We start from the raw sequence: 288,358 nt of genomic DNA on the forward strand, positions 1-288,358 counted from the left end.
AAGGATGTAAGATTATTACCTTCCTCTGATCCAGTTTTTTTCCTTACTGTTGTCTGGAGTAGGCAATTCTGAGGCTTTTCTGTGCTCAAAAAAGACTTGTTATCTGAGGACAATAATGCTACTTATAGTATCCTAGTCAGTTGCAACAATATGTCAACTGCATTCCAAACTGGATGTAGGAGCTCTTTTGTCAATCCAATGCCTCTGCTTCAAACAACAAGTCTCTCAAATGTCAACCAGATTGAAATGTTTCATTCACTGTAAATGAAATTGAGGGAGTAATCAAGGTATTAATGAAATGTACATCAGTGTTCTTAGATAAGGGATATACTGAGACACTGAATAAATTAAAAATCAGCACAAACACACTTCACTATGGAGTATGTTAAGTCACACGCTAATGGTGAAGCATACATTAGGCACATAAACATGAGTGTGATCAGGGACCTGGCATGCCAGTTTATCTAAGGCTGTTTGTACACAATGGAGCACTTGCTGCGCCATCTTTGCCTATGCACAGTGGCTTCTTTAGCCTGGCTATGGAGGCATGCACTGTTCAGTTATGCATAATCACTGTATAGGATTACAACAGTTATTATTCTAGAAATGGCACACTGTACCATGTCTGTAATGAATCACTGTAACAGGAAACTGTCACAGATAAACTGAAGTATCACATCATTCAACCTATCTATAAAAAGCCTGATAAAGAGGAAGCAACTAATTACTGTTCAGTTTTCCTTTTAACATTCATCTAAAAATTTCTGGAAGTTGCACATAGAAGGCTAGATGGTTGCAACAACAAATACAGCTTACTCAAAAATAGTCAGTTTGACTTCCAGTAGGGTATATGAGCTGTGCAGGACATATTCTCACTTACCAATCAAATCTTAGAAGAAGTTAATAGAAGAATGATTCATTTTGGAATCTTTTGTGATCTGTCCAAAGGATTTGATTGTGTCAAGCATAAAATTGCTGTAAGGAAGAGAGTTTTAGGTTTTAATTTTGTGAGAAATGTGTTCTCATTAACATTGCACACACAAGCTACATGTGGTAGCCTATAGCTATCAAGTGACACACAGCACACTATTTGCTAGGATACAATCATTACTATGAGTTCCTTGATGTGGAAGTAGCCTACCAATCCCATGAAACTGCCAAGGAGGACAGGGGGGGGGGACATGAAAATGTACCTATTGAATTAGTCCATAGGAGCAAAATTTTAATACTCTGCCACTATTGCTCTGCAAGGTTTGCAATTGCCAGCAGTCATTGTTCAGCTGTAGTGTGCAGTACAGACTCACTGGCATCTTCTTTCCTGCACCCGTACAAGCCCAGAATACCATTATTACATGTCATGATGAGTCCTTTCTTCAAGTGCACACAGCACAATACACTCACTATAAAAAACTATAAAATAATATCTCACTCATGTGAGCATATCTGTCATTTGGTGTCAGCACAAGAAGTGCTGGCAGTCAGGGAGCTCTTTCCATTACATGCTTCTCACTGAAGAAACCCCAGAGCAGCAGCAAGGCAGTCCATGGTGGAGAGAAAGTCCACTACTTAGCCTGCTTTGCTCATGGCCAATCTGCTTGACATCTGCAGTTGTAATCTGCAGAAGCAGACAGATGGGGCGTGAGCATGAATAGTGGTGCACCACCACAACTTGGTCAGCCAGGATGACAGAAAGCAGAAGATTATGTTGACAATCTCAGATGGAATAACTGTGTCGTTTAAGTGAGGCACTTTCAACTATGGCATTCCACAGGCCCCTTTTTTTAATCTTTATTAATAACCTACCAAAGTGTACCAGGTTTGAGACCCATTTTGCACTCTTTGCTGATGACAGGACTGTAATGCTTAGCAAAATAGCCAACAATAATCATGAGGAAATTTCAAATACTGTCTTTGGTGAAGTTCTAAAATGGTCTGATTCAAAGGAAACTTTCTAAATGCAGACAAAACATAGTTCATTTATTTTCATTTTAGCAAGCAATTGCAGGGGCATGTTAACATTAAATGTAATGCTCAAAACCTAATGACTGTTCTGTGTGTAGATACTGATAATGATATTCTTCAACTGCAAAAAAGCTTAATCCAGCCTCATACATAATGCAATGCTTAATGCTTAATACGTGTTCCTGGGTGCAGATACTACAATCATGTTCTTCACCTTCAAAAAAGTTTAGCTCTGCATGTTATCTACCCATATTATTACTTCTGTTTGTAATAGTGATTCTGTCAAAACAGCAGACTGCAGCTACTTCTGCCCACTACTGTCTTACAATATTATATTCTATGGTAACCAGTCACAGGCAACAAAATTTTCACTGCTTCTACATCTACATCTAAATCCATACTCTGCAAGCCACCCAACGGTGTGTGGTGAAGGGCACTTTACGTGCCACTGTCATTACCTCCCTTTCCTGTTCCAGTCGCGTATGGTTTGTGGGAAGAATGACTGTCTGAAAGCCTCCATGCGTACTCGAATTTCTCTAATTTTACATTCATGATCTCTATGGGAGGTATAAGTAGGGGGAAGCAGTATATTCGATACCTCATCCAGAAACGCACCCTCTCGAAACCTGGCGAGCAAGCTACACTGCGATGCAGAGCGCCTCTCTTGCAGAGTCTGCCACTTGAGTTTGCTAAACATCTCCGTAACGCTATCACGGTTACCAAATAACCCTGTGATGAAACGTGCCGCTCTTCTTTGGATCTTCTCTATCTCCTCCGTCAACCCGATCTGGCACGGATCCCACACTCATAAGCAATACTCAAGTATAGGTCGAACAAGTGTTTTTTAGGCCACCTCCTTTGTTGATGGACTACATTTTCTAAGGACTCTCCCAATGAATCTCAACCTGGTACCCACCTTACCAACAATTAATTTTATATGATCATTCCATTTCAAATTGTTCGGCACACATACTCCCAGATATTTAACAGAAGTAACTGCTACCAGTGTTTGTTCCGCTATCATATAATCATACAATAAAGGATCCTTCTTTCTGTGTATTCACAATATATTACATTTGTCTATGTTAAGGGTCAGTAGCCACTCCCTACACCAAGTGCCTATCCGCTGCAGATCTTCCTGCATTTTGCTACAATTTTCTAATGCTGCAACTTCTCTGTATACTACAGCATCATCCGCGAAAAGCTGCATGGAACTTCCGACACTATCTACTAGGTCATTTATGTATATTGTGAAAAGCAATGGTCCCATAACACTCCCCTGTGGCACGCCAGAGGTTATTTTAACGTCTGTAGACGTCTCTCCATTGATAACAACATGCTGTGTTCTGTTTGCTAAAAGCTCTTCAATCCAGACACACAGCTGGTCTGATATTCCGTAGGCTCTTACTTTGTTTATCAGGCGACAGTGCGGAACTGTATCGAACGCCTTCTGGAAGTCTAGGAAAATAGTATCTACCTGGGAGCCTGTATCTAATAATTTCTGGGTCTCATGAACAAAGAAAGCGAGTTGAGTCTCACATGATCGCTGTTTCCAGAATCCATGTTGATTCCTACAGAGTAGATTCTGGGTTTCCAAAAATGACATGATACTCGAGCAAAAAACATGTTCTAAAATTCTACAACAGATCGACATCAGAGATATAGGTCTATAGTTTTGCGCATCTGCTCGATGACCCTTTTTTGAAGACTGGGACTACCTGTGCTCTTTTCCAATCATTTGGAACCTTCCGTTCCTCTAGAGACTTGCGGTACATGGCTGTTAGAAGGGGGGCAAGTTCTTTCGCGTACTCTGTGTAGAATCAAATTGGTATTCCGTCAGGTCCAGTGGACTTTCCTCTGTTGAGTGATTTCAGTTGCTTTTCTATTCCTTGTTCAAAGGAGAGTATTGTGAGTCATGTGTAGAGTTCCCTCTAGTCATTCATGGAGAAACAGTTTTCAACCACAGGAATTCTGGCACCAATATCCCAATAGATAAACTCACTGGTGTGTTTTATTTGTAAGAATCAGTCTCTGTAGATATCAAACATTTCATGTCACATCACAATAAGAGAAGATAGCTTGCCCTACATTGTGTACTAAAGCACTTCAAAATGTTGTAGAAAGAAGTGCATTACACCAGTACAAAAGTGTTCAATGCTCTCCTTCCTCATATTACATCTACTGTCAATGAACCATTAAAATTTAAGCCACTTGTTGTTGTTGTTAAATCTGTGACTCTATACCATTTGCAATAATTTAATCATTATAAACTTTTTTTTTATTTTAAAGGGTTAAGTGAGAACAACTTGTTGTCAGCAAACTTTTGACTAATGGCCACACAATTATTTATCACAGCATAATCAAATACTTTTCAGTATAATCTAATAATTATTAGATTTTAGGTATTTATGCTAACCAGTTGTTCTTTATTTTTACAAAGTCTCTGTCTTTTCAAATATCTGTGAACCTGTCTTATTTGTCTGTCTTGCTTTCATTATTTTAGTAGCATTACTTTAATTACCACTGGTACTGTAGTGTTGTTCACTGAACAATTATTTATGATGTGTTTCTTATGTCCCATGTACCTGCTAACAATATTTTAAATAATTTTTGCAAAATGTGTTTCTTGACTCATCCTACAGAGAAGTAAATCACTCACTAGCTGCAGCATAGGATATGAAGCAAATGAAATCTCTTTCTTTCATTTTGGTATTCATTCATCCTACCTGTATTATATTCATACAATATTTTACTTAACAAGGCAGTGTACTGTACATTAGCAGCTCTGAGTCAGACCAGTATAGAGTTTACTAAGTGAGAGTACATGAGTCCAAAGTAAAAAGATAGCTGTGACGTGCCTCTCTGGTAGTCACTCTGATGAAGCCAGATAAAGAGGTACCAAACCACTGATTGCGCCTCCACTGAGTACAGGCAGTTCTTTGTGACAGCCACCTGAGGAATGCTTCATGGTACACGATTCACTGCAGTTAACTTCAATCTTGTTATCCGTCTGTTAACAATATACTTTCTATGGATGTAGTTGAGATATGGCCAACACTAGTTACAATTAAACCTCATTTATTTAAGTTACTTATCTACAAACTTACATATAAATACATTCATAAGACAGACAGCAGTAATAGCTTCAAAAATAAATTGAAATCAAATCTCCTTGACAACTCCTTCTATACCATATATGAATTCTGAAATAGAAATAAATAAATCTAGGGAAAAATATATCTAAAAATAAAGATGATGTAACTTACCAAAGAAAAGCGTTGGTATGTTGATAGACACACAAACACACACACAAAATTCAAGCTTTTGCACCCCACGGTTGCTTTATCAGGAAAGACGGAAAGACAAAAGGATGTGAGTTTTAAGGGAGAGGGTAAGGAGTCATTCCAATCCCGGGAGCAGAAATACTTACCTTAGGAGGAAAAAAGGATAGGTATACACTCGCACACACACACATATCCATTCACACATATAATGTCTGATTGTGTCTGTATATGTGCGAATGGATATGTGTGTGTGTGCGAGTGTATACCTGTCCTTTTTCCCCCTAAGGTAAGTCTTTGGAATGACTCCTTCCCCTCCCTTAAAACCCACATCATTTTGTCTTTCCCTCTCCTTCCCTCTTTCCTGCAACTGTGTGGGATGCGAAAGCTTGAATTTTGTGTGTGTGTTTGTGTCTGTTTTTGTGTCTATCAACATACCAATGCTTTCGTTTGGTAAGTTACATAGAGGGTGTTTAAAAAATGACCGGTATATTTGAAACGGCAATAAAAACTAAACGAGCAGCTATAGAAATACACCGTTTGTTGCAATATGCTTGGGACAACAGTACATTTTCAGGTGGACAAACTTTCGAAATTACAGTACTTACAATTTACAACAACAGATGGCGCTGCAAGTGATGTGAAAGATATAGAAGACAACGCAGTCTGTGGGTGCGCCATTCTGTACGTCGTCTTTCTGCTGTGAGCGTGTGCTGTTCACAACGTGCAAGTGTGCTGTGGACAACATGGTTTATTCCTTAAAACAGAGGATTTTTCTGGTGTTGGAATTCCACCGCCTAGAACACAGTGTTGTTGCAACAAGACGAAGTTTTCAACGGAGGTCTAATGTAACCAAAGGACCGAAAAGCGATACAATAAAGGATCTGTTTGAGAAATTTCAACGGACTGGGAACGTGATGGATGAACGTGCTGGAAAGGTAGGGCGACTGCGTACGGCAACCACAGAGGGCAACATGCAGCTAGTGCAGCAGGTGATCCAACAACGGCCTCGGGTTTCCGTTTGCGGTGTTGCAGCTGCGGTCCAAATGACGCCAACGTCCACGTATCGTCTCATGCGCCAGAGTTTACACCTCTATCCATACAAAATTCAAATGCGGCAACCATTGCTGCACGAGAGACATTCGCTAACGATATAGTGCACAGGATTGATGACGGCGATATGCATGTGGGCAGCATTTGGTTTGCTGACGAAGCTTATTTTTACCTGGACGGCTTCGTCAATAAACAGAACTGGCGCATATGGGGAACCGAAAAGCCCCCTGTTGCAGTCCCCTCGTCCCTGCATCCTCAAAAAGTACTGGTCTGGACCGCCATTTCTTCCAAAGGAATCATTGGCCCAATTTTCAGATCCGAAACGATTACTGCATCACGCTATCTGGACATTCTTCGTGAATTTGTGGCGGTACAAACTGCCTTAGACGACACTGCGAACACCTCGTGGTTTATGCAAGATGGTGCCCGGCCACATCGCACGGCCGACGTCTTTAATTTCCTGAATGAATATTTCGATGATCATGTGATTGCTTTGGGCTATCCAAAACATACAGGAGGCGGCCTGGATTGGCCTCCCTATTCGCCAGACATGAACCCCTGTGACTTCTTTCTGTGGGGACACTTGAAAGACCAGGTGTACCGCCAGAATCCAGAAACAATTGAACAGCTGAAGCAGTACATCTCATCTGCATGTGAAGCCATTCCGCCAGACACGTTGTCAAAGGTTTCGGGTAATTTCATTCAGATACTACGCCATATTATTGCTACGTATGGTGGAGATGTGGAAAATATCGTACTATAGAGTTTCCCAGACCGCAGCGCCATCTGTTGTTGACAATTGTAACTACTGTAATTTCGAAAGTTTGTCTGCCTGTGAAAATGTACTGTTGTCCCAAGCATATTGCAACAAACGGTGTATTTCTATCGCTGCTCGTTTAATTTGTATTGCCGTTTCAAATATATCTTGAAACACCCTATATATATATATATATATATATATATATATATATATATATATATATATATATATATTCTACACTTACCTTTTACTTACTGTGCACAGTCTCCTTTACAATACTCTCCTCCACAATTGGTGCACAGCTTCCAATAACGTTTCCACTTCGAGAAGCTGTCCTTGAAGACCTCTTACTGGATCATGTGATGTGGCATCTGCAAATTTTCTTTTATGTCATCTACCACTGCAAAAGTCTGTCCTTTGAATGGGGTTTACAACTTTGGAAACAAAAAAAGGTTTGCAGGGGCCAGGTCTGTAGAGTACGCATAATGAGGCAGAACAGCAATTTTGTTTTTGTGCAATAGGCATGCAAACATGCATGAATGTGCACTTGTGTTATCGTGATGCAAGAGCTGTGACTTGTGTCATCACATTTAAGGCCATTTCCTTCTCACATTTGTAGGCATTACAACACATTCCAATAGTACCATCAACTATTAATTTGTCCCTGGGGCATGAATTCATGATGAACTAAACCTTCAAAGTCAAAGAAAACTATCAGTGTGGGTTTGACATTTGACCTAACCTGATGAGCTTCTTTTAGTCTTGGAGAACCTTTCCCAGTGCATTGTGAACACTGAACCTTGGTGTCAACACCATAACCATAGACCCATGTCTCATCACCAGTTATGAATCTCTTAAGAAACATCTTGTTCTCATTTGTGTGATACAAAAACTCTTCACAGATTGTGAGATAGAGGTCTTTCTCATCTTGATTCATGAAACATTGGACAAAAGTGGCGGCAAGAAGGTGCATTCCAAGATGCTGTGTGAGCATTTCATAACATGACCCAACTGAAATGTTACATTCTTCTGCAGTCTCTCAGACATTCAGTCTTCGATTGGCACATGCACAATTTTGTTGACATTCCTGCCATGAGCACCGTTAGAGGGTATCTTGAACGAGGGGCATCTTTAATTTCCATCCAGGCATTTTTAAACCATGTGAGCCATTCGTAACACTGAGTATGGCTTAAGCATTCATCACTATAGCTTTTTGTATTGTTTGGTGTTTCTCTGTAAAGGTTTTCTTGAGTTTCACGCAAAATTTAATGTAGACTTTGCTCCTCTAATTCTGCCCTCTCGAAATTCGCAAACTGTGCATCACAACGTTCTACTCAATAAAGCACTGAACAGTAGCTAACAGACATACAACAATGATACTTCAGGTAGTTACACATTAAACACGGGCATGTGCAGGGATGCTAACTGCATGTCGCTCCAACACATGATTGGTGTGAAATTATGAATGTTCTGGAATTTTTTGAACACACTTCATATATAATTAATTTAATTCATATTCAGATATTCTTCAATGATATAGAAGCTGTATGTTGTTAAAGATTGTTCCATTTTTACCTCGAATTCATGGAATTCCTTAATTTTCTTTATTCTAGTAGGAAATAAGCAGAAAAGTATTTTGGGTCAATAATGTGTCCTCTCTTTGGTAAAGGGTTTCTCGTGACTGTCTCTGTAAAAATCATATGTGTTTTTTGTTTTGTAGTTATGATCCTGATTGTTCAACACTGAAAATTCCCAGTGAGTTTTTAGAAGATACACACATTCATACACCTATAAGCTAAGAAGTGTTATTATTGTAAATTACTTAAATATTTGTCTGCTTGCCTTTCTATGGAGCATTATTCTGATAGCCTTTCTTTGAAGTTTGAATGTTTGTTTTGTTGTACCTGTATTTCTCCAAAAGATCACAATGCACCTAAGTAAACTGTTCCTACTGTGTGGCTATAATTGAAGTGCAGTTACCCACAGAAGTCAAGCGTGGGCTGTAATTATCATGCTGCAGCCAAACTTGGTAGGTATTCTTATGCCTTAATGAGTAACTGATTTACTGTGGAAAAAATTTGTCCCAGTTCTTACCACCAGGCAGTATGAACACAGGAAAAGTGTATAGAAATGTTTCCATATGTAATGGATTAGGAAAGGGACATAGGAAAAAATGTCAAACAAGAAGGAAATAATGTTGGTTTTGTTATTAACTGCCTCTTACTCAATTTGTTCAATTTGCACCTGGTGGCCAAAATTGGAACTAATTTTTTTTCAGCATAAATGGATTCCACATTAATGCACTGGCAAAGCTACAAAGTTTTGCTGCCATACAATAATTACAACCCACGCTGTACCTCCATGAATAGCTGCACTTAATTATAACTAACCAATAGGTACACAACAATGATCCAGTGCTGCAACAGTCCTGACACATTGTTTAGACATAACAGTATTTACTTAGTATTTTACTGAAAACTTCTAGATGCTTTCCCATCTCAAGTGCTCATACATCCATATGCCTAGAAATTTTGTGAGTGAAACAAGTGCAGTAACATAGTTCCCTAATTCTACTCTTATGCGGCTACTAACTTGACTTCTGGCATTATTGAAATCCATACATGCCATTTTTCCTTATTTACAACAGAAACTATTTATAAAGTGCACTATTTTACATTTTTGATTTTTGTAGCAAGTAGCCAATTAGGTTGTCTCAGTTTGAAGCAGCTTTTTTCAGCTATAGCTTCTTATGGATAACTGAATCATCTGCAGAAAAAAACTCTTGAGTTTACTATTAATAATGGCCTGTCAGGCAATAGCTTACTAAAAATACAGCAGTGGTCCAAACACAATTCTTTGGACCATACTTGAAGTTATTGCTACATTTGTCTATGAATCTGCATCCAAAATAACATGCTGCACGCTCCCTACCAAGAAATCATCAATCTAGTCATAAATATCATTTGAAACCCCATATAATCAAGAAGCAATTTAAATGAATATTGTACAACTAGGTTTCGGGCGAAATTGACCAATTAAATATGGTGAAAACCTAAATGTTACACTACAGGCCCTCCTGTTACCACAAACTTCATTTGGCATTCACATTCATTGGCTTCGCCAACTCATAACAAAATTATAACCTTCAACCTAACATAGATCTTGGACTATGCTATAGATCAATCTGTCACCATAACAAAATCGACCAAATATAGCTGAACTCCAGCTGTACTGCACTTATTTTAGTGACTCATATACAGGGTTGTCCAATGATTGTGACCGGGCCAAATATTTCATGAAATAAGCATCAAGCGAAAAAACTACAAAGAACGAAACTTGTCTAGCTTAAAGGGGGAAACCAGTACATGGTATCACGTAGCCTAACATTCCGCCAGTGCCGACGGTATTTGCTTCATGATACATTACCCGTGTTAAAATGGTCCGTTTACCAATTGCAGAGAAGGTCGATATCGTGTTGATGTATGGCTATTGTGATCAAAATGCCCAACGGGCGTATGCTATGTATGCTGCTCGGTATCCTGGACGACATCATCCAAGTGTCCCGACCGTTCGCCGGATAGTTACGTTATTTAAGGAAACGGGAAGTGTTCAGCCACATGTGAAACGTCAACCACGACCTGCAACAAATGATGATGTCCAAGTAGGTGTTTTAGCTGCTGTCGTGGCTAATATGTACATCAGTAGCCAAAAAATTGTGCAAGAATAGGGAATCTCAAAAACATCGGTGTTGAGAGTGCTACATCAACATTGATTGGACCCGTACCATATTTCTATGCACCAGGAATTGCACGGACGACTTTGAACGTTGTATACAATTCTGCCATAGTGCACAAGAAAAATTACGGGACGATGACAGATTTTTTGCACACGTTCTATTTAGCGACGAAGCGTCATTCACCAACAGCGGTAACGTAAACCAGCATAATATGCACAATTGGGCAACGGAAAATCTACGACGGCGCGACAAGTGGAACATCAGTGACCATGGCGGTTTAATGTATGGTGTGGCATTATGAGAGGAAGGATAATTGGCCCCCATTTTATCAATGGCAATCTAAATGTTGCAGTGTACGCTGATTTCCTATATAATGTTCTGCCGATGTTACTACAAGATGTTTCACTGCATGACAGAATGGCGATGTAATTCCAGCATGATGGATGTCTGGCACATAGCTCGCTTGCGGTTGAAGTAGTATTGAATAGCATATTTCATGGCAGGTGGATTGGTCGTCGAAGCACCATACATACCATGGCCTGCACGTTCACCGGATCTGATGTCTCCAGGTTTCTTTCTGTGGGGAAAGTTGAAGGATATTTGCTATCGTGATCCACCGACAATGCCTGACAGCATGCTTCAGCGCATTGTCAATGGATGTGCGAACATTACAGAAGGCGAACTACTGACTGTTGAGAGGAATGTCGTTACACGTATTGCCAAATTCATTGAGATTGACAGACATCATTTTGAGCATTTATTGCATTAATGTGGTATTTACAGGTAATCACGCCGTAACAGCGTGTGTTCCCAGAAATGATAAGTTCACAAAGGTACATATATCACATTGGAACAACCAAAATAAAATGTTCAAACGTACCTATGTTCTGTATTTTAATTTAAAAAAGCTACCTGTTACCAACTGTTCATCTAAAATTGTGACTATTACAGCGCCATCTATGACAAAGTGAAAAAGTGATCCAACTAAAACATTCATATTTCTTTACGTACTACATGAATATGTAATAAAAAAAATGGGGGTTCCTATTTAAGAAAACGCAGTTGATATCCGTTTGACTTATGGCAGCGCCACTTCAAGCTAGACAAGTTTCGTTCTTCGTAGTTTTTTCGTTTGACTCTTATTTCATGTCCCAGTCACGATCGATGGGCCACTCTGTATAATCATATTATCATAGTTACTGTAGTAACTGCTGCAACAGCAACACTGGTCTCAGCAAAAGTTATACCACTAACAGATCCAACAGCAGAAGGCCTTGCTGCAAAAAAACCAAAACAGCTTCAGCTCCTACCACAATGTCCACAGCTCGTGATGTAGCGGCTAGCTTTGCTACCTCTGGATCACGGGGTCTCCATTCGATTCCCCTCCAGATTCAGAATTTTCTCTGCCTGGAGACTGGGTGTTCGTGTTGTCCTCCACATTTCATCATCATTCATGAAAGTGGCTTGATTGGACTGTGTACGGGTTGGGAATGTGTATGGGCGCTGGTGACTGCGCAGTTGAGCGCCACACAAACCACACATCAACATCATCTTACCGCAAGGAACACAGCCAACATCGTTTCTGCCACTGCTGCCCACGTACTTCCATTTAATATGCAATAGAAACAGTCGTGTCAATTCTTGGGCAGCAGACCTCGCAGTCATGAGACAGTATTCGAATTTTCTATGTGAAAATGTAAAGTGCAAGCGTTCGTAACCGAAGTCATTAATCTGTGGTGTCTTTCTTCCACGATCTACGAAATTACGTAAACCATCATTGGATGTGGTTTTCGCCATAGTGCAAGCTCATGACATAGCCCAAGCAACTGATCTGTGTGGCAGCAAAAGTGAAAAGCTACTACATTCGCTATATCGGCAATTCTGGAACCAGTGTTAAGCGATAAATCTAGGAACAGGGCCAGTTCGAGCACATTTTTCCACGTGAGCGACATTTCATTTGCCTCCTGTTTTTCAGAAAGCAGATAGAGATACAGGTAGTCCCTTCGTCATTTTCTTACAGCTTTTAGTTCTTTGACTGCAAACTGATCTTATGACTGTAGTAATAAAGAACCACTTCCACGGATGCTCACACCGTGTGAGCTGTGGCACCGTCCTGCTGAAACCATATTTCTCTCATGTTCACTTGACACCTTTCAAGTTCTGGATGAAGAAAGTTGTTTAACATTTGAACGTAGTGCAATGACGTTGCAGTAACTGCAGTTCCTTCCTCTTAAAAAAATAAAATAGGGTTCCACAACCCCATCTTTGAAATGTAGCACCACACTGTTACTTTTAAACTGTGAAGTGGTCTTTAGTGTAATTCATGTGGGTTCTCCGGCGCCCAATACCGACAATTTTGAACATTGACGTAACTATCTACACGAAAATGTGCTTCATCACTCATGAAGACTGTAGCATCTGAATCTTCCGTAAAAATTTCGTCCATTACGCGACAAAACTCTCTGCACTGCACAAAATATCCTTCACAAAGCTGCTGGACGATCATTACCTTGTATGTGTGAAACTTAATATCATCATATAAGATGCGGTGAAGCGAACTATGTGACATACCCAGTCGTCTAACCGATCGTTTCGGACTTGCAAGAACTGCCGTTCTCACTCGGTCTACATTTTCCGGAGTACGAACTGAATGGGGGAGACCAGGTGGTTTCTTTTTCATCACAGATCCAGTACTTCTAAACGCAGCAACCCATCAGAGTACAGTATTTCGATCAGGCACTGCACCTCGTTGTCCAACTGTAAAATTTGACGGAAAAGACGTTGTACTGTGAGAATGGAATCACTGTTTATGAAGTACTGCTCGACAACGAACACACGATGCTCTACGCTCCAACGCTCCGTAGCGACTGAAACTGCATTTTATGGGCAGTCTGCCAACATTCATTCAAGGTCAATACCCCCTCTCGACGCCGAATACAAGCGATTCAAAAAACATGCGTTTCCTCTGCTCCATCCTGTATTAACTAGGACAACCATACACTCACAGTTACGTCGCAAACTCTTGTTTGTAGACCCATGTTGACTGGAACGTTTTTGTTTCTGTTATCGTATCGTAAACTTTCACCCATGCCAGTTTTTGCTATACATGGTGTAGTTGTATAGAAATTTTGCACTTAGATTGGCGTTCCAAGTGACCGCTTGTGTCGCACCAACCTCAGACTGGTGCGTGTATTATCTATACACTATATAAAGACAATAAGTTGGTTAACGTTCTTACCAAAAATCTCGAAAAGTACTTGACAGATTTACTTCCAATTTTTACAAGAAACTCTAATAAACATTCGCACAGACAAAGGCGAAATATTTTTAATGCACATAATATTTAAATATATATAGCTCTACATCTGTCTGTACTGATTACTGTTGTTGCCAAAAATCTCGAAAATTTCTTGACAGAGTTATTTCAAATTTTTTTACATGGCGCTGTAATAAATATGCGGTCTAACATACAGGGTGATCCACGAAGATATGAAAATATTTTAATATGGTATTCTACAAGTAAAACTAAAGAAAAAATTTCATATAAACATCGTAAATGTTTAGTTATGAAGATATGGCTATTAAAAAGTTTTACCTGAAATTTAACAGCTTCGCTAATATGAACCCATCGCAAAACTGTATGAGATTGAAGTAAAGCACGATTTCCATTTATTTTGTTGTTATTAATCTGGTGAATCTATTAAAAATATCTCAGACGTGCAGCTGCAGTTTTCCAGAGAACCAAAGAAGTAATTTCGTAAAATTTTGTTTTTTAAATCCGATACAACTGCACAAAGTTTTCAACGAAAGTTGCAGAGAATTTAATTTTGGAAAAATGATGGTAATAACATTAACTTAAACTGTATGAAAGTGTCAGATAATCTGCTTTTATTAATACCAAAGCAGTCGTGAATTCATCTTAAACCGGAAAAAAACATAGTTCATTGTTAAGGGCGTTGTACAGTGAACATACAATTTCACAATACATTCATAATAAAAGCTCAAAAATGTCTCACTAACGGTTGCCAACAATGAAACAAACGTTTCTGTATTTTAAAGTAAAGTAAACAAATTTATTTGTACAGTAATCTTTGCTTCTCTGGATGTTCTGAAAAATTACTGCAGACACTCGTCTGGGACATGATGCATTAGATACACCAGACCAGTAACAAGAAAATAAATGGAAATCATGTTTTACTTTAACCTCGTACAGTTTTGCGATGACTTCATACTAGCGAAGTTGCTAAATTTCAGGCAAAATCTTTTATTAGCCGTAATTCCGTAACTTAACATTTGCGGACCTATGTTACATGAAATTTTTTCTTTAGTTTCACTTGTAAAACAGCATATTAAAATATTTGTGTACCTTCGTGAATCACCCTGAATATGAGGGCGTGCTGGAAAGAAATGCCTCCGAAACTTTTATGGTAAAATTTTTGCATAAAACAAACGTTACTAAGATTCCACATATTTATTGTTCAATATAGCCATCCTGGTGACAAACACATTTCTCCCAACCATAGACCACTTTGTTTTTATTGATGGAGCCAGAACCTCACCTCTGCTTCCACCTCCTCATCACTATGAAAGTAAAGTCCGCGTAGGTTTTCTATAAATTTTGAAAACAGGTGGAAAGCGGATGGGTAAGTCGGGACTGTGTGAGGATGGTCTATGACAGTGAAATCAGGGCGTCGGATTGTTGCCGATGTTGCAGCCCTCGCGTGGGGCTGGCTTTCTCATCCCGAAGTAGAGGATACTTCATGTCTGCCCTAACTCTTCGAATTCCAAACTAGATTACCGCATGTTGTTTGTCAGCACCAACGTAGTTACGTTACACATCACCACGTTACGCGCTACAATCCCGAGCGCTCTAGCAGCAGAGGGCTTCACATTGAAGGCCTAGAGAATAAAGATGTAGAATGTTAATAACGAAACTTCCTGGCAGATTAAAACTGTGTGCCCGACCGAGACTTGAACTCGGGACCTTTGCCTTTTGCGGGCAAGTGCTCTACCATCTGAGCTACCGAAGCACGACTCACGCCCGGTACTCACAGCTTTACTTCTACCAGTATCCGTCTCCTATCTTCCAAACTTTTCAGAAGCTCTCCTGCGTACCTTGCAGAACTAGCACTCCTGAAAGAAAGGATATTGCGGAGACATGGCTTAGCCACAGCCTGGGGGATGTTTCCAGAATGAGATTTTCACTCTGCAGCGGAGTGTGCGCTGATATGAAACAAGGCAGATTAAAACTGTGTGCCCGACCGAGACTTGAACTCGGGACCTTTGCCTTTCACGGGCAAGTGCTCTATCATCTGAGCTACCGAAGCACGACTCACGCCCGGTACTCACAGCTTTACTTCTACCAGTCTCGGTCAGGCACACAGTTTTAATCTGTCAGGAAGTTTCATAATAGCGCACACTCCGCTGCAGAATGAAAATCTCATTCTGGAAATGTTAATAACGTTTGCTTTATTTAAAAAGCATTAAGCATTTTCACATTAAAAATTCGGCGGCATTACATTTCAGCATGCTATCCTGTATTGTGATGTAAAGGGTGGCCAGAAACAGTCTGAAAAGCATGCAGGGAGCTGCAGCGTAGGTTGTTCTGAGAAATAAATGCTAAGAAAGAAATGCGATATGTTGCCCGATTACTGAGTTAAGTAACATTGATTTTGGCCAATCATCCGGTTGCGCGCGCAATTTAAAAAATCCTGCTAGATACAAGTACGTCTGTTGTTCTCATAGGGTACATGATAGCGCACGAGACTGCGCAGTCTTTGGCTCAGGTTCGATCTTTACTGCCGTGTCACGTCCAATATTTATATCACTTCCTTGTTCGGTTTCAGGAAAGCAACGCAAGGACAAGTTTCCGTCACCGTCTCTGGCGCACCGCTTGAATTGGCGCGCGCAACTTCCTGATTGGGTAACTCCACTGCTAATTAACTTGGAAAACGGTGCTCCGTATCAAATATTTTTCTTAACAATTATTTCTCAGCACAACCTACTCTGCAATACTCCTATAAGCTTTACAGACTGTTTCTTGCCACCCTCTGTTAAGGGGAAACGTGTTAGCAAACATCCCGAAAAGTTCTTGACCGATTTACGTCAAATTTTTAATAATACTTCAGACAAACATAGGCTATATATATTTTAAACAATATTGTACTGGTTTTCTATTAAAACAGTCCCAGAGATAAAAAATGATGTGTTGTGCTTTGAAAATGTGCAGTTTCGTTTCCTTTCTCGCAGTCAGTTTCAACTACGACAGCAGAGCATTTCAATCATTCGACAAATTATTTCTGTCACATATACACTATGTGATCAAAAGTATCCTGACACCCCCAAAACATACGTTTTTCATATTAGGTGCATTGTGCTGCCACCCACTTCCAGGTACTCCTTATCAGCGACCACAGTAGTCATCAGACACTGTGAGAGAGCAGAAGGGGGGCGCTCCGCGGAACCCACGGACTTTGAACGTGGGTCAGGCGGTTGGGTCTCACTTGTGTCATACGTCTGCACGCAAGATTTCCGCACTCCTGAACATCCCTACGTCCTGTGTTTCCGATGTGATAGTTTAGTGGAAACGTGAAGGGACACGTACAGCACAAAACCGTACAGGCTAATCTCGTCTGTTGACTGACAGAGACCGCCGACAGTTGAAGAAAATCGTAATGTGTAATAGGCAGACATCTATCCAGACCATCATACAGGAATTCCAAACTGCATCAGGAGCCACTGCAAGTACTATGACACTTAGGCGGGAGGTGAGAAAACTTGGATTTCGTGGTCGAGCGGCTGCTCATAACCCAACACATCACGCCGGTAAATGCCAAACGATGCCTTGCTTGGTATAAGGAGCATAAACATGGTACGACTGAACAGTGGAAAAACGTTGTGTGGAGTGACGAATCACGGTACACAATGTGGCGATATGATGGCAGGGTGTGGGTATGGCGAATGTCCGGTGAACGTCATTTGCCAGCCTGTGTAGTGCCTACAGTAAAATTCGGAGGCTGTGGTGTTATGGTGTGGTGGTGTTTTTCATGGAGGGGGTTTGCACCTCTTGTTGTTTTGCGTGGAACTATCACAACACAGACCTACATTGAAGTTTTAAGCACCCTCTTGCGTCCCCCTGTTGAAGAGTAATTCAGGAATGGCGATTGCATCTTCCAACGCGATCGAGCACCTGTTCATAACGCACGGCCTGTGAAGGAGTGGTTACACGACAGTAACATCTCTGTATTGGACTGGCCTGCATAGAGTTCTGAACTGAATCTTATAGAACACCTTTGAGGTGTTTTGGAACGCCGGCTCCGTGCCAGTCCTCACCGACCGACAGCGATACCTCTTCTCAGTGCAGCACTCCATGAAGAATGGGTTGCCATTCCCTAAGAAACCTTCCAGCACATGGTTGAAAGTAAGCCTGCGAGAGCGGAAGGTGTCATCAAGGCTAAGTGTGGGTCAACACCATATTGAATTCCAACATATAAGTCATTTTCAGCCAGGTGTCCGGATACTTTTGATCACATAGTGCACCACAGTTGTGGACTACGTGAACGCTGTTGCGGAACATTTGCATCACTTCAAGATTGATACCTCCCCCATGGCAATGACGTCTTCCAGCAGGATTACTGTCTGTGTCACAAAGATGGAATCGCGCTACAGCGGTTTGATAAAATTAACCGTGTCTTATGTATCAAATGCGCCTGATGTGAACCCAATAGAATATATCTGGGAACTGCTGGACGCTTATTCCACGCCCACAAAGCAGCGGCCCGTTATTTATGGAAAATGAATCACCTCTGAGTAGACATACGGTGCCAAATACCTCTGGAAATCTAAACGGATTTTTCGGAACCATGCCACGAAGAGTCGCTGCCAAAAAGGGACTAACATGCTATCAAGCAGGTTATCATAATGCTTGACTCGTCAGTGTAAAATCCTAATCTTCAGTTTATCCATTATTATCCTTCTTTGTTCTGCGTAAATGACGCATTTGTGTGTCAGACGAACTCCTCTTACCTGAAGCAGATTGTCGATTGTACTGAATTGCCATTGCATTGCAGTCAACGAATTTGAAATCCTTTCAAGTCTCTCTTGAATTACCTAGCTGAATTTGTCAAACGTCAGAGATGACATGCATACAATCTCGATGCTCTGCACACGTTGTCTGCTACTTACAGAGCATCGATCGCCTGCCACGACGATTCGTAACTGTTATCGGGACTTATGGATATAACCTATCAGCAGGAGAACAAACTTTTTATCCGATGAACTTACTGCCGCTGGAGCAAATCTGAAAATGCCATATGAATTATAGCAAAAATATTGAATCCGCTAAAATGACAATAGTGAGAGTGTCATGTAGGAAAGTTTACTGACGACAAAAATTTGTCTTCGTTGCTCTTTCAATATCAAAGAAAGTTAATGGGTTTTACGCATTGTCAACATATGCTTTTATATTCATAACATAACAAATCTGGTATGGAGTTTGCCTCGAGAACACTGACAGTGGCCCCAACAAACATTCTAAAATTGAGACTGAGGCATTAGCAATAATATAAGTAGTTATGAATTTTTGTATATTAACTCTAAGTTCCACTTAGTCACTGATTGTAAAGTACTTACAGCTGTAAATGCTTAATATTCCAGGTAGTCGAGAAATCTACCCGCACAATGTAGCAATGGACACTATTTCTAAGTAAGTCTACTTGTAAAATATACTGTAGAACAATAAGTACTTATAAATGAGCTGACACTATGATGATTATCCAAGGGCCCACACCAGAATTTTGATAAGAAGTAATGTTCTTTCATATAGACACAGTTTTGCAGAATACCCCGAACACTTGACTGTGGCACTCGCAATAGTGCTGGGCTCGGTGCTACTCTCACTAATAAGATGTGAGAGTAAACAAGAAATTAATCATCATTTGGCTTTAATGAATTCCAGCAATTTATTTTATTAACAAAACAGAAGCTTGCTTTAATTCTTTGCATATTCGCCTGCTGACAATTCAAGATGCCCGCCGAGCAAGATCACAGGTATTTTCTTCGTCCGTTAAAAGAGCTTATTTAAGTGCAAATAGTGTCAAATTTAAATTTTCTTTGTTTCTTATACTTGCTGTAATGTCCGTTCTTGTCACACAACTGAATATTAGCGTCACAGCACAGCTTGTTCCTGAAAAAAAATTGTGTTGTCTGAAGCCCCGATAATCTTGACATAAACCGAAATTTTGCGTCACAAAAACAAAAAATTCTGTTCAAGTTTTCTTCATAGTGCAAAGTTCATTACAAAAAGAAAGCTACTGGTTTTATCAGTGTAATGAAAAGTTTCTAAATCGTATTTGACTAACACATTTCGTATTGTTTACTAGTTACACAGAAGCGATCTAGGCTTAAATTTTCTGAGCTACTAGCGTATAAATACCTGAACAAACTCGCTTGATAACGTAAATTCTTTAAAAGCAAAGTAATTACTAATTCATTCTTCTGTCATTGCATCTCTAAATCAATATAAAAACAACAACAACCGCACATAAGACGACGTTTCTTACATACAACCAATCTCGAGTCCTTGAAAAATTTAAAACATTATTTTTAGAACTACTTATTCTTTCGAAACTGACCATGAGTGAGAAATGTGGAAGCTGTTATAGGGTAAGGAACTGATAAGGATCAAGGGAGATAGGGGGAGGGAGGGGGAGAGGAGGGTGGTTGAGAACTGGCAGCTGTGAGGAGGATAGGAAGAAAGAGAATGCTAGCGGACAGTTTTATCATCAACACCAAAAATAGGTGTATATCACTGTGGAAAAGAGCCTCAGGTAGAAGGAGGAGCAAGAAATGTGCAATACACTTCAACCGAGGCCACGACGCCTAGGAATGCACAAAGTGTTAGGAAGTATCCATGGGTGAGGTGTGGGTCTTCAGTTACAGGAGAGTTTAGGGGCAGCGTACTAGGCCACCAGTATCTTCATGCCAAATGCAGGGCTAAATCATGTGATAGAGGACTTAGTGTCTTTATGTAAGGACTTTACAAAAGAGGACCATGTAGTGACAGTGGGTGGGGCTGAAAATAGTTTGGACAGGGATGGGGCATATGACATAGGTGGTGAGGTGGACAAGATAGCTTCCCTAACTTGTGGCACCAATGTACACTCTGTTGAGCTGTTCCAGCGCCATGATCAACTACACCTCGACGGAGCTGTGAGGTGAATCAATGTGGTGTTAGGGATGGCTCTGAGGGCAGCCAACTCTGTTCACGATTCTCTGGTGCCAGCCGGGACTGTCAACAGATAGGGTATCACTAGGCATGGCCTGTAGTTAAACAGGACTGGGATGAGAAGATTGGTACAGCTGATTCATGAAAGTCCTTCACACCACATTTCCAGAGCAGTTGAAAAACAGGCAAAAGTTCTACCTTTGGTTAAGAAAGGTAATGCAGAACACATAGAAAATTACTGGCCCATTTTCCTGCTGTCACCATTCTCAAAAATAATAAAAGCAATTATGAAAGACAGATTAAGGAATTACCTGAATAAATCTTTTAAGCGAGTCACAGTTTCGTTCCTGAAGTGGCAAAAATATTAAATCAGCCATAGTAGAATTCACAGAAGTTTTACTTGATGCTCTTGACAAAGATGAGTATGTCACAGGCATATTTTTGGATCTTTCTAAGGCCTTTGATACAATAGACCACAAGATTCTATTAAATAATTTAAAAACATTAAGAATAAGAGAGGTAGCTAATGTCTGGTTCCGATCATACCTCGCAGGTAGGGTACAAAGAGTAGAGATAACAGATGCTTCAAATAGATCTAAACATTTAGTAAAACACTATCACAACCAAAACACATTAATATATGGGTTCTGCAAGGTAGAATATTAGCACTCCGTTTTCAGGCCACGAGTGGCCTACCGGGACCATGCGACCACAGTGTCATCCTCAGAGGAGGACGGTGATAGGAGAGGCGTGTAGTCAGCACACCGCTCTCCCGGTCGTTATGATGGTATTCTTGACCGAAGCCGCTACTATTCGGCCGAGTAGCTTCTCAATTGGCATCACGAGGCTGAGTGCACCCCGAAAAATGGCAACAGCGGATGGCGGCTGGATGGTCACCCATCCAAGTGCCGGCCACGCCCAACAGCGCTTAACTTCGGTGGTCTCACGGGAACCAATGTATCCACTGCGGCAAGTCCATTGCCTAAGGTAGAATATTATGGCCAATACTATTCCTGATTCACATAAATTATTTTCCCAGTAGTGCTACTCATGGCGAAAAAATTCTCTTTGCTGATAACTGCAATATTATAGTCAGTGAGAAAACAAAAGAAATCCTTGTAGAGAAAGCAAATGAAACTCTCAAGAAAGTTTACAGTTGGTCAATAAGCAGTAAAGTGACATTGAACATACAGAAATCTAATGCCATGAATTTGAGTTTGAAGAGGGAAAATGACAATGTTAAATTAAATGTAGATGGCACCCCTATAGACTGTGTAACAAATGCAGAATTTCTAGAAATGAATATTGATTCTCAGTTGAAGTGGTGTGAACACACAAAGCTACTTGCAAATAGAATGTCACTAGCATGTTATGCCCTTAGTATCCTATCATCAATGTGTAACATGCAGTATCTTTTAGTTACATACTACTCATATGTACACTCAATTCTTAGTTATGGCGCTCTTTTTTGGGAAACAAATGCACAAAATGTGAACACAGTTTTCAAACTCCAGAAAAAAGCCATAAGAATAATAACAAAAAGTAGTAATCGAGCTCATTGTAAATATCTGTTAAAAACACTGGGGATTTTAACTGCTCTGTGTGAATACATTTACCAATGAGTTGTACACAACAAAAATAATATTGGTAATTACTGCACAAACAGCTCTGTCCATGACTGTGGAACAAGAAATAGACTCAACTTACATTTACAAGAAAAAATAAATATAAAACTCAAAACAGCATTTTCTACCAAGGAATTAGACTGTACAATAAATTACCAAAAGAAGATAAAGAAACTGCAAAAATACACTTATTTAAAAGGCAGCTAAAATGTACCTGTTTTGCAATACACTTTATATATTGAAGGATTACTTGGATAAAACAGAGTAGGGGTTTGGTAAAAAAATGTTAGACGAATGAATAATAATAATGATTATAAAACATCCAACATTCCACATTACACTTTGACAGCATGTTTTTTCCTTCTTTTTCCTATTCTAGAAAAAATTACCTCCAAGCTATGCATAGCACAATACTAACACCTCTTCCTCTTTCTGAGCACATCATCTCACTCGTTATAGATGTTTGCCAACTCAGTCTTTCAGGATAGTAGATGGGATGTTGTGGTACAGAAAATGGCCCAGAGAACACCAGTGTGTATGTGTTTGAGTGTGTAGCGAGTGAAGTGTTATGAAACAATGTATGTATAGTGTGTGCACTGACTGATAGTGAGACATGAGTGTACAGTGTGGCATTACATTATTTAAAAAGTTATTTGTGAAAAACAGTGTTGTATACAAGGAGTAAATCTAATGAATGTGTGGCATTACGTTATTTAAAAAGTTATTTGTAAAAAAAAGTATTGTATACAAAGAGTAAATCTAATGACTGTCTCTAACTATAAGTCTGTAAATGTATGTGTGTACGAATTAGCTTACTTTAACTTGGTCTTATCTTGTAAATACTTTGACATGTCCTATATCCTTGTAAAAAGAAATCTGCCGCAAGATTTAGAATTCCCATGTCATACTCAGCTGCCGTCAGGGTGTAGAGCCAGCTGTTCCCTACATTCTTCCTTTTGGCATCACTTCTAAAACGTTTCCCGCCCATAAGCTCTTTCAGCTTGGTAAACAGGTGTCTTTTATGATCTGGTTCTTCATTTAACTCTTCAAAAAATTTGTGGTGACTGGTGGTCTCCCAGATCGAGTTTCATCATGCACTTTGATCCGTCCATTGTTCAACACTTTCTCATGTTTGTCTCATCCATTACAGTAATTACTGACGACAAGTATGTGCATGTTTAATCTTGCCAACATTCAAAACAGCAGTGGCTCTGGCGGGCGACATATCACAAGTATGAAGGTTCAAGGTCTGATCACTGGTCAATCCAAGCATCTCTTCAACAGCCAGTGCAACTTTTCCCTGTAGCAATGATTTGAATGTGTGAAAAAATGAAGTCAGATTGTGATTTGGATACTGCATTGACTGTAGGTCTTCTTATATCTGGCTAGAGCAGCTGGATCTAAGAGTGGAGTATAATACAACAATACCGATACATTCAAGACTATTTTGTTTAATTTTTTAATGTAGTGATATCATTAACTGTTAGACATACTGATGTAAGAATCAGAATGTCAATATTCCAGGTGATTCATTCACTGACAGCTATTCACACTGTTCTAGGGATCAGATTTGAAGAATAAAAAATTCGATGTGTTAATATTAAGATTTTTCTAAAAGAATGTGGGAAACCAAAATGTGCAAATAATGGCCAGATTTTTCAACATCTCAGCAATGATACTCAATTTTAGTGTCAACGAAACTGGACTGCGTTATCTGATCAAATTATCTTTGTGTCTATTCCATATCAGCTTATTATACTTTATCTCTCTGTCAAGGAATCATAAACAACAGTTACATTTGTGTACATAGCTACTAATATTTCTGTTACGGAACTGTTAGTCATCGTTATTTTTTCAGTAATGCCTAAGATGAGTTTCTACAACATTAAGTGCTATGCTGACCACAACAAATTGGCTGATATTATGACTACATTTCTATGCTCAAGATCATCCCATTGATTATTATGCTAATATTACTAGGAAACGTTACAGTTAAACATGTATCTTCCTTTAATTACAAATGTTGAAAAGAGAAAGGTTTGTATTGATCACTAAGAGGATCCACGTCTGATGTTCCTGTACGTTGAATTTAGGTATATTTCTGTGCTGGGGAATGTTTATGTGACATCTCAATTAACAGAATTCAGCTAAGTAAGGATAAAGTACACAATACCATAGTTGTTTAGTTTTTGAAAAAGTGTATTACAATCTGGTAACAAAACATGGACTTTGTAAGATTATAGAAAATGTTAATACACATAATTTTAGTAATTTATCTCTCAGAGGAGTGTGCCATAAGAAATACAAGTTATTGGATGATCGCAACAATAGCTGAGAATTATGTTTATTATAAGTATACCCCTTCATCATCTTCTTTGACATGTGAACAGTTCGTAAAGACATAATTTTATTTTTGTTAGTAGATAACTGTCGGAGGAAGAATGAAATTTTCACTCTGCAGCGGAGTGTGTGCCGATATGAAACTTCCTGGCAGATTAAAACTGTGTGCCAGATCGAGACTTGGAATCGGGACCTTTGCCTTCCGTGGGCAAGTGCTTTACCATCTTTTTTCCCCCTTCTTAATTTTTATTTGTTATTTACTACACAATCTTAACATGTTTCCACTTCCTGTGTAGAAGTCCTTACAAAAAACAAACAATAAAACAAAAGGCCCCTCCAGGTCATAAGTCATATGGTTGTACCCTACTGGAACACATTTCTGACTGTGGAGACAGAAGGTATGGATACTTTCCGGACTTTCGGACTCTCGACCGTCTTCTAGCTGTGTATTTGATTTGGGACCAGTAAATTCTGGTAAGCTATTTTTTTTATTTGGTACATTATATACATAGTAAATAGTCCCCCATTCGGATCTCCGATCGGGGACTACTCAAGAGGACGTCGTGATCAGGAGAAAGAAAACTGGCATTCTACGGATCGGAGCTTGGAATGTCAGATCCCTTAATCGGGCAGGTGGGTTAGAAAATTTAAAAAGGGAAATGGACAGGTTAAAGTTGAATATAGCGGGAATTAGTGAAGTTCGGTGGCAGGAGGAACAAGACTTTTGGTCAGGCGAATACAGGGTTATAAATACAAAGTCAAATAGGGGTAATGCAGGAGTAGGTTTAATAATGAATAAAAAAATAGGAATGCGGGTAAGCTACTACAAACAGCATAGCGAACGAAGTATTGTGGCCAAGATAGAAGCCCACGCCTACTACAGTAGTACAAGTTAATATGCCAACTAGCTCTGCAGATGACGAAGAAATTGAAGAAATGTATGAGGAGATAACAAAAATTATTCAGGTAGTGAAGGGAGGCGAAAATTTAATAGTCGTGGGTGACTGGAATTCGAGTGTAGGAAAAGGGAGAGAAGGAAACATAGTAGGTGAACATGGATTGGGGCTAAGAAATGAAAGAGGAAGCCACCTGTTAGAATTTTGCGCAGAGCATAACTTAATCATAGCTAACACTTGGTTCAAGAATCATGAAAGAAGGTTGTATACATGGAAGAACCCTGGAGATACTAAAAAGAATCAGATAGATTATATAATGGTAAGACAGAGATTTAAGAACCAGGTTTTAAATTGTAAGACATTTCCAGGGGCAGATGTGAACTCTGACCACAATCTATTGGTTATGACCTGCAGATTAAAACTGAAGAAACTGCAAAAAGGTGGGAATTTAAGGAGATGGGACCTGGATAAACTGAAAGAACCAGAGGTTGTACAGAGTTTCACGCAGAGCGTAAGGGAACAAATGACAATAATGGGGGAAAGAAATACAGTAGAAGAAGAATGGGTAGCTTTGAAGGATGAAGTAGTGAAGGCAGCAGAGGATCAAGTAGGTAAAAAGACGAGGGCTAGTAGAAATCCTTGGGTAACAGAAGAAAAATTGAATTTAATTGATGAAAGGAGAAAATATAAAAATGCAGTAAATGAAGCAGGCAAAAAGGAATACAAACGTCTCAAAAATGAGATCGACAGGAAGTGCAAAAAGGCTAAGCAGGGATGGCTAGAGGACAAATGTAAGGATGTAGAGGCTTATCTCACTACGGGTAAGATAGATACTGCCTACAGGAAAATTAAAGAGACCTTTGGAGAAAAGAGAACCATTTGCATGAATATCATGAACTCTGATGGAAACCCAGTTCTAAGCAAAGAAGGGAAAGCAGGAAGGTGGAAGGAGTATATAGAGGGTCTATACAAGTGCGATATACATGAGGAAAATATTATGGAAATGTAAGAGGATGTAGATGAAGATGAAATGGGAGATATGATATTGCGTGAAGAGTTTGACAGAGCACTGAAAGACCTGAGTCAAAACAAGGCCCGTGGAGTAGGCAACATTCCATTAGAACTACTGACGGCCTTGGCAGAGCCAGTCCTGACAAAACTCTACCATCTGGTGAGCAAGATGTATGAGACAGGTGAAATACGCTCAGACTTCAAGAAGGATATAATAATTCCAATCCCAAAGAAAACAGGTGTTGACAAATGTGAAAATTACTGAACAATCAGTTCAATAAGCCACAGCTGCAAAATACTAACTCGAATTCTTTACAGACGAATGGAAAGACTAGTAGAAGCCGACCTTGGGGAAGATCAGTTTGGATTCCGTAGAAATATTGGAACACGTGAGGCAATACTGACCCTATGGCTTATCTTAGAAGCTAGATTAAGGAAAGGCAAACCTACGTTTCTAGCACTTGTAGACTTAGACAAACCGTTTGACAATGTTGACTGGAATACTCTCTTTCAAATTCTGAAGGTGGCAGGGGTAAAATACAGGACGCGAAAGTCTATTTACAATTTGTATAGAAACCAAGTGGCAGTTACAAGAGTTGAGGGGCATGAAAGGGGAGCAATGGTTCGGAAGCGAGTGAGACAGGGTTGCAGCCTCTCCCCGATGTTATTCAATCTGTATATTGATCAAGCAGTGAAGGAATCAAAAGATATATTCGGAATAGGTATTAAAATCCATGGAGAAGAAATAAAAAGTTTGAGGTTCGGCGATGACATTGTAATTCTGTCAGAGACAGCAAAGGACTTGGAAGAGCAGTTGAACGGAATGGATAGTGTCTTGAATGGAGGATATAAGATGAACGTCAACAAAAGCAAAACGAGGATAATGGAACGTAGTTGAATTAGGTCGGGTGATGTTGAGGGAATTAGATTAGGAAATGAGTCACTTAAAGTAGTAAAGAAGTTTTGCTATTTGGGGAGCCAAATAACTGATGATGGTCAAAGTAGAGAGTATATAAAATGTAGACTGGCAATGGGAAGGAAAGCGTTTCTGAAGAAGAGAAATTTGTTAACATCGAGTACAGATTTAAGTGACAGGAAGTCGTTTCTGAAAGTGTTTGTATGGAGTGTAGCCATGTATGGAAGTGAAATATGGGTGACAAATAATTTAGACAAGAAGAGAATAGAAGTTTTCGAAATGTGGTGCTACAGAAAAATGCTGAAGATTAGATGGGTAGATGACATAACTAATGAGGAGGTGTTGAATAGGATTGGGGAGAAGAGAAGTTTGTGGCACAACTTAACAAGAAGAAGCGATCGGTTGGTAGGACATGTTCTGAGGCATCAAGGATCGCCAGTTTAGTATTGGAGGTCAGCGTGGAGGGTAAAAATCGTAGAGGGAGACCAAGAGATGAATACGCGAAGCAGATTCAGAAGGATGTAGGCTGCAGTAGGTACTGGGAGATGAAGAAGGTTGCGCAGGATAGAGTAGCATGGAGAGCTGCATCAAACCAGTCTCGGGACTGAAGACCACAACAACAACGACAACAACAACAACAACAACACACACACACACACACACACACACACACACACACACACACACACACACACACACACACACACACACCACACATATATATATATATATATATATATATATATATATATATATATATATATATATATATATATATATATATATGGTATATGTAGCAAATTAAAAAAAAAGACGCTGCCCGAATTCACTAGCCCCAAATCAAATACGCATCGAGAAGACGGCCGAGAGTCCGAAAGTCCGGAAAGTCTCCATACCTTTTGTCTCCACACTCATTCGAATGTTGGTTCTCCGGGAATGTTCTATAACTCCTATGGCATGTTCCGATGTGCTTAATATGTAGTACACGGCGTCTCCCATTAGCCAGTGTACTGCATTTCTCTTCGCCCTCGGATATGGGATGTCATCAGGGTAAAGTAAGGGCATCGGATAAATCGCTTGCGGTGCGATGCGTTGGATGTAGGCCACTATGCGGCAGAACAGTTACCACACTTACTTTGCCGCCCCCAAAAATAGCTCGTATATGTCTGCATCTTGCATATGGTATGTCTTGCACAGCGGCGTTGCGACGAGATAAGTCTTGTGCAGACGTGACTGCGTTGGATATTTATCATTCACGTAATAGTACCATGTAGGCCGCGCCGCCGTCGGTAAGTTGGGGGGGGGGGGGGGGGGCGATTGCACCAGACCATACTCAGTCAACAGTAGGAGATTCGCTTTCGATCACGTTCCGTCGCTGTCGCAGCATGAGGGTGCCGTACACCCTGCGAACTGCGGGCAGGTCGTCAATGCTCACTCCCCTCAGGTAACTGTAGCCTAGCTGAAAAGTGCGGCAGTGGAGAATGCTGTAGGGATGTGGTGAGTATCTATCGGCGGGTCCGTCCACGTTGCGTGGCACGATTTCCGTAAGGATGAATAAGATCAGACTGCTGTGGTCGCGTTTCCATTGCTATGGCGCATGAATAACGCCAAAGCCTTTACGTGCATATTCCTGAGTGCGAGGCCGCCACTACTCACCGTGTGAGTGAGCGTCGTGTAATTTACTTTGAAGAGATGTCCTTGATTCACGTAATGTCCGAAGGCTGCCTGGAGTCTGTCCACTGTCGCTCGCGGTGTGGGAAATATTCTTGCCAAATATATAATCTTCGACGCGAAGCAGGCTTTAACTAATTCGACCTTTTGCAGCGCATCTACGGACCGTAAGAAGTGTAGGCGGATATTTTTCATCAGGCGTTTGTAGTTGAGAGCGATCGTGCGGCGCGTTGTCTTATAGACCACTTCCAAACATTTTATGTCAGTAACCACTTTAATGCGGTCTTTTACCCCCCCCCCCCCCACCTCCCCAACCCACACCAATGTGCATAATTCCTGACACATGTCCACATAACATATTTTCTTTCTTTGTGTGTGAGGAATGTTTCCTGAAATTTGGCCGTACCTTTTTGTAACACTCTGTATAGGTCACGGAGGACACTAAAATAAAATTCCAGTCTGTGTCGCTGTACCATGGGGTTCTCTCTCGGGAGTAGTTCATTAGTGTCCGCCTCAAAGCTGGTTTAGCGCGTTGCATCCACCACAGGAGCGCCGACTGACATGCATGTTCGCGACGTAAGCATTTTGTCCAGGTTTCGGTGACTACTGCAGGGCAGTCTCGATCCTTCAGGACAGCTCCACTCAATTTCCGCATCGCGGGGTGATCGCGGGGTGACAGCACGTATATGAAGTCACCTCCGAGAACAATATGATCGAACCTGCGCGCGAAAGGGGCATCATCTCAGTCCGATAGGATTCGGAGCGGGCGCGTCTGTTGCTAGAGCAAGATGGGCCGTACACATTGATGATTCGGTTGCCGACGAGCGTAAGCGCTGTTGCTCTCGCCGCATGTAGAAACTTGACAACCCTCTTTCGTTAGGATTACAGTGCCCAGTTCCAGCGCGGTCCCAGGATGGATATAAGCGTTATAAGCGCGCGAGGAGAGGAGATACGACTCCCTTACCTCCTCTAACAATGCGATATCGACTTTTGCTGCCCGTAACATGTCACTTGTCACTGGAATAATCTCTTTAAGGTGGTAGGGGTAAAATACAAGAAGCGAAAGGCTATTTACAATTTGTACAGAAACCAGATGGCAGTTATAAGAGTCGACGGGTTGTAGCCTATCTCCGGGTTTTGCTATTTGGGGAGCAAAGTAACTGATGATGGTCGGAGTAGAGAGGATATAAAATGTAGACTGGCAACGGGAAGGAAAGCGTTTCTGAGGAAGTTGTTAACATCGAGTATAGATTTAAATGTCAGGAAGTCGTTTCTGAAAGTATTTGTATGGAGTGTAGCCATGTATGGAAGTGAAACATGGACGATAAATAGTTTTGACAAGAAGAGAATAGAAGCCTTTGAAATGTGTTGCTACAGAAGAATGCTGAATATTAGATGGGTAGATCACGTAACTAATGAGGAAGTATTGAATAGAATTGGGGAGAGGAGGAGTTTGTGGCACAATTTGACTAGAAGAAGGGATCGGTTGGTAGGACATGTTCTGACGCATCATGGAAGCACCAATTTAGTATTGGAGGGCAGCTTGGAGGGTAAAAATCGTAGAGGGAGACCAAGAGATGAATACGCGAAGCAGATTCAGAAGGATGTAGGCTGCAGTAGGTACTGGGAGACCAAGGTAGAGGGAGACCAAGAGATCAATACACTAAACAGATGCAGAAAGATGTAGGCTGCAGTACGTATTGGGAGATGAAGTAGCTTGCAGAGGATAGAGTAGCATGGATAGCTGCATCAAACCAGTCTCAGGACTGAAGACCACAACAACAACAACATGTCACTTAGAAGCTGCAATTTACGCCCACTGCTAATTTTGTTGACGTTTATCGCCGCTATTCGATGTGCCTATTGAGGGTTCATTCTGCACAACTCCGCTACATATTCTCCGAGACGTCGGCTGTCTCAGTTGTACTTCATCGTATTGCAGTGCGCATGGTACCCTGAGTGTCGGCTAAGTAGTGTGATGCTGCCGGTATGTCCGTCGTTACTGCATCCTGATTGTGTCGCTGAACATCGCCGTCCAGTTCACAGGATTGTGCAAAGGGGCCGCTCGGTGTAAGGTCGGGATTTTTTCGATCTGGACCACCATGTGGATCGGGTTGTCACGTCGTACCCACATCCAAGGGTGTCGCATCACTGTCTTCACCGCCATAGTGACCTCTGGTTGTCTCTTGATGTATGAGTTCTGATCTTTTGCAGGACCCTAGCCGGAACGCTGCGCTGCGTTTGCGTTATCTGTTTGGCTTTCTACCGACACGGGCAAGCTACCTCGTCGCCAACATGTGGTGCGATACGTTGTTCCTTGCTCTTCTTTTGTTGGTACCGAGACGCGTGTCCTTTCTCCGTGTCTGATGTTTGAGACTGTCCCACACTTGGTGTTTCTGAATCTCCTCCTGTCTCGTGCATCACGTCAGTGACCACCTCCATCTCTTCAGTTCGTGTAGGTTCGACAGGCTCTGAGACAGAATGATTTGGGTCTTCTTCCACCAGTCTCACTGGTTGGTCTACTACTGGGCCATCCTGCGGCGCGGCTGTCTCCTATGGATAATCGGAAAGTCCTTTTGTAAGGGGGAGTGGTACCGTAGTCCTTCACGCAGCCTCGACGTGTGTGAGGGGCCATGCTTGGGATCGTTGCGGCTGAAGGTTCTCTCCCACCGGCAATTGCACAATTCGTCGTTGTAGGCAATCTGATCGCACGTGACAACCGGAGTATGTGCTAGGTTGCCCATCATACATAACTATCACACGGCAGCCACAAATGTTTACATAAGAGGGGATGTGTTTCTGAAGATCGATTCTGACTTGACAGAACAGGATACGTCTCAAAGCTCAACCACTTTTGTTCCGCATGGACGAGGACCGTCCCGTATTGCTGCAGTGCCGATGTTACTCATTGTACTGTCACCTCGAATGGTAATTCAAAAACACGCACTGTTCTTATTCCAATGCCTGCTTGCTCCACAAGGACAGTCCCTAAATTGCCATCGAAGTGATGGAACTTATAAGACCTTCCCGACGTTCGAAGGAGTTGGTCACAGCAATGGTCATTGACAAGTTCTACATATACAACACTTGCCACTATCGAAAGATGAATGCTAATCAGTTCGTGAGGATCTAGCATCACCACTTCTCTCAAAAAACGTTCAAGCCATGTGAACGTCGTCTACCCGGGACGCTTCACTGCTGCCACAACACTCGCCGCTTCCTCTACGCCGTTTGCCGCGGCTAGGACGTAAACAACACGTCCTCGCCACACGGCTTCTGAAGCCCTAATCGTCCATCTGCTCTACCCAAGCACAACTCACGACCCGTCCTCACAGCTTTAATTCCGCCAGGTCTCCTACCTTCCAAACATCACAGAAGCTCTCCTGCGAACCTCGTAGAACCAGCACTTCTCGAACTCGGGACCTTTGTCTTTCGTGGGCTATTGCTCTACCATCTGAGAAACCCAAGCACTGTCCTCGCATCATTAATTCCGCCAGTACCCAGACCGAGTGTCAGTTTGGCACATTCTGGGTTCATCCCCAGTCTCTGGCTAAGCCATGTCTCCGCAATATCCTTGCTTCCAGGAGTGCTAGTTCTGCAAGGCTCGCAGGAGAGATTTTGCGAAGTTTGAAAGGTAGGAGACGAGGTACTGGAGGGATTAAAGCTGTGAGAACGGGTCGTGACTCATGCTTGCGTAGTTCAGATGGTAGAGCACTTGCCCACGAAAGGCAAAGGTCCCAAGTTCGGGACTCGATCCGGCACACAGTTTTGACTTGCCATGTCCTGTCTTGGGAGCCACAGCAATGGAAACGTTCTTTTTACCAGGAGAGCTCACCATTTAATGGTGTGCATAGTGCATGCTCACCAGGATGGGCGCGTGGCAGCATCGTACACTGTTGAGAATGAGCGCTGCTCACTATCGAAGTCAAACCAAGTGCAAATACGGTTACCGTCCGCCTCCTTAGCTGGGTGGTAACGTGCTCGCCTCCCATGCAAGCGGGCCCGGATTTGATTTCTAGCCGGGTTGCTGATTCTCTCTGCTCGTGGACTGGGTGTCGTGTTGTCGTCATTCATCATTTCATCCTCATCTCCGGCGCCAAGTCACCCAATGTGGCTTCGAATGAAATAAAACTTGCACTCGGCGGCCGAACTTCCCCGAATTGAGGCCTCCCGGCCAAAGATGCCATACGCTCATTTCATTTCATTTACAGTTATCAAACGAACATACACTGACAAGGAAGCAACTGACCTCTGGATAGCAGAAGCATCCTATCTGACTAAAATCTCCGCTTACACAGAGATCAGCCGATCAACTGGCATCATGCCAAGTAGAGCCCTGTGGTATATGTTAGGAACAGGAAATCAGAGCGATTGTGCCCCCCCCCCCCCCCCCCCCCCCCCCAACCAGAAGAGACTTCCACATTTCTGCAAAGAAAATACCAGCCAGCCTACAGCAGAGAACTTACCGCTCACCATCATGGTACCACTGGTCATTCCAATAGCAACCTGTGGCCACTTAGCACCACTACAGGCTAGTTATGAAAGGGGAGGGGAGGGGAGGGCAGACGGTCTAGTATTCCCACCAGACGCTTTAATGACAAAAGAAGAGTAATAGGCAGACAGCACGTAGATAGCACCCCAATAAGCGTAGTCATCGCCTCATAGCAGCGCCAACTGTGGCGTACTTCGTCAGCCATCCCGTGAATGTTTGTCTTCATCATTGTGTGTCGCCTCATAGTGGCGTTTCATAACTCGCTCACTGTCATTGTGCTTATATTGTGGCTTGGAAACAGTTCATTTTGGGTTCTCTTGTGCTTTCTTGTTTTGGGACCTGCAGACTGGTCTTGGTATTGTACAAATCACGATATGTGTTACCTATGTTTGTGACTAATTATGTTCGTGTCCTCCTGATATTAAATACAGTTTCATACGGGTAGAGGTACTTACTGGCCTGTACGTGCAGGCTTGATGACGATCTAGTACGTCGTAAACATGCTCTCGGGGTACATAATGATAAATGTGAGGTTTTTATCGCAAGAAGTGGAGGTGGGTCGTTCCCGGGTGAACGGGTCGATAGTAACGGTTCACTAAAGTGAACAGAAGGACCGAGAAACGATTTCTAAGAAACGATCGTTGATCGTTCACTTCGGTCATTCTAAGAACGGATGGAACGGTCGCGACTGGTCCTCTTTCCCGGAACGGTAGCTGCCAGTATTCACACCAGAAATGGCCGGCCCTCGTTCCCGGAACTGTCGCGGTGGGTCCTCGTACCCGTAACAGTCGGTCCTCGTTCCCGAAGCGGTCGCGGCCTGTTTTGTTCCCACCTGCCTCGTTCTTTGTCGAGTAGTCATTTATTCCATAGTTACTTATTCCACCTTCCATGTGAACATTTTTATAAATATTCTACTGAATACAAAGCGTTGCTAAGGTACATAGTTATTCCAGTCTTCTCTTGGACCATCTCCTTCTCCCTCCTCTCTCTGTCCATTTCTACCACTCGCTCTTTCTATTCACCTCCTCTACACACCAATTGTCCATCTCCTCCTGTCTCTCCTTCTGTATGTCTTCTTCTTCTCTTTATCTGTCAATGTGCTCCTCCCCCTCTGTCCATCTCTCCTTCCCCTCTAATTCCATCTCCTCCTTCCTCTCTCCTTGTCGGCCTCTTCCCCTTCTCTCTGTCCATCTCCCCCTCCTTCCTTTACCTGTTCATCACCTCACCTTTCCTTTCTGTGGCCATCTCCTCCTCCCCCTTCTCTGTGCCTACCTTTCACACTCTCCTCCCCTCCCTTCATTCTGTCTACTCCCCCCTCCCCTGTGTCTATTTCCTCTTCCTCCTATCTGTGCCTGTCTCTTCCTTCCCCCTCTCTGTCTGTCCATCTCCTTATCCTCCTCCACCATTCTCTCTCCACGTTGTCAAACTAATCCCAATAGTAGGCTGGTGGTTCTTACCTCTACTATATCGCTTTCCAGACTGTAACAGATGATGTGAGTGCGAATTTCACTCAAATCATTCAAGTGCTTTAGGATGAGCTTTCTGCCCATGGCTTTGCCTGCATACGAACATGCAAAACATATTTCACATATCCAGAATGAGATTTTCACTCTGCAGCGGAGTGTGCGCTGATATGAAACTTCCTGGCAGATTAAAACTGTGTGCCTGACCGAGACTCTAACTCGGGACCTTTGCCTTTCGCGGGCAAGTGCTCTACCAACCGAGCTACCCAAGCACAATTCACGCCCCGTCCTCACAGCTTTACTTCTGCCAGTACCTCGTCTCCTACCTTCCAAAGTTTACATAAGCTCTCCTGCGAACCTTGCAGAACTAGCACTCCTGGAAGAAAGGATATTGTGGAGACATGGTTTATCGACAGCCTGGGAGATGTTTCCAGAGTGAGATTTTCACTCTGCAGCGGAGTGTGCGCTGATATGAAACTTCCTGGCAGATAGAGCACCTGCCAACGAAAGTCAAAGGTCCCGAGTTCGAGTCTCGGGCCGGCACACAGTTTTAGTCTGCCAGAAAGTTTCGTATTTAACATATATTTAACATATTTAACGCATATTTGGGTGTCTCTAACGCATTTCTCCCTGCAGTTACGTTTTCACGTGGCTCAATTTGTATGTCATATCTCCTGAACTGTGTATCGTACAATGCCATATCTCCTGAACTGTGTGTAATTTTGTAGACACATTCAGCGGCATATGTGGATAGTATCTGAGAAATGTATTGCGAATAGAGTTAGAAGCAAAGAAGTAATAGATTAAAACGTCATGCTTCATGTGGCAGTTTTACACAATGAACAGCGAAAATGTAAGGGATAAACGTTTTTTCTTTCGTCATTTTTGGGTACCGACAGATAGAAAAAATTTCGAAACTGTTTGAAATTATCTACATCTACATGACTACTCTGCAATTCACATTTAAGTGCTTGGCAGAGGGTTCATCGAACCACAATCATACTATCTCTCTACTATTCCACTCCCGAACAGCGAGCGGGAAAAACGAACACCTAAACCTTTCTGTTCGAGCTCTGATTTCTCTTATTTTATTTTGATGATCATTCCTACCTATGTAGGTTGGGCTCAACAAAATATTTTCGCATTCGGAAGAGAAAGTTGGTGACTGAAATTTCGTAAAAAGCTCTCGCCGCGACGAAAAACGTCTATGCTGTAATGACTTCCATCCCAACTCGTGTATCATATCTGCCACACTCTCTCCCCTATAACGCGATAATACAAAACGAGCTGCCCTTCTTTGCACCCTCTCGATGTCCTCCGTCAATCCCACCTGGTAAGGATCCCACACCGCGCAGCAATATTCTAACAGAGGACGAACGAGTGTAGTGTAAGCTGTCTCTTTAGTGGACTTGTTGCATCTTCTAAGTGTCCTGCCAATGAAACGCAACCTTTGGCTCGCCTTCCCGACAATATTATCTATGTGGTCCTTCCAACTGAAGTTGTTCGTAATTTTAACACCCAGGTACTTAGTTGAATTGACAGCCTTGAGAATTGTACTATTTATCGAGTAATCGAATTCCAACGGATTTCTTTTCGAACTCATGTGGATCATCTCACACTTTTCGTTATTTAGCGTCAACTGCCACCTGACACACCATACAGCAATCTTTTCTAAATCGCTTTGCAGCTGATACTGGTCTTCGGATGACCTTACTAGACGGTAAATTACAGCATCATCTGCGAACAACCTAAGAGAACTGCTCAGATTGTCACCCAGGTCATTTATATAGATCAGGAACAGTAGAGGTCCCAGGACGCTTCCCTGGGGAACACCTGATATCACTTCAGTTTTACTCGATGATTTGCCGTCTATTACTACGAACTGCGACCTTCCTGACAGGAAATCACGAATCCAGTCGCACAACTGAGACGATACCCCATAGCTCCGCAGCTTGATTAGAAGTCGCTTGTGAGGAACGGTGTCAAAAGCTTTCCGGAAATCTAGAAATACGGAATCAACTTGAGATCCCCTGTCGATAGTGGCCATTACTTCGTGCGAATAAAGAGCTAGCTGCGTTGCACAAGAGCGATGTTTTCTGAAGCCATGCTGATTACGTGTCAATAGATCGTTCCCTTCGAGGTGATTCATAATGTTTGAATACAGTATATGCTCCAAAACCCTACTGCAAACCGACGTCAATGATATAGGTCTGTAGTTAAATGGATTACTCCTACTACCCTTCTTGAACACTGGTGCGACCTGCGCAATTTTCCAATCTGTAGGTACAGATCTATCGGTGAGCGAGCGGTTGTATATGAGTGCTAAGTAGGGAGCTATAGTATCAGCGTAATCTGAAAGGAACCTAATCGGTATACAATCTGGACCTGAAGACTTGCCCGTATCAAGCGATTTGAGTTGCTTCGCAACCCCTAAGGTATCTACTTCTAAGAAACTCATGGTAGCAGATGGTCGTGTTTCAAATTCTGGAATATTCCATTCGTCTTCCCTGGTGAAGGTATTTCGGAAAACTGCGTTCAATAACTCCGCTTTAGCGGCACAGTCGTCGATAACAGTACCATCGGCACTGCGCAGCGAAGGTATTGACTGCGTCTTGCCGCTTGTGTACTTTACATACGACCAGAATCTCTTCGGATTTTCTACCAAATTTCGAGACAATGTTTCGTTGTGGAACCTATTAAAGGCATCTCGCATCGAAGTACGTGCCAAATTTCGCGCGTCTGTAAATTTTAGCCCATCTTCAGGATTTCGCGTTCTTCTGAACTTCGCATGCTTTTTCCGTTGCCTCTGCAACAGCGTTCGGACCTTTTTTGTGTACCACGGGAGATCCGTTCCATCTCTTACCAATTTATGAGGTATGAATATCTCAATTGCTGTTGCTACTATATCTTTGAATTTGAGCCACATCTCGTCTACATTCGCATAGTCAGTTCGGAAGGAATGGAAATTGTCTTTTAGGAAGGCTTCTAGTGGCACTTTATCCGCATTTTTAAATAAAATTATTTTGCGTTTGTTTCTGATGGATTTGGAAGAAATGGTATTGAGCCTAGCTACAATGACCTTGTGATCACTAATCCCGGTATCAGTCATGATGCTCTCTATCAGCTCTGGATTGCTTGTGGCCAAGAGGTCAAGTGTGTTTTCGCAACCATTTACAATTCGCGTGGGTTCGTGGACTAACTGCTCTAAATAATTTTCGGAGAATGCATTTAGGACAATCTCGGAAGACGTTTTCTGCCTACCACCGGTTTTGAACAAGTATTTTTGCCAACATACCGAGGGTAGGTTGAAGTCCCCACCAACTATAACCGTATGAGTGGGGTATTCATTTGTTACGAGACTCAAACTTTCTCTGAACTGTTCCGCAACTGTATCATCGGAGTCTGGGGGTCGGTAGAAGGAGCCAATTATTAACTTAATTCGGCTGTTAAGTATAACCTCCACCCACACCAATTCGCACGGAGTATCTACTTCGACTTCACTACAAGATAAACCACTACTGACAGACACCAACACTCCACCACCAATTCTGCCTAATCTATCTTTCCTGAACACCGTCTGAGACTTCGTAAAAATTTCTGCAGAACTTATTTCAGGCTTTAGCCAGCTTTCTGTACCTATAACGATATCAGCTTCTGTGCTTTCTATTAGCGCTTGAAGCTCAGGGACTTTTCCAGCGCAACTACAACAGTTTACAACTATAATTCCGACTGTTCCTTGATTCAAGCACGTCCTGTAATTGCCAAGCACCCTTTGACATTGCAGCCCATCCCGCACTTTCCCGAGGCCTTCTAACCTAAAAAACCGCCCAGTCCATGCCACACAGCCTCCGCTACCCGTGTAGCCGCCAGCTGAGTGTAGTGAACTCCTGACCTATTCAGCGGAACCCGAAACCCCACCACCCTATGGCGCAAGTCAAGGAATCTGCAGCCAATACGGTCGCAAAACCGTCTGAGCCTCTGATTCAGACCCTCCACCCGGCTCTGCACCAAAGGTCCGCAGTCGGTTCTGTCAACGATGCTGCAGATGGTGAGCTCTGCCTTCATCTCGTAAGCAAGACCGGCAGCCTTCACCAAATCAGATAGCCGCTGGAATCCAGAGAGAATTTCCTCAGATCCAAAGCGACACACGTCATTAGTGCCGACATGTGCCACCACCTGCAGCTGGCTGCACCCTGTGCTCTTCATGGCATCCGGAAGGACCCTTTCCACATCAGGAATGACTCCTCCCGGAATGCACACGGAGTGCACACTCGATTTCTTCCCCTCCTTAGCCGCCATATCCCTAAGGGGCCCCATTACGCGCCTAACATTGGAGCTCCCAACTACCAATAAGCCCACCCTCTGCGATTGCCCGGACCTTGAAGGCTGAGAATGATCCTCTGAAACAGGGCAGGCAGCTGCATCTGGCTCAGCCAGAGACAGTGCCTGAAACCGGTTTGTCAGACGCACCGGGGAGGCTTTCTGATCAGCCTCCGGGGACGCCTTTCGCTGCCTGCCACGCCTTGGAACGACCTCCCAATCAACCACAGGCGAGGGCTCAGCCCCACTGCGGGCAGCAACCGGGGCAACCACAGCGGCAGACCGATCTGGGGACAGACGGGATGAGGTTGACATCCCCGTGATACCCGAGTCCGGCTCCCCACAGTGGTGCCCATTGGCAACAGCCTCAAGCTGCGCGACCGAAGTCAGCGCCGATTGCAGCTGTGAGCGAAGGGATGCCAAGTCAGCCCTCATCCGAACACAGCAATCGCAGTCCCTGTCCATTCTAATTGATGTTTAACAACAGTTACTGAAACACGAGTCCGTGCCTAGATAACGCAAGCGGAACACACAAAGAATGTATCAACTAACCTGTACAAATGCCTAACGACTGCGCTACAATCTGCTGAATTTACGATTACAGTAACTAAAACTCGAAATTGCACCTCCTATACGAAACTCACACGCAATTTAAATAAGAATCTACGAAGTAAACACTAAAGCGCGATGCTACAACTGTCAAATACTATAATACGCCCGAAATATATGAATTAAACAATGCAAGTACCCAAAAACACGCAAAGAAATTAATTAAACTATCTAACAAATAAGTAAGCTAGGGTTATACGACTTGCTGCAGCAGCTGCTTATCCAACGGCGGCAGGGAGCACACTGACCGACTGACTTATGTGTAAAGTTTGAAGTTTGTTGCAAGTCTATGTGCCCTCGTTCTCAAATACTGGATGACTGAAGTATGGGCATCCTCGTGTCCTGGGTTACACTGCTTTCTCAGCTCTACCCACACCGCTTTGATACATGGGTGGTTCTTAAGACTACAATGATTCTTTCCAGACGTTAAATGATACGTGTACCAAGTTTGGCTGAAGTGGTTTAGGAGGAGATATTGAATATACACTACGTGATCAAAAGTATCCGGACACACCCAAAAACATACGTTTTTCATATTAGGTGCATTGTGCTGCCACCTACTGCCAGGTAGTCCATATCAGCGACCTCAGTAGTCATTAGACATCGTGAGAGGGCAGAATGGGGCGCTCCGCGGAACTCACCGACTTCGAACGTTGTCAGGGTGTCACTTGTGTCATACGTCTGTTCGCGAGATTTTCACACTCCTAAACATCCCTAGGTCCACTGTATAATATAATAAAATAATGGAATAGATGATAAAAAATGATGAAATGCGTGGCTTTTTATAATGTATTGAATTACTGAGGTTAATTTTTCGGCATGAATGACAAGCACAATAAGCTGAGCTATGCCTTGATTAAGTTCGTATTAGTTCATATTATTTTGCAGGGCGAAGTAGTTTCTTTCTCCGCTGTAGATTTGTGCTTACCATTCTTAATAATGCTACGTTTGGTCGCCGTGTTCACCTTTGAAGTCTTGACCGTGTTCCCATAAAGCTTATCGGATCTTCGTAGTTTTCCAAAGTACACAGGTGGGCTTCAGTTCTTGTAATTCTTGTACTATTTGAAATAACAACTCACACGACGTTTCTGTTAATAAAACAATACTGTGTTTTTCTAAACGATGCACATATAAATACAAACTCCTCACTTATTCATAGCGACCCCAAAATGGCGGTCTACAATTACTCGCTAAAAATGGCGTGCTTCTCACTCGTTCACTAGCTGAGCACGAATCCTTCCTTCCTCCTGCTGGTACCAGAAAAAATACTCTGTTTTTTAACAACTGAAAGTCAAAAAACACATGACGGTAGGGATAGGCTCTATGATGGGCTACCGCTTCATTTTCGTTCTTTGCCTTTAAAGAAGACGAAAACATAAAGGAAATGCAAAAGGATTATCCCAACTGTTAACGATGTGAGAGTGAAGTGGAAATTTGACGGGACACGTACAGCACAAAACAGTCCAGGCGACCTCTTCTGTTGACTAACAGAGACCGCCAACAGTTGAAGAGGGACGTAATGTGTAATAGGAAAACATCTATCCAGACCATCATACAGCACTTCCAAACTGCATCAGGATCCACTGCAAGTACTATAACAGTTAGGCGGAGGTGAGAAAACTTGGATTTCACACACCACGCCGGTAAATGCCGAACGACGCCTCGCGTTGTATAAGGAGCGTAAACATTGGGCTATTGAACAGAGGAAAAACGTTGTGTGGAGCGACGAATCACGGTACACAATGCGGCGATCCGATGGCAGGGTGTGGGTATGGCGAATGTGTGGATACTTCTAAAAAATTAACTTGTGTGCTGTATACACATTTAAAGACGATATCTCTTCGTCGTTTTGATAAATGTAAAACAAGTATTTTTCACAAGAGAAGGGTATTTTTTTTTAAAAAAAAAGAGATTTCATCTGCTTGATTGAATGACTAATTTTAAGATAACTTTGTCCTTTTCATTGTAGGGCAAGAAAGTTTACATAAGACTCGCGATTTTTGCATTTCTCCCAAAAATAAAAGATGACATTTATAGAGGCACTTTTTTTAATGTTTGGTTTTTTCCTTGTGCTGCCACCAATTTGCTTTCCTTGCACAATAAATGTATTGTTCATGGTTTCGGTACCGTAGGAAAAGGGGAAGGGTTGCCTCTCTATTTGAAAAGTCGCAGTACGGCGTTAAATCGTATTTATCTTTTACCTCAAAAAATTGTTCAGAAGTATCTTTTTAGCAAAAAACTTCATTTTTTTCAACCTAATTATTAATATTCCATTGTTGCATTAACTTTGATAGTATAGGCTATAAATCTACTGTTTATTAAGCGTATGAGGCATAAATGACGAGAAACTTATTTTTCAATGAAGTGCCTTTTGTGCCACAGAACCATATGAGAAAGCTCAGACACAAACTGAACTATTTTTTAATATAGTTTACAGCGTTCAGTTTAGTAACTGTAGGTGTAGAGCGTCGATATCTTCATTTTCATGCTACTGAAATGTCACTTCAGGAATTTGTCACTTAAATCAGATTGCTTAAATACATTCATATTTTATTGATAATGAACAGGTCAGTCCCAATAGCCATAATGTTTGGGATTTCATCGATTCCTATTTGTATCCTCATGTATCTTCGTTTATTGCTTGTGCTTCACGATGAATTGTGGTGACGGTTTTTATCTTTGACTCAGAAAATTAAAGCACAGAATAAAAGGAATGAACTGTAACTGATATTTCGGATTTTATAAAGTCACACGCGGGTTATTACTGTCTACAACTTGAAATATACATGTGAAGTTCTCAGCGAATTCTGAAATCCAAACACTGGGTTTTGGCTTCTGAAGAGGTTTAAGACCTTGCTTCGACAATCACAGCGGTAAGAATGGTACAAACACGACTGCATTCTGTTTGTGTGGTCGCAATTCAGCTTCACCAAGCAACAGACATATTCAATACATAAATTGTTATCGCCATCCACCTCATCTGATGGATCCCTCTGGAGCACGGAAAGGTACCCGTGAGGTGGTTAGTTAAAAAACTATCAATATATACGTTTCATATATCCTATGCCTCCAGGGTAAATATACGAGTTCATTTTCCAGAATATTTTCAATTAAAACGCACGAACTCTAAAAGGGATCGTATTTTCTGTCACTGTGACAGAGACTAATGATTTAACAGAAAAGTCATTCAGTGCGAGTTTCATGTACAACTTTTCCTTGTCCTTTTCCTTAGTGATTTAAACGACCAAAATATGCATAAAATTGGCCGTATTGAATAGTAGTGGATTCTTCTATTCTTTTATTTTCAAATACATTTGTGTGTTAAATTTATCTTTTGAATACATTAATTTCATATTCGTCTCACTCTCGTCTGCTAATGGCTGCCTGTGCTCGCTCATAATTTCTTTTTTTTAAATAACTGACTATTGATTGCATGCATGTAACTTGGGGCGCTATTCATCTGCTGACTGATCAAAAACTGATTATCTTTTTTGGTTGTAAGGATCTTCAAAGCAATAACATGTGCTAACTTGTCATAGTTGTGGAAAAAGTATTGTTTCTTTCCACTTGATACGTTTCGACGATCTCTCGGCATATATAAGTAGTTGCTGTTGTTGCTGATAGAAATCAGTTTCGAACACATGCAACTAAGGACATCGAAGTGAACGATTTGTCTACATTAGGTAATCAATGAATTTATTACATAGAAATAGTAGTTGTGAGTGTTTGGCCGACCGGTGTGGCCATGCGGTTCTAGGCGCTTAAGTCAGGAACCACGCGACCGTTACGGTCGCAGGTTCGAATCCTGCCTCGGGCTTGGGTGTGTGTGATGTCCTTAGGTTGGTTAGGTATAAGTAGTTCTAAGTTCTAGGGGACTGATGACCTCAGATATTATGTCCCATAGTGCTCAGAGCCATTTGAACCATTTTTTTGTGAGTGTTTGATTTCTTTTTGGAAATTTATCTAAAATCCATGTAAAACACAATTAGATGAAAACGTTCAGTGAAGAGGTAAAAATGAGCGGTTCCCAAAAAGAAACGACCACTAATGAACTAGTTCCCAAAGACGAACGAATTTTCCCATCGCTACCAAGAAGTGATGGAAGGATCCATTAGGATATGTTGTGTGCATTTATAAACACCCATGTTCATTTTACTGTTGATCCAAAGAAGAGCGGCGCGTTTCGTCACAGGGTTATTTGGTAAGCGTGATAGCGTTACGGAGATGTTTAGCAAAACCAAGTGGCAGACTCTGCAAGAGAGGCGCTCTGCATTGCGGTGTAGCTTGCTGTCCAGGTTTCGAGAGGGTGCGTTTCTGGATGAGGTATTTAATATATTGCTTCCCCCTACTTATACCTCCCGAGAAGATCACAAATGTAAAATTAGAGAGATTCCAGCGCGCACGGAGGCTTTCCGGCAGTCGTTCTTCCCGCGAACCTTACGCGACTGGAACAGGAAAAGGAGGTAATGACAGTGGCTCGTAAAGTGCCCTCCGTCACACACTGTTGGGTGGATTGCGGAGTATAAATGTAGATGTAGACGTAGATGTACATGTTGCGCCCCCTCCCCCCCACGCCCATCTCCACACCAGTGTGACATATAACTGTGATAAATGGTACTAAAACAATTTTTTAGTTCATGCTGGATCCAAAAACTCAGGCGCTTGTGGATCCAGCAACTCAGGCGCAAGAAATATTTGGTAAGACACGCTAAAGTAAAAAACACCATGTCTTCAGACTACAAGTGGTCCTTCGGGACCATCCGAGCGCCGTGTCATTTTCATCTGAGAAGGCAGATAGGAGCGGCGTGTGTTCAGCACACCGTTCTCCCGGTCGTTAAGACGGTTTTCTTTGGCCGGAACCGCTACTATTCGGTCGAGTAGCTCCTCAATTGGCATCACGTGGCTGAGTGCACCCTGAAAAATGGCAACAGCGCATGGCGGCTGGAGGGTCACCCATTGAAGTGCCGGCCACGCCCTAACGCGCTTAACGTCGGTAATCTGGCGGGAACCGGTGTATCCACTGTGGCAACGCCGTTGCCCGCTAAAGTAATTATCACAAATAATTATAAGTGGCCTATGGTATGTTACACACCACGACGAAAGTCCCTCACTTACAAACAACGGGTTGGAAAGAGTATGTTCCTTAACAATGATCATCCTTAGTGTCTGTCCTATCGTTCGTGAAAGTTTATCAATGACGTTATGCGGTGTATATGTAGTACAGTAATGGTTCCTAGAAGGTTCCGCGAGAAAGTGCTTGAGTATTGTATTTTTAATTTCGTAAATGTTTCACGAAAAAATTCTTCGTTTTAGATCTGTGCTTGTCTACTCTCTCTACCCTGATTTCCTGAAAAGCATTCTGTAATTATGCTACTTTAGAAACCAAACAGCGCTTCACTAGGCATTTTTCTTTCATAATTGATTGTGAAGATGACAGCATAAAGACAAGTCCGTAATTTTCTCTATATTTCGTATAATTATTCTTTTGGGATGGTTAGACTCTTGCCTATATATTGTACAACGTTAGCTGGCTCTAGCCACAACTGTAGGCGGAACGGTTTGCCTTGGAACTGGTTTTTGCATTGCTGCTGTGGGATGTCACACCAGTTGCTGGGAGGATGATTGCCAGCAACTTCTTGGTCATAAGAAGTGGCAGTCCAGCTGAGGTCTCAAATACAGTGTCGAGTTGGCAGCCTCTGTGAGTGTTCACCTCGCTACCAGTTGTTCAAGTACCTTCCGCACAGCAGCAGTCCCTCACAGAAACAGCCCACCTGAGCTTAATACAAACTTATTCACTTGGGAGAAAGTCAGCGCAATCAGGTCTGAACACGTCATCCGGTGGTATGACCTTCAGGAGGCACAAGTAAGTGTGGCAAGGATAAGTGTTACAACATGGCGCAGGGAGCAGTGTTTTCATGTTTGAGCTGTGATACTGCTTAGGTTACGTGCAAGAGAAACCAAAATTGTTATTTAACCACAGCTACTCAAAGGAAATAGGAAGTTAGGGATCTTTGCTGATGGACAAACTTGTGATTGGTACATAATGTTAATTACAACTAAAGAACAAATTTCATTATCACAGAATTACAGAATCAGAATAACAATATAAAAATTTATTTCGGACCTTTGTCCTCTTAAGAAAATATAAAACTGATTTTAACCGTCTGCCGCTTTTATTTATTTATTAAAGGATGCAAATTGAATTACCAGTCATCAAGTCTTTAAATTTCGGACGCTTGTCCTTCACCATACTTAGAAAAACTATGTGATTAAATCATGAATTATATAACAAACAGTATTTTGAAGATAATAATTAGATCTGATTGCAAAAGGATCACAGACAGTCACCACCATAAGCACACTATCAAGTTCATTGCTTCCGTAACCAAAATTTACACAACATTAATGATTCACCTTGGCCGGCCGCGGTGGTCTCGCGGCTCTAGGCGCTCAGTCCGGAACCGTGTGACTGCTACGGTCGCAGGTTCGAATCCTGCCTGGGGCATGGATGTGTGTGATGTTCTTAGGTTAGTTAGGTTTAAGTAGTTCTAAGTTCTAGGGGACTAATGACCACAGCAGTTGAGTCCCATAGTGCTCAGAGCCATTTGAACCATTTGAACCATTCACCTTGAGTGAATTATGAAAAGATCTCGTCCGTCCCGGCGGACAGGCCGGATATTTAACTAAACGATGGAAGCGCGACTTACGCACGGTGGTACTCAGAACAAACGAGTAGAAAGTAACCGCCAAGCAAATTCAAAGATGATCCGGCTGCAAGCCAGGGCGGAAAACACGCCGAACACACACACGATCTCAGCCTGCCGCCAAGGTGACAAACCCTATCTGCCCCACATATCAGACCATTTCTACAACAGCAAATATTTCAAGCAGCAGTCAAGTTCAACTCGTGATTCACCTTTTTCAGGACCATGCAAGGCTTACTAACTACGCGACTATCTGTAACATAACTAAATACCAAACAGAGATTTACCGAATAAAAGAACAATTAAAATTACACTGGCTTAACAAAAGCTCTGCCCTTCATATTAAAAGAAAGTCTAAAACCAAAACTGGGCGAAGAGCTCACTAACTAACATATTACATCAAATTAACACTGCAAGGAACCTTTAAAACAAGCAGTAGAAAAAACAAGCAGTAGAACTCTATTCCCTTTGCATTTGCCGAAATAATTAGACTCCGCTCCGCGGAAATAACACTTCGAAGCCCTAGACTTCGTAAGTTCCGTATAGCGCTCTCTTATTCAGAACCATCCTTAACTGATCTCTGCCACCATTAGCTTCAAAAATATTTAGAGGTTAACAGCAGAGTAATAATCATACGTAACTCCATGCTTCCAGTTACGCGATGAGAAAATGTCGAGCGTGAGATGACGGACCCGCCACCGTTTCGCACGCAAACGCCTCGACTAATCAGCACCGCACACCCGGCGCACGGCAAAACGGCAAGGACGGTGAGGACGGCGAGGTCCAGGCAGAGCGGATGGAGACGAGGGCCTGCCTTCAAAACGCCGACCGAAGAGAGACTCCTGCCACACGCCAAGCCGGGAAACCAAAGGCGCAACAGTCAGAGATACAAGACCAGAAGAGTGTCGATATCAGCGACTTAAGTGGAGAATAACTAGCGCCAGTCGCCACGGCTCAATGCTGTATCTCGTCTTTATACTTCACTTTTCGGAACGGGTGTAGTTGGACGGTAGACATGTATCCTTTTTCATGGAACAGTTCTCCTCTACTGCAGCCAGTAGATAGCGATAGATTGCCTGGGACAAGGCAGCCACTATTACTGTTAGATCTGCAGAAGAGTTTCCTAATGTACCGCTTAAACGAGTTTCGGTGACTGAAGCGAACGAGGTGGCGCAGTGGTTAGTGCACTGGACTCGCATTCGGAAGGACAACGATTCAAACCAGCGTCTGCCAATCTGATTTAATTTTTCCGTGATTTCCCTAAATCATTTCTGGCAAATTCCGGGATGGTTCCTGTGAAAGGGCACAGCTGATTTCCTTCCCAATCCTTCCCTAATCCCAGCTTGTGCTCCCTCTCTAATGGCCTCGTTGTCGATGGAACGTTAAACACCAAACTCCTTCTTCTCCTCCTCCTCCTCCTCCTTCAGTGATTGAAGAATTATCTTATAACTCGTAACGGTGTCGGGAAATTACAAATTACTGTATATCGGTTTCCTTGTGGAGTAATGTCAGTATTATAAAACTGCCCACCATTATGTTATCTGCTATATGTTGTCTTTGTCATGTGTAGAAACTCTGATGACCAGAAACTTGAACATTGCTGTTGTAATTATCACAGTCTAGTTGCATTTGTTGTTGTTGTTGTTGTCTTCAGTCCTGAGACTGGTTTGATGCAGAAAAATGTATCTACTGCTCGTTCATATGTTGTCCTAAACGTGTCAAGAAAATGCGTGTCAGTTGTAAGCTGTTCTTGGTCTACTACACTACCCTGGTCTACAAAACTCAACTTCGTAAAATTTTAGAGCACCAAAATAGGTCATCCTTATGTATTTCGACCTGCCGAAAGCGAATCTGGCACTGTTTTTCCATAGCTCCCACAGTTTTGTGTAAATTGTACTAGTCACTATCTAATTGTGTTCCGATTTTGTGTTGATTAAACAATATTATTTCGTCTGTAAAAGCTAATTTATCACCAAAAAGAGCATTAAATGTAAATGAAGTCTCTTTTCATACATACCTAAATTATATTTAGACATTTGCGCTCCTCTTATAAGCGGAACTGCCATCCTGCTGCAGTGTCCAACACTAGTCAGCTATTATACTTGTTGCACACTGCCGGTGATAGCGTTGCTCCAGTGTAGATATCATGTGATGAAATCTTTCCCAATGTTCATCAGAGACTCCAAGAGCACTAGCAGCAATAGAATACCAGTGTGAGACAGAAACTTCAGTTTTAACGACATGTTACAATACAGATTAGGGAAAGACTGCAGTACTTCGTTGACTAACACATCATTATTACCTGCTCTCTTGTTTCCATCGAAATCAAAACACACTTTTTTAAAAGAATTCCAGCAGTCCAGTTCAAGAGGGCTCAAAGCTGTGACAGAATCAGCATCGTGAATAAGCTGTCTAATTTGAGGACCAACAAATACGCTTGCTTCCATTCTGGCTCCGCTTAACGCAGTACTGACATAAGTACATAAAACCAGGGCCATCTTTGTCCACTCGAACAACGAACGACTTCATAATCCCAAGTTTTAAGTGAAGTGTAGGTAGCAAAATGTCTATCAAATCCACCTGTGGAACGTTTGCTACGTTCTTCCAACCAAGTTCCATTTGTGTACCGGCAGTCAAATCTGTCTGTCGTAATGGCTCCTCCAGTCACGGCTATCGCATTCGCGAAGAAAGCTGCAATGCTTTGTATACCCGGATTGTAATCCTGTAAGTATCCGAATTACTTTGAAGTCAGCACAGATTTGCCACTTGTGGCTGTATACTGAATTTTATTTCCCATAAGTTACACACTGCTATAAGTTTCCTTCAAATTAGTGGCATAAGCTACGGAAAGAGGAGGATATGCATTGCTCTTGTGAAGGAGTACCGCTCTGAGGCTAGCTATGAAGCCATCAACGAACAGTCGCCATTCCGCTGATACGTGTTTCATTGCCATAGCATTAAACTTACTTCATTGCAGTAACAGAGTGAGCCTTCCACGTCAAATAATGGTGCGAAAGTATCCTGACGATGTTGAAAGAAACAAACCCTATCTTTGTCTAGTAAAAGCCACTGTTTCATACGCAAACGCTTGTGTGTTAGGAAGACTCAGGTCCCTAACAAGGCCATTCAGATCATTTTGTAAGATGTGGTATCATCTATTCATAATCGAAATCTGAGGTTGTATACTTAGCGCCTGGGCTTCAAATTCCAATGTGTCTGGACGAGCAGAGACTAGCAAGGAAGACCTGAGCGGTACGGGTCGAATAGCTGATTTGATGGAGGGATATTTAATCGTCTTTCTATTCTTACCCTTCATCTCTGATATTTTAACTATGCAGAAATTGCGATCATCTACGTGATTGGTCGGTTCCCTTCATACAATCGGAATAGCAAAAGGCATTGCAACTTTACCTTTTCTCTTCACCTAGCCGTTAAGACAGCACGGGCCAGTTTACACAGACAATATGTTGTATCCATTTTCGGTCCTGGTCACCTAGCTTGCACCCGAAATTAAGATCACACAACTTCTTCACTACGGGTGTCACATGTCGTCCGCTTGATTTAGTAGTGTACTCCACACAGATGAAGCGAAAGTTATTTGGGTGATTTAAACATATCCGTGACATAGGACAAACACTAACACAAATGGACCACTAAAACGAAACGAAACACTCAGCACAGGGTGTATTTATATCGCACTACCCACACTGGTGAATGCACAGCTAATCAAAGGAAGCATTTCCTCACGAATGATAAGAACGTAATGTTCAGGAGCAGTACAGGGTGTCACAAGCACTGTTGCCATGTTGTATGTAAACTATTAATTATGAGAAAACTTCCGGTAGCCGTGTCATGAGGGCGGCCTTAATAGGTTGCATTTCTTAGGAAATATAGCTATTTGCTTTTTGTAACCATTCTTATGTAACGAACTATTTTTAAAACAGGACCAAGAAAAAGGATACATACTCGTGCTTTGTGGGGGTTCCAGCGTCGTAGTTCTTCAAACTCTCCGTCACTCAGCATTCTTCAACGTGCGAAGCCAATGTAGAATTCTTTGCTGTCGTAGAAATACATTTTCGTATGGTTAATATGATATACAGTTGATGGCGTTGCTATACCACAAAACTTGATGTAATTTAAACCTGTCATAATGACGAATTGTCATTAAACACAAAAAACACACTGCTCAGGTGATTATTATCAGTGCATAAATGCTAACAGAGCAGGGCCGAGGTTGATAATTATGTTGTCGACAGTGGATTGGCATTACTATCATCTTTTAACCACCATTCACCGTTTACCAAACTTTAACCTTGTGTCACAGTAGCGCGAACGTGATGTGTAACAGATAATCTGTGATAACGTAACAGTAACAGAATTGAAAGTGTTACAGCATGAACCAGCCAGTCTGTTATTTTTCAAACTTTGTATAAATGTTCAATTTGAAACTGATGTTAATCATAAGTAGCAGTATAAGGAGTGACCCGACATGGGCACGCATACAATCTTCTATTGGTTTTTGCGTGGAAGTATACAGACTGCGAAAGTCACCTTCAGCAATTTATTGCCAGGTCCGATCCACAGGCTATTCCGTGAGTGATGGTGTAGCTCTGATCGATGAAATTAAAGAGAACACAGTCACTGACATTTCCGGTTTGGTTTCACTGTATTTTAAGAATCTGAACTCCAATGTTGCAGTTAACGAAACGATAAAGAAGATGAGAAGGAATTGCCTTAAATAGGCAAGGACAAGAGACCATTGAATTCACTTACTTTTTACAGCTGATTAAAAGTTTAAATATTTCACTTTTAATCATAAGTTTTTTTTATATTCAGCACAGTAGTTTAGATATAGGGTCCAGCATTTCAGGGACTATGGCTGACATTTTCATCAACGCCTAGAAGACAAAATTTTAAAGTCTGACCATGAGTAAAACTTTATTATAGACTTTACATAGATGATCCTTTGTTCCTCACTGACAGTTTCAATCGTGCTGATGAAACAGTATAAAGATCCAACGACGCCCACAACAAAATACAGTTTACTGTGGAGCACGAAGGTGACAGCAGTTTATAGTAACTCGATTTGAACATGATGCTGTGGTTCCTAATGATTCATACCATCCACAGGCTTATATTAGCAGCCTTCCGTAGCCTAGTGCATAGGGCAGTCAATGCACCAATGAGCAGGGAGTGTAGAGAAACGTAAGCTCAGTAAGAGGATAACAGTTAACATAGGTTACAAACTATACATTGCCAATTAATTTGTTGCTAAAAGTAATAAACACTGAAAGCATAAATTTCACAGAGAGAAAATGAAAATGGTCGCGATGGTGCACTACCGAAGAGTCTCGCAAAAGATGGCCAACATTTTTAAACCGTACGGTGTTAAAATATCTTCCCAGGCAAATACTCTGCTGAGGTTTAAACTGAGACACGTTGTCGATAAGATGATAAGTAAGTTCGAAAGATCTTGAGTTCATGCAATTCATTACACATCCTGTGACACAAAACATGTTGGAGAGACACTTTGAACAAGTACAAGAAATATAAAGATGCATTCATATTAACTAATTATTACAAGTTAGGCATTGAGAATCATGTATACGAAACAGGCCATCCCCTTAAGGCCGAGGTCGGCAACCTGCGGCTAGCGAGCCACATGCAGCTGTTTGCATGTGAAACTGCGGCTCTTTAGTTCCATACGCAGGTATTGTTTATTTTATAAAAAAATTAATAGTTCTGATTCGATTAACGAGGATCAGGCACCATTTTTATCCCTCACAATCACACCATTGCTCTCGCTTTTCACCACACACCTCCCCCGTGACACTCGTCACTGTCGCACTGCGATAAGCACGTTCTCAGTTCCGAAAAGTCGGCGATCACAGAACACGGGAGGCGACCACAGAGTGAGACAAACAGTGTTTTGTGCCTGAATTATTTATTTTAATAATTCAGTTATTGGAGAATTATTTATTGTATCAAAGTAAGTATGGGTGCCACCCAGCCTCAGCAAGGGGCATCTAGTATGAGGGTCATTGCTGGGAGCTCTGATGCCCTAGTAACTTGGGCATTTTCTCCATGCCCATGGGATATATGGGGAGGTAACATCTCATTCTTCATCAGTGTGATCACTATGTTGTACAAAACCACCACGACGATAAAACTTCAGAACTATAAAAAGAAGAAAGAAGGACTATGTCAACCTGGGTCCGGAAATGCAACATTAGAGATTTTTTGACATGTATGTCCTACAAACTACACTATATGCCTATATCGCCAGTCAGTGCAGTCTCGTTACATATAAGAGGAAATGTTCAAAGTGACCTCCTCCTACAGGTTTCCGTTCGTCGCCGCATTTAATTCTGTACCCTCCCAAAAATGCTTGTGATAGTTGTTACTGGCTGCAAGGAAGGCACAACGTGTGCGTGGAGAGTAGCTTCATTCACAACAACAGTCGAATAAACGAGAGACTTTATGTGTCACCAAAAGTGCAAGTCTAGGGGGTTTAAGTCGGGCGAACAGAGTGACCAAGCAATCGGTACAGCCGGCCGGAGTGGCCGAGCTGTTCTAGGCGCTGCAGTCTGGAACCGCGCGACCGCTACGATTGCAGGTTCGAATCCTGCCTCGGGCATGGATGTGTGTGATGTCCTTAGGTTAGTTAGTTTTAATTAGTTCTAAGTTCTAGGGGACTGATGACCACCTCAGATGTTAAGTCCCATAGTGCTCAGAGCCATTTGAACCAATCGGTACACCTCTGGCTATCCAGCACTCAGGAAAATGTGCATTCAGGCAGACAGAACGAAATGTGCGGGAGTATCATCGTGCACGAAATACAGTGATCGACGAGGTGAAAGCGTGTCTTCTAAGTACTTAGACAACGCAGTACGCAAGAAGTCCGTTTAGTTGCATCCAGTAGGTCTCTGTGAAAGGAAGTGGGGTCCCATAAACAATCACCAACAATGACTGCCCAGATGTTAATGGGAACCTTTGTTGGTGAGACGACTGGGTAGATGCAAGGGGATTTGTGTCCGTCGGAACGCGCTGGTTATGATAATTATAGATTCCTTACCTTGTGAAGAACACTTCAAGTACAAATCAAACAACAGCTGCAAACTATGTCGTAATAACATAGAAAATTCTCTTGGAAGATAATCCACAGAACACAAGGTTTGTGCCCGCTGCAGATGGTACGGATACAGCACGCAAACTTCTCCAGATAGTCACATGCGATACTCTGTTTTGCAAGTCTAACCAGGAATTTCCTACATAGTATTGAGTAGAGCTGCTTCATCCTGTGGTGCTATACGTATTGGCCGACCCCTGTTCCCTGGTGGACGTATGAAATTCCCACATTCACAGAGGCGGCCATTAATTCCTTCAAATGTCTTTCGGTCTGGCAATCTGCACAGTGGGTAGGGTTCGTGGTACAATGTATTACCATCCGCCAAACCGTACATCTAATGAATGAAAGGTCGCGGCCTTTTCGTTGGTGTACATTTCCAGACTACTAATAAATCTGACAGAATTATTTTTTGAAGGATTGCTGTCACCCTGAAGTAGGCATTGTGTAACTGTTTTGTTGCTGAGTCTGAAATACATTTATGTGAAAATGGCACGTAGAAATGATGTTTTACTGACTGAAGATATTGTATAACAAGCTTTGGTAGAAAAACGGTTGCGAAAGTGACGTAAGTGACCTCCTTGATTAAAGTGATTCTGAGACTGATGCCATTGCAGCAGTTATGGAGAGTGCTGGAACTGATCAGTCTTTTCAGGCAAAGATCAAGAAAATAAAGTCACCCAGGGTAAAAATGGTCACTGTTGAAACATAGCTTACACTAATAGGAGAGACTGTCCAGCTGCCGGTAACATCGTAGTCCATGATCCACGAGTGTGGGAATAACAAACGAATGGATTTACGATTAGCTGAGAATATCTCTAGAATTCGAAATTTATGGTAAGGTCCTATGGGACCAAACTGCTGAAGTCACCTGTCCCTAAGTTTACACACTACTTAATCTAACTTAAACTAACTTAGGGCTAAGGGCAACACACACACCCATGCCCGAGGGAGGACTCGAACCTCCGACAGGGAGAGCCGTGCGGACCCTGACAAGGCGCCATAGCCCAACGGCTACACCGAGCCGCTGATAATATCTCAAAATACTTGTGCAAAATGTGAATTTCATTAAATGAATAGAATCTTCCTCTATTTAAACTGCAAATACACTACTGGCCATTAAAATTGCTACACCACGAAGATGACGTGCTACAGACACGAAATTTAACCGACAGGAAGAAGATGATGTGATATGCAAAAGATTAGCTTTTCAGAGCATGCACACAAGGTTGGCGCCGGTGGCGACACCTACAACGTGCTTACATGAGGAAGGTTTCCAACGATTTCTCATACACAAACAGCAGTTGACCGGCGTTGCCTGGTGATACGTTGTTGTGATGCGTCGTGTAAGGAGGAGAAATGCGTACCATCACGTTTCCGACTTTGATAAAGGTCGGATTGTAGCCTATCGCGTTTGCGGTTTATTGTATCGCGACATTGCTGCTCGCGTTGGTCGAGATCCAATGACTGTTAGCAGAATATGGAATCGGTGGGTTCAGGAGGGTAATACGGAACACCGTGCTGGATCCAAACGGCCTCGTATCACTAGCAGCCGAGATGAGAGGCATCTTATCCGAATGGCTGCAACGGATCGTGGAGCCACGCCTCGATCCATGAGTCAACAGATGGGGACGTTTGCAAGACAACAACTATGTGCACGAACAGTTCGACAACGTTTGCAGCAGCATGGACTACCATCTCGGTGACCATGGGTGCGGTTACCTTTGGCGTTGTGTCAGATACAGAAGCGCCTGCGATGGTGTACTCAACGACGAACCTGGGTGCACGAATGGCAAAACGTCAGTTTTTCGGATGGATTCAGGTTCTGTTTACAGCATTATGATGGTCGCATCCATGTTGGGCGACATCGCAGTGAACGCACATTGGAAGCGTGTATTCGTCATTGCCATAGTGGCGTATCACTCGGCGTGATGGTATTGGGTGCCATTGGTTACACGTCTCGGTCACCTCTTGTTCGCATTGACGACACTTTGAACAGTGGACGTTACATTTCAGATGTCTTACGACCCGTGGCTCTACCCTTCATTCGATCCCTGCGAAACCCTACATTTCAGCAGGATAATGCACGACCGCATGTTGCAGGTCCTGTACAGGCCTTTTTGGATACAGAAAATGTTCGACTGCTGCCCTGGCCAGCACATTCTCCAGATCTTTCACCAGTTGAAAACGTCTGGTCAATGGTGGCCGAGCAACTGGCCCGTCACAATACGCCAGTCACTACTGTTGATGAACTGTGGTATCGTGTTGAAGCAGCATGGGCAGCTGTACTTGTACACGCCATCCAATCTCTGTTTGACTCAATATCCAGGCGTATTAAGGCCGTTATTACGGTCAGAGGTGGTTGTTCTGGGTACTGATTTCTCAGGATATATGCACCCAAACTGCGTGAAAATGTAATCAGATTTCAGTTCTAGTATACTATATTTGTCCAATGAATACCCGTTTATCATTTGTATTTCTTCATGGTGTATAGATTTTAATGGCCAGTAGCGTAAATCTTTAAGTCCGTATCACTTTCAAGTTTCATCAGTGTAAAACTTCTATGACAATTTTTTTGTCTCGAATTTTGAATGCATTAAGACTAATATTGATTAAAATAAGAAGCGTATAATATTTGAGAGTGCAATTTAATTGTAAAATGTTGTATACGCCAACATTCAGGAAATTTCTCCAGAAAATTACTGAACATCACTGTGACTCTGGTGTACAGTTTTTGTGATAATTTCAGAGGTGTACTCTAGAGGTTTAAATCATCCGATCTCCATTCCATACAAAATATCTGTGACCATTTGCGACAGGGAGTGAAACGTTGCAGTCCATCACTGTAGTAATGCGGTAGCTCTACGCAGTCTGTCTCTGAGTGGCTTCAGATGTACAAGTCAAATTTTAAGAATGTTTTTAGACTCTTTTTCTGGCCGCTAAGACTGTGTTGCGCGATATTAGCATAAAGTCTCGGGGGGAGGAGGGGGGGGGGGTGCAATTTTCTGTCTGGTGTGCGTACTTTGGCGGCACTGTTCAGCTTCAGTGAGTGTCTAAATGGCTCTGAGCACTATGGGACTTAACATCTGAGGTCATCAGTCCCATAGAACTTAGAACTACTCAAATCTACGTAACCTAAGGACATCACACACATCCATGGCCGAGGCTGAATTCGAACCTGGGACCGTAGCAGCATCGCGGATCCGGACTGAAGTGCCTAGAATCGCTCGGACACAGCGGCCGGCAGCGAGTTATAGCACTCTCCAACGGCTGCAAGGACGTCAGTTTCAGAATCACTTTCATTAGCGAAGTTTCTTACGTCACTATCGCGACTGCTTTTCTACCATTGCTTCCTATACAACATCTTCCGTCGGTAAAACATCATTTCTACGTGCCGTTTTCGCATAAATGTATTTCACACTCAGGAACAGAACAGTTACACAATGACTACTCCAGGGTCACAGTAATCCTTCAAAAATTAATTATGTCAGATTTATTATACGACTGTGTCTCAGAACTTGAGACATCCCACCTCTGCCAGGTCTCACTCAACATTGAATTTATTTGGTTGCAGCGCTCTGTGTACTTGTGGTGGCGCATGTCCAGTAACAAAGAAGAAGCTCCAGGTCAGATTGGTCCTGGTGTACAGTTGTAGGTTTAATGTGGCAGACGATGTGGTGTAGGGTGACTGTTTGTCAAACAAGGAAGGTGCGGTGTGATTGGAAGAGAGAGGTCCAAGTGTAAAGTTGGCACCTCACTACGAAACCACACCCTAGGAATAGTCGCTGCTAGACACGGCCAAGAATGGGCCGTAGAAGAAGACACGAGTTCGAGACGTTGTATGCGCCGCCGCTGCTGGATGGCTGCTTACGTAAGACCACAGCGCCGCTCACCCCATTCTGTCGCAGCAGATTATGATAGCAGCATCATTCTTGTTCAAATAGGCAGCGGGCTGGTATTATTAGTCAAAACTGTGTCCCAAAATATATGACTTCGAGCCGGCCGATGTCATCAAGCGGTTCTAGGCGCTTCAGCTTGGAACCGCGTGACCGCTACGGTCGCAGGTTCGAATCCTGCCTCGGGCATGGATGTGTGTGATGTCCTTAGGTTAGCTAGGTTTAAGTAGTTCTAAGTTCTAGGGACTGATGACCTCAGATGTTAAGTCCCATAGTGCTCAGAGCCATTTGATCCATATGACCTCGATCTCGACAGACTAATCTTCCTCCGTCATCTGTGTTTTTAATGAGCTGCGCCTTGAGAGATGCGCGGTGCAGCGGGGCGAGCGCCCGCCGGGCGTCCCCGAGCGCCGGGGCCGGCATGGAGGGGCGGCGCGTCGTGGCTTTTAGCAGCGGCCGCCGCAGCCGGCCGGCAGTCGCGTCGCCCCTGCAGCCTCCGCCGCCTCGCAGCCACAGAGAGCAGCCATGGCCGCCCGACACCTGCTCCCACTCGCGCTGCTCTGCGCAGCCGCCAAAGCTGCGATCTGGATGCCGCTGCGTAAGCCTCCTCCTCTCTTACTTATTCCTCACTCTACCAAATAACACACGTGGATTGCAACATATTAAAGTCAGATATTACGTCTGAAAGCCAGTATTTTATACAACGTTAATACTGCAAAAACAGAAAGAAAAAAAATTCTTCGTAATTTCGTCCCCTACAAAAAACCACTTAACTACAATTAATCAGGAGTAAAGGAGTTTTGCTATTTGGGAGCAAAATAAGTGATGATGGTCGCCGTAGAGAGGATATAATATGTAGACTGGCAATGGCAAGGAAAGCGTTTCTAAAGAAGAGAAATTTGTTAACATCGAATACAGATTTAAGTGTCAGGAAGTCGTTTCTGAAAGTATTTGTATCGAGTGTAGCCATGTATGGAAGTGAAACATGGACGATAAACAGTTTGGACAAGAAGAGAATAGAAGCTTTCGAAATGTGGTGCTACAAAGAATGCTGAATGTTAGATGGGTAGATGCGTAGATCACATAACTAACGAGGAGATATTGAATAGAATTGGGGAGAAGAGCAGTTTGTGGCACAACTTGACAAGAAGAAGGGACTAGTTGGTAGGACATGTTCTGAGACATCAAGGGATCACCAATATAGCTTTGGAGGGCAGCGTGGAGGGTAAAAATCGTAGAGGGAGATCAAGAGATGAATACACTGAGCAGATTCAGAAGGATGTAGGTTGCAGTAAGTACTGGGAGATGAAGAAGCTTGAACAGGATAATAGAGTAGCATGGAGAGCTGCATCAAACCAGTCTCAGGACTGAAGACAACAACAACAACAACAACATCAATTAATTTAAATATATTTTTCGTATCTAACGTTGCCAGGCTGTTTCACTACTATGAATCGCTTGAATGTCACGAATGAAAAATCCTTCCAAGTTTTTCCAGCCCTCTGTAGATGTGTACCATGTGAACTAGTACGAGGGCTGAACCTTTAATAGCGGCAACTATTTATTTACAGCTCGTACATAATAGATACGTGTTTCAAAGTTTTACTGACCATCAAAGTAATCACCAGCATTGTGTGTAACTCGTTGCCAGCGATGTGGAAGTCGTAGGATACTCTTAGCAGTGCCAGTTGTGTTGACAGTTCTACCGGCGCGGTCTCTTACCCGATGAATTTGTAGCAGTTCTGAAGCGAATGCCGTGAAGTGTTTCCTTCAGTTCTTCAGTTTAGAAATTGAGTTGAACTTGCGAGGGCTTAAGTCTGGGGAATGCAGTAGGTGGTACAGCACTTGGCAGCCCCATCAGTCAAACAAATTAGTAACAGCTTGCACTGTACGTGCTTGAGCATTGTCCTGCAAAATGACGGCCAGGTCCTGCACAAAATGTCATCACTTCTGTCTCTATGCTGTGCATTTTTGGAACACAGCCTACGACCACCTTAGAGACAGAAGTGATGCACTTTCTGCACCATCTGACCGTCATTTTGCAGGACAATGCTCAAGCACGTACAGTGCAAACTGTTACTGATTTGTTTGACTGATGGGGCTGCTACGTGCTATACCACCTATTGCACTCCTCTGACTTAAGCCAGAGTAAGTTCAACTCGTTTTATAAATTGAAGGAAATACTTCATGGCACACGCTTCAGAATTACTACAAATTCGTCGGGAAATAGACCACGCCTCTCAAACTGTCAACACAACTGTCACTACCAAGAGTACCCTACGACTTCCACATCACTGGCAACGGGTTGTACACAATGCTGGTGACTACTTTGAAGGTCAGTAAAGCTTTGAAACACGTATCTATTATGTACGAGCTGTGAATAAATAGATGCCACTATTAAAGTTCCAACCCTCGTATGTCAGTATAGATAAACAGCATGAATGTGACTTAATAAATAAATAAATAAAAACCTAAACATTATGTGTGAAACGAATCCATTTCTCTCCCCTTGCGTTGTACCATGTCAAAAAAGTAAAGCAATCTTTACAAATATCAAATAAAATCAGTGTTTATTAACAGTTCCAAATATCGTCCCCTGGACGAAAATAGGAACTGCACGGGGGCGAAGTTACGAACTTCCCCAGATATACTTAGCCAAAATCATTGACTATAAATATTAAACGCCAGAAATTGCAACACACCACCGAAATATAGTCCAATATTTGAACACAACTAGCTAGGAACTGCAGGCTGTTAATTGGACTGGTACACTAACTCACCTCAGCAGACAAAAAGCGATCCCTTCGTATACACGAAGTACGAGTGAGCCACACAACAAAGTCTTTCAACAGTACCATGCACAGGAGTCACGAGTGTACGCGCAGCTGAACATTTCTTACGAACTGTGGAAATCAAAAATTTCAAGGGGGAAGAAATTTGGAGCGGGGTCGATATTTTCCTGAAGGCTTACATTTCACCATATCTAACGGGGGAATTTGACCATTGTCATTGCAAAAGAAGCCCATGCTCGTAGTTCTGATTCTCGGACATGTGTTCTAGGCATCTTGACGCCCTGGTATCCCAAACAATATAAAGAGGCTGCAGCATACGGCTTTCTATCGGATATTTGTGGTACTCCAAATTAGAGTTGCGCTCTAGAAAAACTACGGGTCGTTGGTTTTCGTACACCACATAAACGTCTTAGTAAATGGTAAGATTACCCGCAGTACTGGTTGCATTGTAGGAAAATAAACACAAACGAATGTGTAAGACAGAAACTAAGAACCAACGATTCCTATATATTTTTGTTCGTTTGTTTGTTTGGTTTGCCAAAATTAGAACCGCACATCATTCTGTGTTAGTCCATTGTGTATATTACGTATTACAGAATATAAATTTGATATCATAAGTAATAAAAATTAGTTGATCACCTAACTTTTGTACTTTTATGTAACCCAAGCAATTACTTTTAAACCAATTAGAATTTACATGTACCTATATGTATGTAATTACTGTTGTTATTTTCCACTCAATAGAATGTTCTTCGTCATGATCAACGGCAAGAGTTTCCTGTTATAACTGATAAATGTGAAAGTTGTTTATAAATAACCGGCATAAGTTGATAAAGTATTGAAGCGATGTTAGATACATCGCTTTATGGTGTTCTTCTTATTTTACCTTATTGTTGAGAAAATAGCGTTTTATAGCGTGATATGGTAAAACTATATTATTTTTTTCATTTTCGACAACGTCACTCTGTTTCATGTTCAAAGTCAACTATTTTAAAAAAGAACCTGATTTAAACACTGGCAGGTTTCATTTCACTCTAAATACTGTTTGTTTTTTAAGTAACAGACAGGATGGTAACTGTGTAGAACAAAAATGTTCCGTTGGTTACCTGCCCCTTTATATATCCTTGCTGAATTTCTAAACGGTTCACCACTTCCGATTTTTAAGGGAATGTCCATCGAAGAGCCATAGAAACAGGTACACCTGCCTAAAACCGTGTAGGGCCCCTGCGAGCAAGAAGCCCCACAAAACGACGTGTCAAGGACTCGACCAATGTCTGAAGTAGTGCTGGAGGGAATTGAAACCATTAATCCTACAGGGTTGTCCATTAACCCGTAAGAATACGAGGTGGAGATTTCTTCTGAACAGCACGTTGCAAGGCATCCAAGATATGCTCAATAGTGTTCATGTCTGGGGAGTTTAGTGGCCAGCGGAAATGTTTAAACTCTGAAGAGTGTTTCTCGGAAACTCTGTATCAATTCTGGACGTGTAGGGTGTCCCATTGTCCTGCTGGAATTACCCAAGCCCGTCATAGTACACAGTGGACGTGAAGAGTTGTCAGAGTTGTATCTGGACGTATCAGTGGTGACACATCACTCCAACTGCAAACGCCGCACACCATTACAGAGCGTCCACTAGCGTGAACATGGATTCCATGGATTCATGAGGTTGTCTCCATGCTGGTACATGTCCATCCGCTCGATACAATTTGAAACGAAACTCGTCCGAGCAGGCAAAAGGTTTCCGGTCATCAAAATCCTCTATCGGTGTTGACGGCCCCAGGCGAAGCGTAAAGCTTTGTGTCGTGCAGTCGTCAAGGGCACACGAATGGGCCTTCGGCTCCGGAAGCCCCATATTGATGATGAATGGTTCGCATGCTGACACCTGTTGATGGCTTAACATTGAAATCTGAAGCAGTTTGCGGAAGGGTTGCACTTCTGTCACGTTGAACGATTCTCTTCAGTCGTTGTTGGTCCTGTTCTTGCAGGGTCTGTCTCCGGCCTCAGCGATGTATGAGATTTCATGTTTTATCTGATTTCATATTCACGGTACACTTGTGAAATGGTCGTACGGGAAAATCTCCACTTCATCGCTACCTCGGAGATGTTGTGTCCAATCGCTCATGCGCCAATATGACATCACGTTCAAACTCATTAAAATCTTGCTACTGTAACAGCATTAACCGATCTAACAACTGCGCCAGACTCTTGTTGTCATATATAGGCGTTGCCGACCGCAGCGGCGTATTCTGCCTGTTACATATCTCTGTATTTGAATAGGCATTCCTGTACAGGTTTTGTGGTTTTCCAGTGTAGTAAGATACTGATCGCACACATAAAGAAACAGATCGTTATGACGTAACGCCCATGTCTCTGTATTTGAATAGGCATTCCTGTACCAGTTTTTGTGGTTCTTCAGCGTAGTAAGATATTGATCGCACACATAAAGAAAGAGATCGTTATGGGGTAACGCCCGATACGCAAGCAGCACAACTGACGTACAGGTAATGCGGGGACGACGTTAACTCACCAAAGCAACTAGGAAACCCACTGCAGTCTAGGTTTACTTATGATAGTCTGTCGCAACTCCAAATATAACACATCAGAGATGGTTTTAAATAATATACTTCAATTAATTGATTCAAAATCGTTTCGGAGGGATGGAGTGGCAGATGATAGCTTTGTATACAAAATGGTTTTTGAAGCCAATCGGTATTCTGCATAGTAGATACGTAAGGCACTACGAATGGAAAAAACAGTGGGCAGAAGGAATGCAGTAGATGACACGGAAAGTTTAAATCTATGGTTTTCCTGCTCTACGATGTAGCCTATCGTCAAAAATGGGACAGATCCTCAGCAAATACAAAGTGAAAGTAATTTCCCGCTCTCCGCCATGACATAAGCACTCCTCGGTTCCGTTACAGAGATTTGGTGCTTCGGAAGCCTAGGGTTTACGACTCCTGTGATTGTGGTCGTTCTTACATCAGACAGACGACACGCACAGTCCATGAGAGATCTCAGAACACCACAGGTATACCCGACTCTTACAACCTAATAAATCGGCAGTGACAGCGTACTGTATTGATTCTGGACACACTAAGGTGTACGATAACGTCGAAATTTTAGCATCGAATTCATCTTTATGGGACTAAGTAGAAATAAAGAAGCAATTGAAATTAAGTTGGTGACGAATTTGATTAATCGAGATAACGACTTCAGCTTGGACCAGTCATGGAATCCGGCACTTTCTGTAACAAACTCACAAAGACGCGGCAACGGTGCACCTCGCTGTGACACATCGATATCCATGGGTCTAATTTCATGCACGTGTTGTACCTCTTTGCCGCCGATCGGCGTCCCACTCTGAAGATGGCTGGACGTTATACAGCGAAATTTATGAGGCTGAAAGCCCGAAATTTCATGAAAGAATTCAATTTCACACTCAGATGCACAAGGCTGTTCGTTGTAGGACTCTCGGCTCTCTCCATTCTGGAACTGAGCGAGACAGTTTTCGGTTGAGTATGTATGGCATGGCATACGAGACGTGGAACTCTACTTCAAAACTAAGAGGAAGTTACCAGTAGCCTATGTTAAAATCTGGGGACTGGTCCGTTTTAATTTCCGAGAGAATATATGCCCGAACAAACTAAACCATAACCTGCCACCTTTTATGTGGTTTCTTTGGTCAACGATCACATTGACTGTGACAAACTACAGATATATGTAAAGTTCTTCGAGGCTTCTTCAGTTGTTAGCCGCACCCTGTAGTCCAAGTTTTCGCTGGAAGATAAGGACGCTACTTTGTAAGATAGATACAGTAATGTCACTTAGGAGGACAAGAGGAAATTTATTTTACTTTTACAACCTACCGTCAAGAGCTTGAGGCAGATAATATATTCCAATCAGAGGTGTCATCCTTCCCCCCCCCCCCCCCCCCCAAAAAAAAATCATTAATAACGTCAGTCAAAGAGTACAATGTAAACAATTTCTGGTAGTACTGTCACAAAGGTACCATGAACATCCACTTACTGAGCACAAAATACTTCTTTACTGCGAAGAGAGAGAATAAAATAGGTGCTGCAACTACAATTACGTTTATATACTTTTCCTTGACACGTCTTACACATCTTGTAACTTCTGAGCGTAATTTACACTCTAAGAAAAGAGAGAGAGAGACAGAGAGAGGAAGAGAGAGAGAGAGAGAGAGAGACAAAGGGAGAGAGAAAGCAGACGCTCCACGTATGACTTTTCCGAATGGGGCGGAAACCAATAGACGTGCTGTACATGTACAAACAAACAAATTATTACAATTTCAGAAAAATTGGGTAATTTGTTTAAGAGAAAGAGCTGCACAAATTGAGTGTTGGTTCACCTCTGATCCTTATGCAACCAGTTATTCGGCTTGGTTTTGATAGACAGTTGTTCAATGGCGCCCTGAGGGACATCGTGCCAAATTCTCTCCAATTGTTTGCGTTAGATCGCCAAAATACCATGTTGGTTGGACGGGTCTGCCCGTAAGAGTCAAAAAGTTCTCGACTGGGGACAGATTCGCGAGACCTTGCTGGCCAAGGTAGAGTTTGGCAAGCACGCACACAAGCAGTAGAAAATATTGCCGTGTGCAGGCGAGCGTTACCTTGCTGAAATGTAAGCCCAGGATGGCTTACCATGATGGTCAACAAAAGGGAGCGTGAAATGTCGCCCACGTACCGCTGTGGTCTAAGGACGTTGCGGGCGACAAGCAAAAGGGTCCTGGTATAAAATGAAATGTCACCGCAGACTGTCCAGGGCGTCTCCACTCACGTATTCGGCCTGGAATCTTACTCACTGTAGTAGAATTGGTCTTCAGTGATGAGTCTCGCTTCGAACTGAGCCTCTATGACCAGCGAAGATGTGTTCTGGACACGCCCCAGACAGAGATGGAAGACCAACTAGGTCGCCGAATCTCTTCACAATTGAGAACTTTTGGAGTATTGTGGGCAGGGATCTTCAACCAGATCAAGGTTTGACGATCTAACGCACGAATTAGGCATAATATGAGACGATATCTCTCAGAAGGACATCGAACAACTCTGTCAGTCAGTGCCAAGCCGAATAAGGGCCAGAGGTGGACCATCGCGTTGTTGATTTCCTCAGTTTGGGAAGCTCTTTCTCTTGAATAAATTAGCCAATTTTTCTGATGTTACAATCATTTGTTTTTCTGTACATGTCCATCACGTCTATCGATTTCCGGCAGATTTGTATAATTCTTTCGTGGTGAGTTTCTTTTTCTTTTCTTTTTTTCCCATAGACTAGAATTGTATTCGCCTATTTCTGTTCACTACAATAGTTAACTGTTGTTTTGAACCAGTTAACGTTTACCATTGATTGTTCTTAACAAAGAACGATTAGGCACTTTCGGAAAAGTATTACACATTCACGCTCTCCTTGCTTCGAACTAGTTCTTTTATACCTACAGTAACATGTTAGTAGTCATTCCACAAGCCGTTTATGAGCCCGTGTATGTTCATACAGGAAACAATTTTCCATTCATACTTACGTTTACAGTAATCCTTCTTAATAGTGCATCGCCTGTATCAATACACCGACTTTTTTGCATCCTATAAGCAAAAGAGGGATATGTTTCTTCAGTTGTGATCACATTAATGAGCAAAACGACACCAAAGGTGAACCTGTATTGCACAGGTAACGAGATACAAGATTCATTCAGTAGGCTAATATTACATAGGAAACACATTTCTACTAGATATTATTGTCATGTTCTGCAAGTACAGACAGAAAATTCAGTTAATTTTCAAGACCGACTACTGCCTATATATTCCTCACGAGTGAATTCAGTATCTGTAGTATAACACAATCTTTTATTGTTTGATTTGTCGCCTATGTCGCTCATTTATTTTCTATTTGACTAGTTTGTATCAAAGCTTATCATTTTTAAAGGACGCCGTGGACGCCTTTGATTGTGAAATTGTGTACTTATAGAAACATTCCTCGCAAGTTGAGTCGAGTAGCCATTATCAAGATGAGTACCGCGAACTGCAAAACGGAGTGTATATAAAGAGCTGTATTTACATCAGGGGGAGTATACGGCATTTATATACCGGGTACAATCACATTAATGTGACTGCTGCCCGTGTGCGAGGTCAACGTGCAATAGCCACTCATAAACAGCAGATGGCAGCACTAACAGTGGAGAGAGTATCAAGTTTGTCGGGAAGACGCTAAAACTGGAGTCGTTGCCGTAATGCGGTAATGAGGCGATTTATCTGACGTCCAAAAGGACATAATGATTGGGCCGCGAGGGTTTAGCCGAGCGGTCTAAGACGCTGTAGCCATGGACTGTGCGGCTGGTCCCGGCGGAGGTTCGAGTCTTCACTGGGGCATGGGTGTGTGTTTGTCCTTAGAACAATTTAGGTTAAGTAGTGTGTAAGCTTAGGGACTGGTGACCTTAGCAGTTAAGTCCCATAAGATTTTCGCACACATTTGAACATTTTTTGAACATGATCATTGACTTTCGCGTCAAAGATACAAGCATTTCCGAAGCGGCTAAGTTTGTAAACAGATCGCGAGCCGCAGTGGGTAAAAACGGCACGGAGGCAACTGCGATGCGTTGTGGGCCTTAGATTGGAGGGGTGAACGACGGCTGCAGAGATGCGTACGGCCGCAGAGACGTGCAACTTCTAAACAGCCGATCGCCCAGATGAACCAAGGGGCTGCCAAAAGAGTCTCCCCAACGAATGTTCAGTGAACACTGATGCTTATGCGGCCCCACGGCAGGCGCCTGATTCATGCACCCGTGCGGACTTACGTTCACCGTGGACGAAGACCGGAATTTTCACGCCAGTAATACAACTGGACGTCCTCTGAGTGGCTGCAGGTGGACTTTTCAGATGAATCACCTTTTGTGCCCCATCGAACAGATGGCCTTTGGGGTGTACGGCACTGCAACAATCGTCGGAAGGGTCCAAGTCGCGTTATGGTATGTGGAATGATTTAGAGGCAGTCCTTGGCTGATCTCGTCATTCTGGAAGGCTCAGTGGATCAACACAGGCATATATCTGTACTTGGGAACCATGTTCATTTTGGATGCAGTTTGTTTTTCCTCGGCACGATGGCATCTACCAGGTGAACAATGCAATGTGTCACAAAGTTAGCATGTGTGGTTCGAAAAACCTTCAATATGAGTTTCGGTACTCCCCTGGCCACCAAACACCCCGGATTTAACCCCATCGAGAATATGTGGCGCTGCTTCGATTGGGCTGTCTGCGCCGTGGGTCCTCGACTGAGAAACCGAGCGCAGCTGTCCGCGGTGCAGGAGTCGGCATGGCTCCACATCTCTGTCGGTACCTTCCAAAACCTCACTGACTCTCTTCCTGCACGTCTCGCAGCGCTCTGGACTGTGAAATGCGTTTATTCAGGCTTCCGACTTGTGGTCACATTAATGTGACTGGACAGTGCAATACAGCCAAATGCAAAAACTATCGTTAACTGAGCTTCAGTACATGTGGAAACTTTAAAAATTGTCTGACACGTCTATATTTCACCGCCACGTCCACTCGGTAGCCACCAGCCACAAGTTCAGTTCGCCAAAATGTCCAGCCTCGCTAGAGCTGCTTTCGCTCCCACTTGTAGCAGCTCTGTGTGCTGCACCCTGTACATCTCCAAATCACTTAAAAATTCAATCACGCGTTCTTCCCACAATACGATATACGCACAAGAAGTAAATTTCGTTATTCCCTGTCTTAAAATGGAAACAAATGAGCCCTCGGTCACAATTTTTAGTCTTATTCACCTGATTTAAAAACTTCCAAGAGCCCATTCATCAGAATTTAAACGTTTAAAGCAGCCTATAACAAAATTACAAATTTATGGGAAAAGAATTTTTTTATATAAAAGTATAAGTACTGACTAACAATATAAGACAGAGACGTACTTACGTGTCACGTATAAAATAAATAAAAGCCAAAATGGTTTTAGTGACTTAAAACGTTAAAATTCAGATGAAGGCACTCTTAGAAGTGGTTAATAAGACTAAAAATTGTGACCGAAGGCTCATTTGTTTCAATTTTAATTTATAAACGGTCACTGAAAAAAGCAGGCATGTTTAAAACTTTCCGATTCTGTGTCTTTCCTGGCGTTGGAGTTTCAACGGCCAGCAGTGTGGAGTGCTGGCCAGTGAAAAAACCAAATATATTAACTTTGTTTTGAGTGATGGATGTGAAGATGTAGTGGAAGGGCAAATCAGAAAGCATATTATGGTCAAGAGATGTTTACGATGAGGCCAATGACGAAAACTTCAGCAATGTAAGCTGCAGTGTGACAAGTGATTATTAGCAATGTGGAAAAATGTAAGTTAATGCCGATGAGTAGGAAGTAGAAAGCTGTAACTTCCGGACACAGTGTACTGCTTGGCACAGTCGAGTCGTTTAAATATCTGGACATAACGCTGCAAAGCGATATGAAATGGAACGAGCATGTGAGAACTGTGATAGGGAAGGCAAATGATCGAATTCGTTTTGTTGGGAGAATTTTAGGAAAGAGTGGTTCACCTGTAAAGGAGGCTGCATATAGGACGCCGGTGCGATCTATTTTGAGTACTGCTCGCGTTTTTGGTATCCTTACCAGGTCGGATTGAAGGAAGGCATTGAAGAAATTCAGAGGCGGCCTGCTAGATTTGTTTCCAGTTGGTTCGAACAACACACAGATGTTATTGAGATGCTTCGTGAATACAAACGGGAATCCCTGGAGGGAAGGAGACGTTCTTTGCGGGAAATACTGGTGATAAAATTTAGAGAACGGCATTTGAAGCTAACTGCCTAGCGATTCTGCTGTCGCCAACATACGTTGCACTTGACGACCACGAAGATAAGATACAAGAATTTAGAGCTCATGTGGAGGCATATAGATAGTCGTTTTTCCCTCGCTCTATTTGCGAGTGGAACAGAAATGAAATGACTAGTAGCAGTACACGGTACCCTCCGCCGAGCACCTTACGGCGACTTGCGGAGTATCTAAATAGATATAAATGTAGATGTAGTTCACTCTGTCTCCACGTAACACAGACTTGGGAAATCCGGCCGTTCGCGCTCTACATGGTGGACGAGAACATCTTATCCTTGACGTGACAACACAGAGCAGCCGAGAGTAAAAAGATAGGAGGTCGGTAGCTGCACGGTGCTACATAGTACATGACGTAATGAATAGAACGCTGGAACTACGAACATGAGGGAGCGGGTTTTATATTCGAGTAGGTCACTGCGAGAGAGCCGATTTAAGTTATCTGTTACGGCTGTAATCAGTGCTCTGAGCGTGTCCGTTTTTAATCTGGTTTCTCTACGACGAACAGACAGTAAGTGTGCAAAACCAATTGAACAGGTCTCAGCTGCTGAGACTAGACTGCTTGTCACAGGTTTCCCGCCAGAAGACGTCCTCTTTCTTTAATGTTTGCTTGCGCAACTTACATTACGTTTGGCAAAATTCGATATGTTTTCACAAACACAGTCAGTACCATCGCTTTCTGTAGATACGCTTTTCAAGAGTGAAGCGTGCAAAAATATTAAACAGCGAGTTTATGGACTCACCTCAGCTAATTGCAGGTTGTGAAAATTTTTGACGTGCAGAAGTACCGAAGCGAATAAATTGAAATTTGCTGCACAGATTACTCGTCAGATATGGTGTAGATAATCTTTATTAGTCTGCACAACAGACACTCGCACAGTAGTAAGAACCAAGCCACAGGGCGCAGAGGCAGGCTGCCGAAGTAGACACTGGTGAGCCAAATCATTTTGACCACTGCCCACCGGCGTTGAGGGCATTCGACACAGTAAGGTAAGAATACAAGCAGAGCACAGACGAAACGAGAACAATTCTAGCGGAGATAAGGGCTGCAAATGAAGAAATCTGTTACCTAAAGCGACTTCACCAAAGGGCAGATTGTTATGATCTGGCTGTCGGGAACAAGCATCTCGAAAACGGCGAAGCTCGGCTGTTCTCGTGCTACTGCTGTGGCCATCAATAGGAGGTGACTGAACGACCGTTAAAATACCAGTAGACAACAAGATTCTGGACGCAAACGATTCATTACAGAAAGTGACTACGCTCCAAAGCGGGATGGACATCGATTTGTGGTAGGTCTGACAATAGTCTACGGTGCTGGTGCGAGCACAAATGTTCCGTAGCACAGCGTTTAGCGCACACTGTCCAACTCCGCAGCAGGCCGCCCCTGCGTGTTCCCCTGTTCATCCTACGACATCGTTAACTACGAGAGAAATTCAACAAGTGATGTAATACATTTTTCTGAGAGCATATTGAGTTCATTCAGGAGTCAAGTACACCATATTATTCCCTACTTTTTTAGCTATCGAATCCTATTTTTCAACTTAATCTCCGTTCAATACGACGGCCTTACGCCATATTAGTGGGAGGGCCTGTATTCCCGCATGTTACCACTCTACAGGTCGACGCCGAGCCCATCGTTTTACTACATCAACAACCTCCTCATCATCCACGTATTGCTTCCATCGGAGTGCATCCTCCATTGGGCCAAATAGATGGAAGCCGGTAGGTGCGAGATCCGTGCTCTAGGTTGGACAGGGAAGAACAGACCAATGGAGATTTGTGGGCTTCGCTGTGGTGCGCAGAGGTGAATGAGGCCTTGCGTTGTCGTGGGCAAGGTGAAGTTCGTTTGCATTTTTGTAGCGACGAACACACTGAAGTTGTCTCTTCGGTTTCCTGAACGTAGCAGTGTTGATCGTTGCGACATGAGGGAGGGCACCAAACAGAATAACCGCTTCAGAGCCTCAGACGATCGTCACTTTAACCGGCTGAAATGGTTCAAATGGCTCTGAGCACTGTAGGACTTAACATCTATGGTCATCAGTCCCCTAGAACTTAGAACTACTTAAACCTAACTAACGTAAGGACAGCACACAACACCCAGTCATCGCAAGGCAGAGAAAATCCCTGACCCCGCCGGGAATCGAACCCGGGCGTGAAACCGGCTGAGGTTGCGGCTTTGACCGTTTCTTCGCCAGTGAGGTTGTGTGACACCACTCCGTGGATTCCCTTTTCGTTTCCGGTTTGGAGTGATGAGCCCATGTTTCACCGCCTGTGACGATGCTCGACAAAAAATTGTCACGATCAGCATCGTAAAGCGCAAGCAGTTTCGTACAAATGGCTCTTCGTTGCCATTTATGGTCTTCTGAAAACAAAGCGGTCACAAACCTTTGAGTATCTTCACTGGTGAACAAGTTTATCGATACTACCAACAGTGACGTCGAGTTGAGCAGCGAGATGTATTACTGTGATCTGTCGATCGCCTCGGATTAGTGTCCGCACGTTCCAACATTGCATGAGTCACAACTATGTGCGGCTGGTCGGCACATGACAGATCGAACAGGTTTACTTGATCTTGTTGCGATGTTGACGGATGCCTCGCCCAACGGCTCACTGAGTTTTTGTTCAGAGCAAGGTCTCCGTAAACATCCTGCAGGCTCCTATGAATATCTGCAGTGCTCTTGTTTTCCGCCAAAAGCAATTCAATGACAGCACTCTATTCGGAACGTACCCCAGTTACAGATGCCATTGTGAAAGCTACATATAGCGCCATCACCAATCGGAACTTCAAGAAACCGTGGGGGTGAAGGAGGAATATTCCAAGATGACCCACAAAAAATTGTGTATTTTTTCAACCGATACGGGCCGAGAAAAAATGAGTTGGATTATTGATTGCCCCACGTACGTTTGGAGTGGGCGCGGGATCGTCCAGATGGAACGATCAATGGAAATGTATCACCTGGTCGGATAAATCAGATTTCATGTGACACCAGGTCGACGGACATGTTCGGATACACCGTTATCCAGGCGAATGTCTTCTCAAAACATGCATCACTCTACAGACATATCCCGCTGGAGACAGTTTTGTGCCATGGGAGGCATTCATATTGCCTTCCAGGGGCCTGTCGTAGTAATCGAAAGCACCATGACATCTGAGAATACGTTAAGATTTCTGCAGACCAGCCGCATCTTTTCATGGTAGATTTCTTCCCCGGTACCACAGATGAATTGTTCGTGTCACAAGACCAGGCGCGGCTACCATGGTTTGAGGAGCGCGTTAGTGAACTCACGCTAATGTCTTTGCCACCAAATGCGCCTCATATAAATCCGATGGAACACATGGGTGCCAGCTCCACGCACACAAGCCACTGGCCAGTAATCTACGTGAACTGTGCGATCTCTGCGTAGACATCTGTTGTCACATACATCGGGAAACCTACAAATGACTTGTCGAACCCATGCCAAGGTGAGTCGCTACTGTACTGCGATTCAAAAATGGACCAACACGCTATTAAACAGGTGGCACAGTGTAGTAGCTCCTCCCTAGTCTAAGTTTATCCGTGGTCAGATTTTTGCTTTCTCCTCTCATTTGCTCCCCAAACAGAGCGGTTACACGGAATGAATTCTGAAGCAGAATGCCAGATGACGTGAGCCGCCATTCCATTGTAGACTACGAATTTTAAAATTGTTTTTAGACTCTCTTCGACTGCCTGCATCGACTACATCAAACGTCAGACACGATGAGGATATCCTGCTCGGATTCTCTCTTACTTGCAAAAGGCCCAATCCACTTCACGACGATTCCCAACTGTTATCCTCGCTTGACAGCCCTTGGGAAAGGGGCTGTTCGTACACCAAGCAGAAGCATCGACATATCGACTTACTGTACTATAGCACAGGGTCACACTTTGAGTATTTCACACTTCCTCCAGCTTAGACAAAAGGAGCAAATGGATTGGTTCTTTTCCATTATACGTGGTCTATGGTGGCTTAAAGAGACACCATTTATTTCATTCCTGAGAGAACCCGAAAAACTTTTTGGGTACCACACCAGAGCCGAGGATTCTAAAATGTCTATGAACAGCAAATGGCTGAAATTTTTACGCTATATTCCTAAGAGCCCAATCTCGAACAACACTGAAAATTTTCTTCATGTCTGTAACCGCTTCCGAGACACAGAGATTGAAATTTACTCTGCTTGTACACGTAAAATAGGCACGTAAAATCTGGCGTTGATGAAGAAGTTGTTTCTAAAGTGACGAAGCAGGGAGGAATAAGCCGAAAAGTGTCTTCTTTATCATCAGAAGGGTTGATGAAGAAGTTGTTTCTAAAGTGACGAAGCAGGGAGGAATAAGCCGAAAAGTGTCTTCTTTATCATCAGAAGGGTTCTAGATACCCGATGTTGCAGTACGGAAGCACACGCAAAATTTTTATGCTGTGAAATCCGGTATGAAATGCAAAGTTAGTTTTGTGTTATTTCAATTTTGCATAAGTGAAATATCAAAATTTGTGTGACACATAATGTTATTTTCATATGAATGCAACGCCCTGCTGTAGTAGGGAGAAGAAGGGAACCAGCGGAAAAATGGAGCATAAAAAAGGAACATATGTTCCTGTTTAAAAGCTTGTGACTGAGAAGTGAGCTGCGACACTCTACCCATCTTAAAAAAAAATTTCCATAAATTTTGTCACGCAAACCCATTTGCGCTTTTTATTCTTACAGAGAGGGAGACAGTGGTAGTGGGAAAGAGACGGAAAAGTAATAAAAACTGGAAGATATTAAGCACTGCGTGTGGTTTAGAAAGGGCGAAGGAGACAATGGCAGTGTGAGAGAAAGAGAGAGACACGTTGGCAGTGGAACATAGTTAACAGTGAGAGAACAGCGCTAGGAAAAGAGTGAAGGAGACATCGCCAGTGGGAGAGAAATAAAGAGAAGGAGAAATTGGAAGTGGGAGACAGTCACTGACAATGAGAGACAGAGTCTATGGCAATGACAACAAGGAATAGAGAGAAGTGAGATGAGAAGTAACAGCAGCACTGGGAAGGACTGAATGAGATACCAGCAGTAAGAGAGGGCAAGAGGAAGACAGTGACAATGAGAGAAGGCAGTATAGTAGCACAGAAGAAAGGAGACTGTGGCTGTGAGAGAGGAGACAGTGACAGTCAGATAGGCACAAAGAGATAATGAAAATGGGTTGGGCTGTGTGCGTAAGTGATAATGGGCAAGTGGGAATCGATGAGTTTGAGCGACTAGTGGCTGTGAGTCAGTGAGACCCAGAGGAGCTTATAGGCGTGACAGGTGAGTTGCACGTTAAAAAGAGTGTGAATATGTTTTCATGCCAAAATTTTTGAGACTTTCAAACGTGCTGAGAAAGTTAGAATGAGGCAGCTGGTACCCCACTTTTCAGTTAGTCTTTTAAACAGGGTAATATTCACCTTTTTTCCTCCGTTCAACTTATTACTGATTAATTTATTGTGTGATTATTTTGAAACAATCTCTACCACAACCGAAATCTGCTACGAAATAATTTATTGACCTAATAAGGTAAAGGTTTTTCAAGAGAAACGACTTCCAATAGGCGACAGTGGTTGCAAAGCATATTCAGTGTAGGTAGAATCTGAATATTCTTGATCCGAAATACGCTGAATACCTGCTCCGTTTAAGGAATGAGCGATATTTACACGTTTTGGGATTCGCGCCTGCCGATAACCCTGCGAAGGACGCGGAACCAATTATGCAGGCAGCCAGCGAACTAGTCACTGCGGCCGCCGTGTGTTGGAAACAGCGTCTGGTGACCGAGGCGAGAAGGCAAGGCGACTGCAGACACACTTCACTTGGGTGTTTGCTGGATTAGAAGCCAGACCCGATAATAGACACATAGACGATTGCTTGTTTGCGGCTATATATCTCTCTCCGTTTGCTCTCTTTGACTTATTACGTATGCTGTTGACGTTTCTGCCCTGTGTACGGTTTCGATTGATTTAGTTCTTCGGATGTTAGGACACTCGTCGTTGACAACTTTTTGTGGCCTGAATAGAATGTGTTGTGTTCCCCTCAGTTTGCGAGTTTATACTTTAAACACCTGAGACCATTGCTCTGGAAATGTGGTACCGAAAACAGTTATACTTGTATGGGCCGTCAGAGATGTGTCGAAGAAAGTGTAATACGTCTTCCTGTCAAATTCCCATATTTATTCATCACTATAATCATTGACATGGGTTGGCACCTGTACTAGGTATGTAAACTCACGTGTTGATTGTCGACCAGTCGAAGTTCTAAAGCAACCGGTTTTCATGTTTATTTGATTAGCAAATATACTTCTGGTAGATACTGAAACTGATTCACGCCACAGAATACGAGTACAATATTACAAACTCACGGCTTTTTTCAGTAAGTTTTCAAGAGATAATTCGGAAGTAGAGAAACAACAGAAAGATTGACTTCGTCATACGTTAGATACAAACATGAAGACTTCAGTGGGGGACAAAATAAATGTGTACTGTAGCTGTTTTCATATATTTCGGCTCATTCTTCATCCATACCTTCTCGTTTCTGTCTTAAATCGCAATGTCGAGTGGTTTCCAGCTTAATTTTAATGATAGTTAACGGCGTCGATTGGGAAGTGTGCCCTTAGCATATAACTTCATAAGAATGCTTGATTAGAGAAGAGGCTGTTATCATTTATTAGAAAACCAATCACGGACTGCAAATGTTTGTCAATCGGGTTATTAATTTCGGTCAACGATGATTCTCTTCAGACCTCAATAAAAGCAGTATATTACACAATTCATGTTGTTGCTTACTTTGATGGTACAGAGATTAGCCAATAGTATTTTTCGTTCCCTTACAGTGTCAATTTGTATGGCGTAATTATGTCCATGGTACGCAAAATATGCAATTTTTTGAGGAACCTACTGTGGCTAACTAAAGAATTGTACGATCCAAATACGCAACGACACAAAGTGCTGCATGTGCTCATGTCTGAAAGTGTTCGTCGTTGACCTAAATTAATATCCTGATTCATATCATTTGTGGTTCGTGATTGCATCTATAATAAAATAATTAATTCCTGGATCACTAGAGAACCTAATTGGGAATACGTCGCGACTCGTGGGCTATTATCAGATTGAATTTTTGAAGAAAAAAAAGTAAGACTTTAGAGACGGAGCACAAATTAAGAATGGATGAAAATTGAAATGAAAGTAGGCCGTATCCTATTCCAACTAATCGGCAAGACATTTGCTTGTAGAGATTCAGGTGAACCACATATCTGGATAGGTAGGCGGGGATTTGAACCCAGCTATCCCCGAATGCGGGTTAACTGCCTTTACCACATCCGTCACTGAATCTTTTAAACAGCGACTTGTGTCTGGCCATCTGTTTATGTTCTTACAGTACTATATTTGCCCCTAATAGTAGCTGAGATACAGGAAAATTTTGGAAATTTGTGGTAAGGTCTTATGGGACCAAACTGCTGAGGTCATCAATCCCTAAGCTTACGCACAACTTAATCTAACTTAAACTAATTTGCGCTAAGGAAAACACACGCACCCATGCCCGAGGGAGGACTCGAACCTCCGACGGGGAGAGCCGCGTGGGCTGCGACATGGCGCTTCAGATCGCACGGCTACCCCGTGCGGCTGAGATACAGAAAACCTAAATTACGCTCAAGTACTTTCGAGACTTGCTGGAGATGTGCTGCGTTTATTAGCAACTTACCAAAACGACTTTCTGTTAACTATCATTCGGATACAGAACTATCACTTAGGTGTAGAAAATAGAAGCTGACTTCCATTCGATGGTTGATTTAGAGATCTCATTACTTTACGTGGTATGATGCTATTTGAGAGTACGACATAAGATACAGCTCGTGCGAGCAGTTACAGAAGATCCTCAGTTTAAGACGAACTGCAGTCGTACTTAACCCGCCTGGCGTAGGAGTGTCGGCTGAAGGGAAATGAATGTCTACAAGTTAAGTAGTGTAAAGCAGCATGACTGAAAGGCGGTTAAAAGGAAAAAAAGGTGAAGTGAACTTTCTTTAACGTTGACTGCTATAAAAGTCATCTTCATGTTCGTTGCATTCTGTTTTCCTTCTGCGCACGTGTAGTATTTGAACACATTCGTCATGAAATCATTAGTCATTTCTTTGTCGAATCAATTTTATTACTGATACAAAATCATCACACAGCGATCGAAACATAATCTAAAGTACAGTGGCACCAACGTGATACAAACTCTTGTCCAAGAGACAAAGACCATATGATATTGTTGTCATCAGTATTACTAATCGTGTACGTGCAGAACAGCACAAACAATACCACGGAACCATTAAACTGCTGTCATATATAGTGGATGCTTTGTAACTAATAGCACTATGTTTATAATTATCACTACTGCACACAGCTAAGCGGTGTAAGTCGCTTATATAGTTTCCATGGACAACTTCAGGCGAATGCAGCATTTGCTACCATGCCCTGTTACTACCCCCAACCTACTCGATCTTAGGCATGCTTCCCTTCTTATATGACTCCAGTTTCATGTTGATGAGACAGTAAACTCTAATCGGCGTTCTTCCTTTCGTAACCGCTAATCAGGGAAATAGTAAGCATCAGTAGAGAAGGAGAGCCCAAGTTCACGCTATCTGTGGGGACCTACCAGACGTAATATTGCTGCTATGGTAAGATGCAAGAGGGAGATGTGTGGTATTGCCTGTTCATGATTTATTCATTATGTATTGCTATTAGTATGCACCGATGACATAAATGTTGGTGAACCATATTTGCAATGACTGACAATTACAAATTATATCTCTAGACGATATTGTTCACACTTAATTCAAATTGAGATGCTTATTCGTCTTGGGGATATTAGAAGGTAAAAGGACAGATCTTTGAATTCACGGTCCGTTTAGGAGCAGTTCGACCTGTGGCGCTCACAGGAATGGATAGCGGTGCTCTTCTGTAAGTCGTAGTTCACGTTGTTCGGCAGAATGGTAGTCTACATCACGCTCCAAGGTTCTGACTTAACATTACTGTTCATGTAGTCACTCGTTCAAGGTTGTGTCATTCCACCCTGTCAGATACTAATAGAATCAAACGATCTATCTCCTTCAAATACCGTAGGTTCTCTTCTTATAGAATGATAACGTTCCTTTTCGTTAGAAGACAGAATACGATTCACGGAGGCCTATTTTTTACTTCATACAGCACCGTGGATGTCTTCAGCACATAAATGCACAGAGTATTAATCACTATTAGCTAACCGCCACAGGTATGTTTCTTGATGACCACATTCTGGTTATCAAAAATTTTCACCGGTGCCTAATTTTGGAATGGGCATGCATTTAAGGGTGCCATATTAAAACAAAACAAAAAGGAGCGACATCACAGTCAATTTCGAGATAGAAGGATCAGTGCCGTGTCGACGGACCTCTTCGTCACACTGAGTCTTACGGCACGGCTGCATCATTGGCAATTAGCATGCTGCTGCTGGAATGTTTCTCGATTCTGTGCGTCGCATTGCTTTATGGCAAGTTCGTCCGTGTGGGGACAACATTCGCGTGCGTGACGCGTGTGGCCTTTCTTTACAGCACGTGATCTGCTTCATTAATGGAATTTCTCAAGGCACCACTAACTGCCTGACGTGTCCAAGAAGCGGCATCATGTTAGGAGATAAACAGACAATGTGATTCCCCAAGGTCTTCGCTGCAAAGCAACAGTCCTAGGCTGCATAAGAAAAGTGGTGTCTGGAGGTACGGAAAAAGAAAAAAGTGATAACGTGTATACTGTTCTTAATGGTAAACATGGGAGATAACACAAATGTGGTCGAACTTAACATTAGGTGAAGTCGTTGAATTTGAACCAATAGAACCTTGAAAGCTGCAGGCAGCGTCCACGCATATGCAAACAAACAACGGAAAAACGAGTACACCTTGTCTCTCCGCTCAGCGGGCACGGTACCTGAAATCTCAGCTGTCCTGCTGCCGCATTGGTCACTAAAGTACCGCTCCAAAGTGCCACTTGTAGATAAGCTTTCGTCATGCAGTCAGAAGTTATGACTTCCCTAACAAACGAAAACAGTTCTCAGAGAATCTCTGCACCTCGCTAGCAACTCGTTCGAAGATGAATGGTATAAAAGACATTTTCTCACAAACGGCTTTCAAAACAAACAAAAATGCTTCTCATAATACATCAAACTGAGGCAGTACAACACAGTCATTAACCCAGAGCGTATTTATGGGACTGAAACACTCATTTTAACAGAAAGAGAGCTAATGAAGAAATCCAAAATAGAGAACAAAAAATAATTAGGAGAACCTTAAGTTCATGTTGTGCTGAAGAAGGAACATACATACTAAGAGCAAATGAAGGAAGTGAAAACTATACCAATATTTCTCCTAATGTGAAGAAAGTTAGACTCAAGTTCTACGAACACATTGAAAGAATGCAACCAATCAGATTAACTAGACAGACTGAATTCTACGGAAGCAGCAGTAAAGCTACGACTGAAACGTTACACTGAGGTGACAAAAGTCATGGGCTACGTATTAATATCGTGTCTGACCTCTTTTCGCCCGGCGTAGTGCAGCAATTCGACGTAGCAGGGATACAACATGTCGTTGGAAGCTCCTGCAGAAATATTGACCCATACTGTTTCTATAACCGTTCATAATTGCTAGGTGCAGGATTTTGTGCACGATCTGATCTCTCGATTATGTCCCATAAATTTTCGATCGGATTTACGCCGGTCGACTTGGGTGGGCATATCATTCGATCCAATTGTCCAAAATTTCATTCAAACTAGTCTTGAACATTTTTGGCTGGTGACGTGGCGCACTATCATCCGAAAAAATTCCAACGTTGTTAAGGGACACGAAGTCTATTGACAGCGGTAAATGGTCTCCATGTAGCCGAGCATAAACATTCCCAGTCAATGATGGTTCCGTTGGACGAGAGGACCTAGTCCATTCTTCGTAAACACAGCCACCATTGTGGAGCCATCACCAGCATGGCAAGTGGCTTGTTAACAACTTGAGTCCAAGTCTTCACGGGGTCTGCGCCGCACTCGAACGCGGTCATCAGCTCTTACCAACTGAATTCGGGACTCATGTGACCAGGCCACAGTTTTCGAATCATATAGGGTCAAACCGATATAGTCAGTAGACGGGAGAGACGTTGCAGGCGATGTCGTAGTGTTGCGCATGGCACTCGCGTCTGTCTTCTGCTGCTACAGGCCATTAACGCCAAATTTCGCTGCACTGTCCTAACGGATACGTTCCACACTAATTTCTGCGGTTATTTCTCCCAATGTTGCTTGTCTCTAAGCACTGCCCTCTGTCTTTAAGTGAAGGCCATCGGCCGCTGCATTGTCCGTGGTGAGAGACAATGCACTCTTGACGCTGTGGATCACACACATCCATGCCCGAGGCAGGATTCGAACCTGCGACCGTAGCGGTCACGCGGCTCCAGACTGTAGCGCCTAGAACCGCTCGGCCACTTCGGCCGACTCTGAAAGTGCCATTTGACCAGTAATCTCGTAGAGCCAAACTCGAATAATAATAGTAAGGTGTTTAAAAAGAAAGAGGCACATATTACTATAGGATGTAGTACTGGTCAAAACTAGAAGAAAAGTTACCACAATAATACGTTTCGAAACCAATACCTATTGAGATATTAGCCAATCTGTCCTCTTGTTCCCATCAGCCTGCTACGTAGAAGCATACACATAACGAGTGTTGCAAATGGTTACCATGCATTCTGACGTATCCTTCAGCTCCTCTTCGCAGTGAATGACGCCCTGTTTCAGGTGCACCTGCATTCATTCGGACTGCGTCACACTCATTACTCACATGATCTCGTAACGTCTGCACATTACCTATGTGTTGAGCATATACCAATGCAACTAAATGCTAACAAAGGCAGGAAAGTAACAGACTCAGGCCCAGGGAAACCAAGCTACAAGATTTTCTCGACCAGTCCGTCGACCAGGAAACTTTGAGGTGAGGTACTGTTCCACGGTCCGTAGAAAATGGGGTTGTGTCCCATCCTGCATAAACGACAGTCATTGTCCTTCTGCTAGCGTAACGTTATCCATTACCGCTCGAAATGCTTGATAACAGCACCTGTTAATCTGTTTGGTAAAATATATGGCGCTGTGGGGCCGTCACTGACAATTCCTGCCCATATATTGATGCATCATCTCCGCAATTATTCAAGGATTTGCATCTGTTCACTCGTGCGTATTGTGGTAATTTACTGCTCCATCAGTTGTGAATCCTGCTTCGCCAGTCACAAATAAAACTGCATGTTCTCAATACCAATCGGTTTCCGGACATTTGCAAGAACTTTCTTTCTAGTTTTTACCGTTATGATCTCCTGTAGGAGTACGTGACACTTCTTTTCAAGCAGCCCGCCTCGGTAGCCCTCTTCAATTACTCCCAGCAGTGAGCGTTGGGGCGTCGACGGCGAGAGACGCCGGCAGCGGCCGCTGCCTTGCCTTAGCCGCTGCTGGTTGCGCAGCTGCCATTTCCGGGTGAGCCGGCCATACGTATGCGTCTCCGCTGCCCGTGACACACGCACGACCTTGCCGTGTCTTCAAGGCGACGCAAGCTGCGGAAGATGTACTGCCGCCACCAGCACACAGATTGCGCCGGCGCCTCTGTGGGAACGCAGTCATCTCGAAACAAAGGGTTGGTACACCAAAGGCTGCCGCAGCCGGGCAATACAACCAAGTGAGAAACTTTCACAGCTGTTTTCATTGCTGTGGTTTCTTCTGAATACATTAAGTAGTTTTGAGGCCGCCACGACCAACAATTAGGAAATTTCCAAACTCGAAAAGTCTCAGGCACGGCCTTTGTGGCTTTCGTCTATTGAAATTACCTTTTTACGGCGAGCTCTGTCCTTTAATAACCCAGTTTTTTCTTTTTTCTGTTCTAAGCGATTGCAGCGTTTCTGATGTCCTCACTGTGGACACAAGTATTGATACACACATAAAAAAGTTTGGCATTACCCCGGTTCCAAAACTACAGAAGATAGACGTTGACTGTGGATATTATATCACACATATAGTCTCTTTGGCTGTTCAGACATGTCACTAAACCCGCCAAAAGATGTAAACAACCATGTATGAGCAGCGCATATTGGATGGAGGGGGTCCTACAGCCGACCAGTTCCAGTCACTTCACCAGGAAGGAGGTACACGGCTCGTGTTGTCTGTCGTTCAGTACCGCGGTTCGATCGCGTCCTCATTGTTACTTTGTGCCAGGAAGGGCTCGCAACAAGGAAAATGTCGAGGCGTCTCGGAGTGAACCAAAGCAATGTTGTTCGGACATGGAGGAGATACAGAGAGACAGGAACTGTCGATGACATGCCTCGCTCAGGCCGCCCAAGGGCTACTACTGCAGTGGATGACCGCTACCTACGGATTATGGCTCGGAGGAACCTCCCAACAACGCCACCAGGTTGAATAATGAGTTTGTGCAGCCACAGGATGTCATGTTACGACTCAAACCGTGCTCAATAGCCTGCATGATGCGCAACTTCAGTCCCGGCGTCCATGGCGAGGTCCATCTTTGCAACGACGACACATGCCGAATGGATCGCTCAGGATTGACATCACGTTCTCGCAAATGCCATCAACCAGACAATCGTCGGAGACGTGTTTGGAGGAAACTCGGTCTGGAGGCAACCCTGTCAGGCTGAAAGCCTTAGACACACTGTCCAGCGAGTGCAACAAGGTGGAGGTTCCCTGCTGTTTTGGAGTGGCTTTGTGTTGGGCCGACGTGCGCCGCTGGTGGTCGTGGAAGGCACCGAACGGCTGTACGATACGTGAATGCCATCCTCCGGCCGATAGTGCAACCATATCGGCAGGATACTGGCGACGCATTCTTCATGGACGACAATTCATGCCCCCATCTTGTAAATGACTTCCTTCAGGATAAGGACATCGCTCGATTAGAGTGGTCAGCATGTTCTCCAGACATGAACACTATCGGACATGCCTGGACTGTATTGAAAAGGGCAGTTTATGGATGATATGACCCAAACCAACCACTCTGAGGGGTCTACTCCGAATCGCTGTTGAGGAGTGGGACTATCTTGACCAACAGTGCCTTGGTAAGGTAGTGAACAGTATGCCACGACGAATATAGGAATGCATCAATGCAAGAGGACGTGCTACTGGGTATTATAGGTATCGGTGTGTACAGCAATCTGGACAACGACCTCTGATGGTCTCGTTGTATGGTGGTACAACATGCAATGTGTGGTTTTCATGAGCAATTAAAAGGGCGGAAATGATGTTTATGTTGATCTCCATTCCAATTTTCTGTACAGGTTCCGGAACTCTCGAATCCAAGGTGATGAAAAACTTTTTTTGATGTGTGTATTTCTCAGAAATATTCGTGACATACCGCACGAGTACTGAAGTCTTCAGAGTTTCTCGGTCGCTGTAAAGATTGTGACAATATGACTAGACTAGTACCTTGGGGTTACGTAAACAGCGCGTGGAGGAATCGAGCTTAAACATGAATATACAGTAAAACAATCCTCGCTTTCATCTGTCATAACGTGAAATCAGTTAAAGATAACCACTGCTTTTAATTCCCTTTGATATTGCTCGCAAAAGTTAAATATCAGCTTGCGCACACAGGGTGTCCCAAGAGGAATGGTCAGTATTCAGCGATATGACAGAAACGTTAATTCGAAGCAAAAATATCTAGTAAACATGGGCTCTAAAATTCATCTGAGCACTTCTTCATCTTCGATGATATGAAACAAATCTCTTCCAGTGAAAGACCTTTGCTTTCCATATGCTGAGAGGTGCTAGTACGGACCGAAACAAGAAATAAATGCCCAGTACACATGGGCTCTAAAGCTTATAAGAACTACGAGCACTTGTTTATCTTCACTCCTGCTGTAAAACATATCTCTTCAGCTGAACACGTAATTCATAATTCTCGTCAAGATGAATCAAAATAATTTGTCTTCAGTTTTTGCTCAGAAGGATACTGCCTTCTGTTTTCAATAACTGTACAGAACAACTATTGATTACAATAAAGTCGCTAATGGCTTATCTTTCATCAAGCATAGCAATACCTAGATTTGAATGGACATGGGAAGTCCTGTTGTAATTAAACGCAGTTGCCAAGCGATTACCGGGAAGCTGGTAGAAGAACAAACAGTTGCAAAACCGTCCAAGAATAAGGAACATTGAACGGAGTTCCTTACCAATAACACTGCTTTTTTAGTCGCTATGTAAAAGAACATAAAAATGATTTTACCCTTCAGAAACAACTTCTAGAGGGTGAATCCACTCGTAAGATAACTAAATTCAAAAAGATTAAGTTAAATGCCTTCTTGGGAGAACTATTCTCTTGTAGAAGATTCTGCTAGGTTACTACAAAAAAGTTTCAAATTTCAGAAAAACTGGATGATTTATTCAAGAGGGAGAGCTTCACAAATTGACCGAGCCCGTAACTCTTTGGTCCATCTCTGGTTCTTATGCAACCAGTCGTTCGGCTTGGCATTGATTGATAGAGTTGTCGGATATCTTCCTGAGGGACATCGTGACAAATTCTGTCCAACTGGCACGTTAGATCTTCAAAACCCCGACCTGTTTTGAGGATTGTACCCCGCTCCCCCTGGTCCTGCAAGTGGCGGGTTCCAACTATCATGTAAGTCGGCCTGTCCACGGACAGGCGGTATAGGATTAGGACACTGGACACGTTTGGTGTTTATTATTATTCACGGATGTCGCTCAAATACTCTGTCAATACTTTCTGTGATACCTCCACCTAATTTAGTTGAAAAAAATGCTGAATTTGCTGTGGTTCATTGTGGAATATTTGCGGTTCAGCCCCTATGTATTCCCAAAGTTCCGTTAGGTGGCTCTATACGGACGTTTAGGTTTTTATGTTGGTAACGTCACCTAGCACTCTGTATGAAAGTCACTGTATGTGTTGTGTGCAGTCTGTGGCCGGTGGGTATTGTTGAAATAGTCGCTATTGTAGTGTTGGGCAGTTGGCTGTTGTTAACAGCGCGTACCGTTGCGCAGTTGGAGGTGAGCCTCCAGCAGTGGTGGATGTGGGGAGAGAGATGGCGGAGTTTTGAGAGCGGATGATCTGGACGTCTCCATCAGAGACAGTAAATTTGTAAGACTGGATGTCATGAACTTATATATATATATATATATATATATATATATATATATATATATATATATATATATATATATATATATTATGACTTTTGAATACTATTAAGGTAAATACAATGTTTGTTCTCTGTCAAAATCTTTCATTTGCTAACTATGCCTATCAGTAGTTAGTGCAATCAGTAGTTAGAATCTTTTATTTAGCTGGCAGTATTGGCGCTCGCTGTATTGCAGTAGTTTGAGTAACGAAGATTTTTGTGAGGCAAGTCATTCATGAAAGGTATACGTTATTGTTAGTCAGGGCCATTCTTTTGTAGGGATTTTTGAAAGTCAGATTGTGTGTCAGTTTAAGCATAGTCATTCATATTTTTTTCTAAGAGGACGTTTCAACGTGGTGACACATCCAGAAGAATGTTACTGAAATAGTCTCTGGACGCGAAAATCTGCCATTGGAAGAGATTAGGGTGTTGTGCAATGCTTCTGATTTCTGCATCTGTTCGGCTTGATGTGATGTATCTGTTTACATCAACAGCGTGCCATTACTCAAGGCCTTGATAGACTTTAGCGTACCTAGTATACGTTGCAAATCTTTATTTGTGTGAAAAGCTGGCAGTTTTTTAAAACTGTCTTTCTCTCTTAACGATCAGAAACACATTATGTGACACGTTAAGCGCTCTGTTACTCATAGGCATTGTTTTCTGAGCTGAAAATAACAGCAGGCTGACTCAAGCCCATGTTGTTGACTGGATGTTGTTGCTCCCAGACCGAAAACCCCATTTTGTTGAGATTGGCCGGCCGGGGTGACCGAACGGTTCTAGGTGCTAAAGTCTGGAATCGGTCAACCGCTGCGGTCGCAGGTTGGAATCCTGCCTCCGGCATGGATGTTTGATGTCCTTAGGTTAGTTAGGTTTAAGTAGTTCTAGGGGACTGATGAAGGCCCAGAGCCTTTTTTTTGTTGAGATTGTTTTTGTGTGTTGAATTGGATGACACGATTATTCCCAAGAGCGACTGGGGATATTTAGGCCCATATAAATACGTAATTTTTATATTTGTACCTTGCGAACCAGGCAGTGAAGTCTAGATGCCTGCTGCCTGTGTTGAGATGCCTGCTGTCTGTGACACACACTGTTCCGCCACCTGTCCGCACGGTGGCCGCTGTACTGTTGCAGAGGAATGATGACGCTCACCTGTTCCCAGCGAGCCCGTACTCGCCAAACCCCAAACTTCTACCAGGCCTAGACTGGCCAAGTTTCTTGAGATGCCTCGTGTAGCTTACCATAGGTTAGCCATGCAGCAAACATTATCCCCACCTTCACACATCAGACTCGATACTACACCTGAGCGGGCTGGAGTGGCCGTGCGGTTCTAGGTGCTACAATCTGGAACCGGGCGACCGCTACGGTTGCAGGCTCGAATCCTGCCTTGGGCATGGATGTGTGTGATGTCCTTAGGTTAGTTAGGTTTAAGTAGTTCTTAGTTGTAGAGGACTGATGACCTCAGAAGTTAAGTCACATAGTGCTCAGATCCACTTGAACTGCACCTGACACTGAGAAAGTTGTGCCGACATTATTTCCACGGGTTGTTTGTCGTACGACCGTTTGAAAACTTTAAAGCAGTGCTCTCTACGTGAGACCGTGACACGCAGTTTTACTACCACTCGAGTCTCGAGGCACATTATGAAATGACTGTCTGAAGGCTGTGATACTTAACTTTTTGTAAGGTTACGTAACTCCAGTCCAGTTTTAACCAAACCGATCTGTCGGGATAATTTTGAGGGCCACACGAAGGACGAATTACACCTGCCAGCTTATCACGCCCCACATTGTAGGCGCAATGCAGGAGGCAAGAACCGAAGTGATAAGTATTAAAGTAAAAATTATTACAGGGATTTATAAAAACTGCATAGTCTTAGAGTCAGTTATCTATTTTATTTATAGCAGCACCGGAAATCTGAATTTTGTTCACTGTGTAGGTTGTCAGTCACAAATAATGATACTTTATGTTCTCTTTTATTCCTTTTATTGTTACACGAAACACAGTTTGCGTGTGTTCTCGCTACCACAGCACCTTTGCCGGGGGAAATTAGTGGACTTCGTCGATAGAAAGTAATGTATATCTAGATATCAAATAACGGCACTAGCTGCACTTTTACGCTGGACCACGACGATCTATTGCGATCACCGAGGTCATTTTGCAGGGTTATGGGACTAGCGTCGTGAGAGTACACAGGCAGACCAACTCTACCCACTGCAAAATGGCGTCTTTCGCCGAAACTGGTCTTGGTGGTCGAAAATAAAAGAGCAACAGGTGCTGTTATTTGATTTATATTAATCACTACCGTTGCGGAAAACGCGGCTCCATGTTCTATATGCTGGAGAAAAAATTAATGTTTACATCTTCAGCATTTGTAGTCCTATCGTCCTCAGTTGCTTATAATAATACGGTACGTTGGTAATCTTTACTTTCAGACCGTCTAATTACAACTGAATGAAACACAATTTCTGTGCTATACGCGTTTCACCAAGTTCTTTGCAAGGCACCTACAGTGGCCTGGGATATGTACATATTTTTGTTTATTCTATTTAATTTACATTTAGGAGTTGAATATATAGGTCATAAACAGTTCCAGCAGTTTGCCTTTCTCTAATGTAATAATAATTTAGTCCTACTTACAGGTTTCGTGGATGTTGCTCTACACTTTGTAAAGTAAAGTAAAGTAAAGAAGTAAAACAGCGCTAACAAAGATATAAAAACTTATATCTTTGTTTGCGCTGTTTTACTTCTTGTAATTAACTTTTGAAATTTTGTTTTCAGACTTCGCAGCACCATGTGCTGAGCACTTACTTTGATATTACAACAAACAGCATTAAAACAAGTGTTCAGTTCTTAGTGTTGTGAGGTCGAAAAGCCAAATTTCAAATGGCAATTACAAGAAATAGAACAGCGCTAACGAAGAAACCAAAACGCAATATGTAGGAATGCCAGAACTGTTTATAATCTGTACATACAACGTTCTGAATGTAAAATAAATAGTGTAAACCAAAATATGCACATACTCCAGTCCACGGAAGATGCCTTGCACCACACGCCTTGCGTTATACTTAACACTGTAGTTAGAGTGTTGTGCAAGGCTCCCGCCTGCAGCTATTGCCAGTTTTCACCTTTTGATGTCAGATATCGCTGGTCTGAAACATTTATGATGCAACAGCCTCTGGACTAAAACTCTCATTTCGTTCTTGAGCCTTAAACATTGGAGTAATGCTAGTGTCTTCTTGCACCCTGAAACCACAGGCGGAAGACGCAGTAATTCGTGACTTCCGAAAAGCATTTGACTCAGCTCCATAACAATGCTTATTAATGAAAATGCTGGCATATAGGGTATTAAAGTGACTGGACTGATGATTTATTGATGGGGAGGACACATCTTGTTATCTCCGATGGGGAGACACGGACAGATGTAGAAGCAAGTTCAGGTGTGCGGCAGGGAAGTGTTGGTAGCCTGGCTGTTCATGTTATACATTAACAGCTTTGCATACAATGGTAATACCAGGATCTCTGTAATGAAATAATGTCTGGAAAAATGTTCCACGGATATTCAGTTAGATCTTGGTAAGATTTCAAAGTGGTGCAAAGATTGGTAAATTGCTTTAAACGCTAAGAAATGTAAAATTATGCAGTTCACAAGAGGGGAAAGATGCAGTATATGTTTACAATAGGTTCTATCAACGGGTTACTGTTGGACTCAGTCAACTCTTACAAGTATCTGCTTATGACAGTTTGTAAGAATACGACACAGACTGATCACATAGCACGTAACATACTTGTATCCATTGGTAGTGTACTGGGGAAATGCAATTAGTCTACAAAGGGAATTGCTTACAAGAAGCCATCCTAGAATACAACTCGAATGTGTTGAACCAATACCAAGTTAGAGTAACGTGGGTTACAGTGTGAATACAGAGAGGGGCAGCACATGGACACATTTCCTTGGCTCAGGAGCTGAACTAGCTTCGCGATAGTCCACTTAAAAAGATTCAGGAACCTGCATTACACAGTGCAGAGAGACGTTTAAGAAATCATTTTGCTCCGCTCCATATACGGTAAGGCCTCCCTGCTACGCACTTCACAGCGATTTTCACGGTATCGATGTAGCGGTAGAATAGATGGTATATCACTTTAGTGATCAAACGAGTAGTTTGAATAGTATTCTCATCTTCTGGTCGACTTAAATAGTTTCGCTAGCTTAGTAGGGCGACCTGTTGCTTCACATAGATTGTAAGTGAAAGTCAGTCACGTACGCAGGTAATTAGTGTTTGGAGCAGAGGTCGGAATCCTTGGCAAGGTCCTAGTGGAGCTGGTTAGCCTTTCCTTTACGCCGACGTGATACGTATGTAGTGTCAGGTGTGTATCTGTGTCGTGTGAATGACAGTGGTAAGTTGTTGTAGTGATGGCTGGGTGTTGTGTGTTATCCTTAGGTTAGTTAGGTTTAAGTAGTTCTAAGTTCTAGGGGACTGATGACCGTAGATGTTAAGTCCCATAGTGCTCAGAGCCATTTGAACCATTTGAACCATTTTGAAGTTGTTGTAAGGATGTTATCTCCATGGTCTTTCCAAAACATACAGGGTGCCCCAGTCATCCAAAGATGCAGCAGAACGTCGAAGTTATAGGCGTCGGCACCTGCCAATAGGCCAAAACTTCGGCAGCAAACGTCACGTTGTAAGTTGACGGACTGTAGGCGGAACGTCTCGCAATGTTGTTTGTTATTCAATGATCGCTACTGATCGTCAAGATCGGCAATACACGAGATGGCGCTGGCTTCCTTATCTCGTATGAATGGGATGCTCTGTTACCTTGTTGGATGACGGTTTCGGACATGTGTTTCCATCTGCAGTTTGTTTTCCTCCTGTGTACAGAAAAACAATAGAAATTTTAGAGGGTTCTAGGTGAAAACTAAAATGCAGATGGAAATCCGTGTTCGAAACCGTCATCCACCCTGGCAACAGACCATCACATTCATGGGAGACAAGCCTTCCTACGCAGCAGCTAGCTCCATCTTCTCCATTGGCGATCGCGGCAATCAGTCGTGATCACTGAGTAACATACAACATTGTGAGGCGTTCCGCCCAAGGTCCATCAGCATACAAAGACACACTTATTTCTAAAGGTGTGACCTAGCGGCAGGCGCAGGCGCCTGTAACTTCGACTCTCCGTACCGTCGATGGATACGGTTTTCAGACACGCGTTCCTATACTCGATTTGTTCCTCTAGGCACCTTGTACAACTCCACCCGTCGCAAAATTTCTGGGACACGCTGTACACAGGTAAGGGAAGCAGTATACTGATTCATTCTCCTAGGAAAGTATACTCTCGGAATTTTAAGAATAAACGACACCGTGATGTACAATGCCTCTCTGGAGTCGGATGAGCAATTCCGTGATGCTTTTGCACTTACTATACGTGGCTTTGATGAAACATGCTGCTCTTCTTTGGATCTTCTCAGTTTTTCCTCTATCAATACTGTTTGATAAAACGTCCCGCAATGACAAGCAATACTGAGGTATCGATCGGACAAGGGTTTTGTAGATTGAAAATACGCGTTAGGACCCGCCCAGGTCGTTTCCTGTATTTTTTCGGTTTAATTAACTTCGAAGGCAGACGTACAACACTTGATACCCACGGGACGATGGTATCGGAAGCAACCTTCTCGATCAATTATTTTATCTTCCTAAGAATATTTGAGCTGAGCATTTCCCATATGAAAGGGAATTGTGGTCGTTTCTCCTACAACCACTTTCGAAGAGTATTGTTCATATTCTACAACTGTGATAGAGAGGTGATGGTGTAGTAAAAACATATATCGCCTTTTCGCATATTTAAGCATATCTCGGGATAGGCTGTTGTCAAGTTATGTAACGAGGAATGATCACCCTAAGGTTCCCTGTAATTTGCAGTAATCTTCTTACAATGTCATTTCCCTGTAATAAGTGAACGAGTAAACGATATCTGCTTCTAATGAAGAAACATTTCGTAGTTTCACTATACAACATTCAATCTACAAATTGAGAATTCATGACTCATGACATTTCTCGGTTAGATCTGCTGGTGGCACGTGTTCCGCAGCCTCGTTGCTGAGAATATCGTTTCCTTTATGGCTTCTCTGACAAAAATGATCCTCATTTGACAAATGCCTGGTCCACGACCCATGACACAGTTGTCTGCAGTGCTTTGGCGGTCGACCAAGTGCTAGCAAAGCAAAAGAAAAAGAATGAGAATTCTTTGGCATGCGGAGTACTGCTTACAGTATTATAAAGAAGTTATATGGCGGCGACAAGTGCGATGTTCAGTCTAAGCTGCAATTGCGTGAATTTCTAATGCACATATGAATGTCACGTGTTCGCCGACTGTGTAGATTCGCAATGCGGAAAGTTACAGGAGGCACGGTGCCAATCTTCGTTGTTCGCTCATCAAGATTAATATCTTGTTGCATCCCGCAACAGCTGTGCAACTGAAATAGGAAACCACTGCCCCACCTTTAAAACCTTTTCAAAGCTTGAAAAAATAGCCCTCGAATATGACCGCCTCTTATCAGTCAAAATGATTTCCGCTGGTTCCATCTTGTTCCCTTTTTGCAGTGACTCGATAAACTCAGGGCCACACACTTTGTGCTTCAGTAGCATGAACGAAACGATGCAGCCTCGTTGTTGACTGTAGTAACCCATCATACAACTGGATACTTGTAGTGTTAATGTGCTGTGGTGAGAGACTCCGTGGTATCCGCTGAGTCTAAATTTTCAGAACATACCGAAGAAATATTGCCTGTCCCAATGACCACAATGTTATGATTACTAGGGTGAAATCTTCAGGTTGGTGGACCGTGTTTCCATAAGGTTTATCAACAGTCTCATACAGCTGTACCTTACCTTGCTCTGTGCAGATACCCGCTGGTACGAGCCTGTGAGTACAGTTCACAGCTCTCTATTTTTAGACTCTTGTAACGGCGGACTGTTTGTGACCTCACTTGTTTCTTAGATTGATCCTGGTATCTATGTGACTGTACAAATATTTGTTCATTTTAGCTGTAACACCACTGTAACGGCCTTGACAGGTTTTGTTTCGGCGGAAGGAAAGATGATAGAGAAATAATACTTGGTGTAGTTGTTGACATATATTTAAGTATATTACACAAAAAATTGTCGGAAAACGTTACAAAATTTCGACACTGCAGCAATTCTCCTGAGGCAAGTTGAGTTTAAGGCGATGTACGGCACGCCCTGTAACTTCTGCCAATTTAAATCTGGATAAAACAAAAAAATCATGTAATCTACTTGAGCGTATCTAGTGAACCACGTAAGGGATTTTAGAAATATTGATACTTGTGTAACTGCGAATGTTTGAATGAAGTCGTTCAATTTTCACCAAAAAAGGACAGTTATTTGTTAAATGGTTCAAATGGCTCTGAGCACTACGGGACTTAACTTCTGAGGTCATCAGTTCCCTAGATATTAGAACTACTTAAACCTAACTAACCTAAGGACATCACACACATCCATTCCCGAGACAGGATTATAACCTGCGACCGTAGCGGTCTCGCGGTTCCACACTGTAGCGCCTAGAACCGCTCGGCCACCACTGCCGGCGACTTATATGTTAATAATTATTGTTTAAACTAAATAATAGAAATTTCCTCACTTTGAAATATCATGATCAAATTTTTAAATTAAAATACCGAAAATTTTGGTGTAATGCTCCGTGCCGTTTTGAAAAATCGTTTTCCGAGACAAACTCGTTTCTAGTTTTTAAATGTGTTACAGACATGAACGATTGAATACATTCTACTTTTAACAAACTCTTACCAGTCATCTGCTACCCCAGCACTGGACTACCGTACTGTTGGCGTTGCGATCGAAGTCATATGCAGTAGTTTATCACAAAACGATTGAAATAACGGTCGTGGTAAATTCCATGAATACACAAAATTGTACAATTCCGTTTAGCCCTACTCAAAGCAGGCGCATTCGTAGGACGATTAGACGTTTGATTTCTATGTATTTCGCTTAAACTTACTACTTGGTGTAACAACTTCTGGAGATATGGGACAAGCAATCATTATTGTGAAGCCTAAGCCTTGGCGACTTCGTTCTTGTAACGTGATGTCTGCATTGCCCGTGTTACGTGTTACATTTCACGCGCTGATAAACAGCAGAGAAAACAAGAAAATTTATAATCCTATAGCTCAGTCCGCAATTTACATCAAAATACTGCTCTGTCTTTCAATTTCGTATCAGAGGCACTGACTCCTTCCGAATTCCTCTCAGCCTGTTGTCTGTTCTTTGGAAGCTTTGGTGTCATACTGATTCGACGCCTCGTTGGATACGAAGTTTTCATGCCTTTTCTGTCTCAGTACGCTTCTTTACCACTCATTCCGACTTGAAAGACAAAACTGTATACTATAAGATCACAAATACACTACCAAAAATCAATAATGCACACAAAAATCAAGATTCAAAGCGAAAGAATTGTGTTTTTCGTGCGGCTATGACGTCAAGCTAACTTATTATTGTTTTGAAATGCTTCTATCTATACCCAGTCAGTACGGAGGGTATCGAGCTGGCGCAGGTAGGCCGCATCGGGTCATCGGAGGCCCCAGAGGAGGAGCTCGGAATTACACAACACAGTAATTTTTTTCAGGGATTAGACTTTTGCCTCATATTTTATTAGGTTCAAAGCTTCTGGTAAGTCTTCTAACAAAATGATTTTTTGAAAATTCTACAGTTGTGTTACCCCTTGAAGGATGGAGTCGGGAATTAGCATCGAGTGACAGTGAGAGGTTCAGCAAGCTGCAGTGGCGGACGCATCACGAAGAGGTTCGTTGTTGAAATCCCATGAGCGTGCGCTTCGCGAATTATCAACAACAAAGTTCTTCCCTCAAATACATCTCGCGAAATGAGAATGGAGACAAAATCAAACAAATTTGATCTCATACGGAGATTTGTCGAAAGTCTTTCTTCCCACGCATCACCTCAGAATGGATTAAGGAACGGGCGAAATCATAGTGGTGTCAAATCCGAATTCCGCCATATACCGTGAAGTGGCTTGCGAAATACAGATGTAGATAGACATGTAGAAACTGAAAACTATCACAGCACATAGTTATAATTCAGTATTAGATCTACTTTCTGTCTTCCGTAGATCTGAAGGTTAAGTACGACTTTTTGGTTCCCTCAAAAATGTCAACAGATGCACTTTCACGTATTAAATATTCATTTTTTTCATTAACAGAATCTTTGAAAACCTAGGTCTCGAAATGATGTTTTTTGCTCCTCTACGAGGAACGTATGATGAATTCACCTATCATAGGGATAAATGAAAAGAAGATGTTTTGGTTCGGCGTGAACGATTATGCATCGCTGAGCTAGCCGTTTGGAACTGAAGACAAACGTCCATCCTCCATGCACAGCTGTAGTGAAAATTTATTTCACAACAGCGGTTTAGCAACTGTAATTTTTATCGGTATTCAACTTCACCTTGAGAATTTTCGCGGAAGCGACCCCCCGCTGTTACTAAATTACACATTGCGTGTGTTACGCCAAGCGACCATCTTTATGTCGTCACGAACGGTGGAATTCGCCTGGTTTCCAAACCCTTGCTGACACTCAGTGTTACAGCGACAACACACTTCTTAAAAGACTGCTATGCAGTCAGGTTGAGGCAAAACAAAATTTAAAACTTACGAAGAAGACACGAGAAACCACCAGAAACGAGTCTGATATTTCACGCGTCGAGCTGTTGACTACAGCAAGATGCATAATAATGGGAAAAACTGATGGACCACTGAATGACGATCACTTTGGTGGCGAATACATTAAAATAAATAGGAGCAATTACAAATTTGTACTACGAGTAGGAAAGAAGAACAAATAAAATCAGGGTATATTTGTAACTATAAAGATAATTTCAGGTAACATAAGACGCTCAGAATAGGAATGTAGTGCAAGGCAGATGAGTGGCGACAGTAGTGTTCAATGTTTAAAAATCAATTAGAACAAACATATATAAGATAATATCGTTTTAGACAGGGGGCCCGGACGTAAACAGATTTTAGTTCTTTTTTATGATTCATCAGTTTTGAGTAGTTTGACGAGACCCGTCACGAATTCCTCTCTTGTGCTATCCTCTCCATATCAAAGTAAGTCTTGCACTCTACATGCACAAATATTAGTTGGATACATTCCAGTGTCTGTTTCCCCTGGAGTTTTCTGTACTATAGTAGTTACTACCTGACGTGTTAGCAAATGTTCTATCATGCTGTCCCGCCTTGTTGTCAGTGTTTGCCGTAGGTTTCTCTCTTCGCCGATTCTACGGAGAACCTCTTCATTACTAATCTTATCAATCTACCAAATTTTCAACACCCTTCCATAACACCACATCTCAAACGTTTCGATTCTCTTCTTTCCTGGTGTCCCCGCAGCCCACGTTTCACTACTATACAACGCTGTGTTACAAACGTACATTCACAGAAATTTATTCCGCAGCCTAAGGCCTATGTTTGCTACCAGCAGACTCCTCTTGGCCAGGAATGTCCTTTTTGCCTGTGCTAGTCTGCTTTTCACGTCCTTCTTGCCCCGTCCGTCGCGGGTTACTTTGCTGCCCAGGTAGCGGAATTCCTTAATTTCATCTACCTCGTGATCAATCCTGATGTGACGTTTCTCGCTGTTCCCATTTCTGCTAGTCTTAATAATTTCTTGGCCGGACGGTGTGGCCGAGCGGTTCTAGGCGCTTCAGTCTGGAACCGCGCGACAGTCTGGAACCATGCCTCGGCCATGGATGTGTATGATGTCTTTTGGTTAGTTAGGTTTAAGTAGTTCTAAGTTCTAGGGGACTGATGACGTCAGATGTTAAGTCCCATAGTGCTCAGAGCCAACCAATAATTTCTTCTTCCGTTTATTCTCCAAAAATATTCTGTGCTCAACAGACTGTTCATTCTGCTTCACGTTCACTGATGATAGCAATGTCACCAGTGAATCTTATCACTGACATTTTATCACTCGGAATTTTAATCCTAAGATTTATTCACAGTTCCCTCCCTTTTATTATGTCTGCCTGCCAAAATTTTGCAACTGCCCTTTCTAGCGATATCCATTCCTCATTACTGAACTGCCTATTGAGATGTTCATTATAGCATTATCTTCAACCTCAGAGAAAAGTATGTATCATCTTTTCTCAGTACTTCGGAATCGCACTTTTCACCACATTGATTCTCCCAGACGATTCTCTGACTTCAGTCTGCTTATCGTCATTACGAAATAATGACCCGAGTCTGTTCTTCTCCTGGGTACTCCAGTGTCTGACTATGGAATATCTGTCTGACAGTGATGTAATCCAATTGGAGTTTTCCTCTGTCTCCGGGCCTTTTCCAAAATATGCCTCATCCTCTTGTGATTCTTGAACAGGGTTCCGGTGTTATCATTTGAAATTTATTGCAGAACTCGATTAATCCTATTCCTTTCTCATTCCTAGTATCAAGCCCATTATTTATCCACAACGCTGCCTAAAATCCCTCCTCTACTACCGCACTTCAATACTCTATGATTACTGGATTGTTGTCTCCTTTTAGATATTGAATTAACCCGTTCAGTATCTTCACTCACTTACTCTCTCTCTCTCTTCATTCTCTACTTGTGACGTCCATCTGTGTCCTGCATTACTATTGTTGGCACTGGTTTGCTGTCCAATCTATGAAGAGCACTCTATCACTAAGCTCCTCACAGTAAGTTATTCCCGATATACTATTTTCTGCTGCTGTTATTACCTTACATTCATCTCGCCAGAAATCCTTATCTTCTTTTCATTTCACTTCAACATCTGTATCTAGATTGGTCCTTTCCATTTCCCTTCTCAGATATTCTAATTTCCCTATCACGTTCAAACAGCTCACTATTACCGTAGCTTATCTTTCGAGTGGAGGAATCAGTGAAGGCAGTGACAGTTTCAGAACAAAAAAATGTACTGCCGTGATCACAGGTACCAGCATCAAGTTTAGAATACGATTTAGAATTTCTGCCTGAACTAGAGAACACCTACAAAATCACTGAATGGAGTGGACATATTATTTCCACAGAATAAGAGTCTTTTTTTTTTAAAGTCAGTATAATGCTGAAGAGCGATAGAAACGAGGGTACAGTTTTAAATATTGAAATTGGTGAAAACGCAGTAGGCGAAAATGAGAATATTGTGCTCAAGGAGCAAAATTACCCAAGATTACAGAAGTAAGGGGAACACTAGCGGACCGTGACACAGTACCGTAAGAAAAAGCTGTAACCACTTGACATATTGCGTCACAGAAGAACACTAATAGGTTACCACATAAATTACGAAATGTTTATTTATTGTCAGTAATAAACAAAAAAAAGAAATCTTTAGATGCCTTACAACACAATAATGGTTATTTTAATAGTTTTCTGTTGTTCTTACTAGGTGGTTTTTGTATTGATTGTTTCATCTTTATTAGAACAAGAGAATGGTGTAATCCTATCTCAGCCCCTCTCATTGTCCTAACATCCGTTATTGCTTTTTTATGTTTTTTCTCTATCAAAACATTGTCTATTTGGTTCCTAGTTAATCCATCCGGTCAGGTCCATGTGTCTTTATGTATGTGTTTATGGGGGAATGATGTATCTGCTATTTTCATGTTTCTAGCTGTGGCGAAGTTGATAAACCTTATACCATTATCATTTGATTCAGTGTGAAGGCTGAACATGCCTACATAAGGCTGCCATTGTTGTTCTTGTCCTATTTTGGCATTTAAGTCTCTCAGCACAATTTTGATGTCATACTGTGGTAATCTGGAGTACATCTGGTCTAAGGTGTCATAGAATTCGTCTTTTATGTCTTCCTCCTTGTCCAGGCATGAATACTTGTTAATGAGATATTTCTATATTTGCCTTTGATTCTGATGTAGCATATTCCTTCATTGACATTTTCTAGTGTCATCACATTGGCTATTATTTTATTATGAACCACAAATCCTGTCCCAAATATGTGGTGACCATGCTTGTTTCCGCTGTATATGACCATGTAGCTTTTTCTCTGTGCATACCTTGTCCAGCCCATCTTATCTCCTGCAGGGCTGTAATGTCCATCTTGTACTCTCTTAGTTTTTCGTCAAGTATCTTTGTTTGTCCTGCAGCATACAGTGTTTTTACATTCCATGTACCTATTCGTAGTCCTTTATTCATAAGCTTGGATCGTTTACCGTTAGATCCATTCCTATGCGAGACTGGGTGTGAATGTATAGGAACCCGTCAGTTTTTTACAATTTTGGATGGTTAGCCCAACGATTAGCCCTTCCACTTTATCCGGGCTGCGAACCTGCTAGAAGGCTAGTTTTTTCCAGGCGTGGTGAAAGTAAATAAACAGTGGAGAGTAAGGAAAAACAGACAACTCTTACAATCATACGGACTGCCTGACGTCGTAGCGAGTGTGAAAATTAAGGGACTAAGATGGTAAGGACACGTGAAGAGGAGAGGGGGAACACGGCAATAAAGGCTGTAATGAATGGAGAAGCTGAAGGAAAGAGTGTAATGATTGCACAATGAGTAACGGAGAAATTGAGTTAGGACAACATTGTGGCCATTAACGTAGGCACGGGTCTTTAGACAAGGAGCCCTAGCAGAAGATTGTCAGATTATTCCAGTACCTCTGACGAGCAGACGGATGGCAACAGCTTAAGTCCAATAAGAGATGACGGGCAGAGTGTCACCAAGAACCGTCGGGAAATGACTACTGGAAGCTTGGCTGAGATCTTGAGTTGGTTCAAAATGGTTCAAATGCCTCTGAGAACTACGGGACTTAACTTCTGAGGTCGTCAGTCCCCTAGAACTTAGAACTACTTAAACCTAACGAACCTAAGTACATCACACATATCCATGCCCGAGACAGGATTCGAACCTGCGACCGTAGCGGTCGCGCGATTCCAGACTGTAGCGCCTAGAACCGCTCGGCCACCCCGGCCGGCTCTTGAGTTGGCACGCGCCCTTTACCACTGACACCATAGAGACGGCACAGACGTGTACTGTCTAGAAATAAAGTTAACTGTGTCACTGAGTGTCATTCTGTGTTCAGCGATGCCCTTCGCTTCTGTTAGAGGCGGTTAGGTCGCGCCAACGCGTCGTGGACGACCTGGGGAAAGCTCACAGGAACCAGCGAGTCTTGAGACCGACACTTATCCAACACCTGGAATCATGGTCTGGGAAGACTTTCGATATGATAGGACTGCTTGGTAACTGTTGGAACGAGATTGAATACTGTGTAGTTATTGTTGTGTTCTTCAGTCTGAAGACAGGTTTGATGCACATCTCCATGTTGCTGTTTGCTGTGCGAGCCTCTTCATAGCTACTGCAGTCTACGTCTTTCTGAATCTGTTTACTGTATTCGTCTCTTAGTCTTCCTCTACGATTTTTACTTCCCTCTCCCTCAGTCGTACGTTAAATACAAAGCGGGTAATCCCTTGATGTCTCAAAATATGTCCTGTCAACAGATACCTACTTTTAGTCAAGTTTGTTGTCTCCCAAATTCTTTTCAGTCCCTCGTCATTAGTTATGCGATCTACTCATCTAACCTACAGCATTCTTCCGTAACACCAAATTACAAAAGCCCCTGTTTTCTTCTTTTCTAATCTTTTTATCGTCCATGTTTCACTTCCATACATGGCTACGCTCCAGAGAAGTACCTTCACAAAAGGCAAATCTATGTCCGATGTTAACAAACTTGTCTTCTTCAGAAAAGCTTTTCTTGCCATTGCCACTTTGGCAGTCTACATTTAATACCCTCTCTGTTTCGGCCATCATCAGTTATTTTGCTACCCAAATAGCAAAACGCATCTACTACTTTTAGCGTCTCGTTTCCTAATCTAATACCTTCAGCATCATGTGATTCGATTTGACTACGTTCCATTACCCTTGTTTTGCTTTTGTTGATGTTCATCTTAATCCTCCTTTCAAGATATTGTCCATTTCGTTTAATTTCTCTTCCTAGTTCTTTGCTGTATCTGACTCTGGTTTCCGTACAAGTTATAAACAGCCTTTCGTTCCGTGTATTTTATCCTTGCTTCTTTCACAGTTTCAAAGACTGTATTCCACTCAACATTATCAAAAGCTTTCTGTAAGTCTATATATGCTAAGAATGTAAGTTTGCCTTTCCCTAACCTATCTTCTAAGATAAGTAGTAGAGTAAGTATTGCCCCGCTTGTACCTGCATTGCTCGGGAAGCCAAACTGGTCTCCCACAATGTCGGCTTCTACCAGTTTTCTCATTCCTCTGTAAGGAATCCGTGTTAGTATTTTGCAACCATGACTTATTAAACTAATAGGTTCGGTTAGTATTTTGCAACCATGACTTATTAAACTAATAGGTTCGATTTGGAATTGGAATTATTACATTCTTCTCTGTGAAGGAATTTCGCTTTCCTCATACGTCTTGAACACCAGATAGAATAGTTTTGTCATGGCTAAGATTATCAGTAGATCTGACAGAACGTCTCACCAATATGTGGCAAGAATGGTAAACCTTGTTTCCGTATCCTTCACGACCAGAGTACCAAATGGCACGTTCCAGCAGGATGATGCGGGACCCCACGCTGCAGTTCACACTACTTGAGGAACGCATGAAGCCTTAACTGGGCTGCCAGGTCCCCTGATTTGTCACTCACTTGACATGTCTGGGATGCGATGGGAAGACGTGTACTTTCATCCAGGAGTCTTCATGAACTGTGTTTCACAGATTGGATGACATTTCCAGAATGTGACGTTCGGTGAGTGTTTCTGTCCATGCCACAATGAATACAAGAGTGTATTCGTGCCCGTGGGGGTCACAAGGCTTACAGATATTCATGATCGGGTCGGAATGAAAGTTTAAACTCTTAATATCCGTTTTGTGATGAACGTATCAACATAATTTGACCTGTCAACAAAATTTGGTCCGCCAGGGTAGCCGAAAGTGCCAATGCGCTGCTTCCTGAACTCGCTTAGGAGCGCCAGCCCCGGATCGAATCCGCCCAGTGGATTAACAATGAGGTCCGGTATGCTGGCCAGCCTGGGTATGGTTTTTAGGCTGTTTTCCACATCCAGTTAGGTGAATAGCGGGCTGGTTCCCAAGTTCGCCTCACACGACTCATAGACATTTGGGACACGTTCGCACTCATTCATGGATTACACTAGATGCAGACAGCTGGATCACACTACCTACGTCTCAGGGGTTCAGGGTGGCGGCAGGAAGGGCATTCGGTTACCTCTGCAACTAACACTGCCAAATCCGAAATAACAAGGCCGACCCCGCGTGATGCAGGACAAAGGCCTACAGAAAGAAAGAAACAAAGTATCAACAAAATTTGATAAATATCGAACTGGTTCCTCGTGGTGAAATGCTTTTCTTTTCATCAGTGCGTAAGGAGGAACATAGACAGAAGGCCCTGGCATAATTTGCAGCTGTAAATCAGAAAATCGGTAACAGATTCCACAGATGTACAATTTTGGAACCCTGCAGTATTAATGTCGTCACTTATACTACTGTCTAGAGTAGATATGTGTTTTTGATACTTTTTTTTACGAGGAGCTGTTAGGGGAGCCGCAGTTTGACTAGGCAGAGTCTTATCAAACTTCGTTGTTAGTTTGCGAGAGTCAGTCAGAAAGTAATGCCTCCTTTTCACAGTTGTCAAGAATTTCTAACGTATTTACATAAGTTGAAACCTACAACGTTGACGAATAATTTATGACTATTCAATGTAATTCCGTTCATTTCCACAGTTCTGGTCAAGCATTTAAAAAGGGTATAATTCCAGCTAGGTAAAATATACGGTCCTACTTCCGAAGCCATTCTTGGTAACGAAGGTGCACAAACCTTGGTGTATCCCAGATGTTGAATAATAATCACCACACTGCCTTTACCCAGAGAGGTAATGCGACACAAATCATCAGCAGTCACCGGAGGACACCACGAATGATGTCATCGACTCGCTGAACATTGTGTGGAGGGACTGCAGTTACCGGTCTGCCGCAACGCGTTTCCTCGGCTAAAGGTATTCGCCTTTCAGTTTCCTTACAGCGGCGACCCATCGTCTAACAGTGCTCATATCAATTGCTGCATCGCCGTACACATTTTTCAGTCTTTCTTGAATGCGAATGGGCGTTTCATCTTCTGCATTCAAGAATTCTGTAACAGAACGCCGTCTACTACGAACATCGATGTCGGACATTTTGCAGGCGACTTCAGTACTGCCATCTGTTGGCGCAGAAAGTTGCTGCAGCGGATTGAAGATGAAGCGTTGGGAAGAGCACCAGATTCAGATTTTTCACTTAATATACTGTATTTAGACCTCCATTCGTGGTCTCGCAGTAGCTTTCTCTCTTTCCGAGCACGGGTTCCCAGGTTCGATTCCCCGCGGGATTTTCCGCATTGCGTTCGGAGGAAGGTAACGGGAAATCACCTCCATTAGGACCTTGGCAAGTACGGCGGAGCGGGTCTCCTGCATCGTTCCCCTACGGCCTACGCTCTGTCAAGAAGCCTGGGACTTTTTTTCCATTTCCATGCTGTATTTAAGGTGAAAAAATAGGAAGATTACTTCTTGATTTGCCCTCGTAATAGCAGAAGCCATTTGGGCGTCATTCTTACTAAATTAGCTACAACAAGATAGGAGAATTGTGGGTTGGTTTTCAGCTGTGAAACTTTTTGGAAGATTGAAGTTTATGTAGCGTACCGTTGGATTTAGCTATTGTCACTCTTCCTGCCAGAGCTGTTTAGACAAGACCCACTATCCACCTAATAGCTTCTAGTACCCTACCTCTGTCCTACTTTTCCAGGTCCCTAAAAGGTCTCCTGCACATCTTTCTGAAGGGCGAAATGGCAAAGTTCCACATCGTAATCTCGCTGTGGCAAATTATTGCAATATGTCAGGGAGTTACATTCTACGCACAACCCGCTTTACAGACAAAGACTCATTCTCCGCAACCCCATTTCACTTAAGAATTCCACTTTAGCAAGATGCACATCTGGGAAATCAGGGAGGTAGGAGTAAGCTACCGACAGTTAAAAGCTGTGGGATAGGTCGTCATCCGTTTCTGGGTAGCTTAATAGAAAATAGTCAATGCTGACGAAAGAGAATGGTCCGAATTCGAAATTAGGTCTAAAATGTTTAAAATGGCTATGAGCACTATGGGACTTAACATATGAGGTCATCAGTCCCCTAGAACTTGGAAATACGTAAACCTAATTAACCTAAGGACATCACACACATCCATGCCCGAGGCAGGATTCGAACCTGCGACCGTAACGGTCGCTCGGCTCCAGTCGGTAGCGCCTAGAACCGCACGGCCATTACGGCCGGCGACTAGGTCTAGTATACAGGTTTAATTAAACCTCACACTCAGCAGCAGTGTAAAACGTTCATTTTATTCTCAGCTGTTTACTCAGTTGTTATTCTAACGTGTTAAGTAACAAGTCTGACAGCAAAGCTACGAGTCCGTGAAATTCGCCTGAATTCTAACTATTCTGCTACTGCAAATATTGCTCCCTTGCCTCTTGAGTCACAAATACAACAATTACACAGTACCTATGTCAGTTTACTGCAGTATGTATTGTACTGTATATGGCTTATCTGGGTGAGCTAATAAGGAGTATGTTTGTCAGGCGTATGTACGTACACGCCTTATCTGCGGAGACATTTCTTAATGAAGGAACAGTGTTCGAAATGAAGGGCGACGGTATATTGAGGTTTAGTTTACTACTGATTTCACAAGTTAGTCATAATTTTTTCTTCTTTTGCCTTTACAGCCAGCTACATCACGCCCTGCTCGCGGAACGATCCCGACGTGAGCGGCTGCGCCCTCAAGTCCGGTCGCGCCGCCATGAAGGACTTCATCAACGGTGAGTAGACTACGACTCTGCACCCTGTCTGCTGTTAACCTAAGTCGTATTGTGTGGGCAAAGTGAAAGCAAATGTTGCCCTTGTGCTGGGCAGCTGATTGAAATCCTTTGGTACATCTGTGTCCCCGTGTACGCTAAATACAGGAGCAAGCAAATGGAGCAATCAACGAGGTTTATCCAGAAAATGAAGCTACAGATTCAATAAAAATGAAAGTTTTTTGCAGTATTTCCGACACAGCCTTCTCCTCCACGGCCTGTACGATGTGACAGAAATACGAGACCGCAGCCACAGTTCCATGGTGTCAGAAAAAATAGTTTGAAAGTGCTGAGCCGTGCCGGTAAGAGGCGAGGATTCTCTGGAGTGAGTCGTGATACTGAAGAAATATGAGCAGTTCACCAGTTACCTGAGGATAAGTGACAAAAATTCGAAAGAGGTCATACACGCTCCTGGTCAAAGCAATAAATTCAAAACTGTTAACCCGTGCCTTTGACAGGCGGTACTCTTGACGACTGGGTCATCCGTGCAGGCGACCATCACCGACTCAGAACTCCACCTTGCCGCTGGCTCCCTGTTTGAAGGCTTGGAGAGGAAGTAGTGGGGAAAATGAAGCTTTGATTCAGACCTTGGGATATGTACGGATGGCTCAATCCGAAGAACACTAATGCTAAAGGCAGCTGTTCTAGTTCGACTTCCAGCCCGGCACACAGTTTAGATTTGGCACTTATGTTCAACGAGTAGCTATTATTATAGTTATTGTAGTTGTAGCAGTCATATTTAGTGAATTGGGCACACCGAAAAATGGGTTACAATATCAAACCCAAGTTTATTGTTTTTTAACTAGTAAAACTACAGTGCTCTATCGCCAACGAAGTTCTCAAGTGCTACAGAGACATTTCCGTGTGTTTTATATAAGTCACACTGCATTAGCCTATGTGCCATGTTTCAGGAAGGGACGGACGAAGTATCAACGTACGGTCTACTCAAGATATGTGTATGTAAAATCTACAATGGGAACAGCTAACGTGACAGAAAAGAAGCCATGATGTGCTAATATATTTATATTTATAATTTTCAGCTTTCATTACCAGCTAATAGGTGGTGTAGTATTAATGACATCCAATTCCTGGGTGCATTTATGGCGAACAATCGTCTTAACTCTGCACAGTATCTATAATTTTTCAAAAATATGATATCGCGCTACTTGGAGGTCGTTCCTTTGGTATGATTTTTTCTGGATGTTCTACCAACACATCAGTACCCCTTTCCGTTCTGCATAACCGATGTCAAAGTAGTTAAACGAAGCCTAACCTGACTTCTGCTCAGTTAGGACGATGCTGTTGCACAGCCACCAATTCCGATGATCTTCATGAGCCTGGTTACCATCAGCTACAAACAGATTACCGGAAAAGTTAATATCAATATTAGCGAGCAACAAGTAGAAGAAGGTAAGGGACAGTGCTATTTTGGAAGCAAAATAACACATTACGGACGTAGCAGGAGCAGACTAGTACGGGTGAAGAAGCCATTCCTTGCCAAAATATGTCTCCTACTAACAAGTATTGGGCTTAATTTGAGAAAGAAATTTCTGAAAAAGCACGTGTGGGCTCAGCATTACATGGCAGTGAATCATGAACAGTGGGAAAACCGGGAAAATAAGAAAATCCAAGCGTCTGAGAAGCGATCTATTCAAGAGAGAAGACAAAAAACGAGGAGCTTCTGCGCAGAAGTGGCGAGGAGAGGAACATGTAGGAAACACTAGCAAGAAGAAGGGAGCAGATGACAGAACTTGTGTTAAGGTATCAAGGAATAACTTCCATGATATTAGAAGAAACTGTAGAGGCTAAAAACTGCGGGGCAAGACAGATGTTGTAATATACCAATAAATACTTGGTACACCAAGATGAAGTTGTTGCCATACGGGAGAAAACCTTGACAGGCTGCATCAGATCAGCACCCTCGTTCTGGCTACAGACGAGATAAGCAGGTCCGACAGACGGCCCTGTAATCCATTAGCCAATGGCGTGATGTGCATGCGCTGTGGAGAGGTGTGGGTTAGCTCACCGCATTCCCAGCCGTTGTCGGTTTGGCAGACCTGGTGTCGCTGCCAGCCTGCCAAATAGCTCCTCAGTAGGCATTATGAGATTGAGTGCTTTCCGTTCCAGTCTTCATACCCAGGAAAAACGCTGGCAGTATCGAGAATCGATAAATTTTTAGACAACATAGTTCTATGGAGATAAAAAGCGATTAATTTACTTATAATCAATTATTAAAAATGACAATCACAATCGCATTATTTATTTTGCCGCCAACCGGTTTCAACCCACGAGGGGGTCATCTTCAGGGCGATTTACACCATTTGGTCGCTCGCTGGCGTCGTCACCGTGCCTATGAACGGTTGGTAACTATCCGTGCACAGGCAGGGTGACGACTACAGCGAGCGACTAAATGGTGTAAATTGCCCTGAAGATGACCCCCTCGCGGGTTGAAACTGGTTGGCGGCAAAATAAATAATGCGATTGTGACTGTCATTTTGAATAATTCAAAAATGGTTCAAATGGCTCTGAGCACTATGGGACTTAACATCTGAGGTCATCAGTCCCCTAGAACTTAGAACTACTTAGACCTAACTAACCTTAGGACAACACACACACATCCATGCCCGAGGCAGTATTCGAACCTGCGACTGTAGCGGTCGCGCGATTCCAGACTGTAGCCCCTAGAACCGCTCGGCCACAACGGCTGGCTTTTGAATAATTGATCGAGAATCGAACCTGGGTCCTCGTCATGACAAGTTAGCCATACTGTGAAATCAGCTAGGTAGGAGAGCAGTCAGAAGGCTGATGACCCGAAAAATTAAGTTCCTGTATTTGTCTTTGCAGACATTCTTCCTCTACATGTAAACATGAAGACGTTAGTGGCTTTTGTTGAGCATCTCCCGTTGCCAGCCTAAGCAAAAGTGCTTTTGCATCAGGACCCACGGGAAATACAGGCTTTGCAACGGGCTTGTGACGTCACACTAGCTGCCTGGGAGCCAACGAGATACACGGGTCCTGTGGAGGGCGTCACAGCACGTGACATAAGACAAGTTACGAGTTGCAGCGATCGTCTCCAGCAGTGAACGAGTTACTATTTCACACTAATTTAATACTTCGAAGCTGAGCCTTTAAATACAATCAAATTCTCGATATTACATTATCAATTACAGAGGTTCGTGGATACTTTTTCATTCATACACACTGATTTACTGTCTGGCTGCGGACATAGCCGTGCGTTCACGATGTATGTCGGGCAAGGCGAGAGTGTGACGTCACAAGGACGTTGTGGGACCCGTACTTCTCGCGGGCCAGTAGTTGCCTTGCGTGACATACATAACAAACGCTCGGTTACGTCCGACGCCGCGCAGGAAATCAGTAACTCAGAGGAAACATACCCACTAAAGTTCCTAATGTGGTCAAAAATTATCCAGAGAGTGAGTATATTTAACCACGCAGCTACAAAGTACCGGGTGATAAAAAAGTCAGTATGAATCTGAAAACGTAATAAACCACGGAATAATGTAGATAGAGAGGTAAAAATTAACACACATGCTTGGAATGACATGAGGTTTTATTAGAGCCAAAAAAAAACCACCCCATATTGTTAGACGAGTGAAAGATCTCTCGCGCGCGTCGTGTGGCTCAGCCGCCACTTTCGTCATACTTGGCCTCCCAGGCCCCCAGACCTCAGTCCGAGCGATTATTGGCCTTGGGGTTACCTGCAGTCGCAAGTGTATCGTGATCGACCGACATCTCTAGGGATGCTGAAACACAACATCCGACGCCAATGCCTCACCATAACTCCGGACGTGCTTTACAGTGCTGTTCACAACATTATTCCTCGACTACATCTATTGTTGAGGAATGACGGTGGATATATTGAGCATTTCCTGTGAAGAACATCATCTTTGCTTTGTGTTACTTTGTTATGCTAATTATTGCTATTCTGATCAGATGTGGCGCAGTGGTTAGCACACTGGACTCGCATTCTGAAGGACGATGGTTCAATCCCGCGTCCGGCCATCCTAATTTAGGTTTTCCGTGATTTCCCTAGATCACTTCAGGCAAATGCCGGGATGGTTCCTTTGAAAGGGCACGGCTGATTTCCTTCCCCATCCTTCCATAACCTGAGCTTGCGCTCCGTCTCTAATGACCTCGTTGTCGACGGGACGTTAAACACTAATCTCCTCCTCCTCCTCCTCCTCTGATCAGATGAAACGCCATCTGTCGTACATTTTTTGAACGTTTGTATTTTTTTTGGTTCTAATAAAACCCCATGTCATTCTAAGCATGTGTGTCAATTTGTACCTCTCTATGTGCATTATTCCGTGATTTATTCAGTTTTCAGATTTATACTGACTTTTTGATCACCCGGTACATATTGAACTGGACTAAAATAGTAACTCGCTCCCCGCCGGAGACGACTGCAGCAACTCATACCTGTAGTGTCACGTGCTGTGACGCACGCCACAGGATCCGTATATCTCGTTGGCACCGAGGCAACTAGTGTGACGTGCGCACTGCAGAGGGAGCGGAAGAGGGCCGACCAGGCTGTGGAGGCATTCCTCAGCCCCGTATTGAGTTTCGGCTGTGCCGGTGCGGCTGCGGCTGCGGCCGTGGCGTCTGTGTGGCGGCGGCGGCGACGTCTGGACGGGGGGCGAGACGCCCCGGCGCGCCGTTGCGCACTGCGGAGGGCGGCGCTGGCCGGCCCAGCTGGCTCTGGCCTCTGTTGCTCATCTGGCACGGGGCGCAAAAAGTCGACGGCCATCTAGCTACACCAGCGTCCGAGAGCGAACAACGCTCCGGAAAACAGCAAGCTGAAAATGGAAGACACGAGCAGTTATTGTAAACTACAAACGAAGTACAATAAAATCTTCACCATGCATATTGCATAGGAACCATGAGACTAAGATAATATAGGTTAGACAGTGTAAACTCCAGGTTGGAATATCTACAATATAAGGAAAAGGATAGATTGCTATTCACTGTATAGATGACGCACTGAGTTGTAAGCACGCTCAACAAAGAGACTGTTACATTTTTAGCTTTCAGCCAAAGCCTTCTTCAGAAAAGGAAACACACACACACACACACACACACACACACACACACACACACATTCATTCACTCAGGCAAGCACGCCTTATGTCGCCAACTCCAGCAATTCTGGTTGCAGCTGCTGGAGATGGTGGTCATGTGTATTTAAGGTGCGCGCGCGCGTGTGTTGTGTGTGTGTGTGTGTGTGTGTGTGTGTGTGTGTGTGTGTGTGTGTGTGTGTGTGTCCGGAAGGGGTGGCCGAGCGCTTCTGAGCGCTACAGTCTGGAACGGCGCGACCGCTACGGTCGCAGGTTAGAATCCTGTCTCGGTCATGGATGCGCGTGATGTCCTTAGGTTAGTTACGTTTAAGTAGTTCTAAGTTCTAGGGGACTGATGACCTCCGATGTTAGCCGCGCGGGATTAGCCGAGCGGTCTGGGGCGTTGCAGTCATGGACTGTGCGGCTGATCCCCGCGAAGCTTCGAGTCCTCCCTCGGGCATGGGGGTGTGTGTCTGTCCTTAGGATGATTTAGGTTAAGTAGTACGTAAGCTTAGGGACTAATGACCTTAGCAGTTAAGTCCCATAAGATTTCACACACATTTGAACCTTCGATGTTAAGTCCCATAGTGCTCAGAGCCATTTGAACCATTTGTGTGTGTGTGTTTCCTTTTCTGAAGAAGCCTTTAGCCTAAAGCTAAATTTGTAACAATCTTTTGTTATGCCCGTCTGCTACTGAATGTGTCATCTGTACTGTGAGTTGCACTACATCCTTTTGCTTATATTATTGATGTAACATAGATTAAGATAATTACAGAGATGTATGGACAATTATTGTTCCCTTGCGTAATATGCAAATAGAACAATGTAGAAAATCACTAATTTTCCCACAAAGTACTCTTTACTATGGCTGTACTGCAGCTTGTGTAGTATTTATGTGTAAAGTGGGCCCATCTGATATGTGATTAAAGGGCAATATTTGCCACAACAGTAGGGTCAGTCTCAACCTGGGTTCTATGTAATGTATCCCCTTTCCAAATTCAATCCTGCCTCAACCAATCTCACTGAGGCCTTCACAAACTATAGTTTTCCTCCCAACCTTGTACAAAACAAATCTCCTGTGCCTTATCTTTCCAGTCCCCCATCACCTCCCAATGTCTCACCATCAGGCCACAGAGGAGCATTCTCCTCGTAAATTAGTACCACCTAGGACTGGAGTAATTGAATTATGTTCTCTGCCAGGTTTTCGACTACCTCTCGTTGTGCCCTGAAATGAGAAATGTCCTATCCACTATCCTTCCCATCCCACCCATAGTGGTATTCTGCCATCCACCGAACCTACACAATATACTTTCCTTATATTGTAGATATTCCAACCTGGAGTTTCCACTATCTAATCTATGTTATCTTAGTCTCATGATTCCTATACAATATGTATGGTGAAGATTTTATTGTATGGTAAGACCGTAGAGTAACAGCGACGATTCTGTAAGGCTGTTCTCTCTAATTACACCTTCTCACAAAGTCCGGTTTTGTTTAATTTTTTTCCTTTATTGTTATTTCATATCTCTCCCCCATATGGAGCTTTACCTTGTATAGGTGTAGGCGGCGGGCATTTAAATCCCGGTCGCTCGACAATAGTTAAATAACGGCACCACCGGTTGTTTACGTAGTTGGAAACCCGCACCCGCTGTCTGCCCCTGCCTTATACGATGCAGACTGCTGCTTCTCCCGTCTCATTGCTTCAAAGGCGGTTGCCGAGTAGTTCCGAGGGCAACACTCTTATCTCGATTAACAGACGGCTTCGTTACAGGATCATTTATTAATCGCGAAAGCGTTACGGAGATGATAGATAAGCTCCAGTGGAAGACTCTGCAAGAGAGACGCTCAGTAGCTCGGTACGGGCTTTTGTTGAAGTTTCGGGAACATATCTTCACCATATTTGGTTCCCAAATATGTGAGTGGCTCCAAGACTACTTAAGTAATAGAACCCAGTACGTTGTCCTCGATGGTGAGTGTTCGTCGGAGGTGAGGGTATCATCTGGAGCGCCCCAGGGAAGTGTGGTAGGCCCACTGTTGTTTTCTATCTACATAAATGATCTATTGGATAGGGTGGATAGCAATGCGCAGCTGTTTGCTCATGATGCTGTGGTGTACGGGAAGGTGTTGTCGTTGAGTGACTGTAGGAGGATACAAGATGACTTGGATAGGATTTGTGCGTGGGGTAAAGAATGGCAACTTACTCTAGAAATAGAGAAATGTAAATTAATGCAGATGAATAGGAAAAAGAACCCCGTAATGTTTGAATACTCCATTAGTAGTGTAGCGCTTGACACAGTCACGTCGACTAAATATTTGGGTGTAAGACTGCAGAGCGATATGAAGTGGGACAAGCATGCAACGACCGTTGTGGGAAAGGCGGATAGCCGTCTTCGGTTCATTGGTAGAATTTTGGGAAGATGTTCATCTGTAAAAGAGGCCGCTTATAAAACACTAATACTACCTTTTCTTGAGTACTGCTCGAGCGTTTGGGACCTGTATCAGGTCGGATTGAGGGAGGACATAGAAGCAATTCAGAGGCGGGCTGCTGGATTTGTTACTGGTAGGTTTGATCACCACGCGAGTGTTGCGGAAATGCTTCAGGAACTCGGGTGGGAGTCTCTGGAGGAAAGGAGGCGTTCTTTTCGTGAATCGCTACTGAGGAAATTTGGAGAACCAGCATTTGAGGCTGACTGCAGTACAATTTTACTGCCGCCAACTTATATTTCGCGGAAAGACCACAAAGATAAGATAAGAGAGATTAGGGCTCGTACATAGGCATATAGGCAGTCATTTTTGCCTCGTTCTGTTTGGGAGTGGGACAGGGAGAGAAGAGCTAGTTGTGATACGACGTACCCTCCGCCACGCACCGTATGGTGGATTACAGAGTATGTATGTAGATGTAGATGTAGACTATATTGCTCCCTCCTACGTATATCTCGCGAAGAGACCATGAGGATAAAATCAGAGAGATTAGGGCCCACACTAAGGCATACCGACAATCTTTCTTTCCACGAACAATTTGAGACTGGACTGGAATAGAAGGGAGAACCGATAGAGATACTCAAAGTACTCTCAGCCACACACCGTCAGGTGGCTTGCAGAGTATGGATGTAGATGTAGAAGATTCGTGGAGACACGTATCTCGACTGCCTCTTCAATAATGCTGTCCCAAAAACCATAAACTGGACAAGCGACAAACGATTTTGTCGATATCAAACATGTCCTTTTTCGTTAAACCATGTTCGTCCAGTACAGATTCATTTTCCTACCAACTCAGGTGTCCAAGTGCAACGCAACATGCTCAGCGCTGCGTTCGGCCGATGTAAGATTTTTCACCTTCACGCGGGATGTAATAGGCACAATATATACGAAGTCCGAGGTGATTTTTCACACTAAACAACAAAAAGATCACTTCGTACTTTCGGATCTTCATAATAAAAGTAAATAAATCAGTGAAGTTTTGCAACAACTGTCAGTTAGCCAGGATAAGAGAACATTCTCTTAGCGTACAGACTTACAGCAGAAATTAAAAAAAGAAACGGTTTTGTTCGTTTGAACACGGGGATCATATGACGCATTCATACAGAACGCGATCCGACGTTACAACACAATATGTGCTCGGTCTGGTACAAGATTTCTGGCACTAACTACATATTAGAAACTAGGAAGGTGATGTCTTGTAATTTTTCCTGGAAATGCCGATGATACCTCTAGTCTCAACGCTGACATTCCTGTACTTTTACATGAATCAGTGGAACCATTTGAGAAGCAACACTGTATCTGATTAGGCATGTCATAAAATTTTTATTCAGATTCTCCGAAGATAAACAACTCTGTTTCCTACAAATCCAGTTTTACTGCGGAAACATCTTTTTTTGCGATATTTTTTTCACGCAAGATTTTAAAGCTTACTCCCTCATTACATTAACTGCTCTTTTTTGTGACATGCATACCTTTAAAATTACAATAATTTTCTTGCAAAAAAGCTCTGGAACGCAGAGATCTCTGTTTTGTCTAAAAATATCATCATATTATCAAAGATAAAACCTTGAACTAAGTTAATCGTGATACATATCTGACTGATATGAATGGGTACACTGGAGCTAGAAACTAAGTTTCCTAAACAACAGGTCATTGAAAAGCAATACCTCCGAAATTTGTATGTGAAATCTCTTAAAGGTCTTTAAATAAAGCAAACGTTATTAGCATTCTACATCTTTATCATTCATGTCTACATATTTACTTCTCAACGTAGTCACCATGGCGACAAACATATTTCTCCGAACGAGAGACCAGTTTGTTGATACCGTAACTGTAGAATGTTTGACTCTGTTGACAGAGCCACAGCATCATCTCTGCTTGCACTGCTTCATCACTATGAAAGTGAAGTCCTAGAAGGTGTTCATTAAGTTTTAGAAACAGATGAAAATCGGATTTTATGGAAGATGATCCATGATAGTGAAACCAAGACGATGCATTGCTGCAGATGTCGCAGTGCTCGTGTGTGGTCTGGCATTGACATGCTGAAAGAGACGGTGTTACATGTGTGAACGAACTCTTCCAATTCGAAACATGGCTACGCAAGCTGTTTCTCACTCACCGACATAGTTACGTTACGAACCGATATAGTTACGTTACACACCGAAATGATACACGGTACAAGTCGCAGCCGTCTAGCAGCAGAGGTCTGCAAATATGCAGACATGAAGAATAAAGATGCAGAAAGTTTATAACGTCTCCAGAATTTAAAAATCTTAAAGGATTTTTACGTAAAAAACGCTCTCGTACATTATCTTGCCTCTAGACCGACACTGAACTCCTTCTGTTTCACATCAGACTATGCATATGAAAGCGTATGAAGTCTGCCGCAGTGTGTGAGCACTGTAGAGGTGTTTTCTGTCAGAATTAATCTCCAAAGAAAACTGAACGCTTTCACGCTGGACAAAAGAAAATATGGATCACTTCGACTGTTAGTACTGTTTCAATGATACTTATGAGATAGTTTCTCTGTTTGTGAATGTAATACGATACTGGAACGGCACAACGACAGAGAGCAAAATGAAAAGATTTTAAATAATTAATTCGTTATTGTGTTTGTAGTTGTCTATTAAACATACTCAGCGTGAGGTCAGCGAATCGTGTGTGCGTCTATGGAGGCCAGGAAAGAGTGACAGAGCGTGGAGTAGCGCGAGGAGTCTCAGGAACTGAAATTCATGCCCAGTGTCTGCTGTGTATGGCGAACAATGTATGTCACATGCGCCTGTTTTTGCTTGGAACAGACGACTTCGAGAAGGCTATGTGTCACTGAAAGACAACAGTCGGTTAGGACGGGCCCATGGTGTGATAACCTCTACTGTCATTGCTGCGGTGGATACTGCTGTCAGAAATGACCGATGGCGGAAGCTGGAAGACATTCGACTCACAGTGGGCATGAGTCATAGTACTGCACACGCTATCACGACAGAACATCCGAAGATCTGGAAAATATGTGCGCAGTGGGTTTCCCGTAATCTGACGCAGGAGTAGAAGCTGAACAGAATGTCGACATCACTGCAGCACCTGAAACGGTACCACGAACAACAACATCGTTTCCTGTCCTGTACTGTCGCGGGAGATGAAACACGATGTCATGGTTTTGAACGGGAGAGAAAGCATCACAGGCAACAATGTAAGCATATGGTTCAACCCCTCCCCTTGAAAAATAATCCTAAGCCGTGTATGCCAGCTCCGGGACAGTTGTGATGACCTTTTTGGAAAAGTGCGCCATAACTAACGCACTGTGCGGCGTGAACACTTTGCAAAAATTGAAGAGCGCCAACGAGTCCAATCCCAAGAAATGTTGACGGATAGCATCACAGTGTTCCAGCATGGCACCTGCCCACGTAATGCCAAGGTTGTTCCGACTACGCTTCATAAGTTTCGGCGGCTCACCTTCATTCGTGCTCCATACTGTCCCGCTCTTTCCCCATGCGATTTCCATATTTTTGGAGCCTTGAAGAAAGACATTCGTGGCCGTCGATTTGCTTCGGACGAAAATATGTACTCCTGGATACAACCATGGTTCCGTAGACAACCGCAAACATTTTTCCACGAAGCCACTGACCATCTTGCATCACATTTATTTTTTTCAAACGTTTACAAAGTCAGGCATATGCATTATAATTAACAACTGCTAACCATGTATGCGAATTGGTGATACATCCTAATCTCTTTTTCCCCCTCTTACTGTCCATCTGCTCTCTCCCTACCCCCCCCCCCCTTCCCTCTCTTTACCATTTCCTCTTCCTCCTCCTCCTCTCTCTGTGCCTCATCTCTGTACCCACCTCCTCCTCCTCCACGTCTTACCACCACCTCCTCCTCTCTATGTCCATTGCCCCCTCCCCCTCCACCCATTTATTGTTACTGCGAACGAATTCTTCATTGATAATTGCAATTGCTTCAAATCAATAGGTTTATCGTACAGTGAGTATGACAGACATGCCTTGCTGCTGCATGTATGGACCAACACACACACACCCATACATATATAACCCCCTCCCCCCCCACACACAAACAAACAAAAACTGTTTAGCCAAAGCATTATGACCGCGTCTTTGGATGCCACATGGTGGCGTTGCGGGCACGTGATGCCGTAACAGAAGTATGTAAGCGGAGCAGACGCGAATGGGGGAATCACCCTAGCCAAGATATGGGCTGCAAATGGGGGACTCCATTGAAATAAGCGATTTAGAGAATGAACAAATGTGAACGAGTATCTCGAAAACTGCGAAGCTGGTCGAATTTTCACGTGCTGCTGTCGTGAGCATCCACGGAAAGAGGTAGGAGGACAGTGAAAGTAATTATAGGCGCTACATGGTTAGACGTCCACAACTATTCACAGAACGTGGGGTTCGAAGGCTTGTCTACTCTTTAATGATCTGTGACATCTCTGCCGGCAGAGCACAATGCTGGTGCACGCACAAGTGTTTCGGAGAACACTGTTCATTGCATGTTATTGAACGTGGAACTCCGCAGCAGACCACCCTCATATGTTCACTTGTTGACTCAATGAGAGACCATCGGGGTTCGACGGTCGATCAATGGAAACGTGTCAGCTTTTCGGGTGAATCACATTTTTGGTACACCACGTCGACGGCCGTCTCCAGAAAAAAACGCCGTCATAGAGGTGAACGGAGGCTCTCGAGACGTGCAGCGCGCCATGGACTCAGGCTGGTGGGAGCAGTGTTATGCTATGGGAGACATTCTCCTGCCCTTGCATAGGACCTGTGGTAGTAATCGGAGGCACACTGACAGCTGCGAACCACCTGCATCTTTTCATGTTTCATGTCTTCCCCGACGGCGATGCCATCTTTCAGCAGTATAATTACCCGTATCTCGGAGCCAGAACAGTGTTGCAGTGGTTTGAGGAGCCTAATAGTAATCTCATGTTAATGTCTCGGCGACCAACTCCGCCTGATGTAAACCCTATGAAATCTATCTGGATCGCTATCGGTCGACATCACCGCGTATGCAAATCAGTGACACATTATTTACGGGAATTACATGACCTGTACGTAGACATTTAATGCCATATATCTCCATAAAATTATTAACAAACTGTCGGATCCGTGATTCGCAGAATCTGTTATGTATTTAGTTCTAAAGACGGAAAAACAAGCTATTAAGCAGGCGGTCATAATGTTTTGACTCGTCAGTGTGTGTGGGTGTAAGTGTGTGTTTAAATATCTTGCTATTGCAGTTAAAACTGACTATGGAAAAGAAAATGAAATTGCACATTTTCACAACAGGGCACAACAAAATATTTTCATTTACGCAGTCGGTTTTAATAGAAAACCTACACATTGTTGCTTAAAAAATACACTACCTATTTCTGTTTGAATATTTATTAGAGTATGTGTTTCTCCCATACATGTAAAAATTTCAAGCCCGCGGTCAAGAAAATTTCAGTATTTTTACTAACAACGTTTTGCCTTGATATATATAAAGCCTTTGTCTATCCAATTGTTTATTAGGTTATCCTGTAAAACTTGTGGCCAAGAACTTAGAGATTTTTTCTCACAACCTCTCTCCGTCCGTTCGAGTGATTATTAGAGCATCGTGTAAAAGTTTGACGTTTGGACAAGAACTGTTCAAGAATTTTGGTAAAAATTTTCTTGTCTTTGTATAGTATTATAGATCTACATAAATATTTAAAAAGTGCAATAATCATTTTATCTTTATGATCATACTTGGGAAGGTCTACGACTTACAGAAAATGAGAAACTACTATATGGGCAGCATCAAATTGTTAACATTGTTGTTTTCGCTGGAGACACCATTCTCAGCAGTGCTGAAAGTCACCGAGAACCATATCACGAGCAGAGCAAAATTCATATTATAAGAGAAATAAGTATAGGCAGGAGCGAAAATAAACTTTTGCAATCTCGTAAAGGCAAACTGGAAGCTGAAATTTTTCGGTGTACCTCTATGACCTTGTCACACATGCTGTTCACGCCCATTTGCCTGACTTGATGGCGTGTCGTGTTGTTTGTAGAAAATCTTTTGAAGGACATTCGACAAATTTTGCAGAAAGAAACCGATAATTAGCTGTTTGCAGTCTTTTTCCTGCTTAATTGTCTGCTGTTGTGAAAACGTATGCTTCATTACGAAGTTTCTACACTGCCTCTGACGACGGCCTTGCGACTATGTACGTCCTCAGTGTCGTCATCAGCGAAGTTTTGGTAGAGCGGACGCGGTGGAAGGCGGTGGTCCCCTTGAGGAGCGAGCAGGCGGCGCGTGAATCAACCAAGGTGGACGGGACGGGTCGCCCCGCTCCAGGGCTGCCACCTCACAACCTGCTTCGTGCTCCCGCGGTCAGCGCCACACACTCATACGTTCGTCTACTGGGAGCAGTTATTCACACTGGATCACGTTCCCCTCTGTGTTTCTCCAATACACCCTCATACTGCATATTACTTTATCAAGGTAAGAGCCGGCCGTTGTGGCCGAGCGGTTCTAGGCGCTTCAGTCTGGAACCGCGCGACCGCTACGGTCGCAGGCTCGAATCCTGCCTCGGGCATGGATGTGTGTGATGTCCTTAGGTTAGTTAGGTTGAAGCAGTTATAAGTTCTAGGGGACTGATGACCTCAGATGTCAAGTCCCATAGTGGTCAGAGCCATTTGAACCATCAAGCTTAGACACTAAACAACATTACACAGAAATTTTGTGGCAACTGGTCGATGATGTGTGAGGAAAGAGACCCTGAACTTGAGATATCCACATCTCAATGTAGCACAAAGCACTTCTCACTCATTGCCACTTTTCTACATCTACAAGACTACTTTGCAGTTCACATTTAAGTGCCCGGCAGACGGTTTGTTGAACCTTCTACAGAACACTTCTCTGCCGTTCCACTCACGAACAGCGCACGGGAAAACGAACACTTACATCTTTCCGTGCGAGCTCAGATTTTTCTTATTTTTATTTCGGTGATCGTTTCTCCCTGTGTAGCATGGCCCAACTAAATATTTTCGCATTCGGAGGATGAAGTTGGAGATTGAAATTTCGTGAAAAGATCTCGCCGCAACGAAAAACGTATTGGTTTTAATGATTGCCTCCGCAACTCGAATATCATATCCGTGATATTCTTCACTTTACCCAAACTCCTCAGGATTTCACAAACAGGCCAGCGTGTCTATATCAAAGCTTCTACCGTTTTACGGAAGTACGGAAAAACAGACACATTGGAGAATGATGGAGAAGAAATTTACCTTATCGCAGGAAACATTTCGGTATGCCACTGAGGAGATTTAGGGAAGCCGATCCATACTTAATTCAGGATGTAGATCTACATACATATTCCGCACAACAGCGTATTTATATTTACTAGTGTCCAGAACATAACATACATATATAGCCGTTAGACAGCAATTTACAAACAACAAAAGTCCATATGACATCAATTTACAAATAATATAAGTACATGATTAAATTCCATATGACATCCAAAATTTCGCCGTTTGAACTGCTGTATCATTGGAGATAACCAGATCGTCCATCGGGCATGGGGCTGGGAGGTTGTTACAGTTGAGCAGGTTTTGATGATCTTGCTGGCCGCCACATTCGCATATTTCATCTCCTGGAGAGAAACCCCATTTCTTCAAATTGACCTTGCATCGGCATACACCGGTTCTCAGCCTGTTGAGGACCTCCCATGTTTTATATGGGAGGTCACGTCCTTCAGTAAGCTGTTCTTTAGGATTGTCCAGTACCTTTCTGATGGTGAGTTACCCCAAAGCTGTAACGACGATTTGCAGGTGAAATTAGGGGTGGTTCTATTGAGCGGAGGAAGCTCTTTCTTGTTCTTAATCTTGGATGTTGGTATTCACATCCGAAGAAGGATCTATCTCCTGTTTTCGCTCTTCTTTTTCTGCTGCTGTTCTTCTTCTGATAGGTGAAGGTGTTATGCCCATGAGATGATATATTTTACTAATAGAGTTGCCCACAAGAAGCCAGTTACAATTCGTCCTGTTTCATTAGGGGAATGTCCACTTGTTTGGCATGGTTGGAGTTGTGCTACACGGGTGCTGCATATTCAGCAGCGGAGAAGCTTAAGGACAGTGCAAAAATATGGTTCAAATGGCTCTGAGCACTATGGTACTTAACATCTGAGGTCATCAGTCCCCTAGAACTTAAAACTACTGAAACCTAACTAACCTGAGGACATCACACACATCCATGCCCGAGGCAGGATTCGAACCTGCGATCGTAGCTGTCGCGCGGTTCCGGCTATAGCGCCTAGAACCGCTCGGCCACCCCGGCGGGCAAGGACAGTGCAGATGTGCGAACAACATCTGGTTGTGCGCCCTAGTTGTTTGCGAATGATGTTGTTCCTAGAAAATACTTTCATTTTTGTGTCCTTGTAGTGGATTTTGAAGATGAGGGAACGGTCTAGTTTTACTCCTAGGTATCTTGGGGCATCGTAGTTGGTCAGTTGATGCATGGCGAAGAGTATCTCATACCACTACTAGTCTTTTTCCGTTCCTGTTCCCCTCACAAATAGATCGAGAGAAAAACGAATTTCTTCAACGGACGTTCAATATGTAACGCAACACATCTTTTTCTGAAAGCAGGTTAGAATTCCAATACACCATATTATTGCTTCAAAACCCTTTCAGAATAACCTCCGTTCTATGCGATGGCCTTGCGGCATCTTACTGGGAGGGCCCGTATGTCCGTATGGTACCACTCTAATGGCGGACGTCTGAGCCATCGTTTTGCTGCATCATCTTCGGCATATTCCTTCCCGAGGATTGCATTCTTCATTGGTCCAAACAGATGGAACTTAGAAGTTCTGAGATCGGCGCTGTAGGATGGATAAGGAAGAACAGGCAAATGAAGCTACGATGTTGACAGACACCTCTTGATCACTGCCAGGTCTTAGTAAACATTCTGAGATGCATTGGTTTCCCGCCAAAAGAAACTCAGTGACAACTCTCTGCTTGGAATACATCTCCGTTACACAAGCCATTTCGAAGACTACGTATAATGCCGCCACCTATCGGAACTTCCTGAAACTATAGGGGCTGAAGCGCAAATATTCCACGATGTCCCACAACAAGTTCTTCATTCTTTCAAGCGAAATTGGCCGAGAAAAAGATGTGTTGCATTACATATCGAAGGCCCCTCTTATATGCCTGCGTACGAGAAGTAATTTCTCTTGTCTTCGCACTCGAAATATACGCTGGCGGAGCTGAATCGTTATGGAGTCAGCCACAATTGCCATTTCTCCGAAATACCACTCTTACAGAGAAGACAAATTTGGGGATGGTAACGAGGATGTTTCAAGAGTGGTTAAACTACACTCGCTACAATTTCTTCCCTTTCTCTTCTTCTTTCTTACTGTGAAAACAGAAAGCTTCTTTAGAGACTGAGTGGTTCAGTCACGCCTACAGCTCAGATCGGGTCATCAGATAGATCAGTAGAGAAGAGTTTCGTCTGCGAAAGGACTAGGTATGTAGTACCCATGTTACACAGAGGTTTTTAGTCTATAGGGATATTATGAGAAAGTGAGTCAAGCACTGCGTAATGGAGAGGGAGGCTTTCTATAAGAAGATTTAGGTCTCTTATCTATTTCATCAACCGGATAGCAACCAAGTGCATGGCCAATAAAAGCTCAGCACTCGCGGTTCAGTCTCTGGAGAGCGTATTATTTTATACGACTTTGTTTATTGACACAATCACTTCTTTACTACATACCCCAATCGGTTTCGCCCAAAATGGCTTATTACTTCAGACGTAGTATTTTTCGTCATCAAATTGTTGTAAATGTCGTGTGTCTCTCATGCTAGTCGTCAACTGCATTTTCTCGGAGGTTTCCACACTTATTTGCAGACAAATGCGTTTATTATCTTGTTTCATGGGAAGCCCAATATGAACGGAAATTTTGTTCTTGTTACTAGCAAAATATGTTTAAAACTCGAATTTTATATGACCATTCCGTGTAAATAGGTAAATAAGTAGTATGTGTTAACAGTGGCAGCAAAACACGAAAAGCCACCAACGTTCCAGCAACGAGTGAATGACGCTGCTGTATGGCGGTAGCTATGAGACAGCGCCGCGCGGGACGGAACGTAATACGAGGCGAAATGGAAGAGGAAGACGTGACCAACAAACGTTTACCGACCCTCCCGTGTCGTTTATTGTTATCTACTGCATTAGATACTCATAGAGTGCAACCGACATAGCCAAAGTAGGTGCAGTGTCACTTTTGGGACACTATCACAAAACGCGCTGGTGTTTGAGTTGCCAAATATCTATTGTAGTTTAGTATATTTCTGGATCAAGAAGAAAAAGAGGCAGCTCCAGGGTCCTCCAGCATTCATCATATCACTAAACACAGTTCGACGTGTCTTCGTTGCCCGACTTACCCCGTATCATGCGGCACCCACACCGCGCTCTCTGTGCACTGCCCTGACACCGAGCTACTGCTGTAATGCCAGTTAATATTTGCATTTTGCGGTCCTTGTTAACACACATCGTTGATCAGAATGTCTCATTATACGAATGGGTACATAAAATTCCACTGCAAAAAAAGAAAATACGAAAGACGGACTGAAGTTGAAAGTCTCTAAGTCTTATAATTGTTATTTACGACTGTCATGCCAGTTAAGCTGAGCATCTGTGAATCTCGTTGATAAATTATCTTTGCACCTGGCCACTGTATGGAAGTACAACGGCGACACAGCAAAGCACAACTTGATGATATATTCTATTATATTTATTTCTTTAATGGTTCGCCTGACCAGGAAAGTCACAAGAAAATTATAAGTTCGTGAAATAGAAGTCGAGTCTGCTTTAAACAGAAGTTTATTTTCTCTTAAGTTCAACCAAAATTTATCAAAGAAACAATATTAATCGAATTACGAAGTAGGCTGACAAAAAACTGACACTGTCACCTTGGGAGATACCAAATGAAAGGACGACTGCATGGAGAAAGAGGCACCGAGATATCCTTATCTGTGCTGGTGTTGGGCGAGAGGTTATCGAAGCAAAATACAAACCCTACTTAAATCAGCAACACAACTTGTGTAGAAGGAACATAAGAGAAGCGAGCTGCCTACATTACGGATCTCACTACCGCAGATATTAAACTTATATCTCCTCAAGATCAACAAAGTGTACCAAGCAGGCCCAAATGGGCATCAGCTCTCGTCTTCTTCAACACTTCATCCCCAAAATCTTTCTCGACTCCTTCGCTGTTCGTCCCTGAACGCCCAAAAAGTGCCTTCCTCCTACTTACTTTCCATCATCATCATAATTTCCTGGTGCCTTCGACCTACTTCAACGTGGGTAGTCCTTGTTACTGTTGATGTGGCATTGTTAGTGTCAGAGGATGGCCGGATGCCCATCCAGTCACCACCCCATACCCACCGGGACAGAATTAGTGTCCCCCATCTGTCTGCTTCTGGTGTAATCCATGGAATAGTGCGAATTTGTTCAGATGTCTGTGAGTCGTGTAACTGAGGCGGGACGTGGAGATCAGCCCGGTATTTACCTAATGGGATGTGGAAAACCGCCTAAAAATCACATCCAGGCTGGCTGGAACACTGGCCCTCGTCCGTAATCCGCCGGGCGGATTCGATCCTGAACCGATGGGCCTACCCAAGTCCAGGAAGCAGTGCTCTCGGCTAGCCTGGCGGGTCTACTGCCCAGCTTCCAACACTGCAGAATTCCTACGTGTCGAAGATGGTTCCAAGCTTTTATCACTGTCGTGGATGGGAATTAAAACAAAATGGACTGCAAATTTCTAACAGATTGCATACAAGATCCACATTTTACCGTCTGGAGGTTGGCACTGGTCTAAAGCGGTGTTACTTTGATTACTCGGCCTGAGCACGCCATATGCTCAGTGGTGTGGCAGTCTCAGGGGATAGCCGGCTGCGGTGGCCGTGCGGTTCTAGGCGCAGCAGTCCGGAACCGCGGGAATTGTACAATTTTGTGTATTCATGGAATTTACCACGACCGATATTTTAATCGTTTTGTGATAAACTACTGCATATGACTTCGATCACCACGCCAACAGTACGGTAGTCCAATCCTGGGGTAGCAGATTATTGGTAAGAGTTTGTTAAAAGTAGAATTTATCCAATCGTTCATGTCTGTAACACATTTAAAAACTAAAAACGAGTTTGTCTCGGAAAACGATTTTTCAAAACGGCGCGCAGCATTACACCAAAATTTTCGGTATTTTAATTTAAAAATTTGATCATGATATTTCAAAGTGAGGAAATTTTCTATTATTTAGTTTAAACAATAATTATTAACATATAACTCGCCGGCCGTGGTGGCCGAGCGGTTCTAGGCGCTACAGTGTGGAAGCGCGAGACCGCTACGGTCGCAGGTTCGAATCCTGCCTCGGGCATGGACGTGTTTGATGTCTTTAGGTTAGTTAGGTTTAAGTAGTTCTAATTTCTAGGGAACTGATGTCCTCAGAAGTTAAGTCCCATAGTGCTCAGAGCCATTTGAACCATTTTTGAGTCTCATGGGATAAACCAAAATTTTGGAGTGAAATGTAACCGATGCTCCCACACTAGCCGAGAGCCACTGCAGTATCTGGACTTTTGAAGTTTACGCAGAAAAGCAAAAATGTGCCCATATTGTCTCCAGAGGTTGGCAAGGCAAATGTGGCACTCACCGTCCAGCAAGTGGACCAGTGCCAGCCACGTTAACGCAAAGGCAGTGGAGCGGGCCATAGCCTGGCTTACACGAAAGTTGCTCAGCGTACTAGGGAGGCGTCCCTGACCTAATGAGATTCACAGGCTGCTGCCTCTGCAGACAAAGGAGACCCAAGATATCTCCAGCGCTTACTTGCATTGCAATGAGAGTGCGAATGCTTTTCCAGTGACTACAAAACAGTGGTCAAAAAAAGAATTACTATTGCATAGCGATATGTTGCAGCAATGGCACACAGTACGCTTAAATCAATTGGCATCTGACAGAAAGCGGGCTGAACTGGTTTTGCTAGCAATACACCAATGAGAGCCTGGCACTGCCAACTTCAACTGTGCTGCCACTTCCGCTGTGCAAAGTGTTGTGCCTGTCAGTTCTCAAGCAAGATGCTTTTTTGATGAGAAAATTTCGTCCATTTCGAGGAAAAACATAGCTCTGAACTTAACAAATATTAAGAACAGGTTTTTTTTACGCTTTAGCGATATTATAGAGGTCTGAAACATAAGTCAGTTTCAAACTTTCCACAGTATCTTTTGAATGAAATTAAGACTTTAAAATTCATACATATTACAAAATTCAGACTTGCTGACAAAATTTTTAAAAGACACATGGTTTTCTTAGCACTGTCCATTAGAAACGGAGTACGAACGATTGAAAAGAGTGATTGCAGGGAGGTATTTTGGTATTCAATAAAAAAAGAGATGGTATTTCTTCATCTACGTCTCCATACATGCCCTGTAATCCAGTATATGGTGCACTGCGGAGCGTACCGTATGTTATTACTAGTTACCCCCTTTCCTGCTTCACTCGCAAGTTGAACAAAGGAAAAAAGATAATCTATAAGCCTCCATAAGTGAACTATTTCTTTTGTCCTCGCGTTGCTGCGGAGAAGTGGTTACACGACAATAACATCCCTGTGATGGACAGGCTGTCAGAGTCCTGACCTGAATAGTATAGAACACATTTGGCATGTTATGGAGCGCCGAGTTCGTGCCAGGCCTCACCGACCGACATCGATACCCCTCCTCAATGCAGCACTCCATGGAGAACGGACTGCCATTCCCCAAGAAACCTTCCACCACCTGATCGAACGTATGCTTTCGAGAGCGGAAGCTGTCGCCAAGGCTAAGGGTGGGCCAACCCTACACTGATTCCAGCATTTCCTATGGAGGGCGCCACGAACTTGTAAGTCATTCTCAGCCAGGTGTCCGGATACTTTTGGTCACGTAGTGTAACTGGCGAAACACCAGAGAAAATGCTGCTGGTGACTGTCAGTAGAGTTAGCCGGCACGTGACTGAGCCGGCAGCTCACTGCAGTGTAGTGTGAGCCGCGGCGCGGCGGTCCGTTTCGGCGCTGCTTGGCTCACGTCCGTGTCCCCACGCTGGTAGCGAGGTGCTGCCGTCGCCGCCGCCGCATTGGGAACAAGGTGAACCGCTGTCAGCTCGCCCGCCGCCAATTCTCTGCAAGCGCCCCAGCTGCTGCCTGTAAGGAGTGAATGACAAATTATCGGTAGTGGGATCCGTCTTTTGCAGTACAACATTCAGGCTCTAGGCAAGCTTTGGAGAGGCATTGCCTCTGAGGTCAGAGGTGTGATTCACGATGGCAGCTATCCAGTAGTAAATAGCCGACAGCGAATTCACAGTTTAGATTGTTCCGTATGTGGGTTGTTTGACGTTGTTTTGTATAATGTTTTACATAGTCTCAATTTCATCTTAGGTAAAATAAACGGTTCGAAACAATCATGTCACATCGAAAATGTAAACCATCTACCTTAAGTAAGAGGCAAAATTTTATGTCACTTAGAGCTGCGACGCAACATTCTGATGTAGTCTCCAATTGAACTGTACGGGTGCAGTATGCGAGGGAAGCTCTGAAAGTAGCACACAATAATTTTGTCACCAAAAACTTTAATAGGTAACAAAACAAAGAAAGATCACAAATGAACTACTTCCTAAATAGTCACCAACTTTCTTAATAATTTCTCCGAACGTGGTACCAGTTTCAGAATGGAGTATTCGTAAAAGTCCGTTTGACTGGAGTACAGCCACCTGCGAACTGCTGATTTCACTTCTACATCCGTCGCAAAGAGTTGGCCGGCCAGGAATAATTTCTTCATGGGGCCAAGGAGATGGGAGTCGGACGGTGCAAGGTCCGGACTGTATGGTAGATGCTGGAGCACCTTCCACCCAAATCTGGTGATTTCCTCACGATCAGGAGCAGCGATATGGGTGCGAGCATTGACATATAGAAGTTTGACACCCTCACCATTAATGTGGTAATGTCGGTCACGAAGGGCACGACGCGACTTAATTAAAGATTTAATGTAGCCTCCAGTATTCACAGGGGTCTCGTGACTCCATAGAGGCTGCTTGGTTTCGGGCGTGTGGTGTACGCCCACGACTCATCACCAGTGACGATTCCTTCCAGAAAGTCATTCCTTTCTGCGGAATAACGCGTTAAGTGATCCAAACTTGTCATGTTTCACTGGCCCTTGTGGTTGTCTGCCAGAGAGAACTAACTTTACGAAATTTTAATATCTCATGTACAATATCGTACACATATCATAGGAAATATTGAACGTTGTGATAAGGTTCACAGCTGTACTCGCCGGTCGTTCAAAATTACTGCCTCAATGGATCCGACATGCTACGGGGTTGCAGCTGTTACCGGCCGCCCGGTGCGTGGGAAATCAGCAAGGTTCACACGGCGCTCTTGCAAGAATGTACACCACCTGCAGACACTGCTACCGTCCATACAGTCGTCCGCATACACGCCACGTACGTTCCTGTGAATTTCACTCGGCTTAGGCCCTTTGGCCCACAAATATCGAACTACACTTCACTGCCCTTCGCAAATTGATGATGATAACATGCGCCATTTCTGTTTCGTAGTTCAGGTTTCTCACGTTACAGCTGCACTTGAAAACAAAATAGCTTCTAGAGCGCGGGCATCAAACTATATCGTCGTGATATTTCAACATTCCAGCGGCAATATCAGGGGAGGAAAAAACTGTTGTGCGCTACTTTCCGGCCCTCCATCGTACTTTAAGCACATTGTAAAATATAAACGCTAGCGGACTTACTGTCTACACCAGATCTGAACTCATATTATTACAAGAAGTGACAAATGACGGTATTGGGAAAGATGCTGGGCTATTGCATTCGTATGCAAATAGTGCTACTATTTTTTATGTTATATATTCCCAAAATATTACATGTACAAATATAACTGATGCACGAAAAGAACCGTAAACTCACTGAATTTGCATTCTGCCCACCAATTGACATAACGAGTGCTGTACGTTGACAAAGTGGCGAAAAGGCAAGAAAAGAATTTTTATATGTTGGAATATGCGAGATTTTTATCTTTTGCAACAGTACAGCGTTCGTTCAGAAGGAATTATGGAAACGAACTGCCATGTAAACCCAGCATTGTGCTCTGGTATCGACAACTTAGGGACATCTATGTTAACAAAAATGTAACGGTTGACTAAGTGTGACAGATGCAATGATGGTGATGAGGGGGGGGGGGGGGGGGGAGGGGGAATGTTTCGTAGGCAATCCAAAAAATAAAATCAAATTGAGATACCGCGGCAAACTGTGGAAGATTTTGCAACGGCGGCTACATTTCAAGTCGTAGCGTCTGCAGTTCGTGCAAGAATTAAAACAGAAACATTATAGCCGGCGTCTTCAATTTTAATCACATTTCAGGAAGCATTTGAGAATGAACATTTCGTCTCCAAGCTGATATTCAGTGACGATGCGAACTTCCAGTTACCTGGAATGGTTAATCGCCCCAATGGCGGAGTAAGGGACACAGAAGATCCTCATTAAATTGTGATGTATGAACTGGATTAATCGAAGGTTAATGTTTTCTGTGTAATGTCACAAACTAAGCTGGACGGCCCGTTGTTCTTATGTTAGAAGACAGTGATGGGTGCATCTTACCTTTGTATGTTGCAGTTGCGGCTGTTTCCGACTGACTGCTGATTCCGAAATTTCATCTTCCAACAAGACGGAGCATTTTGAAATTGGAGAAACAATGTCCGTTGCTACCTAAACGACTAACTCTGCATCGGTGTATTGTGCGTAGTGGTGAAGATGTTGCAACCCCAGGTGGCCTGACCTAACATCTTTGGGGATGCATGAAGGATCGGGTTTACTTACCACCACTCCCAAGACACTGGAACTTCCAGGAGCATGCATCAATGTTGCTGTGATGACCATTGACAGGACATTCCTACGTAAGGTGTGGAACGCACGTGACTAGCGCTTGGACATGCCTTATGTAATCAGGGGGCATTTGTAGAAAGAAGAATACAAACTTAGCGAGTTTACGATTCTAGCCAAGTCTCGGTCACACTTGAACACTTTACATAGAGCTCTGAAACGAAGGAATCATTTGTAATAGTCCTATATAGACTAGGAAACCAATTGTACAACCGCGACTTTAGTGAATCCGGACCTTGAACTCGCTCATGTAACATCCTGAACTAGTGGACGAGGAATTACGTACCCGATGAGCAACACGTGCCATGTTATCGTCTTTGCGCCATGAAGCAAGGAAAACAGACAAGCTTTGAGTCGTTTCTTCGGTATAAAAATTCGCAAATTGCTTAGAAGTCACGCTGGGCAAAACATCGTAGGAGGCGACCGAGCGAGGTGATGCAGTGTTACCACAGTGGACCCACATTCGGGAGGACGACGGTTCAAGCCCGTGTCCGGCTATCCTCATTTAGGTTTCCGTGATTTCTCTAAATCGCTCTAGGAAAATGACGGGATGGTTGGTTCAAATGGTTTTTAGCACTATGGGACTTAACATGTAAGGTCATCAGTCCCCTAGAACTTAGAACTACTTAAATCTAACTAACCTAAAGATATCACACTCATCCATGCCCGAGGCAGGATTCGAACCTGCGACCGTATTCGAACCTGAGACCGTAGCGGTCGCGCGGTTCCAAACTGAAGCGCCTAGAACCGCTCGGTCACACCGGCCGAACAAAATGCCGGGATGGTTTCTGTGAAAGAGCAAGATCGGTTTCGTTCCACATCTTTGAAACAATCCGAACTTACGCTCCGTCTCTACATCTACATCTACATGGATGCTCTACAAATCATATTTAAATACCTGGCAGAGGATTCATCGAACCGCCTTCCCAATTACCTATTATTCCAATCTCGTATATGGAACGGGAAGTACGAACACCTATATCTTTCTATACGAGCTTTGATTTCCCTTATTTTATCGTGGTAATCGTTCCTCCCTATGTAAATCGGTGTCAACAAAATATTTTCGCATTCGGAGGAGAAAGCTGGTGATTGGAATTTCATGAGAAGATTCCTTCGCCACTAAAAACGCCTTTATTTAATGATGTCCAACCCAAATGCTGTATCATTTCTCTGACACTCTCTCCCATATTTCGTGATAATACAAAACGTGCTGCCCTTCTTTGAACTTTTTCGATGTACTCCGTCAGTCCTATCTGGTAAGAATCCCACACTGCGCAACAGTACTGTAAAAGAGGACGGACAAGCCTAGTGTAGGCAGTCTCCTTAGTAGATCTGTTACATTTTCTAAGTGTCCTGGAAATAAAACAGTGTCTTTGGTTGGCCTTCCCCACAACATTTTCTGTGTGTTCCTTCCAATTTAAGTTGTTCGTAATTGTAATTGCTAGGTATTTAGTTGAATTTACGGCCTTTAGATTTGACTGATTTTTCGTGAAGACGTAGTTAAACGAATTCCTTTTAGCACTTATGTGGATGACCTAACACTTTCGTTATTTATGGTCAACTGCCAATTTGCGCACCATTCAGACATTTTTTCTAAATCGTTTTGCAATTTGTTTTGATCTTTTGATGACTTTAGTAGTCGATAAACGATAGCGTCATCTGCAAACAACCTAAGACGGCTGCTGAGATTGTCTCCCAAATCCTTTATTTAGATAAGGAACAGCAAAGGGCCTATAACACTACGCTGGGGAACGCCACATGTCACCTCTCTGCAAACAACCTAAGACGGCTGCTGAGATTGTCTCCCAAATCCTTTATTTGGATAAGGAACAGCAAAGGGCCTATAACACTACGATGGGGAACGCCACATATCACCTCTCTGACCGGAAATCACAAATCCATGCACATAACTGAGACGATATTCCATAAGCACGCAATTTCACTACAAGCCACTTGTGTGGTACAGTGTCAAAAGCCTTCCGGAAATCCATAAATACGGAATCGATCTGAAATCCCTTGTCAGTAGCACTCAACACTTCATGCAAATAATGAGCTAGCTGTGTTTCACAAGTACGATGTTTTCTAAATCCATGTTGACTGTGTGTCAATAGACAGTTTTTTTCGAGGTAATTCATAATGTTCGAACAATATGCGTTCCAAAATCCTGCTGCGTATCGACGTTAATGATGTGGGCCTGTAATTTGGTGGATTACTCTTTCTACCTTTCTTGAATATTGAGGTGACCTGTGCAACTTTCCAGTCTTTGGGTTCGGATCTCTAATGCTGACGGGATATTAAACCCCAATCTTCCTTCGTTCCATAGGAGGCGACTATTAACTGTGCACCGTCGGACGAGTCCAGGTTCCCACAGCAAACAAACATCGCCAGTGCGTTTCTGCTGGACAAATTGCACCTGGTAGACATTTATTTATTTGCTATATATTTTTAGTCCTTTATCTATATAAAGGAACAAGCAGAATGTTGCACATGTATGAGCTTGGTAGACAGGTGGCTGTAGCTTTAACCTAGCGACCACACAGAGTTCACCTGCGGGCTGCTGCCCACTAAGCCAAAGCGGAATCGATCGTCTACGCATCGCGGTGATGTTCCCACCATATAGTCGACCGCTAAATGTTACCAGGCAGTTTCACAAACGACTGCGCATTCTTGTGCCGCTTACACCTTCATAGCATAGTTATATAGCGCCGCCAGAGAGTCTTGAAAGTAAGCATCTACAAGACTCTGGTCTCCGTGGTATTCAAATGGTTAAAATGGCTCTGAGCACTATGGGACTTAACTGCTGAGGTCATCAGTCCCCTAGAACTTAGAACTACTTAAACCTAACTAAGGACATCACACACATCCATGCCCGAGGTAGGATTCGAACCTGCGACCGTAGTGGTCGCACGGTTCCAGACTGTAGCGCCTAGAACAGCTCGGCCATTGCGGCCTGCTCTCCGCGGTGAAATATTACGTTCATGGGAACAGAGTGGGCAGAAAAAAACAGGATCCTTATGTAGTGAGATATTTTTTTACGAAACTGGCCTTGCGGCAAACTGTCAACTACAACACAGAAAGTGCCTTTTGGTGATATGAACGTCGGGATTCTACGTGCAATGGCTGCGAGTCGCATTAAAGACCTCACGTTGCCACAAATAAAGAAGATCGAGGCGAAATTGTTACAAGTAAAAAAAAATCAGAAACCCAAGGAGCGCCAGTTTAAAGTGAAACGCTGCGTTCTAATAGCGAAGAAGACGTATCGATTTACCGCTTACATCGCGCCGGAACCAGGCAACAACAGAAGAAAGTCACCGAGCTATGCTATTAGAACAGGGAATGATCGGAGACACTGCACGGCATTAAATATGAAATACAGTTACGTTTGACAGAACTTTACCAGAAGAAAATCTCTGAAACAACACGCCTACTAGTCACCTGCACGACGCGCCACGAGTCCTTAAGGAAACGGACAGACGGCAGCTCAACAAACGTTTCTCTGACAGCGACCTTCACGACGCACTGAGGCGAGTCCAAGATGAAGGCCACCCAAAACTGACAGCCTACCACTGGAATTCTGGGACGTTCTGAACGATACATTCCTAATCCAAAAAAGTCCAAGTAAATACGAAATCTAAACTTTCGGCCCATCTCACTTCTAAACTGCGACTGTGAAGCCGTAGACTGGTGTTTTATCGAACCTTGTAATACGGTCTTGAACAAAATTATTTGTTCGAAACAAACTTGTGCCGTAGAAGGTAGCCAGTTTCGACGCAGTTTTGACATACCGCAATTGTACTGGCTATGCAGTAACCATCCACATTTCCATAGCAATAATATCGATAGACTTGAAGGTCAGCCATGAGTATCTCACGACAGCTAGGGACGCTCTAGGATTCGAAAATAAAGTTAGAGCTGCAGGCTTTAATGTACTGACAAATTCTAATTCTCGAGCGATTGTCAACGGAGCGTAAAACAAGGATGTCCGTTTTCCATGGGACTATTCACCATTTCACTCGATCAACACCAGAAGAAAGAGGCCTCTGCCTAATTGATTTTATGTCGAAGAGCGTTGCTCGGCTGATACACAGGACATCCGAAATCACAGAAAACAACCCAACCAGTCCGACAGTGCAATACAGAGCAGGAACCCGAAAGGGCGTACATGAGCACACGGAGATTCCATTTACACTCGGCCACATGCGGCAATACTACATGCAGAAGAGCTACATAATAGGAAGCGCCCTGAACCACAGAGAGAAGATTGCAAAGAAAATAAACGAAGCAGTCGGAGGCAACCCTCTGAAGAAAACCTCTGACTAAAAATTTCCACAAAAACGGTGAAATATATAAAAAAAAGCCTCAGTGCGTTTTTTAATCACCGGAAATCGGCAGAACGTGGTACAAGATTTTTAACAGGACGATACGGTCCAATGAAAAACTAGCAGGCGTACGGCTGATCAGGCAGATGCCTCAACAAGTGCAATGAACCAGACACCTAGGAGCACGGGATTTTTGTTGGACGAATAAGACGTTTGGAAAACTGGTAAACTAGAATCGCTCCCAGCCACTTTGGTGCAACAACAATCACAGCACCAGACCTTAAGCCATTCCATGCCTGAAAGAGATCTACCACCTCAATGTACGAACATAGTCGCCCCCACAGCGCTTTCCACCTATCAACAGAGTCACATTGAGAAATTACAATTTCCAACTTATTGGTGGGACGAACGTGAGAAAACAAGGAAAAGACTAAAATATGAAGAAATTTTTACAAAGTTTTTAATCAGTGCATTAGACACAACCTTTAAAAAGACTGTGGTGAATTTCGGCATCTATTTCCATCAACAAACTGTTCAACAACAATAACAAACCGACGGGCTCCTGACAACATCAAGATGGAGGCGCAACAACAGAGCGTGCCAAGACCTGGGAAGGACGAAAGCTGCAGCAGCCGCAATATCGGCGTGCCTCTACACGGAGTCGGCCTCCTAGTAGCACCTAGCCACAGTGAAATGTATCAAGTGTCAGATCATTTCCAATTTACAATGTTGAATTAACTATGTAATTCCATAAGATAACTCTTAAAGTTCATTTAAAAAGTGAGGATTTGCTGGTCAACTTCTCAGTGTAGAGGTCCAGCTGTCAGCCACCATTCTCCACATTTTCATACACTCCTGGAAATTGAAATAAGAACACCGTGAATTCATTGTCTCAGGAAGGGGAAACTTTATTGACACATTCCTGGGGTCAGATACATCACATGATCACACTGACAGAACCACAGGCACATAGACACAGGCAACAGAGCATGCACAATGTCGGCACTAGTACAGTGTATATCCACCTTTCGCAGCAATGCAGGCTGCTATTCTCCCATGGAGACGATCGTACAGATGCTGGATGTAGTCCTGTGGAACGGCTTGCCATGCCATTTCCACCTGGCGCCTCAGTTGGACCAGCGTTCGTGCTGGACGTACAGACCGCGTGAGACGACGCTTCATCCAGTCCCAAACATGCTCAATGGGGGACAGATCCGGAGATCTTGCTGGCCAGGGTAGTTGACGTACACCTTCTAGAGCACGTTGGGGGGCACGGGATACATGCGGACGTGCATTCTCCTGTTGGAACAGCAAGTTCCCTTGCCGGTCTAGGAATGGTAGAAAGATGGGTTCGATGACGGTTTGGATGTACCGTGCACTATTCAGTGTCCCCTCGACGATCACCAGAGGTGTACGGCCAGTATTGGAGATCGCTCCCCACACCATGATGCCGGGTGTTGGCCCTGTGTGCCTCGGTCGTATGCAGTCCTGATTGTGGCGCTCACCTGCACGGCGCCAAACACGCATACGACCATCATTGGCACCAAGGCAGAAGCGACTCTCATCGCTGAAGACGACACGTCTCCATTCGTCCCTCCATTCACGCCTGTCGCGACACCACTGGAGGCGGGCTGCACGATGTTGGGGCGTGAGCGGAAGACGGCCTAACGGTGTGCGGGACCGTAGCCCAGCTTCATGGAGACGGTTGCGAATGGTCCTCGCCGATACCCCAGGAGCAACAGTGTCCCTAATTTGCTGGGAAGTGGCGGTGCGGTCCCCTACGGCACTGCGTAGGATCCTACGGTCTTGGCGTGCATCCGTGCGTCGCTGCGGTCCGGTCCCAGGTCGACGGGCACGTGCACCTTCCGCCGACCACTGGCGACAACATCGATGTACTGTGGAGACCTCACGCCCCACGTGTTGAGCAATTCGGAGGTACGTCCACCCGGCCTCCCGCATGCCCACTATACGCCCTCGCTCAAAGTCCGTCAACTGCACATACGGTTCACGTCCACGCTGTCGCGGCATGCTACCAGTGTTAAAGACTGCGATGGAGCTCCGTATGCCACGGCAAACTGGCTGACACTGACGGCGGCGGTGCACAAATGCTGCGCAGCTAGCGCCATTCGACGGCCAACACCGCGGTTCCTGGTGTGTCCGCTGTGCTGTGCGTGTGATCATTGCTTGTACAGCCCTCTCGCAGTGTCCGGAGCAAGTATGGTGGGTCTGACACACCGGTGTCAATGTGTTCTTTTTTCCATTTCCAGGAGTGTATTTACACCATTTAGTTCGTTCTACACTCCCCGTCTCATATCCTCGGCAGTTTTTTGTTTCTTCCCTCTTTCATCCTCAGCTCTTACTCTATTCAAGTTCCCTCATAAAAGCCACAATTGGAAGCTAACAGTAAAAGTTCCTCTCAGAACAGGAAACAATGCTTTAAGAGGTTGAAAGAAAACAGCCAGCCAGCTGCAAAACAAAGGTTTATTTCGCCCTCGACCTAGGTTTCGATACTTATAAAAATATCTCCTTCAGAAGGAGTGGGCCTTGTTACATCAAAAAGTGGTAAATTATATTAGCCGAAGCCGAGTGGCTCTTGCCATATGTGCAGCTAAATATCGAAATCTGGGTCGAGGGCTAAATAAACCTTTGGTTTGCACCTGGTTGGCTGTTTCTCTTTCTTCAACCTCTTCGAGTTTACGCAATTCCCCAGCCGCAGCCATCTTCAAGATTTTGAAGGGAAGAAAAATGCTTGTATCGTTCTCGTTTATTATGTTTGTTGGTCATTAAAATAAAGAGAGACGTGCGAAACAGTCCGGCATTTCATTAAGTAATGTGATTATCCGAGACTCAAATGCGCCGAATGCAGCATATTATGATTATTATCGAAAAGAGGTGGCAGACGATCTTATGCTGTCTTCCACATTTTGTAACGCACGTACTGTAAAAGGGTGAGCACAGAAAGAAAGCAGGCTACCTCCTCAGGGGGGCCAGCGCGAGGCGGCTTGAGTCAGCGTGACAAACGTCCCACTGTTACCTAACGAGGCATCACACAATGGTAACGGCGGTCACTCGGCAGCGCCGACTGGCGTGGTGCCGCAGTTGTTTGCGAGCCGGAATGAACGAGACTTTCTTCGCCTGCTTTCGGCGCGCCGGTTGGCGATGCCGTGTGCTGACAGAATCGAGGCGCGCGTCCTGCAATCTTTCTCAAACGATTTTATAACAACTGTTCGTTACAAACATTTGATTTTTACAGTACTTATACTTTTATACTCCAACGGCCTTGCCGCAGTTGTAACACCGGTTCCCGTCAGATCACCGAAGTTAAACGCTGTCGGGCTGGGCTAGCACTTAGTTGGGTAACCATCCGGTCTGCCGAGCGCTGTTGGCAAGCGGGGATCACTCAGCCCTTGTGAGGCAAACTGAGGAGCTAGTTGATTCAAATGTAGCGGTTCCGGTGGTGTAGACTGACATTCGGCCTGTGGGCCGAGGATGACACGGCGGTCGGTCGGTACCATTGGGCCTTCCAAGGCCTGTTCGGCCGGAGTTTAGTTTAGTTTAGTTTTTATAGCTTTATATGTCAGCTTCATGTTGCAATGCAAGTGATCTGTAGGATACTGTGCGAAATTCGAAAATTTTGCAATTAAAGATATGAGTCGCTGTAGTTTTGCGTTGGGTGCATGTTACACCGTATGTTGCTGCATGTGAAATTTAGCTAAAATATTGAGTTTTGCTTTAGACTTGGATGGATGTCTCTATCTGTCGACAAGCTCGACAAAATGGATTTTGTGTCGCATGTTCACTTCCAATCGCAAAAGGCAAGAATGAAATATTCATAACATATCTCTTAAAACGTTCGAGACATCGAAACAAGATTTTGGCAACAGGTACTATACAAAGAGGAGCGTATTTTACCATACGGAACTTTCTTATCTAAGTCGATGTAGCTGGAGCTATAGTTTCTGTTTGATTTTTTCAGCCCTGTACTGTAATTTTTAAAAAGTCAGGTAGCTAGTGAAAAGTATTAAAATAAGTCTGAAATTAGTTGTAGCTAGTGAATAGTATTAAAATAAATGTGAAATTCGTTCTCCTATGTTGCTGCAAAGAATGAGGTTTTCTGTAAGGTACTGACGTCTCTAGTCGCTTATTGCTTGTTTGATAAGACGCTCTACTTCAACATTACGTCGCAATAACTATTGTAGAGGTGAGTCCGAGCAGTATATACTGTATTTTGGCAAAGGAGCAAAAGTAAACCTGTCAATAAGAGAAATGTAGCCGTCACTTACATCTGATGATGCTTCTTCAAATGAAAAACAGTTAACAATTCAGACAAAAATAAATCGCTTATTCTGTTGCAGTTCGGACGGAATCCTGTAACCCATCGTATTTTTAATAGTGAACGGCAAGAACAGAATCTTTACCAAAGGCTTTTCTCTGAGAAATATGAAAATAATTCACAGCAAACAGTGTACCATATTTTTGTTGCTGCCCCATTCATAGTGAAGTTGTGAATTTCTTCACCATAATTATCTTCTAATGGATGAGTAGTCTCAAGTGGCTCATTAGGTAATGACTATCAAATTTTCATAACCGTGTTGTCCGCAGATGAACGGGCATCAACTTCATTTTTTCTAAAAGAACTATGCTACGAAATGGAACTGACCCAATAAAACTCTTTTGTTAACTCTGAAACTGTTAACACACTGACCACTTGCACAACCTTGCTAACTATTCGTCAAAGTCAGTATCACTAATGAATTGAAAGATATTTGTAGTATAAAGATTCGCTCTCTCACTATGTACAGGGAGAGAATCGGAAAGATGGTATACTATTTGTGTACTTTTTCACATGTCAAGACAACAGAAGCGTAGAAATAAACGGTTCGCTTAGTTTCAGTTCCAGCTGTTCATTGTTAAAGATACACTGGACTTAATGGTTCTCCCGGAATTACGGCGTAATTGGCGATTTATTTTCATCCAGTTGTTAAAATTACTTTTCAGAAGTGTCATAATGCGTAACATTTATCTACATGCCACGACAAATTACATTTTTTAAAAAAATGTGGTAAAAATATTTGTACCTTTACTGTGTAGCTTCATAATAAATTATCTTTCCATTTTCGCCTATATTCATTAATTTTTTTCAATTTTCTCTCTCTCTCCTCGAATATTTAAGCTGATGAGGGATCGTGGTGGTCTTCACCAGGATCAATTACCAATTTCTTGTAAGCAAGTTAAAATATCCGTCAAAAGTAAGAAACTTCTTTCAAAAGGAATGACTGCAAAGTTACGTTTCGTAGATGAAATTCTTCATTGTTATTTTCTCAGTGTAGTGATTATACCAAAAGAGCAGTACCATCACCAGAGAGTATCATTCCGCAATTCTGGACTAAATGAGGGATGCTATGTAGACTAAATGCCAACGTCTTGCAAAGAAGGAAGTTCTTCGCGCCCTCACGCAAGAGTCGGATCGCAACTGCTAAAATTCATGACCTTCACAAAATAATTCTTCCACATCCACGGTTTTCGTCAGATTTGGCTCCTACCAGTTATTTTGTCTTCCAAAAGTGAAGGATGATAGAGATGGAGGAGACACGCATGGTATTTTTGCATGGTTGAATGAATTTTGTTTAACTGTGGGTACTAAAAGTTGGCAAACTGTTGTTGTCCTAAATGTTCTGATTTATTGGACGGGTGCGATAAAAATGCAACAGAATCTGTTGACTCCTGCTTTTTTTTACGTTTTTCCCTATTTCAGGTGCATATTTGTGCGATGTCCCAGCGTAGAGTGACAGCAAATACTTTCTGTACCTATTTAGTGGAGACTCTAGGCCTTAATTCTTCTTGCCGTCTGCGATTTTTCTTTAATAAATTGATCAGCACTGTAATTACATGTCTCACTCTTATCTGTACTTTATACTGCACGATACAGGAGTTGATTTTCTCGTTCAGTTGCTTAAGAGCACTTCTGGGACAGCAGTGTGTGAGACCAGTGAGCAAAAAGTGGTTAGCATTGATCGCCGTCAAGACGGAGACGGCAGGGTTCAGATTCTGGACTACAAGTTTCGTCATGGTATATTGCCCTGTTACGTTAATACTGGCACTCACTGCCGACTGATATCCGGCCGTTCTCCTGCTACTGGTGGTGATAGTATTTCGCAACACATCTGATTCCACGAAGTCCGTGAGAATACAGCCTCAACACTCTCATTACACTCGCTAACCACTGTTATAAGTCCCAAATATAACTTAATACTTTTGCTTGTAATGTACCTAAAATTAATTTCCAAACATCCCAATGAACAGCATACCTTTGAGAAACAACCTTAAACCTGAATAGTGACCAACTTGCAATGCTAGAAGTAACTACTAACTTGAAAAAAACATCAGGAAAAACTGCTGAAATTTTTGAAGTAAGTAGTCATAAATTAACAGAAATACTTACAGAAATATTACAGGACATTTGGCATACTGTGGGAATCCCAAAGAATGGAAGTTTGCAGTAATTAACTCACTTCATAGGAGAGGGAATAAATCAGACGTAAAGCACAGCCGGGAATGTACCTACTTTACGTTAATTATAAAATTCCTCTCCAGATCCATACATAAAAGACTGAAGAGCAAAAAGACTACCTGACTGGAAAATAGTAAGCAGAGTTTCAGAAAAGAATATCATGCGCAGAGCAAGTCCGAAATCTTAAAACCGTATTTCAGATTAGTAGGCCGGCCGAAGTGGCTGTACGGTTCTAGGCGCTGCAGTCTGGAACCGCGAGACCGCTACGGTCGCAGGTTCGAATCCTGCCTCGGGCATGGATGTGTGTGATGTCCTTAGGTTAGTTAGGTTTAACTAGTTCTAAGTTCTAGGGGACTAATGACCTCACAAGTTGAGTCCCATAGTGCTCAGAGCCATTTGAACCATTTTTTTCAGATTAATAAAACCAAGCAAAGAGTACAAGTAATTGTTTTTATAAATTTCAAACATGTATACATATACCGGCAAAATTGTTAACATGCTACATGAAATTTATCAAACATAATTTAACAAACATTAAAGTTAAATCTTTTCAACTAGCTCAACCGTTTGAAATACGTAAAGGGATCTACCTTGTTCTTCAGTTTAGTTTTGGAAAAAATTATCAGAAAATGGCTAAATGAAACTAATGTTGGAAAATTATCTTTATTACCATTTATTTGATAACAACTTTGCAGTCCACTCCCACAACAGGAAAAAAGATATCCGCATAAAAATATAAGATAGTAGCAAAAGACTGGATTTCGTATTTAACATGAGAAAAGAGGTATATGGAAGGGACCAAATCTGATATCATCAATAAACGCTAAATCTCCGGATTCGAGAGCATATTCCAAGTGAAGAGATTTAAGTAGCAAGACGAAATCATTGAACTGTTGTGTGTAAAACGCCAAATAAACAAAGAAAGAGACACAAGACAGGAATAGGAGGTTAGATGTGGCAGATGCAACAGAAAATTTAGATAGTAAAAGGCAAATATACGACACTATAATATACTTGCAAAAACTAAAAGAAATTTGTTGTTGTTATGGCCTTCACTGAGAATAAGCTACTCTATGACGTGCAAGTTTCTTCATCCCCCCCCACACACACACACACACACAAACATTTCCCTCAGTTACCAAATTCACAATTCACTGAGACCTCAGCACGTGTGCCATCAATTGATCCGTTCTAGTTATGCCACAACTGCTCTGCCCGGTTCGATTCAATACCTCGTGATTTGTAATCTTCAGCGTTATTCTTTAGAACCACTTTTCAAAAATTTCTATTCTCATCTTGTCTGGACTGTTTATCGTCGACTTTCCACTTCCTCACATTGCTACACTTCAGACAAATACCTCAGAAAGTAATTCAAAATTTTAATCTTTTTCAGATACGCGTTTCTGGCTGTCAAATGTAAATGTCGTGTGACCAGGACCTCCCGTGTCAGCCCCCCGTAGCTGAGTGGTGCCGGCACGGTAGCTCAGCGTGTTCGGTCAGAGAGTCGGTTGGCCTCTGTAATAAAAAAAAAAAAAACTGAGTGGAGGGATCAGCTTTAACGGATGTCCTTCCGGCTGGGTCGGATATTTTCTCCGCTCAGGGACTGGGTGTTGTGTTGTCCTAATCATCATCATTTCATCTCCATCGGCGCGCAATTCGCCGAAGTGGCGTCCAAACGAAAGACTTGCATCGGGCGAGCGGTCTACCCGACGGGAGGCCCTCGTCACACGATATTATTATAGGGCTTTCCGTCACATGACATAATTATACCGCCTCCCGTCGGGTAGACCGCTCGCCTGGTGCAAGTCTTTCGATTTGACGCCACTTCGGTGACTTGCACGTCGATGGGGATGAAATGTTGATGATTAGGACAACACAACACCCAGTCCCTGAGCGGGGAAAATCTCCGACCCAGCTGGGAATCGAACGCGGGTCCTTAGGATTGACAATCTGTCGCGCTGACCACTCAGGTTTCTGGCTGTTACTAGTATGCATTTGATATCTTCTCTACTTCCTCATCGTCAGTTATTTTGCTGTCCAAATAGCAAAATTCATTTACTGCTTTAAGTGCCTCCTATTCTAGTCTAATTTCTTTAGCATCACATGATTTAATTAGATTACATTCCATTACCCTTGTTTTACTGCCATTGATGTTCGTCTTATATCCTCCTTTCAAGACACTAACCTTTCCCTTTAACTGCTCTTCGAAGTGCATTGCTGTCTCTGACAGAATTTCAACGTCATTGGCAAAGCTCAAAGCTTTTATTTCTTCTCCCTGAACGTTAATTCCCTTTCCTTAGTTTCCTGAAGAGTTTCAGAGTTTTTTGACCGTACAAACTTAATAACTCTCTTCGTGCTCTTTTTTAATATATATGTTGTTGTATTCTGTTCTGTACGTCATGTGGTGTGCCTTAATTGTGTGTACACGTGCAGTTCATTAAACTGTATGATTTGTAGGCATATATACGTATAGCCACATTTCAGATGACGCCATACACACTAAAGTGACAACACAGCTTATCACGGGCAAATTACACAGTCTTCTGTTATGGAAATATTATTTGAAGGTTTAATGCGCGTAATATTAAACACATAAAGAGCAGTGTGAAGCACCGTGCTAGCCAGTACGTTAACAAAATAGCTGACGTTCTTTTTGCATTGCAGTTTCATTCAAATTAATACTGCTTTAATGCCATGGGTTCGCGTAGAGCAATATTATTGTGTGGTATAGCGATCACCGATTGTTTCGAAGTAAGGTGAGTGTTGTCAATTTACGTAACTGAGAGAAAAGATAGCCGCTATGTGGCAGACACAAGCATTTAATGAAAACTGCTATTAATCTATGCAAATAAATTGACACTGAAGTAAAATAATATAACTAAAATGCAAACTTTGTAAGCTATTTCCGCGGCGCTATGTATTTTCTTCTTCTTCTTCTTCTTCTTCTTCTTCTTCTTCTTCTTCTTTCGAATGGGCCAGCTAAGGACCACGATATTCAACTTTTCAGCCTGGAGAGGTGCTTGATGTTTGCCCAGTAATCTCGCAATCTCTGGCTATGTTTCTCTTTTCTCTCCTTTGTCCAAAGAGCGCCGGTCTTTTTACAAGGTGACCTGTCCTGAAACTTTTCTTTTAGTATCCTTCTGAGAAGTGCTCGGTTTCTAATGTCACTTTCAGTAATGTTCAGTTCCTGGATATCTTTCTTGACTTCTATCACCCATGGTGTCACGGTCTTCCTGCTCTTCCACTAGTTGAGAAGTCGGTTGGTCAGTCTTGTTTGGTCCATCCTTGTGATATGTCCGTAGAAAGCGAGACGTCTCTTCCTGGCTACATCTGTGATTTTCTCAGTATGATTGTATAGCTCCGGGTTTGATTGTCTTCTGTACTCGCCATCTATTTTGATCGGTCCCAGAATTTTTCTCAGGATCTTTCTGAGAAATCTTCCTTTAATTTTGGTAATATTCAAATAAAACGATGTGGCCGTGCAAGTGGCCGACAACGATCAATCCCAGGCTCGCGTTGTATTGCGCGTTCTGATACTCTGAAAACAGAAGTCATTATTTTCTTACCGCGTAGGGACGCTAAAGATACATAAATAAAGGTTTTAAGAGCAAATAAACACATACATTTAACCAAAATGTAACATAAGTAGAGTTTCAATGACCCTCACGTTTATCCTCATCCGAGATCAAAGCCAGAGTAAGTAATTACATAAAATCATTCGACTGTTTTACAGTTATTAACATTTTAACATAGAACAAAGAATAATATACATAACAAATCGATATTGGTTTTAAATACAGTTACGTTGAAAGACTTTCAACAATCAAAAATGTTTTAATTCATTGCACTCTTCGTAATTTCGTATGAATCAATATTGTTCTTCCTAGGGCAACCAGTACATCATCCTTCCTCAACTTCTACTTCACTTTTATGCCCTTAGATTTTAATAAATGAAACCCGATTTCTATACGAGATGTTGGACGCCTTTCGATCTCTATATTTTACATCTGCTACCTTCAGAATTTCAGAGGGTTGCATTCGTTAGGTGCCCTTTGTTCTGCGAATATATTTGTTTTTAACATTTATATGATAAATTTCATCAATCAACATGTTTGAATGGCTGTGAGGTTGTGTAATAGAGTGGACAAAAAGAGCGATTGTAAAACGATCGGGACTAAAAATTTTGTTCTCTAACACACGTGGTTTTAGTAATCTGTTAATCTACCATATTGTTATTTGTTATTGATTTATCTACCTTGTTAACCCTGCTGTTTCCGGCAGCCACTATAAGGAAAAAAATACGTATACGTACTCTCACTCTTATTCTCCTTGCTCCACAAACCACAGTCAAAAATGGTTCAAATGGCTCTGAGCACTATGGGACTTAACATCTATGGTCATCAGTCCCCTAGAACTTAGAACTACTTAAACCTAACTAACCTAAGGACAACACACACAGCCATGCCCAAGGCAGGATTCGAACCTGCGACCGTAGCAGTCACGCGGTTCCGCCTTAACCGCGAGACCACCGCGGCCGGCCAAACCACAGTCGGTTCTTGGCATGGGCCAGTAGCTTCCTCCCCAGCGTTCTGCCCTTTGCATCTTCTTCACTTGCTCCAAGTATCTGTAGATCCTCCATCTTATTTTCGGTTCACAATTCGGGTTCCTCCTCCGACAACACTTCTCTCAATCCCTCTTCTCTTCTCCAGACCTGCCCGACCCATCTATGCCTCCTTGTCTTGGCTTCTGCAACAATATCAGTTCATTATACACCTCCCTGAGCTCTCCGTTTTTCTCTTCTTTGCCATTCTCCTCCCTAATAAATTGGTCCAAATGTCTTCCACAGGATTTAATTTTCGAAAACATTTATTTTTCTCTCTGTATACTTATCTGTTCTCCATATTTCCGCCCTTAATAGTATGCTGATCTGATTATAGTCTTATATATTCTTATTTTGGTACCTTTTAGTAAACTTTGGATGACAGTAATTTGTTGAGTGAATATGATTCTCGGTATGTCGCATTTATCCTCGCTTCCGTTTCTTGTTTCTCATTGTTTCTGTTATCTACTCCAACCTGTAATGGTACTTAAATTACGTAACCATTATGGCAACTCATCTGAACCTCTCGATGCCAGAAATATTCTACTGTGTTTCTGTAAAGTAGTTAACATATTTCTGAGACAACATTCAGATTTGATTTCATTAATGTAGAGGTACTTTGATACCTTGATATGTTTATATTGCAATGATATTATTCTTATGTGTATTCTTTCTTTTGTCACTATGATCTTTGACGTACTTGTAACTCTGATTTTTCGGCGCGTAAGCGATTAATTAGTTAGTTAGTTAGAGTCGGACCTTGAAAAAGTCAAGTCTCATGTTGTAAGGACACATATTGTCGTCAGCTTATAAAATGTGAACTTTAACAGTGAGGAAGATGTTTTCAAGTATGTTTTGTATTGTGAAGTGATGTTTTGTGTGTTACGTGATATTGCAGCAAAAGTAATAAAAAAGAAGTGTAACTTAAATTCGGAGTGCTGATTACTTTTTTGAATCGCCATTGTGCTAACTTTGAAAGGTTTAATCTTCAAGAATGGTTTCTGAAGCGCATCTAAAAACTTTTGAATATAGCAGAATAAAACCTAGGCCTCTTTGCATCCGAGCTTGGAATCATCACCACCTAGATTTTCGACGATTGAGCCATGATTTTACAACGAGACCAGCGTGAGAAACACGAAAAGATGAGTGCCTAGTTTATTCATCATTACATGGAAGGACTTTATTAACTGTGCTGGAATGACACCTGCCACATAATAACTTTGTTGTTGCCCGAAAATGAAGTATTTAGCAGCGTGAGCAACACCACAATCATTATTAAATTTTGACCTTTGTTGTAGTAGGGTTGTTAGAAACCCCAGATACTTAAACTCTTCTGATTGTTCGAACACATGGTCATCAGTCTGTATGATATCCCGCCTTTTTGTCTTGTTATTTCTTTTTACCCTCATGAATTTTGTTTTGTCGTTTTTACCTCTAAACCAGCTTCCTTTGTTATTCGAAATAAATGTCTTGTCAGCGTTTCTCTCCGGCCGTAAATACAGAACGTAAAGCACGATGAGTGCAAGAATTTTACTAGGCATGCTCACTAAAGTACGAGCGCGGTCTGAAAAGCCTCCGAATTTTTTTTTGTTTTTGCGAAAACTCTTTAAGCTTTGTAAATACAACAAAGTTCATTAACATTCTACATCTTTTTTTTTTCATGTGTTCAAATTTTTTCAGCACTCTGCCGCTAGACGGTTCGTAATTGTAGGTTGTAACATGGCCGTACGTAACGTAATACGTAACCGACTCGTACGTTGGTGCGTGAGGAATCGAGATTCGAATTCGAAGAGTTGGACCACACATGCAACACCCTCTCCGCTTGCATGACAGTGCTACACCGCACACGAGCGCTGCGATGTCTGCATTCGGCTCAATGTCGTTGATCATCCCCCATACAGTCTTCAGTTTGCACCACCTCATTTTCCTTTTTCCAAAACATAAAGAACACCTCCGAGGTTTTGACAGAAACAAATCGGTGCAAGCAAATGTCAACGGTCAAACATTCTGCAGTGACGGTATCAACGAACATACCTGTCTTGGGGGAAGTGTGTTCGTCGCTAGAGTACCTACGTTGAGAAATAAATATGTAGACACGGAGAATAGAGGTATGATGCTAATAACGTTTGATTTACTTAAAAACCTTCAAGAGATTTCGCATTAAAATTTCAGACGCATTACTCTGCAGCACGCTGTCGTATGTGACAAGTGTGACTGTCGTCTGGATGTATGTTGTGTGTACCGTCGAGAGTATATTCGATATTTGCGAACTAGTTAAAACTTAGATCCTAAATGTAATTCTGATATTGAATAGGAAACAAAACCTAATGTTCAGTAAAATTACATCTGTTTCGTCACGAAATGGCTTTCTGCGGCTTAGCCCATCCTTAGGCAACAACAAAATGTCGCAAAGACAGAAAAAAATGACGTTCCATTTATACAGATATTGTTTATACCGAAGACTAAAAACTAATGACATACGAAAGCGTTTCTTGTCAATCATAAATAGTTACATTAACTATTAGGACCATTCACTGAGAATTCTAGATAAACTAAATTATTTACATCGATAACAATAATTATTTCGTGTGGGTACGTGGGCTGGTGCAAGTCTTTTATTGGACAGTATGTAAATGGTAGGGAGATCCATTTACATATATTGTGTTATTGGACGCCACTTCGGCGTTGCACCAGTAGGCTCGAAATCTAGATAGATAGTTCATCTACAGGTTTGATGAGTGAGTTTGCGAGTATCGGAACACAGGTATGTGAAGTAAATGGCCATATCTTTTGATTGCAATTTCTTATAAGCTTAAATTTCTCACAACGCTAAGGCACCTTTGTACATGACATAGATTTCAACTTTGGACCTCTACCCGTTGCTGAAAGAAAGTGGTCTTAAGAGACGGACAGACAGCCTATAGATGTACAGCAAGTAGTCGAAAAATATTTGTTACGTGATATAATTACAAATTAATAATTTTCCTATTTTTTCCGTTACTTATACTATGCAACCTTGCTTCTAGTAAAATTTCTTGATTCTAAGTCAAGAAGTACCCGGTAGGTTATGATGAGCGGGTTTCAAAAATGTTCAAATGTGTGTGAAATCTCATGGGACTTAACTACCAAGGTCATCACTCCCTAAGCTTACACACTACTTAACCTAAATTATCCCAATGACAAACACACACACCTATGCCCGAGGGAGGACTCGAACCTCCGCCGGGACCAGCCGCACCGTCCATGACTGCAGCGCGTTAAACCGCTCGGCTAATCCCGCTCGGCAACATCAATAGTACGGTACTTCCGCTAAATTAGTTTCACCAGCTGCTTACAAGATAATGCTCCGCGCGGGGGATACCGACGTGAGAGGGGTGCACGAGCCGGCGACTGGTACAGCGGGTTGTTCTTCCAAGAGACCACGACAGACACAGCGCCAAACAGCGTCGCGCATGGTAATTTGAGAACCGGTTCCTGGAGCAGACTCGCTTACGACACTGCTGGAAGGACAGGTCCAGGTTCAGGAACAACACAGAAGCAGAAATTCTTGCTACAAGTCGTCGTCGCAGGCAGGAATGCATCACTAATCGGTCGCAGTCAGCGACCACGTAGCTGATCCCGCATACTCACTACTCTGCTTGAGCTCTCTGCGCTACATTTTTATCATACTGTGCCAACCGCTGCTCTATATGTACTATCTGGAGCAAGAACACAAGGCCGATTCTTTATAATGTATGAAAGCTGCGTCAGTACTAGAACCACGCAAAATTTAAAGCGTTTGCTCTACGGTCGTTGTCACGTCCGTGAGTGACACGTTGGAATGGTTACTTAAAGATGATACAATAAATGAGTGATATTCAGATATCTAATAGTTTTCGGAAATACCCTCTCTCTGGGAGAATCTTCAACGAAGTGACCCATTCCTACTCGCTTCTTGCCTTCAGACAATTGTCCGCCGAATTATTTGGTACTGTACGTACTTCTTCAGAAGAATGAAGATCTAGTCTTCTATTAATATTGCATCTAACTCCATGCAGTCGTCAGCGGCAGAGAAGAACATATGTATTTTGTGAGTGATTTGTTTAAAGGATACTTTATTTTATCCGGTGGTTCTCTTGCTGCACACTGAAATATACACTACTGGACATTAAAATTGCTACACCACAAAGATGACGTGTTACAGACGCGAAATTTAACCGACAGGAAGAAGATGCTGTGATATGCAAATGATTAGCTTTTCAGAGCATTCACACAAGGTTGGCGCTGGTGACTACACCTACAACGTGCTGACGTGAGGAAAGTTTCCAACCGATTTCTCAAACACAAACAGCAGTTGACCGGTGTTGCCTGCTGAAACGTTGTTGTGATGCCTCGCGTAAGGAGGAGAAATGCGTACCACCACGTTTCCAACTTTGATAAAGGTCAGATTGTAGCCTATCGCGATTGCGGTTTATCGTATCGCGAGATTGCTGCTCGCGTTGGTCGAGATCCAATGGAGATCCAATGAATGTTAGCAGAATATGGAGGGTAATACTGAACGCCGTGCTGGATCCCAACGGCCTCGTATCACTAGTAGTCGAGATGACAGGCATCTTATCTGCATGGCTGTAACGGATCGTGCAGCCACGTCTCGATCCCTGAGTCAACAGATGGGGACGTTTGCAAGACAACAACAGAACAGTTCGACGACGTTTACAGCTGCATGGACTATCAGCTCGGAGACCATGGCTGCGGTTACCCTTGACGCTGCATCAAAGACAAGAGCGCCTGCGATGGTGTACTCAACGACGAACCTGGGTGCACGAATGGCAAAAGGTCATTTTTTCGGATGAATCCAGGTTCTGTTTACAGCATCATGATGGTCGCATCCGTGTTTGGCGACATCGCGGTGAACGCACACTGGAAGCGTGTATTCGTCATAGCCATACGGGCGTATCACCTGGCGTAATGGTATGGGGTGCCATTGGTTATAGGTCTCGGTCATCTCTTGTTATCATTGACGATACTATGAACAGTGGACGTTACATTTCAGATGTGTTACGACCCGTGGCTCTACCCTTCATTCGATTCCTGCGATGCCCTACATTTCAGCAGGATAATGCACGACCGAATGTACGGGCCTTCCTGGATACAGAAAATGTTCGACTGCTGCCATGGCCAGCACATTCTCCAGATCTCTCACCAATTGAAAACGCCCGGTCAATGGTGGCCGAGCAGCTGGCTCGTCACAGTACGCCATTCACGACTCTTGATGAACTGTGGTATCGTGTTGAAGCTGCATGGGTAGCTGTACCTGTACACGCCATCCAAGCTCTGTTTGACTCAATGCCCAAGGGTATCAAGACCGTTATTACGGCCAGAGGTGGTTGTTCTGCGTACTGATTTCTCAGGATCTATGCATCCAAATTGCATGAAAATGTAATCACATGTCAGTTCCAGTATAACATATTTGTCCAATGAATACCCGTTTATCATCTGCATTTCTTCTTGGTGCAGCAATTTTAATGGCCAGTAGTGTACATGGTCAACTCATATTAATGTGACCATCACCTATGCTCGACGTCAACGTGCTATAAAAACTAACAGACAGCACTGGAAGCAGTAGCAGTGGCGGAAATATAAAGCATGTCGGGGGAGGGGGGACACAAGAAACACTGCAGTCGTTTCCGTAACGCAGACACGGAGCGGTTTATCTGACGTCCAAAAGGATATAATCATTGGCTTTCAAACCAAGGCATTTCAGGAACGGCTAAGTCTGTGAACTGTTTCCGTAGCACACTGGTGAAAGTATCCCGTTCATGGCTAAACGGAACTATTCAAAACCGGCGTCGTGGCAACGCCAAAGCCGGTGCCCTGGCAACTGGGTGAACGACGGCAGCAGAGGAATGTATCAGGAGATAGACGCGCAACCGTTGAGCAACTAGCCGTTCAAATGAGCCATGGGGTCACTGTCTCCTCAACGTCCTTTCAGCTAACTTTGCTGCGTATGAGCTTCTGCACCAGGAGTGTGGCTCATATACCCGTGCTGACTGCTGTTCGTCGGCGACAAAGACTGGGACGGGCAAGCCAACACCGCAAATGGACGTCCACCGAGTGGCGACAGGTGGCTTTTCGAGATGAATCACCTTTCATATGCCAGGTGGCCGTCGGTGGAACGCCTGAAAGCAATGGGTCCAAGCGGGAGAAGGGAACGTTACAATCTGGGGACCTCACTATTCTGGAAGGCACGATGGACCAACACAAGTATGCATCTATCCTCTGGGGAACAAGTCCACCTCTAAATTCAGTTTGTTTTTCTTCAGCACGATGGCTTCTACCACCAGGACAATTAAGCCTGTCACTCAGCTAGCAGTGTACTTGCGTGGTTCTAAGAGCACCAGTATGAGTTTACCGTGCTCAACTGGCCACCAAATTCCCCGGACTTACAATTAAACCCAATCAAGAACCTCGCGCCATGGATCGTCAACCGAGCAATCTTTCGCAGCTGGCCACGGCAGTGGAGTCGGCATGGCTGCGCATCCCCGTCGGTACCTTCCAGCAGCTCACTGCACGTCTAGCAGCGGTCCGTGCTGCAAAAGGTGGCCGTTCAGGACTTTGGCAGGTTACATTAATCTCACTGGGCACTGTACATGGTGTTTTACATCACCCAGGAAAAATCACAAAGAAATAATAGTAGAAAACCAACTTCGTGAATCTAAAGACAGTTCATCGCATTAGACACCTCATGACACGACGTGAATTAACGTGAAAACTCAGTCCATGTAAATAACTTATATCAGAACATAGAACATATTTGAAATGAGTAAAGTAAATGCAGCAGTTTGGTAAAGGCCAAGTAGCGTACCCAAAACAGTGTTGCAGCACAGTGTTTTTCACGCGGTTAGTGACTATATCTGTGAACGCAATAGTAGTCGAATGCTGCTCCTCTTTGCTCTCAGTACAAGTAGGGCCTCCGTGCAGAAGTGCGCCTCCGAGATAATTCCATGCACACTCCGAAATTCAGGTCAGGAGACGAGGCTGGGCTTTTTATGAACTCAGTTGCTGTTAACAGCATTGTTTAATGAAACAAGCCATGCGTGCCCTAGAATTTTCGTCTTTTAGAGTGAATTCATCAGCTACCTGTTACATCAACATAAATACACGCAAAAGCATGAAGTCATCTAGTCAAAGTCAGGCGCGAACAGTGTAAAGGTCTGCGTAATCTGCTGCAGGTATACCATCTCATACGCAAGCACCACCTCGTTGGGAAACAACTTTTTAAAATGCTTTCGTTACCTCGCTATTAACTCATGTAAAAATTATGTCGACAATGATATGAGACACGTTAACTTACTAAAAAAAAAAAATCACAATTACTTATAGGTCTAGACTGAAAACGATTGATACACAATGGGATTTTGCACAAATTTACTCGTTAGCAAGTTATCTCATAGTATCAAAACTAAGGTCAGACTGTCAATTCCGCTAGATGATGCACACTGAACAATTTGCGCATACTACACTCTGTAATTCTCCCTCTCTCTCGCTCTAGCTCTCGCTCTCTCTATTTTTCTTTTTCGACTGAGAAGGGCAATGGAAATAATGTTGCCTTACTGCTTCCATGTTTCTCCACCTGATAAATGTAGGTAGAACTCCCCCACCCCCAATCGTCATAGATAACGAGGTTTTTAACTTAGAAAAATGAAGAAGTATGCTATTATCAAAACGAAACAAGTTTGGTATTATCCATCAGATATCTTATTCATCGGATTTTCTAGGAAGATACTCTCAAAATATATACTAGAGTTTTATTAGTAATTTGTTTTAGATTTTCTTCAACCCACCCTCTCTGTTATGTAAAACAAACTAAACTGTTGTGTAGCTATTGCTTGAGAGGCGCGCTTTAACTGACTTTTCAAATAGTTTTTTGATTACCTCTAGTTTCCTTTAAGAGTTTATTGTACCCACATAACTTCATTACTTGACAGAAAATTATTTTCCAAGTGTTTCACTGATTTATACCTACTAATTTTAAGCTAATTCTGTTTCTTGTTCTGTGATGATTGATAGAGCTATTCGTATAATAACATTTTCATATAGCCATGATGGCTCGGGGCAGTAAGTCCCAAACTTTTTGAATCGATCTCTGCTAGAAATCACTTCTGTTTTACTCGATGACTTTCTGTCAATTACTAAGAACCGTGAGCTCTGTAGTGTGTTTTACTCTATTGGCGGACCCACAAACTCGCCTCTGCTTGCACCGCTTCGTCACTGCAAAGTGAAATCTTCGGAGGCGTTTTTTAAATTTCCGCAAAGTATGAAAATCGGATGCGCCCAAGTCGGGATTGTGTGGAGGACGGTCGGTGGTGGCTAACCCATTCGTCGTGTTTGTCCTGGCACTGTCATTCTGAAGGAGAAGGTGCTCCATGTGTGGACGAACTCTTCGAATCCGAAACTAGATTACAGAACGCTGTTTCTCACGCACCACACAGTTACGTTACACACTGTAACGTTATGCGTTACAATTCGGAGCCTCCTAGCGGGAAAGGGCTGCAAATATGACACATGAAGAATACAGATGTAAAATGTTAGTAAAGTTTGTTTTCTTTAAAAAGCTTTAAGAGTTTTAACGTAAAGAATTCGGAGGCATTTCTATTCAGCAAGTCCTAGCAGTTTTCTTTCTGAAGTGCGTTCTTCGTTATCGGTAATGTTATGGTACTATATTCTCTTTAAAATAACAGTTGTCAGATGGAAAAATCAAATATTTGTTTCTGATCATGTTCTCCTGCGCATTTCCACACACGACACTACTGTGCGCAGTATTTGTCTTGAATGTCACATCCTAGCACTGATGTAAGACAATTGTAAACTATACTGCAATGCTCCGACTGAACTTTAATACGAAAAGCGTAACGAATGTGATCCAGAGCGGATCACTGCAGACTGACTAGAGATGACGTCATCGTCTAATGGCAGGTTTCTGATGGCGTCAGCATTGCGAAAAATGTTCATGTAAAGAGCTGACGCTGTCTGTGGATGAAGTATCACTAGTGTTTATTATTATACTATCGAGCATTGCGCAAGGAACTTGAAATCTACCCTGCAACTCACCTACACAGATAGGTAAACAGCCAGGAAAAACAGAATAGCTTCACGGCTAGCCGCACACCTGGGCGTTAACCGACTCTTGTATTCGTACTGAGCCGCATCGCAATCCTCTGCCTGACTCGCCGCTTGCCAGGACAACTGCTGCTGGCCACTGAGTTGTTGCGAGCCACAGGCAAGAGTCTTGCGTAACAAACGATTTGCTTCACGGTCGGTTCTCGCATTAGACTTCAAGTTCAGGCTGGCGTAGGATTGAGAATAATAAGAGCGTGTTGTTGTTGTGATTTACCTTCCGATGACTGGTTTGGCACAACTGTTCATGCTAATCTGTCACGTGAAAGTTTCTTCATCTCTTCACACCTACTGTAACCTACATCAGTCTGAACCTGCTTACCGTAGCCAAGCCTTGGCCTCTCTCTGCCAGTTTTACTCCATCACACTTCGCTCAATTGCCAAGTTGACAGTTACTTGAGACCCCAGAATTGCCATATCAACCAATCACTTCTTTTTGTGCAATTGTGCTATTAATTTATTTTCTCCCCAATCGAATCAGTACCTCTACAGCAGTTCCAGCTGTACGTATCTAATATCCAGCAGAGCATTTTCGAAAAGCTTCTGTTCTCTGCTTGCCTGAATTGTTCGCCTCCCACGTTTCACACCCAAACAGAACTAAACTCCAGATAAATACCTATCTTTAGAAAAGATTTCCACCACTTAAATTTATGTTAGATAAAATACACTGACGAGCCAAAACACTATAATTATTTGTTTGATACCGTTATGTTTGGAACCCAGTACAGCAACGATTCTGCATGGCGTGGATTCGAGAAGTTCTTTGTAGGTTTCCAGAGGTATGTGGCATGAAATGTGTAAGCAGAGATCACACGTATGTGGCATGAAACGTGTAAGCAGAGATCACACAGTTCCCGTAAATTAAGAACTGGTGATTTGTAGGCATGGAGATGGCTCCCGATAGCATCCCAGATATGTTCCATTAGTGGAAAAAGACATCAACGTGACTTCACTTCCATGCTCCTCAAAAAACATATGGTATGATTGTGGCCTTGTAACATGAACATTTACGCAACTGCAAGATATCATAGCCGTTGGGGAAGACATCAAGCATGAAGACGGGACCAAACAGCTGAGGTCATCGGTCCTTAGGCTTACACACTACTTAATCAAATTTAAACTAACTTACGCTAAGGACAACACACACATCCATGCCCGAGGGAGGACTCGAACCTCTGACAGGGGAGCCTTGCGAACCGCGGCAAGGCGTTTAAGACCGCGCGGTTACCTAACACGGCAAAACGTGTACCGGACCGGGATGAGCATGAAGGGATGCAGGTGGTCCGCAATAATGTTCAGTAATTCACAGCTGTCATTCCTTCGATTACTACCATAGGTTCCGCAGATCCCAGGTGGAACCGTCCGCTGTGACCGAGCGGTTCTAGGCGCTTCAGTCCGGAACCGCGCTGTTGCTACGGTCACAGGTTCGAATCCTTCCTCGGACATGGATGTGTGTGATGTGCTTAGGTTAGTTAGGTTTAAGTAGTTCTAAGTTCTAGGGGACTGATTACCTCAGATGTTAAGTCCCATAGTTCAAATGGCTCTGAGTACTATGGGACTCAACTGCTGTGGTCATCAGTCCCCTAGAACTTAGAACTACTTAAACCTAACTAACCTAAGGACATCACACACATCCATGCCCGAGGCAGGATTCGAACCTGCGACCGTAGCAGTCGCACGGTTCCGGACTGCGCGCCTAGAACCGCGAGACCACCGCGGCCGGCAGTCCCATAGTGCTTAGAGACATTTGAACTATTTTAACCATTATTGATTCCAGGTGAACGTCTTCCATAGCATGATACTACCACCACCGGCCTGTGTACCAACCGAATTTCATATTTCGGGCAGCCTTTAGCATAGAAGACAATTCGGTGTAGCAACAATCGTGATTCATCGTTAGATCCAAGGTCCAATACCGATGATCCTGTGTCCCCTGTAATAGTAACTGACTCTGTCGTTGACTCAACATTGCATTACGTGCGGAGTCCGGCCCCTGTAGGTGAGTGGTAAGCATGACAGAATGTCAATCCTTATGGCCCGGATTCGATTCCCGGCTGGGTCGGAGTTTTTCTCCGCTCAGGGACTGGCTATTGTGTTGTCCTAATTATCATCATTTTATCCCCATCGACGCGCAAGTCACCGAAGTGGCGTCATATCGAAAGACTTGGACCTGGCGAACGGTTTACCCGACGGGAGGCCCTAGTCACACGACATTACGTACGGATCGTGTGCTGTGTAGGACCATGTTCAACAATGTGCACTGAACGGTGTGGTCTGAAATACTTGTGTCTGCATGGGAATTGTACTCTGTCGTTTTTCCTGTTTTACGGAGTGCGTCAGCTCTGTCACGATGGATGGAAGTGCAACATTTTGTCACATGCCCGTGGTTCCCCCATACTTCATTGTCTGGCGTAGCACAATTCTACACTTCGACATGACACGCTACTTTCCCAAAAATGCGTAGTAATGATTATATATATGGTACATCCTCAAACTTCTAGAAACTTACTGAAGTAAGTAGGCATACTACGAACGCTTCGCTATATACACTAGTGTGCAAAACTTAAGGTCGAATTTATTTTCGCGCGATGTGTCACTGCCAAGTAACATAGCTCGATGAAGCTTGGACCATACATAGAAAGAACTACTACAGTATAGCACAGAAGATAACTGAAAGAAATACGCAAGAGGACGAACAAAAGTGACACTTATTCAACGACAATAATTACGCTGAAGTCACCGCGATTCGTGATAGTCCAGTACATTACAAAAGGCGGGACGTGGTTCTTAATAGGGTGCGTGATCTCCACGGGCGGCAATCTACACTCATGTTCATCAGTTAAGGATAATTGCAGAATGTGGTGCCACACAACGTGGCACTACACAAAACTGGCTCTAAGCCAAAGGCACATAAGGGACACACACGACACAGACCTGTAAGTCCACGGTATTGGTGATAAGTTGAGAAAACCGTCCCGAAACACATGTGCTACAAAAACCCACCTTTTGCTGTGCATGTACCCTGACATCAATATGGGATATGGTCACAATGCACACGTACGCAGGCCGCACAACGGGTTGGCATACTCTGGATCAGGCGGTCGAGCAGCTACTGGGATATAGCCTCCCATTCTTTCACCAGTGCCTGTCGGAGCTCCTGAAGTGTCCTAGGGGTTTGAATATGCGCAGCGATACGTCGACCGAGAGCATCCCAGATGTGCTCGATGGGGTTTAGTTCTGGAGAACAGGCAGGCCACTCCATTCGCCTGATATATTCTGTTTCAAGGTTCCCTCCACGATGGCAGCTCGTTGAGGCCGAGCGTTATCATCCGTCAAGAGGTAGGTGGGACCCACTGCACCCCTGAAAAGGCGGACATACTGGTGCCAAATAACGTCCCTATACACCAGACCTGTTACAGTTCCTCTGTCAAACACGTTCAGGGCTGCAAGTGCACCAATCATAAACCCACCCCACACCATCAAACCACGACTTCCATACAGGTCCCTTTCAAGGACATTAAGGGGTTGTTATCTGGTTCCTGGTTCACGCCAGATGAAAACCCGGCGACAATCACTGTTCAGGCTATACCTGGACTCGTCCGTGAACCTAACTTGGGACCACTGTTCCAATGACCATGTACTGTGTTCTTGACACCAGGATTTACGGGCTCTCTTGTGACCAGTGGTCAGTGGAATGTACCTTGCAGGTCTCCGGGCGAATAAACCACGTCTGTTCAGTTGTCTGTAGACTGTGTGCGTGGAGACAACTGTTCCAGTGACTGCGGTAATGTCCCGAGCAAGGCTACCTGCAGTACTCCGTGGCCGTCTGCGGGCACTGATGTTGAGAAATCGGTCTTCTTGTGGTGTTGTACTCTGTGGACGTCCCGTACTGTAGCGCCTGGACACGTTTCCTGTCTGCTGGAATCGTTGCCATAATCTTGAGATCACATTTTGTGGCACACGGAGGGCCGGTACTACGACCTGCTGTGTTTGACCAGCCTCCAGTCGCCCTAGTATTCCACCCCTCATAACGTCATCAATATGCGTTCTTTGAGCCATTTTCAACATACGGACACCATTAGCACGTCTGAAACCGTCTGCACACTTACTCGCTGCACCGTACTCTGACATGCACCAACACACCTCTGCGTATGTTGACTGCTACCGGCTCGGGCATGGATGTGTGTGATGTCCTTAGGTTACTTAGGTTTAAGTAGTTCTAAGTTCTAATGGACTGATGACCTCAGAAGTTAAGTCCCATAGTGCTCAGAGCCATTTGAACCATTTTTTGTAAATTGAGGAAACTTACACATCAGCGGGGTTTTAGAGTCATAGTTTGCAGATCGTACATTAACAAACGAACGTGCGTATGCTCACCTTCAGAAAGAGAATAACGAAGTTAAAATATTGAGCCGAGAAAAACATACTGTTAACTTTCCCGAAAATTCTGACCAGATTTTGGCGAATAACCTGTAGCTAAACTCGTCTCATTCATGTTGATGATAGAAATTCCTAAACAAAGGACAGGATACGAAAAGGAGGCGCGAATCCACAATAGCAGCGTCATTTGTTATCTAAATGGTTACATTTATTTAACCACCGCATAAAGTATGAGTAAGTAAATACAATACTCACAAATACACTCCTGGAAATGGAAAAAAGAACACATTGACACCGGTGTGTCAGACCCACCATAATTGCTCCGGACACTGCGAGAGGGCTGTACAAGCAATGATCACACGCACGGCACAGCGGACTCACCAGGAACCGCGGTGTTGGCCGTCAAATGGCGCTAGCTGCGCAGCATTTGTGCACCTCCGCCGTCAGTGTCAGCCAGTTTGCCGTGGCATACGGAGCTCCATCGCAGTCTTTAACACTGGTAGCATGCCGCGACAGCGTGGACGTGAACCGTATGTGCAGTTGACGGACTTGAGCGAGGGCGTATAGTGGGCATGCGGGAGGCCGGGTGGACGTACCGCCGAATTGCTCAACACGTGGCGCGTGAGGTCTCCACAGTACATCGATGTTGTCGCCAGTGGTCGGCGGAAGGTGCACGTGCCCGTCTACCTGGGACCGGACCGCAGCGACGCACGGATGCACGCCAAGACCGTAGGATCCTACGCAGTGCCGTAGGGGACCGCACCGCCACTTCCCAGCAAATCAAGGACACTGTTGCTCCTGGGGTATCGGCGAGGACCATTCGCAACCGTCTCCATGAAGCTGGGCTACGGTCCCGCACACCGTTAGGCCGTCTTCCGCTCACGCCCCAACATCGTGCAGCCCGCCTCCAGTGGTGTCGCGACAGGCGTGAATGGAGGGACGAATGGAGACGTGTCGTCTTCAGCGATGAGAGTCGCTTCTGCCTTGGTGCCAATGATGGTCGTATGCGTGTTTGGCGCCGTGCAGGTGAGCGCCACAATCAGGACTGCATACAACCGAGGCACACAGGGCCAACACCCGGCATCATGGTGTGGGGAGCGATCTCCTACACTGGCCGTACACCTCTGGTGATCGTCGAGGGGACACTGAATAGTGCACGGTACATCCAAACCGTCATCGAACCCATCGTTCTACCATTCCTAGACCGGCAAGGGAACTTGCTGTTCCAACAGGACAATGCACGTCCGCATGTATCCTGTGCCACCCAACGTGCTCCAGAAGGTGTACGTCAACTACCCTGGCCAGCAATATCTCCGGATCTGTCCCCCATTGAGCATGTTTGGGACTGGATGAAGCGTCGTCTCACGCGGTCCGCACGTCCAGCACGAACGCTGGTCCAACTGAGGCGCCAGGAGGAAATGGCATGGCAAGCCGTTCCACAGGACTACATCCAGCACCTCTACGATCGTCTCCATGGGAGAATAGCAGCCTGCATTGCTGCGAAAGGTGGATATACACTGTACTAGTGCCGACATTGTGCATGCTCTGTTGCCCTGTGTCTATGTGCCTGTGGTTCTGTCAGTGTGATCGTGTGATGTATCTGACTCCAGGAATGTGTCAATAAAGTTTCCCCTTCCTGGGACAATGAATTTACGGTGTTCTTATTTCAATTTCCAGGAGTGTAATTTTGAGAGACAGGGTTTAAATCAACAATCGGCTTTAATAAATGATTTTACCTCAACAAGCCATAAAACACAATGCCAGAATAAATATAAAACAGTAAAAAAATTCTTTCCTTATAAAACAGAAGCTGCTCAAAGAGGTACACCAAACATATCTTTAATACTGTATAATTTAAGGAAAGATCACTTAAGGTCTTCATAGGATTTTCGGAAAACTAATTAAACTTTTTAATCAAACAGGCCCCTAACAAACAAGAAGGGAAACTGACTGCTAAAATCAGCATAAAAGCTACTGAAAAATTTATCAAGTACCAGAATACCGAAATAGATTATTTACACGTGAGGTATGTACAATACAAATTTAGGCTCAAACCAGTAATTATAGTTAACGATTTGAAATGATTCGTGTAGCATAATAATCAAGACAGTACTTTGTGCTTAAGCATGTTTAGAAAAACTTAGCTACCCGAAATTCATAACATGGGCAATACAAGCATTTTCCAAAGGAGATGTACAACTTTAAGTGAAACTTTAAATAAGATTATGTAGATCAGAACATTAAGTAATTTAGACATTACTTAAAATTTATTGGCAGGCAGAGAGAATCAGAGCACTAAAGAAATCGCGGAAGCGCTTCAAAGGAACCCAATAAACACCAAGGCAGTGTGTTAACAGCAAGAAGACCCTGCGGCCACCAGCCGCTGAAAAAAGCGTCCACGTAGATCACAAGAGTAAATAGGGATGTCAACAAATACCACTTACGCGAAACATAGGCCAAACAAACAAGTTAAGCAAATATTAATGGACTCTGTCTCGGCAAATGGCCAGCATTTAAAAAATTTATATTTAACCAAATTTACAAAATATCAAGAATGCATGATAGTGGCGAAGGTAATGTCTCTTAAACCATTTAGCTGAGTAAAATTTCATACAGGAAAACTTAATAAATGCCCAAACAATACGATCTGACATTAATTCCCCAAACCACGCGGAAACGAACCTTGCGTGAACCAAACAGTTCAGCAATGAAAATGGCAAGCTTACCTCTACGAGGCTGCATTTAATAATTAGATCCTACAAACAATGCTTCCTTCCATGGCATTTAGAAACGGAAATGTACAAAATAATTTTAAAGTGCGTATTAAATATAGGAAATTTCTGTTGAAGCAAACAAAATATAAAATAAAAGATTAAATGCAAAATCCTGAAAAACTCAAGATCACAATTTCACCTGCAAAATTTTTGCCGAAGCTTATTGCCAAAACATTTTCCCAGAATACTACAGCACAAGAAAACCGACGGCCATGTCAATAGGAAAATCTGACATTAAGGTTAACCTCTTAGTCAAAAATGATTCAAATGGCTCTGAGCACTGTGGGACTTAACATCTATGGTCATCAGTCCCCTAGAACTTAGAAACTACTTAAATCTAACCAACCTCACCACTTAGTCTTTCACACTGAGTGAACCCAACCAAATACCCTACAATGAAGTTCTCAGTAGTACACAGAAATCCCCAATACAGGCACAATTATACCTACAGCCAAATATTCAACTGATCACAAATGTAAGTGATCGGAAGCAACAGAGCCTTGGCTCAGACAATTACGTTCAATCAAATGTTTCAGTACGCCACCAAGCGACTTTCTGGGCGGGAAGGAACGCCTGGGCCCCTGCACGAATCCGCCCGGCGGATTTGTGTCGAGGTCCGGTGAACCGACCAGTCTGTGGATGGTTTTTAGGCGGCTTTCCATCTGCCTCGGCGAATGCGAGCTGGTTCCCCTTATTCCGCCTCACTTACACTATGTCGGCGATTGCTGCGCAAACAAGTTTTCCACATACGGGTACACCACCATTTCTCTACCACTCAAACAAAGGGGTTACACTTGCCTGGTGTGAAACGTTCCCTGGGGTTCCACCGGGGGCCGAACCGAACAATAACCCTGGGTTCGGTGTGGAGCGGCGGTGGGGTGAAGTGGACTGCAGTAGTCGTCGTGGGGTTGTGGACCACTGCGGCTGCGGCGGGGACGGAGCCTCTCCGTCGTTTCTAGGTCCCCGGTTAACATACAATACAATACAATACCATACAATACAAGCCACCAAGCGCAGAGAGTAGAGGTGGGCTTATCGTAGTGTGAAACATACTGACTTTAAACGTACAATGCAGCAGATATTTGATAATCCTGGAAATATCCAGTGCGGCCGTCCAACACAGCATGGAATATCAGGAGGAGGAGGAAATTAGTGTTTAACGTCCCGTCGACAACGAGGTCATTAGAGACGGGGTACAAGCTCGGATTAGTGAAGGATGGGGAAGGAAATCGGCCGTGCCCTTTGAAAGGAACCATCCCGGTATTTTCCTGAAACGATTTAGGGAAATCACGGAAAACCTAAATCAGGATGCCCGGAGACGGGTTTGAACCGTCGTCCTCCCTAAAGAGTATCAAGACCGGACAAATCGGGGGGCGCGCACAGAATGACGCAATATTCAGCTCGATTTCGCACCTTAGACTTCATCAGTTACAGCAAGTCTTGACATAAACAGAGCTCGTGGCCGACTGACCCACTATGTCCGGAGCTCGATCCTTGACGCCCTCTAGTCTGCTGTCACTCACTGCCTCTGCTCTTACTGCCGCACCAACGCTGCTCAAGACCTACCTTAGGACTCGCTCTACCAGAAATAATCAGCGACAAGCTACAATCGATTTGCGCTGCCAATAATAGCGCTAATGAATAATTCCCGAAATCAAGGTACGCAAAATCCTTTACGACCCTCACAACTCAATGATACTAGCTGCAAACGTGGCGATCATTCCTTTAGATATCCCATCTTTAGATATCGCATCTGTTTAATTATTGTTTAGCAGCTAAATTTTCTCGTGCTTCACTCAGAAGAGTTGTAGTAGCCCTGTCTCTTACTAAAAACAGTGATAGTCGGATCAGTTAGGACGATGACTAGATTGTTCCCCTACTCCACACTGTCGGCCAAAAGATCCGGCGATATTTCTTCGCCATGATTCTGTGCAAACCGTTTCTCTGCAGCGGTCTGTTTTATCACATCGATCGCACAGCATCTGCATAGAATATTGGCCGCACCCCACTTACCCAACGTAAATCTCTCTCTCACATGAGAGCACCCTATGAAATTCTCGCCGTAGCTTATGAGTCACTGTTGAAGTAGACCTGCTGTGGAACAGCAAAAAATTGAATATTCCTCTATACTGTTGCCTTCTGGCACGCAGCTTTAGTGATTGTGAGGGTATAATTATTGTTCATGTAATAATGAGTCTGTCAGTAAGCTGTCCAATTAGAAGTAGCTTTCCACCTTGCGGCCTTGTGAAGGGAAATGATTGTCATTATTACAGGAAGCTGAGGGCCAATTAACCATGTGACAATGTAAGTCTTGCCATCATTTAGAAGAATGTGGTTTAACTACAGAGGTATGGAACTTTGAAATCCCTTTCAGGTTCTGTACACAATTTACAGTTGTGTTAGCCCCAATTTGAATCATAACATAACTTAGATCCTTTGAACATAAAACAGTACCTAACAATTGGAAGCAAGTACAGGTCGCATCAATTTACAAGAAAGATAGAAGAAGTGATACTTAAAACTACTGTCCAAAACCAATGACATCCATTTCTTGTAGAATCATAGAAAGAATTATGAACTCAAATGTAACAAAGCATTTCCAGTAGAATGATCTCTTCCGCAGATTCTGAAAACAAAGTCATATGAAATCCAATTCTTAATTTTTTCACATAGCATACTGAAAAACGTGAATCAGTTTGTGGAGACATGAAATAAAATGATCGTATGAGCTCAGCAGAAGGTAAAGCAGATGACAGAAATCGTTTTGTTCATAGGATACTAGGAAAACACAATTAGTCTATAGAGCAAATTGCTTGTTATGGGCTTGGGCATCCCACCTTAGCATATTTCTCAAGTGTGTGGGACCAACACCAAACAGGACCAACGGAGGATATCTGTTATCTGTTACATCTATAAAGCAGTGTGTATGTGGATTGATTTCAACCAAATTCGGCACAGAAGGAACAGGCCTTATGAGTGTCGGCACTGTGGGATTTATAACCTCCTAGCTCCAATATGGGCAAAGAAATGGGCAAACCGTGTTTTTCCAGTCCAAGCTGTATAGGCTACCTGCATGACACATATGGTGTGTGGGAACAGTATTGGGCTGCCAAATCAACCTGCTTTTCAGGGCAGCCTATGTGTCAAGGGCAAGAAACAGTTTCCTGGGCCCTGACAAGTAGGCTGCCCTTCATGACAGGCATGCTATTTGGATTAGTTTCAAACTGCTTCATCGACCTACTCTTCATAAAAGCCTCTACATCAGGAGCAAATAAATGATATTGAACCTCCTGATGTGTAGTGTGCCCTGAGTGCCAGATGTATTGTAGGAGTAATATCTACCTGCTTTATTGAACTATACTACAAGGGCTATAAGTACTGATGAGGGGATGAGAAGAGCTAGGACAGGAGGATATGGACAGAAAGAGGAGAGGAAGGGGAAATGCCTGAGGGAAGTAAAAGGTATAGAGGGATAGTGGGTGGTTGGAAAAGGAAAAAGAGGAGGTGGAGATGGAAAGAGAGAGGGGAAGAGGATATCATCAGAGGGAGGGGAAGAAGCTACAGTCAGAGAGAGGGGGATTAAGAAATGGTCCAAGAGAGGGGGAGGAAGAGATGAAGAGACAGACAGAATGGAGGGGAGGAGATAGACAGATGTGAGAGGGTGAGATGGACAGACAGAGGGAAGAAGTAGATACAGAGAGGGGGAGGAGGAGGTGTGTTCAACATATGTGTCGAATGCATATACAGGTGAAGCCAAGGGGAAAAGGCTAGCTGAACGATAAAAATAAGGGCAGCATGAATGCTCACTTGTTCTTTAACACTTGGAAGAGATTCACAGTGACAATGAAAAACCTGAATTAGCATATGCTTAGAAAAGAAATAAAGGAGGAAGATCAGGGTGTAATGTCCCATGGATCTTGAGGTAATTATAGAAGGAACACAAGCTTGGATCGTTTCAAGAATGGAAAAGAAAATCGGCTGTGCCGTTTCAAAGGAACCTCCTGGCCCTGGCCTGGAGCGATTTAGCCAAATCAGGATGGTCGGACGCGGATTTGAGAAGTTTTCCTCCCGAAAACGAGTTCAGTGTGCTGACCAATGCGACACCTCGGTAATTGGAGTACACGCGAAGACAGACGCCAATTATCTTGCAAAAGCCTGCTTGCAAAGCTTTAGGTTCCCGAATGAAGTGAGGAATCTATGTATCGCTTCGGTAGGGACCATTAAGACTAGATTAGGCTAATTAAAACGCTCGCACAGGCACTCGAGCTACCACTCCTCCTGCGCTTCGTAAACGGAAGCTACGACAAGAAGCCCTAATAAATTGTTCAACTGGAACTACCCTCTGCCACATGCTTCACATTGATTTGCAGAATATAGAAGACGCAGTCAGTTGTAAGCGAGACTGACGGAGGAAAGTAAGTCAATTGGTTAATATTTTTAAAAGTAATCGTCATAACCGTTAATACACTTATACCACTGTGAGACAAGACAGTCATTGCCTTCATGAAACTATGTTTGTGGTTGCATACGGAACCATGATTGTAACAAGGACTGTGATTGGTGCCGTCCATAGCGTGCAGCTGCTCGACGGCGTACAGTTTCCGTCCAAGACTTTTTGGAGCCTTTGCACTGACTGGTCGGGTCGCGTTTTATGTACCAAGTACAATAGTTTTTCATACACCTGAAGATTCCCACACTAAAACCGGTAGTGTACTGAATAAATCATTATTACAACTGAAGCAGATGTCATTCTATTATTTACACAACTCCTTAACGATCACTGGAACCACTCACATCCAGTAAATAGGCGGGAGCGTCCGTACGGAGCGCTAAAAGTGGAATGGCCGCATAAGACTAATCGGAGGAAGGGCCAATGCCAGGTCATTAGTGCCGGAGCACAAGTTCGGTTTAGGGAAGGATGGGGAAGGAAATCAACTGTGCTCTTTCAGAGGAACCATACCGGCATTTGCCTGAAGCGATTTAAGGAAATCACGGACAACCTAAATCAGGATGGCCGGACGCGAGTGTGAACCGTCGTCCTCCCGAACGCGAGTCCGGTGTGCTAACCAAGTAATGTAATACAGAGGAAGTTCATGTTGAGTTAGCATTCGTCAGACTACACAGTGTACTGCCATTGTCTACAGACATTTCACTTTCGGAAATCTAAATACTAACCTACAAGGATACAATACTAACCTACAAGAATATATCTCAAATATGATAGTGAAATTTTCAACGTAACGGAACTGATTTTAGAATTAGTTAAGTTTTGTCAGCCTACCTTTCTCGTAGTGTAAGTGTGGGAGTTTCATAATTTGCCGTGTTCTCATATTTGATGAGATTTTCCAGGAGACAAATTTATTGGCATATAAGAGACCATTATTTAACTAACATCTGAGTGACAGGCACTTCATTGACATTGTGACGCTACACTGAAAGATCATAAATCACATATGATAGCCTAGCCATTAGGTTACTAAGACCGTCCGATACTGCAACACACTATGACAGGTAATCCTTGGGGCTTTCGTTTCTGTCGTCACGAAGGCAGGGTGATCGACGAACGCAGATAGGCCGAAACTCAACTACATTGCTCAGCTGAGCCTCATTTGTGAGAGTTTTTATAGCTACAGCAAACGAGGGCAGTATATGAGTAGCGGTAAAATAAAAACACGAAAAGAAGCTCAACACAAAAAATGACTCGAATGATATGGAAATCGGTAGGTATGATGAACATGCGCAGACAAACAAATGATTACAATTTCAGAAAAATAGGACTATTTATTCATCACAAATTGAGCAAGTTAGGAACAGGCTGGTCCATCTCTGGCTCTTACGCAAGCAGTTATTCGGCCTAGCATTGACTGATATTGGATATTGTCCTGAGAGATATCGTGCCAAATTCTGTCCAACTGGGTAGTTAGAACTTCAAAACCCCGAGCTGCTTGTAGGACATTGCCCATAGGACTTCAAACGTTCTCAATTGTGGAAATATTTGACGACCTTGGTGGTCAGCGTAGGGTTTTGCAAGAACGAAGAGAAGTAGTAAAATCTCTCGCCCTGTGACTGTGTGCATTATCTTGCTGAAATGTGAGCCCAGGATGGGAAACAAAACAGGGAGTAGAATATGGTCGACCTACCGCTGTACTTTAAGGGTGCTGCGGATGACAACCAAATGGGTCCTGCTATGAAATGAAATAGCACCCCAGACCATCTCTCCTGGTTATCGTGCCGCAGGGAGGGTGATAGTCGTATCCCAACGCTGTCTTGGGCGCCTCGAGAGACTTCTTCGGTGGTGATAGGGGATGCATTGAAAGCGGGACTCATCACTGAAGATTATTCGAATCCAGACAACGAGATTATAGGCCGAATGTGCCCGATATCGCTGCAGACAGGTTTATTGGTATACAGAGGTCAGTGGCAGCAGGCCCAAGGGGAGTCGTTAGCTCGGCCCCTTTTCTTGAGCCTCCTATTAATAGTCGTGGTGGTCTCTAGAAACAGTCGCACGTCGTACCGATGATAATGATCAATTCGGGGCTCTGAATGCCTCTCTTACGATTGCTCGGTCCTCAAGTCCTGTCATCTCTCTAGGTCGGCCGCTGCTTTCATAACGTTGTGTTTGAACATGGTTCACCCAGTCCTGCCAACATCATCGAATAGTGGCATCGCTCCCATTCAATTGTCGAGCGATTCGCCGATTATTCCGGTCGGCTTCTTGGAGCCCAAATACACCTCCGATCTGAAATGTTGAAATCTACAATTGTTATTTATGCGCCTTTCTGTGAAGCTTAATTACTGCCTAACTGAGTACATGAAATGAAATTCGAAAAGACTTTATGACCTGGTGTCGACATGTCACATGTTCACTATTCTTGCCAGCTGCGCGGTGAAATTACGCCATTACTCTGCAGCGTCACACTTTCATCATCGGCCGCCAAAGTTTACAAGTGTGCATTTTTCCATCGATACCTGTATGAATATAAATGTGTGACCAATTTGCATAACTGCTTCGAGATACTTTTTTTCGATGCGTTCCTCTTTCTAAAACCAAATTATTAATAAGTAGTCAGTTTCAGGAGTGTCGTCTTGATGGAATATACGAACTAGTTAGCTACTCGTCATCTTCTGGCGATGTATCAGGATCCTTTATAGCTCGAGAAGTTTATTTAAGTAAAGTTCGACGAAATACTCTACATTTGCACATAGATGCTCTGTTTTCGGTTATTCTTTCTGTATTTAATCGTCATTTAGAGGAGATTGCTTTGTAGAAAATGCAAAAATTAAATTTGTGGGCGATTCTTCGCTGTACAGTTCTTTCCGAAGAGGATAGTCAAGTAAGATGTGCATGAGAAATTCAGAATCAATTGCGGAAATAGATTAACAACACCGACACGTTGTCATTTTCAGTCGTGGAGTATGAAGTACCTGGATAGCTATGCACTGGCCGTGAAGGACAATAGGATTCCGCTCCCGTGCACAGCTTCACTGTCTCATTGCCGAATAGTAGCATTGGAAACGACTACCGCATTTATAGTTTGAAATAGCGAGCCTCTGCAGTTCCATCTACAAGGTGGGCGAGAAATCCTCGTATCGAGTAGTATCAACTGCTAATTGATGTGATTCTTTTTTGCACAGGTATTTGTTTACGTATTAAGTGTCCACTGTACAGGTGTGTTCCCCGCCTAGTGTTAAATGCTAATTGATTAAGTTCTTTTTTGTACAGATACTTATTTAGTATTAAGTATCCAATGCATCGGTGTGTTCCCCATCATGCTGTACACACATTTCCATACGTATACATGTTGTTCTTGACATATTTTTGCGCATGTTCGGTGTTATTGTGCGAAATGCACCCTCAACAGCTTTCCGCAGTTCGTCGTTTGTATCATGACGACGAGCAGATACATTCGACTTTGTGACTCCCCGTAACAAGTTGTCAGGTGTGGTGAGGTCACGACTTCTTGACAGCCGCTTCAAGCGAGCTCGTGTTGCTGATGAATCACGACCTATCCACCGTCCTGGAAAGTGTTCATTTAGGAACACGCGCACTGCAAGAGTGTTGTGAGGAGGCGCTCCGTCTTGCTGCAACCACATGCGTTCTTCTGAGGCGTTAACCATGTGCAAATAATGTGCACCATTCACCGTTCTTTCAAAAAAGTACGGTCCAAGCAGATGTTGTGATGTAATTGTTGTCCATATCTTTATGTGAGGCGGGTTCCTTTCTAACTCGAAAGTGTAATACGGATTCTCTTTGGCCCAAACGACAATGTTTCTAGAACATGATCTGTGATAAAATGGCACATTCATCTGAAAACATAATATGACACGGTTCACTGCATTTGGAAATTGAGTTAAGAAAGCACGACGTTCTAAACGACCCCATTGCGGTCGGTTCCGATAACCTGTCGGTCGAAAAGCTCTAAGCTAAATGTCTTTTTCCATGCGATCTTGCATTGTGGTCCTCGGTGTACCGAGTTCCGAATCACGTTTACGTTTCAATTTCATAGGAGATTGTTCAACTGAAGCAGCGACTCCAGTACATGTTTCTTCTCGCGTGATCTCCCTTCCACGTCTTTCCCGATCCAGAAGTGTTGCCTTTCGCGGTGGATCCATATTAAACCGTCCCTAGAACTGCCCTCATAATCTGTCTGATTGTCTCCCCTGTATTTTGTAGTTCATGCACTGACACACTTGTCGCTAAGCTATCTTCAACAGTGTAACTATGACCGCTCACTTCTGCCGTGGCTACAAATTAGATCGCGACTGCGACTGAAAAAACAAGTAAATATGAATTCCAACAATTTATTCCAACAATGATAAGAAATGACACAGCTACCAAGCTGCATAATAACATGTGATGCTAAACAGGGTTTACATGGGTACGGGGCCTTCTCGCAAACCTCTTTACATTACCAGCCGGAAATGTATCGAGCTATACATCTCCTACGAACAATCTTATTGTCATTTGTGACAGGTTGTTTCATAAATTCGAAGTTGGGATTGAATCCTCGCTCGTTCCTGGCATTTTTGTGTCGTTCGCTGGGAGCATGGCGCGCTGGCAGGGGATGCCCCGCAGCCAACCGGTCCCGCCACACGTGTTCTTCGGTTGAACGCACTCTCAAGGCTGCTCCGCGGATCTGCTTAATGCGAATAGCGGAACGAGAGGCGAGTCAACGTTCCACTGGTTAACCGCCACCAGGTCACGATATTATACACCGGCTATCGAGATCGCGTAACTGTAGCTTTCATTTCATCGTCCCGTAAAAGGAAGAAGTTAATCATTTGTAGTTACCTAGTTTGTCGAAAGTCAGCTGCCTGCAGCCAGCTACTATCGAAAGCTTTTCCCGCAAAAGTAAAGGTCGTGAAGTCATTGAATGCAACAGCTAAGACACCGGGAGGTAAAATTTTGTCGCAAAGGTGTCCACAATATCAACATGATTACAACAGGAGTCCTGATCCAAGTAAGGGTGTGTGTACAAACCTGCTTACTGGAGGAGACACCGATGGAGCATATGAAATTACAAAGAGAGCATATTGCTTATGGAATGAAGAAATATCAGTAACTATTCTCCGGAAAACAATGTGGTCTCCATAAATCGAAACAAAATTACAGAAACAGCGATAACACGGGAAGCATAAAGCAGCTTACGATGTCAGTTAAGTACGCTGTTAATACAGTAGTTCTGCACAAACTTCCCACATCCAAACCAGTGGCGTTGCAGTCGGCGTGTGTCATCTGTGCATAGCAGATAACAGGTAGCAACGGTGTTTCTGAGACTGGGGCAGCATTTTGTGTTGTGTGGCAGTAGGTATAGTCAACAAAGGCTTTGAGCCATTATTTATGTACCATAATTCTATGGAGAGCCGTTGTCAAGTTACACCTACGTGAATTTCAGACAGAAGTTATTAAGTATTCGTCGTTGTGGCGACCACAGATGGTGGCAACGATTTGTAACCTCAGATATATCATCCAGCGGGATCAGTCAAAGACGTCTAAAACTTCAGCCGCGCGTCGTTGAGCGGTATTTTCTGTAGAAGCCCCCGTATATGAAGAAACAATTTGTAAAAGTTTATTAACTTTGCCAAAAATTTCACCATGTGTTGCGCTGTTTGATGTATTTGTCAAGCATAGGTCGTGTTTGACATGTCTGCAGGAAATTTTATTGACGTAAAACTTGAGAAGATTGGAGGACGTCGTTTGAGTCGACGTTTCGCCGCATATGTTAAGTAAAAATAGTTTTATTACAATTTATCTCACTGTATAGTGAGTTTCCACAACTATGAAAACTAAGATTAAGGATGGAAACATTATAGCACTGGCAATTACCAAAACTGTAGCGTTGTCACATCATTCCCAGTCATATATTACGCAGAAAGACCTTAAGAATAAAATCAGTATTCCACACATAACATATAAGCGGGAGTGCTATGAAATTATTAAAAGATTCACTGACCATTAGTAGAAAGATGATGTAATCATCATGTTCTGAGCGTAATATTTCCTTTAACAGGTTTTCATTTGTATATTCCTCTCATTTTAAACCGTTCCCTAGACAAGTACCTTGTTTACCTCCCTTTAAATATCAATCAGAGTTTATGGTGGAAATGTTTTATCTGCGTTTTTAGCCATTCCTACTAAATAAAACATAAACGAAAAGCATCTGCTTCAAAAGTAAGGTTAAATCGACGAACTTTTTTGGTACGTGTATGGGCTTGTTTGACGCAACCGTGGCTAGATAAGAGCGAATTTGACAAAAAAGTTCACTCTCTTAATTATTGTCCATCCGAAGAAAGTTTGTGTGTTCATCGGGTTCTGAGATGAATATTTCTTTTAGTAGAGTTTCATGGGTATATCTGTCTCTCACCCAGAGTGGTGGCAGAGGGAACACTGCACATTACCTGGCTTTGATTTCCGTCCACGTTCACGAAATACCGAAATCAACAGTATATGTGACAAGCACTGAATCATGGTTACCCCCTGACTGAGGTTAATAGCCCAGTGTTACGAGTATCTTTACTCGTCAGTGAGTTTTATTTCGTGTAGATGGCCGTAACTGTTACTCTCGTTATCATGCGTCGAGACACTCTGAAGAGATTTGTTATCTATTCTAGAACATTGTTGCATGTTAAGGTGATCAGGAACTTCACCTCTCCAACTCCTACAGGCTAATAATAGTGGTATTAATGTTTTTCCCTACTACCTGGTCTTTGGAGTCGGCTACCTCCTAAGTCGGGTTCCGCTGCAAAAGAGCACATTAGCGATTTCGATTACGAAATGGATGTGTGTGATGTCCTTAGGTTAGTTAGGTTTAAGTAGTTCTAAGTTCTAGGGGACTGATGACCTAAGCTGTTAAGTACCATAGTGCTTAGAGCCAATGAATTACTTTTTGATTGAAGTCGTATGAGAAGTAACAAACGGTAATTCTATAATTTAATACGCTAATCGGTGAATAATACATAAGGACTTTTATTTTGAGTTGTATGACAGGAATAATAATTCATATCTTATGATTACATGTTTCTCCGTGAGAAAAGATCTGTTTAACATGCAAATTGATAAAAAATGTTTAATTTTCATGAAGTTTTTATTCTGATTAATGCCAATAATAATATGGGCGTAACGTCGTCCTATAATGCCGACAACCAGTATTTTTCGACAAAATTTGTTGCATTTAACTGAAGTCTCCTGTTAGGGCCTCACGGGTGCCCACAGTAGAGACACTCAGCAACCTCTCTCTCTCTGATTATCTCTTCTCCATCATCTTCTTCCATTTATTTTTCTTAAGGTCTTTGATGTCGTCTGTTTTTTTTTTTTTTTTTGGGGGGGGTGTACAGTTTTATATTTTTGCCTTAAGTTGCATTGCACCTGACGTCTTTGTCCTGACATTGTTCATATTTGTGCACCCTCCTCCTTTCTGTAGGCCTACTTTACGTGCGACAGCATTCTGCAGTTCCTTCTTATAAGGAGAATCTGTTAATACGACGGTTTCGTCTTGCAGTCCGCCGAGTATTTTGACAGATTAGTGGGATCAGAATGACAGCCTCGGGTGATATCTGGAAAGCTGAGTTGTTAGGCAAACATAGCTGGTTGGGAGAGTTTAACTGTGAAACTGCTACTTTGTTGAATCCCATTGCTCGAGCACCAAGGTATTTTCTGGCTTACGAACAGACAGTGTAGGATGCCTCGAAATAAATCCTTTAACCCAGTCTTGTCCAGCTAGACAAGTTTGTTTGTCAAATCTGTGCGGTAAGCCATTTGTTTCTGCTAGATGATAGACTAGTGATCTGAGATATTTCATTGTTAGACCAAAAAGTCTGCTTTCCTTTGACTTGAGATATGTTACTAGCTCATGTTCTTGTTCTGCAGTGAACACCTTTTTAAATTTCCCATCCGATTTGTCAGTTATGTAGTCAGGATTATTCGTAGCTTTAGGCACATGTCTTTCAAATGTTGATTTCGGTACGTTGAACTGCTTAGATGCTTTAAAAATTCCATTTGGCAAGATGAAACGGCTGAAATTGCCATTTCAATCGCTTTTAGGTCCCATTGCTGTCCATCAGTCTTTTTCATGACGTTAGCACCATATGGAACAGCAAGGGGAAAAGAAAACAAGAATACAGTTTGCTTTCTACAAGCATCAAAATATGACGGGGCAGAACGGGACACTATCCCATTCTGCCGCGTTCCGTTCCGCCCCAAGAGCACTTTTGAGGTTAACAATCTTATGGAGTGTAATAACTGACGTGTTTAAACGCATTAAATAACTAAAATATAACAAATGCCATGCACTTTAAGGGAATGTGTCATTTTAGGGTATACAATTAACAATTAACAGCTTACCTGGCGTTGAAATTCACCAAACCTTAGAACAACGCAAGCGGTAACGTGACGGACAATTCACTTAGATCTCGCACTTCAAGCTAAATAAAATGACTGCTCCAACTTCCCTTCCATTCGGAGAAATAGTTACATACCCATACAACAGGTTGCAGCACTGTGTAGTCTAGAAAAGAGCAACTTCCCATTGTGCCCCGCTATCCCGTTCTGCTCCGAGTTCCCCTACAAGCCCCCTTCATGAAAAACACGACCACACCATAACACCTCCACCTCTGAATTTTACTGTTGGCTGGTAGATGTTCACCGGGCATTCACCATACCCAAACCCTGCCATCGGATAACCACATTGTGTACCCTGATTCGTCACTCCACATAACATTTTTTCACTGTTCAATCGACCAACGTTTACTCTCCTTACACCAAGAGAGGCGTCGTTTGGCGTTTACAGCGTAATGTGTGGCTTATGAGCAGCCGCTCGACCATTAAATCCAAGTTTTCTCACCTCCCGCCTAACCGTCAAAGTACTTGCAGTGGATCGTGTTACAGTTTGGAATTCCTGTGTGATGGTCTGGATAGATGTCTGCCTGTTACACATTACGACCCTCTTCATTGTCGGCGGTCTCTGTTAGTCAACAGACGAGGTCGGCCTGAATGCTTTTGTGCTGTACGTGTCCCTTCACGTTTCCACTTCACTATCACATCGGAAGCAGTGGACCTAGGGATGTTTAGGAGCGTGGAAATCTCGCGTACAGACGTATGACACAAGTGACATCCAATTACCTGACTACGTTCGAAGTCCGTGTGTTCCACGGAGCGCCCCATTCTGCTCTCTCACGATGTCTAATGACTACTGAGGTTTCTGGTGGCGCCACAATGCACCTAATATGAGAAACGCATGTTCTTTGGGGTGTCCGGATACTTTTGATCAAATAGTGTATGATTTTTGTAACGAATATTTTTGCAGGAGATCTGTGAGCCCTTTTCAGGCTTTGGCTTACTTCCAGTTAGTTTCAGTGGGATGATGAATTTTGTAAACAACTTGATGGGTAATCCATTAGTCCTGCTAAAGCTAATTTCTGTATGGAGAAATTCGAACAGTCAGCTTTAGGATAAGCAAATAAGAAACCATCTCGCTGGTATCGGTTTGCGGATGACACGTTTGGGGTCTGACCACATGGTAAAAAAGCTTTGGACGAATTCTTTGGTTTTCTGAAAAATATAAATCCAAAAATCCAGTTCATCACGTAAACAGAAAATGACAACAAAATACCTTTCTCGGATGGTTTAGTTATGAGACAGGCCGATGGAAGTTTGGAACATAAGGCTTTTCGGAAAGTAACGCACATGGGTAGATATTAACATAAGAAATCTAATCACCATCCACAACAAAAGAGAGGTGTCGTTAAAAGTCTTGCCGATGGAGCCAAAAGGATTTGCACGCCGGAATACCTACACGCCAAATATAAACATCAAAAGCAGGCTTTCGAGGAAAATGGCTACTCGGGGAAAGAAGTAAACAGAATTCTACGACCAAATAACGGCAGGCCGAAGGACAGGCATGAAAAAACAACGATGGAAAAATACAGTTCCTCTTCTTTTATTTAAGAAAATTGCGGATCAGTTCAGAAGGGTTTTACAGAAACAGGACATTAAACAGGGTTTCAGACCAACCAAGAAAACAGGTCAAGCATTCCGATCTGCAAAGGATAAACGCCCTCCTCTGTCAGCATGTGGCTTGTACAAAATTCTGTTTACCTGTGATAAGGTTTATATTAGAACACCCAAGAGAAGCGTGAATACATTGCTAAAGGAACACAAAAATCTTTGCCGACTAGGGAAAATAGACGAATCGACTGTAGCAGAGCATACTGTTCAACCAGGAAGTCAAGAAGAGATGTGTTCTGAACCAAAAATTTTATCTACGACGACGAACTATTATCCGCGGCTACAGGGAAGCCATTTAAATACATAAACATAGGGATAATTTTAATAGGAAACAAGAGACCATGAAACTTATCCATATTCGTGCAGTACCTCTGCAGAATCGCTAAACAGTTATTTATCTTTGACAAGGCGACAGTCGATAGTTAAGTTTTATCTTTGACAAGAATGATCCCTGTTTATCACGTGTAACTCCGGCCACGCCCCTTTTTCTACAGTGTATATGTCGCTTTCAGACGTCCCACTCGTCAGTCGTCTAGACTCACCGTAGGAGCAACGCCTCTGAAGATGTCCAGCGCAGTTCTGGACTTAACGATAGGAACGGGAGAGTTTCGTGGATCACAACCTTATACCTTAAGGTTTACCAGTAGCAAAAGCAGGTCATGATATCATTTAAAGTTCAAACATATCACAACTGGCTATTCATGCTTATCTTAAATTTTTAAAGCCACTTTTATGTTAGATAATAAAAGCGTTAGCTTACTTTCGAACAGCTCATACTGTAGATCCACGTGCTATAACGGATGCAGTGAAATTACTAGTGGTACGCTGTTAATGGCAAGGTTCCCATAGAGTGAATGGCGGTGTTGATCATGGCTTTTCATACTGTTTAGTTCATTTAGTTCATTACCAGTTTGTGCAGAACCATTCGTGAAACGAACGAAAGTTAATAGGTGTTTGGAAAACGTTTTAAAGAACAAGAATACTTTCAAATATCACAGAATTTCGGGCGTCCAGATTAACCTGACAAATTACTTATTCTCAAAAAACAAGTTTTAAGTCAGGATTGCGGAAGTATTGGTGTGGTAGACTTACGGGCATTATTTGTCTCAGATACTAACCATTAATGAGAGTGATGACAATTTAGAAACATTGAAATAAATTTGAGTTTACAACGGTTAAGTACTGTCACATCTCTAATGATATGTTTCTTGATGTCTGTAAGTACCATGGTATTTGATTATATCCAGAGTTACTGCTATGCAGAACAGTATTCTCTGGTGGTCAGTTGTGGTACCATGTTGTACCGAAAGGAAGCAGTGTTTCCCAAACTGTGTTCCGCGGAACACTGTTGTTGCAGTAAGTGAATAAGCGCTCCGCGAAAATCTATTGCTAACATGGCAATTTTTTCAGCACATTTACGATACTTAATATTTTTTTAAATTTATGATTTAAAATTTAAGTAATCACTATATATATGACACAAGTTTTATTAGCATTCAGAATTAATGGTGCTTACCATCAAAGTATCATAGTTCTCAAATTGTTCCTTCAGAGGAAATGTTTTGGAATCCCTGGATCAGAGAACTTGCACGAACGTTGCATTATGTGGGCTGCATGGAAATCAGGCGGAACGCAGTTCAGCTCTTTCGGATACTTTTGAGCGTGATACTACATGCCGTTCCGAATATGTTTTTTGTATTTTATTCCTTACCTGAATTTTGTGATACGTAACCATCATTCCCTGGCCGAATAGGGTTGTCTCAAACTGTCTAGAGAAAATAAGTCTAAAAAAAAGCTGGAACAATTCGAAAGATTTCTACCATATTGTGCTAACAGAGAGCCGATAATTTGCTTTGCCCATTGAGTTCACGAACATTTTAGCCAAAAGTTGATGAGCAAACTATTATTTGCTGTCTCAAGTAGCTGAAAAATTACCTCATGGATCTGAAGATGAACAGTCTTTCTGACTTCGTGCTATGTGTTAACATCTCTCAGCCAGTGTGACTCCCTACTCATGAAACTGATGTGATAACCCACAAAGCTCGGCGCTCCTTCGTTTGATGTGAGCCAGTGTAATGAAATTTTCATCCGTTGCTGGTCAGGTCGCCGCTGATGTTAAGCGTGGCACTTATGTTGGTGCTACAGTGGACAGGGAAGGGATGAGGTGATACGTCCCCGTTAGGCCATCCTGACTGAGTTGTTTCTTGGGTTCCCTAAATCTCTTCAGGCGAAAGCCGAGACACTTCCCTAAACAAGGCAACGGCGATTTTGTTCCTTCACCATATCCAGTCCAAGTTGGGGCTCCCTCTCAAACAACATTAATGACTATGAGACGTTAAACTCCAACTTACCTCGTTCATTTTAGTTCAGATATTCCTCTTATTTCCAGTTTGCAGACAGACTAAACGCGCTTACGTCCATAGTGCACGGCTTCTGCGAGCACTGTCCACCTTTGGGTCATCAATAGACATAGGTTTCTCGGCTTACTGGGTGCGATGCAAGCTGGGCTCACAAGAGATTAGCAACATTTTTGCAAAATTCATCTCCCTTGTTGAATTTGGTTGCTGCAACTCATATACAACGACCTCATTTGAATAGCCCGGTTTAGAATGCAAGAGAGTAAAAGTCGTATTTTATATGGAGTATGGAGCTGCAAGTAATGTCTTGCCTACCAGAGGAATTTCTGTGCTGTTAGACTCCAATGTAGTCAGACTGCAATGAAGTCAGACCTAGCTCTCGATGTCTTTGTGAGTCAGGATTGGTGTTCTATGACACACTGACTCTGCAGTACGAGCGAAATCAACGCTTTTATCTCTACCTGTGTTTGTGCAACTAATAGCCTGTTTTCCTCCTTTGCGATGGTTAAATCCTTGCACAAGTTTTGAGCTCGCCAAGCAGTAACTTTCGTTCTAGAGGATGCAGTAAGAGAATTGTGAGAGGCGTGTTGCATTAAGGCCATCATTGAGCAACTGAGGCACTTTGAGACCTATTTCACAACTCTCTCTCTCACCAGCTCAGATTTCGTTCAAATTAAACGTAGTGAGCAAGAAAATACCTCACCAACTATCTTCAAAGTTACTTAACAATGATAAACGACTGATTATAGGAATCATGATCATAATTATTATCATCGTCATCATCATCATCTGTCATTTGACACCCACTGCTGGATAAAATCCGCCTCTAGACATTTCTGTGCGTTATGGTCTGCAGCTATCGTATTTACGTTCCACATGACATCTTGGACAAAACAAAACAAGTATACGGAGGGCCAGTGCGATGATGTCTGGAGCGTCACGCACTGTTAACGTGGGGACCATTGTTGCAGTTTCTCGTGACGTTGCAGCAGAGAGAATCGAACTGTCAGCGATACGCCCAACGACAGCAGCGAACGTAAGACCCACACTGTTTTGACTTTCCACGTGAGTCCCAGTACCGCTTGCAGTGTCACAATGGACGTATCCACGTGTGGAGACTCTCGGGCGAATGAGTGTTGGCAGACGGCATTTGTCATCTTTGTACTGGCCCAGCGCCTGTGGTAATAGGACGGCCTGCCATTTTGCACACAGCACCCTTTTGGTTCACATAGCGAGTAATTAGCTCCTAGTAACACTGGGGTCAATAAGATACTATAAAAACATTGAAAATATATATCTCCCTTGTTTACAAAATTATTATTTTCAAAATATGTAGCTTTCTCTCTCTGAGTCAATTGTATCCACTGATGTTTAGTTCATTTTCATAATTACGATAAATTAAAATTTATTTACATTTTATGCACTCAGTACCACTGGGGTCAGTATGATCCCAACCTAAATTGTTTTTTCCTTGAATGTAACATTTATAAAAATTAAATTATGTATTTTACGTAGAACAGCTGTTATACGAAACATCTGCAAGAATGAAAATATTATTTCTCGCTTAGTTTTGTACCCGTTGTTAGAGTTTCTTGCATCGACTGCTGTTGTATTCGTCCTAGTACCACTACAGTCAATGTGATCTCATAAGCACATTGTAAAACAATATTTCCTTCGTTGTCAAAGCTATCTTTTTTTCAAGACACGTGACTATTTCTCTCTGAGTCAACTGTATTCAATGATGTTTTATACTTACATCACATTAAAATTTATTCATCTTTTGCTGTACTGCGTACCGTTGGAGTCAATATGACCCCAGTCCAGATATCAGTTTTTGTTTCTTGAACGTAATATGTATGAAAATAGAATCATCACTGTTAGATTGAACAACTTTAATGTATGTTTTTATGTTAGTTCTTTAAAGTAATGCCAGTATATACAGTGTAAATTACTTGTTATCTATATGAACCCAGTGGAATCGGTGAGACGAAAAACTGCTCGTAGTAGGGTTTAGGTTGGTGGCTGTGCCCTATCTTCGAGATCTCCATGACATTGTCTTTCAACAAGATAACAGGAGACAACATGTTGTCCACACTGTCCTGACCTGTCTCGATTCAGAGAATGTTGGAGTGTTGTCTGTGGGTTGCCAGCTAATGAACTTTGGCATAGAGATGAAGCTGCTTGCTACGATATACCCATACGGGCCAGACCTGTCATCCAAGTTCAGTTTTACTCAATGCCAAGGAAAGTTGGAGCCATTGTAATTGCCAGTGATGGCAGCATGCACTGAATTTCGCGGTCTTTATAGGGAAGTACTGGGTAGAATGGCCACTCTAAGGAAGCTTTTTGTTCTAACATCATTTCATAGACAAGCAGTGAAACACACCTGCATGAACTGTATACGTCACAAAAAAAATCAGTTGTATTGGCCCTGGAGGTAGGGAAAAGTGGCAAGAGATAGAGAAAAGGAAACACAAGACTCAGAGGAAATGTAATTTGGTTTTCTTAGGCTTATGTTGGGATGTTTCTTCCTAAACTGTCTCACCCAATCCTTGCCTGTCATCTTTTTCTCTTTGTTGAATGAACGTGGTCGTTTATTCCGGTCAGCAAGCTGAAATGACAGGTTGGGTAAATAAATTACAGATATGCCTTAATATCCTCTTCCCATGTCAAAAACACCGTTAAGAATTCTTTCTTTTGCTCTTGATTGAATGAACATGTCAAGTTCCCAAGGATCTTTCAGCCATCAGTAACATCAAGGTCTTTTTCAACGAATTCTTAAATGCTTTTCCTGAGGCAGTGAATAGTTTCTCTGCTGTAGCAAATGGCATCTTTTCTTTTCTTGCAGCATCCAGCGCCTGTTGCATAGCTTGGGAGTCCCACGATCTCTGTAATGATTTTCTTAATTACTTTGATGGTATCTTAACATAAACCTATAAATAAACAACATAGCTCTTCACCAGTCTATGAATACACTGCAGTCTCAGTATATTTATTGTATGAAATAAGTCTACTCTTGTAATTCTTCAGCCTTTCCCGGCGAGACTCTGTCATGTTGAACAATCGGTATTCTGCCGGTTATTCACGTCTTTCTTGCACGATATATTCTCTGCGTGACTCACAGCTTTCTCAGCCTTCTTCAGGTGCTGTTTGATATTGATTGCAGTGTGGAACGAATCCGGATTTCTGCCTTTGTTGTGCTGGGCGCTCCGTCTGCGGTCGGCGCCGCGTCACGCGCTCTGTCCGTGGTATGAACCGACCAATAGCAGCGACTGTAGTGTTTTCTTCTAGCCGTGGCTGTTACGATCGATGTGCGCGTACTTTGTGGTAGAAGACCGTTTGGAGAGGAAATGTATCTCAATATGAGAAAACTGAGTAAGCTTGGATAAAGGAAGTTCTCTCTGTTTCCTTCTGGGATGCCGAGAACAGGACGTGGTTCCAGTATTTGCTAGAATTAAACATCACATCAGTTCCAGAGCGGCCATCAGATTAAACATCGAGTAAGCTTATTACTAGTCAAGGAGAGAGTATGTGACATGCGCCACCGATACGATGTGACATCCAGAGAGCAGCTGTCTCTTACACCTTTTTAGAGTAACTCTCTAACCAGACTAGACTGGGACTGAGTTGATGGCACCTTCTGGTACCATGCTGTGTGGAGGAGGAAGAAATCAGTGTCCTGTCAGTTAGTCAAGTTTGAACGTCTTAACAAACAAGGCGCAGCAGAACGAGACCGCTCGAACGGTCATCACTCTGAGAGGAGGGTTTCGACGCCAGCGCCTTGAAAGTACTGGAAAGGGTCTTAATTTTGCACTTACCTAAAGAAATGTTTCTGTTGCGGCCTTCGTCTGTGCAGTGGAACAGGTGGCACTAAAACTTACTGCCAGTGGGGCTGATGAAGTCAGACGGAAGGCATGTAGGGCTCTCAAATGCCTCTGGTAATCAAAGGTTGACCTCAAACAACTCCAGGAAGACGATAGTATCGTGACGTTACCAGCAGATAAGGGGAATACTACCGTCGTCCTACAGAAGACAGATTATGACAGTAAAGTGCGAAAACTTCTGGATGACCCAGCCTACAGACCAGTAGAAAGGAGCCCTACAGACAAGGTGGATAAGAAGACCAGGGCTCTTCTAAGGGAAACCGGCTTTGCACGAAAGGTCAATAAGTAGCTAAAGGCAAAAGCACCAGTATCGCCCACTACTTATTGCCTGCCTAAATGTAGGGATTCCTCTACGTCCAATAATCAGCCACCTACCTCATTAAACGCCTTAAGAAGATGCACTCGCCATATGTGGGGAAGTGTGCCCATCACAATCGAAACTCAGAGGATTTCCTACAACGCCTCAGGAAGCAACAGGTCACGGACTCTGAAATCGTGATTAGTTTCGACGTGCTCTTCCTACTACTGAATGATTCACTTGAGGTGATTGGAGAGAAGTTCGACGGTGCTCTCCTGGATTTATTTGGGCACATATTGACCTCATGGGGGACAATTCTGCGAGGAAACGGAAGGTGTGGCAATGGGCAGTCCTCTCTCACTGGTGGTGGCCGAACTCTTTATGGGAGAGATTTGAACAGGAGGCACTTACATCGGCTCCAGATCAACTGAAATGCTTTTTAAGTTACCTGGATGACAACTTTGTTATATGGCCCCACGGGAGCTCGATGTTTTATTTGATCACCTACTCACGCCACCCTAACATGAAATTCACCATGGAATTGGAGAAGGATGGACTACTCCCATTCCTAGATTTACTAGTCAAGAGGAAGCCAGATGATACCTTCAGTTACAGTGTGTACCGCAAAACCACTCACACCGACTTGTGCCTGCAAGCCAATGGTTGACACCATCCGGCACAGAAAAATGGTGTACTTAGAACCCTACTTAACGGGGCAAGAAGTCTTTCAGAAACTGTTAATTTGGCGACGGAAACAGATCTCCTACACACTCTTTTGAGATGTTCAAAAAGCACTGCGTCCTGTTTCTGGGCCAGAAGTTCCTGAAGAGGTACAAGAAGAAAGGAAGTAGGTTGCATATTTGCCATATGTCGGGACGATATCTGCCAAAATCAGCAAAAGTCTCCTCAAACATAACATCAAGAGCGTCTTACATCCACCCGTCAAGGTTAAGGCTCTCCTAGGGAGTGTGAAGGATGACCCGGGTCTACAGAAACCTGGCGTTCACCACATACCATCTGAATGTTGTATGGCATACATCGACCAGACGATTAGAACCGTGACATTAGGTGCAAAGGCACACCAGACTGACAGGCAACGAAGTCAGCGGTTGATGAGCATCGTGTAGAATTAAGTCACTCTATGATGCCAAGATTCTAACATAAACGTCAAGATACTGGGACAGTGTCACCAAAGAATCTATTGAGATTAAGATCACGGAGAATCTCATTAATCGTGACGCCGGTATCCAGCTGAGCTCTTTCTGAAACTCCGCACTCCATTTTCTGAAAACGCAACGGTGGCAACATCAAGACTCGAGGGGACACGAGTATGAAGGTGGAGTCAGAGGAAACAGCCCAGTACATGTAATAAAGGACACACTTGAAGTGATGCATCTACCTCAGACAACATATCCAACACCTGAGGAAGTCCTACCGAGTCTTGATCGGCAATCTGAACTCCAGCGACCTGAAGATAACACTACAGTCGCTCCTGGCGGACACGGACTTCGGACGGAGCGCCTGATACAGCACGCCACGGTAACAGAACGTCCTAGTCACAGGAGGGCTTAAATGGCGACAATGGGAAGATTAAAAGTCTGGCACGACTTGGACGTCATTCAGAGCAAATGGATAATAGCCAGAAAGTACGCGCACAGTGTTCGGAACAGCCGCGGCTGGAAGAAAACATCACACTCGCTGCTATTGGTCGGCGTATACCATGGAAAGAGCGCCTGACACACGAAATAGGCACAACATAGGCGTAAATACCGGACTCGTTGGACACTGGAATCAGTATCAGACAGCACCTGAAGCAGACTTCGTGTCACGCAGTTGAAATAACGTGCAAGAAAGACGTGAATAACCGTCAGAAAACCGATTATTCAACAAGACAGCCCTACTCGTATCTAAGTAGTAATTCCGTTGTTTTCAAACAAGGTAAATACATTACAAAAGACATATCCCCGCAAACCGAACATTTGGTCCTGTCAGGCAACTGGCTGTTACACCAGAGAGGACACCGTTACGCTAAATGTTGTCCGAACATGAAATGACCGTAACTGGGCATAAGGCCGTTAACACCGAGTGGGGTGGTGCAGTGATGAGTACTCCGGACACGGAGTCGGGAGGACGACAGTTCAAGAACGCGTCCGACCATTCAGAATTAGATTTTCCGTGATTTCACTAAATCACTCCACTCAGATGCCGGGATGGTCCCTTTGAAAGGCACGACCGGTTGGGACGTTAAGACCAATCTTCCTTTTTTAAGACCGTTAACCCGTTAATAGTTAAGTAACCAAGTTAACGTTTCGGGCAAAGGATTAACTTTTAAGTTAATTTAAGAAAAACGTTAACGAAAACATTAACTTCCCTTAACATTCTTTGAGTTCGTTAATCGTTAATTAGGTAGCTACAATTTATGACAGAAATGACGCCGTTCCGCCTGTGGAAATCATGTTCTGACAAGTTAGGTTGATGTAGGTGTAATGGATACGTCGGGGTGTTCACGAGTGATGTAAACAATCGAGTGCGAGCGAGAATAACGAAGTGTTGGCTGTTGATTGTTGTTTGTTTACTGAGTTCGCGTTAAATACTACTTTTTGTTAGTGGATTGACTGTGGAAACAATCATGAAATCGGGTGCTAGCTCTGCAACTGGTGAGAATTCATGGCTACATTTAAGTGATTCCGCTCAATTTTTATCCAGATCGGAAGAACAAATACTTTTCGATTGTAAACTGTACTTGCCTAAAACATTAACAATTAGGGCTCAAACTTCAAGCCTTAACCCGTAACCAGTATGGTGGGGCCCCGGCAGCCCCAGCCAGTTTTGTTTATTCTGTAATTCCCATAGAGGCCGCTACTAGAAGCTGTGGTTCACAGTATCTTCCAGGCAGTAGCTTCTGAGCTGTTGAGGGAAGTGGTTGTTCTGCGGTAAGTGATGTATGAGTTTTATTTAATTATTAGTGGAGCGTGGGGTCCGTGTGACCCCATCATACCATTAATGAAATATTTTTATTAAAAATAATTGATATTGCTTCAATCAAAAATGGAACATTCACAGCGACAGTCGATGAATGTTAATGACCCCAATTTTCTGGAATGACTTGAAGGTGCTATGAGTGATTGCGGAAGTGACCAGGGCTTTGATCCAGATTTGGAAAGTGACCTTGATTCGAATTCGGAGCTAGATTATGGGACCGATGACAATCAGGAACATGCAACCGAATCAGGTACTTCTTTGAAAAATTTAGAACAAGGATGCGGTGTGCAGGAAAATGTTGCATCTCAGAGCATGACAGCTCAGAATTATTTTGGAGAAAATAGGTTCAGGTGGTTTTCCACTCCACCTGCTATAAATGTATGAACCCGTTCCCACAATATAACTGCCCATTTAACAGGAGTTACAGGCCCTGCTAAAATACTTGGAAAAAGTTTCTCTGAGCTAATTGCCCGGTCTTGTGTCTTTACAGATGATATTTTAGATGAAGTATTATTACGCTCAAATAAAAAAATGGAGGCCATAAGAAATAACTTTACAGATAACAAATGTTTGGCAGCAGATATTGATATTGTGGAGTTAAAAGCATTCCTTGGCTTTCTCTTTTCCACGGCCATTTTCAAATCAAATGGCGAGGATTTGAACTCAGTATTTGCAACTAACGGGACTGGCAGAGCAATTTTCAGATGCGCTATGTCAGAGAAAAGATCTGCAATAGTTTTAGCTGCCCTCCGTTTCAACGACTCAATTACTAGACAAGAGCGTACAAAAACAGACCCAAACGCAGCAATTTCTCATATACTTAATCTATTTTTAAAAAGTTTTAAAGAAAACTATTCTATTAGTGACCATCGATGAAATGCTTATTGTCTTTCGAATCAGGTGTAAATTTAGAATGTATATTCCAAATAAGCCAAGAAAATAAGGTATAAAAATTCTTTCAATCAGTGATGCAAAAACTCTTTTTTTTTTTTTTTTTTTTTTTTTTGGATGGATACGTTTATGCTGCCAAAGGACGTGATAGTAATATTTTGTCAGGAGAAATATTGTCAAAACTAACGCAGGCTGCCCGTAAGTTGACAAAATCAATCGAAGAAACCAACCGCAATATCACGGCTGATAATTGGTTCTCATCCATTGAAGTTGTGAGGAGACGAGGAAAAGGGGCAATACTTATGTTGGGACTTTGAAGAAAAATAAAAAAGAAATCCGAAAGGAATTTGTTCCCTCAAAAGCAAGGAAATCAGGAATATCAGTTTTTGACTTTGGGGAAAATATGACTCTAGTATACTATGTTCCCCAAATCAAGAAAGGCAGTGGTTTTAGTTTCCTTGATGCATCACAGAGCTATTGTTACTGCCGAAACTGGAAACCCTGAAATAATACATCATTATAATGCCGCTAAAGGAGGAATCAATGCTCTTGACGATAAGTGCACAGTATACTCTACAAACAGAAGAAACAGGAGATGACCCCTTACTGTTTTTTTACGCAATGTTGAATACTTCTTCTGTAAATTCATATGTGATTTATTCATCATTGCCGGAAAATAGACAATTATCAAGGTTTGATTTTATTAAAAATTTGGTGAGGCAGCTGGTTGAACCGCAACTTCAGAGCAGGGTCACCAATTTGCACTTTCCGCGTGATCTTAGGCAATCGATTGCCAGGTTGGTAAATTACCAAATCCGAAAGCCCTCAGCTGTAGCTGGTAAAAGAACAAGGTGTGGGAAGTGCCCAAGCAGCAGGGATAAAACAGCAAAGGTTTACTGTGCTCGTTGCAATACACCAATATGCATGGATTATGCCAAGAGTGTCTCTGAAAATTGACTGTAATAGTGTTTGTGATTTGTATAATACTTTTTAAAATTATCTTTTGTCGAATTTTTTAATGTTCCTTATATAGTAAATAACAGAAATCAATTACTATTTTTCATGATTTTTCTTGTACACATGTTTTAATTTTAATGTTTAACATTTTGTAATTTTAATTTTTACAGTTTTGCCTTTTGTAAAATATACTCCTCTATAAAATATAAATTTACAGTTATTGTGTTCAATCCGATTTAGATACCTTTACATACGATGTTTGGTTGTAAAAAATGGTTTTGTTTTTAACTGCACATTAACAGGGAAATATTGGGGTCCCGGTGACCCCACCTTACGGGTTATGGAACAACTTAAGGGTTAGCTATTTGAAACAACCCATAAGGAGAGCAGATGAATCGCAGTATGCACAGTGAAACAGCGAAGGCAGGGTCAGCTCGAGGAAAGCCAATGTGAGAAATAAATCTTGGGCATTCAGATAGACTCTACAGACAGCGGAGCCAGTGGTAGTACTCAGATAACAGAGGAGCTTTGCACAGTCTTTTGGCAGTGCAGCAACTGGCAGCAGCGTGTCCCAAAACTAGTGTGGACCAACGCGTAGCAAATTTTTTGTCACGTACGTGATTCCTTTACACGCCGTCAAGTGGAAGTCCTTTGAGCAGCAAATAAAATCTTTAAACGCTAACAATATTTCAATTTCGAGGAGAAAATTGGGCAGACGTATCGTTGATGGACACATTCGATTAAAGCAACATCATATTAAATAAGTAGATAGTTTTTCATTGAAATTCAAACTAGCCTACCTACGAGTACGAACCATTACTGCGAGAAACTTCATTTTGACAAGAAAGATAATATTATCTTTTATTTTAATGAACGGTTTTGTAGTCTTTCTTGTACAGACCTTTAAAGCCTAATGCACAGACAGACGTCACTTTAACAATAGACATATTACGATTATTACGTACTCGTTGGTATCCGCAGTTACGACTTAACGATTGACTTTAACTTCCGATAAATCTCCTGTAGAGCAATGCTTTAACATTTACCGAGGTTAACTTTTTTGGCAAAACATTGACTGTTAGCAAAGTTAACGTTTTGGTTAACGTCGCTCAGCTATGAAAATGCCGTAACATAAACAATTCGTAAACCCGTGGCTTCGATGGCTAAATATATATATCGCTTTACCAGCATTTTAGCAATTAACTGTCTCAGTATATCCCAATATACAGTGTGAAGACAAATTTCGCGCACTCGGACTGTGCACAGCGCGAGTACATACATTGGCAATACAAAATTGTCCGTCACAAAATATCGTCCTGCGTCTATTTGGGGCACTAAATAGACGTTAAAGATCGGCAATCTGGCAACACTGTAATCACGTGTACGCTAACTGCCTATGTCAGCAAATACATCAGTGCTGGGCAGTCGGTGCGGTGGATAGAGTTTTGGGTTAACATAGAGGAGGGCGATGGTTCGATTATGGGTTGAGACTTATTTGTTTTATTTGGAAAAGTAGTCTGCGTGTACAGTACCTGCCGTCTTAATCGTCATACAGAGATTACAGTGGGTCTCCTACAGAACATTTGCAGCTACATACTACAAACACAGAAATTGAATTGCAATCGTTTTCATTGCTTAGCTTTTAAAGAAGCCTTTCGCAGCTCGTGGACTCCAATTCCTTTGCGTCACTGCACCTACCAATACCACACCTGGTTTGTGTGTACTCTCCCCCAATGGTCCCATCGAAATTATTTGCAAAGCACGTTGCTAGCCCTACTGGTGGCGTAAGATCCTAACGAAATGTGCTGGACCTGAATGTTGTAAGGATAACAGTTGGTATTAATCGGTGGGACCATTGGGGATGGGTACGTACAAAACAAGTTTGAAATATAGTAGATGCAGTGGCGCGTAACAATTTGCTTCCACATCATACAAAAGTTTTCTTTGAAAGGTGATCAACGAAAACGATTGTATTTCCATTTGTGTGTTAGTAGCACATAACTGAAAATGTCTTGTAGAAGACCCACTGTAATTTCTGTATGACGATTAAGACGCCAAATACCGTACCACGCAGACTACTTGATCGAACTCTCGACCTCCTGCATGTTAGCCCAAAACGTTATACAATACACCAACTGCACAACTCGATTGCAGCCTTCTGACAGAGGTCATCACTGTATATGTGGTTACAGTGTTGCCAGATTGTCTGTCTCTAACGTCCGTTTACTGGCCGAAATATGCGGAGGACGAAATCTTGTGAGAGACGTTTTTATATTGCTAGAAGGTGAGAAATCCCGTTCTGAAGCCCTAGTGCGCCAATTTTCCTTCACCCTGCATATATTTTTCAAACATGAAAAATAATTTATCAGTTGCCTTACATCAGAAAACACAAAATATTTCATTGCAGAGGAGCACGTGCAGCTATCGCCAATAAACTTGCTGAAGTCCCTTCCAATAGTTTTACATGTTCGCCACTAGACTGCAGCCATCTACGAGAGAATAAAACGAAGTGATAACTTGCTCTTTACTTGCCCTGGCTGCTTAGGCGTCTTTACCGCACAACCAAATCATCTACGGGCTTAAGAACTTTTAATTACTGTTCTTCTATATGAGGCGTCTCATATTTATTTAATTAGATTTAATTACTATTCCGAAATAATAAAATTACTTATTTGAATTTTGTTGTATTCGCTGGAACATTCTGCACGCCTAGTACACCGTTGCGTTGGAGTCACGAACGATGGCGATCGAATTTAGGCTTGTTCTGCACACCTACGTCTCGTGTTCATTGGTGTTCTGAGCGCTCTGCTGCGAATGTTGTACGCAATGGGAGCGTTATACGTGGCCGTATAGAGCTATTTAGTGAATTTTTATTCCATTTGTCGCTGGTTGTCATGACTCACAGTGACGCTGAGCGACAAATTGAACACAAGCAAACGAGACACAGAAATTGCGGGATACATGCTTTCATCAGAAACTGCGCTTACCGAAACTGTCGCTTGGAACCGGCAACAATACAGTCCTCGTTCTTGCACGGAATGCCATTGTTCGGTGGTCGGACTAGCAAACTGGTTCAGCCGGTCTCCTTCCTATTAAAAGGCTGCGCTATTTTGTTTTGTAAGAGGGTGAGCAAAAATTTTCCGTTTGGGGGCTACACTACAGAGTATATGCAACGCAGAGCGACTCTGATGCGCAAATACATATGCACTGACATATACGCAAGGGATCAATGCGGCATCATGTCTTTCCGATGTGCGTGAGGTAAATGTGGAAAGGTGCGACGTTATTATCAAACGCGTCCGAACAGGACCGACCTGCTTTTATTCTTTTCTTGGCTGTGGAAAGACGAACACCGGTAGCCATTCACTGGAGAACGAAGAATGTGCATGGGCCAGCATGTCTGTCGAAAACCTCTGTTGTGGAATGGTGTGCGACAACGGATGTTGCTGCTTCATGATAACTCACGTCCGTCTATCGTTAATATAAAGCAGAAGTTACGCCAACTCAGCTGAGAGAAACTCGAGCACCCACCCTGATCTATCGCCGTGGAATTCTCACTCATTCGGCCCCTTAAAAAACGCTTTGGAGGGTCGACTATTACTGTGGAACGAGAATGTGCACCAGGCAGTTATGGATTTAAAGATAGCAACTGTTCCTGAAAGAACAGATACTACTGATGACCGTGCAGCTTCTCTAGGATAAACGATAATTAATTGAAACCCTCAGCTGCCGACAGGTGTTGTAGATATACCACGATGGGGACAGCTGAAAGTGTGTGCCCCGAGTGGGACTCGAACCCGGGATCTCCTGCTTACATGGCAGATGCTCTATCCATCTGAGCCACCGGTGACACAGATGAACAGTGCTACTATTAGGAACATTACGTATGTAGATTGTGGACAATTGGGAATGTGGGTCTCACGGGGAGCGTGCAAGGGAAAGTCCCTGCAGTCGCGCTATTCATCTGTGTCCTTGGTGGCTCAGATGGATAGAGCGTCTGCCATGTGAGCAGAAGATCCCAGTTTCGAGTCCCGGTCGGGGCACACATTTTCATCTGTCCCCATCGATGTATATCAACATCACCTGTCGGCAGCTGAACGTTTCAATTAATTATCACTTAAGGATTTCTTCAAGCAGCAGGGCATGGTGTTTTCCCAAAAGTTATTTCTAACCTGGTGCGTTAGCGGAATGATTACTTCAACGCTCAAGCCGATTTTACCTGACTGACAAAGCAGTTATGGTTGTACGGCCTTCAAACGAAAATTGTTTGATTGCCCCTTATAATTCCTGTAGTGACATGCTACGACTTTGTGACAGACACATCACTGTATACCATGACTACCGTTATAAACCTCCAAACAAACAAAAAACAAAAGTACGTAATTTTATTTTTCAAGACGAAAATTAAAATTTTGTGTCTACCTGTTGCAGAAGGGACATATATTTATAAACTTCCACAATTTGCTTTCCTTTCTGTGTACTGCACTCTCCGGCAATACAGTTTATCCACGCTATGGTGACGTGCCTTGGTGTTGTTGCAGGGGACCGTCAGTACCGTATCCCATCGCTGAACCCGTTGCGCATCGATAAGCTGGCTGTGGACGAAGGCTCGGGGCCACTGGGGCTGGCCTTCACTGCCAACAACGGAACCGTCTATGGGCTTGCTGACACAAGTATCGATGAAGTTAGGTATGCTGCTGAGCTTGAGGCACAAAATTTTCTACAATTACGAAAATGTATAACGTTTCTAACTCTAAAGAGTTTCTTAGAATAAATTTTAACTAACAAGTGCAACTAAAATATACTGTATCAACAGATATACCTACCTTAGTGCTTGTAGTAGTAAGGAATAACAAAAATCTTATGGATGAGCTACTTAGCATTTTTTGTGTTATGCTCGGGGACATTCGTTAGGATGACAATTGTTCACACTTTTTTTTCATTTGAAAATTCTGGAATCAGCAGTTCTTTCAATAGTATTTGATCCAAACTGGAAGTCAAAATTCTCTCATAATCTTTAACATGCTAGAAGACGATAACAAATTAAGCATTTTATTCATAGAAAGAGATGTTCCACAAACACATAATGAATTCACTTTTGCACGTCAATATGGGCATAAATTACAGTAGGTTTCCAATCATCATTTGATCAGATTTGTGTTTCTCTAGTTTAGCTTCACGTGCAAATACTAAAATGCAATAACTGAACATGGAACAAAGTAAGTACGGATTTCATCATGTAACAACAAATACTGTAGTATATATCGCAGCTTCTGTGTAGAGCTACAGTTCATTCGTAGTTCTTCTGTTGTATCTATTTTGATGGAAAAATTGTTATAACAGTTTAAGAAGGTGGGAGAACCCATTCTTTTGGAAACATGAGCTGTTGTGGCATATCATAGTTCATCATTTTTTTGTGACGAATTTCTGAACTTCGCTTTCAAGAAAACAATTAACATAAGTTACCTTCAAGTTTCTCTTGTTGAGTCAGTACTACCTATTATTTCACGATTAATCTCATTTTATAATATTACGTAATTAGAACTGTGTGCTTATTCAAAAGCATATTCCAGTTGGCTAATGAAGTATGCGTGAACTGGATAGAACTGCTTCATACACATATTTGTCAGCAGCCTTTGACAAAGTGTCTGTACAATCACATCCTAATATCCAGTTGTTCACCACAGAACGATATATTTCAGCATGGATGTCGGTATTTCTTTCAGCATATGAGAAACTTGAGTACCTCCTCACAGCACTATTGCTAATGAATGTCAGTTACAGCTGGATTTGAAACACGCACCTACTACTCTTCATTCATTTCATTTCACTTAAATTATTTTGTTTTCTTCCGCTTCTGTATTTTCTACCATAGATTTTCTTCCTATCCTTTCTGCTTGAGATTCCACCTTATTTAGCTGTTGCTTTTCTCTGTTAATATTTCCCTACCTTTTTTTTGTATTTTCTCTTTTGTTTAGTTTCAGATTACAACTTCGTGTTCTTACAATCTCCCCACCTGCTTCTATCTGTATTTTTTGTTTCAATATGTTTTCTGTCACTTCTTTCAAGCTAAGCTACTATCTTTGATATATTGACTACCAGCAGGTCAATATCAATATCATATATTTTTAAGCCATTTGTGAATAATATATTCTATCAAGATCTACACTCCTGGAAATTGAAATAAGAACACCGTGAATTCATTGTCCCAGGAAGGGGAAACTTTATTGACACATTCATGGGGTCAGATACATCACATGATCACACTGACAGAACCACAGGCACATAGACACAGGCAACAGAGCATGCACAATGTCGGCACTAGTACAGTGTATATCCACCTTTCGCAGCAATGCAGGCTGCTATTCTCCCATGGAGACGATCGTAGAGATACTGGATGTAGTCCTGTGGAACGGCTTGCCATGCCATTTCCACCTGGCGCCTCAGTTGGACCAGCGTTCGTGCTGGACGTGCAGACTGCGTGAGACGACGCTTCATCCAGTCCCAAACATGCTCAATGGGGGACAGATCCGGAGATCTTGCTGGCCAGGGTAGTTGACTTACACCTTCTAGAGCACGTTGGGTGGCACGGGATACATGCGGACGTGCATTGTCCTGTTGGAACAGCAAGTTCTCTTGCCGGTCTAGGAATGGTAGAACGATGGGTTCGATGACGGTTTGGATGTACCGTGCACTATTCAGTGGCCCCTCGACGATCACCAGAGGTGTACGGCCAGTGTAGGAGATCGCTCCCCACACCATGATGCCGGGTGTTGGCCCTGTCTGCCTCGGTCATATGCAGTCCTGATTGTGGCCCTCACCTGCACGGCGCCAAACACGCATACGACCATCATTGGCACCAAGGCAGAAGCGACTCTCATCGCTGAAGACGATACGTCTCCATTCGTCTCTCCATTCACGCCTGTCGCGACACCACTGGAGGCGGGCTGCACGATGTTGGGGCGTGAGCGGAAGACGGCCTAACGGTGTGCGGTACCGTAGCCCAGCTTCATGGAGACGGTTGCGAATGGTCCTCGCCGATACCCCAGGAACAACAGTGTCCCTAATTTGCTGGGAAGTGGCGGTGCGGTCCCCTACGGCACTGCGTAGGATCCTACGGTCTTGGCGTGCATCCGTGCGTCGCTGCGGTCCGGTCCCAGGTCGACGGGCACGTGCACCTTCCGCCGACCACTGGCGACAACATCGATGTACTGTGGAGACCTCACGCCCCACGTGTTGAGCAATTCGGCGGTACGTCCACCCGGCCTCCCGCATGCCCACTATACGCCCTCGCTCAAAGTCCGTCAACTGCACATACGGTTCACGTCCACGCAGTCGCGGCATGCTACCAGTGTTAAAGACTGCGATGGTGCTCCGTATGCCACGGCAAACTGGCTGACACTGACGGCGGCGGTGCACAAATGCTGCGCAGCTAGCGCCATTCGACGGCCAACACTGCGGTTCCTGGTGTGTCCGCTGTGCCGTGCGTGTGATCATTGCTTGTACAGCCCTCTCGCAGTGTCCGGAGCAAGTATGGTGGGTCTGACACACCAGTGTCAATGTGTTCTTTTTTCCATTTCCAGTAGTGTATTTATAGTTTCCCATAGTAGTTTATTTCCTGAAGGTTTCTCCTATACCCTGTCCAGTCATATTAATGTGACTACCTGTCAAAAGCTTGAATAAATTACCTTCTGCAGCGTGGACTGCTACGAGACACGCAGAAAGAGAGTCAATGAGGTTCTGGAAGATGTCGACAGGATGTATAAATTATACGTATCTGCCACTGTCTAATAAATTGAAAACTGGTTATTTATTGTTTATTTAGATCCAGTCTTCTATGGGAATATCACTAATCTGCAAAGATATTCAATCATTCTTCTCAAAAATTTTCTTCTCTTTGTGTAATGCATGTTAATCATTATTAGTATTAGTATTTTTTTTCAAGTTATGCTTGCTAATTTGTAGGTAGTGTATGCCATTCTTTGCCAGATGCAGCGTTTACCTCATATGTGCTACCTAAAATGTTACAGGACCTGAAAGACTTTTCTTACCATTAATTCATTCTAAAATTGGATATTATTAAGGAGATATTAATAAATATATTAAAGTAGTACATTATTCACATCAGGGAGTTCTCAAAAATTTGCAAGTAATCCTGTGAACTAACAAAGTTCTCCTGAACAAATAAACTTTTCTGTCACTTTACAGGTCCTTACAGGAAATATTTAGAAATGTTAATTGTTCTTTGTGTAGCTTCACCCTGTACCCCAGAATTTCTGTAGTCATTCTTAAACCTGTGGGTCACAGCATATCCTTTTGCTATTGAAAAAGTGCTATATGCAGTCTGTGTTGCTATGGATCCTTCTTTTATTTACGTGCGGAAACATTGGAATAGCATGCTTCAAAACAAATTTCCTCTGTATCCTAGCAGAGAAAGATATAAACAAGATATTCTGTAAACTGATTAGGGCTCATGCCATTTATGTAATTCATTTTTGGTCATCATTTGGGATGAGCTCTTTTTTTCTGTTAACCATTTTGTGTATGACTTTCACATGATTTGTATTTTGATTTATCAAATATGATGCTGTAGTAATTTACAACTTCTGCTAGAATTATATTTAAATCAAAATTTGTCTACCAACCAAGAGGAAAATAATTAAAAAAACTTCCTGGCAGGTTAAAACTGTGTGCCAGGCTGCAACTCGAACTCGGGACCTATGCCTTTCCGGGCAAGTGCTCTACAGAATTTCTGTATCGGAATTTCTGGATAGGAAAATAGACTCTCAAATGACTAACTTTGATATATGAAGACCAACTACTATGATTGTAATTTAAATTTTTTCTTTTGTGGTGCAAAAGTTTTTATAAGTAATTATACAATTTTTGATCAGTTAATTTCCCTTGTTCAATTGCTCTTATCCACCTTCATTTGTTTTTATATAATGCTCCATAAAATCAATATTTCATACAATATATCTTAGTTGTTTATTCAATGTTGAGCACATTCTTATTCCAGAATTTGAGAGTGGACAGTGTATTTAATCATTTACTTTATTTGAGAGCCACAGAGCTCAACTGCCATTAACACAGATAAATAGATGATGTAATTTAATCACTAACTGCTTCCCAAGCATTATTTTAACTTATAAAAATGAGAAACAAATGTTTTTTTGGATATATGCAATTACATTATCCTATTTAATTGTTTCATCTGTCTATTGAATTAATGATATCAATCACTGCCTGATGATCCTGTGAAACAGCTTTACACATTTCTTCAGAGATTAACTATACCTGTTGCTTTCAACAGACTCTAAGTAGGGAAAAATTGCCACACTATGAAGGAGTTAACCAAACGGGTTGGAATGGGGTGGAAATTGGTAGATGTGACATACATGTACAGACAAATAAATGATTGCAACTTCAGAAAATTGGATGATTTATTCAAGAGAAAGAGCTTTATAAATTGAACAAGTCAATAATGCCCAATGCCCTTATGCAAATAGTAATTCTGCTTGGCACTGACTGATAGAGTTGTTGGATGCCCAACCTGGGGGATATTATGCCAATTCTCTCCAATTGATATATCTCGAGTATCCTCTCTTAATGACTATGTAACAGAAGTTAACATGATTGTCATAATCATTTTCATGCAGCTCTTTATGAAGACAGATGTGGTAGTGATATCAATGGAGAATGCATATGACACTTGCCTATCTCATTTTACTTCCTTGTGTGTGTGATTGTGTGGGAGCTAATATTTGGATCATCTGCAACACCTGCAAGAACGTTAGTTTCCTTCTCTTCTGTCATCACTTGTTTCCTTTTGTTATGTTGCCTATGTGATACACTACCACTTTCATGTATCTGATTGAAGAGGTTGATAAATAACTGCTGAGATGATTGACTTCTATTCAGATATCTTGCTGCATACACCATTCAAGAACAAATTGCACTTTCCCTATACTCTCCATACACCATGAGCATATTGTCTTCTTCTGCACTGCTACATATCATTGTCCACTCATTGCTTGGGCTGTCACTGACTAACAAGTTGCAATGCCCTCAATGAACATACAAACTCACTTATAGTTTCAAGATGGCGGTGAAAAAAGGATCACGAAAATCTAGTTCCGTGAAAAACGTGAAAAAGAATGTCTCTTTATGTATTCAGTGCAAAAAAAAAAAGTATCGTTGTTCGACCTGGAAAATGTTACTGCTGCGAAGTTAAAGCAGAAAACGCATACGAAATCATTATAAGATCAAAATCTAGTGAAAAAACCGTGGCAAATGCAATTTCAGTGACATCGATATGTAAACATTGCGATGATTATCGTCTCATTTTAACTGAAAAAAAACAGTGAATCAGTGAACTTAAAAGGACTGTAGCCTTATTGTAGAAACAGCTGCAACATCTTGGCTGTAAAACTCAACGAACCGAGCATCGTCTGAACCTGGAAGAAATATCGGCTACGACTGATGTAATCAAAGGAAGAACCCGAACTACTGTGGAAACCAGTACAAAACTTGGAAATAATAAAGTAAGTGCATCAAATAGATATAATGACAAACGTGATTCCACAAACAATGTCAATCAGGAATATATGAGTCCAGATTATAATTACAAACAACAACAGCCGTGCACTGTAAATTTTTCGCGCATGTAGCATCCTAAACAAAGAAATGTGATTAAAAAATCAGTCGACTGGCCTCAAGTATGCAAAAAAGAACAAAAAGTGTTGATTTTTGCCGATAATCATGGACGTCAGATAGCAGAAAAAGTAGCAGATACGCAAACTAACGCAAGTGTCCAAGTCTTTGTCAAACCAGGAGCAGGAATTGCAGAAGTGACAAAAACAGTGGTAAAGTCATGTGAAAACCTTAACCCAAAAGACTGTATCCTAATTTGTGCAGGTGCGAATGATGTTGCCAGAGATAAAGGTAGTGAACTCATCACTGTTCTTGAAAGTGTGCTGCCCAAATTAGGCAACACAAATATAGCTGTTGTAAATAAACCACACAGATACGACCTTCCTCCTTGGTCATGTGTAAATAAATTAATAGAAAGAGTAAACAAAGAGATAGATGCTGTATGCAAAAAGTTTCTGTATGTGAACTTAATAATGTAAGCATGTTAGACAGGTCGATGCACACCAGCCATGGCCTTCATTTAAATCACAGTGGGAAACAATTTTTGGTTGAAATCTGTCGTCTAGCAAATCAGAGTCACAATAGGCTTAATATAGAAGCAGTCCAAAGTATCTGGACAAATGGGTCATAAAGAAAGTTGCGATATCTTATAAAAAGGGTGAAAGACATTTTTTTAGGGAAGTAGATTGTATCACAAAAAACAACGTGATGCAGAATTAAATTGCAAATATAGACTGAAGATTGTACACCAGAATGGACAGTCATTAACAAACAAAGTTGATGAAATAAATATACTCCTCAATAGTGAATGGAAAGATGTTTCAGTGTTATGTTTTTGTGAGCATTGGTTACAAAATGAGTATTTTCAGTACTTAAAATATTACATTTTAACCTTGCAAACTGCTTTTGTACAATGGAATCAAAACATGGGGGAACTTGTGTATATGTAAAAGAAAATGTAGTTTATACGAGTATAGCTTCTGTTTGCAAACTTGGTTCAGAAAGAGACTTTGAAATCTTAGCTGTTGAGTTAATGTCTGAAAAAACTATTATTTTATGATTGTATAGATCTGTTAGCAACATAAGTGTTTTTTTTTTTTCAAAAAAGTGGGACCTTGCTTTAGGCAAACGTAAGACAACTGGGAAAACAGTGGCACTATGTGGTGATTTTAATACGTATTGACTTTCTGAGCCATAGCCCTCACAGGGAAAAGTTTTTAAATATTATAAAAGTCTACAATCTTTGTCTTACTGTTAGCTCCCAACACAAGTAACTAAAACTAGTGTCACTCTCCTTGATCAGGTATGTGTAAACATGGACAAGTGTACATCAGATAACTTTGACACCGGCTATAGTGACCACCTATCGCAATTACTAACCATGCCTGTAAATCACATTTCGACCAGTATAGAAAATGTATAGTGGGAAAAATATTGAATACTTCCAGTACCTAATCAGCGAACAATCTTGGAGAGAAGTATATGATACTTCTAATACTAACGAAAAGATGGAACATCTTTTGAACATTTTCAAGCATAATTTTGACATAGCTTTTCCACAAGGAAAGTTATTTCCAAAAGCACAGATAGATTCAAAAACTGGATTACACCAGGCATCAGAGTATCTTGTAAAAGGAAGCGGGAACCTTTTCTGCAGTCAAAAACTCTCTGCAGTTCAGAATTTATTAATTATTTCAAAAAAATACAAGCTAGTTTTGAAACGTGTCATAAAGGAGGCAAAAATTAGGGAAAATGACAAATATATTATGAAGTCATCCAATAAAACTAAGTCCATGTGGAAAGCTGTGCAGGATCTTACGGGGAAGAAGATAACTCACAAAAATATTATGATATCACATGATGACAAGAATGTCACTGACCCTAGGGCAGTTGCAAACAGTTTCAATTCTTACTATGCAAGTGTTGCTGGAAAATTATTGAAGGAAAAATTTTGAAATCCACCTAATACAACATGGAAATAACTTTTGTCTATTGAAATAAATAAAATATACATGTTCCTCAGTCCAGTAAGCCCAACAGAACTCCTAAATACCATTAATTCACTGAAGAGTAAGTATTCAACTGGTATTGATGATATTCCAGATTATATTACAAAATAACACCAAGACAAATACTTTAACCTTTATTGGACATATGCAATTCATCCTTATCATGTGGTGTCTTCCCTCAGCAACTGAAAATGGCAAAAGTGATACCCCTATATAAAAAATGTGATCATCAATGTATGGGTAACTATAGGCCTGTGTCTCTGTCGTCAGGGTTTTCGAAAAGTATTGAAAAAGTGTTCCTTTCAAAACTAATTACATTCTTCAACAAGAATAATATAATTTCTGGGCGTCAACATGGCTTCAGACCACAGAAATCAATTGAAATTGCCACTTTCAATCTGATAAACCATGTCATAAATGCAGTGGACAACCACAGAAATATCTCAGGTTTATTCTTGGACCTAACAAAAGCTTTTGATGTGGTTGATCATTTTATACTACTGATGAGGGTCGCATGGTATGGTGTAAGAGGTGTGACAAATCAGTAGATTAAATCATATTTGAAATATCGGTCTCAGGTAACTAAAATTAAGTACATTGAAGGAAATGAACTCCAGGTACACCTTTCAGAACCATGTGGACTAAGTCATGTTGTTCCACAGGGCTCCAGTTTAGGTTCCTTTCTTTCTTTGGTCTACATTAATGATTTCCCATCACACGTTAGGGATTCTGAACCAGTATTGTTTGCAGATGATACCAGTCTATTGATTGAAGGGAATAATGAAGAACATCTTACTGCATCTGCAAAAGATCTTACAAAAGGAGTGTCTGAGTGACTTACCAGAAACAGTACTGATGAATTTCCACACTGATCAAAATAAAAATCTGGCACAACCTGTAAAATGTATAGATAACCCATAGTCAAAACATTAGTGCTGTCAATGAAACTAAATTTCTTGGGATTCATATCCAGGAAAATCTTAAATGGAACACTCATATCACAGCCCTAAATTCAAAACTAGCAAAAATGAGCTATGCAACAGTACTAGTTCAGAAACAGTTAGGGATGTATACTTTGCTCGTGTACATTCAATACTGAAGTATGGTATCATTTTCTGGGGAAATGTACATCAGGTCATAACAGTTTTCAATTATGAGCAAAGACGTGTGTAGAGATGCCCTGGAGAGTGGTGGTATACCAGCCTGACTGTCACCCACCATATGGCCTGACAGCCAGAAGTGATGGTTTGAGGTTCATTTCTTTTCTAAGCAGGACTCCTTTAGTTGTCATCCATGGCTACCTTACAGCACAGTAGTGCATCAACAATATTCTATGCTCCATTTTGTTGTCATTCGTAGCAAGCCTTCCTGGGCTTACATTTCAGCAAGATAATGTCCTGCTGCACATGGTAAAAGTTCCTACTGCTTATTTTTGTGGTTACCAAACTCTGCCTTGGCTAGCAAGCTCGCCAAATCTCTCCCCACTTAAGAACATTTGGAGCATTGTGGGCAGCTTTCTTAATGCGTGAGTTATAATTTGGCAGAGTATTCCTCAGGAGGACATACAATAACTTTATCAATCAACACCAAGCTAAAGAATTGCTTTCAAAAGGGCCAGAGGTGAACGAATGAGCTATTTACTTACTCAATTTGTGAAGCTCTTTCTCTTGAATAAATCATTAGATTTTTACGAAACTGTAATAATTTCTTTCGCTGTATACATACATAACATCTACTGATTTCTGTCCCCAGCACAGGGCATTAAAGTAAGGAAACAGTTGTGACCTGGGTTAGTGGTTTAAAGCTTAAACTATATGAAACTTTACAAAATACCAAGAATATTTTCCACTCCACATTAGCCTAGTAAATGTCCATATTAACCTTCACATATTGTACTTCAAAAACATGTGTGATAATACTTTGTAAAATATTTTCTCTCAAATTGAGATGAACCTTTCACCATTTTGTAATAAAGTATGTAATTTCAGGATTGATCTCAAAAACCAGCATGTGGAGTATGATTTAACAATGCCACGCCTTGAGCTCCTCTGTATATACAATGTAAGTGGGAAGGTGCTTCTATTGCCCATCGTTGGGAATGGGCCAGGCAATATAACACTAAGTAAGTAAATTCAATGACTTCCCTGTTAATATTTATGTTAATGAACAACACGATTTCGTTATACATTTAGTTGTTGGAGTAAGAACATTTTCTGTGGGATGTCTCAAGAGAATTATTCAAAATACATACTAATTGGAGGAAAATCTGCTAAATCTACAAAGAGAGTGCATTGGCAGAAGAGGTAGTTTCTGTTTACTGCTTATTATTTTCAAAAGATAACATTACATGACCTGATGAACACTATGATTATATGTCAAGACGTTTATCAAGAGCATTACACCTGATAAAATAATAGGCTACAGTGAGCATCCTATGGGTGATCCACACTTAACTGATGCCATGCTGTGGGTGTCAAGAAAGAAAGCTTCTGAATTAACATAGATGTTAAAGATGTAGCTGCCAGCAGAACAACTGAAAATGCTCTGTGAGAATGAGCATCAGTCAAGCACCCTCCAAGTTTTTCTATAGTGAAGAATGTCATTGTCCTTTGGGTTTCTGTTCAAAGTGTGAGTAGAATTTTGGTTGTCGAGTATATGATAACATTGTCTAAAAACAAAGTAAAAGGCAAGTGAAACCTGGTTAGTCATTTGTCATGAATTTCAAAAATACATTTGAAGTTTCACCTGCAGCTGTTTATACCTAAGTGAGGCAGAGAATTTTCACTTCTGTGCAATAGGTAACCGTTATGAACTTCTTGAACATTTATTGTGTCTAATGACCTGAAGTTCTGTAATTAAATCTACAATGCAGTCTCTGCACTTTTTCTAGAGAGAATGGTTGACAAGAACAGTACCCCGACAGCTGTAGCGCAAAATTTTATACAGATTCATTTGCAACATGTAGATGAACTTGAAAAAGACAAGCAGTTCCAACAGAATTGCTATTAGCTGATATATGATATATGCAACTTTTCATTTTTAGCTGAAAGATATATATTCCTCGATCATCTGACCACATTTGTGTGATGACCTTAGTTACAGCACATGATTTGATTTCATGTGATTTTTTTCTTTGATTATATATAAAAAACAGATTAACAAATACTGTCCCTGAATTAATGAAAAATTAAAAGAAGATTAAAGTTAGAACTCCATAAAATAATGACCATACTAAATTCAGACACCCATCTTATGTACAGGGTACCCATGAACTTATATACAAATACAAAGTTGCAAATGAACATAAGCTAGCAGAAAACAAATGGAAACAATTATTACTGAAACGAAAGAAGGAAGTTTGAGTTTAGCATCCTGTTGACATCGAGGTTGTTAGATATGGAGCACAAGCTCAGATTGTGTCAAGGATGAGGAAGGAAATCAGGCTTGCCCTTTCAGAGGAACCATCCCAGCATTTGGCTGGACTGATTTAGGGAAATCAGAAAAAATCTAAATCTTGATGGCTGGATGCAGATTTGATCCATCATCCTTCTGAATGTAAATCCAGTATTACTGAAATTAGTCAACTCTTTGGGGGCACATAAACTATTCATTTTTACCCCCATTTTTGTATTATTAAAATAAAGCTTGCTATACTGATTAAAATCATCAGACTATCATGATTGCTGGTAATAGTTGTTGTGGCAGACAAAAATTATTTATAATGTTTACTTTTGTGTACAAATGCAGTCCTTTTTTCACTTCCATGAATCTTTTCAGCCATGCTGGGTTCCCCTGAACATTGTGTGAATGAGTGAATATGGAAAGACCTATTTGTTCACAGTAGCACACTGCAAACTAATGTATGTAATGTTTGGGGAAAGCGATAAATTTAGGATATTATTATAGGTAGATGAATATTTGCCAATAATCTACAACAAAATGTAATAACTTCACTTATAAGAATACTCAGTTCTTTATCTGTCATGACAGATGTTATCGTATTTGACACATTCCTGATTCCATTTGCAGTTGGTGTGAAGATACGCTACATATATGATTTTGGGTTTGAGTCCCGAACACGTAATGGTGAGACTAAATCATTTGCCATTCCCAAGAACAGCAAATTGGAATACAATGTCACACGTGCCTACATCCATCTCGATAATCTCTTCAATGGTGACAAATTATTAGGTATGTGAACATTCCCTTAATAATAATTAGTAAGGTATTAAATATCTCATATGTAACATGTAGCTTTAATCTGTATCATATGTTAATACTGGTTATGGAAGATTTATGTGAAATTTAAACAAATGGCATGGCTTTCCGAAATTACTGAGGAATCTTAGGACATTCATTACAAATCAAAACTGTGTTAAACATTTGTTAGTGTGCTTTCTGGAATGTGACTTCTACCTGGAAACCTGCATTTTCCATTATGAAGTAGTTGTGCAAGAAGTTAGCCATTGTAAGCACAGGACTTGCTTAGTTCTGCCTTGGTCAAACATACTTACTAGTCTACAAGTTTAGTGCTGAGGTCATTCACAGCAAATGAATTTCATATGAAAAGTAATAGGTACAACAAGTGGGGGCAGGTCTCTGATTTTTAGGACTCCATTGTATTTGAGAATTTTCAGACACAAACCTATAGTTTTATACGTTATCAGTATGAGTCTTTTGAAAAAAAAAATATATATATATATATGTAACTTATTTCACAGCAAATTAGCGTTTGTGATTCACAGTTCCTTTGCAGTTACTGCCTGAGACTATATCACCCATGAACTTTTTGTATATCAATGCATATAAATACATATTTTTGAGAAGCTTCAGAAGCTGCCATTGTTCTGTGCATAATCTAATTGGTAGCAAATCAGTATTTCTAATTTAGTTACTGTTTGTTTTAAGTACAGTTTACCCTTAAAAAGGAGTAATCCTGTATATTATCTACATTTATCATAAATTAACTAACTGTTTTTGAGTTTGTTAACAACTAGAATTAACCACAAAAAGTTTTACTAAACTAGTTCTACTTGCCACAGGTTTTTCTGTTGCCTTAATAGAAACAGGGAGTTAGCAGCCTTTTAACCCAACAGATTAAAATATAGCCAGAAGACTTAATTTAAAGTTATTTGTTCATTGCACAGTAATTTACTGCCCAGCTAAAACGCAGCTCCACTGAGAATGTTTTGCTTGAACACAGAATGAGTTGGTAGGTATTCATAAGCAGCTGGAAATCACCCTGACTACTGTCAAATAATTGGCAGTAGCTGTGGGTTGTTGTGTTGGAAGAGCTCCTGAGAGTCTCGTGCCTGGGTACTGGTGCCAAAGATACCTCAATTACTATCCTCTCCTGTAGGTCCTGTCTCCTACGCAGAAAGTGCAGAATATTTTATTGCTCATCCATTTGACTGTGAGTGGCATTTCAATGGCAGAGTTTCACATCCTGTTCAGGTTGGACCGGGGCCAGAGAAGACTCGGGTGTTGTACCAGTTCCACTAACCAACAACTCTGAGGTGCTGTCTTTTACTGAAACTGAAACTGAGTCAGTGGGACTCACTTCACCTGTTGTGGAGAAACCTATTCTGTCTGATGTCAAGAGGAGGCAAATGCAGAAGGATAGGGATCTATTAATCATCATCAGTTCAGACATACTGTGAATGATGGTATGCCTTAGGGAAATGGCACCAAGGGACAGGAAAGCACACAAGTTGCACTTAGTGTGTATGCCTGGGGGTCTCATTCAACATGTTGACTAGGCTATTCCAGCAGCCATTGAGGGAGCAGGGTACAAACAATTCCAAACTGTGGTGCATCTTGGAACAAATGATGCCTGTCATCTGAGCTCTGATGTCATACTTGGTTCATTCCAGCATCTGACAGAGAAGACTGAGAAGACCTGCCTTGCACTTGGAATTTCAGTGAAGCTCACAATTTGCAACATTGTCCCCAGAACTGATTGTGGCCCTTTGGTTCTGAGAGAAGTGGAAGGACTTATTCAGATAGTTTGAAGTTTCTGTGACAATTTAGGCTGTGACTTCCTAGACTTGCAAAATGGGGTTGAGAACTGTAGTCCCCCTACATGGATGAAGTGTGCATTACACATCTGAAGCTGCTACTCAGGTATCTGACTCTGTGTGGGGTGCACACAAGTGTTTCTTAGATTAGGTAACTCTTTGTTCAATCCAGATAACTGTGGCTGTAGGAGACCCAAAAGTATCAGTGTAGGATTGAAATATATGCATCCCACAGATGAGAGTATTAAAATCCTAAAAGTTAACTACCAAATCATTCACAACAAAGTGCCAGACTCTGAAGCTCTCCTGAAAAGCCATGAAGCCCACATTATTACTAGGCACAGAAAGCTGGTGGAAATTTTAAATTGATGACAGTGAGACTTTTGGGAGATATTTAAGTGTTTATTGATATGGAGGTGTATTTGTAACAGTAGACAAGAAACTCAAATTCACCAAGATAGCAATTTAAACTGTAGGGAAAACCTTAGTTCACTTGTATGTAAGTTCCCCAGCAATACTGTAATCATCAGTGGAGACATTAATCATCGAAAAATAAACTGGGAAAATTACAGTTCTGTTAGTGGTGAACATGATAAGACATCCTGTGGAACATTACTAAAAGCCTTCTCTGAAAACTATGTTGAACAGATAGTTAGGAACCTCACTCATGATGGAAAATATTGGATATAATGGTAACAATAGACCTGACTTGTTTGAGGATATCATCACTGAAACTGGTATCAGTGACCATGACATGGTTATGGAAACAATTATCACAAAAGTACAAAAACAACTAAAACAAGCAGAAAGTAAACTAGATAAAAAATCAGTAGTGTCATATCTCAATAAGGAACTTGAAATTTTCAGCACAGGGCATGAGCATATAGAGGAAATGTGGCTCAAGTTTAAAAGAATAATTGACCATGTACTGGATAGATACACACTCAGTAGAACAGCACACAATGGGACACCTTCCATGGCATACAGTCACGATAAAGGAAGTTATTAAAAACAGAGGTTACTGCATAATTGGTGTCAAACAGAGCATAGGGTATAGGTAGAGATATGCTGAATGAAACACATTTGCTATCAAGTGAGCTATGTGTGAAGCCTTCAATTTTAGCAGACTATTGTCAAATGCTCTTTCACAAAACCCAAAGAAATGCCGGTCATACGTAAAGGCTGTTAGCGGTACCAATGTTAGTGTCCAGGCCATAGACAGAACTGAAAGAGAGGGTAGCAGAGCAAAAGCTAAACTGTTTAACTGGTTTCAAATTATTCTTTAAAGGAAAACCAAAGAGAACTGCCACCGAACAGAAGAGTGAAATAAGAATTATTGCCAGTGTTGTTGAGAAACAACTGAAATCATTAAAATCAAACAAAGCTCCATGGCCTGACAGAATCCCTATTACTGAATTTTCAGCTGAGTTACCCCCTCTCAGATGATGCAGTTGTCTATAATGATGTACTGTCTGAAAGAAGCTGCTTAAATGTTCTGTCAAATCTTGATAAGATTTCAAAGTGGTGCAAAGATTGACAACTTGCTTTAAATGTCCAGATCTGTAAAACTGTGCAGTTAACAAAATGAAAAAAACTTAGTATCTTTTGACTGTAATATCAATGAGTCACCACTGGAATAAGCCAAGTCATGCAAATGCATGGATGTAACACTTTGTAGGAATACAAAATGGAATGATCACATAGGATGACGTGGCTAAAGCAGGTTGTAGGCATTGGTTTATTGGCAGAATACTGGGCAAGTTCAATCCTTCTACAAATGAGACTGCTTACAAATAATTCATGCAACTGGTTCTAGGATATTGCTCAAGTGTGTGGGACGCCTACCATATAGGACTGACAGGGGATATTGCAGGGCAACATAAATGGTCACATGTTTGTTTAACCCATGGGAGACTGTCACAGAGATTCTGAAGAAACAGAACAGGCAGCCTCTTGAAGATAGATGTGAACTATCCCAAGGAAGTCTTCTAACAAATTTTTAAGAACCAGCTTTAAATGAAGTCTCTAGGAATAGGCTGCAACCTCTTACATATTGCTTACATAGGGATCATGAGAATAAGATTAGAATAATTACAGCACCCACAGACAAATTCAAACAATAATTCTTCCCATGCTCCAAAAAAGAATAAAATGGGAAGAAACCATTATAACTGCTACAATGGGATGCACCCTCTGCCAAGCACTTCATGGTGATTTGCAGAGTATACATGTAGATGCAGATGTGGATTACCAACATATTACAGTTGACTGAAATGTCTGTGCTCCTGTCTATATTTAATGATATATTTAGTAATTCTGAATCCATACTAATAATAAATCTGTAAAACCATCATGTCTGTTTGTCTTTGAACACACTAATCTCCAAACCTACTAGATAAATTTTCATGGGGTTTTCACATATAACTTGAGTATAGCTTAGGATACCATATAGACTTTATTTAATCACAACTGGATAATAGAAAAATGTTGCCAAATGTATTATAAAAATGTGTGTATGTATGTATGAAAATATGTTCTATACTTCCCATGAATCTACTTGATTGATTTCAGCCAAACTTCATACACATCTCACTTACTGTCTGAAAAGAATTTCTGTGGGGATAAGAAACAGGTACCTTCCATAGGGGTGGGTATGAAAAGGAAGAGTAGGCCACAACATGTGAATGCTCAGATTTTATTCATGTAGTATTTGAGATAAGAGCACAAAATTTACACATAATTTCAAATCTTTACAAAACCTTTTTATGCTGGCACCCCTGTCCCTCCCACAAAATGATGAAAGGAAAAAGGTTTATCACTTACTACACTTTTGCTATTCATTTTCACATCACATCAGGTACAACGTTTTAATTTATTATTACTAACCCACTAAATGATTTAATAGAAATTTGGTAAGGACCTGAGGAAGAACATAGACTGCTTTAGACATTTTGTAATACAAGACACTTATTGAGTTAAAGAATTTTATGGTTATTAGAGAAAAATATCTACTCTTTCTAAAAAATATTTACCCTTTGACTTTTCCTTTTTATCATGTTTGCGAAAATGCATTTATTGCTTGATGTGTGCTTTATAACATTATTCAAAGTAATGACTACAATAGGTCTACAATTTTCTGTGTGTTTAATTCATACTTCCACACTATTTGTTACATAATGTACATGTATAATGCATACCTATTTCAAATGCACAGCGCATAGATGTGCACTCCTGCCCGTGCACCTCTGTATGCATTGCTTGGCGTTGATGCTGCCAATGTCAATGCATCACGCATTGGTGCAGCTTGGGAGCGGAGATTGAGGAGCAAATCATGAGCTGTGCTTACCCAAACAAGCAGACATGTAAGGGTAGCTCACGTTATTGCACAAACAGTAGCTTACTTACTCACCATCACTCATCATAACAAAACTATTGACGTACAAGTACATTCGATAGTAACAGCTAGTAACTAAATGAAAAATTAATTCTAAAATTGTCATTAAATCATTCCACAACCAGTGAAGGACTTTGAGACACGTTGTTTTGACAATGAAGACGTAAAGAAATACATAATTACACAAGTTTCCAGCAGATCTTTTAACTGACATATTAAAAAAATGAAAAATACAACAAAATAATAAATTATAATTTGAATAAATAGTACTAGCCATGGAATTTTATGTACCCCTGATAGGCAAGCTTCCACAATTATTCTATGAGAAGAATGGTATTTTTCTGGAATGGATGTTCAACAAAATGCCAGAAATTCATCTCTGAGTTCTTCCCTAGATTATGCTTTCTAGTATCAATACTTCTTTCTATTCCTTGTAGCATGTATTCAAAACTCACATCTACCACTCCTGCAGTTTAAATTGTGACATATCTATTCTGCCACATTGGTGCAATTAATCTCTGAGTGTTGGTATATTTTATCTGTTGAAAACAGGATGAATGTTGTAAGAGTAAGCTGAAAGGGCTGATGTGGGATGTGGTATGTGTAGAAAGAGATGCTAAAGTCAAATTCAATTTATTCCATGATAGATTTCTGTCAGTATTTGAAAGTTGGTTCCCTAAAAATAATCCAGAAGATCCATTAAAAAAGAAAGTAAGTTGTGGGCAACTAAAGGGATTGAAATCTCATGTAAGGGGGAGAGGGATTTGATTTGGAGACTACAAAAATACTGTAGTATTTTATGGTAAGTCATTAAAATGTCCAGAATATGCATGTCCCAACAGAAATAAATAATGTGAAAAGTAATATTAAAATTACAAGGAACATTGTCAAATGTGAGACAGAACAGTCAGTTGGCATACAAGATTCCATAACAAATGAAGTAAATGACAATGTTGAGACTGATAATTCACAAGTTGAAAGTACTTTTAACAATCAATTTCTAAATGTAACAACAAATATAGGATTAAGTGGTTCAGTTGAAGAAGCAAGAGAATATACTAAAAATGTCATTTCATGGCTTTTAAGGAACTAGAAGCAGCACCAGCGTCCTTCACTCAAATTGTCTGTAGCTTGTGCCCTGGTGGCAAGTGTTGCTGCTTCTGGATCACGGCATCCCAGGTTCAGTTCTCGGCTGGGTTGGGGATTTTCTCTGCCCAGGAACTGGGTGTTTGTGTTGTCCTCATCATTATTATCACCATCATTCATGACAGTGGCTGGATTGGACTGTGTAAAAATTGGACTGTTTAAAAATTGGGGCTTTGTACAGGTACTGATGTCCATGCAGTTGAGTGGCCCACAAACCAATCATCATCATTCACTGAAATTAATACAATTCTAAAAATTCTAAAAAGCAAAAGCTCATTTGGGGCTCAGTGACTTTCTTAAGGAATTCTGAAAATTTGTTCCAACTTAATAACTAATGTCCTTAGTGATATAAGCAGTGCATCACAGGGACAAGAAATTTTTCCTAACAGGTTAAAATAAGAAAGGTGACAAGACAGACATAAACAATTATGGTCCAGTTTCCTTACTGACATCTTTTTCCAAAATATTCAAAACAGTAATGTATCTGAGAGTAAGCACACTCTTAAGTGGAAACAATTTACTTGGTATCTCACAACTTTGATTCCAGAAGGCTTGCTCAACTGAGAGTGGTAGTTATACACTCACTCATCAAATAGTGCTACCTTAAAAAGAGATACCACAGACAGTTAGTATTTTTATGAGGTCTTCCCAAGGCATTTGATTGTGTAGATCATTTTTCTCTCTTAAATGAACTCAAGTTTTATGGAATTAATGGCTTTATACACAGCTGGTTTGAATCATACTTAACAGGCAGAATGCAAAAGATTGTGCTTAATAATTCAGACAATGTCAAAAAATGTAGAAAACTTTAGTGACGGCAAACAAATAAAAAAATAAAGTTTATACAAAAGGAATCCGACAGGGTTCAATTTTGGGTCCACTCCTTCTCTATATATAGGGTGAGGAAAATTGTGCGCACTTCTATTTCACACTATTTCACAGCATGCTTCCTTACATACTAACTGTATAAAAATGCCTCTCACAAAATTTCATTCCGCACATATTTTGGGACGTAAATGGATGTTAAGGACTGGCAATATGGCAACACTATAATCACGTGTACAGTTACTACCTCTATCAAGAGACAGCAGTATTACTGTGCAATTGGTGCAGTGAATAGTGTTTTGGCTTATCATGCAGGAGTTTGAGGGTTCGGTTCTGGATCAAGGCTTATTTGTTTTTATTTGCTAAATGTAGTCTATATGGTATAGTGTATGACATCTTAATCACCATACAGTGATTACAGTGGGTCTTCCACAAACCTTGTGCATTTATACAGGGTGTTACAAAAAGGTACGGCCAAACATTCAGGAAACATTCCTCACACACAAAGAAAGAAAATATGTTATGTGCACATGTGTTTGGAAACGCTTACTTTCCATGTTAGAGCTCATATTACTTCTCTTCAAATCACATTAATCATGGAATGGAAACACACAGCAACAGAATGTACCAGCATGACTTCAAACACTTTGTTACAGGAAATGTTCAAAATATCCTCCGTTAGTGAGGATACATGCATCCACCCTCCGTCGCATGGAATCCCTGATACGCTGATGCAGCCCTGGAGAATGGCATATTGTATCACAGTTGTCCACAATACGAGCACGAAGAGTCTACATTTGGTACCGAGGTTGCCTAGATAAGAGCTTTCAAATGCCCCCATAAATGAAAGTCAAGAGGGTTGAGGTTAGGAGAACATGGAGGCCATGGAATTGGTCCACCTCTACCAATCCATCGGTCACCGAATCTGTTGTTGAGAAGAATACGACCAATTCAACTGAAATGTGCAGGAGCTCCATCGTGCAAGAACCACATGTTGTGTCATACTTGTAAAGGCACATGTTCTAGCAGCACAGCAAGAGTATCCCATATGAAATCATGATAACGTGCTCCATTGAGCTTACATACTGACGAAACTAAAATGAGCACTAACATGGAATTAAGAGTTTTCGGACACATGTCCACATAATATCTTTTCTTTATTTGTTTGTGAGGAATGTTTCCTGAAAGTCTGGCTGTACCTTTTTGTAACACTTTATATTATGAACACAGAAATGGAAATACAGTAATTTTCATTGGTCAGCTTTTAAGAAAACCTTTTGCACATCATGGATGCAAATTGTTTCACACCATCACACCACTGCATCTACTGCGTTCCAAACTTTTTTGTGTGCTCCCCCCCCCCCCCCCCCCCTTACCTCCGTGGCCCCATCAATTATTATGTGGGCATAGAACCGTAATAACACACTTTTAGAATAAGAATTACCATTTATTTCGATAGTGAACAGAGTCAATACGGAATTAGATGTCGAACATGGCGTGAGTGAACAAAGACAGAAAGCAAAGCCAAACAGAGAAATCAAAGAAATGTCACTTCACGTCAGATATGCCACACAGTCGCCACCTCTCCCCCCCCCTCCCCTCCCCCCACAACAGTGCTGAGCATGACACACTCACAAAAAAATCTTCGTGCTAGCACAGCAGGTGGAGTGGGCACCCAGCACACAAAGTGTGTGCCTCAGGAGCATCGTCATCAGGGTCCCACTTGTCAGACAGTTGTACAGGCAGTGGCAGGTTGAAGGGGCTACAGCCTCTGTGAGGGAGGTGTCAGCAGAGGCAGGCCAGCAGGGAGTGGCGGGGAGTGGCTCTGGAAGGAACCACACAGGCTTTACTTGTTGAACAGAAACCATACTCGCTCATAGCAATTTCAAAGCATTAAGACAACAAGCTTTGTGATGTATGGATGGGGTGCCCGTAGTGCAGATTTGGTGACCAGTGCCGTTGGTGATTGCCAAGACCTGCAAAGGGAGGCATGGGTGGAGGGGTGAGAGGAAGGGGCCTGAGCTGTTGCAGTTGACTGACACTGGCATCCTGGAATGGCATGTGCAGAATGTCAGCAGCAGGTGACAACTGAGGATGTGGCGCAGTAGCCATGAAATGCGAGGGATCCCACAAAGTGAGAACATGAGTGTCCGCACCTGCCAGAGTGAAGTGGGCGGGGCAGCAGCGGCAGATAATGTTGGAGGACATGGTGCGGCGGCTACGTGATGTGAAGGGTCCCGCGAAGCGAGAATAGGAACAGTTTGCAGATCCAAAAGTGTCGGCATGGAACCGACAGCAGGGAAAGTGCAACTTGACACAGGAGCAAAGTAGAGTGAAGACACAGTAGGAGAGGGAGGCCGTTTTGAAAGAAGTGGCTCTGTAGAAAGGCTGCATAAGGTACTCTGTGTGTGAGCCAATTCAGGAGAGGTGGTAGCAATGCGGGAGTGTAACTTACGTTATGTGTTCAGAGCCTATCAATCTGTTTGTGGACGTCCGGTAAATCGGAAAGATGAGCCATTGTAACTTTGAGCAGAGTTGCACAGGAAAGTGTAGCCAAGTAGGCAGAGAGCAGAGATGTGTCAAGTTCATTCGAGCACGGAACGGTAGTATCAGACACGTGCAGGAGCGTAGCGGCCTGCAGGTCTGGTGAAAGTTCGTAATGGTGTAGAAAATCTAACCCAAGCCACAGGGTCGTCCACATCGGCAATGAGGAAGGTCCAATGAAATGTCGTGCTAGGTGGCAAATGAAGCAACATCTTGATGGAGCCGAGGACTGTGATAAGAGAGTGATTTGCAGCAATCAAATCGAGGTTAGCAGGAGAAAGCATGTTGCCTGCGTGCTTGTCCAGGATAACACTGACATCGGTGCTGGTGTTGATGAGATAGTGAGTCCCTGATGACAAGTCAGTGATGTAGAGGCGTCACATTGCCGTAGAAAGTGGTGTAGCATCAGACAATAGGCGCAATGAAGAATCATGGCGGGATGTAGTGCCTAAGTGTGCCTGCCAGTCTTGGTTGGGAAAGATGCAAGGCATGTGACAGTTGTGGGCGGCATCCCTGTAAGTAGCACAGAACCAGCAGGGCAGGAAATTGATCAGGTTGCTGCTCGAGTGAGGTCAGTGGCTGCTGGGTGGCTGCAGGCAGTAACTCCTATAGGCCGCTAGGAGGCAGTTCCTGACAGGCAGCTAACGTGCTGAGGCGGGCGAGCGCGCTGCTCTATGTTGGCAGAGCGCAGAACTGAAGGCACAGGCATGCCAACTGGTGGTGATGAGGATGTCTGTGACAGTCGGTGTCGGTGATGAATGATTGTGTATGCCCAATTGGCCATGCAAGGCAAATCTTGAGAGGGACGGTGAAGTGAGATAACAGGGGAAGTTGCAGGTCTGATGACTGTTTGACCAACGAAAAACTCCAAAGCACCATGTCTGGTTGTGTTTTATCTTCAATTAATGCACAAATGTGCCGCCAAAACTGCGAAGGTGTGAATTCGGCAAGAGTAGCAGATCACTGATGAGGTATGGATGGGCATGGAGGTGGCTCACCAGGCAAACGAAATGTGCGTCATTGTCTGTAATTCCATGGATATACAGTAGATTGTCCACCAGTCCTAGGGTTGTCCTTTTGGAACAAAGGCAGCTTAGGAAATCTGCCGGGTAACACATGTTGACATAGCACTTGTAGGCGAAGATCTGTGTCGGTGGTGGAGGGAGCCCCCGACACTGGGAATGTAGTAGCAGTGAGCGGTGTGTTGCCCGAGGTCTGCATGGGGGGCAGCCACAAGCAGCACACAATGTGAAGTGTGCCGGTGTAACTGAAAACACAATGGATTCCAACTGCAGGCCCGGAGGCGGGAACAGTGTTGGTGTAACGGCCAGTGCTATTGCAACAACAGGTGGAAGGCGATCGTGAAGCAGCCAACGGGGGTGGCTGATGTGGAAGCCAGTGTGGTAGAAATGGCCAGTGCTGTTATGGGGTGGGTTGAAGGTGATTGTAGTGTGGCCACAGAGTGTGGGTCGCAGAGACGGGAGTGGCTGAGATCACCAGTGTTGCTGTGACAGTGTGCAGGAGGGGGGTGCACTGATGTCAGGCATATAAGAAAGTGCAACCCCGTGCAAGTGATCATTCAAAGTATAGTTCTTAAACTGCATCTGCACATAAAATAAACCAGAAAGTGACTGCTTAACTAGGGGGTGAAACACAACATCATTCACACAATTATTATTCACAATGTAGTTGAGCGACGTGCACCGTCTCTCTGCCCAGTAGCATTTGAAGGTGGCCATGTTGGGCCGGCAACAGTTAAGTGGCCACTGTCATGGCAGGGGCCAGTAAATTGTTCACTTTTAACCAACTGTACATTAGGAAAACTTGTATATATACAAGCACAGTTAAAAGGGTACGTGGAACTAGCACAAAATGATACTAGTAGATCCATTGTTCTAGAGACAATGTGGACTGGCACACAAAGACTGTTAACAATGAAAATAAGCAGAAAATAATTCCCAAACACACAATGTTGAAGTCAGGGTCACCAGTGTGGTGTGGTGTAAAACCATAACAACACACTTTTAGAGTAAGAATTAACATTTATTTCGGCACTGAACTGAGCGAATACAGAAATGGATGTTGAACATGGCACAAGTGAACAAAGACAGAATGCAAAGCCAAAGAGAGTAATCAAAGAAGTGTCACTTTGCATCAGAGATGCCACAAGTAACAACTATTAATTTTGCCATGTTCAGGTCTATTAATTTTGTTAGGGTCTTATGTCATGAGTAGTACTTTGCAAATCTGTATTTTCGATGGGACCACTGGGGGAGCGTACACTTAAAACAGGTTTGGACTCTAGTAGATGCTGTGGCACAAAACAATTCATGTCCATGATGTGCAAAATGTTTCTTTAAAAGCTGACCAATGAAAATGATTGTACTTCCATTTCTGTGGTCGTGATACATAACTCCAAACATTTCATAGAAGACCCACTGTAATTGCTGTATTATGTTAAGATGCTAAGTACCATAAGATGGAGACTGCTTTCAGTAAATAAAAACAAATAAGCCTTAACCCACAATCAAACCCTTGACCTCCTGTATTCTTACCCAAAATGCTATCCACTGCAGTACTACCATTTGATGATAGAAGTACTTACTGTACATGTGATTACAGTGTTGGCAGATTGCCAGACTTTAACATCTATTTATTGACCTAAATATATGCACGACAAAATTTTATGACATATATATTTGTCATGCCAGAATGCAAGGAACCACACTGCAAAGTCTGAGTGCACGAATTTTTCTTCGCCCTATGTGTGTGTGTGTGTGTGTGTGTGTGTGTGTGTGTGTGTGTGCGTGTGTGTGCACGTGCATGTCTGAATGACCTAACGTCCAGTAGTGAGTCTCTGAAAATGACTCTCTGAAGTTTGAAGAAATCACTGTACAAAACAAATAGTCATACCAACAACTGACTTGACACATGAGCACGAGACTGTAAATAGGGTGGAATGCTCCAAATTTTTGGGTGTGCATAGTGATGAAAACTTTAACTGGAAGAAGCTTATTATTGAGCTTCTCAGGTAATTAAGTGCAGCTACTTTTGGTCTTTCTATTATTGTTAATCTTGGAAACTAATGTTTCATCCTCCCGCCATGTTATGTAATTTATACTCAATAATGCCATACAGAATAATTTTCAGGGGTAATTCAACACTTACAAAGCAAATTTTGGCTACACAGAAGTGAACAGTAGAATAGTATATGGTGTTCATCTGTGGGCATCAGATAGGTACGTCTTCAAGGAGCTACATGTTTTAACTGTGCCATCACAATACAAATATTTAGTAGTGAAATTTGTCATAAATAATCCATCTCAATAAAAGAATTATTCAAATGATTTATGGAACATGTAACTAATTAACTTTGCACATCCCTATTCTCCATCATGAAAACACTCCAAACGGTCAGATATACAAACCTCTTCCACAATGAAGGCAGACAGTCTTTTGAGCATGTGAATTTTGTTCATGGGATGTATCCTAGCTTTTCTGTTGTGTGTTTGTATATTTTCTTTTCCCACTGCTGACGCATTTTCCAAGTTTTACACTGAAGTCTTCCAGTAAGATTTTGGTACTGTTGATTAAATGTGAAATGGAAAAGTACAATCAAGTACACTGTATAGGATATATCACAATTAATAGTGAAAACTGAGACAAGTGAAAATATAATAACTGAAGCAAAATCATTCCATTACACATGCGTGCACAAATGAGCAATTTGTGAGGTAATTGTGAATGTATAACTATGAGCTGTCACTGACTTAAGTATGAATTATTGTCCTAGTTAGTATGAATGTATTTTAAATGTAAAACTTTCATCAAGTTTTTAAATAACTCATCTCAAATTTCACCAAAGATCTATCTTAAAAGAAATTCAATACTGCTTCAACACATTACCCTTTACAATTTACTGTGCACTCATACATTTTCAATGAGCTGTTCCATGTGTTGTCATTACACATACATGCAAACCTGCACTGATATCTACAGTGAGTTTATCTTCTAACTCCCATAAATCATCCAATAAATCTTGACATGACTGTACAATTTGCCACTGCAGTTTTTCAACCTAACCAACACGAGTGGCATAGACTTCACTTTTGAGATGTCCCTATGTGGAAAAATGTAGAAGATTTAGGCAGGGTGATTTTGGAGTCCAAAAAAAAAAGGTCACTGCTAAACACCCTGGTGATTAGAGACAAAGCACTTGCTTTGTTGGATATGGATGAAGAAATGAATGTTTCATTGCCTATCCAAAGGAATCGTTTTGGACATTCTTGGGAGCATTGTGTAAAATGAACTATGTGAAAAGTAACAATAATATTATTGAAAGTATGGATTTCTGCTCACTATAAAGATGACACATTGAGCTGCAGTCAAGTACAATGAAAAGATGGTTACTCAATTAGCTTTCAGCCACAGTGTTCTTCAGAAATGAAAACACATATGTATTCACACAACCAAGCCACCTCATGCACATATGACTGCTATCTCTGGCAGGGAAGGGAGATGTTTGCTGATGACAATTTATAGCTAACCATATACGTTGTAGAAGTTGGCAACAACAAGAAAATCCATACCTGCAGGGGGGGGGGGGGGGGGGGGGGTTACCATGCCCCCCTCCCCCCCCTGCGATCTGAACAAAAGAAAAAATTACAATGTAGTAAGCTCTGCTTTTCTTTCAATAAAATGATTTAAAAGTCAGTATTATGCAGGTTTTTAATAGGGATGGAAGTGCAACTTTTTTTTGAATACTTAAAAATTTACATTCATCTTCCCAAATATCAAAAATACTGTGGGTACCCTTGGCCAACACTATGCTAAAACAGCAATAACTTGTCTAATGCCCAGAATGGAGTTGCAAAAATGTTCTTAACAAGATGACCACAGAATTTAAGGGTTGCAGCTTGTCAACTTTTTGCCATGATATTTCAGCTGACAAGCATTTAGCCATATTCAGGTGCGACTGGACTCACTCTGACTCAATGAGTTAGACTTATTAGTAAACTTTGATGTCATCTCACTCTTCACTAGGTTCCCTCTCATGAATTCATTGTCATTCATCAGCAGTAAATTCAAAACTGATATAATAATCCTATTTCATCATTCCCTTTCCTCGACATTCTTTTTATTTAGCAGTGAATATTTTGACCAAATTGATGGTGTTCCTATGGGTTGCTCTCTCTCCCCTCTCATAGCATACTTTCTATGGAAGATTTTGAGGAGAGAGCACTTGATTTAGCAGAACTGAAACCAGAAGTCTTCTGGTGGTATGTGGATTATATTTTTGTATGTGAAGAAGAACTGGCACACTTTCTGCAGCATCTGAATTCCATCCATGAGAATTTCAAATTTATGATGGAAATGGGGAAGGACAGCTGTCTGCTATTTCTGGATGTCTTGGTGAGTCAGAAAGTAAATGGATCACCAGGACATTCCATTTACTGTAAGCCAGTACCTAAAGGCCTGTATTTGCAGGCATCTAGCTGCCACCAACGAACATGAACTATGGACATCCTTTGAACATTTGTGTATTGGGCACGTGTTGCATCTGATGGTGATGGAGACAGTTTTACAAAGGAGCTGGAAATCCACCATCAGTGCTCAAAGATAATAGATATTTTCTACATCAGATCAGTGCAGCTTTAAAGAAGAAGAAAGGGACCATACACAAGATCAAGAGCAGAAGGAACAGTTCAAGTCCAGGACCTTCTTCCCATACGTCAGCAATATTTTGTCAAAATTAGGCAGAATCTTAAGGAAACAGCATGCCAAAGTAATCTTCCTCCCATCTACAAAGACCTGTGCTCTTCTCAGTTTGGCAAAGGATGATCTGGGACTGCAGAAGGCTGGAATCTACAGAATACCTGGTCAGAGTGGCAAAGCCTACATTGATCAGACAACATGTGCTGTGTTTGAAAGATGTGTTGAATATGACTGCCACACTCACCTTTTACTGCTCAGTAAGTCAGCAATAGCTGAACATTGTACCTCCACATGAGGTTCCAAGGATCATTCTGCCATGGAAATATTGATCTCAATGAGATCCTTCTGAGATTCCATTATTAACAGTGAAAATTCATTTAGTGCAAGCCCTTCTCAGTCTTAATGGTAGCTTTCGAGGTGTAGGACCTGGTAGTTTCTATACTTTCTTCACAAACAAAACATTTTGTTACCAATGACTCATCATGTGACATCTAATTTTATTAATTTTTGACATCTGAACTTTTAACTCATGGAGGAATATTTGAAGATGGTCTGTAACTTGACAGACTTGGCTGCATTTGCACATACGTTTTCATGTAAATTTTTTATATAAAGGTAGCAATGTGAACTATCAATCTCCAGTGCAAAACATGCAACTGAAGATAGATGAATGGTTGTCAGCCAAAATATCATGGCGAGAAGTCAATATTATGTGGCTCCAATCCCAAAACTTTCCAGAACACTCTTTACAGCAGGAAAGTTTCCAGAATACAAAATGACCACATAATTAAAACAAGAATTTGTAATCCATCAAGCAAAAAAGTAAAATTCATTGTGCACTCCTTTTATAAATTATCTATTTATCTGTTTCTCGAGCTTTTAGTGCTCTAATTGATATCTACACATACATCCATACTATACAACCATATCATAGGACTATATTTACAGCTTCTTTGCCCTCCATTTGTGTACGGAGCATGGGAAGAGTAGCTACTAAATTGCCTTGAAGCACATTATGATTAATCTAATCTTGTCTTCGTGGTCCCAATGGCAGGAGTATATAGAGGACAAAATAAGACTGGCCCAGAAAGTATTTATAATTAGTCTAACACGGGATTGACACTTGCTGAAGAAAATCAGAGAAGATGCTAGAAGTGGCCACCATCCATGATGAGCCAATGCTGTACTCGATTTATTGAACTGTGAAATATGCATAGCAGCTCTGCCTGAATGATAACAACAATAACATTTTCAGTGTTGCTGCAGCTCTTCCAGTATGTGAGAATTATTTGAATACACATAACTATTCAATTTTTTCTCCAAGTAAAAGTCACAGGGAGAGAGATCTGATGATGGTTCTCTCCTCAACAAACACCTCATGCACTTGTGACATGGTTGCTGAGGTGGTGTGTGCTGTAGCTCTGTCTTGCTGAAAGTATCCATACAGTCATTCATCTTAGATGATTTGATCTACACCTGAATTAAACAGAGTCTGGTCACAACTGTTAGCATTAACAGTTTGATGAAATAATCATGTTATGGTCTGTACACCAGATACTGTGCACCAAACATCAGTCTTGAGAGTATATGATGGCTCTTCAAAGTAGTGAATGGGACTTTGTTCCAGACTTTGCTTCATTTGACAAAAGTTTTCTGGTATTTGAACTCCTTTCAGAAAGTGCCTGTTTTGTGCCATTTTGCCACTAAGTTTTGCATTACAGACTCTGCTGGAGGTTTTACTAAAACACTTCCAATCTTAAAATTTTGGAAATGCATCTCTGCCAATATTTATTCTGCCCATAGTGCACACAGGGGGCTGTAGTATATTCTTAAATGCCTTGCTGGTTTCTTGAAACTTTGTAAGTAAGCTTCCACAGCTTTTTGACATCGTTCTTCAAGTGTCTGCCTTTTCTTATTATTATTTTTGTAACTCACTCCTGTGAGTCAAACAAATCTATGAGCATACATACTGCCCTTTTTTTTATACATTTGGTATCCACTATTACTCTTATTTGGTACGTCTTCCACACACAGTTAATATTTTATGATGGGTAGTAAGGGTGTTCAGTAAACAATCTTCTTTGTAAACTGAGTGTGTTGTTCCAGTTTGCTACCAATGAGCTGATGTCTGTTATTTACTTTACTTATAACTGAACCATAGGAACCTCCAAAGGGGGCAGGAGGGCTCACTTTCCCCACCCTGCAATCTGGAGTACAGAGGTTTTATTTCTTATGTAATTCTCATACACTTCTAGAAGTGATTTTGTTTTATTCTGCTATACCTCTTATTTACAATACAGGAAAAGATAGGGTGCTACTTACTGTAAAGAAGATACATTAACTTGCATTCAGGCACAATCAAAAGACACATACATAAAGCTTTCAGCTACTGCTTTCATCAGCAAAAGAGAAACACACACCATTCATACTCACAAGCAAGCACACCTCATGCACACATACTGCCAGCTTCTGCTGCTTGGTTCACCCCTGATACCTGCAATGAAACTACTTCTTTGTTGCCAGGTCCTCCAACCAAAAGCAATCTCATTGCAACATTGAACCACACTTCTACCAGTTCATACCATCATCCAACTGTGGTCTTCCTCCCCTCCCACCTTACCACCTGCTGGTCACCTTTCAAGAATTCCTTACCTCTGACTTAGACTCACCATCCTGGCCCAAGTCCCTTCTTCAGAACACCAACCTTTCAGTAGCAGAAAGAATAGCTGCACACAACCTCAAAAGTAATTCTGACCCAATCATCCTACCTGCAATCAAAGGCTTCACCACTGTTGTTATGGATTGCAGTGACTACCTGGCAGAAGGCCTCCAGCAATTGTCTGGCTCCTCCCTCTATAAACTCTGTTAGAGCGACCCCATCCCAGAAGTTCAACACAACATCCGGTTCTTGCATAAAGTCTTAGACCATTCCCATAAACTCTCCCCTGTATCTTTTCTCCTCCTCACCCCTCAGACACCCCACACACCCACCTCCTACATGCTACCCAAAAGCCACAAACACAACAATCCTCATCACCCCATTGTGTCTGGTTATAGTGCCCCCACTGAAAAACGTTTGGCCCTCCTTCACCAACAACTCCAACGAATTGTCCATAATCTAGTCTCTAATATCAAAGACCCAACCACTTCCTCAATTGACTTCCCATCATCCCCAGCACTTTATCTCCTGTATCCCTACTCATCACTGTTGACACCATCTCCCTGTACACCAACATCTGTCTTGTACATGGTCTCACTCCTATTGAACTCTACTTTCACCAATGTCCTTAAGACTCCAAATCCACTGTCTTATTCCTCATACACCTTATTAACTTTATTCTAACCCATAACTACCCCTCCTTTGAAGGGAAGGTATATGAACAAATCTATGGCACAGCATGGGCAACTGCATGGCACCTTCCCATGGCAGTCTGTTATGGGACATCTATAGAAGACATTACTAGCCTGCAAAAATACTGAAACCATTGTCTGATTCAGGTTCATTGATGATATCTTCATGATCTGCACTCAGGACCAAGACATTCTATCTTGGTTCCTTCACAACCTTTACACCTTCTCTCCCATCTGCTTCATGTGGTCCTCCTGAATGCAGTGTGCCACCTACCTAGACCTTTACCTCTTCCTCTCTGTTGGCTCCATCTACACCTCTGTCCATATTAAAGCCACCAACAGTATCAGCATTTTGACAGCTGTTGTCCCTTTCCCAACATCCCTCCCATACAGCCTGGCCACCTGGGGATGGTGTATCTGCTGTGACAAGAACTATCTTGCTCAGTATGCTGAGAGTCCCTCCAAGGCCTTCACGGACAAGTACTATCCCACAGACCTAGTACACAAGGAGATATCCTGTGCCCCTTCCCCCCACACCTCCATTCATTTCACTGCCCCTAAGAACCAGCCACAAAGGAGTGACCCCTTCATCAGCCAGTACCACCCCAGACTGGAACAACTGAACGACATCTTTTGCTGGGTCATGTCCTGAAATGAGGAACATGTTACCCAAGATCTTTCCTACTCCTACTAAAGTGGTGTTTTATTGCCCACCCAACCTCCACAACTTTGTAGTTCATCCCCATATCACACTCAGTTCCAGCCCTTTGTCACAAGGATCATATCACTGTGGAAGACCCAGGCGTGAGACCTGCCCAATTCATCCACCCAAGACTTCCTACTCCAGTCCTGCCACAGGTTTATCCTAGCCCATTAGGGGCGAGGCCTCAATGTCATTTACCAGCTCTGCTGCAATCTTTACTCAGCTTTTTATATTGGTATGACTACCAACCAGATGTTCACCAGGATGAATGGCCACTATCAAGGTGTGGCCAGGAGCAAATTAGATCACCCTGTGGCACAATATGCACCTGAACACAACATGCTTGATTTTAATGGCTGATTCACTACCTGAGCCATCTGGATCCTTCCATCCATCACCAGCTTTTCTGAATTGCACAAATGAGAGTTATCCTTACAACACATTCTCCTCTTTCATAATTATCCTGGACTCAACCTCTGGTAACATACTGTCCCCACACCCTCCATTCGACAGTTTCCATCCCCTCTGTCTTATCATCTACTCTATCTCCTCTCCTTTCTCTTATCCCACTCTCTTTGTTTTCCACCCTCCGCTAATGCACCAGCCCACCTTTGCCCCCCTCCTTTCCTTTTTCTCTTCTTTCTTCCCCACCTCCCTGCCCACAACCTCTTGACACTGTGCCTGTTGGCATTCTAGTCCCTGTGCTCTCCACCAGACAGTGTTTATCTCTCCCCCACCCTCTACACTACTATCCCCCAGAATGCTGCTTGTATCCCATGTGATAATTACATTCTGGCCTGAGCTGCCAGAGTTGGCAGTCATGTGTGCATGAGGTGTGCTTGCTTGTGTGTATGAACGGTGTGTGTTTCTCTATTGGTGATGAAGGATGTGGCCAAAAACTTCATGTAAGTGTCTTTTGATTGCACCTGTCTGTAACTTAATCTGTCTTATTTAAGGTAAGTAACAATCTATCTCTTCCTATGTTGCTAAACAAATGTAAGTTAAACAGCAGTTGCCCCCTCCACCCATTCCCCAGCTCCCTTCCCCCTACACCTTTCTCATGAGAAATTTCTTCAAACACCCATGGACTGAGCATATGTGATCATTCCATTTCATATTACTACAAATTTTTACAACCAGCATTTGTATGAGTTGACTGATGAAAATACTCACTGATATTGTGATCACCAGATAAAACCTTGTTTTACTTTTCAAAGTGCAAAGTCTTACATTTCTGCACATTTAAAGCAAACTGCCAATCATTTAACCACTTTGATATCTTATAAAGATTTACCTTAATATTTTTCCACCTTTTTGCAGAAGCACATCATAGATATCTGCACGATCTCTGTAAATTCTGAGGTTACTATTAACACTGTCTGCAAGGTCACTAAGAAAAATCATGAATAGCACAGGTCTCAACACATTTCCCTAGAGCACACCTGAAGTTACTTCTACATCTGTCAGCGACCATTACCACTTATACTACCCTTCTTGTAGACGGGTGTAACCTGCTCTTTCTTTCATCTACTGGACATAGATTTTTTTCTGAAAGATCTATGGTATATTATGATTAAAGAAGGGCTTAACTCAACTGCAAATGCTTCATAGAAACTGGGGGAGACTCCATGGGGCCCTGGAATTTCTTTCCAACTTAGTAATTTCCCCTGTTTCTTGATACTGCCAATACAAATATCTAAGTCACACATCTTTGCAGCAATGTAAGAATTACATTGGGGCAGTACTCCTTTGCCAATGGCCTTGCCACAGTGGTAACACCAGTTCCTGTCACATTGACAAAGTTAAGTGCTGTCGGGCTGAGCTAGCACTTGGATGGGTGACCATCCAGTCTGCCAAGTGCTGTAGGCAAGTGGCGTGCACTCAGCCCTTGTGAGGCAAACTGAGGTGAGGAGCTACTAGATTGAGAAGTAGTTGCTCCAGTCTTGGAAAACTGACACATAGCCAGGAGAGTGGTGTGCTGACGATATGCCCCTCCATATCCACAACCAGCAATGCCTATGGGCTGAGGACGACACGGTGGCTGGTCAGTACCTTTGGGCCCTTGTGCCTGTGTGGGAGGAGTTTAGTTTAGTTTTAGTACTCCTTTATTTTCCTTTTAAAGAAAGGTTTGAAAATGGTGTGCAAAATTCCCGTCTTTGCTTTGCTATTCTCAGCTTCAATGTGTGTCATCCTTGTGTTCCTGGACACTAGGTTTGGTGCCACCAGCAGCCTTTACATATGACCAGAATTTCTTCGGGTTTTGTGGGACATCTTCTACTAAAAATCTGCTATGATTGTCACTGAAGCCTATCCCTCTCTGCATATCCGTATGCATTTGATTCAGAAGCTGTTTGTTTTCCTGTGTTTTGTTTCACAGTTAATATACCGTCTGGTCTATTTCTTTAGAAGTTTCTTTTCAGTGACTGTATACTATGGAGGGGTCATCCCACCATGAACTGTTGTAGCAGGTACATGGGATGATAAACTACTGCTTTTAATTTGAGCCATATTTCTTCTACGTGGTCTTGCCTAGAGCTAAGGGTTTCATATTGTTCGCTGAGGTATAATGCTGATACCTCTGTACATAGTTTCCTCAACAAATAAACGCTTCCACTTGTTTTAGTATCCCTTTATAGTTTATCAATAATTACTGCTGTAACTGCCTTATTGTTAGTAATACCAGTTTCACGATGGAGATCCTTATATGGGTAAAGACTATTTGTTGCCATTAGAGCCAATGTAGTATCTTTATATTACATACTTTTAATACCTCACATGAAAAATAAAAAAGATGTGTAGCAAATAAGATAGTCATATACCATGTTTCATACTAGTCAATGATTTTCCAGCCCAGGTGCCAGAGATACTTTTGTGTTGGCTTCAGCAGTTGTTTTGTTTATCGATGCTCCCTGGGAGTAGATGGTGAGAACTTCTTCGCTCAATAGAGGCACCTTTTGAGTAGCATTATTTTATTGCAATTTACAAGTCTCAAGGTCTTGCTTATCATCACCATGTATCTGTAAATAAATATTTTGTATTTAGAGTTATACATGTTCCAAAAATATGTGCGCTATCATGGCTGAAATACCTGAAGACACACATGTAAGTAGTTCAGATGAATATTGCCACAGCCATTCTAACATTGATGACCCTAACATGGTAAGCTTAAGGATACCAGAAGAAGGTAGTCAATAACAGGGTTTTCAGATTAGTAAAATGCAATACTCTGTGAGCACGACACTCTGAGAATGTCACAGCTTGCTGTGTGATTGCCTCCATTTTGACCGCATAACCTGGCACTCTGGTTTTTATAGGTGGATGTTAGTTTTTATTTTGTAGGAATAACCATAGATTCCATGGCCTTCTAGTGCTCAGTCAACTCAACCAACAGAATGTGGCCAAGTTGAAGACATTATCACAGCACCTGCTGCACAGTATTCATAAAGTGAAGTGAAGACAGAGTGATAAACTGAGTGTCTCCATCACAAGAGTTGCACATGCATCAGGTGTGAAGGCAAGAAGTCCTCAGAGATTGGAAGCTGTCACAATATTCGAGGCACATGTGTAGTTAAATTTACTCTGGAACTGTACTGAACATGTTACTTCATACACCGTGAAGCAGCCATCTTAAAGCTCAGGTTAAAGCCATAATGGCATCTCAGAAATTCCCTTGGACACTGCTGCATATCTGGCTGACAGGATTCAAGGTGCAAGAATGCCCCCATCAAATAATATTTTGAAGGCACCATGGAACAGTGTCTCACTGCCAGCAGTGATGAAGTTGGATCACAATTCCCTCTCAGACAAAGTGATTGCTTTGGCTAGTGTAACAATACTCTGGAACTGTACTGAACATGTTACTTCATACACCGTGAAGGAGCCATCTTAAAGCTCAGGTTAAAGCCATAATGGCATCTCAGAAATTCCCTTGGACACTGCTGCATATCTGGCTGACAGGATTCAAGGTGCAAGAATGCCTCCATCAAATAATATTTTGAAGGCACCATGGAACAGTGTCTCACTGCCAGCAGTGATGAAGTTGGATCACAATTCCCTCTCAGACAAAGTGATTGCTTTGGCTAGTGTAACAAATGAAATGCTGGCTTAATGCAGTTACCACAAGGATAGAGCTCTTTACCATAGAAACCCCTGCAGTAATTTTAGAACAAACTTGTTAGTATTATGTGGCACAGAGCAGTTACCTCTATGTTGATTTCACCAGAAATTTGATCAGACATGCAAGTGCACCTCATCTTGCACCCACCCAAATAAAAGCAGCAGTCAGACACAGGAACATTTGATTGTCATACCATCTTTCAGCATCTATATATTAGTGAGTGGAAGATATGATGGAAATTCCTTTTGGACATGGACTTGGATTTGTGCTTTTTCCCATGGACATTTTTGTATAATTGCCAGCTACCAATTTTGTTCTGCCTTTCTGCCACTGACACATTGTCAATAGCCACTTATGGTATAGAATATATTGAGATGAACTTGAGGCTGCATGATGCCTTTGTTTGGAATTTTACTGTTGTGGATGTCATGGAGCCTACAATTGAGGCCAACTTCCTGGTGTTTTACCATCTGTTACCTGATGTAGCAAATGAATTGCTCTTTGACAACATCACCAGACTTTCTGCTGTTGGATTCACGGTGCCAAGCTAGCTCAGGCAGCAGAAAGCTGATACATCAATTTGATTGACCAGTTTCCAGCCATAACCTGACCACCTAGCAAGCTGAGGGAGGTATGTTACAATTCTGTGCGTTTTATCAAAACTTCTGATGGCCCCCCAGTTTCATCTCTTTCTAGATGTTTAGCTCCCAACTATCTCACAATTGCAAAGGCAGAATTTAATTCAATGCTCAGGGAAGGTGTTGTTTGCCCTTTTTCTAGTGCTTGGTCTTCTCCGTGCCATCTGGTAAACAAGAACGGTTGCCTGTGTGGTGATTTGCCATTTATTGAATGCAAGGATAATTCTGGACTAATGTCCAATGTCTCCATTAAGGGATTATAATTATGCTCCCAGTGGTGCAATTTTATTTAGCATACTTCAGGGTCCAAGGGCTTTTATGCATATTCCTGTGGTGATTGAAGACATTTCAATGACTGCAATAATTAGTCCATTCAGCTTATTCAGAAGTATTGATATGATATTTAGTTTGCAGAATGACACTCTATCATGGCAGGGGTTCATTGTCTCTGTGCCCTGAGCTTTTTATTCTGCTTTGCATACTTGGGTGGTATCATCTTTTCAGCCACAGCAGAACAGCATCAGTAACACCTGCCTATAACAGCATGGTGTGGTGTTAAACAATGCTAAGCATGATTTTGGTAAACTTCAGATCACCTCTTTGGGCCATCTAATTTTGGCTGCAGGATCACTGCCGCCACTAGAGAAAATGGAAGCTATCATGAAGATCCCAATGCTAGAAATAATCAATAAGCTATACTGTTTCTTGAAGATGTTGAATTTTTACTGGTAACCTCTGCCCCCCTCAGCCAAGTTGCAAGAATCACTAACTGTAACACTTACTGGGCCCAAGGCTGAAGGGGATTCACTCAGCCACTGGACAGATGAGATAAGATCTGCTTTTAATGCAGTGAAGCAAAGCCTAGCAAATGCAGCATTCCTGGCAGACCTGCATTGGATGCTCCGCCCGAATTAGTAGTTGATGCCAGTCAGGCAAATACTGGTGAAGTGCTGCAGCAGTAAATTGATAGCACTTGGCAATCACATGCCTTCATTTCATGTAATTTCCCCTCTTCACAATGGAAATGGAGTCCTTATGGTCATAAGCTTCTGTTTGTGTGGCTACAGTTAGAAGCCAGAGGATTTATGACCATTACTGATCACAAGCTGCTTATTAATGCCTTCAGACAGAACAACAAATATTCACAATGTCATTAAAACCATCCAGAATTTAATGCTCAATTCAGCACTGATATCTGTCATATGTCTGGCATAAACAATGTGGTTGCCAACTGTCTGTCAAGGGTTAACAGTGTGACAAGATTTTTTATTTTATTGAGCTCACAAAGGCACAGAAATCTGACGAGGAACTCAGAAGCTGCTCCATAACATATCATTCAGCCTACAATTACAACTTCTTGATGTTCCTGGTTCTGACATAAAACTATATAGTGACATTTCTAATGGAAGGTCTTGCCTGTTTCAGCCATCCACTTTATGCAGATGCTACCCTGACATTAGAACATCAAACTGCATGGTGTCAATACATTTTGTCTGGCCTGACTCCCAGAAGAATTTTCATGAGTGGCCTTGTGCATGCCTTCAATGTCAGCACAGTAAAATAGCCTGTCATGTCCATGTACTCGCTGGAGCATTTCCAGATATGATAATGTGCTTCATGCATGTGCACATTGATGTTGTAGGTCCACTTCCTCCTTCTAATGGTCAACATTATCTATTGACTGCCACTGATTGTTTTGACCATTGGTCAGAAGCTATATGAGTTGACATCATATTGGCAGAGACACTAACTAGCCTATGTCTTCCTTTCTCACTTTTGTTGTCTGCTGAACTTTACCCAGGACCATATACAATGATCTGTGCTATTTAACCAACTCAGCAAGTTCTGCAGTGCTCTCTGCCACTGACAGCCTGTTACCACCCAGTGAGCACTGGCATTTGGTACCATTGTTTAAAGGCTACATTAATGTTTGACACTACCAGCTGGCCAACTGCATTACCTATGGTCTTGTATGGCCTTTGCAATGCATAAAAAAATGAATGTAGACTCATTGTCAGTCGAGCTTGTATGTGGCGAAACACTCTGACTACCTGCCTTATTCACTGATCCGAGATCCATCAGCTATCAGACCATAACCCATCAGATTTCATTTGTTGTCACTTGAGGAACCACACTGCACACATTCACCAACATCAAGCCTCCTGACATGAAACAGCACCTACATTCATGCATCATGATTTGCTAACATGACTGCATGTTATGTTGCATAGAAATGCTGTCAAACCATCTCCACAAACTCTGAACACAGGAGCACGCTGAGTGAGCAAACGAGAAGAATAAACACTGCCTACTGTACTAAATGGTAACACTACTACTATATCAATCAACAAGCTAAAACCAGCATACTTATTTCCAGAAATGTGACATACATTTATACTTCAAAGCCAGCCTCAGCTTCAAACACAAGCGCTACCATCCAAAAAAGACTCACAGCCTGACTGAAGACATTGAGTTTGTTTTCCAAGTTATTTTGGATGACACTCCACTTGCTCCTAGAGGGTTGACATATCAAAAGAGACAGTTACATACTGCATTTCATAGCTGTCAGTGAGTTTGAAGGCCAGCCATTAGGGGCACTCTTGATGCTTGATGTGGCTTCAGCAGTTGTTTTGTTTAGTGATGCTCCATGGAGAGTAGAAAGTGAGAATTTCTTTATTTATAGAGACATAGCTTGCGTAGCATTATTTTCTCACAGTTTACAAGTCTCATTGTCTTACTTATCATCAACAGGTATATGAAATAAATGTTCATTATTTAGACTTATATGAGTCTCTGTAATTTGTATGCTGCCACAAGTGAATTACCTGAATACACAAATTAAGTAATTTGGATGGATAACTCCAACAAATATAAGTGTGGTGATTTGTACCCAAAATGTCATTATTGGTAAGTGATTGCTCTAAATTGCTCAGCTCCCTTTGCAACATCAGTTTACTTTGTAAGGGAATGTCAGTCTTCAGGAATGTATAATCCCTGTGTGGAAACAGTATTTTCTTTTATTTCTGTCAACACATTGTTTGTTCTATAATATCCAATGACAGTACAGGATTCAAGGTCACATATCTGAACCAACTTGTTTTGTGTGCAGCCATTGTATTTATGAGCTATACCTCATTGTAAACAGGCTATTTGTGACCAAGTCATTGGTTAGGTGGGGAAAGAAATTAGGTGGCATCAGAGTCTGCGGCACTTACGGCGTACCTGAGCAATGATGGATATAGTTGTATTGTGATTTTGCATAATCCAGTAGGCATCTGGGAACTTATGTTGGTAAGTGAATTAGTAAACTAATCATTAGAAAATCTGTTTTAAACCTGATGCAGTTGAAACATACTATTGTGTTCCCTAAGTTGATTAGAATAGCTTGCCACTGGCTTTGGAAGGCTTGACTGCAAAACAAATATGCAACCATCAAGGGCAAGCTCCATGGTGATTGTTGACTCTACCAAATAGCATTTATTGGAAAAATATCTATCGTTGTTGATGGAAGATAATATCTTCTGATACACCAAAACTTTCCACAATGAATGATGGTCCACTATAAGTATATAGGCTGCATAGTGTCTATTTTGGCCCTAAATGTATACAGGAGTCATCTCACTGTGGTCATGTGTCTGTGGCAGGATGTGTGTATGACTAAATGCTGTCCAGATGCTCATATAATAGGTAATGTTATGATCTTATCAGCATGACAAACATGTCCTGGGTTATTTTCAGCAGGATCTCTGATACACGTGGCAGCAATTGCACAGGAGTGGTTTGCAAAACTGAGTATCTCTACTCTACTGATCTCCTTCAGCACCAGGCCTAAGCCCCACTGAAAATGTATAGTTGATTAAAAAATGGACCTTGTGAGAAAAATGGCTTGATCTCATGCCAAAAACCCATGATAACTTTTGAAACATCATCCAATAGGAGATGACAGAAATGAGAGACTTACTACTCACCTTATAGACTCACTTTCTACAGGATGATAATGATCATTGGAGTGGAATATCTTTGGTCAAGAAATTACAATCTGTGGCCTTTTGAGGACCAGAGAAATCTTGTTATGAACTGTGAATTGATCATTCTGTAAATTTCATGTTTTATATAGATAAAAGAAATTAATTCAGTATAAAAAAAATAATTGCCAAAAGTAGGATTCCATCTGAATGCTGTAGTCATTCAGGTGCTTATCAGTATTAGCTACACCACTGATCACTGAACTACAAAGTGCTGTGCTACTATACTGTGCTATGTTCTGTAATTAGATGGATAAAAAAACCTACTCACCAAGCAGCAGCAAGAGAACACACATATAAAAAAGGTTTATCTATGCAAGCTCCTTCTTCTGGCAGAAAGGTTGAAGGGGAAGGAAGAGGAGTAAAGGAAAAGGACTGGAGATGTTAAGGAAAAGGGGTAGAGTTCAGAAAAGTCACCAAAACCCCAGCAGGGGAGACTTACCATATGGGATGACAAGGAAAAAATGTTTCCTTCTGACACTTTTGTACTGTCTTCTGAACATAAAATATGACTGGTGTACATGCTTACATATATATGATGTATAAAGTTCTCATTTAAATATTCTAAAAAGGGCCACATCATATTTTGAATGGTAATTGTAAAATGAAATAAAAGAAATAAAAAAACTATAAGTCATTGTGCACTTGAATAGGTTTTGATTCAACTAAATATTGTGTTGTTTACTGTGAAGGAAACATGTAATGGCATTACAGTCCTATTATTGTGTTTCATTTGTCACTAAGGTGCAAATGCTAATACACAGTTTTTTGCAGGGGAAACAACGAATAGAGTACTGAATGAAAACTGGCAAGACCTCGCTAAGGAAGTAGGACCTACGATAGCAGAGGCCATTGGAGAAGTCATGCGACAAATTCTACAAAATATTTTTGATGTTGTATCCTATGAAGATGCTTTCCCTGATAAAGTGTAACAACAACACACAGTGATGGAGTGAGTATATATTAATTACTTCACAACTGAAAAATAAAAGAATAAAGAAAAATATAATTTCGTTTGAGAGCTCCAACAAGGCACATTTCTATGAGGACATAATAATGCTTAAAAATGGAAATGTGTGAACTTAAAACTGCTGCTTTCTGCTAATATACTAAAGTTTCACTGGGACAAATATGTCAGTAGCCATAGATTTTTTAAAGTATCAGTAGTTTATGGTTATGTGGATACTTCATGTTTGTGTCTTATCATCAATATCATTGCTGTCTGTTAGGAGCATAAAGTAACATGGTGTTCAAGTTTGTTTTTGTTTTGACAGGAAGTTGTATACATATGCAGTGAAGCAACAGAGCTCCAGTCTGCTGAATCCACATACCTATTGGACAAGATTAATCAATGTACTGAATACCAGTAGGCTATGGACTTGCTGAAGAAACCTGAGAATAACAATTGTGCTACAAGTTTGCTCTTTACTTGTGCAATTTAATTCATGCCAGGACTGGGCATGTACAAGATACTTAGTAACCTACCCAAAAATTTATGTACTTGTTTATTAAAAATATGTGAATTAAGTTGTAAATGGGTACTGAGCAAAAGGTACAACCAGGCTTTCTTCGTGTGTGAATAGTTGTCATTTTTGGGAAGGGCAGTCCTCCGACCTGTTACACAGATTGAGTCACATAGGATGTAACACCTTTTTATTTCATGAACAGTTCCAGATATTGAAACAAGGTTTTCTGCTGTTTACAGTATGCTGAGGGTTACATAATGTTTTGTATGGATAATTCTCTGAATTCTGATCTCAGCTGAAGTGTTGAAACAAGTATGGTTTTTTAAGGAATTATATACTTTTTATAACTACATTGAGTAGCTCTTGGAAAGACAATTACATTGATATAGTGCTTCTTAATATAGGTGTTGAGCCTTTCACAAAAGAATCCATGACAGGCACTACAATGGGAAAGAAATGTGGTCAAATTCAGCTGTTGTGGCATAAACACCACTGAGCAGAGCTCTCATGCCAGGCTCCATCATTATAAGCAGCGGGACAGGCCTATGTTACCAAGATAAAACATGTAGATACAGTGCCTGGAGACACCTGAATACAAAGATAACACACCTGCTGTTGGACAAATGTCTCTACTCAAAAATGTAATTAGATGGAACTCACTTTAAATAAACTAAACATTTTATGCAGAATGACTGACAACATGTCACCCACAAATAAATACTTTTATTAATGAAATATAGTTGAACACTTTGCTTAAGCATGTGTTCAAATTGTTTACCACTAACTGCAAGGCATGTCTGCAATCACTGTTCAAGAAATAGATGAAGACATGAAAGTATATTTAATGATATAACATTGCATGCTGTGATGAATAGACACTGCATATCATCTTGTGTATTTGCGGCTTCTTGGTAAGTTCCATCTTTCAAAGCTCCCTATAGAAAGAAATCAAGTGGAGTAAAACCAGGAGACCTGTCTGGTGGTTGTACTGCAGCATTCCATCCTGTACAATGGTCAGGAAACATTCTATTCAGTGTTTGCAATGCAACACAGGAAGAGTGAGCTGATAGGTGTCATGTTGAAACTGCAGACACGGTTGCTTCTCCAGTGGTACCTCTTCTAGAAAAACAGGTAGAATGTTCATAACATAGTGTGTATAGATACTTCTGTTTAACATCCTTGAGTAAGGTCCCAAGATGCTGCACCCTATGTTTATGCTCTAATGTTGTACCTAATGCAGCCAGAGTGGAGTTTCTGCTGCCTAGTAGTGTATTTTTAAAAATTTATATTACTTGTGGTTCATAAATGTTGCTAAGTTTGAATGAGAATATGTTGGAGAACCCAGTGTTGTCTCCAATGTGCTGTGGAGCAAATCAGCAAAATTCTGTGTGTCCTCCAAGTGCCTGATGTAATGACAGATGGTAGGCCTGGACTTTATGACACTGTAAGATGCAAGTGACACTCATCAGGCTGATCCCACATTTCTCAAATTTTTTGGCAACACATCTCATGCACTATGTGCATTGATGAACATCACAACCAGACTAGCTTCGTCATGTGTCCTGTCAGTTGTAGTCTTTGTCTTTGCCCACTCTTATCTGTGTTAACTCTGTTAACTGTATTAACATTGAAGCTGCCTGTTTGCACTAATGACCTAATAATTCCTGCAGCTGCCTGGTGTGACAGACCGAAATGATCAGTGTAGATGTGCCTATATAACTGTACCATTTCAACACCATTTCAGTGGCATTTGCTGTATAAAAGTAGCATGTATAACTTCTCCTTATTGGTGTATATCCGCATGCAAGGAATTTTGAAGCAGAAATGACCAGCCGGTAGATGAAATGGTTGCTGCTAGTTATACAAGCAAACAGTCAAAAGGGTTACTCAAATAATGTAACCTGACATGAGTGTGTTTAAAATGCAATAACTGATTCCAGCCAATTTGCTTCTCTTTTTTAAAATATTTCTCAGATTCTTTTGCAAAGCATTTCAACCTCAAAATTAACAAGCATTATATCACTGTATGTGCCCTTACAAGCACTTTTGGATAGCAATAAAAAGTAGTATATCATTCTATTTTTAAAAAATCATGCTAGCTTCAATATATTGATTGCTACAAGAATTAAAACTTCCTATCACATAACAAAAGTACATGACCTTAGTGTACTATCATTTGCTGAAAAACTTGTGTTGATATCTGGAATTATTCAAAAAATGAAAGGGTTGTTAGATCTTATGTGATTCACCCTGTATAATTAGTGTAAACTACAATATACTTCCATAATTTAAAAAAATTAACACATTTTTACACTTAATGAACACTGGTTGCCAAGCAAAGTGTGAATAATTAAATTTTTGCTGTATAGTACTTCAGAAGTCTGAAGCACAATGAAGAGTATTATTTTTATAATGTGAAGTATGTGATAAATGTGAAAAGTTCATAAAAACTGCAGTGTTACGCTGATGTAAATGACAGGGTAAAATAAAGTATAAATACAGTATTCAGTCATCAGTAAACTATTCGAACAATTTCTTTACCAGTACCCTTTAATTTCCTGCAAGAAAGTGTAAACAAACCTGTGAAACATTGGCTAAAGTCTAATAAATCATAGATTATGTTAACAATAGTGTAAAACACAGTACCTGTGTCCTGATCCCTATTGTAGAAAGGAACTGTTAATCTCACAAATACATTAAAATTTTTACTTTTGCAATGCCTGTTCCACACTGCACTGTATCTGCATCTTAAGAAAAATACAAAAAACAGTCTTGTTTCATATATCATATTATAGAATTATTGACACTGCTGAAGAAATGAATAAGAAACTCCAGGCTGATAAGAAGTGTCACTTAATTTCTCCTAATAACATCAACTGTCATGGCCAAAACCACACTAAAATTATGGGTGTTTTCTTGCTGACTGGACAAGTCTACAGCAGGATGCTCTAACTAGACAAAAGGGGGCATGCAATTTACCAGCAGATAATAGTAGAGTTCATTTATTAGAACACTAGTATACATATGGGAACTTCTAAGTTTTCCTATATAAATATTTATTCTTGCAGAAGAAGCTCAATTTTTTTAATGTATCAGTAGTGCTGTGCTCTCTGACCATCCACATCAGACAATTACAGAATGAAGCATCAGGTGCTTAGATAATTTTTGACTTAATAGTTAGGTACATGTTTACTGGATTTACTTAGAGTGCAGAAGCTCTGTCCAAAGAGTTTTTTAAAATTACACCCAAATATTTCAGTGACACTAAATAACATTTTTGAACATTAATATAAACTGGAAACTCATTTCACAGTGTGTCAAATTGCGTGAATTGTGCTTTACCCCGATGATATACATTGTTAATAAACATATACCTATTCTGAGCTATTTCTAATTGCAACTATTGAATACTGGGTTGGTATTTAAGTAAGATCATGACCGTGAGCACCTTAGCTATGTCATGATATTGCTACCACTTGTTTCCTTCTCACAAAGGAGGTATGAAATTTAGATCATGTTTCATCCTCAGACATGTGTCTGTCTATGTCTAAAAATACATGACTAGACACTTTGCATGAGCCATATTGCCAGAGAAATCTGCACTTGTATGCACAAATGTCAATATTTTGTTGTCCAATACATTGTGTAAATTTATGTGGTGACTCATAATGATGTTTTTATTCTTTGTGAAATATGGTTAACTTCACAGCTTTTATTTTCACACACCTGAAATGTGATTAGAATTATTTAATAGAAGTGGTGACCCTTTTTTTACACTTGACAGATAGGAAAGTAAGAATATTAGTAATGTAGTGACTTTTAAGTCATTGAACAAACTCTTTAATAAGTAAAAAGTGCTCAAGGGCATAAAATGAAAGCTCATGACAAATATAATTTACTGGCAAAAGTTAATAGTTGTAAATGACCAAGCGCAAAACTCAGCAACTCATTCATTCTTTCATTCATTCATCCCATCGGAAAGATTAACCTCCATGTATGTGAAATGAGTCAGAGTACAGATTAACAAAGGCAAGGAAATCACAGAAACTTAATCTTTATACTGCATTGATAGTAAACCATCACTATACTGTTTAATTTTAGTCATGGTTAAGGGCATGTAAATTGAAATAAGTAAATAAAAATGCTAGCTGCTACTTGGATAAAAGCTGCTACCTCTTCAGTTTTATTATGTAATTGTTTTCCATTTGCTATTAGCAGCCACATATTTATTCAATTAAAATGATATTTTTCCAAGAAAATATTGTTGCTACATCTAAAGATGACTAAGTACATAAATACTTGTCAAATAGCTTTATAACAAACACTGTTAATTGCTTTGTAGCTAAGAGAACTTTTCAGTCCACAAATCTAAGTATTCAGATGATTTGTAGAAAGAGTGGATAATGAGCTATGTCTTTAATTTTCTTTTGAATTGTAAGGGAGTCCCAATTTGCCACTTTATGTTGGATAGAATTATGTTGAATATTTAATCTTCAGAGTACTTAACTTCATTCTGAACCTTGGACAAGGAGGCAAAGCATACATGAAAATTACTTTTGCATCTTCTATTGTGATTTATATATACACATATCCAAGGAGGAAACATATTGGCAAGTGACTATAATAATTTGAATATTCTTAAAAAGGCTTCTGCTAGATGTTCAATTATCTGCTTTACTCAATATTCTTACTGTTTGCTTCCGCTGAACAAATACTTTATTTCCTTTAGATGCACTGCCTCAGGACATAATTCCATAAGACAATAGAGAGTGAAAATGTGTGAAAATAAGCTAACACTCTTGTCTTTAGGTCAGCCCAATGACAGATGCTTCTAAGGGCATACCATACTGAACTGAACTTCTCCATTAGATAACCCTTGTGTTAACTCAGTTTTTACTTGTCCAGTTGGAGCTCGAGGAATTTCATACACTGAGCTTCATTCAGTGTATACCATTAACGTCTGCACCTGGTGCTAGAAGGTCATTGCTGCTTTTGTGAAATTCAAAAGTATGAATCTATATCTGATTAATACTTAACTTTTTAACTTTGAACAACTTATAGGCCTGTCCAACTACCATATGAACTGTATCTACTATGGTTGAGTTTGGATCCTTGCATCATATGCAAGTTTTTGAACTGCCAATTAAAATCACTAGAATATCATTCATGCATTTATGTTGCTTAGGTAGTCTCAGTACCAATCCTTGTGGCACTTCACATGCTATGTTCTCCCATTCTGAGGTTAGATTCATGCCTGTTAACCAGAGTCTCTGGTTTCTATTATGGAGGTATGATGCCATCCATGCAAGAAGGATGCCATTAATGCTTTAACGTTTTAGTTATCTAAATAGAATTTTGTGATACACACAATCAAAAACTTTGACTAGGCCATACAGTATAAAAATACAATAACTTTTCTGTTTAGCTCTGCTAACACTTTATTTAAGATGTATTGTATTGCTATCTCTGTGAAGGATCTTTAAGTAAGCTACACTGGGAGGCAAATAACAGTTTCTGCTCAGTTAAATGTGTCAGTATTCTCTCATTAGCCATTTGCCCAGAAATTTTTGAAAAGACTGGAAGGAGTGTATACATCTGTAATTAGAGGTTGTTTGCTTATCTTCAGTTCTAAGATGTGTATTGCTTCCTGATATTTTAGTCTACCAGAAAATATGCCCAAAGTCATTGGTTGATTACAAACAGGGGTAATGCTATCAAGCCAGCAAAATATTTTAATATTCTGCTAGAAACACCATCATAACTAGCAGAATACTACTTGCTTAATTAAGTCTGTAATCCCCTTTAAGATATGTTTTAGAAAGTGTGGTACAAAAAACAAAGGCCTGGGGATTTTGGGGGTGAAAATACTTAACAAGTTTTAAAAACATTTGTTAGTAACACAATTTAACAAACCATTGCATGAGAAACTTAAAAAACAAGAAAAATGACCAGCACTCAATCCAGCAAATACACATTAACGTAATATCTAATGTAACATGACATTGCAGTAAAATTCCCATCGTTCAAAAACACAATATCCAAAATAAACCAGCTAGAGCCAACACAACAAAGCCTGAGACTAAAACGCAGATTCTATTGATCAACAAAAGGTAATAGTAAATAAATAATTAAAGCACATGGAACCACCCAACCCAATGCTGGCAAAAGGACTAAATAAAGGAGACCAGTAATTCAAAATAAAATCTGTAATTTTACATCAGAAAGGTAAGTCAGTTAAGCATCAATTACAATTGTGTCTTATCAACATGACCTCTGCGCTCAGGATTTAATTTGCTAGAATATTCTCCAACTGAAATTTATTTTTGATAATGCCACTAGGCTCCTCACCTTCATGACAATAAAACTACTGGCACAGCTGATGCTCAAACACTGCAAGACACAGTCATATAACAACTGATATACCACTCTTTCGTCACTGCTATTCAAGAGCAAACACCATGGTTCACCTCTGCTTGGGTCTCATCAACATGACCTCTGCAGTCAAGATATTACGTAGTGTCCACTTTCCTAGACAGACGGTGATGCCTCAGGCTGACAAAAATTCACTGCTAGCTAGGCCCAGACTCCAATGGACTGTCCCCAGTGCAGGCCACACTTACTTGCTTCTCCACCAATATTGCTGACCCTGTCTTGGTTGTTCACTTGTTACTTTTCTTGTGGCTCTCTGCTTCAAGTCCTCATGACAATAACTGCTGCCCCATCCTTCATACACATGGGGCCAGTATCACTGGAACCCAGCGTCAAACCGCTACCTGTTTTCCCATGTATCACTACTTGCTAGCCAGATCCTTGAACCAGCCACTCCAGGATGTACATGAGAGTGGATGGTGAGCCATCCATGGACCAGCACCACACACAAAGTCATGTCGTACTCCTGCTGCCCATGGTTCCTGGTGCTGGTTTCAACTTGTTGCCACTTCCTTGCCCCACAACAGACTGTTGTCCACTATCACTCACAGTCACACCTTCCTTCACTGTGGTCAATTGTTTTCCAGTTTTACATATGCTCTGATGCAGCAGAAATGCATTTTCGCCACTGGCAACTACTCCCATATGTGGCAGGACTTCAGCTGTGGCACGAATCACTAATTCATGCCTCAAAACTAATGTCTTTTGTTGATGCATATAGTGTCTGGACACGTAAATCTAATGCATCTGTATTTGGTTATTTATTACTGGCTCCAGGGTCTGCATCCACTGTGAGGGAGTAATCACTGAATTTGGCAGCCAATTATTTGAAAATATCACCACTGTTGGTGGTATTATTTTCATTTATTGTTTATTTTTCATTTAATATTTTTCCAAATAGCTTTACCTTATTGTGGTAGTGTTTAATTTTTTGAGCATATCAAATGAATGTTGCTTTTATAATGGCAGAGTGTAGGACCCAGCAGTGCTGTTGGTAATGGCATTTCAAACCTTCGCTAACTGCTTTTTTGTGAAATACTTAGATCTCTCTCTTTCTAGCACATGATACCTTAATCTCAGAAGTTATCACTTCTTATCCTTTCTTCTGTTCAGTTTTCTCCTATTTGTTTTCTGCAAAAAGCAAGTGTCAAAATGCTATGGGTACATGTTTAAGAAAGAGTTAAAACTGCCATCCATACAGACTGCTTTATAAATATTTACCCCCAATATCCTCCCATAATTAACCTCCAAACATCATTATCAAGTCATTATTTATGATTCTACAACAGAACACTTCTTTCTATGATCTGCACATAAGTGGTCAGTAAATTATTTTGTTAACATTTGACCATCACGGTCAGCTAAGTCATTGAGTATTGGTTTTGTTGCTGACTCACTGAGGGTTGCATGGTCTAAAACAAATTGTCAATAGCTGTTGCACTGTGTCCTTCAATCCTCACAGGGAATTTTACTGTGGAGAATAATCTAGAACTTGACATCCACAACTCAAGGTGCCCTTGGTCAGCACTATCTGACACAAAATCAACATTAAAGTTATGAAGTCCACAAACAATGATTCTTCAATGAAGTCTGCATAACCTTATCAGAACTGTTTCTAGCTGCTTTCTGACACTTATACTCTCCTGCTGCTGGCTTGTAAACTGTCAGTAGTACAACATAGCTGGCTTGTAAACTGTCAGTAGTACAATATAGTGTTCATTAACATGAAGGGCTGGGACTTCTCTCCATTTTTAGAGTTCCATACCTCAAGTGGTAAAAAATAGAACCCTTGTAGGATCACATTGGTATCTGTCTGTCCATCCATGTGTTAAGATCCTTTCTACTCAGTAATGGATACATGTATTTAGTTAAAATTTATGTCACAAACTAAGGTCTATGGACTCCTGACAGTGGAAAAAATTTAAGTTTCTAAGTCAATGCAGTTAAAACATTCAGCAATTATCTAACATATTTTGACAATTACTAACTGACTCACAAAATCTGTAGAGCACTTCCACTGACCTAGAATCGTTAAATTTGGCAAGAAGCAACGCTTCACAGTGTAAGTAAAGGAAAAAATCTGAACATTGTTAATTTGTAATTATAATACATTAAAAAATATTTTTGTTAACCATCTGTCTGGCTTTTTGGTCTTAATACAAGCCAGCTAGGTCTGTCCCCATGGTCTAGGGGTAGCGTCTTTGATTCATAATCAAAACATCGTCTGTCCCGGGTTCGATCCCCGCCACGGCCTAAATTTTGATAAATAATCAGCATTGGCGGCCGAAGACTTCCGGCATAAGAAGTCAGCCTCATTCTGCCAATGGCCTTGTCAAAGAGGGTGGAGGAGCGGATAGAGGTTCAGGGCACTCTCTCGTCCTAGGGGTGGGAAATTGGCCCTAAAGGCGGAAGAATCAGCAATGATCAACGACATGAGGGTGCAGAAGACAATGGAAACCACTGCATTAAAGACACGTAACATGTATCCACAGGACATGTGGCATGTAGTTGAAGAAGTGTCACGATGATATCTCCATTGGCAAAAGATTCCGGAATAGTCCCCCATTCGGATCTCCGGGAGGGGACTGCCAAGGGGGAGGTTACCATGAGAAAAAGATTGAATAATCAATGAAAGGATAATGTCCTACGAGTCAGGGCGTGGGATGTCAGAAGCTTGAACGTGGTAGGGAAAATAGAAAATCTGAAAAGGGAAATGCAAAGGCTCAATCTAGATATAGTAGGGGTCAGTGAAGTGAAGTGGAAGGAAGACAAGGATTTCTGTTCATATGAGTATCAGGTAATACCAACAGCAGCAGAAAATGGTATAACAGCTGTAGGATTCATTATGAATAGGAAGGTAGGGCAGAGGGTGTGTTACTGTGAACAGTTCAGTGACCGGGTTGTTCTAATCAGAATCGACAGCATACCAACACCGACAACGATAGTTCAGGTATACATGCCAACGTCACAAGCTGAAGATGAACAGATAGAGAAAGTGTATGAGGACATTGAAAGGGTAATGCAGTTTGTAAAGGGGGACGAAAATCTAATAGTCATGGGCGACTGGAATGCAGTTCTAGGGGAAGGCGTAGAAGAAAAGGTTACAGGAGAATATGGGCTTGGTAAAGGAATGAAAGGAGAGAAAGACTAATTGAGTTCTGTAACAAGTTTCAGCTAGTAATAGCGAATCCCCTGTTCAAGAATCACAACAGGAGGTGGTATACTTGGAAAAGGCCAGGAGATACGGGAAGATTTCAATTAGATTACATCATGGTCAGACAGAGATTCTGAAATCAGATACTGGATTGTAAGGCGTATCCAGGAGCAGATATAGACTCAGATCACAATATAGTAGTGATGAAGAGTAGGCTGAAGTTCAAGACATTAGTCAGGAAGAATCAATATGCAAAGAAGTGGGATACGGAAGTTTTAAGGAATGACGAGATACGTTTGAAGATACAGCAATAAGGAATAGCGCAGTAGGCAGCACAGTTGAAGAGGAATGGACATCTCTAAAAAGGGCCCTCACAGAAGTTGGCAAGGAAAACATAGGTACAAAGAAGGTAGCTGCGAAGAAACCATTGGTAACAGAAGAAATACTTCAGTTGATTGATGAAAGGAGGAAGTACAAACATGTTCCGGGAAAATCAGGAATACAGAAATACAAGTTGCTGAGAAATGAAATAAATAGGAAGTGCAGGGAAGCTAAGACGAAATGGCTGCAGGAAAAATGTGAAGACATCGAAAAAGATATGATTGTTGGAAGAACAGACTCAGCATACAGGAAAGTCAAAACAACCTTTGGTGACATTAAAAGCAACGGTGGTAACATTAAGGGTACAACGGGAATTCCACTGTTAAATGTAGAGGAGAGAGCAGATAGATGGAAAGAATGCATTGAAAGCCTCTATGAGGGTGAAGATTTGTCTGATGTGATAGAAGAAGAAACAGGAGTCGATTTAGAAGAGATAGGGGATCCAGTATTAGAATCAGAAGTTAAAAGAGCTTTGGAGGACTTACGGTCAAATAAGGCAGAAGGGATAGATAACATTCCATCAGAATTTCTAAAATCATTAGGGGAAGTGGCAAAAAAACGACTATTCACGTTGGTGTGTAGAATATATGAGTCTGGCGACATACCATCTGACTTTCAGAAAAGCATCATCTACACAATTCTGAAGACGGCAAGAGCTGACAAGTGCGAGAATTATCGCACAATCAGCTTAACAGCTCATGCATCGAAGCTGATTACGAGAATAATATACAGAAGAATGGAAAAGAAAATTGAGAATGTTCTAGGTGAAGATCAGTTTGGCTTTAGGAAAAGTAAAGGCACGAGAGAGGCAATTCTGATGTTACGGCTAATAATGGAAGCAAGGCTAAAGAAAAATCAAGACACGTTCATAGGATTTGTCGACCTGGAAAAAGCATTCGACAATATAAAATGGTGCAAGCTGTTCAAGATTCTGAAAAAAGTAGGGGTAAGCTATAGGGAGAGACCGATAATATACAATATGTACAACAACCAAGAGGGAATAATAAGAGTGGACGATCAAGAACGAAGTTCTCGTATTAAGAAGGGTGTAAGACAAGGCTGTAGCCTTTTGCCCCTACTCTTCAATCTGTACATCGAGGAAGCAATGATGGAAATAAAAGAAAGGTTCAGGAGTGGAATTAAAATACAAGGTGAAAGGATATCAATGATACGATTCGCTGATGACGTTGCTATCCTGAGTGAAAGTGAAGAAGAATTAAATGATCTGCTGAATGGAATGAACAGTCTAATGAGTGCACAGTATGGTTTGAGAGTAAATCGGAGAAAGACGAAGGTAATGAGAAGTAGTAGAAATGAGAACAGCGAGAAACTTAACATCAGGATTGATGGTCACGAAGACAATGAAGTTAAGGAATTCTGCTACCTAGGCAGTAAAATAACCAATGACGGACGGAGCAAGGAGGACATCAAAAGCAGACTCGCTATGGCAAAAAAGGCATTTCTGGCCAAGAGAAATCTACTAATATCAAATACCGGCCTTAATTTGAGGAAGAAATTTCTGAGGATGTACGTCTGGAGTACAGCATTGCATGGTAGTGAAACATGGACTGTGGGAAAACCGGAACAGAAGAGAATCGAAGCATTTGAGATGTGGTGCTATAGACGAATGTTGAAAATTAGGTGGACTGATAAGGTAAGGAATGAGGAGGTTCTAAGCAGAATCGGAGACGAAAGGAATATGTGGAAAACACTGATAAGGAGAAGGGACAGGATGATAGGACATCTGCTAAGACATGAGGGAACGACTTCCATGGTACTAGAGGGAGCTGTAGAGGGCAAAAACTGTAGAGGAAGACAGAGATTGGAATATGTCAAGCAAATAATTGAGGATGTAAATTGCAAGTGATACTCTAAGATGAAGAGGTTAGCACAGGAAAGGAATTCGTGGTGGGCTGCATCAAACCAGTCAGTAGACTGATGACCAAAAAAAAAAACATTTTTCTCAGGTGAAGGTTGATGCATCAAGTTGAAATTTATGTCACATACTGAGGTCTATGTACCATGTAAAAGGTATTGCTTAAATGACTTGGGCACCGCAATTGGCCATTACAAGTGTGCACATTCTGAAATGTTTGCGGCTGGGTTGATTGTCATCAGAATGTCTGCCAATGTTGCTATAGAATGAAGAGACACTGGAATATACGATAACAATGGCAACATTTATATTTCTTGTATGTTTTTTGTAGTTGATTTCAACATAGATTTTAAAACCAAATGCCAAAATTCAGTTTTACTATATTTCTCCTCTAAAGGCATGTTACCATTAATAAACTGAGGTACTACAAGAGCTAAGGTGATTATCAAAATGTTTTTTCCAACTTTGATAAACAAAGCAGCACTAGTCATTCTGTTTTTAGTCATCATTTATAAATTTGGTTCAAATTTAATATATACATAATAATCTTAATTTAATTCAATTTCTGATTTTCATACGAACTACTAAATCCACATTTGACCACAACCTCTGCTCATTATGAGCAAAGATAATGCCAAAGACACTCTGGTCTTGTAAACACCTAATCCTCCTTGACTTAAAGATACCAGTGTTGTAGTTATACATTTTGGGGACAGTATTTTGGAAAAATGTTTGTAAGTAAAATATGTGCTTCTAGCACTGATGGGAATTTCAGTCCCTAGATTAAATTTTGATTATCCCAGTGATTTGAAGTGAAGTATGAGACTTCAGTGTCTATTAGTCACTTTCTATCATAATTACATTGTTTTAATTATTACAATTTAAAAACTTAAATGATGCCTGACAGCACAGGACCCAAATATTATTCAAGGAAAAAGTTTAAAAGGTTTGAATGATTTGTGTTACTAATTAGCATAGCAAATTAATATAACTATATAATTAATAAAGTAAATCAAAAATTACAATAGCAAATGTGAAATCATAGCAAAATTTTAACCAGAAATTTACAATTAAAAAATTCTTGAAAGTCTTGGAATTCCCACAACCAAGATATATTATCAGTATTGATATTATAACAGGCAAAAATTGTCAAGGTTTTCAATTCCTGGAATGTATCAAGTATCTATATACATGATTAAGTTTGCACAAAACCCTCAGAGTATGGGTCTTACACACACTTGACCAATTTTTACACACATTGTAATTACCTGTTTCTTGTATGTTTCTTCAAATTCTCCAATAGCAAAGAGTATTCCTTGAAGTTTAGGGATTGCAGCTGCATGACACTGACTTCTTGCCATGATATTTTGGCTGACACCCATTTTCGGGTGTCTCTTTAGTAATGGAGATTGCTAGTTCATGTCGCTAACATGGTGTGGAGATGCTTATGGAAAGGCAGCTGCTACATGAGTGACCTCTGTTAAGTTTTATGTTCTCCTCATGTATTGCTCCATCTATGACATTCACACACATGCGTTATGGTGGTACTGTGTGCACACTTTCTGATTGGAATGTGCACTTGTAGAATTAAAACTCAGATGTCAAATTAATTGTCACTAGACATGTCACTAATCATAAAATATTTCCTTTTCATAAATATTTAAAAAAACACCAGATCTCACAGCTTATCTGTTGAAAGCTGCCGACATCCGAATTTTAGCTCTACAAGCCTGCATTTTGATGGAGAGCAGGCATGTGGTATCACCATTGTGCAAGCAGCTGCATGAAATTTGACAGACATCACTCATGTAGCAACTGCCTTTGTGCATATGTCTTCAATATTCTTTAGTATAAAGTTAGTGATATGGGCTAGTGGTCTCCAATGCTGTATACTCACCTGAAGATGGCTGAATGGTTGTCAGCCAAAATATCATGGCTAGAAATCTACGTCAGTTTGCTCCAACCCCAAAACTTCATTGAAAACCATTTTCCTCTTACTGGCTCTATGTAGTATTGATGTTAGTTTGTATCTATCAAGATGAATCTGTTCAGTTTCACTGCTTTCCATGTAGTCTCCCCATATGCACACTAAGTCTGCTGAAATTTCACACATTTTCATTTCCGTGAATGGATATTTTTTTGAGCTTCTGTTATTTCAGTGGGAGATACTAAATGTATTTCATTTAATATCTTTGGCTTTGTAGAAGTTACAGTATTTTGTTCTTTTAGTAGTTATTAAAACTATTACTATTTTATTCTGTATATCTGTCTCTCAGATTAACACATTCAAAATCACCATGACTGAATGGATACTGATTTGACTAGATGGTTTATACCAGAAGTTTTGACCCACGTGTAAATGTTCCTCTGTCCTAAACAATTCTTCAAGATCTGCACTAGCAGTATGTAAATTATTACTTTATGGCGCCAAGCACAAAAGCTAAAAACCAATATAACTGACAGGCATCCAGTCACCAGAAAATAAAGACAGTGATGTTAAACTGATGTGGAACCATGATAGAACAATGACTTTGACATATAATAGCTTGTAGCATGTGTATTATCCCTGTTCACAAACAGCACAGAGAAATGAACAGTCAAGAAATTCTCAGTGCACTTGAAATATGCTGCCTTTTCCCCCAGCACTAAAGTGACCACTAGCCTGAACTGTACCTAGCAAAATACATCGTCTCATGCACTTTTCCTGCAGTCATATAAAAGAGTGGTCTCATCAGCAGGGACCTATATTATCTTCCTCCTTCTCCTTCTCCTCCTCCTCCTCCTCCTCCACTTCTTCAAGGGTTACCCAAAGACTTTGGTGGCTAAAAAAGTTCTTAGTGAACTTGACACTTTGAATTTGAAAAAAATTCCAAACTTTAATTATTGTTCTTGTTAAGATCAGGAACTAAGTTTAACTGTTGTAAAACTGCCAAGGATCCCCATTATCCCATGGAAGGAATCTGATTGGATAATTTATGTCATAATGATCGGATTTTAGCCAAGTTTTATATAACACATTAAATGATATTATTTATTCAAGGACTTGCAAAAGACTTTGTAGATATACAGTGCCTGTTCCACTGCCAATTATTCTTTGATGTTCTAAAAAAGGAAGGAGGAAGATCAGGGTTTAACATCCAGCTGACAACAAGGCAATTAAAACAGAGCACAAACTCATACTTTTCTGTTATTACTAAATTGACTGATGCTTCAACACAGGGAGATCTCTTATCCTCTGGGAGATTTATTAGCCTATCAATCATACATTTGTCCATTTGTCATGAACTATAGACCTAATCATGAAGATGAACCTTGTGGAGAGTGAACTCAGTCCAGTTGTAAACAGTATTAAGAACTTATTTTCATTAAATTCCTATGAATTATTTCTTCTTAGCCAGACTTAATTCAGTCAAAAGTCTCCTAGCTGTAAAAATAATTATATTTAATTTTAAAACTCTGTTGCCTTCTCAGTCATATGACATATATTACATAACATCTGCTTAAACAATCTACCTAAATTTATAGCACTTGATCCCTGTTTATAGTGAATATTGCTACCAGTTAGGCACTGACTCTTCAGTCATATAAGATGAGCAGAATATCCACTTTCAATTAATCAACAAAATTATTCTGCATCACAATGCCTAGTTAGCATGATCATAGCATTTTTCAAAATTCATTGATGTCAAGTCTGTTACACACTTGAATTTTTGTCCTTTGTTTTTCCAAGATGAAGATGGGGGACAGTACAAGACCATCCTTTCCTAAAACTTGCTTCTTTGTTAGAGATTAAATGGTCACTGATATATTAATTTTCAGTTTATAATTCTTGCATATAATTTATAAGGCATATCTAGATATCCCTCATGAACCATGGACCTTGCCGTTGGTGGGGAGGCTTGCGTGCCTCAGCGAAACAGATGGCCGTACCGTAGGTGCAACCACAACGGAGGGGTATCTGTTGAGAGGCCAGACAAACGAGTGGTTCCTGAAGAGGGGCAGCAGCCTTTTCAGTAGTTGCAGGGGCAACAGTCTGGATGATTGACTGATCTGGCCTTGCAACATTAACCAAAACGGCCTTGCTGTGCTGGTACTGCGAACGGCTGAAAGCAAGGGGAAACTACAGCCATGATTTTTCCCGAGGACATGCAGCTTTACTGTATGATTAAATGATGATGGCATCCTCTTGGGTAAAATATTCCGGAGGTAAAATAGTCCCCCATTCGGATCTCTGGGCGGGGACTACTCAGGAGGATGTCGTTATCAGGAGAAAGAAAACTGGCGTTCTACGGATCGGAGCGTGGAATGTCAGATCCCTTAATCGGGCAGGTAGGTTAGAAAATTTAAAAAGGGAAATGGATAGGTTAAAGTTAGATATAGTGGGAATTAGTGAAGTTCGGTGGCAGGAGGAACAAGACTTCTGGTCAGGTGACTACAGGGTTATAAACACAAAATCAAATAGGGGTAATGCAGGAGTATGTTTAATAATGAATAGGAAAAGAGGAATGCGGGTAAGCTACTACAAACAGCATAGTGAACGCATTATTGTGGCCAAGATAGATACGAAGCCCACACCTACTACAGTAGTACAAGTTTATATGCCAACTAGCTCTGCAGATGACAAAGAAATTGAAGAAATGTACGATGAAATAAAAGAAATTATTCAGATAGTGAAGGGAGACGAAAATTTAATAGTTATGGGTGACTGGAATTCGAGTGTAGGAAAAGGGAGAGAAGGAAACATAGTAGGTGAATATGGATTGGGGCTAAGAAATGAAAGAGGATGCCACCTAGTAGAATTTTGTACAGAGCACAACTTAATCATAGGTAACACTTGGTTTAAGAATCATGAAAGAAGGTTGTATACGTGGAAGAACCCTGGAGATACTAAAAGGTATCAGATAGATTATATAATGGTAAGACAGAGATTTAGGAACCAGGTTTTAAGTTGTAAGACATTTCCAGGGGCAGATGTGGACTCTGACCACAATCTATTGGTTATGACCTGTAGATTAAAACTGAAGAAACTGCAAAAATGTGGGAAATTAAGGAGATGGGACCTGGATAAACTGAAAGAACCAGAGGTTGTACAGAGTTTCAGGGAGAGCATAAGGGAACAATTGACAGGAATAGGGGAAAGAAATACGGTAGAAGAAGAATGGGTAGCTCTGAGGGATGAAGTAGTGAAGGCAGCAGAGGATAAAGTAGGTAAAAAGACGAGGGCTGCTAGAAATCCTTGGGTAACAGAAGAAATATTGAATTTAATTGATGAAAGGAGAAAATATAAAAATGCAGTAAATGAAGCAGGCAAAAAGGAATACAAACGTCTCAAAAATGAGATCGACAGGAAGTGCAAAATGGCTAAACAGGGATGGCTAGAGGACAAATGTAAGGATGTAGAAGCTTATCTCACTAGGGGTAAGATAGATACTGCCTACAGGAAAATTAAAGAGACCTTTGGAGAGAAGAGAACCACGTGTATGAATATCAAGAGCTCAGATGGCAGCCCAGTTCTAAGCAAAGAAGGGAAGGCAGAAAGGTGGAAGGAGTATATAGGAGGTTTATACAAGGGCGATGTACTTGAGGACAATATTATGGAAATAGAAGAGGATGTAGATGAAGACGAAATGGGAGATACGATACTGCGTGAAGAGTTTGACAGAGCACTGAAAGACCTGAGTCGAAACAAGGCCCCCGGAGTAGACAACATTCCATTAGAACTACTGACGGCCTTGGGAGAGCCAGTCATGACAAAACTCTACCAGCTGGTGAGCAAGATGTATGAGACAGGCGAAATACCCTCAGACTTCAAGAAGAATATAATAATTCCAATCCCAAAGAAAGCAGGTGCCGACAGATGTGAAAATTACCGAACTATCAGTTTAATAAGTCACAGCTGCAAAATACTAACGCGAATTCTTTACAGACGAATGGAAAAACTGGTAGATGCGGACCTCGGGGAGGATCAGTTTGGATTCCGTCGAAATGTTGGAACACGTGAGGCAATACTGACCTTACTACTTATCTTAGAAGAAAGATTAAGAAAAGGCAAACCTACGTTTCTAGCATTTGTAGACTTAGAGAAAGCTTTTGACAATGTTGACTGGAATACTCTTTTTCAAATTCTAAAGGTGGCAGGGGTAAAATACAGGGAGCGAAAGGCTATTTACAATTTGTGCAGAAACCAGATGGCAGTCATAAGAGTCGAGGGGCATGAAAGGGAAGCAGTGGTTGGGAAAGGAGTGAGACAGGGTTGTAGCCTCTCCCCGATGTTATTCAATCTGTATATTGAGCAAGCAGTAAAGGAAACAAAAGAAAAATTTGGAGTAGGTATTAAAATTCATGGAGACGAAGTAAAAACTTTGAGGTTCGCCGATGACATTGTAATTCTGTCAGAGACGGCAAAGGACTTGGAAGAGCAGTTGAACGGAATGGACAGTGTCTTGAAAGGAGGATATAAGATGAACATCAACAAAAGCAAAACGAGGATAATGGAATGTAGTCCAATTAAATCGGGTGATGCTGAGGGAATTAGATTAGGAAATGAGACACTTAAAGTAGTAAAGGAGTTTTGCTATTTAGGAAGTAAAATAACTGATGATGGTCGAAGTAGAGAGGATATAAAATGTAGACTGGCAATGGCAAGGAAAGCGTTTCTGAAGAAGAGAAATTTGTTAACATCGAATATAGATTTAAGTGTCAGGAAGTCATTTCTGAAAATATTTGTTTGGAGTGTAGCCATGTATGGAAGTGAAACATGGACGATAACTAGTTTGGACAAGAAGAGAATAGAAGCTTTCAAAATGTGGTGCTACAGAAGAATACTGAAGATAAGGTGGATAGATCACGTAACTAAGGAGGAGGTATTGACTAGGATTGGGGAGAAGAGAAGTTTGTGGCACAACTTGACTAGAAGAAGGGATCGATTGGTAGGACATGTTTTGAGGCATCAAGGGATCACAAATTTAGCATTGGAGGGCAGTGTGGAGGGTAAAAATCGTAGAGGGAGACCGAGAGATGAGTACACTAAGCAGATTCAGAAGGATGTAGGTTGCAGTAGGTACTGGGAGATGAAGAAGCTTGCACAGGATAGAGTAGCATGGAGAGCTACATCAAACCAATCTCAGGACTGAAGACCACAACAACAACAACAACATCTAGATGGGCTACTCCTCAGTAATTACTTTACTTCGAGCTTTTACTTTTTCGAAGAATGGAATCTGTTTTGCTTGAAATCGTTCATTGGAGGTTTTATGGTTCCTCCAGCAAACTTTATTACAATGATGAAACAATGTCTCTCTATAGTTAAGGAAGTCTTTATTTACTTCATTAATGCCCCTTTTCTTTTTTAAAAGATCATTTTTCACATCATTCTTTGGTCTTCCCTACATTATGTTGAGGATTTCCTTAAGAGCTTGTTGTTTCTGTAGAATCTGCAGTTTCCGTTAGTGATTTTCACTTCACGACAGGTCAAATCACTGGTACAAGGAGCATGTGAGCACGATACTCTCAACTGGTTGTAGCACAATTAAGGCACAGTGAGTGTTCGCGAGATGGACTTCAGGCAAAGGTGGTGAGAAGAGTAGGTTCCAGTTCTTCCAGAAGAGCTACACCATGAGAAGGCTACAGGATTGTTTGAATTGCTTTGATGAATAAACAGATGACCTACAGCAGAAATCTGAGGAGAGATTACACATAGAGTGTTACCTCAAACCTTTGGGAATAGGTTACTGGAAGATGGGGTGAGATCTTGAGCTGTCATAGGCTGTTTACACACAAAACATGGACTTGCATAGTGTTGAGACAGACTCAAATGGAACATTTAGCTGCATTCTGTGATGTTCAGAGACGAATATCAGTTATGTTTATGGGGATCAAATCAATGTCAGCATGTCTATAGAAAGCCCAAAGAAACACCTGGAATAATGGTGTAGAGAGCTATTGGATGTGGCAACAAAACTGATTTGGTAATTGTTGAAGAGGGGCTGAATGATGTCTAGCATGTGTCAATGGTGAAACCTGTTGTCATTATGCTTCAAGGCGAGGACTCCAAACAGAAAACTCTGGAAGGGTAATGAAATATCCCACAGTGCAAAAGCACAAAAAATTGAGGAATGTATGGATCTAAGAGTGACCTGTCTCATCCAATGATTTGTTATCCATCGAAAATGTCTGGGAAACAATTAGCAGACAGACCTTCATACAAACCTCCAGCGATCAATATTCATGGACTGAATCAATCTTTCAGTATGGCAAGGAATTTCTCAAAATAACATTTAGCAATTATTTTTTAATGTGTCAAAAAAAAGATAAGAACATATTTTTTCCCAATGATGAACACACCAAATACTAATGATCATGGACATTAGTTCTGAGTGGAATGAAAGTTGTCGACCCATTATGTGAAGAACCACTCAATACAGTTTCATAAACGGTAAACTGGTGTTTCATGGGGTAATATTTTCCATTTCTGTTAATGTAGCTGTTTTCCCAAACCAAGTAACAAATGTTTCTTCAGCAATATTCAACAGATAAATTTTTAAGTAGGGGGAAATAGATTGAATTGATTTCCATGTGACCATAAAAAAATTATAAGCATTATCATGTAATAAAATCATTTCATTTCTTATCACTGCTGTTCAGTTGTCTTCACTAACATTGATATGGTAGTGGCTTTAATCTAAATATGTGTGTGGTATGATGGTGTTACCAAGCTTTATTTTACCTGTCTCGCATTGTGGAAATTTGTGGTAAGGTATTATGAGACCAAACTGTTGAGGTCATTGGTCCCTAAGCTTACACACTACTTAATCTAACTTATGCTAAGGACAACACACACATCCATGCCTGAGGGAGGACTTGAACCTCCAATGAGGGGAAGTCACATGAGCTGTGACAAGGTGTCTCAGACCGCATGGCCTTTCGCATTGTGGGGGCGGAAGAATGTCGCCTCAAGAATTTGGGCTTCAGGTGGAGGGGAGATCATTCCATATCATTCCATCTTTGCTAAAAGTGCACCACTGCTGTCTTTTAAACTTTATAACTCTGTGTTTTCTTTCTTAAAACAGAGAATTAAATTCGTGGGCCCCACATTCACATGTAACAAAATAAACGCATCATTACATTTCACATGCAGACATGATAATCATCAATTGTACATATAACACTCAACCAATTATGGGCTGGTGGAAGGGACTGGCAAATCACCTCCATCAAGATACTGCCAAAACAGCAATGTGTTTGTCCCTCCTATCCCCCTAAAAAAATCTGTTTTTTAAACTCAGGATTGACTGTATACTAGCCTGAGTCTCTCTTAGACTCCATAAAATGACACAAAGTGATAGTGTCTGCAAATTAAAAACACATTAATGGTAACAGTTTTTTAAACTGGATTTATACCAATGGTTAATTAGCTGTTCTTAGGATATAATCATTTTTTATTTCTTTATTTTCTTTATAGCTACATTTCAAACCCCTTGAATCACTTCATCTGAGATAAAATGATCATATACTGACAATGTTGGTGTGAACTGAGACACACAAAATATTTTTTTGCAAAAAACTTTTTTGTCACAAAAAACTTAGAAAACATTTTTTGGACATTGAAGGCAACCATAGCTAAGGCATGTGATAATCTCAAGAGGGTATACAATGCTTGACTACTTTTTGGCCACACAAAATGTCTTTATGACTCCTGTATTTTTTTAGGAAACTTAGTTCTATGACTCAATTAGAGTCACTACTAGTTCCTAACACACATCAGACTTGCAAAAAATACTGCTTGCCCTATTTTCTTATGTGGTGTTTTAGTTTTACTACCTAAAAGTTTCCTATACTGAGGGCCAAAAATGAAATTCTGGGGTTGGTTCAATATATATAGGATTCAATATATATAGAATTCTTCATCTTAATCATTCATGTCATGAGAAATTTCCAAATCTTCTTCTGATTCTGGATAATCCATTCCAACATCTTTGATACATCTTCATGGTTCAACATGGAACTTTTCTTTCCTGCTGGTTCTTAGTCTCAGCTTTTCTTTTGCCTAACAGAGCTCTTGAAGCAGACCTCTGATAGATTCGTCTATGTTTTCATCAGTTCTAACAGTATTTGCATCACTCATTTGTTAGGCAGCAGATTAAATGTTTCTTGATGGTTGAACTGAAAATGCCCATTTTTCTGGAACCACTCCTAATATTGTCTCCACATATTTCATTCAGGCTTTCAACGAGATTTTTCACCACTGGTATAAAATTAGTATTAGTTAGAGGGGCTTAGTTACCCTGATTTCTCCACTTTTGAAAGAGCAGTCTCATCTTACTTTTCAAAGGTTTTAATAAGGCATCGTCTAGAGGCTGGGGCAGATGAGTTGAGTGTTTGGGAAGCATCATAAACATGGTTCTTTTATCTCCACAAGATGTCAAAACAGCAACATAAAAATGGCTTGAGAGATTGTCACCAATACGGACTCTTGGTTGTGCTGTTTGCACAGCTAAGGCAAAGAAATAGTAAAATATCAGTTCTCAGAATGTATTTGGTCAAACCAGCCACTCCTTGTACATGTGTAACGTGTGCTCTTAGGTCCTTCAATGTACCATGAGCTATACAAATGTTTGGCTTTGTATACAATGTAATTCAGTAACAATATACCATCACCACTGCCAAGCACATCTTATCTGCATCTCAGAATAGCCATTCTTGCAAAAAGTTTTTCTCAAGTGGTGCAGTTTGGCAGGTGGGCTCTCCCTGCTGCATATGCATTATGCTCTGTGCATCAAGTTGGTGAACATGGATTCGTGTTGTGCTGGATGGTGACAGCTACTGGTGTTAAGGTACAGGTCAGTCTGTACCTTCTTCCTGTAAATAGAATGGCCTAGCATGCCATCAGTCTTCTTCTTCATCATGATGTCAAGGAAAGGCAGACATCTGTTTCCTTCTGCATCTATGATGACTTTAGTATTGTCATGTATGCCACTGAGGTGACTGAGAAATTCTTGCAGATTTTCTTCACCATACACCATGCATGAACATGTCATCCACACTGCAATAGAACACTTTTGGTTTCAAGTGTGCCAGGAAATGAGCCCGACACTTTGCCTGAAGATGTCAAGTAGGGAACTTGTTGAAATGTTGCTACAGGATATCGCTTTGACTCAGTTGGTAACCCAAGAAGACTTCATCACTGATATATGGCTGTCAATTTGACTCCAGTGGGCCTCTTGTAAAGCCCAGGCATCTTTTTACAGCTGAAAAAAAAAAACAACAAAAATTGCATTCAGTAGAATTTAGGTTAAATGGGGTAAAGGTGATATGTGTATCACTTCTCCCTAGGCGGAACCATTATTTTTAATTTCATTTTTTTAAAATCTTTTTTAAATTTTCAATAACAATAACAAGTTATTAATCACAGATGTATTTCTTACCTTTTATTAGAAATTCAGATTTGTTCTAATGCAAGATATATCACTTGTGAGTGAAGTTTCCAGTACCTCAAAAACTGTACATCATCACCTCTCAAAGTAAACAATACAAATAAGCATCAAAACTGGTGGTATAAATCAGCTGACTATTAGAGGCTTTATGACTGGCCTAGACTGGCAAGGAAACACTATTGTTGCCAATATTTACTTTGAATTGCCAATACAAAGAGACATGGGCGCTTGCACAGGGGGGCCAGTAGGGCAGCTAGCCCCCATGAGAATTCATTTAATTGAGGTATGGCAGTAGATGATGTTGCAGTGTGATATAACACTATGGGTATGGTATTAGTAGATTGACTAAAGCTTTCTAGTTCATCTTTACGATCTTGAGGAAATACAAGTCATACCACTTAATCTGTTCCAACTCTTCATGCAATATTTAGTCAGATAACTTCTCTAGCCACCCAATAAGTTCTGTATACAAGAAATATAATATATGTATTTTACAGCTTATTGAAAATTATCTTTCATATAGGCTTACAACCAAATTTGCAAAGAAGCACCAAATTCATATTCTTGAAGAAGGAAACCATATTTCACACAGTACCTAGCATCCAGGGCACTTTGGTCTATTAGTTGTTCATGTGATTTTGAAATGCATCCCTGTTGGTTTCTGACCATTTTTAACACATTTTAAGGTGATTTCTGAACGAATTATTACTTGATTTTGGGATGCTGGCATAGTGTATGTGATTTCTCTGCCAGAGGAATGCCCATCGAATCTAAAAATAAAACACTTTCCTGCAAATACAAGAGGATGAGGCTATACGAGCTGGACTGAATAAACCCAAACAGTTGAATGCCAATCACTGTTTGTTTATGTGGTTGACTGGGTGTGCGAATGATAGGCATTGTTATATTTATTAGCAAAATACAGAGATTCAGACTACCAGAATGGAAATAAATGACTAACAAGAATAACAGGTAAGAAAGATAACATATTATCTTCTCGATGTACCCAAGAAAACAAAATTTTGACAGAAGATTTTTGCAGAGCGCTACACTACTAAGGGCCAGTTGAAAAGTCCCTGGTTAGCAGCCACTGAAGGGGGGTGTAACAGAACATGTAAACATTTATTTAAAAAATAATTACAGCCATATTTATTGATGTACAAATCTAAAATTTTGTATGTGTAAAGCAAAAGAGCAATCAAATATCCAGTGTTAATATTTTGGCAGAAATTTGAATTTTTAATTTTTTTGTCTTTTTTTATAAAAAGCCATATCTCAAATTTTAATCATGCAGTTAATGTGAAACTTATACTGTAGTGTCCTGAAAAGGTTATACGGCCACTTAACAACAGTTGTAAATTTATGGTACAAATTGTGTCAATAACAGAGTTTTTAATTTTGCACATCCATAATTAATTTTTTCTACATACGACCATCTAAAAATCAGAATGTATTAGCACTTTTTTCAGGGAGACAGCAACACATTATGAATGGATCCTGGAAATTTCACAGCATTTGCGCTTATACTTTTGAGAAAAGGCTTCTAATATGTAAAAAATGTAAAACAGAGAAAATGAGGTACAAAAATTTTCTTCTCATGTTTCTACATGTAATAAGCTTACCTTAATTTTAAAATCAACCATATTCATACTTCACATCCTCCAGGTTTCCCTTCTCTCCTCTTTGACTCTGCCTGGTCCCTATTTGCATGTAAGACACTAAACTGTTAGCTTTCTTGACCCTGCTCTTGTCGATGGTGTAAAATGCTTTTGTTGTAAACACGCTAGGATCTTTGCCAACTCTCTTCAGCACTCCAACTCTGCCATTATTTCCATTATTGTAACACAAAACTGTATCATAGACACCTATTTTGAGTACTTCAAGTCCACAGAATGTCCTTTTTTAGCATCTAATCCAAATTAAATTATTGAGGCTTTCATTTGCATTTTATGTCCTTCCATGATGACAATTCCTCAATAAATGAGGATTTGCAAGAAACCTGGATACTGGTTTAATTGTGTTCATAACAGGTTCCGGTAATGATTGTTTACATCAATATGTCTCATTTCTGTTGTTGAACTTACATCAATCATCTTTCGGGCACAGATTGTGCATTGATGTTTGGTCAGTGGATAGTTTATGGAAAAATATTGCCCATACAGCATGCCTCATTGCCTCTAAATTATATGTGTTTTTCCTGATAACCATCCCATAAAATAATGGTAGAAAAGCAATTTCTTTCAGAGTAAGCCAGTATTCTCCTCAGGACTAGTGGTTTTCCATCCTCAAGTACTTACCTTTCCTCTCTTTCAGCAAATGACAAAGCCTACCACCAAGCCTCTTTTGAGTGAGGCCAACACATTCCAACTTCTCTACTGTTGTATTGTGCAGATTTTTTTCTGTTAGAGCTTTAAATGAAGAGGAGGCCTCGTCACTGAGATACTTAGCATATCTAACACCTTATTGGTCCTAACATCTGGAGAACATCCTCGCAACTGCAGCAGCCTCCATGCCCCCACTTGAGCCATGCAACAGTTTCTCACTGTCTTCATTGTTGGACATTTTCCTTGCTACACACTGGTGGCAGTATTTAGACATGATTTCTGGATCCAAAACTTTACCTAAGTTAACAGCAATAACCAATGTATCTCCATACAGAGATGTGCAACCCCTTTTCATCAATGTCCCATCTACAGACACACACAAGTCAGTAACATCTGTAGGAGATTCACTGCCACGAATATCTACCCAGGATGTATTTCTTTTAGGTTGATTTCCACCTTTTCCTCCACTGCTTTCTTCATAGAAACTTAGGCAGTATCGCACACAGCATCAGACATTTATTTATTTTTTCAAACCTTGCACAAGGTGGAGGCATGTTCAGAAAACCATGCTATAAATTACCTCCTTCCCTGCCCTGTCCATGGCATCTCAGAGCATATGCTAACCTAAAATTACTTTCATAAGTACCAGCATCAGTTTTTTTGGAGGAGGCAAATGAAAATTCATAGCCACACAAATTACAAAGTAATTTAAAATCACAAGCTATTCCCACTCTTCTTTCTTCCACAAAAATCATGCATTCCGGTTTTTTACAGCTAACACATGAACACGAAAACTTCACAGCCTGGCAGAGAAGCTCTAAATCAGTAAGTCTGAATACAGTGGAATCCATATCAACATAATTACATACACGTACTATTCTCCTGTCCTAAGTTACCATGCTGAAGCTGAGAGCTTATGTTCTTCTGAGCTGCTTCCTCTTTTTTGTTGGTAAATCGACTTCCATGAAATTCCATTTCCTAAACACAGTTTCTCCACCACTCATTACGAATAAATCTTGACTTACATGTAAAGGTTTGCGAATTCAACCTTCCACCTACTAATATATATTAATATTGTCAAAACGTAAATGAGCACATGCAAGAAAGTTTTCAGGCAAAGATATAGATGTCAACCAGAGATATAGGCATCAGCCACAGATATCAAAAGAAAATAGCCTTTACACTGACAAACATTCTGCTGAAGTGAGCAGTTTTCCAAATGTGGGAAAAGGTGGGAGTGGCTGCCAGTGCAGAGTTAATCAGACTAACAATTTAAAGGGCTGGTTTCCGCGTACTTTAGATGTAGGTTTACATACAAATTTAAGACATTTCTTAAAGATTTAAGTGAAGAATTTAGGTTGTTTTCATTACACATATATTTAGTAGCACCGTATCTGCTCAGGGAATTAAAGGTTTTAAGCTCTATCTTTTATTTCCTTTCAAAATACGTAAAGTATGTATCGTGCATACACGCTCTTAGGCCTAATTTTCTGGGTATACAAGTTTTGATTTTTAATGTTAGTTTAACTACATTAAGTTACTATATTAATAGGATACATGTATATTAGTGTACCACATAACTTTAGTGACTTTTATGATCTGTAGTTAATAGAATATTACTGTTATTGCCTACATAGATTTTGTAAAAGATATTGTAAACAACTATGAGTGATAAGTGTCTTAGCTGCCATAGGAAAGTCAGTTCTGGGGTTCTAAGCGGCTGTTGTGTTAGATGGTTACATTGGGGTGAATGTAATGGTATGGGAATTCAGGGAAGTAAGTGGGTCTCTTCCATGGTATTGCAGATTATGTTCAAGGGGTAGGAAAACAGTGGAACAGCATGGGAAGATTAGAGCCCTTCAGGCTGAACTGGATAGTGCTAGGGAGGAACTGATAAGGTTAAGGGGGGAGGAGGGTGAAGACAAGTGGGAAGTGGTAGCAAGAAACAGGGGCCACAGAAAGAGAACAGTATCACACAGTTTCATCATTGGCACAAACAACAGATTTGCCTTTCTATCTCAGTCAGCTAAGGAAGAGGTTCAAGTAAATGTAAGTGTAGTCAGCACTCAACAGACTTTCGCTAGGAAACCAACTGTCACAAAAAAAGTAAAAAATAGGAGGAAAGTTATTTTGTTAGGTAATAGCCATGGAAGAGGTGTGGGCCAGACTTTGCAGGAAAAATGAGGTGACAGGTACCAAGTCAAAGGTATTTTCAAGCCCAGTGCATGCCTTAGCCAAGTGATGGAGGATGAAGGATCATTGTGTAAGGGTTTTACAAAGCAGGATCATGCGAATGGTAGTGGAAGGAGCGGGAAACAGTATTGACAGGGATCAGGGCTACAATATTGAGTTTGACCTTGTAAAAATAGCATCTGCAATGAACCATACAAATGTTGGCTTTGTTTCTGCTTTCATACAGTATGACCGGCCCCAATTGAACCGCTCTGTCAGGAGGTTCAATATGGAGCTAGATCAGCTGCTTCGGGCAGCAACTTTGTCAGGCATAGGTTTGTTTCCTGTTGATGGTATTAGTAGTTGGGACTTCGCAAGGCATGGCCTGCAAACAATAGGAAAGGGAAGGGTAAACTGGCTGGGATGATAGCAAAATCTTTAATGGGGGCACTGAAATTCATGGGAGTACTCTTTTAGGTTATGATCAGTGTCCAATCATCCTACATTGATTGAAAATAAGCTTAATGAAAAGTTCAGACAGACAGGTGCTAGAGATGTGAAAATATCACAAGATTTTTCATAACAGTACAGTGAAAAATAATGTTAGTATGTCACAAGATTCACATAAAAGTATAGTGAAAAATGATGTCAATACATTGCATCATAATATAAGGGGACAAAAAACAAAGTAGATTAGCTTCTTGGTTGTTTAAAAGATTTAGAAACTGAGGGTGGAACAGATGTACTATGCCTGTATGTGCATCATATAGTCACAGGTATGGAAATGGTAAATGTAGGTGGATATAAGCTTTCAGCACATGTAAATAGAGACACTATGGAGAGAGGAGTTGCCATATTTGTAAAAATCAGTCATAGTGTGAAAAATTTTGAAACAATTTTTTTTTTGCATAGAGCAACATATAGAAGCATGTGCATGTGAGCATAAACTAAATAATGGCACTTTTATAATTGTAGCCATGTATAGGTCCTCATTGGGAAATTTTCAACTACACTCATGCTCACAAATTAACGATAATTGCAGAATGTGGCCCCACACAATGTGGCACTACACAAAACTGGCGCTAATAGCATAGGCAAATAGGGAACACACATGACACAGATCTGTATGTCCCTAAATGCACGTGCTACAAAATACCATTGTTTCCTGAGCATGTACCCTGACATCAGTATGGGATATGATCACCATGCACATGTACACCGACCACACAACGGGTTGGCATACTCTGGATCAGGTGGCTGAGCTGCTGCTGGGGTATAGCCTCCCATTCTTGCACCAGTGCCTGTCGGAGCTCCTGAAGTGTCCTAAGTGTTTGAAGACATGCAACAATACATCAATTGAGAGCATCCCAGACGTGCTTGATGGAGTTTAGGTCTGGAGAACAGGCAAGCCACTCCACTCACCTGATATCTTGTGTTTCAAGGTACTCCTCCTAGATGGCAGCTCGGTTGGGCCGTGTGCTATCAGCCATCAGGAGGAAGGTGGGACAAACTGCCCCCCTGGAAAGGCAGATACACTGGTGCAAAGTGATGTCCTGATACATCTGACCTGTTACAGTTCCTCTGTCAAAGACATGCAGGGCTGTACATCCACCAATCATAATCCCATCCCACACCATCAAATCATGACCTCCATACAGTTTGCTTGCAAGGACACTAAGGGGTCCTGGTTCATGCCAGATGAAAACCTGGCGAGAATCACTGTTCAGACTATACCTGGACTCGTCCGTGGTCATAACCTGGGACCACTGTTCCAGTGACCATGTACTGTGTTCTTGACACCAGGTTTATGGGTTCTCCTGTGACCACAAGTCAGTGGAATGCACCTTGAAGGTCTGCAGGCGAATAAACCAAGTCTGTTTAGTTGTCTGTAGACTGTGTGTTTGGAGGCAACTGTTCTACTGGCTGCGGTAAGGTCCCAAGCAAGGCAACCTGCACTACTCTGTCTGTCTGCGGGCACTGATGTTGAGATATCAGTCTTTTTGTGGTGTTGTACATTGTGGACGTCCCATTCTGTAGCCTCTGGACACACTTCCTGTCTGCTGGAATCGTTACCATAATCTTGGGATCACACTTTGTGGCACACAGAAGGCCCATGCTACGACTGATGTGTTTGACTAGCCTCCATTCACCCTAGTATTCTACCCATCATAATATCATCAATATGTGTTCTTTGAGCCATTTTCAACACACAGTCACCATTAACACGTCTGAAGACGTCTGCACACTTACTCGCTGCACCATACTCTGACATGCACCGGTGCCGAGCGGTTCTAGTTGCTACAGTAGCAGGTTTGAATCCTGCCTCGGGCGTGGGTGTGTGTAATGTCCTTAGGTTACTTAGGTTTAAGTAGTTCTAAGTTATAGGGGACTGATGACCTCAGAAGTTAAGTCCCATAGTGCTCAGAGCCATTTGAACCATTTGAACCATTTGACATGCACCAACACAACTCTGCGTATGTGGACTAATGCCAGCTCCACCGTGTGATGCCCACAGGTCAAATGCACGGCATGGTCATATCCAATCATCATCATCATCATCATTTAAGACTGATTATGCATTTCAGCGTTCAGTCTGGAGCATAGCCACCCTTATAAAATTCCTCCATGATCCCTTTACAGTGCTAACACTGGTGCCTCTTCTGATGTTAAACCTATTATTTCTACATCATTCTTAACCAAATCCAGGTACCTTCTCCTTGGTCTGCCTCGACTCCTCCTACCCTCTGCTGCTGAACCCAAGAGTCTCTTGGGTAACCTTGCTTCTCCCATGCGTGTAACATAACCCCACCATCTAAGCCTGTTCATCCTGACTGCTACATCTATAGTGTTCATTCCCAGTTTTTCTTTGATTTCCTCATTGTGGACACCCTCCTGCCATTGTTCCCATCTACTAGTACCTGCAATCATCCTAGCTACTTTCATATCCATAACCTCAACCTTGATGATAAGGTAACCTGAAACCACCCAGCTTTCCCTCCCATACAACAAAGTTGGTCGAAAGATTGAACGGTGCACAGATAACTTAGTCTTGGTACTGACTTCCTTCTTGCAGAAGAGAGTAGACCGTAGCTGAGCGCTCACTGCATAAGCTTTGCTACACCTCGCTTCCAGTTCTTTCACTATGTTGCCATCCTGTGAGAATATGCATGCTAAGTACCTTTAACTGTCCACCTGTTCTAACTTTGTTCCTCCTATTTGGCACTCAGTCCGTTTATATTTCTTTCCCACTGATATTACTTTCGTTTTGGAGGTGCTAATGTTCATACCATAGTCCTTACATTTCTGATCTAGCTCTGAAATATTACTTTGCAAACTTTCAATCAAATCTGCCATCACAACTAAGTCATCCGCATATGCAAGACTGCTTATTTTGTGTTCACATATCTTGATCTCACCCAGCCAGTCTATTGTTTTTAACATATGATCCATAAATAATATGAACAACAGTGGAGACAGGTTGCAGCCTTGTCTTACCCCTGAAACTACTCTGAACCATGAACTCAATTTACCGTCAACTCTAACTGCTGCCTGACTGTCCATTTAAAGACCTTTAATTGCTTGCAAAAGTTTGCCTCCTATTCCATAATCTCATAGAACAGGCAATAACTTCCTCCTAGGAACCCGGTCATATGCCTTTTCGAGATCTATGTATAAATCATAGATACAATTCCCTGTTCCACTCATAACACTTCTCCATTATTTGCCGTAAGCTAAAGATCTGGTCTTCAACCTCTAAGAGGCCTGAACCCACACTGATTTTCATCCAATTGGTCCTCAAATAATACTCGCACTTTCCTTTCAACAATACCTGAGAAGATTTAACCCACAAAACTGATTAAAGAGATACCTCTGTAGTTGTTACAATCTTTTCTGTTTCCATGTTTAAAGATTGGTGTGATTACTGCTTTTGTTCAGTCTGATGGAACCTGTCCCGACTCACAGGCTATTTCAATTATCCTGTGTAGCCATTTAACACCTGACATTCCACTGTATTTGATGAGTTCCGACTTAATTTCATCCACCCCAGCTGCTTTATTGCACTGCACTCTACTGACCATTTTCTCCACTTCCTCAAATGTTATCCTATTTCCATCATCATTCCTATCCCATTCTACATCGAAATCTGGAACATTGCTGATCGTATTTTCACCTACATTGAGCAACTCTTCAAAATATTCCCTCCATCTGCCCAAGGCATCCACAGGATTCACCAGCAGTTTTCCTGACCTGTCCAAAATACCTGTCATTTCCTTCTTACCTCCCTTTTGAAGACTGCTAATTACACTCCAGAATGGTTTTCCAGCAGCTTAACCCATAGTCTCCAACCTGTTTCCAAAGTCTTCCCAAGATTTCTTCTTGGATGCTGAAATTATCTGTTTGGCTTTGTTTCTTTCTTCTACATAACTTTCTCTGTCTACCTGAGTCCTAGTATGTAGCCATTTTTGATATGCCTTCTTTTTCCTTTTACAGGCTGCCTTGACTGTGTCATTCCACCAAGCTGTTTGCTTCATCCTACTTTTACACACTACTGTTCCAAGACATTCTTTAGCCACTTCTAGTACTGTGTCCCTGTACCTTGTCCATTCCTTTTCCAATGACTGTAATTGACTACATTCAACTAACTGGTACCTTTCTGAGATCGCTGTAATGTACTTGTGCCTGATTTCCTTATCCTGAAGTTTCTCCACTCTTATCCTCCTACATATGGACCTGACGTCCTGCATCTTCGGTCTCACAATACCAATTTCACTGCAGATTAAATAATGATCAGTGTCATCAAAGAATCCCCTGAATACACGTGTGTCCCTCACAACCTTCCTCAATTCCTGATCTGTTATTATATAGTCAATGACAGATCTGGTTCCCCTGTCTTCCCAAGTATACCGGTGAATGTTCTTATGTTTAAAAAAGGGGTTTGTGATTCCTAAGCCCATACTGGCACAGAACTCCAAGAGTTGTTTCCCGTTCCTGTTGGCCTCCATATCCTCTCCAAATTTACCCATAACCTTTTCATACCCTTCTGTTCGATTTCCAATCCTGGCATTAAAATCACCCTTGAGCAGAACACTGTCCTAGTCCTTTACTCTAACAACTACATCACTGAGTGCCTCATAAAAACTATCCATCTTATCTTGATCTGTCCCTTCACAATGCGAATATACTGACACAATTCTAATTTTCTTGCTAGACACTGTCAAATCTATCCACAGCAGTCGTTCGTTTACATACCTTACTGCAACTATGCTTGGTTCCATTTCTTTACTGATGTAAAGCCCTACACCCCATTGTGCTATTCCTGCTTTGACTCCTGACGGGTAGACCTTGTATTCTCCCACTTCCTCTTCTTTCTCACCCCTTACCCGAATGTCACTAACAGCTAAAACGTCCAGCCCCATCTTACTTGCAGCCTCTGCCAGCTCTACCTTCTTCTCAGAGTAGCCCCCATTGATATTAATAGCTCCCCATCTCATATCTTAGGAGTCCCTGGTTTGTCAGTTAGAGGTGGGTCTCCGTCACCTCCAAAGGTCCGAGGCATTTTGCTCCAATTGTTGCCAGCATCATATTTAAAGTATCGGGGAAGCAGGTTGCTAGCCTTACTTGCCCCTAGTCCCATTGGGTTTTACCCCTAAAGGTTGAGAGACTAACCGGTGGAATTGGTACTCTTTGCCGTATGAACACAAAGGTGACCAAGACTCAGAATATGTCCAAGATGCCTAGCCGTATTCCAAAGTAACTGGTATCCCGACTGTCGGGGCCACTTACTTGGCCACTCATACGTTGCCCGTGATTCATGAACTAGGACATGACTACAGCAACCTAAAAGGAGATTTAAATACACAAACTGCCCACCAGTGTGTTATTTCAACATGTATCAGCATTATCCTTATTTTATGAGCATTAGTGTATTTTTGAAAATCTTGGATTCTTTGTTGTGCTACCTGTCAGACAAAGGAAAGGAAATTATTGTTTGTGGGGATTTCTACATAGATTTTCTGAAAGAGTCCAATAGAAACTTGACCTTGAAGTAGTACTTGGTTCTTTCAGTTTGACATCAGTTAGTGATTTTCCTACTCAACTGGTGCAGGAAAGCACTACACTGATAGATAACATTTTCACAGACCAAGATAAATTTAATCAAATAAAAACTTTTCCTGTTAAGAATGGTCTGTCTGATCATGATGCACATCTCGTTACAGTATATGATATAGCTCCATATAGTATTGCAAAACAGCCCTCCAAAATAGTGCATTCCATTAACAATTTAACAATTCAAAATTTTAGGGAAAGCTTGCAACAGTTAGACTGGGATGAGGTGTACAAGGAACTGAGGCTAATTTAAAATTTGACCTATTTCATGATACCTTTATGAGTATATTTGAAAACAGTTTTCCTAAGCATACAGTGAAATATCATTGTAAGAAATGATGCAAAAGACATGGCTTAGTAAAGGGATAAAGATATCTTGTAAAAAAAAAAAAAAGGAAATGTATCTAATAGCTAGGAGGAGTAATGATTCGGAAATAGTGAAACATTATGAAAACTGCTGTACTGTATTAAAAAAAGTTATTAAAAGTCCATAAGTATGTGCCTTATGTCTGAGATTAGCACATCTGATAATGAAATTAAAACAATTTGGAATGTTGTGAAAAGGGAAACAGTGCAACCGAGAGCACAGGAAGACTTTATTTCTATCAAACACAATGAAAAGTTTGTTAACAAGAAGTCAGAAGTTGAAAACATTCAATAATCATTTTTTAAGTGTTGTAGAGAAAATAGGATCCAGCTATCCATTAGAAAATGCAAGGCAGTATATGGAAGAGGCAGTAGCTATGCAATTTGATAAAACTGAAATTCAACCCACATCTCCTACTGAAATTAGGAGCCGGCCAGAGTGGCTGAGCGGTTCTAGGCACTACAGTCTGGAGCCACGTGACAGCAACCGTCGCAGGTTCGAATCCTGCCCCGGGCATGGATGTGTGTGATGTCCTTAGGTTAGTTAGGTTTAAGTAGTTCTAAGTTCTATGGGACTGATGAACTCAGAAGTTAAGTCCCATAGTGCTCAGAGCCATTTGAACCTTTTTTTTATATTAGGGAAGTAATACATTCACTCAAAATTTAAATCTCACATGGATTTGATGGCATTTCCAACAGAGAACTAAAAGCTTGTTCCCAACAAATAAGTAGAATTCTCAGCCACATATGTAGTAGCACTGAAACAGGACATTTTTCCAAATAGACTGAAATATGTTATCTTTAAATCACTGCATAAGAAGGGGATGGATCTGATGCTAACAACTACTGCCCAATCTCGCTTCTGATGGCTTTGTCCAAAATTCTTGAAAAAGTAATGTATTCAAGTGTAGCATCACATAAATTGTAAAAATGATGTAGTAACAAAATGTCAATTTGGTTTTCAGAAAGGTTTTTCAACAGAAAATGCAATATATGCTTTCACTGATCAAATATTAAATGCATTGAATAACCGAACATCACCAATTCGGATATTTTGTGATCTTTTAAAGGCTTTTGATTCTGTGAATTATAAAATTCTTCTAAATAACCGTAAGTATTATGGTATGAGTGGTACAGTGCAATAATGGTTTAATTCATACTTAACTGGAAGAATTCAGAAGGCTAAAATTAACCATACAGATAGTCTGCAAAATTTAGGAGAGTCCTCCAACTGGGGAGGTATCAAGAATGGTGTCCCACAGGGTTCAGTCTTGGATCCCTTATTGTTCTTAATATATATTAACGACTTGCCACTCTATATTCATGAAGATACAAAGCTAGTTCTTTTTACTGATGATACAAGTATAGTAATCACACCCGAGAAGCAAGAATCAGCTGAGGAAATTGCAACTAATGTCTTTCATAAAATTATTAAGTGGTTCTCTGCAAATGGTCTCACACTAAATTTTGAGGAAACAAAGTTTATACAATTACGTACAGTGACTGGCATAACACCATTGATAAATATAGACTATGAACGGAAGTCTGTTCCTAAGGCAGAATACTCAAAATTTCTGGGTGTGTGCATTGATGACAAATTGAACTGGAGGAAACACATCGATGATCTGCTGAAACGGTTAGGTTCAGCTACTTATGCTATTAGACTTACTGAAAATTTTGGTGATAAACATATCAGCAAATTAGCCTATTTCCATTCACTGGCTTCATATGGCATCATATTTTTGGACAATTCGTCATTAAGAGAGAAAGTATTCGTTGCACAAAAGTATGTAATCAGAATAATAGCTGGAGTCAACCAAAGATCACTTTGCAGACATTTATTTAAGGTTCAAATGGCTCTGAGCACTATGGGACTTAACATATATGGTCATCAGTCCCCTAGAACTTAGAACTACTTAAACCTAACCAACCTAAGGACAGCACACAACACCCAGTCATCACGAGGCAGAGAAAATCCTTGACCCCGCTGGGAATCGAACCCGGGCGCAGGAAGCGAGAACGCTACCACACGACTATGAGCTGCGGACTTTATTTAAGGAACTCGGGATATTTACAGTACCTTCGCAATAGATACATTCACTTATGAAATTTGTCATTAATAGCCCATCCCAATTCAAAAATAACAGCAAAGTGCATAACTACAACACTAGAAGAAGAAAGGGTGATATTCAATATTCTGGATTAAATCTGACTTTGACACAGAAAGGGGTTAACTATGCTGCCACAAAAATCTTTGGTCATTTGCCAAATAATATTAAAAGTCTCACAGATAGCCAACCAACATTTAAAAGGGAATTAAAAGAATTTCTGTATGACAACTCCTTCTAGTCAATAGATGAATTCTTAGATATGAAGAAATAACTGAAAAAAATTAATTAATTAATTATTTTGTGTAAATAAAACTTATGTTAAAGTGACACGTTTCACATCATTACGAAATGTTGTACCATATTCATGATTTATGGAACAAAGATTAATGTATGTTTGTATATGAGGTGGGACCCAAAAGGAACCGGTTTGTTGTCATAAAAAATTTATTGACGAACCTTTTTACAAAATTACTTCAGTCACCTTCAAAATACAGTACTCTCCATTACATGGGATGCACTTGTCAAGTCTCTTTTCCCACTTTTGAAAGCATGTTTGGAACTCTTCAAGTTTGATATTGTCCAGTGCCCTTTGTGAAGCTGTTTTTACCATCTGCACATCGTCATAAGGCATCCCTTTTAGCGTTTTTTTTTCATTTTTGGAAATAGGAAAAAGTCGCATGGGGCTAGGTCCGGCGAATACAGAGCATGGGGAACGACAGACCACCTCTGAGGTGCCAAATAGTGGGTCACTCGTAAGGTCCAGTGTACTGGAGCATTGTCGTGATGCAGAAACCAGTCACCTGATCGCCAAAGTTCCGGGCGTTTCCTCCTCACATCCTCTCGCAGACGCCTTAAAACATCCAAGTAAAAGTGGTGGTTAACAGTGTGGCCAGGGGGTACGAATTCCCGATGCACAATTCCACGAACATCAAAAAAGACAGTGATCATCGTCTTCACATTTGACCTCACTTGACTTGCTTTTTTTGGTCTGGGAGAGTTGGGAATCCTCCACTGGTTTGACACTTGCTTGGTTTCTGGGTCATACCCGTAACACCAACTCTCATCCACTGTAATGACTTTATTCAAGAAGTTTGGATCACATGCAGTCTTAGTTTTCAAGTCCTGACACACATTCATGCGGATGGTTTTTTGCTCCTGTGTGAGAAGGCGCGGAACAAATTTAGCAGCAACAGGTCTCATGTGCAAATCCTCACTCAAAATCTGCTTTCACGAGCTCCAACTGATTCCTGTCTCTGCTAAAATTTGGTCGATCGTTTGGCGACGATCCTCGTTGATCTTTTGGCGGATCTTTTCAATGTTCTCCTCATTTCGCGATGTTGAAGGGCGTCCAGAACGAGCTTGATCTTCAACACACATCTCACCACGTTTAAAGGTCCCAAACCTCTCGAAAACCTGTGTGTGGCTCATAGTGTCCTCCTGGAAAACTTCCTCAAGTATTTGGTGTGTCTCTGTTGCAGTTTTTTTAAGCAGGAAACAAAATTTCACACACACTCTTTGTTCTTTTAAAGTTGCCATAACGACTTCGCAGAGGTAACTCGCCAACAGTCAGAGAAACACAATACCATACTTGCACGTTCAGCTCTCAGCTCTACACTGACGCAGTCTGCACAACTGTTTCATGAAGGTCTCTACTAACACCATCTCGCGTGAGTACCCTGCACTACGTCTACGAGTGGCAGCGCCCTCGGAGTCCGGTTTCTTTTGGGTCCCCCCTCGTATATGTTTGAATGTAAGGCATTTCTAAAGCTGCTATCACGATAAAATTCACACACGGCATAGATTAAACTGTGTAGATCAAGAAAATAATATTTTGGAAAAATCAATTGTTTGGACCAAAATTCATTACATCCATCCTTAAGTACTATTCTCGGAACAGCGCAGAAAACGCGTTGTACCAACATGTAATAACGACAACAGGAGAACAAACGTGGGATAACTGAACCAGTGATTCTGGCAGGGTTAGTGAAGTTAATTGAAGAATAAGTTTTGACAACGGCAGGAGTGGTTACAGAATTAGTGATGATAACATTGTTTATTACAACGAAGAAGGAGAACAGTATATGAAAATGACAATTTTTGACAAAACAGCTTCGCTTATTTGGCGTGTTTACAATTGCTACAATATTAAAAAGACCTAGTTTGTTTTATTTAGCAGACAGTAACAAAACAGACGTAATGAAATCGAGAAACCGGACCCGTCTTGGGTGCTATTGGTATTAACAGCTTTTTCGGTATTAGACAAAGACATTTTAGGTTTCATGTAGCAAAACGCTTGACGAACGTTTAGGAGTTGATAGATTCTTTTGCAGAAAAGGAAAGCCCGTCTTGTAAAGCTGTAGGAAGACTACAGAGAGAAAGAATGCTGGGACGCAAGGACTGAAGTAAGATGTACTACCTTGTTTTTCTCTTGCCTTTACTGGTTTCATGTTTCTGAATTTTAATTTTATGTCACACAAAAGAGAAAGTTATTAGCTAATAGGCACTAAAGAGTGCAAATTTTCTGAACAGTTCTTATTCTCTCGGTCACAAATAATCCAAACCAATATTAGCGGCGAGTTTTTTTTGTTTTTTGTTTTTGGGAAAAAGGGGGGTGGGACGTCAAACCGGTCGACTGGGAGCATGCGAGGTATCACAGAACATTTTAATTTATGGCTTCCATTACAAAATATACATGTTTGAATCCCACAGAGCGAAATACAGCGATGTGTGATAGAAGAATGCTGTGTCAAGGGGTGTGGCATAATGTTAAATTATTAATTAAATTACCTCTTGGAACTTTGTGTCTCATCTGAAAACTTAGGAGATAGAGAAACTGAAATGCTTCCTAGTTTTATCAGTTCTATCCCAAATAGAAAAAGCCAAATCTGAAATATGAAGATTGTATTATAATTTTGAATTCAAAAGTGTTGTTAATTCATTAAACTGTTTGTACCAAAATTACTTTTATTATTAATATATCCTAATGCAGGACACAAAACATATCTAACCCATTTGTAGAAAAAAAACTGCAGAACCCTTCTTTCAGTATCAGAGTGGAAAATATACCCAAATCAAATTAAATTTACCATTATTAACACAATACAGGACGCCATATTCTCATAAAGAATGACCAATAATGGCTGTAAGCGTTATTCTCAACCTATATGTTTCATCTTTTTCTAATTTTTGTAATGGCATTAACGTTTGTCAAAAATGTGTAAACTAAAACCAGAATAACAACTCCAGTCTGAACCTAGAGGTTTTACAAGGTCTTTGTGCAGCAATGCAGATGACACACTTGGTTGATGTGGTTAGGGATTGCTCAATCAACTATTGTCACCACTACTACATGTGATTATTCTAATCAATTGCGAAAGTGTATCAGAATCTGGAATTAAAGCGTCTGGTAAAAACTGAGATCATCGTCAAGACAATTTATATACCGGCAAACCTGAAACATAATCTTGCTACAAGAACCTATGTTTTCAAGCTTGTTCAAAAAGAAGAAGCAGCAACCAGCGAGATTATGGTCAAAACTTCATTATCATAAAACTAAGTACAATTAATTAGCTAATCTTCATCACTTTGTCCAAATTGGATACTCTAGGGTAGGTAGTATAGATGTAGGTGTCGAAATAACAGGACAACAGTGACCCGTTTTCGGAAGCTGTTACTTACGGACTGCCAGAGAAGGGTAAAAGGCAGTCTCTGACACGTTGATTCTCACACGCATAGCAAAATGGCTGTGGTCGTTCGGTAGTCCGACAGATGTGCTGAGAATCAGCATTTTCTAGAGAGAAATGGTCGATAGTGTTAGATTCGCAATCGGTTTATGCTGCCTGCAACAACTTAAAGGTTTCCTAGTCTTTTCTGTTTTAAGGTTGTAGACTGGGTCTACTAGTATTAATTTTTTTGTGAGGTGTCTATCCACAGTTTTTAATATTGATGTAACAATTATCATACAAATGTAAATCGTTTTTTTGATTACGTAATGGTGTGGACGAGGCTTCTAAAACGTAGTGTTCATTCAGTAGAAAACAAAAAGAAATAATGTCTGATATAGAACAACCGATTAGTGTTGGATGGTGATAGAATTGTTCTACCGCAATATAATTAAAAATCTACATTGAGATCGTTCTTAGCAACCAGTGACATCAGAAAAATTTGACACATAAACTTAATGTGATTACAACTTCAGAGGGTCAGTGAACGTACGGCGGCTATGGAGTGACAATTTACACAGCTATGGCGCAGACGTACTCAAGATGACATGTGACGCTCTGTGATATCCTGGTTGGACTTTTAGAAGATGCCGTCCTGCTAGTGCTTGTGATCATACTGATATTCCCTCCCCCCCCCCCCCCCCTTCGCTCCCACCTCCGGGACCCGTGAGTAAGAAATTTGCCTTCCGAATGAAAATGTACGAAGACTCAGCGCTGAAGAACTTAAAGAGCAGAAATGAATATCTTATGGCTGGACGTAACAGCGTTTTGCACGTATTCGTTAGTCCTCCACATCCACTCTGCACGCGCACACACATGTGCCTACGGAGAAGCATAACACATTGCGGTGCCAGCAACAGACCGCACTTCCACGTATCGCTTCGGTGGGGATTGCCTAGCGACGTCAGTGCGGCGACCCTGAACTTCACCACGAATTACCGCGGAGCTGCCAGTGTAATGGAATAAACCAGCCGAATAGTGTGGTCTCTGCACATATGCACAGATGGCTCCGATCCCGCAGTCGCTCCTGACGCAAGCGACTTGGCCCTTAGAACCTGAACAGGCGCAGCCAGCGAGATGACCTATATCTCCTTGTCCTCTGGCAGCGAACGAGTTCGATCGCTGGCTAACGTGGAGGCCGTTCCTTGTGAGGCAGGATTTTAACATATTGGAATAATCGAGAGGTATATTTAAATACGGGCGCTGCATTGGTTGTTTGTTTACAGGTCCCTAGCCAAGATGATGAGTACACTTTGCCCACAATTTTTCGACAACTGATTTAATCGTTCTTCATTAGGTGCTCCGAACCGTCTTATGTGCACTCGCTGCCTAAACTCCGACCAAAGTGTATGGATATGTCGGTGTCTTGCCTTTATTTGAAGCCGAGTTCGAATCCTGTCTATATCTTCGATGATCCTAATAAATTTAGTATCGGGTCAATGTTTATAATGTCTCCCGACATCCTTATTTTGACAGAATCCTCAGCTACGCTGTCTCAGAAACTTCCAACTTGCTACGTTATACTGGAGGATACATAACCCATCTCACGGTTATATTTTAAATAGTCTTACACGACAACGAAAAGTGGAATCTTCGACTAGAAAATCGAAAAAACCCTGTCAATTAACGAAGTCGACGAAACAAGAGAAACCGCATCACTTCATTGTATGGATGAACTTCACAAAGGAAAACTTGAATCACTCACTTCCCCTTGTGTCTGTGTATAAAGAGTTGGTCATCTGAGCGGACTTAATGTCACGGTTCTTCGCTGAACGACTCTTCACGAGATATCTCAACGAGAGGTCCGGGCAATCCACTCTGTGCTTCATTACCCACGACGCGATACATCTTTGGATTTCATGATCTTCCTCTGTCCTCTTTTCTCTTCTGAAACTATGACGTGCTAGCCAGTAAGTGGTAGATTTACAGCGACAGTTCCAGTACTGTTTCAACAATCCTTTCCGGAGTTTTACTATTGAAGGAACTTAAGAAAATCAACGATAAGATGTAACGTGAAAGAACTTTCTTCTTCCTTCAGAATGGTCGCAATGTTTTACGTGGTCTACATCGTTGAGGGAAGTTTGTAGGACACATTTCCGTGAGAATGTGTTACAGATATTTCAATGTCTCTGATGTCAAATGTGCGAAATTGGGTGACAACTTTCGTCAGTGTCAGGACTGTTTTGGAAGTTTGTGAGACTGGCTGGTGAAGTTATTTCGTAGTATTTGTGGTGAGTAGAAAGGGGCTTCCTCCGTTATATTAAATAAAACTGTTTGAGGTTTAATAGATGTTAGGACGGAATGTCCGCAAAGTTTTCTAACCAGACTGTAACTATATCTCTGGTATTTTTCCTATCTTACTTTTTTTTTTAAACCATTAACCCTCCGATTCAGTAATGAACAGAATGACTGCCAAACGTCACTTTTGCCTTTAAACGTATTAACCCTCCGATTCAGTAATGAACAGAATGACTGCCAAACGTCACATTTGCCTTTTTTTTTTTAAATGTTCAGCTGAGCCCGTTGTCGACGCGTTTGTGCTTTAGGCTCATCTCCTGTTTGGGCTGCGTTCTCTCAACGACGATCTTATATAATAGCCCCTGAGCGTTCCCTGTTCCGCCACAGCGTAGTCTGCTTACTACAAAAGTGATGAAACATGATTGCTCCAATGAATATATCAATCAGTCCTATGCCATACTTCCAACGAAATGGGGAAGGAAATCAGCTATTGTTTCTTTTATTCGTGTCGAATAATTTTTGCAATCAGCTTCCCTACACATCAGTTTACCTGTTGATGTTCATCTTGTAGTCTCTTCTAGAGTCTCTATCGGCCTCGTTCAACTGATCTTCTAGATACATTGCCATCTCTGACAAAATTCCAATGTCATCGGGAAACCTCAACATTTTTTATCTTCTCCATAAACTTTCTTCCCTTTGCAAATTATTTCTTGGTTTTCTTTACGGCTTGATTAATGTATGTATTAAATAACATCGGAGAGATACTACAGCGCCTCCTCGCTTCTATCTCGACTAATGCCACTCTTTCATGTCCTTCGATCCTGATAACTGTAGTTTGGTTTCTGTACAAGTTGCAGATAACTTTTCGCGCTCTGTATTTTATACCTGCTGCCTTCAGAATTTGAAGTAGTGCGTTCCAATCAACACTGCCAAAATCTGTCCCTCAATCTACCAGTGTCATACATATGGGTTAGCCTTTGTTTAATGTGCCTTACAACTCTTAGAGACAGAACTGCCTCACGTGTTCCTACATTTCTCCGGAACATGAACTGATCTTTTCTCGCAGTATCGTATTTCTCAGTTCATCTTCACCTACTTCCCTTACTTTACTATTACCTTCAAATTCATTTCCCTTGTGCAGACTTTCTAATATTCACATAGCTGCATCTCTTTTCTCCAAGCGTGTATTTAATTTTCCTATATGCATGCTTCTACATCCTTGCATTTCTCTTCTAGGAAATTCCTGCTTAACTATCTCACACTTCTTGTCAATTTCATTTGTTGGGCATCTATATTCCTGCTTGATTTGCGGCATCTTTAATTGTTCTCATTTTGTCTAATAGATTTAGTTGCTTGTGTGTTAGCCAAGGGTTTCTACCGGTCTTTGTCGTTTTGTCTATTTGATCTTCTGCTACCCAATATCCTTTTGTATTCTTGACCCCTGTTTCAGTCATCCGTTACTTAATGCTACCTTTAAATCGCTCAATAACCTCTGATTTGTTCACTTTATCCAGGACCCATCTCATTAATTTCACATCTTTCTCCAATTTCTCAATGTTTAGTGATCAGTTCGTAAGCACTAAAGTATGGTCAGAGTCCTCATTTACCCCTGGAAATGTTTTGCACTTTAAAACCTGGTTTCGCAATATCTTTCTTATTGTTATGTAATATACCTGAAACCTTCCCATGTATCCTGGTTTCTTTCATGTGTGTAATCTTCTTAAACCAAGTATGAGCAATGATTAAATTGTGCTTGATGTAAAATTCTGCCGGGCGGCCTCCCACTCATTCCTCCCTCAGCAGTCCATGTCCTCCTATTGTTTTTTCTTTCTCGTCCTTTCTACTCAGTCTCTAACACAATTACATTATCGCTTACCTTTGATAATTGAATGATTCACCTTATCTCATTATACATTCTTTTAATTTGTTCCTCAATTGCGGAGTTAGTCGACATGTAAACTTTAACTACTGTCACGGGCGTTGACTTTGTATCTGTCTAGGCTACTGTAATACGTTCACTACATTGTTCATAGTAGCTTATCTGCATTATTGTTTTCTTATTTGTTATTCACCCTATCCCTGCATATCCCTACTTGATTTTATGCTGGTAGCCGTGTGCTGACCTGCTCAGAAGTCGTATTCTTCCTGCAGTCACACTTCAGTTGAGTCCCACTATATCTCACTTCAACGTAACCATTTCTCTTTCTAATATTGGAACGCGCTGGCTCGCAGAACATCAGTTCTGTTTCATCTGATGACAATATCCTCCTGAATAGTCCCCGGTAGGTGGTCCTAACGGGGGACTATTTTACCTCAGGCACATTTTACCGAAGAGAGTGCATCATACAGTAACGCTGCACGTCCTCAGGAAATGTAATGTCTGTAGTGTCACCTTGCTCTCAGCCTTTCGCAGTACCAACATTGCGAGGTCATGTCGGCCAATGTTAAAAGCCCAGAACATTCAGTCACCCAGACTGTTTCCCCTTCAACTGCTGAAAAGGTTGCTGCTTCTTTTCTTTGGTCTCATTGCAGATATACCTCTAACCTACAGTATGGCAAACAAGTCACCACGCAATTCCGGCTAAGTCCACGATTGGTGGAGAGTTTGCAGATCTAACTTCTACAATCTCTACCCCTCTTTGTGGAGCAAATCTTGCCTTATCAGGCGGTTTAGACGACATATCTTTGGTTCCAAGGGCTATGGTTTTCTGCTCTTACTTTTGAATCTACCTGGGTTTGAAACTGTGCTCTAAACTGCCAGTGCCAGTTATTTAACTGGAAGGACTGCAGCACAAATTCTGCTTGACTTGTTTCCTCATTGTGAATTTTCGGTCGACGTTCAACATTATCAGCTTAGTTCCTGAAGGACACTTTGGACGTCTCAATGTCGTCCTTGCAATGGTCTGGTAATATTGTGTTCCTCAGCAACACAGGTGAAACCGTCGAGCAAATAAGAATCAGTTCGGTGTGTAATACTAGTAGACTTACTTCGACAAGCAGTGCTCTCCTTGCCTCTACTAGTTTGCTTTTCACGTCTTCCTTGCTTTGTCCGTCATGCGTCATTTTGCTTGCAGCGTAGCAGAATTTCTTCACTTAGCCTATATGGTGAACCCCAGTTTTGACATTTAGTGTTTCGATAAACACCTGATTACATCCGTCTTTCTTCGGTTGACTCTCAATCCATGTTCTGTACACATTACACTGCTCATTCCATTCAACAGGTCCTGCAATTCTTCCTCACTTTCACTGAGGATAGTAATGGCATCATCGAATCTTAGCAGTGATATTTTTTCACCGTGAATGTTAATTACGTTTCTGAGCCTATCTTTTACTTCTATCATTGCTTCTTCGGTGTATAAACTGAACAGTACGAGCAAAGACTACATCCTCGTTTCTTCCATTTGTAATCCAAGCACTCCATTCTTGGTCTTTCATTTTTATTTTTTCCTCTTGGTTCTTATACATGTTGTATATTACCCGTCTTTCCCAATAGCGTACAGCTATTTTTCTGAGAATTTCTAACAGATTGCGCCACAGTGCATTGTGGAACGCTTGTTCTAAGCCTACTAATCCTATGAAGGTGTCTTGATGTTTCTTAAATGTTGCTTCCTTCGTCAAGCGCTACGCCAGCACTGCCTCTCTGGTGCCTTTACTTTCCTACAGCCAAGTTGATCCTCGTCTAACTGAACTTCAATTTTCTTTTCCATTCTTCTGTATATTATTCTTGTCCGCAACTTTGACGCATCAGCTGTTAAGCTAATTGTGCGATAGTTCTCGCACTTACCTGCTATTCATTTCTTCAAAATTGTGCAGGATATATTTTTCCAGAAGTACGATGGCATATCTTCAAACGCACAGGTTCTACAAACCAACTTGAATAGTCGTTGGTTCCCACTTCCCCGAATGAGTTTAGATATTTAGAAGGAATATTTCTACGTCTTCCACATTATTCGATCGCAAACCTTTCGAAGATCTGTTAAACTCTGACTCACGTACTGGATCTCCTACGCCATTCACATCGACTCCCATTTCTTCTTCTATTATGTCATCAAATTGTTCCTCCCTCCCGCAGAAGCTTTCAATGTACTTTCTCTACCTGTTCACTCCCTCCCCTCCTCCTGCGTCTTAGCGTGACTCCTTTGCCTTTAACTTCACCGGATACTGTTGTGATTATCCTACATGCTCAATCAGTCCTTGCAACGACCATTTCTTTTTAGGTTTCTTCGCATTTTACTTTCAACAATTTCCCCTTGGTTCCAGTTCGCTTTCTATTTATTTCATTTTTAAGTGATTTACACCGCTGTGTCTTTGGATTTCCCCCCTTTTTTTTGCTTCCTTCTTTTGTTACTCAGGTGAAATATTCATTGTGTTACGCAAGATTTGTTTGCAATTCCTTCCTTGTATCTATATTTGTCTGTCGAACTTCTGTGATGGTTCGTTTTAGAGGTGTCCATTTCTCTTTCACTGAACACAGATTACACACTCGAAAAACAGACAGCAGAAACTGACAACACAATCCCGGCTCACGGGGAAAGAGAAACGAGACGCATGTCCAAATTCTGGTACCACAACAAAGACATACAAATGCCACAGGGACTGCTTTGAGAAGAACAGAGAAGTGTTTCATATCTTCGCATCGACAGGTTAGCATAACTTGTAGAGGCTGATGGTACCACGCAGACACATTGCCTCCGCTTCAGATACAGGGTAGTCAAAGTAAAACTGGTCCAGAAAGGGTTCACAGTAAGACTGGGGCAGGATTGACCCTCACTAATGACTATCAGAGAACGTGCTGAAAATAGCGGCAGTTGATGAGAATGCAGCGCTGGGCTGCATAAACTGTGAAACATGCTTAGCAGCTCTGCCTGACGGATAGCAGCAATAGCGTTTTCAGTGTCTGCTGTAGCTCTGGTGAAAGAACCGTGTTATGATACAGACTCCAGCAGTTGCGCACCAAACACCAATCCTGATATTATGCAACGGCTCTTCAAAGTACTGACTGGGATTTTCTGATGCATAATGCAGCATGTTCAGTGAGTTCAAATATCATGACGTGCTGAAACAGTCCTCGTCTGAATAAATGAAAAGCTGAGGATCCAAAAGGCCTAATTACACATCACTCAGACACGATTGGTGGAACTCAACATGCGGAAGTTCGTCTGGACGTTTTAACTCATGCACGCCCTTGAATTTTTAAGGCTACAGGTCCAGGCCCTGTTTGATAATGTTTCTCTTTGACAAACTCTTGGTTCCCACTTGCACAGATAACCGGCGTTGGGAGCTCGTTGGACTTTCTCCAGACTTGTCTTTATTCAAGAAATGTTTTTTTCAAACAGTTGTGGTTTGTATTTGCTACAGAGACTCTTTCGTGCCATTTTGTCACTGATTTTTGAACTGAAGACTCTTCTGGAGATTTTTGCCAAAACGTTTTGAGTCTTAAGTTCTTGCGCATAAAGTTCCGCGCCGGCCACGGTGGCCGAGCGGTTCTAGGTGCTCAGTCCGGAACTGCGTGACTGCTACGGTCGCAGGTTCGAATCCGGCGTCGGGCATGGATGTGTGTGATGTCCTTAGGTTAGTTAGGTTCAAGTAGTTCTAAGTTCTAGGGGACTTATGACCACATATGTTAAGTCCCATAGAGCTCAGAGCCATGTGAACCATTTTTGAAAAAGTTCCGCACACGTTGTCTGTGAATTGTGATTCGCATAACACTCAACAGTGAACACGTGCAGTTTTATGGTGAGAACCATTTTGTGCGCATGCAGCTGGTCGCTGAACACGTCTGTTCCTCTCATTCACTGAAACATAATGCCACTCGGCACGGAGAATGCGAGAAACACGCATGCGCAGATATGTGACAGCAGTTTGGATCATTTACTTTGACGGTGAGTTATCTTCTTCATTAAAGAGGGACAACGTTCCGTCAGACTTCTAACCTTTTTTCGGCCAGTTTTATTTTTACCGTGCTGCACCGGGAGGTTATAATTAAACTTTCCCAATAGCACGGAAACCAACTGCCATACGAGTATCAAACTTGGTAGCAGTAATGTCCAGAATAGTAGGTGCACGATTGTCACAGCACCACCGTCCAGTTCCAACTATGACAGCCAGGTGCCGTGATAAGTCATCGAGATTCATAGTGTCACACACCTGACCAGTCGCAGTGCACTTGTTGACGTGTTAACATGAGCTTGGACAAAAAGAACAGAGCCCTTTTATCAAAAAGAAACAATAATGCTGCAGTTGCTCTTCGACAATATTGCCGGAGGAAAGGATACGGAAGGGTCCCTTTTGCCCACCTGCTGTGCGGAGCATGATGAAGAAGTTCGATTCAATTTGAGAACTGGAGATCGCTCGGCGAAGAGGCCGACGACCGGTTGCACCACAGGTGGTTGATGAAACCCCTGTTGCTATGGAAGACAACGCTGCGTGCAATTCCCGATCGTCAAGCAGTGCGCTTGCTGTATCACGACAGTTGAACATCCCGTGGACCACTGTACGGAAGATGCTTCGAGGCATTCTCAAATGGTATCCGTACAAGATCCATATCGTACAGCAGCTTGCATCACAAGATGCACAACGACGTGTTGACTTCGCTCTCCACGTTCTAGAAAAATGGTTAAAATGGCTCTGAGCACTATAGGACTTAACATCTGGGATCATCAGTCCCCTAGAACGTAGAACTACTTAAACCTAACTAACCTAAGGACATCACACACATCCATGCCCGAGGAAGGATTCGAACCTGCGACTGTAGCGGTCGCGCGTTCCAGACTGAAGCGCCTAGAACAGCTCAGCCACACTCAGGCCGGCCCACTTTCTCGCAAGGATTTAAGTCGACGAGGGTTGGCCCTGGACCATCCTAGGAATAGACGAAGCTAACTTTTCTCTGATGGGTGAGGTGAACACACAGAATTGCCGAGTGTGGGGATCTTCACCTCCAGTGACTGTCCATGAAGATCCACTGTATGCTGAACGTGTCACCGTACGGTGTGGCTTCACGGCTACGTTCAGCATTGGTCCATTCTTTTTGAATAAGTTGGCACTCAAGAACCAAAGATCTGCAGATTGACTGGCCAGAGTTACTGCGATATGCTTCGCCAGCATGTCATATCCGCCCTACAGGAGAGGAACGCAATGAACTCAATTGTTTTCATTCGAGATGGGGCCCCATTGCAGATCGCTCGTGAAGTTCAGCTGCTTCTCCGACACACATCAGCCGATCGTTTGCAAATGCTTGGCTGGCACGATTTCCTGATCTCACTCCCTGTGATTTCTGGTTGTGGGGATACTTGAAGGACAGGGATTACCAGCGGAATATTCACACATGTGGTGGTCAGAAGCGCAGAGAATGTCTAGGGACATGGTTCGTTCTTCTGTGCTGAATGCAATCTTGCGCTTTTACAGTCTTCTGGGTACTGGTGGGCGCCATATTGAGCCTCTTTTGTTGCAGTAGTAGTAGCGGTATGTAATGGTATGATGTACTGCAGCAGCACGTTAAAACTGTTTCAGTTGAACTGATTCTGCAATATTTCTCTTCCCCATGTTCTTGACGCTAACGCTGCCAAGTTTGGTACTCGTACGGTAATTGTTTTCCGAGTTATAACGTGTTAAACAGGGAAAATTTACCTGTAACTACCCGGTACCTAACGCAAATTTGCGGCCGCAAGGAATGACTACCTGATGATCGTTGTCTCTGCTGCTAGCGCTTGTCTAGGATGATATAGGCCGTATTTGAAAAAAAAAACAGTGTTTTTCCAATGAGGCGGTATTTTATTTTGCCAACGATGGTCCAGTTCGAGTACAAAGCCAGTCGAATATCTGTTTATATTCTGTATATGTAAGAAGTTAAACTGACAGTGAACTTTTCCTTTGCTGAGCTGCTTTTCTTCTTGATTGCTTTTAATGCTTCACAGGATAGAAAATTGGTTTGATGTTGACGAGGAAATTCATTGCTCATAACGTTACGATCTCATCATTGCGGTGACACTATACTGAGGGCGTAATCTGGTTACAACATGCACAGTAGGTGTAACCAACCATTTTTACCTGTTGTCCAGTTTTGTACGTCCGTTAGTAGTAAATTTTTCGACCCGCTTACGGGTTCCACAGTAACGGTGATTTATACGTAGAGTAGAGAACTTACTTTACTTTATAAAATTCATAAAGCAGAATTACAGTAAGTTAAATAACGATAATTACTTGCTAAATAATACATGTCGTAAGTAGACGAAAAGGTAATGAAAATATTTTTAAAACTCCTACCGTCTACCGCCCACCATAAAGGGCAGCTGGGACTAAGTTAACTACTAGTGATGTACAGTGTCAAGTTTAAATGTCTGTGAGAGAACATCATAGATTTGCAGAACAAAGACTAATTGTTCTTTGTGATCTCAAACACATCGGAAATCTATGAAAGTACACGAAACGGATGAGGTCCAAGACCTGGGCTGCCACCACGTCAAGAGTTCTTGGAACACTATTCTACGTTAGCAAACCCAGGTATCGACTTCACGGGGCACCGTGGTGGTAACCCGTTTTAACGATGTAAGAAAATGTGCAATTTATTGCCCCCTCGTAAGCTGAGTTCTGCGAAGGATGCAAATGTAATGGAAGTCGAAGGGCTGTAGAGGGGCTATTATGTGATGATGAAGCTACACACCGTCTAAAACATCTTAGTCACTTATTGTTCCCTGTTAGCTACGTTTTGTTCCTATTCTCTTTAGTCTTACAAAATTTATACCCAGAAGAAAATAATCCCTGTAGGTGGAATTTTAACAGTAGCGTTTCAGGTTGTCAACCAGGCCACTGGCTTCTCAAGTCATAGAGCTGATTACTTAAAGATGGCGATATCTCTTGTCGTTGTTTCGTTCTTGGCGGTATTTCATCACATCAAGCTTCGTTTTCTGGAAGTGAGCACAGAAATAAATTGACACCGATTTTCTTGTTATTTTAGAGTTGATCCTAGTACTAAGACCCTTTGGGATCCTCACATCACACAAGCCACTGTAAACGTTAAATACGTTTATCAGCTGGGGATGTGATTGATGTGCAGACTAGCTCAGTTTTTGGTTTCGGGCTACAAAACATGTGACGAACACGTGTTCAATCACGCATAAAAAGGCTGTGGTCTCGTCACTCATGACACTCTACAGCCGAACCTCGACAGCGAGCACAGCACTACAGCCGTGAAAAGAAACGCATAGGACAATGTGGAGACCTGTGAACCCAGGAAGGCTCATGAGAGCGTAAAGAAAAGAGAGCAGCAAAGACGTTAAAAAGCGTGTTTCCCGGGAACAATTTACGTTTACTACCTGAACACTGTGAGGAAATAGTGCTATAAAAAGAAGGAAAATTTAATTAGTGCCACGAAACAATGAGAATTACAATGAGCCTGCTACCTGTTTGAAACTACTACATCGAAAATATCTCCATCCATCGAGGAAACATTTTTCAGTTAATTTTTTGGTGGTCGAAGCTATTTCCCTGTCCTCGTTTGCTTCCTAATACGTAACAGGGAGAGACGCTTCTACCTCGAGCAAACACAATTTTTGTTGTTTTACCACCAATACATGTCAGTGGGTTTTATTTATTATCTGTTAAACAATATGCAACTAATTTAAGCATTATGTTATTTACCAGTTTTGAGATTACAGTGTTTACGTTACTATAAGTACTGACACAAATATTAACATGAAGAATAAGTATATTCTCTATTATATCATACTGGCGTTCACAAGTCTGTTTGGTATTTGTAGCATAGCTATAATTATTTCCTTCGAATCCATCATCTGCAATTAATAAGCATTATCAATTTTTTGTAAGGTAAGTTCTCAATAATTTGTAAGTTTTACATGATATTATAGATTTTTTTATTTTACCTTTTTTTCCTGTTGCACTACAGTCATAATAATATGTTGTTTTGTAAACAAAGTATTCGCTATATTGCTCTTCGACTAGCGTTTTTAAGGATACGGTACTGTTTCTCGGAAAAAAATGAGTTGAAGTGTGTGCTGATTGTGATTAGACTTCGTGAAATGTAGGTTCGGGTTAGGGAACACACTAAGTGTCTGTTTCACTGTTTGTGTGATGTTCACTTGTTCCGCCATCTTGTTCTGCTTCAATTTTTAATTTTGCAGTCACATTAGGCTGCGAGAGTATGTGTTTTTGTTTGTCTGTGTGTACGTGTGTTGTTTTTTTGATAATTCCTTTAGTGCTGAGAACAGGGTTCCGCTGCATGATACTGTGTATTCATTCATTACTTCTTTTCCTTTCACTATGAATTTTTGTATAGGGCAACCTTCTTCTATTAGAAGTTTCTGTGGGAGGCTGCTGCTGTATTTAAGCATTTGTAAGCCGTGTTAATATCTGTTGGCCTATGTTTCTAATCCATGAGATGATCTGCAAATGAAACTCTGTTAGTCTTAAGTGCCGTTCTGTGATCAGTATTTGAAATTTCTACTTGTTTTTGAAATAGATATGTGTGTTTGGTCACGGCAGAAACACATTTCCTTGTTATGTGTTAGGAAGCAAACACCCATAAGGGAAGAGAATCGACCACAAAATGATTATCTCAGCTCCATGCCAAACAGTTCCGAATTAACTCCGCAACAAGTTCAGAAGCACAACCTAAAAATTACATCAGAGTATACTCAACGTAAAATTCAACAAAATAAGTATGTACATCTCACTGTAAACAATACGTCACCTGCCGCACAACATGCCGAGCACAAATCGGAAGTATGGTGGCTGAAACAGGAAATTAAACATTTGCATTCCAAGACGGACATGCCCACCATTGAACTGTTAAAAACTCATCTTGAAATAGCAAATCATATAAAAATCTCAGAAATATTTATTGACATCATGAACGGAGCTAAACATAACATAGAAATTATAATGGAAAGGAAGTGGGTAAAACAATAATAAAAACCACACGCACTCATAGAAAGTAACGCACAAGCTAATGTTAGAAACAATAGGCAAATAAACGACACATTCCATGCCATCTGTTCATCCTTAACGACATTTTATTGTTGTTGTTGTTGTTGCGGTCTTCAGTCCTGAGACTGGTTTGATGCAGCTCTCCATGTTAATCTATCCTGTGCCAGCTCCTTCATCTCCCACTACCTACTGCAACCTACATCCTTCTGAATCTGCTTAGTGTATTCATCTCTTGGTCTCCCTCTACGATTTTTATCCTCTACGCTGCCCTCCAATGCTAAATTTGTGATCCCTTGATGCCTCAGGACATGTCCTACCAATCAATCTCTTCTTCTAGTCAAATGGTTCAAATGGCTCTGAGTACTAGAACTTAGAACTACTTAAACCTAACTAACCTAAGGACATCACACAACACCCAGCCATCAGGAGGCAGAGAAAATCCCTGACCCGGCCGGGAATCGGACCCGGGAACTCGGCCGTGGGAAGCGAGAACGCTACCGCACGACCACGAGATGCGGGCCTTCTTCTAGTCAAGTTGTGCCACAAACTTTTCTTCTCCCCAATCCTATTCAGTACTTCCTCATTAGTTATGTGATCTACCCATCTAATCTTCAGCATTCTTCTGTAGCACCACATTTCGAAAGCTCCTGTTCTCTTCTTGTCCAAATATTTATCGTCCATGTTTCACTTCCATACATGGCTACATTCCATACAAGTACTTTCAGAAATGACTTCCTGACACTTAAATCTATACTCGATGTTAACAAATTTCTCTTCTTCAGAAACGCTTTCCTTGCCATTGCCAGTCTACATTTTATATCCTCTCTACTACGACCACCATCAGTTATTTTGCTCCCCAAATAGCAAAACTCCTTTACAACTTTAAGTGTATCATTTCCTAATCTAATTCCTTCAGCATCACCCGACTTAATTCGACTACATTCCATTATCCTCGTTTTGCTTTTGTTGATGTTCATCTTATATCCTCCTTTCAAGACACTGTCCATTCCATTCAACTGCTCTTACAAGTCCTTTGCTGCCTCTGACAAAATTACAATGTCATCGGCAAACCTCAGAGTTTTTATTTCTTCTCCGTGGATTTTTATATCTACTCCGAATTTTTCTTTTGTTTCCATTACTGCTTGCTCAATATACAGAGTGAATAACATCGGGGAGAGGCTACAACCCTGTCTTACTCCCTTCCCGACCACTGCTTTCCTTTCATGTCCCTTGACTCTTATAACTGCCATCTGGTTTCTGTACAAATTGTAAATAGCCTTTCGCTCCCTGTATTTTACCCCTGCCACCTTTAGAATTTGAAAGAGAGTATTCCAGTCAACATTGTCAAAAGCTTTCTCTAAGTCTACAAATGCTAGAAACGTAAGTTTGCCTTTCCTTAATCTTTCTTTTAAGATAAGTTGTAGGGTCAGTATTGCCTCACGTGTTCCAGTGTTTCTACGGAATCCAAACTGATCTTCCCCAAGGTCAGCTTCTACTTGTTTTTCCATTCGACTGTAAAGAATTCGTGTTAGTATTTTGCAGCTGTGGCTTATTAAACTGATTG

General features: G+C 41.8%; 1 protein-coding gene and 1 pseudogene across 1 annotated transcript; both read left to right on the forward strand.

The window, feature by feature from the left end:
• Nucleotides 1–58,528: 58,528 nt before the first annotated feature.
• LOC126337049 (protein takeout-like) lies at nucleotides 58,529–236,060 on the forward strand. Its single transcript, XM_050001373.1, has 7 exons — nucleotides 58,529–58,684; nucleotides 104,682–104,774; nucleotides 191,479–191,626; nucleotides 201,588–201,721; nucleotides 203,629–203,790; nucleotides 232,849–233,026; nucleotides 233,349–236,060. The coding sequence occupies exons 1-6, from the start codon at nucleotides 58,612–58,614 to the stop codon at nucleotides 233,004–233,006; spliced, it is 768 nt and encodes a 255-aa protein (XP_049857330.1). The 5' UTR covers nucleotides 58,529–58,611; the 3' UTR covers nucleotides 233,007–233,026; nucleotides 233,349–236,060.
• Nucleotides 136,915–137,032, forward strand: LOC126337322 (5S ribosomal RNA; annotated as a pseudogene).
• Nucleotides 236,061–288,358: the final 52,298 nt, after the last annotated feature.

The sequence above is a fragment of the Schistocerca gregaria genome, chromosome 2 (assembly GCF_023897955.1).
Source record: "Schistocerca gregaria isolate iqSchGreg1 chromosome 2, iqSchGreg1.2, whole genome shotgun sequence".
Lineage (NCBI taxonomy): Eukaryota > Metazoa > Arthropoda > Insecta > Orthoptera > Acrididae > Schistocerca > Schistocerca gregaria.

Coding starts and splice junctions, on each gene's coding strand:
- LOC126337049 (XM_050001373.1), top strand. CDS start 58,612: ATGGCCGCCCGACACCTGCTCCCACTCGCGCTGCTCTGCGCAGCCGCC. Junction 58,685..104,681: donor TGCGATCTGGATGCCGCTGC/GTAAGCCTCCTC, acceptor TTGCCTTTACAG/CCAGCTACATCACGCCCTGC. Junction 203,791..232,848: donor CAATGGTGACAAATTATTAG/GTATGTGAACAT, acceptor AGTTTTTTGCAG/GGGAAACAACGAATAGAGTA.